Genomic DNA, 211,853 nt, shown 5'->3' with positions numbered 1-211,853 from the left:
CTGGATCCTGGTTTGTGGATGAGCTAGACTCAGCTCAAGGTTGAGGCTGGGTTCAGTCATCTGATCTTCATGTCTCCACATTCTGTGAGGCATATTCCTCTCACAGAGAGTCACAACAGACCAAGAGACCAAGCCAGGCCAAGCAAGTACCCTAAATAGGTGATCTGGGCCTGTCCATCAAAATTCCAATGGCCCATCAGGCAAGGTGGTGGCACACCTGAAATCCCAGTGGCTCGGGAGACTCAGGCAGGAGGATCCCAAGTTGAAAGCCAGCTTCAGCAACTTAGTGAGGCCCTAAGCAATTTAGCAAGACCCAGGCACAAAATAAAATATAAAAAGGGCTCGGATGCAATTCAGCAAGTCAGTGGTTAAGCTCACCTGGGTTCAATTCCTGGTACTGAAAAAAAAAAAAAAAAAAAAAAAAATTCAATAGCCCAAGCAAGCAAGTCACAGGGTTCAAGTTCAACATCAGTGGGGCAGAGACATACTAGGTCCACAGTGGGAGGGGTTACAGGGTCACACAGGACAAAGGGAAGGAGGGAAAAGTTGAGAACATAATCCAAGGTGCCACACATACATACACAAGTGCGTAATTCCTTCCCCCACTCTCGCCCCTAATTCTTTTCCCTCTCCAGAGGGAGCCACCATGAGTATTCTTTATATGGACAAATATGAAAATAAACACTGTTTCCAGGTGCATAAGTAGGATCATGCTGTGCCCATTTTAGTTCCACAACTTACTTTTCCCATTTAACAGTAAGCTGGAACTCTTTTCCTGCCCACGCGCATAGGTCTTCCTCATTCTTTGTAATCACATACATAGTGTCTGAGAAGAGGGGACTAGGACCCTGACGCGTGCTGAAGGAAGACCCCTTGAGGGTGCCGGAGGAAGGCGGCCATCTCCTACAGGCTAAGGAGAGGCCTCTGAAGAAACCAGCCCTGTCCCACCTTGATCTTGAAAGTCCCAGTTCCAGTGCTGTCCAGGAAATGTCTGTTGCTTGAGCCCCTTGGTCTGGTTCTTGGCTACAGCAGTCTTAGCTGCCCTGGATCTTCTAGTTCTAGAACTTTTTCTAATTCTTCCCAGTGAGTAGCAAATACTGCAGGGACCATCCTTGTGCATGTATTGGACAGTACAAGTCAGACCAGCTCGTGGGCAACCAAACAAAATGCTCTTCCCTGGGCTCTGGCAGGTTTGTTGCCGCACCCCAGGGAGTATTCTCATCTAAGGAAATCTCCATTTGCCTGAAGGCACGGGCCAGGAGCCCAGCCGTCAGGACTCGCCACCCCTGACCTCTCCCCGTGCCCACAGGTCACTGCATCCATCTGCTTGGCAGGGATCACAACCCGCTTACGGGCCACATCTGGCCTGGCCAGGGCTCAGCCTGTCTTTCCTCAAACAGTTCCCTACTGTGACCACTCCAGCTGGAGGGATTTCCGGAGGAGTCCTTTCCAAATCTGCGCACCCTGTGACTTCCATCCCCTTTCCAGCCCTCTCTGCTTAAACTAAATTAGATACAGAGTCAAGAACTGGGCAGGGGTGAGGGAAAGCCCTGGAGGGCCTCCCTGCTGCTCTGGTGCTCTGGGACGTGGCCGAGGTTCCCAGGCCTGGCTCCCTTCCCAGCCAGGGCTTGGTAACATGGCAGGACTTGGTCGTGTGCCCAAGTGTCTCATTTCATTATTCTGGCTGTGACAAGCCAGAGGGGAGGGAGCAGCCAGTTGGGACAGTGGAGGGAGGCCCAGGGAGCCCGGGAGCGGGTGAGAGGAGGACTTTCCTCAGGTGCCCCACAGGAAGCAGCCAGCCTGTTCTTTCGTCATCTGTCCAAGGAGGCGGGAGGCCACCATCCTCCCAGCTCCATTCTTGACTCGAGGAGTGGACAGGGAGGTGTGAGTCAGCTTGTTGTTGTTGGAAGCTTCCAGGAGTCATCTCTCTGAGCCCTGTTGACAGAGCTGAGAGAAGGCGGCAGGCCTTCCCTGCTGCCCTCCAGATGTTCACTGAGAAGCTCCACGTGGCCAGAAGGAGCGGTTACTCCACTAGCTGACCTCGTCTGCGTCCATGTGGACAGCCTCAACAGTCCCACTGCCCACGGTAGGAAGGCCAGGCCTCATGTGCCCCCAGGTCTACCCTCCTGAGTGCCTCTTGTCCCCCATCCTCCCGCCCCCACCAATGCCCCTTCCCTCTGCTGCACCAGCTAGTCACTGCTGTCCTGCTGGTCTCCACCGTGACCTCAGAGAGGCCTCCTGACCCTGAACCAGGCCAGGCCCTCTGCTCTGTGCTCCTGTCTCACAGTCCCTGGTCTTAATGCTTGTCACAGCCCAGTGTGTGGTTTCTCAATTGTATTTTCCATGGGGTCACAGGACATCTTTAGCAGGGTCAAGCTCTGTCCCCTGTGCAGAGCCTCCAGTGGACCTGGAACTTTTGAGGATGGTGAGGGACATTTCCATGATTTGCTGTGGAAGCTGGTCTTCCTAGGGGGACAGGCTGTAGATCCACCCAGGTACCGTCAGGTTTCTGTGTGAACCAAGACTTATTTCTTAGTTCCAAAGTTATGCAGGCTCTGACTTCCCTCACCAGGTTGGGCTTTCCAGGAACCAGCCAGGAACGGACTAGAGGGCCTTTGTCCCCTCTTCATGTACTAGGTGGGTTGAGCAGCAAGGTCGTCTAGCCAGAGGAGAGGAAAGGGTTACAGCACTCAGCTGACAGGCCCTCCCACTCCACCCTTAAGCCCTGGTGGTGGGTGTGGTCTCAGCAGGAGCTGGAGGCAGATCCAGGCCTGCCCCTTCCAAGTTCAGACCCAGAGCAGAGCAGTGGCTTTGCCCACAGTTGTAACAGGTATGACAGTAACCACAGGGTCACTGTGTGTGTCCTGTCACCTAAGGCTGTTGGGGCATGAGGCCCCCTCCTTTGCAGAGCTCATGGGTGTGTGGTTTTTACATGTAGGAGCTCGGTTCACAGGGGCTGGGCCCCAGCACCAGTCCTTTCAAATCACATCACTGAGATCTCCTCCTGCGTGGATATTCCAAACATAGCGTTTGTGCCTGAAATTGCACAACTGAACATGGCAGAGTTCCCGCCTCTGGTTCAGGATTTAAGGCTTAGAGGTTTCCACTAGTTTAGGCAACAACCTGAAGGCCAAAGGGAGAAAATCTCATTACAAAATGATGTTGAATCCCCTGGGAATTTGTTCCAGGGTCACAGATTCGTGACACTCCTACACCCCCGCATACGTACATAGTAGGCACTCCTTGAGGGTTTGTGGAGAGAACGAATGCTCCAATGCTTGCTATCCTGAGCCTGAGCCTTTTGTATTTAGAAATAATCTGTCCCCACTCAACACACACACACACACACACACACACAGATCAAGCCTTTGTTCATTGAACGGAAGCAGTAGCCTCCATGAGCTGATTCATCCTTGCAATCTTGAAGTCACTAGAACCAAACAGAGGTGCAAGTAAGAATCTTCTAGAATATTGCAACATTCGTGAGAACGATCTCTAAGAGATGTTTCTGGGATTAGCTGCTTCGGCATTTCTTCCTTTACCGTCTTCAACCTTTTGACCCAGTTGTGTGTGTGTGTGTGTATGTGTGTGTGTGTGTATGAGAGAGAGAGAGAGAAAGAGAGAGAGAGTGGGATGGGGTCAACTTCAGTACTCTCATTCCCCACTCCAGCCCCACACAAAGCTGGGGTGGCATGAAGGAATGGTTCCAGTAGGGCACACAGTGATACAATTGAAACGACATATGTCTCCAGTTCCTGGCACAGAACTCCTAAAATCCTTGTGATTTCTTGAGTGATAGCAGCGAGGGCTCATCTTCTCTTGTCATGTTTGGCTTAGTCCTGGGCTCCTGGTTCCTGACGCAGAGCTTCTAAGTCCCCTGGAATCTCCAGAGCGAGGAGTCTCTTCTTGGTTGGACCATATCTTAGTGGTTGGAACTTTCAGCCCTCATCAGGGACCTTAAAAACCCCAGAGGAATCTGGAGAGGTTGCAGGTTGTCAAGCACCTGCACCTGCCTGGAGAGTGATGCACCCGAACGCCATGGGGGCAGAAGCTCCTGTGCTTGGGGTCCCTCTGGGCCTCACCCCGTCCGTGTACCTTCTCATCTGGCTCTTCATTTGAACCCTTCATAACACACCGGTAAATGGATGTAAGGGTTTCCCCAACTCTGTGAGCTTCGTAGCCAATTATCGAATCTAAAAGCCAAGTTGGACAGAAGTCTGGGTAACCTGGGGACCCCCTGCTTGCAGCTGGGTCTGAAGGGGGCAGACTTGGGGGACTGAGCTCTTCGCCAGGTAAGTAGCGTCAGAATTGAATGAAATCGTAAGACCCAATTCTCTGGTGTCCGCAGAGAGTGGCAGCCTTGCTTGGCGGGGAAGCCCACCCACTGGCGTCAGAGGCATTCTGGGGAGAGAAACAGTTTTCTTTTAGTGGGCCTCTCCGAAAACCAGTCAGTATCATCCACGCTCCCGGGGACCGTGGCCTGGTCTGTGCAGGACATGGAAGAGCAGAAGTTAGTCTGGGTTCTAGAGAGAGTTTCACCAGAGAAACAGGCTAAAGCAACAGAAAACACTTCCCCTAATAATGTATTAGGATTTCAGGGACCGAATGTTTTTATATTACAGAAAACTATTTTAGTGCCCTGTTATCAGTGGAGGATGGTTGAACTTGGGTCTGGGAGCCCAGCAGGGGTGTGAGCAGTGGAGACGAGAGCTGCGCTGTCTGCAGAACCTCCCGACCCAGCCCATTCCCATTCAGCCCTGCGAGCTCTGAATCCCAGGGCTCCCAACGCCAAGGTCAGCGAGACTCAATGTGGATAATGATCTGACCTCTGTGACTAAAGGGAGCCCCGGTGGACTGAGAAGCCATCCTTTGTCTTCACCAAAACTGGTTTCAAATGTAGAAAAAGAATAATGGCATTCTTAAAAAAAACACCAGAAATAACTGAAAAATTTTACCATATGCTTCTCCCTTGCCCAATCGGTCATATTACGCTCACAATGACAACCTAGTAGACCAGGGAAAGAGGAAACTGCCTCTAGTTCCTTTTCCTTTCAGCCTTTCCTTATATGCGTAGGTAAGCCAGCAGCAGAGTGCTGAGGGAAAGCACACACCAAGAAGAGAAATAGAGCTGGTTTTGTACAGCATTTCCCCTTTCTGATAGGAGTAAGCACATCTGCATGTACAAAAGGAATGCCAATTTCAGTGATTCTACTACACGTTAAATGCTCTTCCGTTTGCATTTAAAATGACATTGCGCAGGCTGGGTGTGGTCGTGCACACCTGCAGTCCCAGCTAGTTGGGGGCTAAGGCAGGAGGATCACAAGTTCAAGGCCAGCCTCGGCAACTTAGTAAGATCTAGTCTCAAAAAAATTTTTTTAAATAAAATAAAAAGAACCTGGAATATAGCTCAGTGGTGAAGTGCCCCTGGGTTCAATCCCCAGTATGAAAAAATAAATAAATAACATTACACAGTATAAAGATGAACACAAAAATTATGCTAATGATTTTAAAATTTAATTTTTCTTTACTTAAAACATTAAAGAGCAAATAAAAACACTATGAGAAGTCAATTTTAAAAAATCACAGAAGAAAAAAATGAAAGCCGTTTGGTTTAGTAATTTTAGTGGCTTTCTTTCCTTTTGTTTTGAAGAGGGATCTTGTGTTTTCATTTTGTATTGGGCCCAACAAATTATGTAAAATCTTGTAGTCACCAGCAATGCATGCCATCATTTCTTTCTTTCTTTTCTTTTCTTCTTCTTCTTTTTATTTTTTGTTTTTTGTCTTTTTTGGTACCAAGGATTGAACCCAGAGTCGCTTAACACACTGAGCCACATCCCTACCCATTTTATTTTGAGGCAGGGTCTCAATAAACTGCTTAGGGCCTTGATAAATTGCTGAGGCTGGCTTTGAACTTGCAATCTTTCTGCCTCAGCATCCCAAGTTTCTGGGATTACAGGCATGCACCACCACGCCCAACCTCGTTCTTAAAGTTTGTGCACTAGCAAAGATTCAGAGTAACTGGAAGTCTCCTTCACTGCTGATATGGATACAAAAGAGTACAGGCACTTTAGAAAACAGTCTGGTAGCTTCTTACAACTCCTTTAAGATTCAGCAATCTCACTCCTAGGTGTTTACCTAAGAGAAATGTAAACTTACATTCATACAAAAACCTACATATGAATATTTATAGTGGTTTTATTCATAAACACGCAAAATGAGAAACAGCCCAATGTCCTTTTCTAAAAAATATTTTTATTTGTTGTTGATTGACCTTTATTTTTTTAGATCTTTTTCTTAGTCGTGGATGGGCACAATACCTTTGTTTTATTCATTTATTTTTATGTGTTGCTAAGAATTGAACCCAGGGCCTCACACACGTATGCAAGCGCTCTACCACTGAGTCACAACCCCAGGCCCCCCTTGATGTCCTTTGACTGGGAAGTAGATAAACGATGGTACATCCATGTGGTGGGATTCAACTCAGCAGACACCACCACAGGCTGGGTGAACCCCAGGGCGCCATGCTGAGCAACAGAAATCAGACTCAGAAGGCTTAGCCTATGTGATTCCATTTATGTGACATCTGGGGACAGGCAAAACTCGAGGGACAGATAACTGAGCAGTGGCTGCCAGTAACGGGGAGAAAGGGAAGCAGAGGCGATTGCCAAAGGGTGCAGGGTGGCTCGCAGTGATGGCATGTCCTGCACCTGAATGGGGGTGGTCACGTTTCTCCACACTTGGATCTGTACATTACAGGGGTAATTTTATCGCACTTAAGTTGTACCTTAATTTTTAAAAGCTTCTCTAAATTTGCGAACCCAAAATAGGAACTCCTATGATTTTTATGTACATTAGAAATCTCCAGCAATGGACCTTGGACTCCAAAGTAGAAAACTTGAGGGCAAGTTGTGGGAATTAAGCTGTGGGCCCATGGAGCGCTGTGCATGGAATCACAAGGGATGAACCCTGAGAAGCTGCTCCCCAGAAAAGCCATGTGGGAGGCCCTGGGGGGCACCTGGCCACACCCCAGCCTGTTCCTGCCCACCCTCGTACCCTGGTCCACCAGCGACCCAGCGGCTACCCAGGCTCCTCGCCCTGCCCTGCCTTCACTGAGCTGATTTTGTGCAGAAGGGATTGATTGGTGTTGACAAGGAGCTATTTACCTGTCTAATTAATTATGCCAACTAATTTTCAACGTAATTGCACTTCTCAGGTCACTGGGTAATGAGACTGTACAATTTTCTTGCTGCTGCAGGCTTGATGGAGAAGTGAAGGGGAGGGGGTGGCAGCTGCTCCTGAGGTCACCCTGCTCCTCTGGGTTCTGGCCACAACCCTCTCGCCCCTGGCTGCCACACACACAAGCCCAGGCCCCCTTTGTGTGTCCTTTCTATCCATGTGAGCTGGCCTCTCCCTCAAGAGCTCCTGGCCATTCACTGTCCTAACTAGCATTGAGTCAGTGCCTACTTTATGCCAGCCTCTAACTAGGGTAGGTCCTGCGGGTGCCAAGAAGCCAAGGCGTGCTCCACCTGCCCCCCTACTCCCAGCCCAAATTGCTCAGTCTGAACGGGAGGATTCTGACTTAGACTAGCAATGACAGAATCTGGTTTTGGGTAGAAGCAAGGACTTCGGGGACAAAGCCAATTCAGGATCTACCACTGGGCCCTTGAGGAATTGGGCCTCACTTTCCTCATCTACAGGAACATGACAGGACTGTGGTAGGATGCAGAGTGGATCTAACAAGATCGGACACTTCCTCCCTGTGCCCACTGTCGTCCTGTTGTCCTTTGTCTTGTAGATGGTCCCATATTCTGGGTTTGTCTGATTGTTTCCTGTTCATGGAATTGACTAAAATACATTTTTTAAAATCAAAAAGGTCATTGAAACACAGTACAAAGAATTTCCTTCTTTCTGAACAATTGAGAATGAGCTTTCCACAGACTACACATGACCATTTCTGCGTCTCCCACAAGCTAGGACTCTCTCCTGCAAACTACACATCAGTCATCAAAATCAGGAAATCAAGTCAGGCATGGTGGCACACGTCTGGAATCCCAACAACTCGAGAGGCTAAGGCAAGAGGATTACAAATTTGAGGCCAGCCTTGGCAATACAGCAAGACTATCTTCAGAAAATAAGGGTGGTGGTGGTTGGGAACATAGCTCACGGGTAAAGTACCCCTGGGTTCTATCCCCAATACTGTCAACAAAAGAATAAAAGAAAAACAAATCAGGAAATCAACAGCGATAACCTTCTGCCTTTAATCCTCAGGTACTGTGCAAGTTTCACCAACAGTCACTTATCAGTGACTTTGCTTTTTTATAAGCAAAGAATCCAGTTCAGAATCACGGGTTGCACTTAGTTAGCAGGACTCTCTGGTCTCCTGTCTGGAACAGTCCAGACTCGCCTGGATTTTCACGACTTTGACACTTTTGAGATGAGAGGCAGCTTCTTTGTAGAATGTCCCTCCATTTGACTTTGTCTGATACTTTCTTATAATTGGACTCAGGTCACACATCTTTGCCAGGAATATCATATTCTCATTGCACCTTAACAGTTGGCTTGAGATTTTGTTTTGTCCCACCATGGATGGGAGTTCCTTGGTCAGGGCAGTGTCTGAAAAGCTTCTCCCTCGTAAAAGTTCTTATTCCCGTACAACCATAGAAACGAAAATATGTACCCCATTTGTGTACAATGAATCAAAATGCAGTCTGTAAAAAATTAAAAGTTAAATAAAAATAATTTTTAAAGAAGTTCTTATACTCCTTTGTAATTACTACGTATTGTGTGGGGAGTTTATCTGAAACTATTTAATATGCCCTTCCTCCTAAAACTCTCAAGATATTTCTTTCTTTATTTATATCAGTATGTACTCATGGATTCCTAATGCATTTAATGCATGATAATCCTTTAATATCATCATTTTGATGTGCAATTTTCCCCAGGTTTGGTAGGTGAAGGCCTTTCAAGCTGGCTTCTGAGTCTTCAACATGGCCTCCCATTTTTCGGGCTCTTCCTTGCTTTCTGGTACAGGATGTTCCAGGACCATTTTGTTCCCTCCCTGCCCTAGACATGAAAGTGGCTGTTCTTCCAGGAGGTCCTGGACGCTCGTGTGCACCTTGTGGCTGGAGAGTGGCTGTCAGCGGGCAGAGCTAGGGAATCTATATATTTATAGCATGTGTTCATATTTTTGTACAATGCAGTTGATATATTTATAAATGTACTTATTTATAATTTCTATAATATATTAGAATTCATTTTAGTATTTTTTGATACCAGGGATTAAACCCAGCGGTGCTTAATCACAGAGTCATATCCCCAGCTCCTTTTTAAATATATTTTTTTTAAAGACAGGACCTCACTGAGTTCCTTAGGTCCTCATTAAATTGCTGAGGCTGGCTTTGAACTTGTGATCCTCCTGCCTCAGTCTCCTGAGCCACTGCAATCACAGGTGTGCACCACAACCCATCGTATTTATTTATTTGCTCAATGCCCGCTATGTACCAATCTATGGTGCCCACACCCTCTTCTAGCTCAAGCTCTGCCATCCCATTGCAGGCTCTCCCCTCCCTGTATGGACACCCTCCTTGCCCTGCTTAAATTTCAGTTGTCCCCTTTAAAGTCACCCCCTGGTCCCTTCACTCCCCTGAATCTCCTCCTCGGCTTGCGCCCTCACACCTCCTCTAGGCTGCCAAGCCCCTTCTCCATCACGGATGCCCACCTTGCTCCAACCCGCGCCATGGCTGTAGGATGCCGTCATTCAGGAGGTGAAGGGACGTGGAGGTACGAAGAGGGGGAAGCGGACACTTTAGTGAGAGTGAGGTTTTGGGTACTGAGGATGGAACACAGGTGCGCTTTACCACTGAGCTACATCCACAGACTTTTTAATGTTTTATTTGGAGACAGGTCTCACTAAATTGCTGAAGCTTGCAAGTTACCTTGAACTCGCAATGCTTCTTCCTAGCCTCCCAAGTGGCTGGGATTACAGGACGCCTGGCATGTATACATTTTTAATAATGTGAAAAATATACTTCTGAGTAATACTAAGCAAAAGAGAAAACAAGAAATAAAACTGTGGACTGTTCACGTAGCTCAACAGTAGAGTGCTCGCCTAGCATGCATGAAGCCCTGGGTACCAACCCTAGAACTGCAGTAAGTAAATACATAAATAAACAAATAAATGGAATCGCAGATGTAGTCCAACATCCAGGATGTAAAAGGCTCGGAAGAAACACTGGTGCTCTCTCAGGCAGAAGAGCTAGAAAACAGCAAGTTTCAATCACTGATCTGCCACAGCCTTGCCCTCAGACCCTCTGCCCCTCGCAGGTCCTCTGTGCCCTGTGGCCCATTACCCATGAAACGTTCATGGTAAGAGCGCTTACTCAGAGGAGGCGTCGCCAGGATTGAATGAATTAGCACATGCAAAGCGCCTCGAATGGCGCCTAGCGCACAGGACATGTTCTAGAAATGTGAGCTGTTGCCAGGCGGATGAGGAAGGAGAAGCTCAGCGAGGAGTCCAAGTTACCTACCAAGGTCACAGGGCAGCATAGGCACAGTCTGAGCCCAGCTGTGCCCAACTCCAAAGCACATGTATTTTTCCATGACCCTGTTCGAGAGTTAAAAGCAGGGGGTGAGCAGGACACCCATGGCCAGTCCTAGGCTGACCTAGACAAGTTCTCCCAGCACCGGACAGTCTCAGAGGAGCAGCAAGTCCAGCTGATGGAACTTGTTGAGAAAAGCTACCTAGCATAGGTGGATTAGGGACAGACCTGGGACGCTGAGAGAGACTTGAGTCAGGTGTGATGGCGGAGCCAGCAGAGGGAACAGACTGAACAATGTCAGGGGACTGAAGCGCCCTCATGCCTGCTGTCACAGGGCCAGGGTCAGTCACCCACAAGGCCTGGCCCTAGACCAGTGTTCCTTAGCCTTGGCACTCTCAGATTCTGGTCAGATAGTCCTCTACCGTGGTGGCGGGGGTGCTGTCCTGTGCACTGTAGAACGCAGCAGAGCCCCTGGCTCGCCCCTTCTAAAGCCAACTTGCAATGACCCCCAGCATGACAACCAGAAATGTCCACACCTCTGGGTGTAAAATCTCCCCTGGGCCAAGATCTCCCTGGTTGAGAACCATTGCCCTAGACCAGGGGAATTCCCAGGAAGCCCCAGCACCACCCCTTACTCACAGGGGCACAGGTTATAGTCTTTTCCTCACTGTTGCGTGGCCCCATGAGCAGGAGACAGCCACACCTCAGACGACCACGGGAAGAAAGCAGGGACACAAAGACCTCCTGATGCCACAGAGCCCAGGGCTTTGGTGAGGCCTCCTCGGTGCGCGAGGGCTCGGTCCACAGCTGGCCCGACTTCCTGGTTCAGCAGTGCAATCCCAGGTGAAGAAGTTTGTTATTACAGCAGCGGATCCAGCAAGAATGACGACATTTCCCAGGGCTGGGCCTCAGAGGAGAGATGAGGAGCTAAGCTGGTGACAAGCACTGGCCAGCAGGTGACTCTGAGAACAGTCACTCCTTTCTGGGCTACAGTTTCCTCATCAGTAAACTAAAGGCTTATAGTACCTTCAAGATTCCAGATGAGGGCTTCTCTTTGATCCCCAGAAAGTCAATGAAGGGACAGTTTTCAGCTCTTTGGGAATGTCTAGTATGTCTGCCACAGCACGGATATGGGAGCAGTAGGGAGTGCCGACATGGTATGGTGTATTTGCTGATTCTTCCAAAGGGCTCTAGAAGTCTCCAGAGTCTGTGTGAGACTCAGGAGCTGGGGACAGGAGAAACTAGGTTCCAAAGGGAAAAGTTCCACACAAAGATTTTTTTTTTTTTTTTAAAAAAGAACTGTTCTGTGAAAGGACAGGGAGCTGATGTTCCCCACAGGTGACGAAGGTCCACCTCTGTCTCAGAGGGCAGTCATCATTCATTCGGCCAACAAGAAAAGCTAAGGGCATTGAGAGGAACATTCCACAATAAACATCCACTTCCTTTTTCCTCCTCGCCAATAAGAGAAGTTGTAGTGCTTTGGAAGTAGGAAGGGAAGCGGGAGGGGAAGGAGAGGGAAGCCACTAGTTGTGTGATCTGGGACAAGTTGCTCACTCTCTACGAGCCTTGGTTTCCTTTTCTATGACAGAGCCAGATAACCCATCTCACCCTCGGTGCAGACAGTCAGCATGCAGTGTGACCCTCCATGATGACCAAGCTGGGGAGGGCAGACTGCAGGGTTCATGTGGGGTCATTTTGTGCAGGGTCTCAAGAGCTGGGCTTAGGACTTGGTACTTAACTTGGCAGGCAATGGGGAACCATAGACAGCTCTTGAATCATAGAATAAACTGGAACAAAATCCCATAAATTATTACCCCTTGCCCAGGTCTGTCTCACTAGACTAGGGACTGGACTTGGGGGATGCAGAAGCAGAGGCTGCATTGAGGAAGACACAGTCTAGACCAGCACTGGGAAGTGGGAGGAGGCTGTGGGAGACAAGATCAAGTCAACTCCATGAGCAAGAGTTGGCAGAAGACAGGGAGAGGGCAGAGAGCCAAAGAGGAGGTAGAGAGAGAGGATTATTGGAGGATTATTGGGGTTTTCCTCCTTGAGGCTCCAGGGACTGTAGGGAGGAGAGACAGAATAAAAGGATCTTGCCCAGGATTGTGAGCAAATTCCTTTTAAACTCCTTTTTGCCTCTTTGAATTGCACTTCAAGCAACATTGCTATACTATCAGGTTGAGCCAGGTGGGCCACAGCTTCATAGGGTTACAGTACCCAGAGCTGTTTCCTCTGTGGACGGACGTGGCCTCGAGAGACACCTGCCTAGCTGCATGCTGGCTCTTGAAGACCGTGCGTCCTGGTTTTCTGGCGTGGTTCCTTAGCGGTGTCATCAGAACCCTGCTCTGCCTCCTGTCTTTCCACTGGCACACTCACCTCTTCCAGAAGCACCGCTTCCTCTAACTCATCCTCCCTGCCTCGGGCTTGCTCCAGCGCTGCGGGGGCGGCTCACACAGCAGACCAGAGCGCTGCGCAAACAACCAGGGAGCCGCCCTCCACCAGTGATGAAGGGGTGCTGGAGATGACCCCTCAGCGTTCTCACCCTCTGGGTAGGAAACTGAGATGTGTTCTACCCCATTACCCGAGGTTCCCAGTGCACCGAGCCCTGGATGCCCACCAGGATGTCTGTGAACCCCAGATGGCCACGACACAACCTAAGCGTCAACTTGCCTTGGGCTGGCTTCCTCCCCTGTCTCACCGCCCACCCCACCCCCTGCTTCTTGGAATCACCTTCCAATGTCCCTGTACTCAAATCCTCATCTCAGAGGTGCTTCCAGAAGAACCCAAGGCAGTCAGGGTTCCAGATATCCTGTTCCACTGTCAGGTCATGATCTGACCTGGGGAGGAAATGTGGCCGTTCCCTTCAGATTTGAGTTCATATGAGCCATTCAGATGCACTGCCCGCTCCTCCTCCAGCCCAAGGCCAATGTCATCGGTTCCTGAGCCAGGACACAACCTCCGATTCTTCACCAGACCCTATTCTAAGCAGGCACGTCCAATGGGTCAGGGTCGGCTCAACCTCTGTGTGGATTCTGCAACACGACAATGACAAACCCAAAGCAGAGATAGGAGGGCTCATTCACAGGACCACGGGAGGGGTGGGTGCTCAGGGTGCTCCGAGGGAGGGAGGGCACCTGGTGGCCACTTGTCTCTAGCTCTTCCCACAAGGCTCATCATGGCCACAGTATCTTTCTCCCAGGAAAAATCTTGCCCCTGAACCAATCAGGGTTTGAACCCAGGAGCACAGGAGGGTACCGAGCCACCAGGGGCCCTCCTCCTTCAGGCCCACCTGTCCGTAGGCTGGGGATGGTTCCCAGCTTTGTAGCAAAGGCCTGGGGCTCCAGCCTAGTGAGTTGTGCAACCGAGCGGGAAAGCCGGCTCAGCTGCGGCTGGAGGAGAGGAAATATCCCATGGCTGACTGTGCCAAGGTGGAGACTGAGCCAGCCCTCGGGCCTGCGGGCGGGGCGGCGTCCCTCGGAGATAAGCCAATCCCTCAGCTGCAGGTGAGGATCCCTGAGAAGCATTGTGCAGGGACAGAGGCAAGTCACTTCTCTGAGCGAGAGGAGGGGCGGCAGGTACCCTGTGCCCCAGCCCAGCGCTGGGAGGCCTCTCCTCTACGGCGTGTTCTACGTGCACCCCACATCTGGACGAGCTCCAGCCGCTGCCTCCCTCCACGACTGAGGGACGGGAGAATGAGCCGGGCAAGGCATGTGGGCAAGATCCGGAAGCGTCTGGAAGATGTCAAGAACCAGTGGATCCGGCCAGCCAGGGCCGACTTCAGTGACAACGAGAGCGCCCGGCTGGCCACAGATGCCCTCTTGGATGGGGGTCTTGAAGCCTACTGGCGGACACTCAGCCAGGAAGGTGAGGTGGACTTCCTGTCCTCGGTGGAAACCCAATACATTCAGACAGAAGCCAAAGAGCCACCTTGTACCTCAGATCCTGCAGGAGGGGCAGAAGCAGGCCCCAGAGGACTTGACTCCTGTTCCCTACAGTCAGGAACCTACTTCCCTGTGGCCTCAGAGGGCAGCGAGTCAGCCCTGCTGCACACCTGGGCCTCGACTGAGAAGCCCTACATGAAGGAAAAGTCCAGCGCCACCGTGTACTTCCAGATGGACAAGCACAACAACATCAGAGACCTCGTACGCCGCTGCATCACCCGGACCAACCAGGTAGGTGGGAGGAAGAGGCAGGTAGAGCAGGGAGAGGGTGCGTCCTGCTCTCAGGGACAGAATCCAGGTGATTGGGGTCTAGGATGGAGTTGGGGGCTTTGCGCTCTGCCATGCTCTGGACCACTGACCTCCTGACGTCACCTGTCACAGCATGGGCACGGGCTGCCAAGACCCATCACTAGAACTCTGCATCACTTTCTACCTGGCCCTCCTCTTCATCTGGATCCCCAACCACCCAGCCTCCAGCGGCAGCAGGGCCTTCCCTGCACTGCAAGACTGTTTGGAGGCAGCCGTAGCCCTGTCTGCAGTGGAGGGAGGAGCGAACTCCTGGCGGCTCAGCCCCTGTCCCACCTCCTTCCACTCAAGACTGAGTGCCCTATGGATTCTCCGCCCATCAAGCTCTGGTTTCAGGTCTTTACACATTCTGTCGCTCTGCCTGGGCACCCCTCACTGTCCCTAACCCCACTCCTTCTTGGGGAAGGCTTTTCTGAATCCCCCAGGCTGGGTGAGGAGCCCACCTCTTTGCTTCCAAATGAGGAGCCCACTCCATTGAGGCACCCACTTGCCCCTTGTCCTTTCAGACTCTGCTTAGATCTGTCTGCCCACAGGTGATCTGTGACACCTGAACGAAGCCAGTGACCAGGCAGAAGATGGGGCCCACAGCAGAGAAGGTTTCTCCTCCCCTGAATATTGATATTTTAATAAGAGACTTAGAAGAGGAAAAGTCCTTAAGACAGAACCTGGCCGCAGCTGAGTCAGGCCAGGCCAGGAGCTCTCCAGTGCCCCTGTATGCTTGGGCCTTGGGTGACCTTTGTCAGCTGGGGAATAAGTAGAAAGACTTGCTATCTGGGGCCTCACCCTACCCAGGTGCACAAAATGACCATTCAGCACAGGTCTATGGATCTCCTCCTCTCCCTCCCAAAGTTGCAGAGGGGCAGGGGTGAGAATGGACTTTAAGGCAAGAACTCTGTCATCTGTGAAGATTGACAGATTCGTCATCCATAGAGATTGATTTTTGCCAGGTGTGGTGATGCTTTTGGAATCCCAGCTACTTGGGAGGCTGAGGCAAGAGGATTGCAAGTCCAAGGCCAGCCTGGGCAACGTAGGGGGATCCTGTCTCAAAACCAAAAATGTAAAGGGTCAGGTGTGTAGCTCAGTGGCAGAGCCCCTGGGGTTCAATCCCCATTGCTGAAAAAAAAAATTCTAATTTTTCTCTGTGTCATGAAAACTCTTTGTTTCGTTATAGTCAAAAGAACTCTTAAAAATACATACTGACATTTTGGCTTATTTTTGCTAGGGTACCAGTCTCATGACTCAATCGCCTGCCAGCGTTAATACTGTGTGAAATCTCCAGGTTCTGGAGAAAGCCACCAAGGGCAGGAGCTGCATGTGGAAGGGGAGGAGAGGGGAGATTCTGGACACTCACATGGAAGGTAGCAACGGGTGGAGTGGCTTCGTGTGACTGGGCTGCTTCAGAGCAGCGTTTCATGTTTCTGTGACAGGGCGACATCATTTTGACAGGCGGGTCTGGGCAGGCAGCCAGGAGCTCGGGCCGCCTGGGGCTGCCTGCACCACCTCTTTCAAGTCCCCTGACCTCCTGGGACTCAGTCTGTATGCTAGACAGGGTCCCTTCTGGCTCCAAAGGCCTGTTCCCAAGTGTGTGAGCCCTGGTCTTTCTGTGTGATGTCTAGGGGTGGGAGCAGAGTTGCTGAGACCCTCAATCACAGCACCAGCTGCAGCACAAGAGAGTCCTGGAAAGAGGCCAGTCAGGGCTTGAGAGACACAAGCCCCTGCCAGAGCCCTGGCTCCTACTGCCCAGCTGGCAAGGCGTTCCCTTCACTTCTGTGGCCCTGAGGTCTGTTCACGTCCCTTTGAACAACTTAGTATGTTATGAATTTAGGACTACACCAAAATCTGAAGATCTACCTAAAGTGAGACTTTCTAGTTCCCCCTGGCAGATAGGGAGACCCAGCTTTGCGAGTGCTGAGGGGTCAAAGAGGGGTCACCCCTTTGAATAGGTTTCCTTTGCCACACAGTCCCCACTACCCCTGTTGTCCTGGGCCCCTAAGGCCTTCACCCAGTTTATCACTGACCAGGCTCCTGCATGCTGTTTGTGATATCTCTCTCCTACATACACACTCTCACACACACACTCACACACCCAAGCGTGCGAGGGCTCAGGGATGGCCTGTCTCAGAGACATGGCCCCAGGGTTAGGGTTGGTTGCCCAGTCACAGGCTGTCTGGAGAAGTAGAAGGAGGAGAGAGGGAGGAAAGTGGGGTTTGAACTCTCCTTCTCCTATGGCCTCAGTCCCCCAGAGGAGGACAGGGGACAAGCTAAGGAGCCAGCCTGCATGTCTCTGGAACAGATTCTACTCCCCAGGAAGCAGGAGCCCCTTCCTTCCAATGCCTTTACTCCACAAATCGCAGGATGGCAGAGTGGAACAAGAGAGGTCCTTGGAGAACTCCTGTGGCTGCTTGCCCCTTAGGGGAGAGGACAGGAGGACACCGTAGGCAGCAGTGGGCAGCCCTCAGCGCCTGGGAGCAGGTGGAGGGTGACTAAGGCAGACTTCCCAGAGACAGCCTCAGAGCAGAGTCTCTAAAGCCGAGTAGGAGTTCGCGAGGCAGAGAAGAGGAAAGGAATCCAGTCCTAGGGAGGGTCAGACGCGAACATCAGGAGGCATGAAAGGCTCACGTGTCCTGGAGGTGGGTCATCCCCTGGTAGGACCAGAGCTTGGGCATGTGGGACTCTGAGGAGTGGTGAGTGGTGGGGATGAGGAAGGCGGGGCAGTGGGGACGTGACCTCCATGTTGAGCAGTCCCCAAGTGTGGCACAAGTCCCTGCAGGACGCTGAGGCCTCCCACAGGTTGCATGAGGACCAGGCTCTCTTTTCTCGCCACTTATCCAGGTGAGGCTGGATTATCTTCATGGACTTCCCTGCAGACCAGGTATCCAGTGAACTGAGGCAGGAGACAGAAGCCATGCTCCTCAGTGAAGGCAGACATCACAGAGATCAGCAAAATATAAACCCAGGGTGGGCCCATGCCCGGGCACCTATTCAGTATGCACAGGCCCTGGTTCCATCCCCAGCTCCACCATATGCACGTGAAAATTTAAAACAAGGCCACTCTGCTCACCATATTTTTAGAGCTAGCTCTTCTTCTTCTTCTTTTTTTTTTTTTTTTTTTTTGGTATCAGGGTTTGAACCCAGGGGTGCTTAACCACTGAGCCATATCCCCAGCCCTTTTATATATTTTATTTAGAGACAGGATCTTGCTTAGTTGCTTAGGGCCTCTCACTAAGTTGCTGAGGCTGACTTTGAACTCATGATCCTCCTGCCTCAGCCTCCAGAGCCATGCGGATTACAGGCGTGTGCTATTGTGCCCAGCTTAGAGCTAATTCTTTTCATTAAACCGTTATTTTATGTTACTATGTAATGGATCAACTATTGATATCTTAAAATAATTAATAAAACTATTCAAAAATTTCTCAGTTTTAGTTTCTAATATGCTAAGTATTGATAGTTTGAATTCACATAAAGCTCTCGAGATTGTCAATGATTTTTAAGAGAAGAATGAAGGGACCCTGAGACCAAATCCTGGGAAGTCTATCGGGCAAGCCCAAGGCCATCGGAGAATCTGGAATGGAGATAGGATAGGACAGATTTCCTGAAAGAGAAACCGGGAACTGGAATTATTTTTCTTTTTCTGGAATATTCCTCCTTCATCCTCCCTCACTCAGGCTGTATCCAGTGTAGACAGACAGGTGGACAGACAGACATCAGAACTTGTCTTGCAGACCTGGAGCAGAACGATGGGGCACAAGTTCTGGCTGAGGCCTGGGGCTTGTCCGCTGCAGTCCAGCTATGTGGCTGGGGAAGGCGCCCTGGCTCCTCACCTGGGAGGCTGGGGTACTAGTCGTGGAAACTTCATGGGACGGACCTATGGCTGGTAGTAGGTACATAACGAAACCTTGCTGTTGTTATTACTCATCCTTCAAAAGACCCCACACCCCCAAAAAAAGAACATTAGAATATAGAAGAGACGAAGAAAAAGTAGGAGCACAGAGTGGGGGTCTGGGTGCTGAGGGTCCCCAGTGGCTTTCCCCAGTACTGATCGTGGCCATACCAGGACCTAAATCCCATTTCCTCTCCCATCCCTGCCCTTGAGAAGCAGCAGGATTTCCAGACCCTGAGGAGCTCCCCTGTGCCAGGATTGGCTCCCACTGGACAGGATGAGCCCATGTGCAGGGTCTGCCCCAGCAGAGCAGCATCCCCCTGCCTGGCCATCTCTCAGAAGCTGTGGGTTCCTGGAGCTGGCCCACCAGGCTCTGCTTCCAACCTTCTTCCCTTTCAGCAAGGTGTTATACAGAGGGCTTCCCAGCTTCTCCTTCTCAGCCAGCCTCACCTGGCTGTGCTGGTCCCTCTGATTGGCCCTATCCAGAACCAGCCACACCCACCCTGTTCCTTCTGTTATGCCCATAGAGGAATGGGCAGTCATTTTAACTCTTTTCTATAACCTGGGTTAAGACCACAGTGTTTCTCAGTGTTATTTTAACATTGTCTACACTTTCTTATGAACAATGCATTTAAAAAATAATAGTCCTATTTATTTATTTATTTATTTTTTATTTTTATTTTTTTATTATTGTACACAAATGGGATACATGTTGTTTCTCTATTTGTACATGGCATAAAGGCATACCATTTGTGTAATCATAAATTTACATAGGGTAATGTTTGATTCATTCTGTTATTTTTTTCCCTTCCCCCCACCCCTCCCACCCCAGTCCTATTTAACTACATAGAATAGCTATGTAGTGTGGAGCTTTTATCTACATTATTGGGCTTATGGTTAGACTCACACTGCATGATAGTGAAAGCTGTATTGTTGAACAGTGTCCTTTAGGCAAAGAAACTAAGACCCAGTGAGGTCAAGCGACTCATGTAGTCATTCAGTTGGTTTCCAGAAGCTCCAGGACTGGAGTTGAAGTTTCCTAACTTCTGCTAGATCTCTGTCCCTCTGTACTACCCATCCGTGTTAGTTTCTTGGGGGCTACCAGAGCAAAGCATGCACGTTTACTGGCTTACAACAACAGAAATTTATTCTCTCACAGTTCTAAAAACCAGAAGTCCACAATCAGGTGTCATTTGGGCTGTGTTCCTTTCAAAGGCTCAAGGGGTCCTTGAATCTCCCAGTTTCTGGTGCTCCAGGCATTTCTTGGTTTGTGGCTGTCCAACTCCAATCTCCACCTCTGTCCTCACACAATATTCTGGTACCTTTTATAAGGACACTTGTCACTGGAGTTAGGTCCCACTGAGTTATACAGGGTCACCGCACCTTGAGCTCCTTTATGTAACTACATCTGCAAAGACCTTTTCCCAAAGTCTCACCCACAGAGTCTGGTGGGTGATCTGGTAAGGATGTGGACTTATATTTGGGGAGAGCATTGTTCAACCTGCTACACCCTCCAAGGTGGCACCCCCATCCAGGGCACTGAAGAAGAGTAGTAGTTCAAACCAGTAATTGGCCTCAAATTAATCCAGCTGGAAGTCAATACCCACAGGAAGTAAACAAGACAAGATACTGTGCATCCATGTTTCTGAACATGCTTAACACCAGGTTATTTCCAAACCTACCCCCTCTCTATTCAATCATCTCACACCAGTGCTGTCTCAATGGAATGGGGACCCACTGTCACAGAACTGGAAGGACTTACTGAGCTATCGGAGTGAAGAGCTGTCACTTTCATCAGTACCTCTGAAGAGGAGGCATTCATCTTTCAGCAGAGAGAGGGCCCTGGCCATCTCTGGTGGCATACACTTAAATGTATGCAAACACAATCCTATGATAACAGGGCTGGGTTCTAATGGGTCTTGGGTCTTGTTAGAACCCCTTTTCTGACATCCAGCCCAGGATGAGCATTCACTCAGCAGTTCCTTCCCTGTCCAGACACCCATGGCACCTGAGCAGAAAGTCAGCTCCCTGAGGTACCCGGCCCCTCTGCTCTCCCCTTTCAGCCTTCCTCCCGTCCCCCTCTGCCCTCCAGTCCAACACGGGCGTAGGGACCTAGTCCATACACTGAGGCTGGGAGGTTGGTTCAGGACAGGGTAGAGCTCTGTCCTGAGCCCACTCCAGCTCTTTCTTTCCCCTCCTTGAACCCTGCTCACTCAGACCCTCCCCACCCCTGACCCTCTCTCCTCTGGCTCTCCCAGGCCTTTGGGGTCTCAGTGAAATGCCTGAGACTAGTTACCACCTGGCCCTGACTTTCCTGGTAACCGAGCCTTCTGCCCTGGCCCAGGTCCTGGCCATCCTGATGGATGTGTTCACGGATGTGGAGATCTTCTGTGACATTCTAGAGGCAGCCAACAAGCGTGGGGTGTTCGTCTGTGTGCTCTTGGACCAGGGAGGTGTGAAGCTCTTCCAGGAGATGTGTGACAAAGTCCAGATCTCTGACAGTCACCTCAAGGTAGGGATCCCCATGAGAGTCCTAAGGGAACTTTGTATCAGGCAGGATCTAATGGGCTTTGCCATGATAACAAATATCCCCCATCTCATTTTGATGACTCAGCACAATAAAGGCTTATTTCTTGCTCAAATTCCTATGTAGGTCAGCTTCCCTCTAAACACCATAAAGAATACATGGCCTCCATAAAAGCAATGACAGATTTAAGAATCCTGCAGGAGCATTCTGCAGGATGTTCTCAGGATCCGACCTGGGAGAGATTTCCATCCTTGCGCTCAGAACCCATTGCTCTTGCTGGATGCCTGCACCTGGGAAGTGAACAGGCCGTGGACGCCTGGTGAGCAGCATCTCCCCAAGTAGTCCTCTCCTCCTCCAGCCAGGGAAACCCAGTGCATGTGCCTCACAGGCAGGGTGTCCTGCACACATGTGCAGAACTCCTGGACCCAACAGCAAATGAATGCTCCTGGACTTCACCAAGCCTCCCATTCCCCTCTCTGGTAGGGAGAAAAGAAACCCAGGGAGAAGAGTTAATGGCCACACAAACTTGAGGACAGCTAATTCAAGATCACATAGAAAACCACCCATGGCTTTCATCAGTAGGCTCGGAGGACAGTGGATGGGTGGTCCTTGGGGCTCCTTTGGTGACTTCCCTCAGCTCAGGCAGGTTGGCCTCTGGGACAGCCTCCCAGACAAGGATGAAGCTCCACCCTCCCTCCTGACCACCCTGACCGAGAACGGGCAGGCGCAAGGCTCCCTCCTGGTGCCTCAGCCTCAGCCTCAGCGCCGCTGGCTGGATCTGCCTGACTACCTGTCATACCTCCTTGGCAGGAGTCCTTTGAAACAGGTCAAGGGAGTCGGTGCTGGCCTTGCTTCCATGGTGCACCCTGGCCACACCCAACAGTTGTCTGCTCGCCACAGGACAATGGGATGTTTCCCCCTCCTGGGTGTGTCCTCCCAGAGCCTGCCTGGAGACCAGCAGACATTGGAGGGATCTGGCAGTGTTCCGCCTCCCCAGCCTTAACCCTGAGACAGAGCCCCACACGGCACTGCCCTTTCATTTCTTCCAGCCTTCTGAGGGGTCCAGCCCAGAGCTGGGCAGCAGGGACTACTGGGGAGGCCAAGGATAAGAAGGGCCAGGATTTGGGTAGTGGTCACACCTTTTCTCTGGACCATCCAGGATCCACTGGGACCTTCACAAAACCACCCCTTCAGGCTGCACGGGCTGTCCCCTCTGCCTAGCTTGGTGTCAGGGACACATGTCACCAAACCCATTAAAAGGCAGGACTGGGCTTGCCCCTAAGTAAGTGACAGACCTCTTGAGATCCAAGGGAAAAATTAAAATACTCTTAATCCAGAGAGAGCACATGTTTTCTTCTTGGTGACCATCCTTCTAGACTTTTCCCTATGTGATTGTCTTAGTCTGTTCACACGACTATAACAATATCTAGAGTGGAAGGCTTATAAACAGGGGAAATTTATTACTCATAGTTCTGGAAACAGGAGAGTCCAACGTGAAGGTGCCAGCAGATTCAGTGTTCAGTGAGGGTCCACTGCCTTCTTCATAAAGGGCTGTCCTCTCACTGTGTCCTTGATCTGGCAGAAGGAGGGAAGGAGCTCTCTTTCATAAGGGCATTAATCCCCTTGGTGAGGGGCCCACCCTCATGACCTAATCACCTCCCAGAGGCCCCACCTCCTGATACCATTACACTGGGCATTAGGTTTCCACACAGAATTTGGGGGGATACATCCAAATGACAGGTCAGTCTATATCTTTAAACATGTAATTTGTAAGTGGCACATTGATTTTTCCTTCCAACAGAACATTTCCATACGGAGTGTGGAAGGAGAGGTGTATTGTGCCAAATCAGGCAGGAAATTCTCCGGCCAAATCCAGGAGAAGTTCATCATCTCAGACTGGAGATTTGTCCTGTCTGGATCATACAGGTGAGCACTGGGTTCTCTCCTGGCATGGCTTTGAGATTTTGTGGTGCCAAGGGTCAGACCAGGTGCAGAACAGCATGCAGCTACTCACACACACCCCGGCAGCTCCCAGGGTGTCCCTGCTATGTCCACCAAGGGAACTTATCACATGGGTGGAATGGGAGGCACAAAATCTGTACCCATTCAGGGCAGAAAGGCTTTGCCAGGTGCCTCAGTTTCCCCTGATATCGCAACAGGATATAGATTTCTCTTTTCCCTTCTCATATCTCTTTGGTGTGTCTACAAAGTGGCGTAATTTACTTTTATTGTGTGTGCGCATGCTCTGTTTCACCTTCAAATTCTTATTATTTTAATACAACCAATTTATGGAGATTTATTAATTCACACACTGGACAGTTCACCACTTAAATGTACAACTCAGTTCCTAACATGCACAGTGTTGTGCAACCACCACAAATAAGGACATTATCTTCACTCCAAGAGGATACTCCCTGCCCATCTCAGCCTCTCCTCAAGACCCCCAGCACAGTGGCTCCCTAGGCAAACACTAATCTACTTCCTGTCTCCAGAGGTTTCCCTCATCTGGACATTTCATATGAATAGAATCATATAATATGCAGCCATATTTCACTCAGCATAATGTTTTCAAGATTCACACCGCTGGGTGGACACACCACATTTTCTTTATCCATTCATCAGCTGGTGGACATTTGCACAGTGTCTACTCTTGGGCCTTTAGGAACAATTTTAAGAATGCTCATAAAATGTGTTGTTTTTTTCCCACATTTTTTATTGGTGCATATAGTTGTACATAACATGGGATTTGTTTGTTACATATTTGCACATGTGCACAATACACAATGTAACAATATGATTTGGCCACTCTCACTACCCAGCACTTCCCCCACTCCCATCCCCACCTCCCATTCCCTTTGGCTTTTAACTCTCTTCAGTATGTCCTCCCTGGGATTGCTGGGTGATAGAATAATTCTGTTTAACCTTTCCAGGAGCCAATAGCTTTTATTCTGAAGTGGCTGTATCATTTACATTTCTCTGATACAATTTCTCTGATCCTAGGCAATGCTTATTGCTGGTCGTTACAGCCATCCTGGGGGCGTAAAGTGATATCTCTTTGTGCATTCGGTTTGCATCTCTGAGGCTACAGATGCTGAGGTCTTGTGCTTGTTGGCATATCTCTGGAGAAATGTTTGTTTTTGTCATTCACGTTGACTCCTACTTCCAAATGACTGACCATCCACTTATTCCAACAATGCTACCTTGCTTGGGTCCCTCTTTGAGACTTGCCTGCAGATCCTAAATGTCCTTGGTGGTGCACTGGGGAAGTAAGTGCATTTGATGGTGGGTTTCAGGGAGAGAGGCAATGAGGGTGCAGTCATGGAAGGGAGGAACAGCCGAGGCCATTTGTGAACACTGAGTTTGAGAAGGTAGGGGGTGTGGCAGAGAGCGCAGAGGGGATCTCCCTTATTCCACTGCAAACACGCAGCAGCAACTGATAAAACAGGAGCAGAGCGGCAACACTGGGAATAAACAGGATCACAGTAGGCTTGCAGCACAGTGGGCCAGAGTGGACAGGGGATCGGAAGACCTGCAGCATGCCCTCCTTCCCCAGGGCAAAAGCTAGGGACACCACCATACAGCCACAGGAGACACCTGCAGAATCTCTAGCCAGGGACGGAGGAGCATAAAGGGAGGAAGAAAAAGGATTAGAACCCTTACATCTGAAGTGCACTGCCTTTCTTCAGTCAGTATTAATGTCTTTAAGCTTAAATAACACTTCTATGATATTGATATTCCGCTTCAGTTTTCTGTTGACTTAGATTTGTACAGTATCTTAGTCCACTTGGGCAGCTATAACAAAATACCATAAACTGGATGGCTTATGAACAACAGATACTGATTTTGCACAGTTCCAAAGGCTGGGAAGTCCATGATCAAGGTGCTAGCAGATTTGGTGTAAGGCAGGGGGCTATAGCCTTAGACCCACGCCTTCCCACTGCCTTTATGGTGAAAACGTGTCTTTACCCCTCCATGGCAAAAGGAGTAAGGGAGCTCCCTGGGGTCTCCTTTATAAGGGCACTAATCCCATTTAGGAGGCTTCCATCCTCATAACCTAATCACCTTCCAAAGACCCATTTCCTAATACCACCTCACTGGGGATTAGGGTTTTCAACACGTGAATTTGGGGGACATAAATACAGAGTACATGGCACAAGATATATTTTTTTTCCATGTCATTTTCATTAGTCCGTTTTGTGTTACTACAACAAAATACCCGAGGCAACTAACTTTATAAAGAGGAAAGTTGTATTTAGCTCACAGTTTGGGATGTTTATTCTAAGATCAGGCAACTTCATTGGTTTGACTTCTAGTGAGGGCAGCATATCACAGCAGGAGTATGTAGGAGCAAGTGATCACATCTCAAGTTAGAGCAGAGAGGGGACAGCAGGGTCCCCAGATCCCTTTTGAGAGCATGCCTAAGGACTGAGAACCTCTCACTAGGCCCCAGCTCCCAAGACCACCACCCTGGGAACCAGGCCCTTACCAATGTGGACGTTGGGGGGACACATCCATATTCGAATCATGGTGCTATTATTTTCACACTTTCTGTTAGATTTTGGAAATTGTCCCTGATCCAAGAAGACAAACTGGAGTGAGGAGTCTGTGCTGAGAAATTATCTCTCATTTTATTATTACTACAGTGAAATTTATATAATATAAATGTAACCACTTCAAAAAACACAATTCAATGGCATTTAGTACACTGACAACATTGTACAACCATCACCTAGTTCCGAAATATTGTCATCATCCCAAAAAGAAACCACATGCGCATTAAACAATCATTTCCTATTCCCTCCTCTCCCCAGTTCCTAGCAACCACCAGTCTGCATTTTCCATGTATTTACCTTTCTAGGTGTTTCATATAAATGGAATCATACAGTATGTGGCATTTTGTGACTGACTCCTTTCACTTAAGATGATGTTTTCAAGGTTCATCCAAGTTGAGCGTATCTCAGTACTTAACTCCTTTTTATTGTTGAACAATCTTCCATTATATGAATGAACCACAATTTGTTCATCCATTTATAGACATCTGGGTCACTTCCACCTTTGGGTGATTGCAAATAGTGACTAAGAAATTCTTGCAGAGTCTGGAAGGTCCACTTCTAGTCACTTTCTCCTCTGGAACTCAGGTTTTGCCTCAGCAGAGGGCAAAAAGGAGATGGAGCCAATGCCTGAAAGAGCTGAGAGCTCCTGGAACTTGGGAAAGAAATCAAAGCAGGTGCCATCTGAGCTCCGTCCCTGCAGCAGCCCCAAAGCAGTTCACTTTAAGATGATCTGAATTTTGATAGATCGAGGTTTGGATACATTTAAAAGAAAAAAAAATGTTTCCCTGGAAACTCTTATTTATAAGACCACATCCCAAGGTTAAAGATGAGACTGTTGAGCAATTTACACCTCCCAGAACGTACCCTCTGCATTCTGCATTGCCAAGGGCTGATCATCTCCATGGACAGGAGAGGGCCTGGGAATCCTGCTGTTGAGAAACTAAGGCAATGGGTGCAAAAGAAAACGCAGAGAAGCGAGCACCTGTTATCTGTGCACAGTGAACACTGACCAGGGAGCTCCAGGGACTGAGAGATTTGAACCCAGGTGCAATTCAGGGAGAGCAGATTGGGCCTGTCTTGGGGTGGGGTGGGGGGGTGCTTCCTCCCGATAAACTTGCCTTAGACACCTTGGGGGAAACAAAAGCTCCATTCATCTTCAATTTATCAGAATGTGAATCTTTTCACCAAATTGGTGTCTTCACTTCTGAACAAAGGGAAACATAGTATCATATATTATGCTTTCCCCAGAGAGGAAAACTATTTGACTTCCTTAGTTCATAAAGGGGCTCTCTGATTTTATCTCTCTGGGTTAATTTCCTCATCAGAACAAAATGGTAAATAATAACACCATGTAAGATTGTTGTGAGAATTAAACAGCAAGTGTAAATACTTAGCTATCAGACATGTAAGATACACTACAAAAATGTTTATTTAACCCAGGTGCAATGGCTCACGCCTTTAATCCCAGCTACTCAGGAGGCTGAGGCGGAGGGTCCCAAGTTCAAGGCCAGTCTCAGCAACTCAGCAAGGCCTTGTCTCAAAATAAAACTTAAAAATCCAAAGAGACATGGAGAAGTGGTCATGCAGGAGGGCACATGCACTGTGAGGTCAGCATGTGCTCTGGGTGGGCCGGGGGAGCCGCCGCTTCTGCCTGGCCCGTCCGGGAAGTTGACACTGCTGCTTGGAATTGGGCTCTGAAGGATGAGAAATTTCTCATGGGCTGAGGGGAAGGTAGACAAAACCAGGCATCAGGAACAGCATGACACTGGCCCTCCTGCCCTAACCTCAATGCCACCCATGGGTTTTCTCTCCCAGGAACAGAAAGATCTTAAAATAGGAACCAGATCAGATTATTCCCATCTTTAAAATCCTTCAACACTTGCCATGGTTTTTAGGAAAAAAAAAAAAAAAACAACCATCCTTACCAGGCCTCCCTCTAGGCAGCCTCAGCCTCCTGTTCCTCTGTGATGGAGCTGCCCAGCCTCCTCCTAGGCTCTCGCATGCCTTCATGTCTTTGCTCTTGCTGCTCAGGGCCTCTGCTGGGGCTCATTTCTGCCACCTTTGTCTTGCTAACCTCTCCTCTTCAGGACACTGACCTGGCAGCTTCCGATCAGTGCCTCAGAGGCCTTCTCTGATCACCCATCCAGAATCCTGTTGTCCACCACGGCTTCACCCTGGCAGCAATTTGTAATTATTTGTGTGCAGGCTTCTTTGGCCAAGTTGTGAACGCTGTGAGCTCAGAGTTGGTCTGCTCTGTGTCCTCCTCCGTTGCATTCCTGGCCTGAGTACAGTAAATACAGTGCCCAACACACCGCAGGTGGCCATAAGTCTGTTGAATGAATGAGTGAATAAAAGCGGGTTGGGTTCCAGCCATCCCGTGTGGCTTAAGGAATAAAGTCTTCCAAATTGTGTCACCCACCATTAGTGGGCTGTGAAATCGATTTAGTGGACAATGTCTGGAATTTTATGAAACTGAAATAGAGTAGAATAAAAGTAAACAGCACGTGGAGGAAAGCCGAGTCCGCGGCTGGACCTGGAGTGAGGAGCACTCTCCCAGAGGCAGCTGGGGAGGGAAGGCACAGAGGTCAGGGTCACGGCCACAGTCATGCAGGGCCTGCAGTGGCTTTGGGGTGAGGCAGTTCGCAGACGTGCCTGTTCCTACTGGGTGGCTTGGAGTGTGAGCAGGACACGGTGGCACAAGATAGGAAGTCCACCAAACACAGGGAACGGGACAAGGCCGTGGTCCTCCGCCATGCTGCTGACTGATCAACTCCCCCCATCCCTCTCTGCTCCATCCTCTCGGAGGGTTTTGGTTTTGGTTTTTCCCCTCTTATCACATTTTATACTTTTCCAACCAACACAAATATAAAAAGACTGACAATACCAAACACTGGCTTTCCAGGAGCTAACGTACATTACGTGTAGGATGGCACGTGGGGAGATGACGGGGGAGAGGTCGGCGTTTTCTCCCAAAGCCGAATCTTCACCCTTTATATTCCGGCAATTCCACTCCTAGGTAAACATCCAAGGGAAACCTGTCCGCACTTGGGGGGGAAGGCACGTGTGAGAACGTTCTCGGGGCTCTGCCCATGACAGAAGTAACCCAGGTGCTGTGTACGGCAACAGCCACAATAGGAATACACCTTCGCAATGTACTATTAAATGGAAAAAAATCCCAAAGATTAGTTATATGTTAAAAAGAACTAAAGTAAAAATACTCACTTTCAAGAATACATTATAGTCAGGCTTGTGTGGTGGCACACATCTGTAATCCCAGTGGCTCGGAAGGCTGAGGCAGGAGGACCTCAAGTTCAAAGCCAGCCTCAGCAACTTAGTGAGGCTCGAAGCAACTTATGGAGACCCTGTATCTAAACAAAATATAAAAAGGACTGGGGGCATGGTTCAGTGGTTAAGCACCCTGGTTCAATCCCAAGTTTTTTTTTTTTTTAAAGTATATTATACATTGTTTTTAATGATGGAAGAAGTAAAGTCAGGGAGTCATGATCAGAGGGCTCCTGGTGCTGATTTATTTTATTTTACTTTATTTCTTTTTGCAGAGCTCACTCAAGACCTCACTCATGCTAGGCAAGTGCTCTACCACTGAGCTACACCCCCAGCCCAAAGTTGATTTTTAAAAAAATTCAGATCCTGGGAATGGATTGCAGGGACGCCCATGTGGCTGGGTGCAGGTTATGGCCAAGAGGTTAGCTTGTATTTAGGTGGTGATTTATAGGCACTGATGACATTATTTTAAAACCCTAATTAAATTGATAAATGAATAAAACATGGGCCATGAAGAGACCAGGGAAGAGGTGGGTCATGAGCCAAAGATTATGACTCAGTGAATGCTATGTACTGGAGAGCCAGGAAACAGTAAAAATAAAGCATATTTCTCCCCATGGGTGGTGGGAAGGAAGGAAAGAAGGAAGGAAGGAAGGAAGGAAGGAAGGAAGGAAGGAAGGGAGGGAGGGAGGGAGGGAGAATGGCAGGGAGGGAGGGAGGGAGGGTGGAATGGTAAAAGCTGAAGTATGTGATACACAGATGTGCTGACAAGAGTAGGCATGCAGAGAATGAAGGGGACACACAGAGGTAGCCGGGGTGTCACAGGTAAGCATGGGGGAGGTGGAGGTCACCTGCATACAGAGATGCAGGGGCCCAGGAAGTTGCCAGGGTGCTTTGGACCTATTTTTTTGAGCAGTCACCAGCCATGTGGCCTGGCCCGGCCTGGCTTGGTTGAAAACAGCATGGGGTGACTGGTTTCTCCTGATGCCCAGCCCCATCTTCCCTGTGTCTGCCCCCTCCCTGCCACCTGCCTGGCTCCTGGCTTAGCATCAGCTCCTGGCTCTGCTTAGCTCTCTGGGGCTGTGTGGGTGGCTCCTGGACAGGGGAGAGAGGTTTAATCAAAACCTCATTCTTGTCCCCAGAATTATCCTGGTCACATTGGGTCCACCCTACCTGACAGAGCAGGGCCTCCTGGGGCTGGGCAGGCCTTTGGGTGTAAGACAGGCAGACTAGGGGTGGGAGCGGAGGACCCCATCCTCAGTGGCCCATTTCTGTTCAGCTCTGCCACTGTCCCCAGTGGAGACCCAAGTCCTCTCTGTCCTTCCCCTGGTGCTCCCCACCTGGCTGGTGTCTCTGAGTAGGGACCCAGGAACACAGTCTGATCCTCCGTGCAGAGCTGTCTATGCTGTCAGGATTTTCAAGGATTTGGGTGGGGGTGAGCCGAGAGGAGTTTTTCACCAGAGATAGAAAAGAATTTTCTTCAAATGGGGAATCATAAAATGTAAAACCTGGGGCTGGGGAGATAGCTCAGCTGGTAGAGTGCTTGCCTTGTAAGCACAAGACCCTGGGTTCGATCCCCAGCACCCCCCCAAAAAAAAAAAGTAAAACCTAAGTACTCTAAACGGAGGGCCAGGGCGAGTCCTTGAGGGCGTAGGGGTGTTTGGGTGACTCTCTGGCATGGACGGAGCTGTCCGGTTTTGTTTCCTCTGGGTGTGCCCTGAGTTCCCTTTCCTGTCTCTCAAAGAGCTTGCACTTAAAATGGGGCTGGATCCTCCTCAGGAGCACTTCAGATTATCGTGAAACACAGCCGGCCTTCCAAGGAGCAGCCACCTTTTAGCAGCTGTTCTTTGCAGACCCCAAATGGTGGCACAAGGCAGGTGTCCCAGCTTGCAGGTGGAGCGACTGAGGCCCCAGCTGCTAGGTGACTCCTTTGAGCACAGAGTGGAGGCAGCTGGGACTCAGCTGGCACTCAGTTCCCTTCTGCCTTCCCAGGGAGCTTCTAAGGGACCCTGACCTGAGCACCAGGAGGGAGACTGGCAGTCGGGGACTCACCCAGCTCTCGTAACTGCTCATCTGCAAACAGTGTCCTGGTCCTGAGCCTCGGTGTCCACCTCTGTGAAGAGGGGACAATGAGAGCCTGCCAGGGCTCAAACAACAGGGTTTCCCCCAGGGTGAAGTGAGCCTGCTCAGGAGTGGGGGGCTGGGCGCAGCCCTCCCTTCCTGCCCCAGGGGTCCCAGGCTCAGGCCAGTCCCGCTTCTAGCACCCACTGCCTCACCCCTCCCTTTCCTCTTGCCCTCCAGCTTCTCCTGGCTCTGTGGACACGTCCACCGGAACATCCTCTCCAAGTTCACAGGCCAGGCAGTAGAGCTGTTTGACGAGGAATTCCGCCACCTCTACGCCTCCTCCAAGCCCCTGATGGGCCTGAAGTCCCCCAGGCTGTCCACGCTCCTCCAGCCCAGCGAGGGTCCCAGCACCCCCAACGGCGACCTCAGTGGCAGCAGCTGCTCTGCCAGTGACCGCACATCCTCCAACCTCTTCAGCAGCCCGTCGACAGGCAGCAACCCCCACAACCAGAGTGTGTCCATGTCCTCCGGGGCTGGCAGTCCCCTGGCCCCAAACCCTCCCCCACCCCCCAGGTTTCAGCCCTACCACGGGCCTTGGGGAGCCCTGTCTCCACAGGCTCTCTTCTGCCCCAGGCCCCTTGATGGCCCGCCCGCCCCCTACAACAACCTCAATGCCTACAGGCCCACACGGCTGCAGCTCGAGCAGCTTGGCCTAGTGCCCAGGGTGACTCACATCTGGAGACCCTTTCTACAGGCCTCGCCTCATTTCTGAAGTGCTGCCCTGTGCTCCCCAGGGCCGGCTCAGGGCACTTCTGGCTTTGCTGGCTCAAGGACCCCACCTCAGCAACTTACGAGGTTCAGCCTGATTCCTTTAAAGGCACTCAGACAAACTCACTGCCTGCGTCAGAATGCTCCAGGCCTAAGACCATCCGCTTGCCAACCCCCACCTGCCCCTGTGTTCCCCCTCACTGACTTGGCCTATGTAACCCTTTCCAGAAGGTTTCAGGAAGGCGGGGGTGGCAGGGAACTAGAGGACAAGATCATGACAACAGAGCCCCTGTCTTCCAAAAATCACCCAGAGTTTCAGCGTTAATGGTCCCCATCATGTAAAAAGGGGCAGATGTGGTGAAAGACGCTGGGAACTTAGACTCCACCACACTGAAGTGAAATTGAGGTACAAAAATCCAGGCGAAACCTTTACCTGGGCCTCCAATTGGAAAGGGAGACACAGCTCCTCCAGAATGTCAGACTGGCGGGCTGAAAAAGAGGGGCCTATGTTTACTGACTGCTTGCAGGGAGGGGTTCAGGAATGTGGCCCTGATGAGCTAAGTGAATGCACCCTGGCTGCAGTGATGGCCACTGTGAGGGTGTAACCGAGGCACATGAACCAAGATCCAAGGGTGCATTTGCCCATCATACTTATTATCTCAGATGCCACCTAAGTTTTACTAATGGGTAAACTGAGGTACCAATATATAGATAGCTGGTAGGTACTTTTGTTTCCCAGGAATGGTCCACTCCCCAAAGATTTTGATAAGAAAGATTCAGAAGAGGATGTGGGAATATTCTGGATGTTTCTGGAAAGAGTCAGAGAAACTCCTCTTCCCTAGAAATACTGGGGTACCCTTGGGACCAGTGAATTACAATGAGGCCCCAGAATCTGCATCTGTTAATTTGTGTGGGTCCAGGTGCCTCTACCTGGCCTGGGGATCTGCTGAGGAATGAATGCCAAACCCTCATGAACCTGCATTCATTCATTCCCAAAGTGACACTTAACCCTATACCTGGGGTGCGATGCTGGGGGAAAGGGCAGTGGCAGTGGGATGTGATCCAGGCTGGTCCAGACATAGGGAAACAGGTGCCGGGGCCCAGGGCCTCCCCATCTCCACGCCCTCTCCTGCACCCAAATATCTTCTTTGCCTCGTTTTCGGCTCAGATGTCTGGCCTTTGCTGTCGAGAGCCCTTCCTCTGGGTGGCCTGATTTCTGATAGCATGTAACAACCTCAGCCCTACTCTGCAGATATGGTTTCCATCGGCCCATCCATCCCTCTGCTCCTATTTGACCAATAGTCCTGGCATGGGCAGGGCACCTTGGCTTCTGTCTTATTTCTTTTAAATTCTATTCCTATCTCACTTTCCTTTTTATCCCCCTGAAAGTTAAAAAAATAAATAAAATTAAAAAAAAAAAAAAAAGAGAGAGAGAGAGAGACGGAGAGCCCTTTGGTTCCTGATGGTGTTTCAGCCCCAGGACTGCGGCTGCTGTTTCCCAGGTAACACTGGGGTGGGGGGTAGAATTAGCAGGCCTGGCTGAGCCATCAACTGAAGCTCACAGTCTGCTGAGAAAGCTGAAGGAAGGGGAAGGCTTCTGGGGTGACAGAAGGTCCTGAGACTAGCTCCCCAAGACCTGTCCTGCTGGTATCAATGTGGGCTCAGCCCAGGGGCAGGAAAGACCTAGCTGGCTCCTGACCTCTCCCCACAGCAGTTTCCCCTCTATGGCCAATCTGTCATCTTAGGGCTGTTCTGCCTCTCCTGGGTCCTCAGACCACTGCAACAGCCCGCTGGCTTCGCTCTGGCTAGTGGCTCATGAGCAGAAGCGCTGGGATCGCCTCCAGGCAGAGGCTTGGGGAGCCTGGGTACAGTTAGCCACATAGAAGGACCCTTCAAGCCCAAGCCCTCTCCCACCAGCCTGGGCACCTAAAAGGCCACAATCAGCAGACCCCCAACATGACCACCCGACCCACCCACAACAGATATGTAGTAGGAATAAGAAATAAGCCTGTGTCATTTAATCCACTGAGAAGAGGGGTGTTTCTTTTTGCCCTATGATTCAGCTTTGCCTGACTCTAAGGGCCACTGCCCTGAGGCAGAGACATTCTTTGGGGTGCCTTGGGCTCACTTCCTAAGACCCATTTCTGCTAGAGGACCAGGAGTGGTTTCCACATCTGCGATGGAGTGGCAGGAAACCAGCGCAAGACCTTGACCAAACTTCAAATCCTTCCAAACCTGGTCTCTTTCCATCTCTAATTCTACTCAGGGTTATAACTGCCCCGGGGACCTCCTCGGCAGTGCCACTAGCTGCAGGCCATCCTTAAACATATCATCTTCTCAGTGTGAAATTCAACAATGGCACCTGAGCACCAGCCATGGGCCAGGCACCGTCAACTGGGCCGCACATCTCCCTTTCCTGAGAACATAGAGTCAGCTGGGAGGGACCTAACATGCACACCACCAGAAAGAACAGGAGCGAATGAAAGAAATGATATGGTGGTTGTGTCCCGGGGGAAGGGGCGCTTCACTCATGGCAAATGTGTCCCCCATACCAGTGCTTGGGATCACAGAACCTCCTTCCAGGAAAATGGGCCAGCACCAACTGGAAGTGTTGGCTGCTCCCAGTCAGAGCCTCTCTCCAGGGCATGTGCCATTCGTCAATGCTCCTAGGATAATGGTAGTGTGTCTCTCCATCCCCACTGTAAGATACCCGGGGCCAGTAGTCTGCCTGTGGGCCCCAGGAGGCCAGCAACGGTGCCATGGCTGGCCTAAATGTGTAATTAAAGCTCCCAGACGGAGCAGTGGTGAGGAGCTTTGCTCCTGCAGGGCAGGCGGACAGCCCGGGACTACCTTGACAGGGCAGGAAGGGCCCCCACCTTCACTTGGGTTTCCTGCTGACCAGTCATGAGTGCCAGAGAAGCTTCTTTGAATGCTTCCTTTTCTGGACTCAATTCAAGAAACTGCCGGATACGAAGAAACTGCCACTCGCTTTCTCAGCTTCCTCCTGAAGAGTGTCTGTGTATCAGGAAAACCACTGTCAGGAATGTAAATATCGCAGACACACATGGACATGTTATACAACCTCCTTTTTTGTGGTCACTCAGTGTATTCTGAGACGGACGTGTTGCTTGTTAGAGCACCTGTCCTTCCTTCCTCAGCTGCGGGTGGTGAAGGAGGATGTGCTAATGAGGAGGCAGGGTGCCCAGAGGACACAGCCTCAGCACGATGTGCACACAGGGCCAAGGGCACTCAGAGGGTGCGTGCCAAGTCGCCTTCCTCCGTGGCTGCTCCCAAGGCAGGCCAGGGGCCTTGGCTTGAGAACAGATTTCTAGACCCTTCCCCTGAAGGGGGAGTTAGTGAAGAACACCCAAGCTCTTAGAACCCCAACCTCCTGGTACCTCCTGAAAAACACAGCAAGGCCTCTCCCTCGACTTTCCAGGAACCAAGAGGAAAAGGCGAGGCAAGCCCTGCAGGCGAGGGAGGCATGCAGACCAGGGAGAGGGCAGTCAGTGAAAAGTGAAGGAGCCCCAACTCTCCTCAGGGGACAGGGTGCTCCTGGAGCTGCTGGAACCGAGATACCGCAGATGGGGTGGCTTGAACAACAGGAAATTTTTTTCTCTCTCAGTTCTAGAGGCCGAAGTCTAAGATCAAGGTACTGACACAGTAGGTTCCTCGGATGCCTCTCCCTGGCTTGCAGGTGGGCCCCTCCTGTTGCCTCTTCCCACAGGTGTCCATGAGTGTCCCCTCTCCTCTTCTTATAGAAGAACACTGGTCAAATTGGATTAGGAGTGAAGGCTTAGGAAAATAACATTCCTAAAAGGTAGCCCCCAAAGGAAAACAGAGACGTGCTGCTCAGCAGAGGGGAAACTAGCCAAGCATTAACCTCCCAGTAAATCCTTTCCTAACAACAAAGGGCCCTGAAGGAAAGGAGTGGACACTGAATGCTGGGCTCTGGACTTTGACCTTCCCCCGTTGCAAATTAGTCCTAAATGGAGGCACAGTAAATACTGAAACTCCGAGAAACAACGAATCCCAGAGAAAGGAAAGCAATGGGCAAGATTTGAGTACTCATCCCTTGGGACCTGGACTCCTATCTCTCCAGATAAGGAGTTTCAAACTTTTTACAAATACCTTTCTAAGTTAAAGTTTTAACCTGCACTACTAGCCCCTGACTGTCTAAACTGCATGTCCACAGTTTCCAATGATTAAACCACCCTCATTGTACCCTATAAAACTAAAATCTCCTCTGTGATGGACCACCATTTTTATATCCAGAAAATGAGCCCCAACAGTGCCCGAGTACACAAATGAATAAACAGCTTCTCTGAATCTGTTGAGGTCTGCATCCATCGTTTTGTGCTTACAAGGAGCATAAGGAGCAGTGTCAGGCGCCAAGCTGACAAGGGGTGGACTTAGATGATTTGTTGTATGTGTGGATTTGCAGGGCCCAGGTATCTGTTCAGACATTGCTCAGGGTGACATTCGGTCCTAGGCTGGGGAAAGCGGATTGCCCTCCCCAGTGGAGGTGGGCCCCACCCCACGCAGTCCGCTGAAAGACTGAATAGAACAAAAAGATCAACTCTCCTGTGGGGAAGAGGGATTCCTCCTCTCTGATGGCCGTCAACGTTGCTTTTTTCTCTTGCCTTCAGACTTGAAACATCAGCTCTTAAGTCTTTTTTTTTTTTTTTTCTACATTTGCTGACTTTATTATTTTTAAAATTTTTTAATTTGCTCTAATTAATCATACATGACAGCAGAATGCATTTTGACACATTGTGCACAAATGGAGCCCAACTGCTCATTGCTCTGGCTGCACACAGTGCAGGCACACGGTGGCGCAGTCACACAAGTATAAAGGGTAATATACATGTGTGTACATGTGTGTATAAAGGCTCTTCCAGTCTTAAGTCTGTGGCCTTCAGTCAGGGACTATGCCAGGAGCTTCCTGGTCTCCAGCTTGCAGATCTTGAGACAGCCTCCATAATCACAGGAGTCAGTTCCTTATCATCTATCAACTATCCTATCTATCTATCTATATCTATCACCTACCTATATCTCATTGGCTCTTTTTCTCTGGAGAACTCTAACACAGAATTCGGTACTAGGAATTAAGGTCCCTCTCTCTATTAAAGCCACATTCTGAGGTGCTGGGGTTAGGACTTCACCATAGGAATTTGGTAGGCACACAAGTCAGCCCTGCCAAGCCCTCCCATGGAGACTCAGAGCCAGAGGGGTCCTGGATGTCCATCCTAGGCTGCTCCTCCAACTCTGCTTGCCCCCCTCTCCACAGCACCTGGCAGATGCAGACCCCTCCATCTCCAGCTGTGTGGGGACAGCTGACTGGAGTCCTCATAGCCAGGCCTCCTGGGGTGGCAGGCCCTGATTCACAACGTGTTTCCCCACTTGCAGAATGCGGGTGACTTCTGGTGGCTGGTCTTTGAGCATGCAGGGGCCCTGAGGTGCAAGGCCAGGGCAGCTTCCTGGCCTTGGCTCCCCAACACCTGTGTGTGCCATCCTCACCAGCCAGGACAGGCGGCCTTGCTAAGCATTGGCCCTCACTGTGAGCACAGTAGGAAGGCACATCAACGAATCCTTTCCTTCCTGAACATCCTGGATTTGCCATGAGAAGAGGGATATGGAGCCCCGCAAGTCTGGCCTTGGGGAGGCCGGCTTGGATTCTATTCCAAAGGGCCCACCATGTACTTAACCTTAAATCGGCCTCCAATGTGCTAGGGGCAGGGACGTGGTCCTGATTCAGAGCACCTATGATAGCATCAAGAGCCTCGCTGCACCAGTGCGTGCATTGCCCTGACCTGGGTTTGCTGGTCTGGGAGAACGATGAGGAGGAGTGACGGGGTCAGGGAAGTCTGTGCGGGGAGGCCTATCAGCTGAACGCTGGAGGCCAGGAGGAGGTACCACCCAGCGTGGGAGCAGGTCAGACAGCAGCCGCCTGGGTGAGTCGGCTGTATTCCAGGTGTGGGGGGAGCTGCGACAGGCTGGCAAACCTGCGATCGTGCCGGTTCCTTAAGGCACTGGGTCCTCTGAGCACCTGGAGCCTGCCTCCCACCTCCTCCATGTTAGTGTTCATATCTGGGGCTCTTGTAGGCTCAAAGCTCAAAGATTGTTTCACATTTGGAAAGCACAACCCTAAACCAGTCACTCGCCTGTTCAAAAGTCTTCTATAGCTCACAGCTGCCCTCTGAGAAAAGTCAGATTTCTGATCTTGGCATTAATGATGCTTCATAATTAATTTGGTGATGACTCACCTGACCCACCTTGTCACCCACCACTGCCTATCATACCTGCTAAGGCCTCCTCCAGGCTTCTGCTCCTCCCACCCCTCAACTTAGGACCCCAGTATGGCTGCTTCTGATTCTCCACTGAGCCTGCAGCAAATCCTTCCCTCTTCCAAGGTCCAACCCAGATGTCTTCCTTTCAGAAACTTCTTGGAAAGCCCCAGCCCTCCTCTGCACTTCTGCACTACCCCTCTCCCTCCCCAGCCCCTTCTTATCTTCTGCTTTGGTGGATGTCCTGCCTCCACCTCCACCGTAGATGTGCACTCCTTGAAGGCACATGTTGCATTTTATCTTTGGTCCCTCCTACATCAATCCTCAGTCAAGTTTTTACCATTAAATAAATGAGTGAAAGAATATTATTTAGCAAAGAAATTGCCTTCTGAGACACAAAATAATTGTTCCAAAACCAAGGGTAAAAGATCCAAACCATCCAGAGTAGGATTCTTGGGTTGCAGGTAACAGAAACCAGTTCAAGCAATCTTAATTTAGGAATTACATCGTATGTTTGTTTTCTACTGCCATCATAACACAACCACAAATCTAGTGGCTTATAACAATACAAATGTATCATCTAACAGTTCTATAGTTCAGAATTCTGACACAAATCTCTCTGGGCTAAATCAAGGTGTCAGCAGGGTTGTGTTCCTGGACACTATAGAACTATTTCCTTGCTTCTAGCTTTTACAGACTACCCGGAATTTTTTGGCTTGTTCCTTCCATCATCTTTGAAGCTACCAACATAGTATTTCTCTTATTCCATCTGCCTCCATCTTCCATTTTTAAAAACCCTGGTGATTACCCTTGGTGCCACTGGATCATCCAGAATAATCTCCCTAAAGTTAGCCAATTAACAACCTTAATTCCCCTCTGCCATGTAATCTAATATAATCATAGCTTCTGTGGATTAGGGGAGAGACATCTTTGGGGGGCATTATTCTGCCTGCCAACTCATGGAGACCTCAGGAAGGCCAAGAAGGAACTGAAATCAGGAAGCACCAAAGCAGACAACTGTCCCTCTGCCCCTTTTGGGGCATCACCTGAATTTTCTCTCTGTAGATCTCTCTTCCTGTTCCTGTCAGCTTAGCAGAGCATGCCCTTCCCAGCTTCTGAGCTATTAGGTCCAGACACACAAGAAGAATTGATTTCTGAACACCTAGGAGAGAATCTGATTAGTTCAGCTTGGGTGAGGTAACTTCTGCCACTCCCAAAAGTTAGGGTGGTTGAGTAACAATATGGCAGCCAGGTACCCACCACCGCGGGCCAGAGAGTGGTTCCCATGAAATGGGCAGGTAGTCACTAGTTAAGAAGCTGAACACACAGCACCAATATTTTAGGCAATGAAGCTATCTTGCACCAAGAAGGAGAAACTGCCTACCCTGTTTCTCCCCCTCCTCTTTAGGAAGTCTGCCAGTGGATGCACTTTGGGAAGACAGAATTGGAGTTGCCTCTCTTCGGACTGTTATTTTGATGGCTCGGGGCATTCCTTCAGCTTCACTGGGTCCACAACACTAACTGAAAGCCTGGTTTAGCCAGGGGACAGGGCCAGGCCTGAGAAGGCTAGCGTGTAAGCTCCACTGCGTCTGACTCGACTGGACCTGCAGCTATACCAGCAGGGCTGTGCTTTGGTGTTTTTTTTTTTTTTTTTTTTTTTGGTTATTGTTGTTTTTTTCCCTTTAATGAAGGCCCTAAAAAACAGAGTGTAAACTACTTTCTTAGACTGAATTTCAAAGGCACTAGAAAGTTGCTGTTTAAAATAACCTTTTTTTTTTTTTTTTTACCGTGGCTTTGATTTCATTTGTAGATTTTAACCTGTTTTCCTGAATTGAAGGACATCTTTCATGTCTCACTGCACTGGTGGCACAGGACATCTTTGGTGCTGGCGGTCGGGGTCTGTAGGGATGGGCCTTTGAGTTTCTGCTCCATGCTTAGCCCACCTCTGTAAGGGCCTAATGCCCCCGGGAGACAGCAGGGGCAGAAGTCATAGCATGCCTGTGAAGCTGAGCTCCACCATCAAATGGTGAACTGGGAGACAGTCCTGGAACTAATGATCTGGCAAGGAGGAGTCACACAATAAATTATTTAATTCTTACAAGCACTTGGAAAAAAGCACAGGGCACTATTACATTTGGATGGGGATCAGGAATATCCTGACAGTGACTGAGATCTGTAGGAAGGGGAAGGTAGGCCAGGCTGGCGAGGGGGGCAGGGCAGGAAGCAGGGGAGAATGTTCTAGGTAAAGGGAATTGGATGGGCAAAGGGCTTAGATGAAGGAAGCTTGAGGAGCCCAAGGATGCAAAAGGGAGTCAGAGCCAGAACGGTACCAAGTAGGCAGAATGAGGAGGCCATAATGAGGAGGCCACATGGGCCAGAGTCAGGGCACAGAGGGTCTCACAGGCCTTTGAAAGGTTTGGAGAATGACCTCTGTAAGACCCTCTGGCTCCAGCATGAAAGTTGTAGGGGTATAAGAATGTAAAGGAGGGCTGGGGATGTGGCTCAGTTGGTAGAGTGCCTGCCTCGCAAGCACAAGGCCCTGGGTTCAATCCCCAGCACCGCAAAAAAAAAAAAAAAAAAAAAAAGAATGTAAAGGAAAACAAACAAACAAACAAAAAAAAAAAAACCCTCACCAGTTCAAGTACCCAGCAGAGTCCTCCTTGGGAGAAGACACCAAAGATAGGCCTTTTGAGAATGCAAGAGATGAGGAATTGGTCTGGGTCCACCCACCCATCGAGTGCAGAATCACATCTGTGGCAGCCATTTGCTCATCCGGAGTGATTGACTCACTGGCAGGGGCAGGTGTCTGAACAGGCAAGCCTGAAGGCCTTTCTTCAGCAGTCACTGCCCAACGACGCGCTTCCACCATCTGTGCTGGAAATGACCACGATGACTTTGTGTGATGAAACCCAGAAGTGCCCTGTCTTCCGTGTCCTTTCCCCACCCTTCCTGATAGCCAGGCATCAGAGGTCAGAGGCCTGGTTCTCACCTGCATCAACAAGCACTGCCAGGAAGGCAAGGCGGGTGGGAGCGCGTCCTGGGAAGGACCCAAGGAGACCACTGGGGCCATCAGGATGGTGTAGGTGGTGGTCTGGGAGGAAAGCCTGAGAGCTAAAAGTGCCCTCAGGACAGAAGAGTTCACAACTAGACCATAGACTCCACGACCCGGTGTTTCCACTGCTACCACACAACGCCTGATGCACAACAGGAGCTCGATGAACCATGGCTGACGGCTGAATGAATGGAGGGTGGGCGCTAAGGGCTGTCGAGGAGTTTTTCCTGATTTTTAATGGTTTCTAAAATTGAAATATCTATCCACTGTAGTCTTTTGTTTCATCTTAGAGATGAAAGATTAAACTTGAATTGATGGGCACATGAAACCAGCCTGTTTTGGGGAGGGAGGGTAGTGGGAAAGGTGAAGCAAGCTGGAAGTAGGTGTGGAGGGAAATCCTGATGACCTGGTCTTGTGCCCAGGGCTGGAATCTTTCCCCTCTGCTGAAAAAGAGTAAATAAAAGTTGTGCAGGACAACATTTGATGAGATCTGGGCTTATTAGTAAATTCCAGATAAGGGAGTTTTTCCATCATAGATTATTTGTTGAGATACTGGTCCTTTGTATTTGAAGACAACATTATAGACTTTATCCATGTGTGTGACTGAAGGGATGGGAGAAGCATCCTATGACAATGCTCCACGCATCTCTCCTGTTTCTGCATGTCTTGCAAGTAACGCACTTGATACTCTCTGTTCCAGACTGTTTTTCAAAGATATCTGCACAGCAAAGGAGATATAATCTCCTTCTGGAGCAAAGGACAAGCATGCTTCCTACTCATTACAACAGATTTGAGCTTACTAACTCAGGGCTTCTCTTCTGTAATGCAAACCATACTGTGTGAATTACGGGAGGTACACACTCATTGTGTGTGACTGGAGGCATTCATGTGCGCCCAAGTGACAGCTCCATGGGACCTGCAGGAAAGAGGAGCTGATGTAAACGTGCTGAAGCTCATATAGCTCGCTGCACCCTGAGTTACGAAATCCTTTAACTCTGACCCAGGAGTCTCCTGTCTTCTGCCAGCACCCAGGAAACTGTGGCAGGCTAACTTGCTAGCTTATGAGTTAGGATAAAATCTCAGACCCTTTGCAGCTCTTGACATGCTCTACTTAGAAATGGTTTACTCTCACATTTGAATGTTCTTGAACACTGCTGATGAATTTATCTGAGGAAAAAATGTGGATTCTTATACTGCTGGCTGCAATACAGTAACTGTCGTTGAGAGTCCACAAGATAGGAAAGCCTCTTTTATTTGCTTTCCCAACAGATGCTTTCTAATGGGCAGTAGGCCTAAGATACAATATATAGGGAGAGCAAATAATCTAAAAAGAACAAAAAAACATCAAATGCATGGTCAGTATAAACAATCTGGGAAAGAAGTCATCTTTATAAATTCACTGTTTTCCATGATCAGCAGATCCTGTCTGAAGAAAATAAGGACAATTAATACAGTGCAAGATGTTTTTGTTTTTCAATGGACCTCTAAGCCAAGATCTGTATCTCTGTATGGAACTGATTTTCAAAGGGACAGAAATGGTCTTTGATCTTTCTGAACCACTTGTCTTCAAATTCTTTCGAGGATGCGGTCACCAAGGCAGTCAGAGCTGCAGAGCCAATGCTTTTCACTTCTGAGTGAACTTCATCTTTTATTTTTTCTGGAATGATATCTTCTCCCATAACCTGTAGCAGAAGAAAAAAACACTATCCCAGTAAAAGAGGCAGCAGACAGGGAACAGAAGACCAGGTTGTTCATCAACTGTAAAGGCCTTCAGACAAAAGTGGAAAATGCTTCAGGAGCCAGGGGACACTTCCAACATATTGAAAAGATATCTGCTCAGAAGGTGTCATTCAAGGATCACGCATGTAAACCACCCCATATTTCCACTTTTCTTCCCAAGCGAAGAAATGCTGAAGTCTGTCCGCAGCAGCAGTACCATCTGGCCTCCTGGGAGTTTTCCTATCAAGACACATGCCCTCAGTGAGAATGCAATTACAAGTGGTTCTCCCTCCTGGAAAACAGCTCAGAAGGATCAGGCAGAGCAGAATATGACTGCACCTGTGCATGGAGTCAGGTTCCTAGACATCAAAAGCAGCAAACAATTGAGTAGCAAGGGTTGGGCTGTCCTTTCCTGACCCAGAAAGAGACCTTGATCCCTCTAAAGCCTACCCAATCTTAGCAACTTAACAAGCACAGTTACCCAGTGAAGGCACAACACTGCCCCCTACTGGTCAGAATCAGGCCCAGATGAAACATGGTCAAGTCCCCAGAATCTGGGTTAGTTTCTCTGTGCTAACACTCAAAAAAATTAGGTTCGAGAAAGTCTTCCATGACATCTTTTCAATATGCTGGAAGGGGCGGCTAAACTATTTTCTGTTTTTGTGTGAAGGCCTTTACAAGCTCCTAAGTGATCAGTCTTACTTCTGGTAATGACAGTGCACTAAAATTAAGTTCTAAAACATTTAATACCATTTAGCATGAAAGATGACAGAGCAGTCAAGCAGGGATGCAGAGGGAATTTAGTGATTTGGATTTGGACATGCAAACCTGGAGATCCAATGTGGTCATGAAAACTAACTAGAAACACAATCAAAGAATGGTTCTCACTGGGTTTGAATCTTCACAGATCACATATTTTTGAGGAAACTGCCAATGAGATGTAGAGTACTTATTAAAGTATGGTATTTTATCAGGTCTAAGATACTCTTTTTTGGTTTCTGAATGTCAACATCTCTGAAATCAAAGTACAGTTTATGACCACCAGCATCATAGTGTAAATGGTCCTTTAGCACCACATCAAATAATAACGTCTTATAATCGATGACTTCCTGAATTCAATGAAATGCAGTATTTTAACTTATGGGATAAAACACTAAATAAGTCTTTCTTTAAAAATAAAAAGAAAGATAATTGAATAGTTGTAATATACAAAGAAAGAAATTCCAAGAAGACGGATAGACAGTATGACATTCCCAGGTGTGCAAAAAAGCCTGCTGGGGTCCAGGATGTGGCTCACCAGCAGAACACTGCCTCATACATGGAAGACAATGGGTTCCATCTGCAAAAACAAATCTGCCAAAGCATTTGGCCATATAAAAACTGTAAAACTTCTCTATGTTAAAAAAATAACGAACCTCAAGAAAATATTGCAACGTATAGGAAAGTAAGTCTAAAGTAGAGTGGTCTTAAAATTACTAAGAACAACAGAAACAACACAATTTAGCATTTCACAAAATATAAATGGCCACCAACATGAAAAAAACATCTTAATAGCAATCAAAGAAATACACACTAATACTAAAAATATAATCTTTCACCTACCTACCTGCAAATTAAGCTGATTCATATAAAAATTCACCTACCTACCTGCAAATTAAGCTGATTCATATAAAACTGCTACTTTTATAGGACAAAAAAAATTCAATATGACAATTTCAAATGGTTTAATCTAACATCTAGGACTGGGGTAGGAAAGTCAGTGCCCTCATATACTGCTAGGGAATATGTAAATTGAGACAACTGTCGGGGTTTCCAGGACCCCCAGCCTTGGGCATGGTCAAGATGGCGCCTGACGCTGAGCCAAAAGCGGCCAACTATACAGTAAACAACCAGCGAATTCCAATGATTGGCTAGTTAACGATGTGACTAGAGCATGCCCCCCTCGTGTATCTATCCTATGCTTGCAGCTGTCCGCGTTTACCTCGTGTACTCTCCCCTGATTGGTTGAAGTGTATATAAGCCTGGTGGGTGGGAGAGGAGGGAGGTAGAAGCGGAAGAAGCGGCGGAGGCGAAGGCTGAAGCTGAGCTGGAAGCTGGGAGTGCGCGGAAGCTGGGAGTAAGAAGAAGCCGAGAGAAGAGAAGCTGGAAGTGCGTGGAAGCTGGGAGTAAGAAGAAGCTGAGAGAAGAGAAGCTGGGAGTGCGCGGAAGCTGGGAGTAAGAGAAGTGTAGGAGAGGGACTGTGCATAATAAACTTCCAAAGCTTCAGACATTTGTCGTGTCTCTCTCTGCGGCCAGAGGGAGCGCGATAGACAACTTTCTGAATGACAGTTTGGAAATGTGTTTTAAGTCTTTAAAACATTCTCATAGCTGGGAATGTAGCTCAGTGGCAGAGAGTTTCTCTGGCACATATAAGGCCCCAGATTCAATCCCCAATACCAAAATTAAAATGTTCTTATATTTTAACCCCATGATTCTATTTCTAGTAATCTCAAAGGTACAAATACATATATTTTTGCAAGGATTTATTTAAATAAGTACCAAATATTTATTAAATGTTCAAAATAGGGAAGTAAATAAATTATATAGTTAATTCAAAAACTGGATAGATCCAGTCATTAAAAATTAGGTACTCAAATAATATTGAAGGATATCAAGTTATAGCCATGTCACAGTGTTAGGTGAAAGTCATAGAACATAAAATGAAATAAAAGTCTGGCAGTTACTAAAAAAGTTAAGCAGAGTTACACTACATGACTAAGCAATTCTAGTCCTAGATTTACACTCCCAAAGAATTAAAACAGGGACACAAACATACATGCATGCTAAGGTCCAAAGCAATGTTATTCACAATATCCAAAAGGCAGAAACCTCCCAGGTGTCCATCAACAGATGAGTGGCTAAACATGGTACATACACATAAAGGGATAAAGTTGTTTGTTTTGTTCTTCCCAATACTGGAGAAGGCCCCACACATGCTAGGCAAGCAGTCCACCACTGAGTTTTACCCCCACCCCTTTACATTTTTTATTTTGAGACAAGGTCTCACTAAATCGCTCAGACTCACCTCAAACTTGTGATCCTCCTGCTCTAGCCTTCTAGATCACAGGCATGATCTAGATCTTCATTCACGCCTGGCCACAAATAAAGTTTTGATACATGCTTATGGATAATCCTTGACAACAATATACTAAGTGAAGTCAAATACAAAAGGACAAATGTTGTATGGCTCCCCTTATTTGAAATACTTAAAACAAGTAAATTCACAGAAAGTAGTTTAGAGGAAGAGGGGTAGAGGGAGGAGGGTGAGGGGAGGTTTTGCTGAATGGGGTTATAGTTTCTGTTTGGAGTGACGGGAAATACTGGAAATACAGTGGTGATGGTGGGACAACACTATGAATACACTTATTGTCACTGAACCGTATACTTAAAATGATTAAGATGGCAAATGTTATGCTATTTATATATATTTTATCAGAGTAAAAAAAAAAAAGGGAGGGAAGATCTGTTGCAAAATAAAAGATATATAAGAGACAAAAGAACCAGGTATAATATGTAGACTTTATTTGGATCTTAATTCAAATAAAACAACTAAAAATTTTTAAAAAAGATTGCAATCAAATAATATTTAAGCCTATAGGGTCAAGGTCATATCATAAGTCAATTAAAATGAAGGGAGTACAAATAATCCCAAGGAGGGCTCAGACATTCATTACTTTTAAAAAGTCCCACAGGTATGTCAGATGCAATGTCCAGGCAGAGAACCACTGTTCCACTCAACTTCCCAGATTCCCCAGCATGGTAGGATACAAGATGTTTAAGACGTGGTCTGGCTTATGAAGAACCTAGAATCTAGAGGAAAAAGATAAGACACATTCCTATAACTTTCTAGGGCTCAGAGAGCTAGGTTTTCAAGCAACTACTTTATCTGAGTTGAAAGAAGGAAAAATCACCGCAGGCAAGAGTATTTGGAAAGATGCCCCAGGCTGTGGGACCTCAGCTAAGATCTGAGGACCAGAAGCTAACCAGGTAGAGACAAGAAGCCCCAGGATAGGTCTGCTAGACATGGAAAGACCAGTCTAGTGGTGGCAAAAGATTTGTGTAAGGAATTCTTAGGTAATAAGTTTGGGGTTACACTCTACAAGGCCTTGGAGGTCACCTTAAGGATCCTAGGTCAGCACTGATCTCAGAAGTAACAGGGATTCTTTTTAGTGTTTAAGCAAACAGGTAACATGGTCAAAGCAAGTTAAGATAGATTCAGGGGGAAAGCAGGCAAACAAGGTGAGGTGAGTCAGAAAGTCACTGTGAGAGTCAAACCTGACTGAGGAGGTGAGGACTAGGTGCTTATGTGGAACAGAAACCAAGGGTGGTACCCGGATGAGTGTGAGCTTCAGTGGGTGCCTAGCAAGACTGACCGAGGCAGAAAGAGGACAGAGTCAGTGAGGTTCCAGGTCTGGAAAGAAGAGTGACAGACAGTATCAAGGAAAAACAATTAAGTCAGATGGCTCTTTCTAAGACTCCTCCACTTCCTCTCACCAGTTATTTAGTGAGAGTCATATCAGGCACAGCAGCATCCTGGGCACTAAGGGGAACTGCAAGACTGACGTGTGTGTTTCATGGGTAGCTGTCTTCCAGGCATTCCATACTGGAGGTTACAGTAGAATAATCAATAAACATTAAGTTAACTACCCAGTAGGTAATTTTTATATACATATAAATTTTTTAGTTTTCAATGGATCTTTTATTTATCTATATGTAGTGCTGAATATCAAACCCAGGGCCTCACATACACCAGGCAACACTGAGCCACAACTCCAGCCCACCAGTATGTAATTAACCAGAGATGTGCTCCAGAGTTGAGGCAAGAGATACACACTGAAAGCAATCAACTCTGAGACAACAACTGAAACCATGGCACCGTTATGCTTTCAGGGATGGGAGGAGAAAGGTAAAGAGAACAGAGAGCTGAGTGAAACTTTAGAGAATGTCACACCACAAAAGAAACCAGTGGAGTCCCAAGAGGCACAGGAACATTAAACACATACAGGAGAGCAGGGCATGGTGGCCCATGCCTGTAGTCCTAGTTACTCAGCAGACTGAGGCAGTAGGATCACTAGAGGCCAGGAGCTGAGACCAGCCTGGGCAACCCAAGAATGAAAATGCAGGTGAAGGGGAAGTGGAATGAAATAAAGGGAGGAAGGGAAGGAAGAGAGGAAGAAATAGAGGAGATAAACAGGGTGGTATAGCCTCTCAGAAGTAAAGAGAAGAATTTAAAAGGAGTGGTCAACAAATTCTATGGAAAGATAAAGGAAAACAAAGACTAAGGAAAGGATAAGGTCTAATTATGAAAGACAGGTGCCTTTGTGTATGTGTGGGCTCCAGGGAAAAACCCTATGAAGGCAGAAAGTTAGAAAGATCAAAGGAGAACAGACAAAGAATATAGGGAAAAGTCCATAATGAGCCAGCTTAGGGTCGGGAAGAGAGAAGGCAGCCTGGCATTAGAAGATCTACAGTTAAATACTCTTTTTTCTCTTTGCTGGTTATGAAACCCAGGACTTTAGGCATGCAAGGGAGACACTCTAAAACCCAACTGCATCCCCAGCCTCACAATAAATACTTTTAAAACAGTTTTTATTTATTTGTTCTTTTGGTGCTGAGGATTTAACCTATGAGTGTTTTATCACTGAGCTATATCCCCCAGCCTTTTTATTTTTTATTTTGACACAGGCTTACCACGCCCAGCGCAATAAGCACTTCTTGAAAGAATGACAGCAGGATGTACATGGGTGAAGTCATTCTCAGGGAAGAGTACCTGGGCTGTCAAGTTTCAACTGTGTACTGAAAGAAGTAGCATGAAAAGCTTAAACACGTAATCTCAAGTGCCAACTTAAAAAACTTCAACAGTGTATTTTACAAAAAGCCAGCTTTTAAAAAAGAAAGCTAACATAGGATGCAAAAGAATGACATCTGTATTTCTTGGCAACCATCAAAGTAGTGACAAGGTGGAGCAGAAAGAAAATGGACTTGTAGCTAACCCACACTGGTTTTAGACAAGTTCTGCCACTGAAAGTCTAACCCCAGGGGGGTCACAAACTCTCTGGGCCTCAATTCCAGCTTGATCTATCACTAGCTATGAGAATAAATGGAGGAAAAGCATATAAAATTGCTGTATAAAAGTGAGCATTCACCCATTAGTTTCTTCAGTACTAAAACAAATAAAGGGCACTCAGGTGTCCCAGCAGGCAGGCTCCAACAAGGACTGACAAGCACAGAACAGCCCTGCAGTCTAGCCCTGCAGCGAGCTAGACAGCAGGGAAAGGATGGTGAAGAGGCCACTCTGGTGACATAAAGGAGGGAGACACAGTCCTTCTGTAGATGAGATTCAGTTGTTCCTTATAAAAGTGGTATCGGAGCCAGGAAAAATATCTGACGCCTTGTGTCCTATAAACCCAGGAGGTACACTTACCTCAGTGATCCACAGCAAAGTGTCTTCTTTGAAGCTGAACCCTTTCATTTTATCTTCAATTTCCTGTTGAGTCCTTAGGTTCCTCTCCAAAGCAAATGATGTTTGCTGAGACTGGGTGAACTGAAGTAAAAGTCTGAAAAACCAAAAAGTCCCCATGTGTGGGCTCCACTACATGACAGCAATGAGCCCCACAAGGCTAGAGAAGGCTGCTGCCCTCAACAGAACTTTCGCTTGAATCCCTACAGCAGCTTCTTATGTGAATAAACTGCCCATCTTCATGCTGGAGCGTCATCTTTTCTCAAGTCGATGGACCAAATCTCCTCCGAGAGAGCTTTAGCCAGCAATACCTTCTTCAAAGAGCTCCCTGTGGAAGGCAAGTGGCTGAAAGCACAAATAATTTAGCCTGAGAAGAACAACCTTCAGTCAGACTCCTCCCACACACCATTCTACATTTGTTTCTTTGAAGCAGGGTTCTATGACCCTTCCGCTCCCTGGACCTCATAGCAGCTGGACCTCAAGGAATAATTAGCTTCACTGGCACCCTTCAATTACCCTAAGTAGGGTCAAACCTTTGATGACCCTTTTATGACTACTCTGCAATTGCCTTACCACTGATGTCCCCACCATGATCCTAACCTGGTCCCCCCTTGTTGTTCCTCCCTACTGTCCTCATGTGGCTCCTTTTTCCTTATTATTTCCATTATTATTGAGAATGTGCAGATTTTCCCAATTTTCCTCCAGTCTCATTGGTCCCTCTGGCTAACCCAGAAGCACTAGGCTCTGCCATTCACACATTTTATGTAGTGAAGAGTTCCAGACATGACTCCAAGCACTAAGAGACACTGGAGAGCAAGACAGACAGGTGCTGGCCTCAGAGAATGGAAGGGGAGAACACACATGCATAATTTCAAGTTGTTAAAAGTGCCACAAAAAATAATCCAAGAGAGTGTGTCATTAGGATGAGACAGTGCAGAAACGTTTCCCAAGATACCATCCAAGCCAAGACCTAAGTGATAAGGAGCCAGCTGGGAGAATGTCTGAGGGAAAGGGTCTCCTGGCCAGGGGGAAGGAGGCCCTGACAGAAGTTTGATGTGTGTGAAAATCAGAAAGATCATCAATATGGCCTCAGCACTGGCACAGAGAAAATATTGCTACGGAGTGAATATACCCTAACTCATGCTGAAACCCAACTGCCATTGTATTGGGTCCAGGTGCAGGACCGTTAAGAGTTAAGAGCATTAGGGTTTGGGATAGAGCACAAGGCCCTGGGTTCAATCCCCAGCACCACAGAAAAAGAAAGAGTTAAGTGCATGAATGCATTAAAGACCTGTGTTGGGAGTGAGTTCCTGATAAAAGGAGTTGTTCAGCTGATTTCCTCTCTGGCCCACATGTGCGTGCTCTCTTGCCACCTGATACCCTCCATCATGATAGCAGAGACTCACCAGAGGCTGGCACCTTGATCTTGGGACTTCCCGAGTCCCAGAATAGGGAGAAATAATCTTTTTTCTTTTTCTTTTTCAGTATCGGAGATTAAATCTAAGGGTGCTTTACCACTGAGCTAGATCACCAGTACTTTTTATTTTTTATTTTGAGATAGGGTCTCACTAAGTAGCTCAGGGACTTGCTGAGTTGCTAAGGCCGGCCTTGAACTTGTGATCCTCCTGAGTCACTAGAATTACAGGTGTGTGCCATAGCAACCAGCTATATTTTTTTGTCTTGATAAATTAAGCAGTCCATGGCATTCTGTTATAGCAGCAGCAAACAGGCAAAGATAGACATGGAACTGATACAACTGCGATGGGAAGCCAATGGTGTTTTCTACAGGAGTGGGACCTGATACACAGGTACAAAGACACACTGCTGCCTCAGCGCAACCCATTTGAGTCACCTGTCCCATGGGTGGCAGCAGTCACATTTGGGACTGCTTCACCGTACTTACTTTCTTCCCTCTCTGTTTATCACTCGAAAACAGAGTTTGTCCTTGCTCTACATCATGTTCATTCATTCTCGGCCTTCAGACCCCTGTAGCTATTCTTCTCTCCCTACCCTTCTACTGAAACTGGCTGCTCACCAGCAGAGATAACCTCCTAGTTTTCAAGCCCTCAAGTAATCCTACTTGAACTCCATCACCACCTGACCACTGATCCCTTTCTAATCTATAGCTCCCTTCTTCTAAGTGTGACACTTATTTCCTAATGAACAACTCTGGATGGATGTTCTATAGGCACCTGAATCTCAACACATTGAGCCTAAATCATTCCTTCTAGCCCAATCTCCCCTGCTCGTCCTGTGTGTCCAATCTCAGCAAAAAAGCAGCCCCATCTGCCCAGGGCTAAGTTCCCTTCTCCTCACATCCATCCTTCCCACACCTTCAGCAGACCAAAGTCATTGATCCCAAACTGCAAGGATCCTTTCTTCTCTTATTTCCACTGCACCATACTAGGAAAGACTCCACCACCACTCACCAGCCATTCCACTGCCTCTTTACTGGTGTCCCCAACTCCAAACACCTTCTAGCCCATCATCCCAGCTACCAGGTCTCCCTCTGAATCACTGCTCTGATCACACCACCTTCAAGTATTTTCCAGGCCTTTAGCTCAAGGACCAAAGTCTTAAGATGACATCTAACATCTTGTACTAATAAAAAGAAAAAATCAAAATCCAAAAGCAATGAAAGTACCAACAGCTAACATTTATCAATTGCCTACTATATACTGCATAATTCAATACGTACTTTAGATACTTAAATCTGTACCCACAAAGTAGGCATTTCCCCCATTCCTCCATCTGTGAAGAGGAGAAACCTGGAGCCCAGAGAGTTTATGCAATTTGCACAATGAGGTCAGACAGCTGGCAAGTGGAACAGTCTAGGCTCATTCTCTCAACAATTCACTGGGTTCTTCAAAATCAGATTGACTCCAAAGTCCTACTTCATACTTCCTCTGCTTCCGGTGTGGTCTACAAACTACCTCAAGCTCCTACCACAACACTGTTCTTGCTGCAAGACTGTGGCTGTTCTACAGCAGCACCCTGGACCTCTGGGCTATGCTTCCTCTCTACCCTGCATGGTTACCCTTGCCTTGGGAATATAATACAGATTGAGCAAGATAACCTGGAAGAACTGCATCTAATCCTGGCCCTGGACTTCACAGCTTTGCCACTTCAGGAATGATTTTAATAAGATATCTAGTCCATCAAATGGGATCCCAACAGTAACCCCAGATAGTCATGAGGATTAAAATGAATCCCCTCATATGATTACTTAGTGCTTGGCAGGTAAGGACTCCCAGCAGGCACATTTGGCAGAAGCACCATCCCTGGTAAAGGCTCTGAAGACTTCGTTCTTCCTGCCACACCAGCAGCTCCCTTATCTTGGTCCCCGTGGAATTCTGCTCACACCACTGACACACTGTTTAGAATCTGTGTGCCACTCACTGGCTAGACATATTTTCCCAATACAGCAGGTAGTGTAAGGAAAGGGACTTTTTAAAAACAATCTTTATGATCCCAGCATGAAGCAATTTGCCTGGCACATGTGCTTCTGAATAAAAGTGACATAGTCAATACAAAGTAAGAATCTAGGAAATAAATTTTAAAATTTGCCAAAGAAATGCCACTTCTTGGTTATGCCTGTTAGTATTTCTTGAATTCTCCAGAGTAAAAAAAATAATAATAATTCCTATGTTCCCAAGATGGTGTCTGTTTCTTCTCTCATAAATTACAGAACTGGTTAAGGGTATTTCCCCTACCTTCCCCTCAACTTCTTATACCTTAAAGGATTCAAAGTACTTGGGAGTCCTTAGGGACAAACCATGGGAATTCTCTGTAGAATGAATTTAGAACTCTTTATTCACATGATCGGCAATTCAAACACAAGAGCATATTTTCTTCATATCTGTGGAATAAGTGAATAAAAATTTCCTCCTTTAAAACAGTTCTAAGTTGGGTGTGGTGGCACATGGCTGTAATTCCAGTGGCTCAGGAGGCTGAAGCAGGAGGATCCTAATTTCAAAGCCAGGCTTTGCAAAAACAAAACACTAAGCAACTCAGTGAGACCCTGTCTCTAAGTAAAATACAAAATAGTGTTAGGAATATGGCTCAGTGGTCAAGCGTCCCGAGTTCAATCCTTGGTACCCAAAACAAAACAAAACAAAAAACAAAAGAGTTCTCTCTTTTCCAATACTTTATACATTTAAGTTTCCTAATTTTTTAGTGTTTTCCAGTTTCAACACTACATTGAACACTCACCCCAAGCTGTGTTCTTGAGTAAATAATAACGTTTCTAAGTCTTACACACTGAAATGACACATGTTCAAAGGGTTATGTCTAGAACGTAGAAAAAACTGAAAAACATACACCAAGTGCCCTGCTTAGAACTTTCTGAAACATAGAGTTAAATGAACGAAGCTTCTCCCTGAGCTGCTTCCCACCCTCTCACACCACTCCGCTCACCTGGTTCGAATCAGAGAGGCACATGCTTTCATCTGAGTCTCCATCAACACCGCTTCTCCCCTTCCAGATACACAGTTCTGACTGTTTTTAAAAGCTTTCTCAGTTTTCTGGCCATTACTGCCACTTGCTTCTACGGAAAATACAGAGCTCTCAGGCACAGTTTCAGGGAAGCACAAAGGATAATCCTTTCCTGAGTGTGAAAAGGAGGACTGGATAGTTTCGTCAGTTGAGGTGAAACTGTTCTGTCTCTGAGATGATGCAAATGATGCTGAAAGAGCCAGACCCAGATTCAGGTAAGCCTCTGCCAACTTGCCCCAGCTCCAAGGATTAAAAGGATGCAGAGAAATCAGTTTCTGCAGGCAGAAAATTGTTTTCTCCAAGTTCTGCAAACTTGAACAAATAGCAAGCTGGAGGTAGAGCACAGTGGTTAAATGGTCTGTGTTGGTTGCTTTATTTTCCTGAGGAGAAAAGAAAAACAAAACAAAACTGTAACTGCAAAGTGCTTTCCATATAAAACTGAAGATGGCCAAAAAAGATGCCAAACTTATACAACATAAAACTGTCTATGTTATACATTACAAGTATCTTTCAGCACCCATACAAGCTGAGTGGACTAAATATACTTCAATGGATCACGAGCTTGAAACCATGAACCTAGAGAACAATATACTACCCTAGCAAAATAAACATCGGCCATTCCCGAAGACCCAAAAGTCATAAACATGTAACAATTCATGTGATAGTGACCCGACAAAGTCCAGCACTAAAAAATATAAATGTCAGTTTAAAATTTTCAATTTTTATCATTATCTTTGTTTTCAGCCAGACATCTGAAGAGACCCCAGCCAATTTTCTTAGACCCTGTCGTAACAGTTCCATTTTAACATTCGTGCTTTCTAAAAATCCAAAAGGTGGCCAGGCATGATGGTGCATGCCTATAATCCCAGCAACTTAGGAGACTGAGGCAGGAAGATTGCAAGTTCAAGGCCAGCCTCAGCAACTCAGCAAGGCCCTAAGCAACTTAGTGAGATGCCCGCCCCACCCCCCGCCCCGCTCTCAAAAAATAAAAAGGAAGGGGATGTTGCTCAGTGATTAAGCACTCTTGGGTTTAATTCCTGGTACCAAAAACAAAAAAATAAAGCAATTTCCTTGGGGACTTAAACAAATTCCATTTGCACATCCTGCTGGGTTTGAACATCTCATACAGGACAGCCCTGAGCTCTGGGTGCTTCGTGATGCATCATAATTGAATCCAAATGCCTTCCCTGCTAACTTGTACCAAGGCCAGCTATTTTTGGCCAGAGGAGGTTGCTTGGTTTCCTTCTGATCAGAAAATCCTTTTTAAGTTTCCTTAACCAGAGCCACCACCTCTTGCCTAACCTGCCATCTGGCAAATACCTTCTGGGTTAGGAAAAACAGGTCTGGTCTTTCTAAAGTTTGCAGAGTGCAGATGGCAGATAATGTTATCTTCAAGCTGCTGTGAAGTCTAAGGAAAGCCTGGCCTGCAAGTGTCCAGAGCAAAGTTCTGCACACAAGCTATTCAGAGAATGCAACAGGAGTCACATCAGCCAGCGACCCAGAGCAACTGGCATATCAGTTAGTGGAAGCCTGTGGAGGGCTTCCCAAATTAAGTGAAAAGATATGAAATAAAGTCACATCATCTTTGATGATATTGTACCTCACCAAAGACAGAATATACCTTGTTTCATTATTACTAAGTAGTGTCTATCCTTCTCAATAGACCCGTAAGGTCCATGAGAACATTTGCTCAATACTGAATTCCTAGTGCAGAGCACAGTTAGCTCCTCAGGCACCATAGATGTTCATTAACATGTTGACACAGAGAGGTTAGATAACTTGCCTGAGCACACAACTGGTAACAGAAGAGCTATAGTCAGGTATACTACAAATATAGATTTGCTATCTATTTTGTTCAACATTACACAATAATCTGTCCCACTGTAGAATGTGAGAGGATAATAACCATGGAAGAATAAACAGACCTGGGTCAGAGCTAACAGCAAAATAAGAGACTTTGAGGAGGGAAGAAATTAAATAACAAAGCACCAGGTTACTAGGAAATGAGAAAACCTTACAGATAGGCAGTACCCACTAGAGTAATATGCAAGAGACCCCAAAACGGGGTGAGACCCGCTAGTCCCTTGCCCATTTTCCAGCGCAGCAGGTACCTGGAAGACTGATAACCAGTTCTGGAAGTCCTGACATGTCACTGAAGACTTCTGCCGGGTCACCCCCTGAACTAACTGGCAACATATTCTTCTCTAAGCCATAGGAACAGATGCACTGAGTGAAGCACAGAAATGCCCCAGTCCCTTCACTAATCTAGCTGCCACTGCCTTCAGTGAGAAAGGCAGAGGGTGAAGCTCAAAGGTGACATGCAAGAGCCAGCTGAGGGAAAAGCAGAGTGGGGATGTGTCTGAAAAGGCTCAAACTGCTGTGGACTTGCAGACCAGGAAGACCAGGAAGGAGCACAATTAAATCCTGGCTTCAATGTTCATGCCCATACTGCCGGCACAAGGCAATCTATCTTCTTTCCAGCATAAAGATTAACCTGCGCTTGAGAGAATAAGGCAGGAAAAGTTCCAAGTTCAAGGTCATCCTGGGAAACTCAGTGAGACCCTATCTCAAAATAAAATTTAAAAGGCTGGGGGTATAGTTCAGTGATGGAGTGCTTCCTTAGCATATGTAAGGTGCTGGGGGCCATCCCCAGCATTAAAAAGAAAGGAAGGAAGGAAGAATGAGTGGATTAATTAACCTGCAATTAATAGAGAAGGGAAAAGAAAGAACAAAACATAGCTGGATTCCACACTCTTAAGACAATTCCACCAAGGTTTCCTTGCACTGTGAGAGGCTGAGGTCCCAGGCAGTGAAGCCCTGGGCTAGATGGAGAAAGCAGCTCAGCTGCAAGCACTTGCGGCTGACCATGGCCGACCATGGGGCTCAAGTATCTGTGCAACACTGTCTCACTAACCCCTGCTGACGAGGAAAATTGCTCACTATATACTATGACTGGTCAATTTAGACTTAGACCTATATAATATTTACACAAAAATCAACCCAAGTGAACCATAAATGCCCTAATCTGAAAATAAAAACAAACAGCATTTAGAATTACAAAGACCTTTCTTCATCCCTTAAAAAATTTCTGCATAGTCTAGTTAAAAATAAAAAGAACTGGGCTGGGGTTATAGCTCAGTGGTACAGCGCTTGCCTAGCATGTGTGAGGCACTAGATTCGATTCTCAGCACCACATATAAATAAATAAAGGTCCACTGACAACTAAAAAAAATATTTAAAAATAAATAGATAGGACTTCTAAGATTGACTTGGTATGAGTACTTAGTCATGTTTTTTATAACTTCTGCTTACAGAAGTAATATATGGTTCACTGTAGAAATTTTGCAAAATAAATAAAGCTCAAACAAATCTGAAAAAGAAAATAGATCACTCATAATCCTGTCCTATTAACAACCAACCAAGAATAAAACCTCTGCAAATGAGATTTTCAGGCAGTGAAGTTCAGTTCCAACTATTTCTCATAATAAAGTCCTTACACTGCTCGTGATTTTCTTCTGCTTATGCAAATCCACCCATTTTGTTTCAAGCAAGTTTTTTGTTATGTCATTTGAAAATAAACTACGAAACTGTCCTTGGTATAGCAAGATCTGTGAAAACAAGCAATGGAACTACTCACCAAGTTTGCAGCAATCTCTAGAGCTTCCACGTGCCTTCCCAGGTGAGCTAGGCACCGAGCCTGGCCTTCTTGAACATCCTTTTTCATGGCAAAATTGGTAGATGACAATTTTTCAGAGATACTGGAATACTCCTGCAGTGCTTTCTGACAATTGTTTAAAAAAGGAAGGGAAGAAAAGAAAGGTAGAAAAGGACTCAGTATCAGGTGACATTTTTCCTAGGTGGAAGGTAATGTTGTAATTGACCCCAAAATGGACTATGGGACGCTTGAGTATCTTGGTACTACTCTGCTCATTGGTAGAGACAGAATGGCTAGAGATGTAATGACCACCACCATGGAAAGTATCACTGTAGAGCACAGCGTCCTGGAGCCAAAAAGATCAGGCTTCAAATCCTGGTTTTGCTGCTGCCTTGCCACAGAACCTTTCCATCGATGTTATCATGAAGATGTAAATATGGAAAGTAACCTGGATCCTAGTTGTTCATTATTCTCCTTTCTTACACATTTTAGAGTGCCCCTGTGAAACTATGAGGCTTCTATGCTGGAGACACACAATAATGAGGGAGCTACTGAACCTAGGGCAACAGACCTACAGGGGCCCCAAAAAGATTCTTTTCTTGGAGTTCTGGGAAACAAAGCCAACTACATAAAGCCACACAGAATAGTATAGAAATTTGAGAGTCTAAGATTATTAAAAAAAAAAAAAAATTCATCTTCAAAAACACACTCCTGGGGCTGGGGTTGTAGCTCAGTGGTAGAGCACTTGTCTAACATGTATGAGGCAGTACCACATAAAAATAAATAAAAAAAAAATAAAGGTATCGTGTCCACCTACAACTAAAAATATTAAAAAACACAGACTCATTACTTATTTACATATGCTGTCACTGATAAAACAGAAGCCCACTTCAAGGGCCAGTCTTACACATTGAGCCTACCTCATACTCCTGTCGTCTGTAGGCCAGGTCCCCTTTGAATTTCTTGATAGTTAGAACTTCAACATCATCACTGCTTTCTGTTTCTTCATAAAACCACTAGAAAATATGAAAAGAGCCCATTATAGCTATGCTTTCGCCTCATCCTCAGGAGTAATTTTCCATACCGTAACCAATTAAACCTCAAAAAGACACACCTCTTCAAGAGGAGACTAGGGAAAATATCTGACAAAGAAATAACAGCTTTAATGATGACCCAGTTTTGATTAAAATTATCACAAGTAGTAAACTTACTGATAATATCATCTTCCCAAAAAAGTTGCAAGGGACATGTGGTTTTATCTACAGCATTTCCCATATGGAGCATGATGCTTGGGAATCCCCACCTTTACCCTGCACGGCTCATGATGGTTTTTTAAAGTGAGATGTTTTCTTTTAACGCAATTTTAGAGAAGATGGAATAGAGACTGACAATTCTTTATGCAGAAGACATAAAAAAAAAAAAAGAATTATGGTTGAGGTGTTATTAAGAAAATGTTGTAATGGCACAAAAGAAGAATCTAAAGCAAAGAAGGAGACAGAAACTAAGGCTTTTGAAAGGAGGCTTCAATACCACCAATCATCAAAGGACAATGGAAGAAAGCTGGAGATGCCCACCTGGGATGCTCTACTCGCTTTTCTACTGATCTAAGTAAAACACATGGAGGCTGAAGAAGGCCCATCCCTGGCTAAATATTATTAATTTGACGTAACTTCATTTGTGATGCTTTCACATCACAATTGCTTGCTGTATTTCCAAAAGAGCTGCCTGAGTATCAGTGCGCCTCGGCTACCCTAGTAAAATCAGTTTCCTTGGCCTGATGCCATCACAGTGACGAAGGCCAGGAATAATTCTCTGTTCTCCTTCAGGCACGGTCAGTCCATAACAGTCTAAGCACTGTCCCCACATTTTCCCTGTATACCCCACTGCTCTCTAGTCACTGTTTCAGATCAGCCTGTCCCAGCTTTCTGAACAAGACTCTATCAACTTCCATCCAATTTCCATTATCCTACGGGGAAAGACAAAGCACAGTTGGCTTCCTAATGGTCATCCGTATTCTCCCATATAAGCTGCAGGCCAGCAAGAATTCAGAAAGATGATGCCTTCAAACACCCCTCTCTGATGAGGAAGGAGGGAAGAACCTTGTGAAGCAGGGGGGAAATGCATGGATAAGGTGAACATCCAGCCCTCCAGAAGATGAGCAGGCCAGGACAACAGAAATCTTCAAACCCAAACTCCTATTTACACCCAGGGAGCCCTCCTTGAGCTATTTGTGAGTAGCATATTTTCATGTTCATGTAGCAAACGTATTCTAAAGTAAAGATACTTTTGGGTTTTACTTCATCACCTGGCCAAGTATTTTCATCAACAGTATCTCATTTCACTTGCACAGTAACCTTATAAGGGAGCAAATGAGATATAGGGAACTGACACACTGATAGAATTCAAGGGTCCTATCTTAAAACCAGAGCTTTTTTTATGCTCCATCACATGAGACCTCAAGCCCAATCCCTGTTTTTAGTTTACACAGTTGAGTACTGAAGGTTCTTTAAGAGACTGCATGTAGTAAGAAAAAAAAGTAAAAAATACAATTCAGTAATTACTGAGTCCCTCGCATGCTAAGTACAGCTGTTGTGGGGAAAAAATACGAAAATCCATGTAAGGGAACCTAGCACAGTGCTTGGAACAGGTGTGTGTAAACACTAGCTCTGCCCAGAGATGCGATTTACCTCATGAAATATTACAAAGTAATACTATACTAATTCAATACGCACGGAGTTCCTATTTTGAACAAAACTGTAGGGCGCTGTAGAGTGGGCATCAAGTTAAGAACAACTGTAGTGTGATCATTTAGTGCTGTGGGTCTAAGGACTCTGAGAACAGAGACAAGCACTTCAAATAGAAGCTAAAAGAGGGTAGGGGCCGGGAGAGATGGCGCACATGTCATCAGCGGCTTGGGAGGCTGAGGCAGGAGGATCGCCAGATCAAAGTCAGTCTCAGCAAAAGCGAGGCGCTAAGCAACTCGGTGGAACTGTTTCTAAATAAATACTAAATAGCGCCGGGGTTGTGGCTCAGTGTTCCAGGGCCTCTGAGTTCAATCCCTGGTCAACGCCCCCCAAAAAACAAAACAAAACAAAACCCGGGTAGGGGAGCCAAGACAAAACCATTTCACTGGAGGGCCTCAGAAGACCTCCGGAGGAGGCGGCGGCGTTTAAGACGGGCCTTGAGAAACGGCTGTGCTTGCACGACGTGAGCCTCCAGGGCGCCAGTGGGCAGGGAGTCCAGGGCGGGCAGGCGCGCGGAGGTTTACAGATCGGGCGGGGGCCCTGACCGCGCCGCCGCAGGGTCGGGAAGCAGCCCGCGTCTCCAGTCTGCGGGCGGGGGTGAGACCCGCAAGGCCCGGCCGCGGCCGGCGCTCGGGGGCTCCGGGGTGGAGCGAAGGTTGGCACTGGAGGCTCGCGCTGCAGAGCGCGTCTGAGGCGTGGGGCACCGCGGAGGGTAGGTCCCGCGAGGCAGAGGCCACGCCCTCTCACCTGCGGCTCGCAGCGCTTGGCGCGGTAGGGCGCGGGAGGCCCAGGCCGCCGCTGCGGCCCCTCTTCGAACACCGAGTCCTCAAACTCGCCGCCGATCCAAAATCCGGGCTCCATAGCGCGCGCCCACGCTGGGGCACGGAGAGGAAGCGGCGCCTCCAGCGGCGCGGCGTTTGGCCGACCGGAAGCGGCGCGGGCCCCGGCGCCCGGAGCGCGGCATGCTGGGACTTGTAGTCTTCGCGGATGTACACGGGCGCGTGGCCGGGGGAGGACGGGGGCCGGTGGTTGAGCTGAGGGTTTTATCTCACTCACGCACTTCCTGAACCCTGGGACTAAAGGTTTGCCTTTTCCGTGTCAGGAGATGGCTGGAGCGATGCTTACCTGCGCGCATCACAAAGCCGTGGCCCAGCTGGACTTGGCGGCACCCTTCTGTAATCCTGTGGACTCTGGAGGCTGAGGCAGGAAGATCGCCAGCCTGGGCAGTTTAGCCAGACCTGTCTCAAAATAAAAAATTTAAAATGGCTGGGAATGTAGTTCAAAGATAGTGGGGCCCAGAGTTCAGTCTCCAGTAAAACACACACACACACACACACAGTAGCAGTTTAAAACTCTTTTTAAGTACCATTTTAAAACCATTGACAGCATTCCTGTACTGTTACGCATTTTATTTTTGATAGTTTCCTATTTCCTCTTAACAACCCTACAAAAGGCAGTGATTCCCATGTTGCAAATCAAAATGTTGGACTTGACAAGATAACTTGCTCAGGATCAGTTATTACGAGCTAAAGAGCTGTAAAATACAGAAAAGCCTCCATGTCTCCGGAAAAGATACACTACCACCAGTAACAGACCAGTCATTCAAGCATTTGTAAAACAGTAGACATAGAAATTTACTCTACGGGACTTGATTCATTCTTTCTTTTTTTGAACATTCATTCTTCTGGGAGAAAAACACCAAATCACAGAATTTTAAGACTAACATTTGTAAGAATTCTGTACTTTCAAGATAAGAGATATTGTCACCCAAAATACTGGCCAATATTGCACAATACAGTATTATTGTACCACATTATATAGAAGGTTTTTCTGTTTTTCCTTACTCTCATCAGTTCCTTTTTCATCATTAGTCTTTCAGGGCTCTTTCTTCAACCCAATTTTCTACTGGACAACTCACCCAGAGGAATGGATCCACTCCCCCAGTTTTCAAAATCCATCTCTCTGCTGATTAATCCCCAAATTTAGAACCATCCCACTTATCCAACAGCTTGGGGTTGCAGGCTCCCTCTGGACAGCCTCCAGGCATTAGCTACTGATGAATTCATCCAGAGAAACTTCACTTTTTAAAAAAAAAAAAGTGTTTGTTTTTTTCCCATCAGAAAAAAAAGTGCTTTTTTGTTTTTGTTTTTGTTTTCCCATCAGAGATGTAATACTCCATATTAGGAAAAATAGGATATTATAGAAAATAGAAGAAAAAAAAGTAATCCATAATAAACATCATTACCCAGAAGAAATGGGGCCTGAAGAAGGTAGAGATATTTGCCCTAATTCTAGTGCACCCCATCTTTGCAGAAAAGGTAATACAGCATAGTGTTGAAGAGCCTCAAGTGCCAGCTTTGTTTGGATCCATGATTCTGGTTCATTTATTCACTGACTGTACAGCCCTACTTGTGAAATGTGCATTGATTAAAATAATGCACATAGCCTGGTGCTGTGGCACACACACACAAAATCACGTCCAGTTACTGGGGAGACTGAGGCAGAAGGATTGAGGATTGCAGGTTGGGGGCCAGCCTGGGCAACTTAAGATGACCCTGTCTTGAAATAAAAAATAAAAAGGGGTAGCAATCTAGCTCATTCACAGAGCATTTGCCTAGCATGTGTGAGGTCTTGGGTCCAATCCTCAGTACCACCACCACCAACAACAAAAAACATATAAAGTGCCTGTCAGCCAGAAGGAATACATTTTCATTCAAATTTCGTGCTTCAGGAGCAAAGTAAGAAAAAAGCAAAGGCAGGCAAGGAGGATTTTTTTTACTTTTTCTTTCGAAGGCTGATTGGTCTTGGAATTTCCACCCTTTCCTGTTCTGAGGTCCCCTGGGTCTAGACTCCTCCTTTCCCAATAACCAACTGAACTAGAGATAGGGCAGCTTGTGGATAAATGATGGTTCTTTGCCCCTTGGACTCAGAATTCCTAGGCTCATGGCTTTCTGGTCTTTTTACCATTAAAAACCATTTCAGTTGTTTTTCCTCCCAAATTATGGAAGATTTGTGTGCAAAATAAACCTATATTTTAAATTAATAATTATTTCATTTCCCTTAAAAAATGGAATCTAAATATTATATAATAGACTGTCTAAATCTTTATATAAATCTTACCCCGCCTGAGTCTGCTCGCATTGCCTCACTGCATTTTAGAATTTCTGTTGAAAGTGAAGAAGGAACGTCAAGGACCCTGGACAGTCTGAGGAAAGGAAAACCTTAACATTGTGACTTGGCCAATAGTGCAACAACTCCAATACCCCATCACTGTGGAGGACCTGGGGTCGAGGACACCAAGTTGCAAACCATCCCCTCTCTTGATAGAGAGGTCTTAGAATAATGTCATTTTAAAAAAGCAAACTAATAAAACAGAAGGCATATACTCTGTAACTGTAATTTCACTTAGAAAATACGGGTTTTAGGCAGTGTTAGGAGTAAATTGGAATTGTGCTACTATCTAAAATAGTATGTTGAGATAAAAATGTTTCCATATATTTATTATTACTTTTGTGGTACTAGGGATTGTACTCGGGGCCTATCACATGATAAGCAAGCTCCCTACCACTGAGCTGCGGGGGGGAGGGGTGTACTGGGGATTTAATCCAGGGATGCTTTACCACTGAGTTACAGTCCCAGCCCTTTTTAAAATGTATTTTTATACAAGGTCTAACTTGCTTAGGGTCTTGCTGACTTGCTGAGGTTCGCCTTGAATATGGAATCCTTGTCTCAGCCTCCAGAAGTGCTGAGATGTCGGGGGTGTGCCCATCAGCCCCTTTTACTTTATTTTAAGATAGGCCTTGAATGTGATCCTCCTGCCTCAGTCTTCCAAATAGCTGGGGTCACAGGTCTGTACCACTGCACCCAGCCTTATACATTTTTATCTATAAAAATTTGATTTTTGATTGAGGAGCCTGGTTGAATTACTCAACCCAAATTAGGTATTACCTCCTCCAGACAGTCCTCTTTTCTCCATCCTATAATTCCCCCACACTTCTATCCATTATGGCATTTAGCTCACTGTGGACCATGGCAGTTTAGAGACGGTGTCCTTTTCTCTCTTGTAAACATTTCCCCGACAGGGTTTGACCCAGAGCAGCTCAATCAGTAACCATTGAATGGATGAGTAGATGAAAGGGAGGACTACCAGGAAACGACAAGAGGAACACTTCTCAGTTTTAGGTCATGTTTATGCGCTATTGTGAGTTGGACAGGGTAGGAACCAACTTTCCCTCTGAAATGCCCCCTACCCCTATCAAGATGAGGAATGTGTCCCTCCTCTGCCTCATGTCCTTACCTAGCCCTGCCTTGACAGCCGCACTCTTCAACAGACCTCCCACAATCCATCACCTGAGCCCAAGTCTTTCCCTCCTGCAAACCTCCCTGCCCTGACCAGGCCCCAGCTCATGGTTTCCTTTGTCAAGTTCTCCCCTCCCCCACCTGGTGCCCCTCATCTGGCTGACCCCCCACATACTCATTTAACCCTTGTCTGGTTCACAAAGCAGCACGTGCTTCTCTCTACCAGGGTACCTTGCATCCCCTGTAGCCGTATCCCAGGCTCACTTGTTCATCGCCCCCAGGATATGAACTCTTTCACTCATGTTCTGGATCACTCATGTCTGTCTAGCATCAAGCACAGTATGTAGCCCTCAGTAGGTCCTCGCTGTACTGTATGTTCTTGTAAGGCCATGTTTTTTAGGGGTTTTTAGTGCCAGAAATTTAACCCAGGGGTGCTTAGCCACTGAGCCACATCCCCAGCCCTTTTTAATTTTTATTTAGAGACAGGGTCTTACTAACTTGCTTAAGGCCTTGCTAAATTGGTAAGTTGGCCTTGAACTTGCAATTCTCCTGCCTCCGTCTCCCAAATCATTAGGATTACAGGTATGTGCCACAATACCCAGCAAGGTCATGTTTTTAGCATACATTATTCATTTATGCTAACCAGGCATAATTTTATCTGTTTGAGGCCCTACTCTGCCAGGAGCTAAGGATATGCCAATCATGATTTCTGCTCTCATGGAGCACACAGTAAAGTGGGGAAGACATTTTATAAACATGTAAGCAAGCAAATTATTTAATTATAGACTGTGGTACTGTGATAGGATAGAGAATCACAGGGCTTGGTAGGTAGTCTAAAATCACCTTCCACAATGAAATTTTGTCTCTTCATTTCCCTTTCTTACCCAAGCAGTGTTCCTCTAAGCTATTCTTTTCAACTTCCATGGATATGTGTAAAAATTGCTTTTTTTTTCCTTTTCTTTTCCACCTTTTCTTTTGAGCAAAACATATCCTTCCATTGCTGGCATGAGAACCATCCCACTAATTCTCATGGATATTTACCAACTTAACATTAACATTTTGAGCTCACATATATTTCCCATATTATATAAATTTTTATAGTGGATATATTCATTGATTCAACTAAAATTTGTTGAGTATCTGCTCTAAGCCAAGCACTGTGTTCAGAGTGAAGGATATGGAGATAAGTAAGATGGATAAGACCCTTGCTCTCATGGAACTTAAGTTCTCAACTTTTTTGGTACTGGGGTTTGAACCCAGGGCTTTACCAATGAGTTGCATTCCCAGCCCTTTTTATTTTTTATTTGAGACAGGATCTTGCTAAATTGCTTGAGGCTGGCCTCAAACTTGCCATGGCTGGCCTTAAATTTGCAATCCTCTTGCCTCTGCCTCCCAAAACTCTAGGATTACAGACCTGCACCACCACATCTGGCTTTTATGGAACTTAAGTTATAGTGGGGAGATAAATAATGAACAATCCATTTCCCAGTGTGGGACCCTCGTTCCAGAGGGAACAGGAAAGACCTTATTTGCGAATTATTGAGTATGTCTGTTCTCACCTGTCTGGGGCTCCCTGAAGGACTAAACAAAAGATGCTCATTTCCATTTTGCATAACTCAGAACTTGGACTAAAAGGCAGTGGCTATTGCTCAAAAACACTGCAAGGAGAACCGATTAGCTGCAAACTCCTCTAGTAAATGATTGACACACAACAGACTGTGAAGACCTGGGAGAAAAGACTAGGGGAGATTCCTTGAGAAATTAAGACATTCAAAAGTTCCTGTGTAGCAGGTACAGTATAATCCTAGCAGCTCGGGAGGCTAAAGCAAGAGAATTGTGAGTTGAAAGCCAGCCTCAGCAAATGTGAGGCGCTGAGCAACTCAGTGAGACCCTGTCTCTAAATAAAATACAGGGGCTGGGGAGATAACTCAGTCGGTAGAGTGCTTGCCTTGCAAACACAAGGCCCTGGGTTCCATCCCCAGCACTGCAATAAATAAATAAATAAATAAATAAATAAATAAATAAATAAACAAATAAATAAATAAAATACAAAATAGGGCTGGGGATGTGGCTCAGTGGTCGAGTGCCCCTGAGTGCAATCCCCTGTACCAAAAACAAAAACAAAAACAAGTTTCTGTGTATTTGGGAGAATTTAGAAAGTCACACACATGCCCAGGGCAAGAAGCATGCACAGAAAAGCCCCAGGAGGACCCTAAGATTTCACCTTGGGCTGATACCTAGACTTAGAGCAAGCCTAGTTAAATGTTGAGTTCTCCAGCACAGAGTCAATGGTCACAAACTGGGAGAGGTGTTTAGCTTATTTCCCCTCTCTTTTCTTTTCTTTCTTTTTTTTTTTTTTTTCAACATGGTATTAGAAGTTCTAGTCAAAGCAATTAGGCAAGAAAAAGAAATAAAAGACATCCAAATTGGAAAGAATATCTATTCACAGGTGACATGATTCTATGTATAGAAATTCCCAAAGAATCCACAAGAAAGCTACTAGACTAATAAATGAATTCAGCAAAGTAAAATCAGTTGTGTTTCTATATACCAATGAGCAATCAAAAAGGAAATTAAGGGCTGGGGCTGTAGCACAGTGGCAGAGCACTTGCCTAGCATGTGTGAGGTACTGGGTTCAATCCTTAGCACCACATAAAAATAAACAAAGTCATTCTGTCCATCTACAACTACAAAAAAAAAAAAGAAATTAAAAAGCACTTAAAAGAATAACATCTGTGGCATCTAAAAGAATAAAATATCTAAGAAAAAAATAAACTAAGAAGGTGAAAGACCGCAGGAATGAACTAATTCAGACTTCTGGAATGGCATTAGAAGATCTAAAAAATGACTATCTCCCAAATGAACAAGTAAATTACAACTCTGGATACAGAACACCTGAAATGTAGCCTTTGAATCACCTCTTTAAAACCCCGTTCCCCTTACTGGGCAGAATCACAGCCTCTAGGACAGGAGTCCCCCGTTTCTTTTTTGCTAGCAAAACAATAAAACTTCTTTTTCTTTTTCAAAAAAAGTGAAAGACTTGTGCATGAAAACTACAAAATATTGCTGAGAGAAATTAAATAAGACCTAAATACTCAGAGTGACAAACATCTTGTGTTCATCAATAGTAAGAATTAATATTATTGAGATGTATTACCCAAAGCAATCTGCAAAATTAACATAATCCCTATAAAACTTCTAACAGTGTTTTTTTTTTTTTAATGGACAAGCCATTTCTCAAATTCATACAGAATCATAAAGGGAACCAAATAGAATCCTCCCAAAAAAAATCTTAAAAAAGAAGGAAGTTGAAGGACTCACACTCCTGATTTCAGAATTCTCTACAAAGCTATAAAATTCTTATACTTGCCTAAAGACAGAAATATAGACCAATGGAATGAAATTGAGAATCTAGAAATAAACCTTCACATACAGTGAACAGATTTTGGCAAGGGCACCACATTCATTTAATAGGAGGAAAATAGTTGCTTCAACAAATGGTGGTGGGACAACTAGATTATCACATGCAAATGAATGAAGCTGGATCCCTACCTCATACCATATACAAACACTGACTTGAAGTGGACTGATGATCTAAATATCTGAGTTAAAATCACAAAACACTTAGAAGAAAATATATGGTAAATCTTCAAGACCTTGAATTTGTCAATGGCTTCAAAAATGTGATACCAAAAGCATAAGCAACAAAAGAAAACATATTCTGGACCTCCACAAAGTTAAAATTTTTGTGCATTGAGGGACATTATCAAGAAAGTGAAAATACAACCTATACAATGGATAAAATGCAACCAACGGTCATTATTCTTAGTAATTCTGCCCTATAACGGCCCTGTGAATACTGAATTAAATATTCCTAGGATCAGGGTCCTGGGAGCCTCTGGTCACAATATTTTCATCAATCAATATGTAATCTTGTTTCATGTATTTATGTTTATAGATACTTTAATATATACTATTGATTAATTGACATTGAACTCACTCCTGTCTGAATGAAACTTATCTAATTATGTATTTTCTCCAAAGGACATACAACAGTCTTATTGCCTTTAGGAATACTAGACAGAAATTTAGTACAACTAGACAGAAATTTAGTACAACACTGGAGGACTATTTGAAATCACCAGCAAAAGGCACAAAAATATGGGAAACATATAGCACTAAGTAGAATATAAAAGGGATGTTTCTTTACAATTTGAAGGCTGAATATTGACCTCAGCTAGGACTGTTTTTGAGCAACTCAAAAATTTTCAACTTTACACATGTGCAGGAATGACCAAGAAGGTACTATCAATGCATTGATTTTAAGGTTACAAATAAATTTTAGTGAGTAGGAAAATTTCCATTTAGAGAATCCATGAATAATGGTGATTGATGGATTATATTTGCAAATTATGTATCCAATAAGGCTATAAAATCCGTAATATAGAAAGCACTCCTACAATTCAACAACAAAGAGGGAACCTAACACTCAGCAAAGGACTCTCACAGACATTTCTCCACAAAGAATATACAAATGGTCAGTAACCACATGACAATACCCTTAGAGCAATCCAGATCAAAACCACAATAAGACACCACTTCACACTAAGATTACTAAAAGTTTTTGCCCCTCCTCTCCATCCCTATGTTAACTATATTATGTAATTATTTATTTAAACTGAAAATAAAAGGTGTGGGCAAGGATACGGAGAAACTGGAATCTGTTGGTAAAATGTAAAATATGCGGATGCTGTGGAAAACATTTTGGCACTGTGGGAAAGAGTTTGGTAGTTCCTCAAAAAGTTAAACAAAATTACCATAGGGCTCAAGAGTTCCACTCCTAGATATATATCCAAAATAAATGAAAACCTGCAGCATTATTTACAATAGCCAAAAGATGGAAATGCCAGTGTCCATGAACAGAGAGTGAAGAGCCAAAATGTATGTGTGTAGTATGTGTATGAATATAATTCAGCCAAAGAAAGGAACAAAATTCTGGTATATGTTACAATGATGTACAACCTTGGAAACATTTCGGTAAGGGAAATAAGTCAGACCCAAAGGACAAATATTGTACAATTCCATTTATCTGAAATATCAAAAATAGGCAAATCCATGGAGACAGATTATTATAGTATACTAAGCTACTTCTTAGAAGTTACAGGAGCTAGGGGGAATTAGGAGTTATTGCTTAATAGTTACAAGTTTCTGTTTAGGTTCATGAAAAAATTTTGAAAATAGTGGTAATCATTGTGCAACACTGTGCAGATAATTCAATGAAATTGAATTGTACACTTAAAAGTGGGTATAACAACAAATGTTATACATAATTTAAAAAACTGGCTGTTGTTGAAATGGAAAAAAATCACTGAAAACTACTAATCACTGCTAACTTTTATTTGTATTCAAGGACACAATCAACCAGGAGAGAAGAGTTCTTTTGCTCTGTCAAATAAATATATTTAAAAGCTAGCAAACATCAGAGCAGAATTTTATCAAGCCTATAAAAGAGATGGGAAAATTTTATTAATAGTTATTTACAACTATACAGAGTTAACATATTGCAAGGGAAACATAATATAAATATATTCAAAGGCTTCATTTCCAATACTAGACATTTCAAATTTTGAAAACATTAAAATTACTGTCAAACAAAACTCAGACCACATTAGCAATGGTTTAAAAAAAGGAGCAATTTAATCATTATAATACAGAGTGCTTTAAGAAGTTTCTAAACATGTTAAAGAAAAACAGTTTAGTGCATTCAATTGTTACAGTCTTTACATTGCTTCTTTTTAAAAAATGTTAACAGTAGTATGAAAAAAACCACCCACAAAGCCAGCTGTCTGAGCGAAGAAATCAGCTAAATTGCAGCATTTTGGAATTACTAATAAAGCTATAGTTAAAAAATAAAAAGTTTATAAAAATGAAAGCAGCATGCATATTCAAGGCTTTTTCATAACATTCCCATTAGCTGACAAACATTTAACCAAGAGCTTAATATTATTATTCATTAAATTAGATAAAATAAACTGGCCAAGCCCACTACATGTGATTATTCAGAAAAACACTTTAAAATCCAAAGCTAATTAAACTGAACATTTCTTCTATGAAGAAAGCACATTTTGAAAAATGGTCCTATGGTCACAAAAGAAAGGGTCCTCAACATGAATGAACAGCACCGACCTTTACAAAGTTTATAAATTAGTATGAACTTTCAGTCTCCTGGTATGACAAAGAGTTAATAGTTAACACTCCCACAATTCATAAGTGAAAAGCTAACTTTTAACTCATTAGGATCAGTTCAGAATTTTTTCTCAAGTCATTGAAATTGTTACACAAGGTAGAATTTCACTGAAAGATAATGAAAATTCTGATCTGACATTCGTATGAACATTTCTGATTCCCACATGATTGTAAGAAAACACTACATATATTTTACTACATGTTCTTTTTCACATTTTTTGGTACAACACTTATTTTAGAGTTTCACCCTAGTCAACTTCTTACCAGTTTCTTTTCCTTCTTCAGTATTATCTTCCATTTAATAAAAAGCAAATCGGCTTCTAATGGAAAAAGTAACAGAAATATTACAAGTAGAGATCATGGTTCTTGAGTATGTTTAAGTAAGGATCTGATCATTAAGGGCCAGTGATACCATAAAATATTACTATTTCAACATGTGTATATAGGCTAGTTTTACACTTGAAATTGTATAAGCCCATGTACAACTTTTAATCTTGGCACAGGGCCTGATAAATAAGACACAAAATAAATCGGGTTTGGTTTTTTGTTTTCCCATTGCTAACAATTTTTACTCTGTAAAATGTTTGGTCACTCAAAGCTATAAGCTTAGTCACATATCAAAGAATACAGGCAGCACAGCCCATCTTACCAGACACAGTAGTAGTAAGCTGGACTAAATATGAGGACACGCTCTAGTGGTCATTAAACTCCCTCAGAAAGTTCAAGATTCAGAATGTCTCCATCATATCAGAATAAAAATGTACTGTATTAAAATCTGAATTTTTACAAGTCAGCATTAGTGTTCTATTTACATTGCAGAACTTCCACCAACTGCAGTAGTTTAACTTTGGCACAACATTAAGTTCCATTTCTTTTGGATATTGGATCCTGTTTTTTGAGAGCCCCAAAACATTTTCAGTGTCATCAAAGATTGGGCCCCTTCACAGTAAACCAGACATCTTGAGTTGAAGAACTGCTTCTCCTTTAACATTTGAAGCAGCTATAAAAGAAAAACAAAAAAACTGAAACTTTAAGGAAAACCATACTTTAATTTTACTACTTTTAGATCAAAATTACTATTAACCATGAAAATATATCCTCTGTAAACTGAACTCACTTACTACACACATATCATACAATACCCTATACCTTGTCTATACTCTTTATATGCCAGATTTGCTTATAGACATTATCACCTCTCTCTAATCATTTATTAAAAATTATTAGTAGGAAGTATATATTTAATTGTCAGTATCGATAATAAACAAACTGTGAAATATAAAGACCTGTATTTTTTCTGTTTATATACAAAGCTGGCATATGCAAAAGTTATATATGTAATCCACTTTTTGCAAAAACTATTTTGAAAGAGTTTGGTTAACTTTTTTTGTAAATTGAACCATATTTAAATGCAATAACTGTATTACTGTGCGTGTGTATGGTGCTAAAGAGTAAACCAAGGAACATTCTACTATATCTGAGCTATATCTCCAACCCTTTTTTTAAAAATATTTTTTTTAGTTGTAGATGGACACAATACCTTTATTTTATTTATTTATTTTTATGTGGTGCTGAGGCTCAAACCCAGTGCCTTATACGCGTTAGACAAATGCTCCACCACTGAGCTACAAACCCAGCCTTCTAGCCCTTATCATTTTAAGACAGGGTTTTGTTCAGTTAGTTGTGCAGGCTGGCCTCAAACCTGGCTGTCTTCCTGCCTCAGTCTCCAGAGTAGCCAGGGTCACAGGCATGCACCACCACACCCAGCTAAGAAATAACTTCTTACAGGAAACCTTTAGTGAATTCTTTTATAAATGAAAAATTATTTTATTAAAACAATAAACCAAATTAATGTTTTATAATTGTAGACTTTTGTGTATTTAAAAAGAAAGGCATTCTTCTATATATACCACAAAAGTGCACATATCAAAGTTACAATACAATTTTTTAAAACTAGCTTTATGCAAATCTTCTGACCATAATACCAGTGTTAATATATAACCTAAGAATTATCCATACACATTTAAAGTATGGTTAAAGTAAATCATACACAAAAGTTCACATTATTTTTAGAAGATTGCAACTCCCCAGGAAGTTGCTGCAGAGGCTGCAACAACAATTCACAGCAGCAACAAATTTGTTGATTTAATCTTGGCTGAGTGTGCATTCTTCTGTTTAGCAATAAAAAAAAAATGACTGTTAAAAATATTTTATGCATCTAGGTCAGAACAAAGCCTGTCCTGAAGCTTTCCAACAGGAGGAACTGGAGGGCTGCGCTTCAGGGCAAAGCTAAACAAAATTCTTGAGCTGGTGACTTAAAATGATGACATTATGCTCTCTACCCTAGAATGAGATTTGTACCGCTTCTTAAAATTATAACATTCTCTGTTCCTTTGCTTTTCTGCCTTAAAAAATGTTAATGAAAATAAAACTTGAAAAAGGATTGCTAAGCAATAAGAATTATACCTAGCACGTACTAAGGTCTCTATACATAATTGCAAAAATAAACAAAAACCAGGAAGAAAATATGGGAAAATTAAGGAAATTAAGAGAAAGAGGGAGAAAGTAAGAAGGCATAAAAGTAAAGGCTGGGTTAGGAATGTAAAAAATTACAGAAACAAGCATGCTTATATATACAATAATGTCTATGTCTCATTTCCTCCCTTACTTTTTGAGAACACTGCAGTGATTCCTGATAGGAGATGCTAATTGTACTACAGACAGACATTTCATGACAACTACAGTATTTTCTGAAAACAGTGCACTTTTGTACTGTAACACTCTAAAACAGAGAACAGAAAATAATAAATTCATGTTGTTGAATTGCAAAAGTAGTGAGAATTGAAGTCCTAACTCCAAATCAGGTAACTGATTCATAATAACTGCAAATTTTTAATTAATTCTAATTGATAAAGAATGAAGATAAGGAACAAGTCAAAATCTTTCAAATTTAATCCATATTTATTTGTACTTTTAAGACTATAAAGATATATATTTTAACCAAACACAGTACTTGTGCTGGTAATAGTTTTATGTAAAAATATAAAAAGATATTTTAAATGACTGACTTAATATAATATCAAGTATGTTATTTGCCTTTTGATCTCTAAAACAGAAATAATTTATATCACAGTTTTCAAAAACATGCCACCTAGGCAGACATAAAATGTATATAAAGTCTAGAACAGAACTTTGGCTTTTAATAGAAAAAGATATTGGAAGTTGGGTGTGGTGGCACATGCCTGTAATCCCAGCAAGTTGGGTGGCTGAGGATCACAAGTTCAAGACTAGTGTCAGCAATTAAGTGAGACCCTGTCTCAAAAAAATAAAGAATTAAAAAAAGGCTGGAGATGTACCTCAGTGGTAAAGTGTCCCTGGGTTCAATCCCCAGTACAAAAAAAAAAAAAAAAAAAAAAAAAACTGAATGATTTTAATATAGAAAGCACTTTAAACTCTAGCTAAAAATCTACTAAAGTTTGAGAGCAATATGATGACAAGTAAAAAAAAAAATATTCATTTTTATTTAGTTTCCTAAAACTGAGTATTCCTTACTCCTATGGTGAGTTTTCCCTTTGGTATATTTCCCCCCGTCTTTTTAGTTTTAGATTTTAAATTATTTCTTTAAATAGCCAAAAAAAGAAAAAGAGAGAAAGGAAGGAAGGAAGGAAGAAATCAGGTTTTAGTGAAGGAAGGGTTGCAAGAAAAGCATTTTCATTATCTTTAGTGTGTGTGTGTGTGTGTGTGTGTGTGTGTGAATTCCCACCTCCCCTGGTCTTACAGAATGGGTATCTTTCCTCGGAAAGAAACTTAAAAACATTTTGTACAAAAAATAAGTAAGTAAAGCAACATTAAATTCTACATGATAATCATAATAATCTAACTACACGTTAATCATCCATATTTTGACTCTATTAGTAGTACCGAGTACACGTTAATCATCCATATTTTGACTCTATTAGTAGTACCGAGTCTTATTAGGGAAAAAAAAGTGTTTTCGAAAAAATTATCAAAAGTGAAGATGACTGATACAACAAGATGATTGTTAGAAATGCAGGTGGCTGATGGATATATAATCAGGTTAAAAACTTACATTTCAGTCATCCGATTTAGAAAGCTTCCTCTTCACGTGTCGTGGGGGTTCCCAAGTATCACTATCATCTGTTTCTTCTTCATCCTCTTCCTGATCATCAATGACTTCATCTTCCTCCTCATTTTCTTCAAATAATTCTATACCTAACTCAGATCTTCTTTGTCTTTCTGCAAACCACTCTCTGACCTGCTCATAGCCCATATGTGATCTGTTGACAAGTTCATCAAGGTCTTGCTCATTAAGAAACTTGTGCTTCAGGTAATAATCCTTAAGTATTGCAGTTCCAGTTTTAAATTTTATGAGTGATGGTGCCCTGTCCCAGTTGTTAATTCTTTTGCCTCCCCTAGGCCGTCCACGAGGTCTTCCTCGTCCCCGTCCTTTGGGTCTCCCTCTCCCTCTTTTCCTAAGGGACAGACCATTCATACTGCTCGAATTGGCACTTTGATAGTAGTAGTACCATTTCAAGTTTCCATTCTTCCAAGCATAACGGGTATCCCCAAACCAACTAACTATATCTGTCCTAGCAAGCCCACTTTCTTCAGCCAATTTGTCATACTCTTCTGGCGATGGCCACTGTGTTCTGACAAATGCGCTTTTAAGCATGTGCAGCTGCTCAGGTGTCTTTTTGCAAATCTTGCCTGTACTCCCCGATTTAGGTGGGGCAGATTCATCTCCAGGAGAAGTTTCTCCAGCTTCTTCTTTGGAACTACCTGCATTACTTTCATCTACTTCTAGTTTCTCCTCCTTTAAAGCTTTTGATTTCTTCTTCTCTGTAAACCATGCATCAATTTCCCTTCTGGTAAGTTTGGTTTGCGCTCTTAACCTATTCAATTCTTCATCTGTGAGTATGGAGCTGTTGAGAAAACTTGCCTGAAGGACACGAAGTTGCTCTGCAGTTTTCTCTTTAAACTTCTGGGGAGTGAAGTCAGGAAAAGGATTCCAGGATGGCTTATGCTGTGAAGTAACCACAGTTGGGGATTCTGTGGTTTCGTCACTGGAGTCTATAATGATAGTGGTAGCGGAATCATTGTTGAGATGTAAGCACTGATTACTCTTTGAATTTCTCTGGTTGTACCTTGTGTCACTAAACCATTTTTTAATCTCACCTTTTGTCAGGCCCGTTATTTTCATGAGTCTGATAATTTCAGAGTCATGGGGAAATTGATTTTTAAGGTAGCTAACTTTTAATTCTGCCAGTTGCTCCTTAGTCTTTTTTGCTCGAATGCCAAATGAATCAGGGTTCACCAGTGCAGCTTCATGTTTGACATTTTGAGAAGGGGGAACTGCTGCTGTTGCTGGCTTCGTTTCTGCAACAGGCTGAGCAGCAGGCCCCTGACTTTTCTGTACATTTGTTTGGTTTGGAACCCCTGCCACGGTCAAGGCTATAGGTGCTGTTACTGGCAAGGTGTTTGTTCCGGCTACTTGAGTGAGAACCAGACCTGGCTGACCAACTATTTGGCATGTCTGTAAAATAGATGGTAAACCATTACTCCCCGTGGAAATGTGTGTAGGAATGACAGTTATGGTCTGAGGGACAGTATGTACTGTCCCGTTGAATTGTTTCCTTCTTGCCTCCTCTACTTCCTCAGGAGTCCAACTAACACCATGTTTAAGACGTTGGGCTGAAAACCATATCTTGATCTGTTCCTCTGTATATTTTGCTTGAGCAGAAAGAACTGTAATTTCTGACATTGTTGGATAAGGGAATTTGTTGTAGGTGTTAAGTAAAAGGGGATTGTTATCCAACGCAGCATTGTAGGTGGGAATGCTACTAACAGGGATTAAGACTTTGGGAATCAAGTTAGAGTTCTGCTGAGCGGATACTGCGGTTATTACCTGTGCTAGTCCAGGAAGAACAGCCGCAGGGGTCACTACTGTGCTGGCAGTATTAGGGTGCATTCTGTTTACAACAGAAGTACTTGTATTGGATTCTGGAGCTGAAGAATTTGCATTTTCCACATTTTCTTCACGGTCTGGCTTGATTTCATTCTCTTTCTCTTCAGGAATGTCCTCAGTTGAGTTATGATGGACTGTGATCCGTTTGTTTTCTACTTTATTTTTCATCATTTTCATGATAGGAGTTTTACTGATAGAGATTCCTGAAGAAGAAACTTCTATGGATTCTGCTTGCTCTGCATTCTCCTCTTTAACAAAACTACCATCAAAAGTCAGATCATTTATTGTTTGCTCAAAGATTGTCTGGTTATTACGTTTCACCATAGTCAACTTGAAATTCTCTTCTCCTGGGTGATATTTCAGATTATGTTCAGAAAGTGCATCATACCTTTTGGTAAGAAAGTTGCATTCAACACAAACATAGGATGAATTTAGCACTACATTGGGATGTTCTGAATCCACATGGAAAGTAAACATATTTAGATCTGGAGTTTGAAAAGTACAATATTTACATTCATAGCCACCTTCAACTTTTTTATTTTGCTGATTGTCAGAATCCACAGATTCGTGAACTTCTTCATCACTTGAGATACTCTCTGCTCTGGTGTTTTCTATGGGTGTAAGTACAGGAGGACCTTCATCCAAATCTGATATTAACTCAAGGTCTGGATCTTGTTCACTGGCAAGGACCATGCAAGGTACTGTTGATTTTCGCCTGCTTGCCATGCTGATGTGACAGGGAAAATTTCAGTGATTGAACAGCATTGAGGCTTAAAACTGTTTAGGATCCTTCATTTGAAAACAATGGCTTTTGGTTCTGCAAGTCCACTTTTGTGCTCAACAAGTCTCATTAGCAGCTTTTTCATGATGCAATCAAGTAAAGAGCTTATTGTTGGCAGATAAAATACCGCTGAACTGCTGAAATTTTTGAAGCACAACTCCAATCACCTACATTAAAATAAATTTAAAATGAGTGACTATGATCTTTTAAGCAAATTAGTTATATTTTACTTATGTTGCTGCATAGCTCAATTAGAAAGATCTAGAATAAGATAAGAATAGGGAAAAAAAAGTCCTCTAAGGATGAAAATAGATCCCTCCAAGCCAACTCACTGAAGGTTATATATTGTATTTATCAGATCCAAGCTTTTTTATTTGGATCGTATAGCCAGCTAGATATTATAAAGGAAGGAAGAATGGACCTGCTTTGGCAAACATGCTGTTATCAGTGTAAAATGACAATCTCTTAACAAGGTATGGCTGAGGGTGTAGCTCAGTGGTAGAGTGCTTGCCTAGTGTACGAAATTCCCTGGGTTCAATTCTCAGTGCAGCAAAAAACGAACCCAGAACTGTAAAATGCAGTCACAGATACTCAAAAATAATCATTACATCCATCAGTTACATCCTCTTTTTCCTACAGGTCTCATTAGCCGAAAAGCAAGTTCACATATGGAAAAAAATGATAACAATGAAAGATGAATGATCAAAGTTTCATAAACAATTCTTTTTTTTTTTTTTTGAGAAGAAAGAAAAGAAGGTTTATGTTTTGCTAGCAAAGGGGAAACACAGGGGACTCCTGTTCCAAAGGCTGTGAATCTACCTATCATGAGGAACAGGGTTTTTTTTAATAAGGTGATTCAGAGAAAATGAGATTAAGGAGGCCAGGGAAAAAATCAGGGAGAGGTCATAAACAATTACTCTTATTCCTTCTATAAAATGCTATCAGGATTTATTATTTATTATTATTCTTCAAAGCTGGAAGAATAAAGTTGGTGCCCCTTAAGGCACACAATTCCCTTCCCCGTGGCCCCAACTTTGTTTTTCTGCCTCATCTCTTGCCATCTTCCTCCTTCTTCCAATTCCTTATGCTTTCCACACACCAGAAATGACTGCCATTCCAGGGACACTCAATACACTTTCAGACCTTTGTCCATGCCATTCCTGATGTTAGGACACTTGTTTGTGTACTTGATATGATGATCTCTCTGTCTGTACCACAGGTTACCTTTTCTCTTCACTGGGTCCCATTTCCTCCCCTGTGGATTTTTCTAGTCTACCACTTACCACATTATAGCAGAGGCAACGTTACACTTCTGTTCCCACTCCCCATCTGTATCTGTGGTCTTCCTATTATACTTATTGTATCCCATTCCTTTTTGCGATAAAACAAAGTCTCCAAAACTCTAGATTGAGCAAACAAGCAAAGGAGCTTTGTTTTTCTTTTTTCATTCTGTGTTCAGTGCTCAGAAGCAGCCAACATATTCTATGCTAAAAGAGCTTGGAATAGCAGTTCTTTTTAAAAATATTTTTACTGGTGAATTATACATAATAGTAGGCTTCAGTGTGATTTATTTGTACCTGTACACAGCATAATTTGGTCTATCTCATTCCCTGTGCTTTCCCTTTAAGCAAAGGACCCTTATATCTTCAGTATAACACATTCCAAGCTGAGCTATTTTGGTTGACATTTCATTCATATTTGCATCTCCAGTGCACACAAGAAGTCTGTACTCAAGTAGGTAATCACTAAATGTTAATTAATTTGAATTAATATGTATAGGAAAATAATCCTGCAAAAAAAACTCAACAGGGCCTGAGGGTATCGCCATAGAGAACAGGGGCTAACATTCACAATACTGAGCTCGAATCATCAAGGAAATATTAATTATACTCATACAGATTCATTTTAATAAATTTTGCAATCAAAATATTTCAAATAAAAATTAGATGCTAAATTAAAGTTTACATGTCTCTGAATCTAAACCAAAAGATAATGTATAAAATGAGTAAGAGGTCTCCTGTAGTCACCACTGCAATTTAGACTCTTCATTTACTAGCACCATCCCTATCACAGACAAAGTAAAGAAAAAAGAGTTTGCTAGCTGAACGTGATATTGCCCGCCTGTAATTCTAGCAACTGGGGAGTCTGAGGCAGTGGGATCACAAGTGTCTCAGCAACTTACTGAAACCCATTCTCAAAACAAAAAATTTAAAAAGAGCTGGGGATGCAGCTCAGTGTACAGCGCAACTGGGTTCAATCCCAATAGTTAAAAAACAAAACAAACAAACAAACGAAAAAAAAAAACACCAGAAGTTTGCTTAAAAGATTATAAAGCAAAACGTAGGCCCCTATGAGAAGATATACAGACTCAGTAAAGGGAAATACATCTTTAAAAAAAGTTTTTTAGTTGTTGATGAACCTTTATTTTTTAATTTATTCATATGCAGTGCTGAGGATCGAACCCAGTACCTTGCACATGCTAGGCAAGCACTCTACTACTGAGCTACAACCCCAGCCCAGAAGACACATTTTTAGGAAATGGCTGTACAAAGAGAAAATGCCTGGATTTGAAGGTGGCGAGCTCCCCCACACTGGAATTACTCAAGCACAGACTACATATCCATTCGATGAATTCAAGCAGCAGATGGGAGAGTTGGACTAAATGTCCCTTATTCCCTGATTTCCCAAATTACAAAACAAAGAGTGCTCAGCTTAGTAATACTAATGGTATTTAAAGTCCAAATCCCTTAAAGGGATTAAAGGTGTCTTACTTTTTTCCCTACAAAATTCCTTTGATTTCTAAAAGATTATAAAGAAATATAAAACTATTTATAACTAAATGTTATAAACTAAGCTAGTGTCATCTTCTGAGGCCATCAGTATTTTTTTTAAGTATCAATACATCTGTTTGATCATTATTTGATATTAGAAATAGGGAATTTTGCCAGTTGTTGTGGCACATGCCTATAATCCGAGCAACCCCAAAGGCTGAGGCAAGAAAATCATGAGTTCAAAGCCAGCCTCAGCAACCCGGAGGTGCTAAGCAATTTAATGAGACACTGTCTCTCAATAAAATACAAAACAGGACTGGGGTCAGTGGTCTAGTGCCCCTGAGTTCAATCCCTAACACGAAAGAAAGAGGGAAGGAAGGAAGGAAAGAAGGAAGGAAGGAAGGAAGGAAGGAAGGAAGGAAGGAAGGAAGGGAGGGAGGGAGGGAGGGAGGGAAGGAGGGAGGGAGGGAGGAAGGGAAAGAAAAGAAAGAAAGAAAGAGAATTCCCCAAATAGTTCTAAATAGATAGAAGAAGAATAAATGAGCAGCATTCACAATGTGGACAGCAAAGAAAAACTGCTGAAAGGCAGGAGAGTTAGCTATCTTGACTCATTCTCCTGGAATCAGAGACACAGTGTATTTATTTGGGGTATGCTAACAGCAAGATAGAGGGCTGCTGAGCACCTGCCGGTGGCATACGCCTATAACCTCAGTAGCTCTGGAGGCTGAGGCAGGAGGATTGCAAGTTTGAGACCAGCCTCAGTGACTTAATGAGGACTTAAGCACCTTAGTGATACCCTGTCTTAAAATAAATAATAAAAAAGGACTGAGGATGTAGCTCAGTGATTTGGATTCAATCCCTAGCACCTCCCCACCACACAAAAAAGAAGATAAAGGGCTTTCTTCTGAAACTACCTGTAGGTGATAGTTTCATAACTTTGTTTTAAGCAAGGGAGACCTTCGAATAAAATGCTATGAGAAGCACCAGCCACAAAGAACTCCAAAACAAAAGAGTAGGTATCTGGTTAGAGAAGGTAGAGGCTAAACTACTCCCTGAGACCTACGGATCCCACAATCTCCACTTACATCTCTGACGGGTTCCATGATGTGTTTAAAAGGATGCCTTAAAAACTTACATACTTTCAAGACACTACATAAATTCCATACAAAATCCTGCTACTATTAAAAATTTTAATGGAATTTTAAAACAAATGTAGAGTGAACTGAATGTGCCCTTCATTGGAGGAGGCAGGCCAGGGCCTCAGGGTAGAATAAAGTAACCAGCAGAAATAAAAGACACAGGAAAATTGCAACAACCCAGACTACTTTATTCTTTTGTTTTTCTAGCTCTCAGGGTTTTCTCTTATATTTTATCTAGCATGTAAATAGTAATATGCTACCAAATTATTACTTTTATTTCTCCTCCTGCTAGTTCACTAATTCAGATTGCTCAGTTGATAAAAATTTAAGCAGACATAAATTTTTAAAGTTTAATTTTTTGCTAAAGTCATGAAAAGCATAAAATACTCATATATTATAATATGACTTAGCAATACATATCCAGAATTGTGCTTTTTTTTTTCCTCTGAAAATACTGGTCTTGGCAATACAGTCGTTTTAAATAAAGTTACTTAAGAGAGGTTTTCTTTAAAAAAAAAAAAAAAACTGGGGCTGGGGAGATAGCTCAGTCAGTAGAGTGCTTGCCTTGTAAGCACAAGGCCCTGGGTTTGATCCCCAGAACCCCCCCCCCAAAAAAAAAAAAAACTTCCCAGTAACGGATAAGACTAAAATCCTGGTTATCGCGGGTATTTCAGATTGTCTCAACATCTGGTTACTTCTGTATCCAACCACATAGACCAAAAAAATACTCTTCTTTCCTCTTCTAAACTTTTTCTCACCATGACCTACCTTCAAGTTCTCCATGACTTTGCTAACAAAACCAGAATCAGAGTATTAGTTAGTACACTCCTAAAGGAAATGCGATATTCCCAAAAGAGCTGCAAGATTTGGCCCAATGGCTCAATTCTGCATAATACACACAGTTTAAAAATAGACCAAAGAGAGAAAAAGGAATATTCAGGGTTCTTATTATAAAGTCATAGTTTTTGAGGAAACAAGGACGTTAGTAAATTAGCCTATTTTGTGGAAGAAGAAACCCAGGTCCAAAGTAATTAATTCATAGAGGCATTGTGGTATAGGGTAAAACCACAGGTGTTAGAGTTCCTTCTGAAGCTATCTGGAAAAGTTACTCAGTTTGAACCTGAGATTCCTCAGCTATGAAACCAAAATTCTTTAACAAATTCATTAAACAATAACTTGTTGAATGTCAACCATGTGCCAGGCACTAGGGAGGCAGTGGTGATCAAGACAGATTGCTGTCAAGTACTAGCAGGGGAGCCAGGAAGATAGGTAGAAAACAATTACTTAGAATAACTATGATCAATGCAACCAGAGGGAGAAGCAGCACATCACAGGAGGCTTCTAGAAAACCAGAAGAGAAGGCTTCCTTAAGGGAAACAGGAAGAGTGTTATCTTGCCCAGAGGCTACACAAGTAAGAATGCTTCCTTCACCCATTCTGATGCACAGTATATGTCTAATTAATGTTATCGTCAATCTTTGAAAAATTATTTTGGCAGAATAAAAATACGAACTATTAAATATTATACACTTTGTCACTTTCTTTTTCTAAAAAAAAAGCAATTTAATCAGCTGACAAGTCACACAAATTGAATGAAAAAGCAGAAAAAATACAGAATAAGAATTTCTATGATGTTCTTCCAATTAATCTCTTTTTCATTAAAGTGCAATGGGGCCAGGACAGGAAAACTGCCATACCGAGATCACCATTAGCTGACAGGCATCTCATTATTTGAAGGTCAACTAAAAACAGGGCTCAAAATCAATTTGGGGGACCTTGCACTATTTACCTGTAAAAAAGGGGTTAGAGGTCAGTTGCACAACTGAGTAGTTAGGTGACTTTGCAATTAAAACACAACAAAACGTATCATATAAATGCATCCAGCCACTGTAAATACAATTACTTCTGAAAACTGTTTTCAGTTAACCTTTCCATGGAGAAATACATTAAAAATTTTTAATTAAACCAATTGTTATACTACTGATTTTGTTACTATTTAAAATGATAACCAAAAGGTGGAAAAATATTTAAGTAAACTTTTTCAAATTAACTAAACTTTTTCAAAATTTTTGTGTTACTTATTATAACTGGGAAGAAATATGTATGTGGACAAAGACTAGATGAGTGAAATTTTATAGAAAGTAAAATTTTTCATGAATTTATGGTTAGAACTTTTATGTGTGACATTTACACAATTTCTTTAATGTTATAACACTACTTTGTTATAAAATATAACAAAAATACAAGGCCTTAAAATTGCAAATGGACTAACACATTCCTATGGTCATTTGCTGGAAACAAAGTTTCCTTTCTATTTTTAAGGCAAAAACCATGTGTTGCATGAAAATTTTTCCACCAGGGGCAGGAATTGCTCAGTATGCATAGTATTCAGTATATTCCAGATATTTTTTGGAGGAGCCGTTTCACACGCAAGGAGTCAGGCTGATTCTAAGAACCCTCAAAATCACCCAGATCCTCTAGGTTGTGAACCTGGCTAAGCCAATTTCTAGGCATCCATCCGCATCCTGGCTCTTCGCCTGAGGGGAGGATGCTCCTTAATCAACTCGTGATTCTGATCTCATCAAAATAATTACAACAAAGTTTTTCTACAGAAAAGGACTTAATGAAAACAAAATTTGTTCATCATAGTATCAAAATTCTGCCAATTCTCATACAAGTTATTTTATGGTCAGAAGAATCTCTGTTTGGCTTTCCATTATATCCCTAGGGCCCAACAAAGTACATATTAGAGCCACAACAATATCTGCCGGAAAAAAAATGAAAACAATATATATACATCCTGTGTATTACAATATGCATTTTATTTCATAAACACTTATTTACGAAGGAATTAAAAACAACCGTGTTTGCTTTACAGATTATTTTCAACGTTAAAATCCTTCCTGATAAAAATTACCTAAGTCATTAGAATAGTAAAATATCCTCTGATCTAATGCATTCTGTTCACTAAAATAGTCAGCATTCTACAAATTCCAATGACATTCAAAAAACATTTGCTAACATCTAAAACTTGCTTGTAATAAATCAGTTTTATGTATGAACAGTATATATCTAAATTTGTGGACTAAGAGTGAAACAAGGGAGATTAAAAACATTCAAAGAATTATTCCTGCAGTGAAATCAGAAGAAAAGGACATAGTTCGTATAAAGACAGCATATACAAATTTGTACATTGAATCATTACTTCTCTGTCCCATGAGAAAACTATACTTTAGTGGTGTTCTATTACCTTTTTTAAAAGATTAAAAAGTAAGGTCTCGTAGAGTGCTTGCCTTGTAAGCACAAGGCCCTGAGTTCGATCCCCAGCACCCAAAAAAAAAAAAAAAAAAAAAAAAAAAAGTAAGGTCTCAAAGTAATACATTACCAAAAAAAGCTAGTAGATGTTTTAAATTCTACTTAATACTAAAAAATGTCTAAAAAATGTATAATTAAGTAGCCATAACTTCTCTGAATTTGTTAGCTTTTCTTTCTTTATTGGCTGTCTTGTGCTTTAAATTAAATGATTAATGGATAACAGCATGTTGGCCTAGTTAGTCACAAAAGCATGTTATTTTAGTAAGATTTTATGTGAGTGAAAACAAACTTTGTTTTCTACACCAATTCTGGGTCAAATAAGAAAATTTTAGAAGGTACTATAGTTTTTTAAGGTTTGTGTTAGTTTTGACCTAGCATCAACTAAACAAAAACAGTTCTAACAGAGTACAAATACACAGATTGAGAATTCTTAGGAATCTGCATTCATATATATTCCCTGAGAATTCTTAGGCTTTGTATTCCATTTAGTTTCACTTCTTTCTCTGAGTCAGAGTTCTGTTTAGCCAGCTGAAAATACTTATTATCACATGTTTGTATTCAAACTAAAAGTTAGCAATCTACGGAAATCACAGAATGCCTGAAATAAAGTAGGAACAAAGAATAATGTGGTCAAAATAAAATAAAGGGTAACCCCTGTGTTTAGAGACAGAGAGAAAGATAAGGTAGACTTTCCACACATAAGGCATTTCACATTTAAAATTTGATATATTTAAAAATAATATTCAAGTTCTTTTAAATATTAAATTAGGAATTTGGCAACATATTGTACCCATACCAATGTTTTTAAAGATCACTGGTATCTATAATCATCACCTAAGAAATAAGTCTTGAGAAAATTGATAAAAAATGAACAAGACAATAAAGAATCAAGTATCAAAGTGAATATGGAAGAATAAAAAACATTAATTTTTTTAAAAAAGCAAAGTTAATATAGAGTCAGGAATGTATGTAATAAAAGTGCAACCTTCTAAGAAACTGTGGTCAAAGATAATCTATTTTCAGAGGATTCCTTTGTTAATGCTAATTAATGCTGAAGGGTTAAGAAATTCTTTTCTATCTATTTTTGTCTACCTAAGAAATGATACTAAAGATGAAAAGAAGAATCCAAAATTGAAAGATTTCTCCAGGCAAGCTCTGATCCCATATCTGAGGAGCAAAATATTTTTGAGAGGTTCTAGGACACTAACATCCTAATTTTCTTAGCTCTGCTGTAATGTACGTAGGCACATAATACACTGAGAATGGTATATAAACTAGCACTGCTATGACATCTTCTAGATTGTTAATAGTTTGTGAGAATAACTCAAAAGTAATTTTTTTCTGAGAAGAAATTTCCCTACTTTTCTGAAGGAGGTGTATTTCATCTTTCACAGCCAGTCCAACACAAGAATGCTATTCTCAGTTCCAAGAGAGATTATCTTTGAGAGACTGAAAAACCATCCACTGTAGTCCCTCTCATCCACTGTAGTCCCTATTTATAAAACAAGGAAACTACTACCTACTTCACTGAGGATATATTCATTCAACTTTTAAAAACACTTTGAAAGAAAGTAATGATTAGGATTGGCAATATCAACTTGTATGAACTTTATTAATTTTTTAAAAAATGTAAGTGATTATCACATTAGTGGTTATTGAATCTTTCCTAATACTTTATGGAATCATTTAAAATAACTGTACTAAAATATAAATATTTCAAACAGTATATAACTTAAATAGCATATGAATTTAATAGATAAAATATATGATATGTATTTGACTATACTTATAGTCATATATCACAGTCCAATACTAAAATATTGATATGATTAATAAAATGTTAGTATAAATTTCATAGCTATAATGAACTATTTCTAATAGCCTTTACATTTAAAATATATTTTTAGAAATTGTTCTTGTAGCTGGGCACAGTAGGACTTGGGAGGCTTAGACAGGAGGATCTCAAATTTGAGGTCAGCTTCAGCAACTTAATGAGACCCTCAGCAACTCAGTAAGACTGTTTCAAAATAAAAAAATAAAAAGGACTAGGGATGCAGCTCAGTGGCAAACACCCCTGGGTTAGATCCCCAGTACAAAAAACAAACAAACAAAAAAAACCTCCAAACCTTTTTTGGATAGAAGGAAGAAAACAGTAAAATCTCTAGATCAATTTCCCCAAACTAAAGGTATTGCCCCCATGATGTTCATTTGTCTTATTTACTTTTGTTATCACAGTACCTGGAACAATGTCTGATGCACTGCTGATTTTGGCAAATATTAATTGAAAAATCAATTATAAATATGCATGTAAGATTTATTAAGAAGTGTGATACTGTTTCCTTTGGAATTAAAGCAGTCAAGGTATGAAAGCACATATTTTAAAAAAGTATTACGTATAAGTTTTTTAAGAAAAGCTTTTAAGGGGGCTGGGGAGATAGCTCAGTCGGTAGAGTGCTTGCCTTGTAAGCACAAGGCCCTGAGTTCGATCCCCAGCACCCAAAAAAAAAAAAAGAAAAGCTTTTAAATGTCAGTCAAATATGTATCATGGAACGTAAAGTAAGTAAGCTGGCATCTGAGTTTTACCATCACCAAACAATTAAACACATACTTGCCATAGCTTCCTCAGCATCCTGTTCTTTGAAAGGGAAGGGTAACCCTTCAAATTAGGTGTGTAGCTCAGGCCATCATTACCAATAGGTCCAAAGTAGTTATCAGTCTTCTCCTATAAAATAAAATTATCATCTTATTATTCTAAACATGATCCTACTCTTAGGAAATTCTACAGTTTATGCTATGACTTTTTAAAAATAAATGCAATTTTTGAAAGTGGTACTGGGGATTGAACACAGAAATGCTTTACCACTGAGCTACATCCCCACCTCTTTTTATTTTATATTTGAGAGAAGGTCTCACTAAGTTACAGAGGCTGCCCTCAAACTTGCAATCCTCCGGCTTCAGTCTGCCAAGTTACTGTGATTACAGGTGTGCACCACTGTGACCACCTAAAAATAAATTCAATTTTGTGAAGAAAAAAAAAAAACCTAAAAAATTTAAAAAACATCTAAATGCCAACCCAAAAACTGATAGGAAACTACACATTAAAAAGTTTTACTTATACAGAACTGCCAAGTAACAGACTAGTTCCATAACATTTCAAAATGTGAAGAGATGCAATCTTTAATGCTAAAATTGAGATGCTGAAATTGGGAATTCTTTAAGATTAGTACATAAAGGTTATGAAAGACAACTTAGCAAAAGGAAGAATTGGGAGTAGGTGGACGTTTGTTTTCACATATACCTAAGTTAGGATATCTGTATCCTAAATATGTATTAACTGGAATGAGAAGAATATTAATCTGGCAACACAAGCCAACAATGACTTGAATATATTAGTGCTCCTTTACCCTAACATAAGTCTAAAGAAATGGCTAGTGTTTAATCATTTAGTTTTTACTAGAAAGTTACCACCAAATGGCATTATAATCACTGTGTTGTGAAGCACTGGTACTGTATAATCAAAAAAACTGGAGGGCTGGGGTTGTGGCTCAGTGGTAGAGCACTTGCCTGGCATGTGTGAGGCACTGGGTTTGATTCTCAGCATCACAAAAAAAAAAAAAAGGAATAAATACAATAAAGGTATTGTGTCCATCTTCAACTAAAAATGTTTAAAAAAAAAACCCTGGAAATCTTTCTCTGAAAATTCTGATTAATATCAAAAAAATGTTTTGTATAGTACCTAGAGTAGTTAAACCAATCAGGACAATTTAATAAAAACTATACTTGCTTCCCCTACAAGAATAACAAGCAATAGTGCTTTCAAGGGTCAAAGCATTTTTACAGTTCTTGAAGTACAGATACTCTGTAAATCACTTTTCCTAAAGTAGCTTATCTTTTGATTCCTGCTAACATTATATACAAATTTATGAAGAGTCCTACTGAGTCAAGAAATAATGTAAATACGGCAAAGCTTTGTCTAGTAAAATACTTTTGAATTAAAGTTTAAGCTTTTCATGAAAAGCAAGAGCATTTTCCTGCTAGGCCCAGTGGAGCATCTTGTTATCTCCTAGCCTGGGATTCTACAATTTCATTTCCTGGTTTCTCCTTACTCAGTAGCTCCTTAGCCATCCATCTATACAGGATGTGGACTAGAAAAGAAGATGGGAAACAGCTGCCAAAGAGGAGAGGTTATTTTCTGAAATGAATTATTAATATTGTAGGAAATTAGTAACCTATTTCAATCCATTCTTAAATCACACAGTAAATGCAAGATGTTTTGTGGACCCAGAGTCTCTTAAGAGCTTCCAAGATGTGTAAAGGTGCAAAGCAACCAGAGAACGAATGAGTTCTTTGATACTTCTGAATTAAATACTATTACTTTAGAACATTTCTAATTCAAAATTTTTTTTTAAATATAGCATGAGTAGATTTTTAAAAATTAAGGGCTCATATCAACCATATATGTTATATAATAGATTACAAAGAAAAAACCAAGTGCCTGGGCTCTGGAACAGACTGGGTTCAAATACCAGCTCTGTCACTTACTAGCTGTGTAGCTTTAGAAAAGTGACTTAACCCATCTGTGCCCAGTCTTCTCATTTATAAAATGGGGCAAATAATAGTACTTAGTTAACAGAGCTGTGTTATGAGGATTGAAAGAAATAACACACATAAAGTTTTTAGAATATTCCCTGGTACTTAGTAAGAAAAAAAAACAAAGTGTTAAATTTTTTGATTTTATTTAAGGTTTTAACTTCAAGTTATATAACAAAGGAAGTCTGTTTAAAATTTGCCAGATGTTGACAAACTGTAAAATATTTTAAAAATCTGGGTAAATATCAACCAATACATTTTATTTTCCACTTCATACCTTTGAACATATTAAAAAATGCTGGAACAAGTTGGCTTTAACAGGTAGACGTTAATCAATGATAATTTGGGGGCTGGGGCTGTAGCTCAGTGGCAGAGTGCGTGCCTGGCATATGTGTTTGATCCTCAGCACCACATAAAAATAAACAAATAAAATAAAGGCTGTCCATCTACAACCACAAAAAAAAAAAAAAATCAATGATAATTTAAAATCTCTCTCTCTTTCTCTCTCTCTCACACACACACACAACACTTTATTTGACCTTAGCTTCAAAATGAATAATTTTGAAACATTTTAAGAGGTATTTCTCAAAACAAATATCTGATATAAATAATCTTATAGTAATGAAGAGAAATTGTTTTCTCATCAACCCTCATACTCCCAAATATAGCCCCTGCCCAGTGAAGTTATAACAAACTTCTATTTGACAATATTGAGCTGTAAAAGGGAAGAGATTGGAATAGAAGAAAAATATAATTCTGAATGAAGTGCTCAGAAATATCAAATCCCCAATCTCTTTTCATTTCTCACAACAACCAAAAATGGGAAAGACGTTAGGAAGGAGAAAATTGAAATTATCAAAATGACAGTTATTTTATTTAAAATGATAAATGCATATGACATGGCTACAGACAATATTTTAATTTTGTTAGATAAAATATTTTTTAAAAATCTAAAAACTTGGGGCTGGGGGGATAGCTCAGTCAGTAGAGTGCTTACCTTGTAAGCACAAGGCCCTGGGTTCGATCCCCAGCACCCAAAAAAAAAAAAAAAAAAATCTAAAAACTTGGGGCTGGGGAGATAGCTCAGTTGGTAGAGTGCTTGCCTTGTAAGCACAAGGCCCTGGGTTCAATCCCCAGCACCCAAAAAAAAAAAAAAAAAAATCTAAAAACTTCATGAAAATCCTGCATTAAAAATGACTTATTCAGTCAGGCGTGGTGGCATATGCCTATAATCCCAGCAATTTGAGAGGCTGAGGCAGGAGGATTACAAGTTTGAGGTCAGCCTCAGCAACTTAGTGAGACCTTGTCTCAAAAAATAAAAAGAACTGAAGATGTTAATTTCAGTGGTAGAGCACCCCTAGGTTCAATCCTTAGTACTGCCAAAAAAAAAAAAAAAAAAAAAAAGATTTATTCAATTGACTCCCTTAAATAAATTTCATTCTGAAATTGCTTATGTATACTTTTCCAAAGTTTATCATTGTATTTGCGTAGGCCAAAGATATATATACATCTATTGTATAGCTTTACGTGTGTGCACGTGCACACATATCTTTGTGCCTTTTAAGTTCCTTATGAAATACTGATCATAGGAGATGCCAAGATTAAGTATCTTTCAAAACCAAAAACTGGGGGCTGGGGTCAGTGGAAAAGCACTTGCCTAGCATTTGTGAGGCACTGGATTCAATTTTCAGGATAGCATATAAATAAATAAAATAAAAATCCATTGACAACTAAAAAATTTTTAAAAAAGACCAAAAACTGGTAAAAAATTACATATTAATATTTACTTTTAAAATAAATTGTATAAAATGCATATCTCCAAAATGCTAACTGAAATTAATATTCTGACTAGTAATCTAAATCACCAACTTCATCATGCAAATATGGTTACTCACAACTACAGATATATCAGAGCAACAAAAATATGATAAAATATTTCAGTGATATTACAGAAACATTGGCTGTTATTCAAAGGGTAGTATCAGTTTTCTAAAATAAATATGAATTACTTTGATGTTATACATAGTATTATTTAAAAGGATTTTATGTTACAAAATTTAGACTTCAGATTAAACATGCTTACCATGATATAAATGAATAAACAGATGTCTTAAAGTATGCACTATGGGTTATTACCATGAGCAGTACAATAGTTAATTCTAGACAGCTCTCTGAATGACTGCATTGACTGTACTAGATTAAAAACTAGCTTAGGTATTTAACTTTCAACACTGTTAAAATTAAAATAATGGTCTTTTGAGCCCAAATTCATAATGCTGCAACATAAATAAAAAGGTTACTTCCTCAACTACATATGTGATCAATTTCATTATTTTAAAAGCACTTTAAGTATTAAGCCATAATTTATGGCAAGCTAAGTCCAAATATCACATTTTGTGCTCAACCTAAGAAAGAAAATATGTAATATATCATACCATCACCTTTTCAATTTAATGTGAAATATAAAAAGGAGAAAATCTGCAAGATTTACCACCACACATATGCTATTGATTTCATTAATAACTGTAAAATATTATTCACATTTATTGAAAAACAGAATTTACAAGTATCATTAAAGGTGAAATCACTGCTACCTCATTCATGACCCACCCTCCGAATTCAGTGAAATAATAAACTCAGCTATAAGGGGAATAAATCTACTAATGAGTATCTACCAACAGGCACATTTATGTTTTCAGCCTTACCATATTTTCAAACCATCTGGCATCAATGCCTCTCTGGTTCACCCAGTCTAATCTTCTCAGAATTGAATATAAAACTAGAGTTACATGCACTTAGGGGAAACCAAAGAACTGCACACATATATACTAATGTTCCAAATGCGAAGCTCTGAGCTAGTTTATACTTGAACTGTATCTTTAAAATATTTCCATTAAAGACATTAATGCTCTTTTGAAAATACAAGAATGGCTCAAGGAATCTGTATGAATCATAACTCTATCATCAGTTACCCAGGTCTTGCTTTTTTTTTTCTTCTCATTTTAATTATGACTGTTAAATAAAGCATGTGAAGAGGTCTTTGACAAAAATAATCATTGATGCAATCATTTTTATATTGAAAGGATCCAAGGTTAGACATTTTATTTGCCTAAAATTAGTCTGCATAACCTGAAAATGCTTAGAGGAAAGAGAGAAAAACTAAGGAAAAAATACCATGAAAGCCTTTCTTTTACGTCGTGTTACTGCTTTATTGTCATTGGCAGCACTCTAATTTCTTTTGCTTAAGATCAGGAGTCAGAATTGCTACTTTAGAAATTAAAATAATCTATGAATATACTAGTGCCAATATCCCCGTTAAAACCAACTTTTAAATTTTCACTACCAGGTTTAAAACAAATGACTTTTTGAGGGCAATTTTTCACAAAGATAATTCATGTAGCACCATATAACAAAACTGAAAGCTTTTAGACAAAGACAAATAATGACCAGCACCAACAAATGTAAAGGTACACTTACCCCCTACACATACACATACACACACACACACACACACACACACACACACACACACACACACCAGTCCAAAACAGTCACTATTCCTGAGGAGAAGCTGCTTCATCCTAACTGTGAACTACTGTATATTTCCATCTTGTGATTTTCCTCCCCCCCATCCTATTGCCCTCCAAGAGAATTTTTCAAGTTACATGGAATCCCAACTTAATCACATCGCAAGTTCCCTATCAGTTAGCCTTTTTCACATTTTTCTTTTAACGTTAAGCTCTTCTCATCTTTCTTTCTTCTTTCTTTTTTTTAGAAAGCTGGGGTGATGACAGAAACGTGCTGTGGAAGTCCTGCTCTACCCAACCTCTTCCCTGCATTCCTGTTCTACAATTCCCGTTCTCCTTTCCTAATCCCCCCGCCCTGGGTCTCGCTGATGCCATCCCAGAGGTTTGATCACTCACTAAACTAAGCCAAACACACCAAACGGAATCTTTTCCTTCTCTGGGCTTGTTGCTCTTTCCTTACCGCGACCCAATGAAGGGAAGAAGAGGGGGGAAACACTGAAACAAAGACTTTCAAATCCCCTTTCACTCGGAACTTTGGTGTACAGACATGGGGATCTGCCAGGCTCTACTTTCCTGCCATTAGACCCCTTCCCAGCCCTTGGAGCCCCCTCTAGGAATCACCAGGTCGTTTCCTTTAGGCCCCAAAGCTTGAAAGACTCCTCTGGGTCAGTACCCCTTCCCCTCACACACCGGCTGATAGGGATAGATGGCATTTCCATCCTCTTTAATTAACTTCTCTCCTAAATCCCAGGGTTTCCTCAAAAGGTGATATAGTTTTTAAGGACTCAGCTCGGAGTCCTCTCCGAAGTGGGGGCGCGGCCTGGCTCCGAAATGGGTGCACAGCCTTCCTCCCAAGGGTCTCCTGGGGCTCCCACCCCAAAGCCAGTGCGCTCAGATCCAGCAAGAGAATCTCCTTACTTTCAGGGAGGCTGCGTCCCCACGAGGTGGCCACACGCCCCCGAGGGCAGCGCTCCTGAAACCCCTACCCCGGTTTCCGCAAAACTGCCCGCGTCCTCACTCTCCTCAACAACCCCAAGTTGCTCAGACCGCTCTTAAGGAAGGGGCTGAGATTTTTCCTTCCCAGCGCCCCAGCCCCCAAGCTCCTTCCACGCTGCAGGAACCGAAGCGCGAAGGAGCTGTGGGTCTGTCCCTCCGCCGCAGCTCCCCGCCCGGGGCAGGCCCGGTCCCTCCCCCTCGGACGCCCCGCGCCCGGGCCGCCCCGCTACCCGCTGCCGCGGGCGGGCTCTGCCCCGGGGTTCTGCCCCGGGACTGCCCTCCTCCGGTTGGTCCCCGCGCCTCTTCTCTTTGCCGACGGGCCGCAGGCTCCGCGCTCCCTTCCCACTCGCAGACCCAGGCATCAGGGCCGGCTCGTCGCGGAGCCGGCTCGCGCAGCTACCTGCAGGGGCCGCCGCGCCTCTCAGCGCCCCGCCGCCGCCATCTTGCATTTCAAACCGGCTGCACTTTTCAGGGAGTCAACTCTGACCTGTGAACCCTAAACCCGGAACCACTCCGCGGGCCCGCACACGGGCCTCGGAGCTCGACGGCCAAGCCGAGCGTGGGGACCCGGGGTAGGGTGCCAGGAGAGACTCGCGCCCCAGCAGCCGACTTGGGCGGAGGGGAGGGGAGTGAGTCGGCAGAGGCGGGGCCCTTCGCGCGCCCCAACCCCGCGCTGCTCCAGCCTGCCCACGCCGGGACCCTGTAGCTCCCGTGGGATCCAACCCCGGCCACTATCCGACATAGACGAGCCGCTGGAGGTAGGGAGCTGCCCCGCCCCCCTGTCAACATAGGCCCCGCCCTCCGTCAGAAGCCCCGCCTTCTCCGCTCTCACAGCGGCCACGCCCCCTGTCGGCGCTAGCTCCGCCCGCTGTCGTCAGAAGCCTGGTGCCCCCTCAGACCAGAAGGCTGCCCTGCCTTCGGGGCCCTCCGCCTTCCTGCGGCCACGGCCAGACCAGGAGAGGTGGGCATGCTGTCATTGTAAGCCCCATCTCCCGGTGGCCGGAATCCCCAAGCTCCGCCCTTCTGAGGAAGCCCCTCCTACCTTCACTAGAAGCCCCGCCTTTCTGGGGCCAGTCTGGATTCCAGCCGCACGCCCCACCCGCTCTCAACAGTCCCGCGCCCCCGGTCAACTGCAGCTCCACCTCTTCTCGCCCCCACTCCACCATGAGCCGCAACTCCCACCGCTGACACCAAAAGTTCAGTCCAATCTCACTTTGAACCGTCCTGCGAGACGGGAGTCTCTCTGCTCCCTCTGCACCTCAAAAGCACTGTTCTCTGTCACGAGCTCTTCCGGAGGTTTTCGCTCAAGCCCTGGTCTTCAAATCCCACTGCCTCAGTGTGAACCAGCCCCACAGCGGACCAGCTGAGGACCCAGGCTTTCGGGAAAACCGGACGGCGTCACCGCCCCTCCCCTTCCCTTTAGCCCCGCCACCCCCATCATTGTTAAAATGAAGAATACAAACCAAAGCAAAAAGAAACGACTCGCCCTCCAGGCAACGCAGCGCACATTCACGCGCACATTCAGGGCCCCGACGCGTGAGAGCTCTTTGGCGCCTTGATATTGGTTCCCCACCCCCATCCTAGTCGTGGACCCTTTGTGCTTTGACAGCAGTGCTTCACTGAGCCACATTAATCCTCAAATATGCAGTTGCTTAAAGTGAAAGCCTGATTGTTGAAATCGGTGGACACCAGCTTCTTGTAGGTTTCATCTTACAATCCTAGAAGCTTGCATATGCTGGGGCTTAATGATCTTTTAGTCAGAAGAGCTCAGTTCTTCCATGGTAAGCCCTACACTTAACAAAAATTTTAACACCACTTTACTCTCCTGGAGTTAAGTTCATAATATAAACTACTTATACAAATAATTTCAAGAAATCAATGTAATGTTCTAATAATATAAAAGCAAAAAATACGGTACTTTTTAGTAAAATGCTGTACTGATAGCAATAAAAACAATCCAATAGGTTTTCCACAATGTAAATTCTTTGGACACCAGATAAGAGAACTAGGAAGACAAAAACTGCACCCACAAAATTTCAGTACCTCTCCTAGAGACAGTACTGCACCCCATAAGAACCTACACTCAGGGATTACTCTTAAGAAAATACTTCAAATACAAATTTTTTTTCTTTTATTTATGCATTTAACCACTGGTGTTTTAGCATCATGTATGTCAGGCACTGTGGGAGAGTAAAGCTGAGTTAGGCCATACAGTCATTCTTCAGTCTAACAGGAGATTGGTTCTACAACCCTTGAAGATACCAAAATCTAAGAATGCTCAAGTGCCTTAAATAAAATGGCATTGTATTTCCATATGATCCATGCAGATCCTCACCATGCTTTAAATCATCTCTAGATTATTTATAATACCTAATACAATGAAAATGCTATGCAAACAGACTGTCATCTAGGCTATGATGACAAGAAAAAATTGGGAAATGTTCAGTATAGATGCCTTGTTTTTTCTTTTTCTTTCTTTCTTTTTTTTTTTTTTTTTGATTGTGGTTGGTTGATTCACAGATATGGAACCAACAACAAATTCAGAAAGATGGTAGTATTCTTGTCTTCCAAGAGCTTATAGTCTAGTAGCTGAGCAAAACACATAAGCATGAAAATGCAAAAGGTGAGAAGAAATCCATCAAAGATACAGAAAGAGACCCTTTAGGGCTGATGAAGATCAACTTCACTTTTTTCTTTTTTCCTTCCCTTCCTCCTCTCTTCCCTTCTTTTTCTTATTCTACTTTTCTTCCTCTTCTTTATAGAGTTTATAAAGTCTCCTACTCTCTATAAGCTGTCTGCCTGGTTCGCTCAATGCCAGCAACCCAGAATCCTCCCAATTGCCACAGGGCAATTCTGTCCAGGAAAACAGTTTCAATAGCACAGTGCTGAGAACAGTGTCCTTAGCTGAAGTGCTGCCAATTACTTGGTATCCTGGTACAAAGCAAGATTGTTACCACTACTTGAAAAAACCAGTTGCAGACTTAAGTAATATGCATATATGTTTAGCATAGCAGATTGTGCCAGCCCACATAAATCTGTTTAGAGATCATGCTCACTGAGTGACTTGTTTTTATTAAAATAAACTCATTTATAAAAATTGTAAATATGACAGATTTTAACAGCTGTGTGGCTCCAGAAGTAAGTTTTTACCCTGGGATTAGCTCAGTTAGAAGAGTATGTTTCTTATGCATTTGTTTTGTGGTTTGTCATACATAGATCTGTCTGGCAAAACTTCAGTACTGTTAGAGATGAGAAGTCGATCAGCAGGTTTTAAAAAGCACAACCCTTTGGCTCTTCAGAGCCTCTTCCACCTTTGGAACAGTGAAAAAATATATTTGTAGGAAATAAAGAGCTTTGAATAAAAAGTTCTAAGTGCCGGTATCATCTGAAGGACAGGCTTCCAGCAGCACTTTTGTAGTAGTTTCCTTCTGTTATTGTTTTTCCTTTTCTACCTTTTATGAAAGAATTTTTTTAAAAAAACAGAATACCATGAAACAGACCAGTCAAAAAGACATCAAACTAAGACACTTGAAACTTTTAACTATAGTTAGCTGAACTTGAGAATTCATCCCTAGTGAAGAGGTCCCACCATTTTCTCTAATGGCTACTTCAGAAGATGAACAAAAATGTTCCTGCTAAGGGTAGTTCAGACTGAACAAGCTTTCAAAGTCAATCTCAGGTCAAGTTCTTTCTTATTCCTCTTAGTACTTGCTCTGTGAAAATAACAATGTTCTTGGTAACAACAGTAAAAACAAGTCTATATTCTGTTTCTTGTAAAATACCCTCCCTATTCCACTTCTCCCTTCTTTCTATATCTAGCGTTGGGCCACATATAACTATGGGACAAGAAAATAAGAAAAATACAGAGAAAAAAATAATTTCCCAGTTTTAATCCAAGGAGTAATACTCCAATTCATAGTCTGTCTGTCTCTCTCTCTCTCCATATATATGTATATGCCTATATATATTTTGGGATTGAACCCAAAGGTGCTTAACCACTGAGCCACATCCCCAGCCCTTTTTACATTTTATTTTGAGACAGTGTCTCACTAAGTTGCTTAGAGCCTTGCTAAACTGCTGAGGCAGGCTTTGAAATTGCAATCCGCCTGGCTCCTGCCTCAGCCTCCGGAGCTGCTGGGATTATAGGCATGGACACTGTGCGGGCTGGGAATACACTTTTATATTTTAACCATCCTGTTCTGTTATCTGAGTTCATTCACTCATTGCTAGGTAACTCTTTTCCACCAAAAATTTAGTGGGTATGTCAACACTATGCAGGTCTGAAAGAGGTGGCAATGTATCTTTCTTGACAAAATCTTAGGTCACAAATAACCCTAGGGGAACTAGAGTGAGAAAATATGATTCACTGTGTTGAAAATTTTAGCAGAGGAATGGAATTCGTAGTCCTTAAACTTTAATGTCTATGAAAAATCACTGGGGAATTTTGTTTAAAAAGAGCTCTGAGACCCCATCCCTTGAAGAGTCAAATTCAGTGGGTCTGAGATAAGATGTGAATCCACAAATGACATGCAACTGGTTTTAAAAAAAATTTTTTTAGTTGTATATGGACACAATATCTTTGTTTATTTTTATGTGGTGCTAAGGATAGAACCCAGTGCCTCACACATGCTAGGCAAATGCTCTGCTGTGCTCTGCCACTGAGCTCTAACTGCAGCCCCAACATCTGATAATCTTTTTTTTTTTCTTTTCTTTTTTTTTTTTTTTTTTTTTTGTGGTGCTGGGAATCGAACCCACGGCTTTGTGCTTGCAAGGCAAGCACTTTACCAACTGAGCTATCTCCCCAGCCCACTGATAATCTTTAAAAAAAAATTTTTTTTGTTGGTGTAGATGGACAGAATTTATTTATTTATTTATTTATTTATTTATTTAGCAGGGGATACCAGGGATTGAACTCAGGAACACTATACCACTGAGCCACATCCCCAGCCCTATTTTATATTTTATTTAGAGACAGGATCTCACTGAGTTGCTCAGCACCTCGCTTTTGCTGATATTGGCTTTGAACTCGAGATCCTCCTGCCTCAGCCTCCCAAGCTGCTGGGATTACAAGTATTTTATTTATTTTTATGTGGTGCTGCTGAGGATCAAATCCAGTGCCTCACATGTGCCAGGCAAGCACTCTACCATTGAGCCACAGCTCCAGCCCCCTGATAATCTTTATGTAAGCAAGCTGCAGGTCTCACTTTGAGAAATACCTATCTAAACAGATACTTATAATCAAGGAAAAACTTATTTTCCCTTAATAAAATATTCACTGGCATTGAAATCAAATGGTCAATGGTTACTGTTCAAGTTCTGGATCCTTTGCCACTTGTAAACTGTATCAAACATAACAAACCCACCAATATGAGTTGGAAATGTGGTTCAGTGGTAGAGTGCTTGTCTAGCACTCATGAGGCCCTGGATTCAATTCACAGGGACCACCCCCTTCCAAAATATTAACAAGCCCTCCAAAATTTAGCAGCTTAAAAGACTACATGGTTCTTTAGCTCCAGCATGTATGAGACCCTGGGTTCAATCCCCAACACCACCACCAAAAAAAAAAAAAAGTTAGTTTGGACCAATCTACCTTGGCAGCAAGGGAGGGCAGGGCAGGGCAGGCTTGTGAGTAAAGGACAGCAGAGGCTGTGAGGAAGGGCAGCTCATTCAGAAGATGGCTATGAGCCATCAAACACAATGATTCACCTCTGCTCTCATATTTGAAATTACCCTTCCAACAAACAAATTACTGAACTTCAAGGATCTTATAAATATCCACCTTTCCTCCGATCATTTCTTGATAAAACGGAGCAGGGTGTCTTTTACTCTCATCAAATCCCCACCTGATGCTTTAGTTCTCACATAGCTATATGATGCTAGGACTGCCATTAAAAATATCGCAGGCTGGATGGCTTAAACCACAGAGGTTTCTTTTTCTCCGTCATGGAGACTGAAAGTCTGAGATCAAGGTGTTGGCAGGGTTGGCTCCTTTGAAGGCTCTAAGGAAAGGATCTATTCCAGGCCTCTCTCTCTGACTTGTAGATGGCCATCTTTTGTGTCTTCACATTGTCTCCCTTCTTTATAGTTCTGTGTTCAAATTTCCTCTTCTAAGGACATTGGTCACATAGAATTAGAGTCCACTGTAATGACCTCATTTGAACTAATTATCTCTGCAAAAACTCAATCTCCAAATATGGCCACATGCTAAGGTCCTGGGGGGTTAGGACTTCAACACAATTCTGGGGGTAGTGTGGAGGAGACACAACTCAGCACACAACAGGAAGTTAGTCTCTCTATAAACAATACGAGGTGTTCTGAGCCTGTTCTTTCCACAGCAGCATCACGGAGCTTTTCTTCAGTCTGCCTGTGGGAGTGGCTGTCAATCCCTGAGAGTATCCAGTAACTGCTTATTGACTGTCTGTAATTTATTCATAAACCTTTCTTAAAGCTCTAACTCCATGAATAGCTAGTCATATTAGATATTTTTGAAAGCTTTTTATATTATGAAAACTTTATTTTAAATTATGTATAATCAAATAGCATTTTATTTGTTTTCATATTTGTTAAGGGCATGGTTTTCAATCCTGGTTAGACAGTAGAATCACCTGACTCTTTGAAAAAATATTTATGCCTCAGTCCCATCCCCAAATAAATGAAAAGGTTCTCATTTATTTCGTTTGGGGTGGGATACAGACAGTGTGTTTTTGTTGTTGTTTTTGTTTTTGCTTTATTTTTAGAGTTTCCCAAATGATCTAAAATAGTCAGTTCTAGAACCACTGGCCTTAGGCAAAGGAGAGGGCAAGCAACCAGCTCTTATGAAACATCTCTACCTGCAGACTCTGAGATCAGGCCTTGATATATAATATGTAATTTTCAAAACAATTCTACGAGTAGTTATACTCATCCCCCATTGACAGGTCAGAAAACTGAGACTGAAGAAGACTGGCTTGCTCAAGTTCCACAAAATGTACAGGCAGAAGTTCAAATATGGGGTGTCAGAAGCCTGGGTGAAGCTGGAGGGTGAACAGGACTTTTCCATTGTTTATAGAGGTAGCTGGCACAGAAAAAGGACACATCAATTTTTGCTCCTCTTTTCAAATGAATCTCACTCAGTCTTGCCTTCCCAGCAACTTTTGTATCACAGGGTCAGCAACCATCCTGTGAATGTATCATGTGTACTTGTGAGAGTAGAGTAGGCTACACCACCGTAACAAACCCTGCATCCTCAAGGCTGAACGTATGATTTACTTCCCATCCGCCAAGGCTTCTTGGAGCTCTCAGTGACTCCCCAGGGCAACTGCCTTCCAAGGGTGACTCAGGGATCCAGGCTGCTTCCTCAATTTGACCATACACAGGAAACATGGGTAAGAAATGGACATTTGATGAGAAGTAAATGTCTTTGTCATGTTACTTTTACCAAAACGCAGTTTTGGAGAATGTGTCCAGGAAGACTGAAACCCATGTTTGACCTCAGAGGACAATCTTTTCTACCACACATTCAAAATTAGTCCACATTTCTGTGTGTTGAATAATAATCAAGGTTTGAGACAATCGAATGTTTACAGGTATGTTTCAGTTTCAATTTGGGTGCATTTGACATACTTTTACTGTATTATAATCTCCTTGGAGAGAAGTAAAGACCAAATTTCATTCCTATTTTTCTCCTAATGCATTGCACATAATTAAGTCTTCAATAATAGTACATATGTACACATGCATATAAATTCATCAAATATTTATTGAAGAAGACAGTCAGTCCCTAACCTTGTGACTATAATTAAAACACCCTAATAATAACTTATGTCAGTGTTGGGTCTTGTCATCTGTAATGTGGTTTAGCTACCATAATCTCATTTTAAAATTATAAATGTTATAAATTGCAAATATGGACCAATTAGCTTATCATTGAGTTACTTTCTCAGTTTGGAATCCACTCACACATTTCTTTCCCTCTTGTGTCATAGCTGGATGAGAGGCAAGCAATTCCCAGTCAGCAAAGTAATGCTGTGCTTATATTATGCGTGCACCCATGGTTAAACCTGTTCCTTCCTGACCATACAGATAGATTTGCAGACTTTTTAACAACTTTCTTTAAAAATACTTAACCCTGGCCAGGTGTGTTGGTGCATGCCTGCAATCCCAGCTACTCAGGAGGCTGAGGCAGGAGGATGGTAAGTTCCAGGCCAATTCCTGCACCTTAGCAAGACCCTGTATTGACATAAAAAGTAAAAAGGCCTGGGAATGTAGCTCAGTGGTGACATACCCTTGGGTTCAATCACCAGTACCAGAAAACAAACAAACACTTCCCCAAGGCAGTTAAGTAATAATATAAATATATAATATATAATTTTCAGTTTAGATACACAAGGATTTTTAAAATTTTTGTCTTCCTTTGGATATTTTAGATGTTTTCAACTACTAAAAGTAACTTTTAAACTTTTATAACCAAAGGAGTATAATCACTGCAGAAACAAAAAAAATTGAGAAAAGAATCCATTCATGTTTTTCCCTTCCTTAGTACTATTAGCATTTTAGTATATTTGCAGATTGGCTATTCTTAGATGAAAGAAAATGTTAGGTTATCTCTGTTTCTTCTCCTACAAGGTTATTTGGGCTAAAGATATTAGAAAACTTTTTGGATACACATTTTCTTTTAGCTAGCATTTTGGTGATTATATTTCATGCCACAGCTGTTGGGTGAAGGTTCAGAAGAAACCAGGGAATTTGTTTGAGTGATGGTAGTAATTTACATTTTCTCCCAAGTGGGGTGGGGAAAGATCTTCAGAAAAATTTAAGAAACAGAAAAGACACATATGCTATGGGCCTAAATATAAAACATGTAAACTGAATGAAAAAAATCTTACAAAACATAAGATTGGGGATAATTTATTTTTCTTCCAAAATAATTAAAGCAAAAAAAAAAAAAAAAAAGGCTTGTCTGATTTTCCTAAATATTCACCACAGTAAATAGCTATAATTAGGATTCATCACACGTAATCAGTTTCCAAATTATTTCATGAATACATTATTGCAATGAGCCCCTTTTTTTTTCTCCCCCAAGTCAATCTTCAGGCCAGTTCAAGTTTCACAATGATCCTTTAAATCAATACTTGTAGCTCACAATGTCTGCATGTCCAGAGAACCCATGTCTGGGTCTCTTTGATCCACTAAGTGTTTTAGTCTCATATCTTTTGGACATTTAAATCATTTTGATTCGACATGTGCTCTGAAGGTAGAAGTATTCCAAGAGCCCTCTCGCTGCATGTTAAGTGCTGTTCTCTGACTCCCAGCCAGAGCTGGGATGTTGGCAGACTGGATTGCTCAAATGTAGTGATTTCATTTCCAACCTTTGTGCACTAAAATTACACAGCCTAAACACTTTCTCCTCTTAAAAACAGAAGAAAAACAGCATCACTACAAATAAAACAATCTTTAAAATGGGAAAAAAATTTGAAAATACATTGTTATGCTGTCAAAATGTTGAGTAAATTAATGCCAGTGTATGAGGATCAATAGCTGAGAAATCTTTAAAAAAAAAATAAGTTATAGCTGGGCACGGTGGCTCATGCCTGTAATCCAAGTAGCTCAAGAGTCTGAGGTAGGAGGACTGCAAGTTCAAAGCCAGCCACAACAATTTAGAAAGGCTCTAAGTAACTTAATGAGACCTGGTCTCAAAATTAAAAATAAAAAGGACTGGGAATGTGGCTCAGTGGTTTATCAGTTATTGTTGGAGCATTTTAAATTTTCCTACTTTCATTTTAAAAGGGAGTGAGTATCTTAGGTTGGGCTCCCCTTAAAGCATACCTGAGAGATATGAGAGCGGGTAGTTTATTTGGTAGGTGATGCTAGGAAGTGCTTGTAGGGATGGGAGAGCGGGGTGAGAAAGGGAAGAGAAGGAGGCTAACAAAGGGGACAGCTCCAAGCACAGCAATGGAGAACCAATGATGTAGAACACACCAGAGTTATACCAAGGGAACAAGGAAAGGGGCATCTGCTACTCATAGGGTGTGAACTCCGTCACTCCAGCCTACTTCCAGTGGAACCACGAGCAACCTAGGTGGTGGTTACAGATGCTTACGGGAAGTTGCTATTGACTCATACTGGAATGCTGAATGCCACAATGAGATGAGTGAGGGATCTACAATGTCTGTTCAAGGGATGTGGTTAAAAGCCTGTGTTTTGCCAGGTGTGGTGGTGCACACCTGTAACCCCATCTCCCTCAGAGGCTGAAGCAGGAGGATGGCAAGTTCCAGGACAGACTCAGCAATTTAGCAAGATTTTGTCTCAAATTAAAAATATAAAAGGGCTGTGGAGATGTAGCTAGGTGGTAGAGTGCTTGCATGAGGTTCTGGATTCACTCCCCAGTACCACACACACACAAAATGGGTTCTGAATATATAGACTTAGTTTGAGTCCTGCTTCTGCCACTTACATGTGACATTGAGTACATGACTCAATCTGAGCCTTGGTTTCTTTAAGTGTAACATGGAAATAATACTAGAACTTACCTTCTAGGCCTTCTGGAGCATTGTGAGGATTAAATAAGATACACTATTAAACTGCATACAAAGTGAGAGGGTTCACCATGTGTATCAAAGAACTGGCTCAAATGCCCATTAGAGGTCATGATAGTGGATTGTGGTTTTGTTCACCTACTAGAGTGGCTGCCGAGCCCACGCTTCCTTATAATGTGAGATTCACATATCACTGTACATATTATGTGACCCTGGCTACTGGCCAGAGCTCTGTGAACATCAGGACCTGTCCAATTCTTTTTTGGAGGAGGGGAGGTTTGAAATTTAGGACAGAGAATCAGTGAGCCTGGATGATTTGGCTTTGCTGAGTCACATTAATGGCAACTATTTTGAGAACTCCTGCCAAGGGCTTGGTGTAGTCTTGGTTCTCTTCCATTGAATTTTGGTTTTTCTGACCATTCACAAGGTAATTTATGTCCTTTCAAAAATGCACCTTTTTTCTGAAGTTAGTAAGAGAGACTTTCTGTTACTTGCAACCCAAGAATCTTAACTAAATAAAACTCATTAACCCAACAATTTAACTGCCCTCTTCCTTCGTGGCTGTTCACACATAACTATAGTATTTCTTGGTATTTTGTGCTTGTTCCCAGTTAGTAAAAAACAAGATAAACAACTAAACCCTTCCAACCTTCTAGTCACTTTGCTAAGTGACTGTGCAAAGCTTAGACTATATAGTTAGATGGGTTTCAGTCTCATGAGGATGCCCAACATGTAAACAATTAACTACACAGAAACCAAACTAAAATTTGGTTCTTTTATAGCCTTAGAATGAGATAAATCTAACGGAAGCAGCTTCTAAAAATATAATAAAGATAATCTTGTATCTATTTTAAAACTAGATACTATTAACTAAATCCTACCCTGCTTCTCTGTAGTTTGGGCTTCCCTTCACCAGAGCCCCACATTCCTCCAGTGTTTATTTTGTTCTCTGAATCTTCTCTCCATTTACTGAGTCATTAAGTCAACTGATATTTAGTGTCTGCTATGGATCTGTTGTGGTAAGTGCTGGATCTATCATTATAAAATAAGCTCAGTCCCTAACCTTAAAGAGCCTATAATCTCATGGTGACACAAATATTAAACATTTTGGCTACTGAGTCAAGAATGGAGGGGAGTGGGGCAAAAAGACCAAAGAGAAGGTTCCTGCAGTTGTTTAGACATGTGAGTGGGCTGAGAGCTAGGTGGAGGAAATGGAGAGACTAGAAAGGCATTTAGAGGCAGAATAGTCAGGACTTGGCAATAGACTGGAAGTTGAGGGAGAGAGAAGCTTTAGGTTTCTGGTTTGAGCATTTCGAGGGATGGTTGTGGCATTTATTGACAGAAAGAATAGGGGCGGCAGGTTTCAGCAGAAAATCAGGATATGTTGGTTCATGGTTCAGAAGAGGGCATGGCTTGGAGACAGAAATTTGAACTACAGATGTCACTTAAAGTCTTGAGAGTAAGAAACAACAAATGGAAAAACAGTATGTGAACTGAGAACAGAAGAGAACCTAGGCCAAGCTCCAGACAACATGAAGGCTAAGGGTAGATTGAGAGTGCCATCAAAAAGTTAAAAATAGGGCCAGGGGAGCTGGGGCTGTGGCTCAGTGGTAGAGCACTTGCCTAGCACATGTGAGGCACTGGGTTTGATCCTCAGCACCACATAAAATTAAATAAATAAAATGAAGGTACTGTGACCCTCTATAACTGAAAAATAAATAAATAAATAAATAAATAAATAAATAAATAAATAGGGTCAGGGATATAGCTCTGTGGTAGAACACTTGCCTAGCATAAGCAAAGGAACTGGTTCAGTCCCCAGCATTGTGGGACTATAATTACATCCAACCAAATCTTCACCCAACAGACACATTCATGGCTGCTAACGCACCTAGATAACCATAATCCTGAACCATAGTTTCCTTGCTTCCCATTTTATATGATTTTACTGCATCTATGTATATTCTTACAAATTTTTCTTTTTTTTTTTTTTGCGGTGCTGGGGATCAAACCCAGGGCCTGTGCTTGCAAGGCAAGCACTCTACTGACTGAGCTATCTCCCCAGCCCCAAATTACATTTTTAAGATCAGCTGTTAACATTATAAAAAGTGTATTATGCTACTACATGTGAAATCTTTCTGGAAATTCCTTTTTTCTCTCAATATTTTTTTGCTAAATTTTTTTCCATAATAGTGCACATTGTAGATCATTCATTTTGACTGCTGCATAAGGTTCCATTTTGTAAGCAAACCAGTTTATTAACATTTTACTGTTGATGGACATTTGGATTGTTCCAGGTTTTGATGACTATAAACACTATCATTTAGAACATTCTTGTGTGTCATACCTTACAGTTCCACTTGGGAATTATAGAAAAACGCACTTAAAATAGGATGATTCAAGGGATGATGGGTGTAAGGGAGTGACAGATAGTAATTTGGGGCTTGTCATCCCTGTTCCTTTTATTCCTTTATTGGTTAAGAATTGCATTGCACTATCAGTAACAGAGACCCATTCAAGAATAGTTTAAACAAGGCAGTTTACTCCTCTTTCAAGAGGTTCGAAGTAGTTAAGGGCTTAAACAGCAATCCCTTAAATTATCATAATCTCATGTCCTTTTTGTTTTTATCAAGTACAGCATGAGTTTTGTGTTCAGAATACCTCATAGTCCAAGATGACTTCTGGAGTCCAAGCCATTATAGTGTGCATGTGTGATATATATGTATCACACATGAAATCTCCCCTCCAGACAGCAGGGAAAAGGAAGCACTGAAGGCGGAAAGTGCTCTCACTCTTTCCCTTCCAAAGAGCTTTTCTAGAAATTGGGCACACTTCCCTCTGTACCTCATTGGCCAGCACTTAGTCATGTAGACACATTTTTTTTTTTTTTGCAATGGAAGAAACATTTTAAATTTCCAGCTGAAAACATTACTCAGAGCATCATCATAAGGAACAATGGTGAAAAAATGGGTACTTCAGGAGGCCAACTGGCAATATTTTTCTCAATGTCCTAATGAGTTTTTTAAAATGTTATTAGTTATACATGACGATAGACCTAATGAGTTTTTATGCCCACAATATCTAGCATGGGGCAAAAATTACTCCCTTTTTCTGTGCTGTTTTCTAGAAATGAAGACATAACCCACTTTTTCAGAATTGGGAATGTGTTCTGGCTTTGCCTTTTGCTTTTACTTCCTTTGGGGCTATCTATAAACATGCACTGTAGGATTAGGCTTATTTCAAACTCTTGTTTCTTAGCTCCACCACACACACAATAACACACACAGAATATTCTGTTGCTCAAGTTGTACTGTAATTTTTCAGTGTAGAAATCTTGGGAAAACGTCATCAACCAGTAATTAAGGTCAATCAACAACTCCAAATCAAATTAGAGTATACAACCATGACATGACCACTTTACCTGTAATCTTCCTCCCCATATCCCATAATCTTGGTCTATTTATGAGAAAAAACATCAGAATAATTAAAATAATTTAAATAATTAAATAATTAAATAATTTAAAATACTTGACCACTATTCTTAAAAATTGTTAATGGTGAGCAAAGATATTCATATCCGTTGGGCTATCTTTTAAGAGTCCTTTATGATAAAGCAGTTTGTAAACTTTAAAGCACAAGATTTTAAATTTTGACCAAGTCAAATATCTTTCTTTTTGTAGCTAGTGATTTTTTGCACCATATATAAGAAACCATTGCCAAATCCATGAAAATTTCCCCTTGTTTTCATCTAATTTATATCTCTAATCCATTTTGTGTTAATTTTTACAATATGGTATGAAGTGAGAGGATACAGCTTCATTCTTTTTCATGTGCATATCCATTTGTCTTGGCACTGCTTGAAGAGACAGTCCCTTCTTGATTCATGAACTTGGGCACTCTTGTCAAAATATTGATATATAGGCTTATTTCTGGACTTTCAGTTCTACTCCAGGGATCTCTGTTTGTCATTATGCATGTACCACACTGCTTTGATTAGAGTGTAGCTTTGTGTTTTGTTTCTAAATCAGCGAGAGTTTTTTTTTTAAAAAGTTCATCCCCATTTGGAGTAACCTGCAATTACATATAAATTTTAGGAGGGACTCACCTATTTTTCAAATAAGGCAACTGGGATTTTGATAGAGATCACACTGAATCTGTTGACTGCCAGTTACAAACATTAGGTCTTCTAATCCATTAATATAGGATGTCTTTCTGTTTGCTTAGGTCTTCTTTCAGCAATTTTGTAGTAATCGGTGTACATAGGCTGGTACCTTCTGGGTATGCATAGGTGTCTTGGATGTTAATATAAATGAAATTGCTTAATTTCTTTTTTGGACTTTTGTTATTGTTGATGTATACAAATATAACTTTTTTTTTTTTTTTATCCTAAAAATACTTTATTTATAGGCTCCACAGCTTAACAGCTTTTTCTGTGGACTCTTTAGAATGAATGTTCTATACTTAAGATATAATTTGTGACTACAGATATTTCCACTTTTTCCTTTCCAATTTGGATGACAACCTCCCCCCGCACCAAGTTTAAATGCTCTAGATGGACAGTACCTTTAAGCAAATAAATATATAAATAAAAATTTAAAAATCCTAACCTTGTAATTTCATCAGGGTTTTCAAACTCTACATAGGAATGTAGGGGTATCACTTTCAGAATCTGTAGACAGTGTGCCATGAAAAGAACAATAAGAACAATAAGCATTTTAGTCTATGCCAGGAACACACACCATATAAACATTCCAGTGTCAATGGCATTTTACTGACTGACTGAGACAGAGTCTCACTGTGTTGCCCAGGGTGGTCTCCAACCCAATGGCTTAAGTGATCCTTCTGCCTCAGTCTCCTTAGTAGCTAGGACTATAGGCATGTGCCACCATGCTGGACAGATCAACAGTATTTTAAATTATGCACAGTAATATATGAAAGAACAACTTTCTTCTTGTTTCGTACTGAATTATCTTTAATGTTTGAAAATACTGAAGAAACTGAAACAAATTTGACAAGGACTTTCCACCTTTTTATTATACAAACTATATACATAAAATGAAATCCTAGAACTAAAAGATGCATCTGGAAGAGTAACTTACAATAAACTTCAATAAAAATGAGTGTATGTGTATCTCCAGCAATATATACATATTTAAATATTCTCAGTGATTAGCATTTCTTTATGAATTATAAAAGGCAGTATCTATTAATTCAGGTGTCTAAATTATTGGGGTTTATTTTGGATTCTTTTTCTGCCCCACCCCCTCAGGGCTGAACTCTGGAGCCCTCCTCGACTGAGCTACATTTCCAACCCTTCTTTAAAATTTTAAATTTTGACACAGGTTCTCACCAGGTTGCCTAGGTTGGCCCCCAACTTCAATCCTCTCTTGGTCTCTCAAGTAAATGGGGTTACAGGTGTGTGCCACCATACCCAGCTAACTTACTTTTAGAGTGCTTTAAATATTCAAAAAGTAGTCAACAAGAGGCAGCTCAATTTTGAACTATAGTAAAATTCAGAATCTTGGGTTGGGGATATAGCTCAGTGGCAGAACTTGTGCCCAGCATGCTCAAGGGCTTGGATTCAATACTCAGTACCACTACCACCACCAAAAACCCAGAACCTCTCCTTGGAAGATTGCTCTTCCCTCTCCTGTTGAACAGGGTTTAACAGAAGCTATTTTATAAACTAACACTAGAATACTCGCCCTCCAAAAAAAGAACATATAAGGAGGTGGAAGGTTTTAGTTTTAAGAAAGAAACGTATTTTTGGTATCAATAATATAAAATTTATATTTATATTCATATATTTGTACATAAAAGGTATGAATAGAATATAACCTAAACACAAATGTAGAAATTATATAAAGTTTTCAAATATAAAAACTTCATGCTATCAAAAAAAGTTCAACAGGTAGTTATTAATACATTTGTTATACATATAATCATAAAACTAAACAAAAATATTTTAAATCTTTATTAACCTAAATTAGAACTATTGAAATGCTTATCTAAAAACAATAATTTTGATATTCAAGTACAGAATTGTGGTGCAGCTTTCTTGCAAACAATGAGTTGAGCTAAGTGAATAGTTGGGCAAAGGAAGCTAAAGGCAGAGAAAGGAAAGATATAAAAGAAAACAAATATAACAAGAAGCAAGGACACAATACATTACCAGTTTGTCTGATACAATAAACTTTTTTAGGAAGGGTAAAAGTGCTTAATACAAAAAAGTTCAATGTCACTATTTTAAGTGCCATAAAATGTTATCAAAATAACTTTATTAAGAGTTGGCTGAACTTCAACTATTACTATTATTACAGTGCTTTGTTCAAACAAACTTCCAATATTTATCAGTTATCTTACACATGTACATAAATATCAGGAAAGTTAAATATTTAACTATTTTTATCTTTTCCTTAAAGATGCAAGATTTCATCTTGCATCTGGACATGCAGACATATCAAAAGTCTATTAAATAAGAACTGAATATAAAAAATACTTGATATGATATGATGACATCATGATCTGGAACAACTGAAGTTTTCTATCTCTTGCTCCATTTTCTATATAAAGGGTAGGAAGGAAAAAGAGTATGTTTCAATATAAAAAAATCTAAAAAGCAAGTTCATTGTTATTTTCCAAATAAACACTGAGATATTAATATCCATGTAATATGATAGTGACAATAAAAATTTAGTTTATTATATAGAACTGTCACAAACATTTCATGGATGGAACTTTCCAACATTATTCTTAAAAATTAGTACTCTGGTATCTTCTATAAATAAGATTAAGACAAGTAGGTCCAAAAATCTTAAAAGGAGCCACATAACTTTATTAAAATACAACAAAATATGGGCTGGGGAGATAGCTCAGTCAGTAGAGTGCTTGCCTTGCAAGCACAAGGCCCTGGGTTCGATCCCCAGAACGCAAAAAAACAAAAAACAAAACAAAACAAAACAAAACCAAAAACCAAAACAAACAAACAAAAAACCCCAACAAAATAGAATTTTCAGTTTTACTGATATTAAATTGTTTATTAAAGACTAATGCAGTTAGGGACTAAAAAGTAAAACAACTCATTGTTACACAGAATTTTATTATCCACATATTAAAAAGTTAAATTCTTATACTTTGTTGAATGAATCATTAGTCATTTTATATGTGTATTATATAACAAAAAAAGCATTAAAATGAGTTTCGACTCAATACTTTACCTGAATAAGTGTTGTTTTATCATAATCCCTGCGATGCTGATAAATACATTGGCTGATTACTGCATACAAATTTTCCAGTTGCAATATATTGTATTCTTGACTTTTTTTAACAACAGTCTTCAAAAGAGTCTAAATGAAAATATAAGTGTTTACATATGTGAGATAAATTCTGAGATGAGATATTCAATTCTAAAGGTTTTGGGAACTGTTGTTATACAAGACTCAGAGAAGTCAGATCAAGCCATTTGATGAGACACAGCAGCCTCTAGCACTGTTTGGCATTTGTCTGTATAACTCTTATCACCATTCCATGGTCCTGGCCTTTACCCTGTGTGACTCCCATTCTAAAATTTACAGCTAAGGTTGCCAATTTCAATTCTAACCATAAACCTCTATAGACAAATTTAAAAATAACCTCAAATTAATAATTAATAGGAAAAAAGGCAAATTTTTGCAGTGTGTTTTATGGTAGTATAAGTACATTACAATTAATTCCATTAAGAGAACCTAAACAAACAACCTATATAAATGGTGACTTCCTTAACACTTTGGGGTTCTTCTTGTGAAAAGGGCTATCCATCTGCTTAATGCTTTTTCTCAAGACTGAAATGGTAGACTCACTAGATTTCTTTAATTCTTCAAGTGTGGTGCTACCAGGTTACACCATTATAATTAAAAACTAACTGAAAAGGTCTTAAGTAATGGTCATAACAACAAGGTATGGGAGCAATGATGTAGATAAGCATCCCCAAAAATAATAAATCAACACATTAGTCATCTTCAACCAATGCTTTTATGCAAAATATTCTATAGCAAGTTTATGTCTCATAAAAGGTCATCATTTATTACAAGTCTAATAGATACATTGCACTATCAAACAGTCTTCCTTTTGGTGGGCTTAAGTTAACAAAAAAGTGCAAGTTGAAGTAGTCTCAGTCTTAAATGATATACCTATATGCTGAGTAGAACAAAGTTAAAAAATTTATAAAAATTGATTAGTAAGAACAATAAGCTACCCCATAACCCCAAACAACATAGTGAAGTATATAACATTCTTATTTTCATGAACATGAGATTTATAAATGCTTTAAATTTCACACATTTTAAAATAAAATTTTCAGATAGATAAGATTTTCCTTGGAGAAAGTGCTCCAGGAATATCACTGCTACCTTCTCTAATAAGTACAGACATCAAGTTCTTAGTAGGTTTGCTATACTCAAAAGGGCTTTCCTGAGCTAATTATTATCAGCATATTCAACTTGTACTTAAGAGTACAAAACATTTAATCTATATAGACAATTTATCTTTAATATATGCATATAGTTCAATACAACAAAAAAATCTCAATGTACTGAAACTTGAAATGTGGCCTAAACAAAAAACATGTAAGTTGGAACTGGGATGCAGTTTTTTTCTTTTGATGGGAAAGGGCAATAAACCGGTCTTATTTCAGATTATGTTAAGGCAACTGCAACACATCCAAGTTGTTAGTTGTGGAGGTAGGACTACTGTTTTGGAGTGTCAGGGTACAGCATTTGAGAGGTATGATCACTCTTACAAAAGTGATGATTAGGGGCTGAGGTTGTAGCTCAGTGGTAAAGTGCTTGCCTGGCAGGTGCAAGGCACTGGGTTTGATCTTCAGCACACATAAAAATAAATAAATAAAATATAGGTAGAGAAAAAAAAGTGATGGCTAATCCAAGAGTACAAAAAAGTAGGAAAAATAGTAAAGGAAAACTGAAAGCTCATAAGGAAGCTGAAGGCAAGGATGGTTTAAGGATGCACAGTAAATGAAGGAGAGTTATCAATGGCATAGAATGTTACAGATGGGCAGGAAGATCAATTTAACAATGGCAAATATTAGCTATGAGGGTGTCATTCGATTAGAGCAGTGAAGATAAAAACCCAATTGAGGGGAATAGATAGGGTAAAAGAAACAGCAGTGGATAACCTGGTAGTATGTCAGAATTACTTGGCTATTTTTCCTCTGGTTCCTACCACAAACCCTCATATATAATTCCTATTTGGGAATTTGGGAGTTGGAGAGGAAAAGAGCCAAAGCTAAATGGAAGAAAAGGTTTTAGTGTCTCATGCAATTCCTATAGACCAGCTTGCTACAAGTTCACCATCTAGCATATGGGGATTACTATGCACAGTGGAAGTATTACATACTTTTAATCGCTCATGGTCCACAACAAGAGTGGGGGTAGGCTGAGAGAGAATTGCCAAAGCCTTTTCAACACTGATGAGCTGCTGTTGCTCTACTTGGGAACGTCTAGCTCGAGTCATTCGCAGGACACACATTTCTAGAATGAAAAAGTAAATAGGTATTATTTGATCCACGGACATAATAATGTCTAAGATAAATATTGGGTAGAGCAAATATACTATCTTCTGCTTGGGTACAAGACTCAGAGAATTTAAGAACTGGGAGGGACTCTCAATAATCTAAAACAGGAATTTTAAACTACCACTCATGGGTGAAATCAACCTGCCACTATAACTAAAGTTTTACTAAACCATAGCCATGTTCATTTTTCCTACTGTCAATGTCATTTTCCCAGAAGGGTTGAACAGTTCTGACAGAGCTCATGAGATCTAAAGTATTTACTAACTGGTATCTTGCTCTTTAAAAGTTTGCTGATCCTTGATCCAGAATAATATACTTATTGATAAATGAGAAAAATGAGATCAAGAGAGGTAAAAAGACTTTTTAAGGCCATATACCTAATTGTTTTAAAAGCTAGGACAAGAACCCAGATCTCCTGACATATAAGCAAGTACCTTTCCCTCTGAATAGTGGCCTTAAAAAAAGGTATTAGAAAAAGAAAACAAAAGGGCTGGGGTTATAGCTCAGTTGGTAGAGTGCTTGCCTCGCAAGCAAAAGGCCCTGGGTTCAAATACCCAGCGACGCCAAAAAAGAAAAGAAAAGGAGAAGAAAAAGAAAACAAAGCAAAATATTAAATTATATAACCCAAATAACAACATTTAAAGTACCCATATTAGGGATGGGGGATGTAGCTCAGGGTACAGTACTTGGCTAGCACATGAAAAGGCCCTGGGTTTGATTCCAGCACCACAAATAAATGAATAAAGTATCCACATTAGAGAGGAAATATCCTCATCCACAATTTCTATGATTATTCACACTAGAACTCATATTGAGGAAGCTCTTCAAAAGAATTAACCTTCTGCGTATGTATAAGTCACTTATAAAAACCCCAATCCATTACCTTAGTCAATTCTTGTTTCAGACCAAAATAAATTTTGACCCTTACCATAAACCTTTGGTTTTATATCACTAAATGTTTAGGTTTCCCAAAATCAAACAAATCTATTGCCAAAGCCTCAAGAAGATTCAAATGGAAAATTCAGGGAGTAGGACCATCAGAATAACTATAAATAATCTTGGTCTTTACAATAACATAGAGGAATGATGAGTGTGGGTAAGAGTTATTCTATACCACTCTACATTAAAAATGAAAGGGTAGTCTGATAGAATTTTAAAGCTGCATAGCCAGGCTTTGGGTTATATGCTTCAAATGGATTACATTTTTGATCCTCAAAATATCTCACTACCCAGCAATTATCTACCCCAATTTTGCAGATAAGCAAAAAGATAAACAAAAAAATAAGCTGTTCTACATCACAAGCTACCCTATAGGTAGTGGACCAGAGGCTCAAATCCAGGTTTGTCTGATGTCAAAGTACAGTTATAACAAGTGATTTTTAGTAGCTCAAAGGCAAGTGAAGGTAACATTTTTCTAATTAGCTTAATATCCGTACTATAAAAGAAAAAAAAAAAGCAATTGATATATAACTAGCTGTTTAAGAACTTCCGGTGAAACATCTATTAATTGAGACTTACCTTTCCCCTCATTTTCATCAGAAATGCCTATTATCTGAGAGTTAGAAGGATCTCCATTGCAAACAATCTTATCTTTTCTCAATTCTGTACATGGTGTAGCATTCCTAGAGTCTTCAAGTTCTTTCTCAATATTGTAAGTACTTGAATTATTATTTCCCAATTCTCTTTTGCTTTCAGAGGCACTTTGCTGCTTCTCATTTTCTTCTATTGAAGACTCTCCTGTGTTTCCAGTCTCATTGTGATCTACACTTGTATCTTGCGTTTCCTCTGTATCACTCTCAATTTTGTCATCTGCAGCATTTTGGTTATCATCTTTGGCTTGTGAAATCTTCCTCCTCTTTGTTATTGTGCCTAGGTACCACTTTGACTTTTTGCGAATTTTTCTCTTCAACTGAGCTTCAAAGAATTAAAAAAAAAAAAGATAAAAAATAGCATTTAAAAAATGTCCTAATTCTAAGAAATCAAGAGAAAACAACAACAAAAACAAACCCAGACATGTGAGCAGATGAAGAGTTGAGACACCATACTAGTTCTGTATTGATCTACAAAAAGAGTATGGCATGACGGTGGAAAAGTGGATAAGGTCTAATCATTAAGGCAACCTGTCATTCTAAGGAGTTTAGGTTTTATTCTGAATAACTTTTTATAAATCTTGAATAACTTTAAGGAGGGGAATGACAAGACTCTTTGATAGAAAATTTAGATAATTCTGGCAGCAATATAAGAAATAAACCAGAAGGCCAGACTTACTCTTCTTTTTTAAATTCACTTTTTTAAAAAATATATTTTTTAGTTGTCAATAGACCTTTAATTTTATTTATAGGTGGTGCGGAGGATTGAACCCAGTGCCTCACACATATATGGATTATTATGTAATAGTGAGAATGATTAAATCTCAACTATTTACAACAGTACAGGTGACTCTCAAACTTTTAGGTAGAAATTTTAAAACACACATATATATTCATATTCAGAAATGGACAAAATCAGCCCACTGTGTTGCTGAGATTGATCTTGAACTTGGATCCTCTTGTCTCACTATGGGCACCACCATGCCCAGCTCGTCATTTTTAACTCCTACATCTTTATTTCATTCTCTTGTAGATGGGCATCTGAGTTACTCCTAGTATTGCTTCTTTGAACATTCTTATACATGTCTTTGGTAGAAGTAATATATGCAATCCTATGGGGTATACAGCTAGATACTGATTGCTTTAAGGGAGCCAATTTCCATATAATGACTTGCTTAAAGTAGATATCGTTGAAACCATTCTGGTAGTGGAGGTCTCTTACTGATACTCCCTTCTCATCCTCTTTCCCAATGCCAGTCATTTAAAAAAATAAGAGGGGCTGGGGAGATAGCTCAGTCGGCAGAGTGCTTGCCTTGTAAGCACAAGGCCCTGGGTTTGATCCCCAGCACCCAAAAATAAAATAAAATAAAATAAAAAAATAAGAGCTTACTCTTTATTTCAAATCAATTACCATACGATGGACAAACCTTCAACATAGTAGAGAAGGTTCTAGCTCCAGTAAAACACACATGTGCACATACTTGAGATCTAACAAGACTGTGAGGAATTATGAGGTCAAAATCTGGGAAAGCAAATGACTGTGAGAGAGGCTAAAAAGGTGAGCAGGGCCTGACATTCACATGGCTTAATGAACAAAAAAGTGAAGTTAAATAAAAGCCAGTCAAGAAGGAAGGCCTCAAAAAACCTCATAGGTTTTTGGTTGGTGTCCTGTGAAGTTACAGCCCAAGAATAAGAGGGAACAAGGAACAGAAAATAGATCCAGATTAATAGTAAATCAGATTCAAATCAAGTTAATTCTCAATGAGATGGTGAAATGAGATTGCCAAGTAGTATACTGTAAACCTGGATTTAAAAGAAGAATGTAAAGTTGCCTTAATATTAGTAAAATCAATGTAATTCACTGTACTGATAAAGAAAACCAAGGAGAAAGTAAAGGGCTTAGAAGAAAATAAAGGTTACAATTTCATAAATCAAAATTACCCGAGGGTGCTTACCAGGTGTGCTGCAAGCCACAGGAATACTGGATGTCTTTACCTTTTCATTTTGCTCTAGATCTGATCTTTTATCACCAGCAAGAGTGGAATTTTGCTTTGGCATCACGTGATAATAAGATGGAGCATACTTGGAGGAGCTACAACCTTATAAACAAATGCAGAATTTCAAAAGATTTCCAGATTTCAAAATTACATAAAGGATTAATGAAAAGGATTCAAAATACTATTCTGAAACATCTTTTTCTGGTGCCAAATAATTTTCCTACCTCTTTTCTTTCTAGATTCTTGAATTTCTTCACAAAGCTGCTCAAAGTCTTCATCAAGTTCTTCTTTAATGATTGCATAGGCAGTATCTCTTAAAGCACAGGCTCTATGCCTAATAAGACGATCTGAGAATTGAGTGAAAAACAATTCTTAAATGTTCCCCCTTTTAATTAAAAAATAAAACAAAAAAACCCAGCAAAACAAAAATCTCAACATTTGTGGCTTAGAAGTCATTATAATTCCTTTTTATTTTTACCTAAAAGTTACTAGTATTGTGTTAGTCTGTTTCTGGTATTTTTTTTTTGTGTGTGTGTGTGTGGGTTTAAAAAACATTTTTTTTTGTACTGGTGATTAAACGTAGGGACATTTTACCATTGAGCTATATCTCCAGTTCTTTTTACTTTGAGACAGGTTCTAAGTTGCTAGGCTGTTTGCCCCAGCTTTGTGAGGGGCATGAACCATGGCTCCTGGCTAACATCTAATTCAACATGGCAGACTAAACCTAAAAAATTTTATTCTCTGCTCTATTCAGTTCCCTTTGAAATATCAGAAAAATAAGTCAATAACAAGACTAAACCAGAAGGAAGACTGTATCATTTGTGAACCAGGAATGTGAAAGAATTTTGGCAGAGATACAGAGGATGTTACCACATGACAGAGAAACGAAACAAAGACAATGAAATAGCAACTCTACTCAGGAAACATTCTAAGCTCAGGGTATAAGCATCTTATGCTTGACTATGCTTTGAAGCAGAAGGCGGGTAACACAAGAATACAAGGTACTTGAACTGACAGGGTCAAAACCTCTCTCAGGGTAATAGTCTGCACTATTCACTCCTAGGTTATGAATGACAGGAATAATATTATAAAGAATATTGGCTAAGTCTTCTAATGTGGCTTTTGGGTCTGAAAAAAAGGGCAGTCTAGGCAGTGCTTCCCAAAGTATGGTTTCTGGACCTAGCATCATCATCACCTAATAACTCATTAGAATGCAAACACTTAGGTCCCATATCCTATGTATATGTAAACAATCAGCAACCTAGGTAATGGGACCCATCAATCTGTATTAATCTAGGAGATTCTGATGTCCACCAAGTTTGAACAATACTGGTCTCATGTAATTTTTAGATTGCCACAGGGGAGACAAAGCAGCAGCCCATGACTGCAATGAAAGGAAAAGCCCCCCTGCTTCTGGAATAACTTCTTCCTACAAATGGGGGTTTCACAGCTTGCTTGCTTTTCCCCACTACTTATCTCCAGGACTCTGAACTACAGAGAAAAGTCTAGGGATGGCAGGGTAGAGGATTGGGAGAGGAAAAATAGTGAGCTTTCCAATTATATAGGGAATTCTTAGTAATTTACTAATCAATTTATGAGCACCACCAATTAGAAGTCTGAACGACATCTACAGTATTAACAGATTCACATTTGGATAAAGGAAACATGGGACTTAGATTTTTAAAAATATTACTATCAATAAGTATTATACTATGCTACTTCTCAAATAAAAATTATAATAGCTTTCAGAAGATATTTGGAAATCTGTTTTATTCTAAAGTGATTTTTTACTTCGAGAAAGAAAACTGATATAGAAAGTAAAAAGGCTATTTTGCTGTCTCATTAAAGGGTATATAGAAGGAAATTATTAAGTGCATTCAAATTCTGTCTATGGGGCTAAGGATATAGTGCATTGGTAAAATGTTTGCCAAGCATGCACAAGGCCCTGGGTTCAATCCCCAGTACCGCAAAAAAAAAAACACCCAAATTCTATCTCTGCTTTCTGGTAGTGTGACCTTGAGCAAAGTTTTTAACCTTTCTAAACCTCACCTTCCTCATTTGTAGAATGGGGTAAAGTTGTGGTGAGGATTAAATGGCATTGTGAATGTAAAAAATTTATAATATAGCAGCAGCTTAGGAGGCTAAGGCAGGAGAACTATAAGTTCAAAGCCAGTCTCAGCGATTTAGTGAGACCCTGTCTCAAAATAAAAAATAAAAAGGGCTGGGGATATGGCTCAGTGATTAAAACCCCTGGGTTCAATCCCCAGTATAAGGAAAAAAAAAAAATATATATATATATATATATATAATATAGCACCTGACAACCCTTGCTAAGTTTCAGCAGCCCCCATACCACCCTCTTAAAAAGAATTCAGTAATGCTCACCTCCAGGATCTCTATCTGGATTATATTCTAAAGCATTACTACAGATTAGATCAATATCTCTCAAATAATCCTTCACAGTCAGATACTTGTGTAGATCTATTTTACTGATTACAGATGAAAGGTCCATTGGTTGCTTTATTACTGTGACATAATCAGGAACCTAAAATTCAAGCAAACAAACAAATCACTAAATTAACTTTAAACAGAAAAAATATGACAAGTTTTCTCTGCAAGGTGATACAGGGGATAGATAGAGAATAAGAGATAAGCATAATAAAGTAATGCGAGACCTTTGACTCAAGGCTGTTTGTACTCAACTCCTATTCTTGGGCAATGACATTTCCCAGTAACACCCCATATCTCTTTACTCATCCAACCATCATTCATCCTTCAAAGTCAACTTAAGATCATACTCTTCAGTTCAATTCCAACAATGCAGGTTATGATAATAGGTGGCACTAAGACATTTCTCGAATTGTTTTCAGAATGGGTAGTTTGGGTGAAAAACGTTAATTGCCTATTCTCTGCAGGAATATGTATTATATAGCTCTTAAAAGTCTCTGTGTGCTTAGAACACTAACTTCGTACGTTTCCATGTAGAGATGACAAGTTCAGGGTGTAGCAGGGGACTAATGAACACCATGTAATGAAGCATTACAGTAGAGAAAACATTTGATCCAAAGATCAAACTAATACCTCATCAGGGTCAACAGGCTTAGTAAATACTCGAAATCGTTTATCAATAGCAAGTCTATGTGTGACGTTTCTTAAGAAAATTCTCAGTTCTCTAAATGTATCTTCTTCTTGTTCTTCAAGTCGTTTCACTTCATCTGTTGTCAATGGTCTTGGCTCAGGTGGTGGTGCTACTGGGAGTACCTCCAAGGCCTGCAAAACTTCACAGGAATGGAAGATTTTAGTTACTATTCCTTTATAATATTGATGGTGACAAATGATTCGGTGCAAGTGGTGCCAGGCTTTGGAGAGTTATGTTTCTTACATCTGTGAGGAATCTAGGAATTTGGAATATGAAAGTACTGCCATAATCTCTACTATATCTCCTCCAGAATAACTGGTAATCTGTAATACTAATTCCTAAAAGTCATTATCTCTGTTCTATTTTAAATAACTTAAGAGGCTATTAAAATGAACTTTAAAAATGAACTATTTTCCAAAAAGAATATTTTAACTATAAAAAAACTATAAGCTTCTAGTATTAATAAGTTAATTTTTGAACTAATGAAATATATTGAAAATATAATAAAAGTTTAAACAGGTAAACAGTGAGGACTCAGGATTAAAAAAAATGAGAGGTCTGCCCCAAATAAGCTGGCAATTTATTAAGGAAGTAGGAAACATAATGTTTACATTATTGTAATTTTGTATTAGTGGTATGAAAAAAGCATGATGGGACAATTAATTTTGCCTACGTATAATAGGCAAGGCCTCATAATAATAATAAAAAAGAGGGTGTGTAGCTCTTTAGGCAGAAATGAGACAGAAGCATTACTAACAATAAGCATGAATGAAATAGTGAAAAGGTAGGAATATATATTGTGTATAGTTTCAAGACAAATGTTTTAAAAAAAAAAGAGGTGGTGGTATGTGTGGGGAGAAACATCAGTGCCAGAAATGAACTTTGAAGGAGTTTGGGTATACACTATGAAACCCCCTGTGTGCCTTAAGAAGTTTAGTCCATTTTAGCAAGAATAGATTTTTAAGCAGATGTATCAATCTCATGAGACTGAGATTTTGAACTTGTGCTATTAAATAACTATCATTTTATTCCCACTTTCTCAAAATTATAAATTAATTCTAACCTGCTTTCTTTTTTGATATAGGAAGCTTAGCAGCTTGTTTTAAAATTAAATCTTCAAAAAATGCTGTCCGTTCTTCTTTACCTGGTAACTGGACATTAAAAATCTCTCCATAATCATGGATAAATAATTCTTGCACCTTAAAAAAGAAAATAAACATAATATATACAGAATATACATATATGCAGTATGCACCAAATATGAAGCACATACCAATCATTTAATGCAACATATATATTTTAGAGAAAATTTAAATACAAAAATTATTTTTTTAAACCAGTTTTTTCAAGTATACTGAATTTATATATAAACCATGTTTGCAACAGATTAGGAACTAAGATACACAGGATCTTCTTTAACATTCAAGAATCCAAACTATAATTAATATAGTAACTGACATGATAATATTTTAAAGGGTGTACTGAAATCAATTTACTTACTTTCCCAACCCAAAGCAAGAACTATTGGTTGTTTATTAAGAATAAAACTGAAAACCTTGTGGACTGCTGGTAAGAATGCAAATGGTACAACTACTGAGGAAAACAGCATGTCAGTTTCTCAAAGAGTTAAACACAGAATTATGATGTGACCCAACAATTCCACTTCTAGGAATGTATCCCCCCGCCCCCCCCAAAAAAGAAATAAGAAATAAAGTAAAACTTCAAACAGATACTTGTACACCAATAATCACGACAGCATCTATAAAACCAAGAAGTGAAGACAACCCAAAATGCCCACTGTCAGATAAATGGATAAACAGAAAATATACAATGTAATATTATTTAGTCTTATGATTTGGACACATGGTACAACCTAGACAAATCTTGAAAACATTATACTAAGTGAAGAAACAGACAAATATTATATTTTATATTCTACTTACATCAGGTACCTAGAATAAAGCGTAAGACAGAAAGTAGAGCCAGAAAGTATAACAGTTACCAGGGGTAGAAGGAGGAAGTAGTGAGGAGTTTAACAAGTACATGGTTTCTACTTGGGATGATAAGAAATTAATAAGTATTTCAATTAATCTTCCTACTAATGTTCTAAAAACCACACAAACCAATTTTATCAAAGGTATGGAAAAAATACTTAGTAAATTCATTCATTAAAAAAAAAAAAAAAAAAAAAAAAAAACCACGCACACAAAAAAAACGCAAGCCAGGCATGGTGGCATACACCCACAGTTCCAGCTACCTGGGAGGCTGACAGGAGGATCATTTGAGCCTAATTTGGGTTTGGCCTGGGCAACATAGTAAGTTTCATTTTAAAAATACTGATAATATAAAAAGAGAAAAATGTCAGCATTACTTTTTTTAAAAATAGATACCTATAACATATTATGTGCTCTGTAGATATAGGGGTAAAAAAAAGTCCCTGACTTACAATGCACTGTAATTTCTACTAGGGCAGTCAAGCAGATTAAAATTTAATGGGGCTGGGGATGTAGCTCAGTTGGTAGAGTGCTTGCCTCACATGCCCAAGGCCCTGAGTTCAATCCCCAGCACCACAAAAACAAAAGAACAATAACAACAACAAAAAACAACCAAAAAAACAACAAAAAAAACTGCTTAGGGTTGGGGTATAGCTCAGTTGGTAGAGTACTTGTCTCACATGCCCAAGGCCCTGGGTTCAATTCCCAGTACCACAAAAAAAAACCCAAACCAAACCAAAAAAAAAAAATTAATGGCAGATGATGATAAAAATAAAGCAGGGAAATGGAAAAGTGAATAATATGTGGAAAAACTATTATTGGAATTGAGAAAGCCTGATCAAGGAAGGTGTCTGGGATAATATTTAAGCAGAAACCTGAGAAAAATAAAGGACCACACCAGGCAAACAGGAGAGTGTTCCAGGCAGAAAAATCAAGTATTTTGTTCACTATGTGAGTGTTCCAATTGGCATATACTTGGAGGGTAATTTGACACTGTAAAAAAATTTAAGGTGTATATACTTTCACTTAGCTAGGAATCGATGTAAAAAAAAAAAAAAAAAAAAGAGTAATGCTCATACAAATTAAAACACAAGGAACTCAAAACTTCAATTTAAAAAACCCTAGAAAGTAATCAAAATATTAACAGGAATCTAATTAATATACAATAGTACATCAAGATAGTGAAAAGGCCATGCAGCTTTTCTGGGAGTAGAGGAGGGACAGGGGATTTAAGGCAGGAGTGCTTTTTACCACTGAGATATATCTCAGTCTTTTTTATTTCTTTGAGATAAAATTGCTTAGGGCCTGGCTAAATTGTCGAAATTTGCCTTGAATTTGTGATCCTCCTGCCTCAGCTATGATTACAGTTGTGTGCCACTGTGCCCACTCTCCCACACAGCTCTTAAAAGGAAAGAGACTGGTTGGGCATGGCGGTGCAGGCCCATAATCCCAGTCACTCAGGAGGCTGAGGCAGGAGGATCACAAGTTCAAGGCCAGTCTGTGGGATTTAGCAAGAACCCACCCCCGTTTTTTCAAATATGTTTTTAGTTATAATGAACTTTTATTTTATTCATTTATTTACACGTGGTGCTAAGAATCGAACCCAGTGCCTCACACATGCCAGGCAAGCGCTCTACCACTGAGCCACAACCCCACCCCCATAAGACCCTATCTTAAAATAAAATCTAAGGCTAGGCATGTAGCTCAGTGGTTGAGTGCTTTTCTAGCGTGTGTGAAGCTCTGGGTTCAATTTCTAGTACCACCAAGAAGATTAAAAAAAAAAAAAAAAAAATCTAAGAAAGGAGAAAAAGGGGCTGGGGATATAGCTCAGTGGTAGAGCACTTTTCTAGCTTAGTATGCCCAAGGCCTTAGGTTTAATCCCTGCTATGGGATAGGCCAGGGGTGAAGGGAGTAAGAGACTTACAAATACAGAAGCTATACTAATAGGTGAATGAAGCAGAATATTATACATCATGTAACACCATTTTGTAAGAGAACAAATTTATAATGTTTCCTTATTATACACATACACCAATCCATCCTATGAGCACATAAGCCAGATAGAAAGAAAACTTTTCCTTACTTCTGTAACACTTGGAATTTAACAGTCAATTTGGTACAACCAACTTTCTTTTTAAGGATGATTCTTTCCCCAAAAATTACCTCTTCTGGTAGAGCAGAATGGGGTTTATCAGAAGTTGCAAGTAGTAAAACCGGAGCAAATGAAGGAATATTCTGTAGTAATGTGGTAAATGTGGCTTTGAGTGTTGGTCCAACTATCTCCCACCACAGGTGAATATGTGGAACATATACTATACTTGGTGCTGTTCTCTTAGCTTCACGAATCATCTAATAGGAGAAAGATTATATTCAGTTTGAGAGTCAGCACTTTAGTAATGCTAGCTCCATTAGCCTGAAACAATATTTGACCTCTCAGAATTGGCATATGATACCTCAAGTTTTTAAAATGCTTCATCCCCCAAATCCTACAACCTTGTTTCTAAGTGTTTTATAGTCTCATTTTTTAGAAAACAATTGCTTCAAACAACTAGAAAACTGTTCAAGAAATTTTTTAGTCTTTTCTCCTGCGGTAATCAAAGTTAAACAAAAAATATGAATATAAAATACTCCCCCAACCCTGGTATTGGGGATTGAGAACAGGTACATCTACTACTGAGCTATATTCCCCTTGCTTTTCACATCCACTTGCATATTTCCTATATTTTGTTTTTTTATTGATTCTTTTTAGTTATACATGACAACAAGTTCATTTTGACATAATTATAAAAGCATGGAATACAATTTGTTCTAATTCAGTCCCTAGTATTTCCCCTTCCCCTCCCTTCCTCTCACCCTATTTCCTTCCCTCACCCTTTTTATTTTTTATTGAGACAGGGTCTCCTTAAGTTGCCAAGTCAGGTTTGGAAGTGGCAATCGTGCCTCAGTCTCCAGAGTGTGAGTACCACTATGCCCCACAATGAAAATACTTTATAAAAATAGCAAAAACAGAAACTACAGAATAGAAGAACTTACTGAGGAACAGTCATTGCTTTCAATACTTTGAAATTATTTTATTTTCACAGCATTAAAATTTCATTAATTCTCCAGATGGGGAAAACGAGGCAGAAAGAGTTAACTTAGTTCTAAGGTTACACAGATAATAAATGGTAGAACTGAGATTTAAACCTATATTCTTTAATGACTATAAGCAAGCAATCAGGCACAATTCTATTTTATTATAAACCTGAAAGAAACAAACTAAAAAATCCCACAAAGCAAAAAAGAATGAGGTAATTCTAGATTTTGTCTCTGGAAGACTGCTTTATCTTTACAGGTTATTTGCTTGGGCAACAACGAATTACCTGTGCACATGTTTCTTCAGGGGATGTAGCACTGACTCCAAAAAGAACAGGAATGTCTAATGTATATACAGTAAATTTTTCCAAAGCATGGATGACAGCTGGTGCTAAGTGAGAACCCTGCCCAAATCCTGGTTCTCCCACTATCAATATTCTTGGTCGAAAAGACATAGGTTGGTAACAAGCATTTCTGAAAGAATGATTAATAAGCTGTGTTTTAGAAAAAACAATAGTTTAAATATTTCCCCAAATATACCAATTATAAACCTTCATAAGTCTTTCCTATATGACCAATCATAGCAACATGCTTCAGATAGTTTCTGGTAATAACCAACTCATAGATTTTTAGGAATCTTCCATTTAATGACATAGGTAGCAACAAAAAAACTTCTGATATTTTAACTTAAATAAAAAACAGACAAGTTAGCATCTTTTATCTTGTCAACCAAATCTCACTTATTTTTAGGGAATTCACACACCAAAAAAAATCAACTTGCAAGGAAAATATACCTATTCAAATGAAGAAAATTAAAATTTTCTTTTGCCTTATTAAAGGATTTTTGAGAAAGTCCATTTTCATATACTGATGGAACATCATCATCACTGTATGCCAAGTCACTTTCTAGCAGAGGACAAGAAATATCTATAAGACAGAAAACCTGAAGGTTAGTAAATTTTCTCTACATAATGCTTCAGTTCATAAATCAGCATAACTTCAATGAAATCTTTTTAAGAATCTAAAATAGTTATGTAGTAATGAACAAGAAGTAAATAAAAATGCACTGCAAACTTAAAACAGGCTAAACTATGAAGTAAATTTTCTTCAAATAGTTAAAAGTACATCCAATTTTTGCAGGGGGGGTGGGGGGTTTCTGGGGATTGAACTCAGTGGCACTCGATTACTGAGTCACATCCACAGCCCTACTCATACTTTATTTTGAGACAGGTTCTCACAGAGTTGCTTAGCACTTTGCTTTTGATGAGGCTGGCTCTGAACTCTCGATCCTCCTTCCTCAGCCTCCTGAGCTGCTGGGATTACAGGTGTGCACCACCATGCCTGGCTAACCAAATTTTTTTCAAAAGACTCTTACAAAGAAACATTTCTGGGATGTATAAAACATATTAGCTTTATTGATTATAAAAACTAACTTTTAATGGTCAATCAAGTTCTATACCTGAGTCTAATGCTTTATTTGTTCTCATGTCCACATGTGGAAATACTCTCTGTAGGGCTTCTAAGATCTTTTGAACAGTACTTTGCAGGAGTGGTTTCACAATGGCAGACAGTGCCTGCCCAGGTGATGTCACAGCTCTTTGGGAGGCTGGTATCATCTTTTGCATAGCTACCTCAAAATCCTTAGCTGAGATATTAATGGAAGAGAGATCCAACTGCAGCTTCTCACTAGTAGTATAAATCTGTGGGTAGCGTCGCCGTAGAGCACATAAAGCAGCTTCAGCACATACTGACTTAATATCTGCACCACAATATCCTATTCAAAGCAACAGGAAAAAATAAACAAACAAGCAAGAAAGCAAACAAACCCAAAACTCTATTAACATGGTCATGGTTAAAAGAAAATTAAAAATCAGCCTAGACATATAGCAGTAAAATATTTAGGAGTAACAAGACTAAAACTTCTCATTCATGCAGTAAGCTTACATGGTTGTAATAACCATCAACAAATCAATCAACTTCTGAATGAAATATGAATGCCCTTAAGTACAACTAAGAGTTAAGAGCAAGAAACTTAAAATCAGACTAGGTTCAAATTCTAGTTTGTCATTTACTAGCTGTGTGATCTTTGAAGAATCATGGTCTGCAAATACTTTTCATATTTAAAATGGAGATAATACTTTTTTAATTCATAGGACTAATGTAAAAAATTACATGAAACTATATATATATAAAATATATCCACATACATATATATGTATCTAAATATAAAGTTCAACAGAATGACTAGAAAATGTAAATGGTCAGTAAAGGGCAGCTACTATTGTCAAATTGCTCTCAAATTTCCCCAAGGTCCATTTATCAAGTATCATTCAGGACGTTAGCGATGAAAACATGCCACAAATAAGAGATGAGGAATAAATACAACTTTGTTTTTTAAAATATAACTTTGCAAGACCACAACTTGTTCCATCCATTTAAGGAATGTAACTTTTTTTTTTAACTGCTTAAAACAATGTTTACCAACACAGTTTTCTGCTAATTCTTCTAGAAATACGTCCAGTGGTTTGGGATTCCAATCCCTTGTGTGAATTTTTAGAATCTCTTTTCGAGCCTATGAATAAAAACAATTTAATTATTAACAAATATAATAATAAAGTGCTATTAGGTTAAAATCATTTCAATTTAAATCCCCTTTTATCAAGAATTTTAAAGCAATCACTACTTGGTATAAACAGAAATATGAAACAGTGAAAATAAGAAGATGCATTTGTAAGAGTTTAAGGAAATTGGTTTCTTTGTTAAACAGATGTCCATATATAGTGCCCAAGTCATAGTCATCATAAATGTAAATTAGAGAAATTAAGTACTGAAGTATTGTTCACCCTAGTACATATTAAGAACTGTCTTTGAGAGCACCGACAGCTCTACCCATATTTTCTTACATGGTCTCAAAAGCTTTTAGTGGCTTTAAAATAACTGGTTAGGATTATAATTATATGATAGTGTTCAGGAAAAAGCCAAGGTTAATGAATTAACTAAAGACAATTGCTCATTAAGTCACTGAAACAAAACAACACCTAAAGGTGATGCTAAATTTAAAGAATTTTAAGAATAATTTTTTAAGGGGGCATGTTATATTTAAAACAATAAAAAATTATTCCCATGTGAGTTCTTTCAAAATATCATTTGAGGCTGGGTGCAGTGGCACACGCCTGGAATCCTAGGTCAGGAGGCTGAAGCAGGAAGATCTCGAGTTCAAAGACAGCCTCAGCAAAAGCGAGGTGCTAATAGGCAACTCAGTGATTCCCTGTCTCTAAATAAATATAAAACAGGGTTGGGAATTGTGCCCCAGAGTTCAATTCCCAGTACCCCCCCCCCAAAAAAGATAATATCATGCATGATATGAAACTCAGGAACCTTCACATTTTTACTCTATCAAAACCTGTCAACAGTAAAAACAACATATTGTGTCAAAATCTGAATGACTTAAATTCTTACTTCTTTATCGGGTAGGCTAAAAAGGAATTCTCTGTCAAAGCGACCAGGTCTTCGTAAAGCTGGGTCTATGGAGTCTAGTCTGTTAGTAGCACCAATGACCACAATTTCTCCTCTGCTGTCCAAACCATCCATAAGAGCTAGTAGAGTGGAAACAATTGAACTAAATTTAAAAATAAGAGAGAAGGTATCAATACTATGAACACACAATATATCATTCAGTAATATTTCTTCTCTTGCTAAGACTTAATACACTGAACATTAACAAATTTTCTCAGGGCACCTAGTTACTTTTAATGGATATAGATAAATGGCACAAAGAAACTAAAATTAATAGAAAACAGATGGTCTCTGGAGTGCAACAAATGGATCCTTGAAGTCATTTCATGAAGTCTAAACAAAGGAACCTGAGAGTACTAGTTGGTCCATGTAGGACCAATATTACCCAAAAATTATAAAATGTCCCATTATATATATATAACATATATATATAAATAAAACATACATATCTATACATATAAAATCAAAGGACACCAAAATAAAGGAGAATAAACATAAAAAATAGGACGTTAATACAATGATCTCCATGTCTTCATGTCCCAGCATCAACAATAACCACCAATATTCCTTTCTTATATCCACCTAACAACTTTTAAAAAGAAAAATATCTGCCAGCTGCATGCCTATAATTCCAGCAACTCAGGAGGCTGAGAAAAGAGGATCCCAAGTTTGAGGACAGACTGGATAAGTCTCAAAATAAAATATAAGAATGATTGGGAATGTAGCTCAGTAGTAGAGCCCATTGAGTTTGATCCCCAGTGTCGCATAAAACAACTAAAACAAAAAATCACCAAGAGTTAAAAACTTAAAACACTCCACAATATCATTACCCTAAAAATAAATGATAATAATTCTTTAATATCATCTAATATTTAAATTTTCCCAGATAATCTTACATTTAATTCTCTCTTCTTGTGGTGCCAGGGATAGAATCCAGGGCCTGGTGAATGTTAGGAAAGCACTCTAACACTGAGGTACCTCAGGCCCTCTTAAGTATCTTGTTTGATTTGTTCAACACAGGATCTACACCCATTTCACCATTAGACCTTCGAATCCTAACAGTTTCCATTACACCCCTCATTTTTTTCCCCTTTAAGACATTTAGTTGTTGAAGACGATGGGTCATTTATCTTGCAGAATTTCCTTTCCAAATTCTAGACTAGCCTAATTGCTTTCTGATGGGGTCATTTAACTTGTCCCTTTGATTTTCATATTTTTTGTAAACTATATAGTTAGTTACAATTGGAAGATTAACAGATTGAGGTTAAACTATTTGTGAGAACATATTTCATAGGAAGAATCCATGTGATTCCTATCAAATTGCTGTAGGAGGCACATGCTACCAGTTTCCCACTTATGATCAATTGGTAGTGAATTTGGGATTAGATAAACTGTTACTAGCTTCCTCTATCCAACATAAATTTCCCTATCGACTTTTTTTACTTTATTCTGTTAGCAGTCAATAATTATTGTTTAGATCAAGATTGCTCAACCTTAGCACTACTGACATTTTGGGTCACAAAATTATTAGTTATGGAGAGCTGCTCTGTACACTAAGATTTTTAACGGTGTCTTTGGTCTTCAACCACTAGATGCTAGTAATCAACCCCAACCATGACAATAAAAAATGTCTCCAGACATTTGTTCCCTAGGACAGGGAAGAAAAAAAATCAACCTAGCTAAAACCACAGGTCTGGATCCACTATTTTATAAAAATGTTCACTCTATCAATTTTCAGAGGAACAAGTCAATGACTCAGCAACCTCTGGGGTGATCAACTGGAATTTTAAAAAAGAAATAATCATTAAAAATTGATGCTTTTCTGCAGTTGATGTGTTTCGATCTATTGTAGTTATTACTTCTGAGACTCAAATTGTCCCATGTTTGGTAAATGGGAAATCCTACAAAATTAATTCCTATGTCATTCTTATATGATCTAAGTATTCTTTAATTGCTTCCTTGCTTTTAGGCATTACAAAATGTTCAGGCTTGTCTTGGTTATTTTCTGGTTCAGCACTGTAATCTGCCACTTCTCTTGAGTACTAGTATTTAGAGATACTTAATTGATACTGGACTATGATTGCTTCTAGGCCTCTTCAGTGTCCAGAGTTGAGTTATTTTTTTACCTTATTAAGAAAGTCTATCTTGGGGCTGTGGTTGCACCTCGGTGGTACAGTGCTTGCCCAGTATGCACGAGGCAAAGGGTTCAATCCTCAGCACCACATAAAATAATAAAGGTACTGGGTCCATGTACAACTAAAAATATTAAAAACAAAAGTTCATCTTATGCCTGGCATGGTGTGCATACCGCTAACTAACCCCAACTACTGTGGAAGCTAAGACAATAGGATTGCAGCTCAAGGCCAGCCTGGGCAACTTAGGAAGATGCTGTCTCAAAATTTTAAAAAAGCAGTGATGGGGTGGGGCAGGGCTGCAGACGCAGTTCAGCGGTAGAGCACTTATCTAGCATGCAAGAGGCCCTGGATTCAAACCCCAATAGCGGGGGAGAAAAAGTTATTTTGAGTTCATTTTGAATTCAAATGAAAATTTTAGGGTTTTAACTTCCTTATGTTGTATTATATCTTTTCTCTTAGGCTGATACTCTTTCTAATGATACATAATTACTAAGTTGAGTTACTCTACAAAATCATTACTAAGATACAGGATACACTTTAATTATCTTTAATGTATTAAATTCTAAAAGCTAATTTAACAAAATGTTTACTGTCAGATTTTAAATCTTTAGTTAAAAAAACTTGCATATTAAATTTTTCTTTTAAATTTTTAATTTATTTGTTCTTTTTAGATATACAGGACAGTAGAGTGTATTTTGACATATTATACATGCATGGAGTATAACTTATCCTAATTAGGATCCCATTCTTGTGGTTGTACATGATGTGGAGTTTCACTGGTCATGTATTCATATATGAACACAGGAAAGTTATGTCTGATTCATTCTACTGTCTTTCCTATTCCCATCCCCCCTTCCTTCCCTTCATTCCCCTTTGTGTAATCCAGTAAACTTCTACTCTTCTCTCCACCCCTTATTGTGTGTTAGCATCCACTTATCAGAGAGAACATTTGGTCTTTGGTTTTTGGGTCTGGCTTATTTCCATTAGCATGACAGTTTCCAGTTCCATCCATATGGATGCCATAGCTAAATTTCTCTTAAAATTAGAAATTTTCTCTTAAAAGCAAGTTTTGGGGCTGGGGGTGTAGCTCAGTGGTAGAGTACTTGCCTAACATATGTGAGGCACAGAGTTTGATTCTAAGTAAATAAAATAAAATAAAATAAAATAAATAAAGGTCCATTGACAAATTAAAAAAAAAAGGGCATATTTTTGCTTGTTAAAATTCCTCTAATTTGTTTTAGAATTATCCCAAAATAAAGTATATAATCAATTTACTTGATTGTAAAGTGATGGCAGCATTTTAAAATGTTTCTCCCTATTAACCCAATGCAGATAGTACAGTTGATAATGAAATGTGTCATGTATAAAATGGTTTATTGATTACTAATAGGACATGAATAGATAAAACTTTATTCTACCTCCCTCCCCCAGTACTCGGGGTTTAATCCAGAGGCTATGCCACTGAGTTACATCCTAGTGTCCCCTCCCCCTTTTAAATTCTGAGACGGTGTCACTCTGCCCACGCTGTCCTTGAACTTGCAATCCTCCTGCCTTAGTCTCGAGACCAAATAGCTGGGATTACCGACATGCACAACTGACTGAACTCAGCAGGTAACTATTTTTACCATGGTACTTGACATTTCAATCTACTCAGCAATTAAATGAAATTGTCTATCATCAAGTAAATATAAGGCCATCAGAATACAATACATATTTTAGATGTTAGGAAAGTCAAAACTTACCTATCAATCACATTACTAAGTCTTGTTCATCTTCTATATTACCTATGTAAAATACTGGCATATATGAAGGTATGTCAATATATTCTTTAGAGTAACCCAAATTAATTAAGCATGAGATCATTTGAAAAGAAGCTCTGAAAAACTAAAGATGAATTGGGAGTATAAGTAATTTAGATTCAAGGTGGGGAATTGGGGCTCTAGGAAAAGTGTTCATTTAGATAGCACCTAGTCATGGGGGAAAGGTTCAGTTTTCTTTTCTTTAAAATGATGTATCAGAAGCTTGAACAAGTAATAATACCCTGAGACATATTTTGTTTGGCCCAAGCAGTGTTTTAAAAGCATCTGAATTAGTTGGCAACATTTTAAGATGTTTAAAAATTTTAATGTAAAATTAAAGAAAGAAAATCTATTTCTCAAATCTCAAATTCTGCAGACCAATTAGGTTGTAGCTAAAGATAACTGGTTATGTTCTTGTGCTCAACATTCAACAACATTTCCCAACATAGCCCTAATCTTACACTGGCTAGCCTCACTCACTTCATGTGCCTTACATGAGTTAAATATTCTGTAGTTATGTTTTTTGTACTATAATTAGAACACTCTGACACTCAGAACAGGTTTACTTTCTTTGTACTATGTATTAGGGTTTTATTACCAAAAAGGGAAACTATTGGTCTGTAAAGTTCATTTAAATTTTCTCTCTCTCATATAACATCAAAACAACTCAGAATATAATAAGAAAGGCAGAAACATCATCAAGAAACTTTTACCTGTGAATTTGATCTTGCCTACTTGATCGTACGGGAGCCAGACCATCAATCTCATCAAAGAAAATAATTGATGGACGCATCTGATAAGCCTAAAAATAGGTCCGGTGGTCACATGTAATCATAAAAAGCCTCAAATATGTAGATTTAATATAAAGCATTTTAATTCATTATATTCAAATGTTTTTATCAGAATTTATTTATACTTATTTCTAATTTATAAATCTAAATGCAATTTCTAAGGACTATGCTGTTTTAAGAACTCAGACTAAATTATAACATACAGTTTAATTTTATTTGCATTTTGAACTGGAAACACTTAAAATATGTACACCACTGGTTATACACCTTAGATTTCAAAAAGTTGTAGTTACTGGAACACACAAAAATATCTATTAAAGACTAATTATTGAGGTAGAGTAGAGGACAATGACAGTCTTCCTCCATGTCCGAAGGAAAAACAGAATAGAAAAACATTATTTGGTAAGATGGAACCATTTAAAAAATCTACTTCAATAAAGATAAAGAACCTCAGACACTTAAAAAAAAAAAAAAAAAAGATTTAGAAACACTTGCAGCCATGTCTCAGAGGAGAAAATATTATTTCACAATGTGCTTTCAATATGCTAGGAAGTATGAAACTGAAAGTCACTCTAGGGCAGAACTGTCTTCACATCCATACTGATGCATAACTCACTACTACTGTCTCTCTAAATATGACATTACTGCTCTCACTAGGTGTGAGACCTAAGACTCCAAAAGAACTTAGATCCAATTATTCCTTTCACCTGCTAAACTATTAATTACAGGTCAGTGTTATCTTAATATATAAAAGAAAATAATATAGAAAGATTATATATTGGGTGTAATTCTTCTGAGTGATTAAACAAAAGATTTATCTAATCCTTAAACTTACATTTGCATAATTATAGAACTGTCTCTATAGTCAAAGTTCAATATCATACCTGATCAAATAGCAATCGTAGCTGTCTTTCAGATTCCCCTACCCATTTGCTCAGACAATCAGCACCTTTCCTCATGAAAAAAGCTACTCTTTTATCCCCTTGACTGCATTCATTGGCAAGTGCTCTAGCAACCAGAGTTTTTCCAGTTCCAGGTGGACCATAAAACAAACAACCTCTGTAAAATAATGTTAAACATTTAATTACTACATTAAAAAGTAGACTATTGAAACAATAATTAGGAACAAAGTTCATGAATAAAAAAGTATAAGACAAATGTAATATAGTTTCATTCCACAAAGCACAACTTAAAACCTGGAAGTTATTACTGATTTATAAAAATACATATACACACTGAAAATAAAACCCTTTATTTGAAACATTTATTTTATTCATTCATCATGCTCATCATAGTACCCTACCTTTACATTCAATCATACAATTTGAGTGTATGTTCAAATATGTTTTAAGGAAGGAGAAATGTAAAGAAAATTTGAATAGTTTGTTGTTGTTGTTTTTTTTTTTTTTTTTTTTTTGGGTGCTGGGGATCGAACCCAGGGCCTTGTGCTTACAAGGCAAGCACTCTACCGACTGAGCTATCTCCCCAGCCCCAGTTTGTTGTTTTTGAATTCACTAAATTACTTCACCAGGCACTTCAAAATACCCTGTAAGAAGTCACTGTTATTAGTACTTTTTAAAGTCTTTTTTTGATGGAGTATTGGGGACTGAAACCAGGGGTGCACTACATCCCCAGCCCTTTTTGATTTGAGACAGTGTCTCACTAAGTTGCTGAGGGTGGCACTGAACTAGTGATCTTCCTGCCTCAGCCTCCTGAGTCTCTGGAATTAGAGGTGTGTGTCATTGCACCCAGCTTTTAATTACTTAAACTATAAAATTTACTTTAAAATGCACCAATGTTTAACTGATTGACTTACGGCACATTATTTTATAAGGAAAAGAAAAAAAAAAAAAAAAACTTATACATCAAAGTTTCCATACTGGGTGATTCAGGGAAAAAAGATATAAGGGGGAAAAAAAAAAATCAGGAACCAGTGTTTAAAAATGAGTTAACTGGTAAAGATGTAAAAATTAAACGAAGCAATAATAGCATTTAACAGGTTATGGCTAAAAGCAAAAGCATAATTAAATTACCTTGGGGGTTGAATTTTGAATTTTTCAAAGACTTCTGGATAAAGTAATGGAAACACCACCATCTCCTTTAGAGCTGCAATATGTTTGGACAGGCCACCAACACTATCGAATCGTACCTGGTAGAAGAGAAAAGTGACAATTTTAGACTTAAGAGTCAAAATTAAAATGTGACCCCTAATACCCCTACTTCTAAACTATATTTACCTGAACACAGTCAACTGAGTAACAGTATCTTGTGACTCAAAGATTAAAAAAAAAAAGAGGTATATAAAGATTAAAGTTTCTAAATGTTCAACATCTCTTGTAATAAGAGAAATGCAAATCAAAACTACCCTAAGATTCCATCTCACCCCAATTAGAATGGCGATTATCAAGAACACAAGCAACAATAGGTGTTGGCGAGGATGTGGGGGAAAAGGTACACTCATACATTGCTGATGGGGTTGCAAATTAGTGCAGTCACTCTGGAAAGCAGTATGGAGATTCTTCAGAAAGCTTGGCTGGTGATTTGACCCAGCTATCCCACTCCTTGGCCTATACCCAAAGGATTTAAAATCAGCATACTACAGAGATATAGCCACATCAATGTTCACTGCTGCTCAATTCACCATAGCCAGATTGTGGAACCAACCTAGATATCCTTCAATTGATGAATGGATAAAGAAACTGTGGCATATATATACAATGGAATATTACTCCACCATAAAGAATGATAAATTTATGGCATTTGCAGGCAAATGGATGAAATTGGAGAATATCATGCTAAGTGAGATAAGACAATCTCAAAAAACCAAAGGATGAATGATCTCGCTGATAAGTGGATGATGACATATAATGGGGGGTGGGAGGGGTTAGCATTAGGGTTAGGGTGAGGTTTAGGGTTAGGGTTAAGGAGGGGGGCAAGAATGGAGGAAGGAAGGACTGTATAGAGGGAAAAGAGGGGTGGGAGGGGTGGGGGGGAAGGAAAAAAAAATAACAGAATGAATCAAACAACATCACCCTATGTAAATTTATGATTACACAAATGGTATGCTTTGACTCCATGTACAAACAGAGAAACAACATGTATCCCATTTGTTTGCAATTAAAAAAAAAAAAGATTAAAATTTCTGATAAAAAAAGAAACTAATGATTTTTTTCCTTAACTTTAACTAATCTACAGTACTGGGACACAGTGGTGCATGGCTATAATCCCAGCTACTCAAGAGACAGGTAAAAGCATCACAAGTTTGAGGTCAGCCTAAGCAACTCAGCGAGACCCTGTCTAGGGGTAAAAAAATGGGGGCTGGAGATGTAGAATGCTTGCCTAGCATGTGTGAGAACCTCAGTTCAATCCCTAGCACTACAAACAAAATGAGAACACTAAAGAACCTTACAGTTCAAGGCGAATATATATTTCAAAATACAGTACTCACTGAAGAATCTAGTTGCATTGGATCAACATCAGCAAGGCTAGCTCCAATTTTCATTCGATCTTTATAAATTCCCCTTAATTCATCTTTCCGAAAATTTAGTGGGAGGCACCTATGAAAAGAGATTTTTTAAAGCACAAACCTATTAATTCTCTTCTCCCCAAATTTCATGTTAGATTATTATCATTTTTCTTAATAATAAAAAAAAATTTGCTAGGCACAGCAACCTACACCTGTAATCAGAGCAATTCAGGGGACTGAGGCAGGAGGATTGCAATTCTGAGGTTAGCCACAGCAATTTAGTGAGATCCTGTCTCAAAAAGTAAAAAATAAAAAGGGCTGAGGATGTGGCTCAGTGGTAGAGTACCATACTAAAAAAAAGAAGAAAACAAAATTTCAAGTGGAACAATCTGCAGATTTAAGTATTTCGAATACTTAAGTATTTCAATTTCCTCATTTTCTTTAAACACAAGGAACTTGAGTTAGAAACATTTGTATACAAAGTTTTATTACTGAAGATATATGACCAAATGAAAAACCTAAGTTATCAAGAGGTCATAGCACCACAAAGTAATTCACGGTGGAGAATTCGGACAGTAACAATGTACATTTCAATGGCTGGTCTACAATTCAGGGTATTTACTATTTGCCAGATACTGTTTTAGGTGCTTTAAATTAAATCCTTTAATTAAATCTAATGAGGCAGGTTATTATTATTTCCCCCCATTTTAGAAGAAACTGAGGCATAGAAAGGATAGTTAAATTGCCCAAGGTCACCCAACTAGCAAGTGGTAGGACCAGGAATGAAATGAAAGCAGTCTGTATCTACAGACCTATAGTAACTCTGCTATGGTGAAATAGCTCTCAGCAAAATATTCATAGTCCACCAGCATTTGGATTCATATCAAGCCTCTCAAGCAAGAGTACCATGGGTTTTCTAGAAGAACCTGATCATTTAATACATTGAAAAATGAAGACTGCTTATGTTAAAGGAAGATACCTACATGAGAATACCTAAGCAAAGAATGACTGCTGCTCCTGAACACAGGTAAAGCACATCAGACTCACTCCACGTGACAATTTTTGCTAGCCTCAAACTCCATAAGGAACTTATCTTTAATTCATTTTTAAATGACACATAATGATTACATATTCATGTGATACAGTGTGATGTTTTGATATGAGTATACATTGTATAATGTTCAAATTGGGATATTCAGAAAATTCATCACCTCATGCATTTATCATTTATTTGTGGTAAGAACATTCAAAATCCTCTTTTCTAGCTCTTTTGAAATATTCAATACAATATTGTTAACTACAGTCAAGAGAACTGTACAAGAGAACAATGTCATAAGGAATTTACACTGAAATCTAAGATGAACAAATTTTCAACTGTAGCTTTTTAAAGGGTATTTCTTTTCATTTTTAATTGGTACATATTAATTATACAGAATAGTGAGTTTCATATTTTGGCACATTTGTACATGTATATAACATGACTGATTTCATTCCCTAACAACTCCCTTTACCCTCTCTCATTCTCTTCCTCTATAATAATGGTATCTTTCCATATTCATGAGGTCCTCCACCTCATGAATAAAATAAAATACTCCCCACAACTTTAAAAGAATGTTTTTTGTTTTTTTTTTTTGTGGTTTTGGATTGAACCCAGAGGTTTAAACACCTGAGCCCCATCTATCAGCCCTTTTGAATATTTTATTTGGAGTCAGGGTCTCACTAAGTTGCTGAGGCTGGTTTTGAACTCACATCCTCCTGAGCTGCTGGATCATAGGTATATGCCATGGCGTCCAGTTAAAAGGTCAGTTTTTTGGAAAATATGTAACGTTCCCATGAGTGAAAGCAAAGAACAACTCAAGTAATCAAGTAGTTTTTGAATGATTTAACTCACTGCTGTCCAACAGATATGAAATGCAAGTCACAAAATATACTTTTAAAGTTTGTTACTCTTACTAAACAAAGGAAAAAAGTGCAAATAATTTTAGTTGTATATTTTATTTATCCTAACATATCCAAAATGTCATTTCTACAATCATTTTAAGAAGCTGAGATGTTACCTTTTTTTTTAATCAAGTCTTTGAAATCTAAGCATATATTTTATACAAAGCCATGTAGCCTATCCCAACTTAGACAAAACACATTTCAAGTGCTCAGCCACACATGAAAAGTGTCTACTGCATTAGACATGGCAAGGTTAACATGAAAGTAGAGTAAGTTACAAAGAATAAAGAATATAAAGAATGCAGGTGCAATGGCACACACCAGTAATCCCAGCAGCTCAGGAGGCTGAGGCAGGAGTACTGCGAGTTCAAAGACAGCCTCAGTAATTTATTGAGACCCTGTCTCTAAATACAAAAATAACAGAAAATAATAATAATAAAATAAAATACAAAGAATGGTTGGTTTGTATGCCCCTTCTATTATGCTCCGAATTATTCTGTTAAGTATTATTTTCTACTCTAAGTATTTATTACTAGAGTCCAAGCACTACATTCTCATTTATCCACTTACATCTGTAAAATGAGAATAAATCTTGACCTTCCAACTTCATATAATTAGTGTGAAAATCAAGCTGATTAGTATATGTGGAATTATACTACAAAGAGTTATGAAATGAATATATCTTCCAATTTTCTTTAAGAATTTCACAATAAGAATGTGATATAAGTGAAAAATTTTTGAAAAAAAAATTTGAAATGGAAAAAAAGTTATTCCCTTAAGTGAGTGTTCACTAAGTACCACTGTGGGCTAACTAACCGTTCAGCAAGAAATCACAACCCTCTGTTCTAACCTATTATTTGATTCAACTGTAGATGTTTCTAAGATAGTATTCTGGTTTATATACACTAACCTGTGATATAAATTTTTAATCAGTTAAGATGTACCCATACCCAAATTATTCTATGTCCTCATCACTTCTTGAAAAAAAACAGCAGGCAGTTCAAAGAGTCATCAATGTGGTACTAACCTATTGATGGCTCTATTACGGCTCCTTTTTCTTCTCCTTTCGAAGTGTTGTTCATCTTCAGAAGAGGAAGATGAAGTAGAGTCACTACTGTGGATTGCATGTCTTCTCCTAAAGTAAAGAGAAAAAGTAAAATCATGATAAGGGAAGGCAGGGGAAAAAGGCATAGGACTTTAACATCAGAAATACCTAATAGGGCTAAGATCTCACAAAAGAGGTGAAAGACCTCTACAGTGAGAACTACAGAACACTAAAGAAAGAAATTAAAGAAAACCTCAGAAGATGGAAAGATCTCCCATGTTCTTGGATAGGAAGAATTAATATTGTCAAAATGGCCATACTACCAAAAGTGCTATACAGATTCAATACAATTCCAATTAAAATCCTGATGATGTACCTTACAGAAATAGAGCAAGAAATTATGAAATTCATCTGGAAGAATAAAAAACCCAGAATACCTAAAGCAATCCTCAGTAGAAAGAGTGAAGCAGGGAGTATCGCAATACCAGATCTTCAACTCTACTACAAAGCAATAGTAACAAAAACGGCATGGTATTGGTACCAAAATAGAAAGGTGGATCAATGGTACAGAACAGAGGACACGGACACAAACCCAAATAAATACAATTTTCTCATACTAGACAAAGGGGCCAAAAATATGCAATGGAGAAAAGATAGCCTCTTCAACAAATGGTGCTGGGAGAATTGGAAATCCATATGCAACAGAATGAAACTAAACTCATATCTCTCACCATGCACGAAACTAAACTCAAAATGGATTAAGGACCTCAGAATCAGACCAGAGACCGTGCATCTTATAGAAGAAAAAGTAGGTCCAGAGCTTCAACATGTCAGATTAGGACCAGAGTTCCTCAACAGGACTCCCATAGCACAAGAAATAAAAGCAAGAACCAATAACTGGGATAGATTCAAACTAAAAAGCTTTCTCTCAGCAAAGGAAACTATCAGCAATGCAAAGAAAGAGCCTACAGAGTGGGAGAAAATCTTTGCCAATCATACTTCAGATAGAGCGCTAATCTCCAGAATCTATAAAGAACTCAAAAAACTCTACACCAAGAATGTAAATAATCCAATCGACAAATGGGCTAAGGAAATGAATAGACACTTCACAGAAGAAGATCTACAAGCAATCAACAAACATATGGAAAAATGTTCAACATCTCTAGTAATAAGAGAAATGCAAATCAAAACCACCCTAAGATTCCATCTCACCCCAATTAGAATGGCAAGTATCAAGAATACAAGCAACAACAGGTGTTGGCGAGGATGTGGGGAGAAAGGTACACTCATACATTGCTGGTGGGGCTGCAAATTAGTGCAGCCATTCTGGAAAGCAGTGTGGAGACTCCTTAGAAAACTTGGAATGGAATTACCATTTGAGCCAGCTATCCCACTCCTTGGCCTATACCCAAAGGACTTAAAATCAGCATATTACAGAGATACAGCCACATCAATGTTCATAGCTGCTCAGTTCACAATAGCCAGATTGTGGAACCAACCTAGATGTCCTTCAATTGATGAATGGATAAAGAAAATGTGGTATATATATACAATGGAATATTACTCAGTCATAAAGAATGATAAAATTATGGCATTTGCAGGCAAATGGATGAAATTGGAGAATATCATGCTAAGTGAGATAAGCCAATCTCAAAAAAACAAAGGACGAATGATATCACTAATAAGTAGAAGATGACACATAATGGGGGGTGGGAGGGGTTAGTGTTAGGGTTAGAGTTAGGGTTAGGGAGGGGGGCAAGAATGGGGGAAGGAAGTACTATATAGAGGGAAAAGGGGTGGGAGGGGTAGGGGGAAGGGAAAAAAATATCAAAATGAATCAAACAGCATTACCCTATGTAAATTTATGATTACACAAATGGTATGCCTTTATGCCATATACAAACAGAGAAACAACATGTATCCCATTTGTTTACAATAAAAAAAAAAAAATCAAGTAGAAAAAGAAAAAAAAAAAAAAAAAAAAAGAAATACCTAATAGGGCTAAGGATATAGCTCGGTAATAGAGTATTGGCTTAGAAATATCTAATGAACCAAAAGGTTAATTGTATCATAAACTATTTGCTGAACCACTGAATTAATAAATTTTGTTGACTGAATATTTGAAGGTAACCGAAGAAGGAGAAAAAACGAAGAGACTGTGGTAGAGCTGACCATCAAATGTTCATTAAGAGATGGTTTGGGCAAAGTGACTTCTTAGTCTTGATATGGTCAGTTATTCTTAAAAAGAAAGATGAGATAAAGAATATTAAATTGTAATCTGAAAAAGCATTTTTGATAATATACTATACATAATTTCCCATTAGGGAGGAAATCACCTATTTTGAAAGATCAAATAAAATTGAAAAGACTTTTTTCTTCTATGTAGATAAAAGGGTATGAGGAAAAGTTTAAAATGTTGGGAGGGCTAGAGGTGTAGCTAGCTCAGTGATGAAGCACTTGCTAGCATGCAGGAGGTTCTGCATTTAATCCCTAACATTGCCAAAAACAAAAACCAAAAAGCTGTAATGAATAACATGGCCTTTTATCTACAGTGTACCATCAATTGTAAATTCACAACTCAAATTACTTAACAACTGTATAAACAGATGATTTACCAAATCCACATGAGTTCTGTAGAAGAAAAAGATAAAAAAACAAGAACAAGTATTTGGTAAGAACAAGTAAGACGCAAAATGCTATAAATACACAAAATATATTTTAATCACTTCTACCTTTGTACAGTTGCAAAACTCAGAAAAAAACAAAGAAGCTAGCCAGGCACAGTTGTGCACATCTGAAACCCCAGCAACTGGGGAGGCTCAGGCAGGAGGATCCCAAGTTCAAGGTCAGGCTGGGCAACTTAGTGAGGCCCTAAACAATTTAGGGAGACCCTGTCTCAAAATTAAAAAGAAAAAAAAATTCTGGCTGCATAAACCTTTAATTATTATACTGACTTAGGGTCCAGAACTTCTTTCTTGAGTCAAGAGAACAATCACAGTAAGTATTTTCATCTATTATCTGCATAATGCAGGTCCAGAATCTCCCATTAAAAAACAAACAAACAAAAATCTGTAAACTAGTTTTACTTAGCTCCAGAAAACATGACCTGAACTAGCACCAGGCAATTTATGGTCTCTATTTGTCCCAGTTGCTATCATTATTTATAATTCTATTACTACAGAATTAACACATTTGACTATGCAGTACTGGCTCAGACAGCTCTAGAGATGTTAATGTTACATACTACATGGATGTTGCATGTTGTAAACACACTCAAAAAATCTGAATTCTGAAACACAAATTGTCCCAAGGGTCTTCATAAGGGTTTATGAAAACTCAGAAATAAATGAGAAAATATTTGTCCACTCATTCACATACTTAAGACGATTAAAAACTTATCTACTGACTCCTTCCTGTACCTGCTTCATGAGTTATCTCATTTAATGTTAATAGTAATTTTAAATGAAGTACAGTTAAAAATAGCAAACCCATATAGCACTTAATATATGCCACACTATTTTAAATGCTTTTTGTGTATTAACTCTTTTATTAATTCTTATAATACTATGAGATAGGCACTATTGTCTCCATTCTACAGATCAACACAGAAGCAGAGAGAGGTTAAGTAACTTGATAAAGGTCACTAATAAGGTAGAGGTCAGGTTCTTAGTGAGTATTCTATACTGTAGAAAGACTGTTATTTCAGTTGGGTAAAGTAGCACATGCCTGTAATCCCAGTGACTTGGGAAACTGAGGCAGGAGGATCACAAGTTCAAAGCCAGCCTCAGCAAAAGTGAGGTGCCAAGCAACTCTGTGAGACCCTGAATCTAAATAAAATACAAAATAGATAGGGTTGGGGTGTGGCTCAGTGGTCAAGTGCCACTGAGTTCAATCCCCATGTACCCACCCTCAAACAAAAGATCATTATTTCAATTTTAAAAATATGTGAGGGGCTGGGGAGATAGCTCAGTCGTTAGAGTGCTTGCCTTGTAGGCACAAGGCCCTGGGTTCGATCTCCAGCACCCAAAAAAAAAAAAAAATGTGAAACACATATACCATGTCCACTTATTTTTTTCCACCACTTTAAAAAAAAACAAGGAAAAATTTGGCATAGACAAGTACTGGACCAACACTTTAAAACTAAACAGAGCTTCAACTTCTTTTCAGTTCTAGTTCTTTTAAGAGATAAGAAGGATTTTGGAATACTCATGAAGCAACTGGCTATCATGCTACCTTGTGGTTCTAAGGGACTAGATTTGTTCCAAAAACTACAGAGTAAAAAAAAAAAATAAACCTTACATTACAACAAGTTAACCCTCATAAGGAAGAGAATCCCACTTTAAGGCAGTATTCTTAAAGTTCCACTATGACAAGTATACCTAGAGACCCTTGGAAGATCCTGCATTATGGCTGCAAGGTTTTTTTTCTTTTTTTAATTTGTTCTAGTTAGATATGACAACGGAATGCACTTTGACACATCATATATAAATGGAGTATAACTTCTCATTCTTCTGGTGCTGCAAGGTTTCTTAACCATTGTAGATACTAAGAGCCATGTTCAAATGCTGCTTTGGAGATGTGCTTTGTTTTCATGCCTTAGTAGCTGAAGGAGTACCTAAGCTATAAAAAAGCTAGTATTTTCAGTAAAAAGAATGAGCAAAATGACCACATCATTAAGATTGTTAGAAGGTATGAGACTTTACAACACCTTGACAAGAAAATTAAAAAAAAAAAAAAAAAGTAAAGGGCTACATTCAATAGCTCATGGAATGTGGAGCGTTTGGAACCCTCATAAACTGCTTGTGGGAATATAAAATGAAGCAGCCACTTTGGAGAACAATCTGGCAGTTCCTTAAACATTAAATATAGTTAGCATTTGACTCAGCAATTCCACTCCAATGGAATTATATACCCCCCCAAAGTGAAAACATGTTCATACAAAAACTTGCACATGAATGTTTACAGCAGCATTATTCATGATAGCCAAAGTGAAACACATTTGTCAACTGACACAAGGATAAACAAAACATGCTATGACTATATAATGGAATCCTACTTGGCAATAAAAAAAAAATGAAGTATTGATACATGGTGAAACATGGATGAACCTTGAAAAGGTTAAACCAGGTGAAAGAAACCAGTGACAAAATATTCCACTTATAAGAAATACAAAATAAGTGAAACTGTAGAGATTAGAGACAGAAAATAATTTGTGGTTGCTTAGGGCTAGGGAAATGGAGAGACTGGAGGGTGATCATTAAAGAATCTAGGGCTCTTTTTGAGGTGATGAAAAATTTTAAAACAGACTGGTGATAGATGCACAACTCAAACATACTAAAAGTCATGGAGTTGTACAATTTAAATCAGCACACTGTATAATATATAAATTAATTTCAATAAATCTATTACCACACACACAAAAGTTTAAAGAGGTTATTAAAACCACTAAGAAAGTCAACAAGTCAACTAATCTGACTCAAGACAGCTTAACTCTCTTAAGTTCATGCTGACATTTAATTTAAATGTGTCAGACTCCTCCATTAATCTATGAGAGCCAAGGGCAGGAATTCTGCCTTAGTCATTTTTTTTTTTAATTAGTTATTTAGTTGTAGATGGACACAATACCTTTATTTATTTTTATGTGGTGCTGAGGATAGAACCCAGTGCCTCACATGTGTGAGGCAAGCACTCCACCACTGAGCTACAACCCCAGCCTTGCCTTAGTTATTTTTATATCTGTTCTGCTTGGCACCTGGTAGTACTCAAACATTCATTAAATAATTGGAGGGGAAGAAAATTCCTATAACAAGGAACTACTCAAGAACATGAAATGTTTTTCACAGGCAAAGACTAAACCTCAGGTATCAAATGGATTAACAACAACAAAAAACAAAAAAAAAAGCTTTCTGCAAGATACATTATAGGTGTTACCTGTAGAAATAGTGTATCAATAAATGTTACTTTCAGAAGCCATTCAAAATGTGAGAAGAAATTGAATCTCAAGGTTAACTGTTAGCCTCTTTCTTTTGCTGGATCAAATAAAGGCCTGCCCCTTGAGTTAGGTGATTAAGATGACTACCCTAACCTGGAAGCTTGGTGGTAGTGGGAATTCCAGGAAGCACAATACTTTTTTTTTTCTAATGATCATTACATTTCACTACTAAAACAAGAGGTCCGTTACAATATTCTCAGGGTCCATCAGAAATACCAACAATGGGGGCTGGGGATATAGCTCAGTTGGTAGAGTGCTTGCCTTGCAAGCACAAGGCCCTGGGTTCAAATCCCCAGTACCACCCAAAAAAAAAAAAAAGAAATACCAACAATGAAGCCTCCCTTTCAAGTATAATTATCTTAAGAAACCCTGACAGGCTGAGTTTGCCTTCCTGATCCTCCGTCCTTCTGAGCCCTAGTCAGGTAAAAGGGATGATGGAAAAAGAAGCCTAGAAATGTAAAATATATACTTGTGATCCTGACAATAAAATGAAATGACCCAGACACAAGTTAATTTCTTATTTTTCCTAAAAGATGAATCTTCAGTGCTTACTAAGGTAATATCTTCCATGACCAAAACATGGTCAGACAATTTCCTTTAATCAGACTTGCCAGAATTGTTCAAATACTTGAAATCTACAAAGATTAAGGTCTTACTTGAGAGACTTAATGACATTAAGGAAAAAGTACCATTTTTACACCAACTTTTCCCCCTGCCTTTTTAGTCTTCTCTCTCACTGATGTACAACCATAATGCTACTATAACCCTGACTGTTCCAATGCATCAAGAAAATTCTCATTACTTAGAAGAATGAGGAATTAGCACAAATTACCTCTTTGGACTTAAAAATGATAGATTAGCAATACTTATTGAAATGCAGAAGAAAAAGAAATGGACAAATAATTTTAATAGTCAAAGAAAATAAATGTTTTCTAAAATGCAAGGGAAACAAAATACATCCAGAAAAAGATCATAAAAGTCTAGAAGTTATGTAACCAAGAACATTTTCATGGTGTGAAAATATATCTGTGATAGTATGTGAAGACTAAACCTATCCTCTAAATGTGAAGATTAAATAAAATGATCTGCATAAAATGCTTAACACAGCTGGGAATATAATGGTAACTTCTTAATCAAGTACAGAACAGTGGTATAAACTACCTTACCAAGGTGACCATTAACACTTCCCATTAGTGGAAGCAAAAGCAAAAACTAGTCAGTGGTACTAGGAAGTAGAGTGCTAAAGAGTACTATTCCAAATATGCAGTTCTAGATTTCTGTTCTAATACACTCAATCCAAAGACTCTAGAATCCTGCCCTAACAATTACATTATCATTTATTGTTGACTATTTTAGAACCACACCTGTTCATTCGTTTACAGTAAGGACTTCTTGGTCCTGCAGAAGATAATCTATATCTTGGTCTTGCAGGAGAAGCTGGGCCACTATAAAATATGTTGGGCTTTCTCTGGTGACGAGGTTCTAGGGGAAGATAAAATAGAAATAAAAAATTTTTCAAAAATATATATGAACATACATAAAATATAAATGAAGATAAACTCTGCTCTTCATTAAAATACTTACAAAGGTACTGTTTTCCATGGAAGTACTAACCAATACACTACTATAGAATATATGTCTTATATCATTTATGTCTGCAGGACTGCTGCTGAAATATGCATAAGCACAGACACTAACCAACCAAAACAAATGGCCACAAACAGCCATTGTTATGCAGATGCATAACAGGTAATCATCAGCACTGCACATGAATGTTTACAAGTACTGAGGTGCAATGTTAACATAAATCAAAAGCAGTTCTATCTATATAAACCGTTAAATCAAGAAGAACGCTATGAACCTAAAAGACACGAAATTTCAAAATAGCTCAATTACTTGCTTCATGCAAGGTTAACATTAACTTTCTTTGGAAAAAAGGATTTCCTACAAAATTAGGATAATTTAACACAATAGTTATGAATATTTAGCGAAATGAAAATATGGAAAACGAAAACAAAAACGAAGAAAGGACAGTAAGGAAAAAGCTAATACAAATCACATCTCCTGCAAAGTATCTAAGAATGACACTTACTTTCCAATGGAGCCTGGTAGTAAACAGTTGCTTTTCTCTGTCTAAGATAATATCGTTTCTGATTATCTTCTTCTCCATCTTCTTCATCTTCATCATCATCTTCTTCTTCATCATCTTCATCTTCACCATCATCATCATCTTCTTGGTCTTCACCCTCTTCAGATGATTCTATAATTAAGAAACACTTCCAGAAGGATACTCACTAATGTTGAGTTTTAACAGGGAGTTGGAAAGAAAAGACTCTCCCTTTAAAAAATTATCTACATCAAAACTGTTCATAGAAAGAACTTGTAATTCTTTTGCAACATTAAAGATTTCTTTTAATGAAGTAAAAACTTATAGAACTAAAAAACATCAGAGGAAGGGAAAAAAAGTAAAGAAAAAAGTTTGAAGGTCACTACTAATAAGCAGCAAATTAAAGTTTACAATGCTCTTGCAAATTTTATTAACATAGGCAATTATACTTAAGCTTCCAAGTTAATTTAGCATAATGATAAGTTTTATTATCACCTTCCTTACTTTTGCCTTTAAAACTTAAATGTGACTCTAGCCCTCCTGGCTGTCACTGAATTACATGTAGCACAATTCAAATAATCTATTTATGATAATGATAAAACATCCCCAGCAAAATTTTAAATGCATTTCAGAAAACTGGTTTGCACTCAGTAAAAAAAAAGTATGCTACTAAATTCTAAATGGAGTAGCAAAACTTAACTTTTATCACCTTTAAATTAAAATATGTATTGTCTATAAATAAATTATGCAAGCAAACCAACATTATTTGTCTTAGAATTACTGTTTTCAGTTATTTTCTGAAACAAAACATACTGTCCTTTTAAGCTCTCCCTTTTCCCCATTTCTTTTAAGTTACAACCAATTTTATGACCCTCAGAAACTACCATAAATGTCAGCTGGATTAAGGGGCTATTTCCTATTAAATAAAAAGTACTCAAATTCAAACCCAGAAAACAGAAAAAAAGACTAACCCACACTGCCTTCTTGATTATCAGTTGTTTCTTCATCAGTTCTTTGAATACCTTTTTGTTTTCCTCTGGTGTACATATTAAGATTGCCCTGCAAAAGTTTAAATAATAGTCATTAATACTGAATATATGTTTATAAAAAATTCATCAAGACTCTCCATTCTTCCTTTCTTTTTGGTACTGGGGATTAAACCCAGGGGTGCTCCACCACTGAGCTACAATCACAGTCATTTTTCCTTTTTTTTTTTTTTTTTTTAATTTTGAGACAGTGTCTCACTAAGTTGCTTAGGGCCTAAGGTGCTGAGGATGGCCTCAAACTTGTGATCCTCTTGCCTCAGTCTCCTGAGTCACTAGGATTACAGGCATGTGCCACTATATTTGGCACCCAATCTTTCTTAAAATGAAGATATTTAGAGTTGTAAACTCTTAGACCTCTAACCATAAGTAACTGATCAAACAAGTTGTAGAAAAAATTAATAATAATTTAACCATAAATGAATTATGCACTATATTAAAATATTAGATTAAATCACCCCCTTAATGAAAGAATGTTTACTTTTTCTGTCTCATTAAACACTCCCAAGTCTTCAAGTTCTCTCATTCGTTGTCTACGCATCTTCTTCATGTCATCCATTTTCTGAAGTACAGCTTCAGCAGTGCTTTAAAAAATTTAATAAATATATTTCAATAAAAAACACTGATTTGTGTAAAAAATTTTCAAATTTCTGAAAAGTTAAATACATATAGAGTTATTACAAAGGTTTCTAACACCCACTCTCCTTTTTGCTTTACAAAAACCAAAGGTATTAAATGTTTAGGATGATCAAAAATTCATGATCCTTCTTTAATAAAAAGTTTTTGCCAGATACATCATCTTGACCTGAGAAATTTCCACTTACTTTGTTATAAGTTTGTCAAAAAGCACCGACTGGTTCACAGTACTATAACGACTTCTAATCCTACAACTGCGACGAACTTCAACATCACCATTCTCTTCATGCAAGTGTTCTGTAGTTTGAACAATGTTTCTAGTCCTCAATGACCGAGTAACTGGAATCACTTTTTCTTCATAGATGCATACATAAAATAAATAGAAAGATTTTAACTTTAAAAAAAAAATTGAAAATAAATCAACTGAATAGTTAAACCTTTATTTTTTATAGCAATTTTTTTTTATTTGTTCTAATTGGTCTGAATAGCTAAACTTTCATCTGGCATATTATAGCATCTTAAACTTACCTTTCTTAAAAATACCAGAAAACAAAAGTAAAGTTACAACATACACCAACTACGTAATCCAGTTCTTCCATTCATAAGAAAAGAAAGATATGCAACACAAAGACCTGTACATGTTCAAAGCAGTTCATAATAGCCCTAAACTGGAAACAACTCAAGTCCATCAAAAGATGAAGAGATAGGGGCTGGGGAGATAGCTCAGCTGGTAGAGTGCTTGCTTTGCAAGCACCAGGCCCTGAGTTCGATCCCCAGTACCGCAAAAAAAAAAAAAAAAAAAAGATGAAGAGATAAATTGTGGTATATGCACACGATGCATTACTACCCAGTAAGAAAAAGCAACAACATGGGAGGGGTGATACTCAAAGTAAGTATGCTGAAAGGAACCAAATAGCAAGACATGGTCATACAGTCCTATAATCCCAGTGGCTGGGTGGGCTAAGGCAGAAGGATTGCAGGTTCAAGAACAGCCTCAGCAACCTTAGCAAGGCCCTTAGCAACTTAGTGAGACCCTGCCTCGAAATTTAAAAAAATTTTTGTAAAGGGTCAGGATGTAGCTCAGTGGTAAAGCACCTCTGGGTTTGATCCCCAGTTCCAAAACAAAACAAAAAAACTCACAAAGAAACCAAATACAAAAAAGAATACATGCTGTATGATCCCGTTTCTATAAAACTAATCCATAGTAACAGAAAGCAGATTGATGGCTGCTGTGGAATTGAGGATTATAAAGAGAGGAACTGAAAGGAAGAGGTTCCTGAAAACACTTTTTGGGTGGTCATGTTACTACATTATCTTATTGTGGTGAAGGTTGTGTGCACACACTTAGGTCAAAACCTAATATACTGTATATTTTAAATATGTACAGGTTATTGTATGTACCTCAATAAGCCTGTAAATAAAATGTTAATTACATGTTTAAAAAATCTGAAATGTCATTAACATTACTTACCTTCTTTGCACTCTTCTTTTTTTTTATTAGCCTGCTGTCTGGCCAATTGCCTATATGAACAAAATATATGAAACAATTCAAAATAATTGACATAACTATGAATTCTATATTCTATAATACTATAAGTTAAATCTGGAGAGTAACTATTCAAATATTTAAAATTCTAAAAAATAGTTTGAAAATACCTATGCTTTTATAAGTTATGGCTAAACAGTGTCTAAGAATTCTGTTTTTAAGTTCAATGATAAATGCATTAGCTTTTAAACAGAATTAATCAAATCAAAGTAACTTACTTGAAACAAGAATTGAAATCCTAAATATTTAAGTAGATGAACTATGCACTGTGCAAAAACACTACGAAGTGTTTTAAATCATGGGGATATACTGGTCCCATATCCTTGAGAAATTTTAAGTATAAATAGAACTAATGCTCCTTAGTGAAGTATCAACTGCCTTCTAAGAACATCTGCTGACTACAATCTTTACACCACATCCATTATTATCATTCGCATGTAGAGACAGTCCCATTTGTGAATTATTCTGCCTCAGTCTCCTGAGTCACATCTATAAACTGGCTGACAGAATCTACTGAATTGGAATGAACTCTTTCTAATCTTAAAAAAAAAAAAAAAAGTAGTATTCATCCTTCATCTTATAAAAAAAATTCATGGAGCAAATGAAATACAATGTCTCATTAACCTATTTTTGGCTCAATTTTCTATAAGTGGACAGGATGTATTTGTTAATCAACCTATATATCAAGCTATTTGCAAGTGGGCTAAATTTACACGTGGAATTTTATTAAAAAAAATTTATTTTCTAGTTGTAAATGGACACAATATCTTTCTTTCTTTCTTTATTTTTATGTGGTGCTAAGGATCAAAGCCAGTGCCTCACACGTTCAAGGTAAGTGCTCTACCACTGAGCTATCGGCCCAGCCCTGTATGTGGAATTCTAAATATTATACTTTAAGATAAAATGAAACCATCTTATCCAGATGAGTCAATTCATATATTTTCATAACAATGTAAATCATCATTAATTCCTTACCTCTCTTGAACACAGGTAAGAACCAAAACCAAAATACTTTGGGACAATTCATTAAAGGTTTAGTTCACTCCTAGGCTCATGGACTTTTCTCCTAAAGGAGCCCCTCCCTCCATATCATATAAGATGCTGGGAACACAATGATTAAAGCAGTATATTACCTTTTTTGTTGTCCTACAGGGGAAGGGAAGTGTTTTTATCCTTGAAGGTGTTGGTGAACTTTTTGTTACATTGAGAGATTTACTATTTTAGGCTTAAGAGCCATAGGATCTATGTCACAACTACTTAACACTGTAGCATGAAAGCAGTCATAGATAAGAAGAATGGGCATGGCTGTGTTCCAATGAATTATTTACAAAGTCAAGAGGCTGGACTTTGTCAACTCCTATGATCTGACAAAAGCCATGAATCACTGGACTCTAGTTAAGAACGCAGGATCAAAGAAATATAGATCCCGTCTGTGTTGTACAGTTATTTAAATCTTTCTATATTTCTCTAATCATCTTGGTTCTCTGATCTTTGAGAACCAAATAGAAAACAAATGGGGGAGAAAAGGAAGGAAGGAAGGAAGGAAGGAAGGAAGGAAGGAAGGAAGGGAGGGAGGGAATAGATAATCAGAGTACAGAATACTGGCAACAGTAAAAAGGGTAAAAAGCTGGAAAAGTACAAAAAGAGAACTCAAAAATACTGTACAGAAGCTAGGGTTGTGGCTCAGTGGTAGAGTGCTTGACTGGCATGTGTAAGGCCTTGGGTTCGATCCTCAGCACTGCATATAAATAAATAAATAAATAAATAATTGTCAACTAAAAAAATTTTTTTTAAAATACGGTACAGTTCATTTTATATAAGCCTTATTAAAACAAATCCTGATGTTACTATCATGTAAACTAATAAACAATATTTGTAATAATGATTTTTGACTATAGGGAGATGGCAGATGAACTTTATATAGGAATTCTTCACAGAAGACATGTAAATGGACAATAAACAAAAAGCACTCAAGGTTATTTAGACATCAGGAAAATGCAAATCAGAACCCCTAGAATAGCTTAACACCAAAGACAGACTATGATTAGTGCTGGCAATGATAGAGAAATTGAAACCCTCAAACACTGCTGGCGCAATTGCCTTGGAAAATAATTTGGCAGTTCCTCAAAATGTTAGGATTACTATTTGACCCAGCAATCCCATTTCCAGGTATATTCTCGAAAGAATTGAAAACCTATATCTACACAAAAATTGGTATATCAATGTTTATATCATTATTCAAAATAGCCAGAGAGTGGAAATAAATTGCCCATCAACTGGTGAATGAATAAACAAAAATATGGCATATATCCACACAATGGAATCTTATTCAGCAACTGAAAAAATTAAATATTGATAAATACCACAAATATGAAAACACTATACCAAGTGAAAGAAGTCAGATGTAAAAGGTCATATTGTATAATCCCATTTATATAAATGACCAGAATAGTCAATCTACACAGAAAGTAGATTCATGCTTCCCAAGGGATTAGGGACAGGCAGGGGTTAGGGGAAGCTAATGGACATGAAATTTCTTTCTGGGGTGACGAAATGTTCTGAAATTAAATAGTGATAATTGCATACTATTGTCAATGTACTAAAACCAGTTTTTATACTTTACAATCATTAATTTTATGGTATGTGAATTATACCTCAATAAAACTGTTTTAAAAATAATTAAATAGGATTCAACATATTTTAGAAGGAATCTAATTTAAAAAAGTAAGATATTCATCTTCAAATTCAGATCAAAAAGCATTTAAAATATTCCCTTAATAAATTTCCAGCATGAAGCTCAGAACTGGTTCACAAACCTCAATAATGAATGGTTTGTTTTAAAGGTAAAAACTTTTGAGAACTTTCAACATTAAAACTTTTGCATGACTCTGAAAAGCCTAACAAAAGCTTATTTTACATATGTAAAACTACAAAACCAACCTCTAACATAAAATATTAACATAATATGAACTTCATGTTGATATTTCCTCTGCCAGTTTCTCCTAATTTTGGCTTATTCTGTATCATGTTTGTTATGTACGGCTGTGGATCCTGATAACTCAATTCATCCACTGCTCTACTTTAAGTGCTCCAAACTTTCACTTAAATAACATGTCATGACATCACATCAGATGGCCTTCCCTTGGAAGCAAAAGAATCATTTATGTATTAAAGTCAGACTCTTAACTCATAAATCTGAGGCATAAATCTAAGGCAGTTCTTCTTAGTGCCAAATGCACTGTAAACACAAATGCGGGGCCTAGGATTTTATGGCAATTCTCTTCAACGGCACTTTCAGTGATCCAGAATGTTTACATTTTTCTAGATATTATAAAAAATAAATTACCACTTGATCAGCCTCAAGAATAGAAGATCGCAAGACTCAGAAATACAGGGCATTATAGTATATTTTATGGATTATAAAAAGTTATAATTCCAGGCTGGGGATATAGCTCAGTTGGTAGAGTGCCAGCCTTGCATGCACAAGGCCCTGGGTTCAATCTCCAGCACCAAAAAAAAAAAGTTATAATTCCCTTCCCCTATTTTATTTTACCTTTTCGGTACTCAAGATTGAACCCAGGGCGCTTAACCAACCACTAAGTCACATCCCCCAGTCATTTTAAAATTATTTTTATTTTGAGACATGGTCTTGCTAAGTTGTTGAGATTATAGATGTGCATCACTATGCCAGCTCCCTCTCCCCATTTTAGTATCTCTGAAACTCAAATGTGTTTTACAACTGATGACATGTATCTCATAAAACAATGCTGCCTGTTTCAACAGCTGATAATGTGGATTCCATGAAATACAGTAGTAAACAAATAATGCATGAAATGATGCAGATTTAAAAATACATAAGGCTGATTAAATAATTGAAAAAATAACAAAAGTTCAGAAACTCAAAAAAACATAACCTCATTCATCTGGAAAATATGCTATATAAAATAAGAAAATTCCATTTAAAAACAGGAGGATTCTAGTTTTCTGAATCATGAGGAATTATTTATGAGAAGACCATGTAAAAACAAGCATTTCATCAAACAAATATTAGTAATTGGGGCACTTCCCCCATTCATACTAACCCACCAAAACATTTTTAAAAAAATGAATGTTTTAAACTAAACTTAGATTTAAATTCCCCAAACCAAACTCACTCCAGTTCCACGAACGTATTATCCAAACTACCTAATTCACTGACAAGATTCCTCAAGATGGGATTTAAATGGGATTTATACCAACTACCTCAGGGTTTGAGAGAAATAAGATTTAAATATGTATAAAGCATCCAGTCCCATCAGACTAATAAAACAACAACAAAAAAAATTTTGCCTCCTTTATGAAGGCTGCTTTAGAAACACACACAGAAATTCACAACTGATGAAAAATTTGATAGCAAGTAATCAGAACTGTTTTCAATGAAGGTTTTGTTTAGACTGAAGCAGAACTACAAATCATGAGCAAGTTAAAATCACAAAGTTTTAAGTACTTGTCAGCTTCACTCATGTATCACAACTACTATTTTTGAACAAGAAAATAAAAATAAACCTGCTTGTGTATATAATTATTTCTTAGTTCATTAATATTCACTTGTGGTAATTTCATTTTAAATAAATCATGCTGGATTTCTGATAACTGGTAGAAAATATACTTCAAAAATTAAACAAAAATCTTTAATTACAACTTTAAAACTATTTTGAATTAGCAGTTAACCATTTTGTATTACCTTGTAAAATGCCTGCCATTAGCATGCTTCTCTGTTATTTCCATATTCTTATCAAAACTAGAATCTGAAGAAGTCTGGGCATTTTTTCTCAAAGACTTCAAAGTACGTGTCCGGTGGTAGGTTTCAACTTCTTTAACCGAAGACCCATCCTTCAAGAAAAATTAAGAAAGTCATTTAAGTTTGTCTTTAGGCAAAATCCCCAATTCAAACTCTGAAGAGTTTTCTCTGATTAACACTTATTTACAACTGCTGTTAGTGTAGGATCACTTTGCATCTCAAGGAACAATAGTTAATATACAAAAATTAAAATTTCCTGATAAATATCAACAATGTTACACTAATGTAAGATTTACTCATGGTTTATGGTTCTATTTCATAACATGTAGTTCAGAGAGTGGAGTTCCACCACTGCCCCATGCCCCTTTCCCAGCTTTACTTAGTTGCTAAATTTTATCAGGGGATTTAATTTTGTTTTGGGTGGAATAATTGGTTGTTTCACAGCTAAAGCAAGGATATTTATGCCAAGGATTTATCTGAAAATTAGATGTGTTCATAAAATATTAAATGATTCATATGATTTGTTAGCACTGTTATCAGTGTACACATATTTAAGAATATTTCAAAAAATATCCACACCTTCATGAAGTGTTCCTAACCCAAGTGAAGGTTTGGAACATCACATCAGGTGGCTTTTCTATAGCAGGATATAATATTTTTAAAATGACTACCTATAACCTTAGAGCTAAGACTTTTCATGGAATATTTTAAGGTAATCTTTCCAGATTCTCAACTTCCTTATGCGCTTTTTCTTAAAACCAATTTGCTTGAGAAGGCACAAGGTACCCCATTCATTTGTCTTTCTTCCATTTTACAAAATAAAGTCCTATCATTCACCCATTTAGAATTCTACTCATTCAGATTCAGTACTGCCTCAAGGCATTAAAAACCTTCATAAAGTCAAAGAAAAATACTGAAGAAAGGTATAAGAAAACTGAGTGACTGAGTGACAAGCAACCTGGAAAATCCTTTCACTTGTTCAGTAGTTTTTTTTTTTTCTTTTTTTGGTGACAGGAATTGAACTTAGGGACATAATCACTGAGCCACATCCCCAATCCTTTTTATTTTTTTATTTTGAGACAGGGTTTTGTTAATTTGATGAGGCTGGCTTTGAACTTACGATCCTCCTGTATCAGCCTCCCTTGTTGCTGGGATTACAGGTGTGTTCCACTACACCCAGCTTTTTATTAGGAAGCTTCAACAAAATTGACAGGAGACCTAGTAAAGTTAAGAGACAAAAATAATTTTTGGCAAGTGATTTTTGACATATCAAGTCAAAAAAACCGGAGTGACGCTATTAAACAAAACTCCTTTCATTAATATCTACATAGTTATATGAACAATGTTTTGTAATTGCTTTTATTTATAAAAACCACAGAACTGAAGTAAAACACCATCTTCTTCAGTAACAAATACATGAATTAGTTGTGTAGGTAGGGACACTTCATGAGACTAATAAAATTTTATTTTGTTTACTCCTTTCTAATCAAAACGTGTTTTTGTTGTTTTAATTTATTATCAATAATTATGCTAACTTGATCCACAGAAGTTTTATTTCTTGGAGCCTACATAGAAAAATAGGGAAAATTTTCAAATTGTTTTAAAAGAACGAAAAGCTGGCTGATAAATGTCTGTTAAGCATAAAATATATGAAGATGGATGTCTGTGGGTCAAATGAACTGAATGCAAATTAAAGAAGGGGGAAAAAGAATCAAGGTTAAGTTTGTTTGCTAAAAGAGCTTGTTCATGTACCGTTTTTCAAACATTTTATGACACATCAAATAATTATCGTTTTTAGATTTCAGTGGATATATGTAAAAGGCTGATGTAACAAATTTTTTCTTTTTAATGTCAACATAAAAAAAAGTAACCAAAAATGCCAGGTACATGGTGGTGAATTCCTACAGTCCCAGATGTTAGGGAGGCTGAGGCAGGAGGCCAACCTGGGCAATTCAGATGGACCCTGTCTCAAATAAAACTTAAAAGAACAAACAAAATAACGGAAATTACATCTTTTGTAATTATTTAAACCAATGAGAATAAGCACAAATGGTAACTTAAAATTGTACAAAAGAATAAAAAGCTAAAAAACAATTGTTTCATGACTTTGGATTTGGCAATGATTTCTCAGAAATGATACCCAAACCAGAGACAACTTCATCAAAACTAAATTTTTTTATGTACCAAAGGATACTATAAATAGAGTGAAAAGGTAACCTACAGAATAGGAGAAAATATGTACAAACAATATATCTAATAAGGACTTGATAACTAGAAGATATTAAAAACTCCTAGCTGGGTATGGTGGCATATGCCTGTAATTCTTACCACTTGGGAGGTTATGGCAGGAGAATCTCAAGTTTGAGGCCAGCATCAGCAATTTAAAGAGGCCCTGAGTATGGGGCTGGGGAGATAGCTCAGTGGTAGAGTGCTTGCCTTGTAAGCACAAGGCCCTGGGTTCGATCCCCAGCACCCCCCCAAAAAAAAAAAAAAAAAAGAGGCCCTGAGTAACTTTGCAAGCCCCTGTCTAAAAATAAAAAATAAAAAGAGCTGGGGATATAGCTCAGTGGTAAAGTACCCTGGGTTCAATCCTCAGAACTGAAAACAAAAACAAAAACAAACAAACAAAAAAAACTTCATATATTTCAACAACAAAAACCAAAGCACCAATTAAAAAAAATGAGCAAAGGACTTGAATAGATACTTATCCAAGGAAGCTAAACAAATCTGAAAAGATGATGAAAAGATGTTCCATGCCCTTAGGGAAATGCAAATGAAAACCAGTGAAATACCATCTCACACTCAATAGGATGGCTACTGAGAGAGAGAACACGAAAAAATTTGGGAGGCCGAGGAGGAAGGTTCACAAGTTTGAAGCCAGTCTCAAACTTAGACCCTCAAATATTTTGAATGATTCTGTCTCAAAATTTTGAAAAATAGGACTGGGGATGGAACTCAGGGGGTACAGTGCTTCTGGGTTTAATCTCCAGTCACACACGAACACATGATTGGGGGTGGAAGGAAGAGGGAAGGAAGAAGGAAGAAAATGGGAAAGAAGGAGAGAGAAGAGGGAGGGGCAGAGGAAAAAACGAGTACTGGTGGGGATGTAGAGAAATTAGGACCCTTGTGTATGTTGATGGGAATATAAAATGGGATGCCAATATCTCAAAAAAATTAAACATAAAATTATCATATGATCCATTTTCCATATGATACCACTTCTGGGTATATGCCCAAAGAAGTTAAAGTAGAGACTCAAACAGATACCAGTATACCCATGTTCAAAGTACTTATTCCCAGCATCCAAAAAGTGGAAGCACCAGAAGAATGGACAAACAAAATGTGAATATTTTGTTACAATGAATTTGTGAATACAATGGAAATTTATTCTACCTTAAGAATGTAAATCTTAATACATGCTACAACACTAACTTTGAAGATACTGAAATAGCATGTCACAGAAAGTCAAATACTGTATGATTCCTCTTATGAGAGATTCCTAGAGTAGTCAAATGCAGAGAAACAAAGTTGAAAAGTTCTAGAGGTGGATAATGGTGATGGTTACAGAAAAAAAATTTAAATGTATTTATTGCTATAGAACTGTAACTTAAATATGGTAAACTTTATAGTATATATATTTTGTTACAATAAGAAATAGGGGCTGGGAAGATAACTCAGTCGATAGAGTGCTTGCCTTGTAAGCATAAGGCCGTGGGTTCAATCCCCAGCAACCCCCTCCCCCCAAAAAAAGAAAGAAATGTCACCATATTCTGGGGGATAATTAAAAAGATTTGCTTCTATAGGAAAAAAGAAAAGGAGGTGGTAATAATACTGGGTAAAAAAGATTCCCTGAAAGCCAGGGGCATGGGTACATGCCTGTAAACCCAGTGACCTGGGAGGCTGAGGCAAGAGAATTCCAAGTTTGAGGCTGGCAATTTAATGAGTCCCTAAGCAACTTAGCCATACCCTATCTCTAAAAATAAAGAGCTGGGGATATAGCTCTGTGATAAAGCGTCCTTTTGTTCAATCCCCAATACCAAAAAATAAAAAGGGCTGGGGATGTAGTTTATTAGTAGAGCATCCTCAGGTTCAATCTCCAGAACTACAAAAAGAGAAATTCCCTGAAAAACTTGGAAGACTTATCTTCTAAGTGATATAAAAAATCTTTGGGGCTGGGGAGATAGCTCAGTTGGTAGAGTGCTTGCCTTGCAAGCACAAGGCCCTGGGTTCGATCCCCAGCACCACAAAAAAAAAAATCTTTGATTTGCATTGTGAGTGGCTCCAGTTCATCCTCCCTAAACAAAGCACTAGGCAGCAAAGAAGGTTCTCCTCAAAAGGGTATAGCAAAAACACAACAGGCTTTTGACATCCACACATGCTGGGGACTTTTAAACTCTCAGTAACTTTCAAAGATATTTCTTATGGCTGAGGATATAGCTCTGTGGCAGAGAACCTGACAAGCATATGCTAAGACCTGGGTTTGAGTCCCAGAACTGCCCCCCCCCCAAAAAAAAAAAAAAGTAAACATGCCCATTAGAATTAGAACAATGAAAAAAAAAGCACAAAGATGAAAATGTCACCCTTCTATAGAAAATCACTGTTAATCTTTTGGTAAATAAACCATTCTTTTCCTATGCAAACATAGTCGCGCCATTTTTTTTTTTTAAATCATGCTGGAGGTGGAACTCAAAGCCTTGTGCATACTAAACACACACTCTACCACTGCACTACACAACTTTTATATTAATAATATTCTAATGCTTAATAACTTTTTCCTAAAAATACAAATATTTTTCCACATCATTAAATATTTCCTAAAACTCTTTTAAAATGAATCAATATTGTCAATTACATGAATCTACTTAACATACTTCTTGGCTGTAGAAGTACAGTTAAATGTGAGAAATAACTTCTAATGACCTAGATAGCACAGTAGGCTACCTACGGTTGACAACTATAAATGGAACATTTCAAAATAACAAAGATTTCGAATGTTCCCAACAAAAGAAATGATATGTATCTAAGGTGACAGATATACCCATTACCCTTATCTTATACTTACACTATGTAGTGTACTTACTGAAAGGTCATACTGTACCCCATAAATATGTACAATTACTATGTCAACTAAAAATAAATTTTAAGCCAGGAGGAGTGATGCATACCTGTAATCCAAATGGTTTGGGAGGCTGAGGCAGGAAGACTGTGAGTTCAAAGCCAGCTTCAGCTACTTAGGCCCTAAGAAAGTTAGCAAGACCCTGTCTCTAAAAAAAAAAAAAAAAAAAAAAAAAAAAAGACTGGGGGGGCTGGGGATATAGCTCAGTTGGTAGAGTGCTTGCCTCATAAGCACGAGGCCCTGGGTTCAAATCCCCAGCACCGAAGAAAAAAAAAAAAAAAAAAGACCGGGGATGTAGCTCAATGGTTAAGTGCCCCTGGGTTCAATCCCTGGTACTTAAATAAATTTTAAAAACTCAAGATTGCTTTACATATTATCTGCAATTTTTGATGTAATTCATGCCTCTAAATGAATTACTGTGAACATCTAATCTTTAAAGGGAAACTAGAGTTATTAAATCAGTCGTCATAGTTTAATATGGCTAATTAAATTAATTCTTAATAGATAAATGTTAACTGTTAAAAAGAGTCAACACCGCATGTCAGAAATGGTGACTTTCACTTTCTACTTTACAACATGTATTACTAGGAAAAAAAATTCCTAAAAACAAAGAGAAAACAATTTGAAAACTAAACCTGAAGATGTAATGTCTTCTCTTATTCTTTTGTTGAAATCTACTTATAAATATTGAGAGCACTGATAGTTCTTTAGAAGCTTTTGCTTGTTTTTGAACAGTATCCTTTGTTTTAAAACTTTATCACCATTTTTTTTTCTGGTAGTATGGGGGATTGAACTTAGGACCTCACACGTGCTAGGCAAGCACTCTACCACTGAGTTACATTCTCAGCCCAAAAGTGAAGTTTTAAGAGACAGAAGATGGTGGCGCACACCTGTAATCCCAGTGGCTCAGGAGGCTGAGGCAAAGAAGATTGCAAGTTCAAAGCTAGCCTTAGCAACTGAGACCCTGTCTCTAAATAAAATACAGAACAGAGTGGGGACGTGGCTCAGAAGTTGAGTGCCCCTGGGTTCAATCCCCAGTACAAAAAAGAGACTGAAAAAAATATATTTTGTTAATTTTTAAGCCTGTTATGATCTTGTAGAATAACAAAACACTTCACTGAAGTAGCACAACTGCATAGAAGAAATATTGTTATTTTTCACAAGATCAAGTTAAAGCTTTCAATTCATAACAAAAGTGGGAGGCCAATTCAAATGTAAATTCAACAAATGAGGCTTTAACAGGATTTTAAAAATCATTTGCAATACTGACCTAAAATGTCTTCATCCAGACTTTAGAGCTCCTTGAAAGCCTGAATAGCAATATATTCTAAAGCACAATGGTATTCCTATTATACCAAATACAGTCATATCTCTTCTTAGCTTCATCTTTAAAAATAAGAATGGGCTGGGTGTGGTAACGCATGCCTATAATCCCAGAGACTGAGGCTGAGGCAGGAGGATTGCAAACTTAAAGATAGCCTCAGCAATTTAGGCAATAAGCAACTTAGTGAGACCCTGTCTGGAGGGGGAGGGGGAGAAAATGAGGGATGGGGCTCAGTGGTTAAAGTACTTCTGAGTTCAATCTCCTATACCTAAATAAATAAATAAGAATGGATCAATTCCTCACCATTGATCTGTATCACAAACTTCAGCAATTTGGTTTTTGACTCTATACCTCTTTCAGTGAATTCACAACTGTCTCCCAATAGTAAATCCAATGGCTTTTTCTCTATCTAAATGGTTTCTGCGGAGTTACTCACTCCCCTCTTTAAATGCTTTGCTTTTAAATCTCTTGATTAACAGAAAATGATTATAAAATCCAACCTCTTTATTTTAAAGATGAGAAGAGGTTCAGACTTCTTAATTATTTTTGTTTAGCTGGTTTCTATTTACTTTATTCTTGATACATGGTCCTAATATCTTCTCAGAATCTAATACTAATATTCCCAAGGGTTACCATTCACGTCTTTGGCTGGAAATAAGTCTTTCCTTCCTGTATCCTAACAACTCTTGGTCCCCATGTTGTATTATTTGGCATTTTCTCTCTAATCCCACTATTATCACTTTAAATTAAATTCTAGTTTTCTGTTTTGGTCTAGTGCTATAATGGCACATTAAGGACCAAATTCTGAAGAGAACCTACTTTGATTCTTTGCATGCCACTTACAGATGTATAAATCTTGTATCTGATTCTTAGTCTGCATATCTATAATGAGAATAATTGTTACTTTAAGGGCAAATGTTATGCATGTATCTATTGGGTACTGTGCCTAGCTCAAAGCAACTGTAATCCAAGTGGCAGCTATTCCCATTATAATCTTTTAACTGGTTATCCAAACTCTCATTTGCTGACTGTAATCCATGTTAAACACTATTGCACCAGATCCCTATTCTAGTTTTTTACTGCTTCCTAAATAAAGAGACTTCTAAACCTAAAGTCAAGAGTCTTTCTAGCTTATGCATAAATGCAAAGCTGCCATGTCACACAACTCCAGGAAGTACCATTAACTGTCTCATGTCAAAATCTCCCTACCCAAGCTATGTCATACTTCAATGAGCTGCATATTTTTCATTTTTCTATGTTCTTATGCTTCCAGTTAAAAATCTACCATGTTGTACACACACTAGTGCTGAATTTGAAGTATCTTTCCAGACTTTTAAATAAACATACAATTAAGAAAAATAGTACATTCTACATGCTGCAGCATGTTTTATTTTATCTAACAACATACTGAAGGATATAAGTACACAACCCAGAAGTAATGTGCAATCATCACCTAAAACCCTCCTCTACTATCCATTTTAAGTGACTCTTCAAAATAGGAAATAACCCTAAATTTACAGAAATCAAAGTGTTTTAGACCTGTGAAAGTACAGAAATAGACAACAGGCAGTCTTGACTCTGGAGGAAAAAGAAACCACAGAAAAGGTTCCAACTCATAAGGTTGGTAGGATGAAAATAAAATCTTAAAAAATAAAGTCAAAAAAATAACAATATTCAGGGAACCTATACAAGAAAAAACAATACACAAGTCTCAATAGAGTGATATCATATTCAAAATGTAAAAGTAGAATGTAGTTTAATAAATAGGTGATAGTAGGTACCTTCAGAACTTGGAGACAAGGTCAGTCTCCAAGACTGGACTAAGAAAAACTCAAATTTAATAAATTAGTATGAATAAATTTAACCATCTGCAAAAGTAACCTCCTAAGAAATGCTCTGTCAAATAAAATATAGCTGATGGGACTAAGAAACATGAATATAAGCAGGGTGATCAGAGAGTTAAGTCTCTGAAATGTATGCTTGATATTAAAAAAGATGAGGTATACTGGGCTGGGGTTGTAGTTCAGTAATAGAGTGCTTACCTAGCATGTGTGAGGCACTGGGTTTGAATCTCAACACCACATAAAAAATGAATAGATAAAGGTATTATGTCCATCTTCTTGGGGGCGGGGGGAGGCAAGGTATAATCCATTCAAATGTTCTGGATGAAAAGCCCCCAAATTAGAACATATTCCTACCACAAAGGTATGTTTCATTTTAACACTGGTGAGTTTTCATAAGTATGAATTTATCACCCTTCAACACTATCCATTTATTTTAATCCAATCCCATGCCCACCAAGTAACCTGATTATAATTTGGTGCCTTGATTTATAAAAGGTAAGAGTACTCTGTCTCAAAAAGGTATATAAAAAAATGTATAATCCATACTGCGAATCCTGGTCTGGAAAGAAAAACCCTCCACCCTACGACATCCAGCTGAGTGCATTCCCATTGCCCAATCATCATGTGGCATTTATGGCAAAGTCTCTGTATACTGCTGTTAGGTCTCCTCTGCTAGACCAAGTTCCTTTCAAGCAAAGACAATCAAAAACAAGTATCAATTACTAATCTACAACATGATAAGCTTTGTTCTAGGTTCAGAATACACTTCAAAAAAAGTCAAAATCCAAGTTCCTATGGAGTTACATTCTGATTTGGGGAGAGAAAAATACTTAAAAAAATAGAAAACTAAAGAATATGCCAGAATATGATTTTAGAGCACAAAGCAGAAAAACAAAGTCATGTCAAAGAGAGTAGTTTGTAATTTTGAATAGGGTGTTTAGGATAAGCACTATTGAAAAGATGAAATTTTAGCAAACACCTGAGACCCCAAGTCTGAATCAAAGATCTACAACTTACTGAAGTGACTCTGGGAAAGTTATTTAAGTCTCCTGTGCCTCATCTGTAAAACAAGAAGAACCCATCTCATAAGGTTGCGAGGATCAATTTAATATTTGTACAATTTCTTGGAACATATGAAACACTGAGTTGGGAGGTTTGTTTGTAGTTTAAAAAAATATAAAGAACAGTAAAAGAATGGGTCGTGTAGATATGCGAAGTATACTCTGTACTGAGGGAGAAGAAGGGCAAAGGCCTTGGTATTCAAGGAAGAGCTAAACCAGGGGCTGAAAAGGCAGTGAGTTTGGTAAAGGGAAGGAAGAGAATATCATTATAAAGGGAAGGTGGTAATGGAGTGCAGGACCACTTCTAAACTTTTAAACTTTTAGTCATAGATGAAGAGTCACTAGAGGGTTTTTGAGCAGAGGAGTGAACAACTATTTTGACTTTTTAGAAGACTGTTGAAAGAGAAGCATAATAGGTATAATGGCAGAAAACACAGAGGCCAGTTGAAAGTCTATTTTAATAATTCAGGAAAGAGATAAGAACTTGAGAAGTGGTCAGACTGAATATGTTTTAAAAATAAACAGATTTGCTAATGTATTGGATATAAGCGGAGTCAAGAGTGATCCTAAGGTTATTGACCTAAGGAACTGGAAAGATGAAGTGGCTGCTGACTAAAATCAACTATGGTCTTATAACTAACAATATGTCAAGAGCTCAGTTAATGTCCTACCATATACGAACACATTTAATCCACACTACCCATGTGATGGGTAATCACCCTATTCAACAAGTGTAGAAAACAGATCATGAGTAAGCTTGGTAAACTGAGATTTAAAACTAACAGTTGTCTTCAGAGCCTATGTATGTATGGTGGGTGTGGTGGTACACGCCTGCAATCCCAGTAACTTGGGAGGCTGAGGCAAGAGGATCACAAGTTCAAGACCAGTCTCAGAAATCAATGAGACCCTGTTTCAAAATAAAAAAAGAAAAAGGCTGGGTATGTAGCTGTCATAATATCAATCCTCAGTACTCCCATCACCCCAAAAAAGAAGAGCCTATGTAAGTAACCAGAATTCAATACATCATTAGGGTCACAGGACCTAGCATTATCCTGAAAATAACATTCAATAAATATTTATTGAAATAATTAGCTTTTCTGAACATAGGTTAATAGATCAAGGGACCTGAATTCAGTGCAAAAGTGTTCCCAGTTCAGAAATGCTGAATCTCCTCAGATCTCTGCCAATTCCTGCACTTGAATAAGAAACAAATACAGAAAGTCAGGAAATTGTTTTCTAAATTCAGAATTACAATTTCAGAGATGGGAAGGGAATGTAATCTTTTAACTCATTCCCCTTGAAAGACAGGCAACCAATATGTGGCATCCATAAAAAGATACTGATTTCATATAGTCATCTTACAGAAGATCTTAAAAAAATAAAAACACCTTAGTACAAGACTGAGTCTGAACTAAAAAAGGATTATGCTTTGTCACTCAGGCTACAAACCTTCACTAAGTCTTCCCTTCTGACTTTCAAGTTCCTAACCTATATGTTATTTTTCCTACTTCCACACTATCCTCACTACAACTCCAGTATGCTACCTGCTGCCTTAACTTTAGTATTGCTTCCTCAGTCTTTTGTGAATGCTGTCCCTTCCACCTACGTCTCTTTCAGCACCTCGAGCGGGAGATGCATGGGATTTTTCTTTCCCTGTTTTAACTCTATTTAAAAAATCCCATTTGTACTTGAGACTTATAAGAAGCAATTCTTTCAAGAGGACTCTACCCCATTACGAATCTCCCCTACAGATACTGTTAACTGCAGCGTGATGTAACAGAAAGGGAAAGATAGGGGAGGCAGAGGACCTAAGTTCCAATTTTAGAACCGCCACTTACTGGTTACCTTTCTGAGTCCGTTTCTTCATCTGTCACAGATCATTCCTACACATTATGCAACCTGATATTCGCTGCGCTCTTATTACGGAACCCCTCCGGATCCTACACCGAGGTCCGGCGACCTGAATCACTGTGTATCCCTGGAGCCCCGAAAGTGTTCAGCACGCATACAACAAGCAGTCAGCACATGCGTGTTGCTCCCCACTGGCTGATGCGGACCCAGGGCAAGCCCGGGGAGGGCGGCCCGGGCGGTGGGGGAGGGCAGCCCCAACAGCGCGGCTCGGCCCCACGCTGCACTTCAGCTCTGGCGGGCTTCGGCTTCCTCTTGCGTAAAAGTAGGAGGTAACCAACTGCTCGGCCCGCTTCCAGCCAGCGCAATCGCTGCGAGCCGACCCGCACCCGAGCGGCCGGGCCCACGAGAACCCTTCCATTCCCCTCGTCCTCGACCCACTCCTCCCCCCACCAACTGACACCCCCGCCGGCGCAGCGCACGCCGTCTCCTCCCGGGCCCGGCCGCAGGCGGTCCCCTCAGGCCGGGCCCCAGGGCCCCAGGGTCCCGCCCCAGGCCGGTCCCACCCGGGCCGGTACTCACATCCGTAGCGGCCGCGGTGACGGCGGATTTCTCCGCGGCGCCGGCCGAACGGAGCCGCCTCCGTCCCATCTGCTCCAGGCTAAGGAACTCGTTGGACAGGTCCAGAGAGTCCGTAGCCGATGCGGTGGAGCGGCTGTGCAGCTCCAGACTGCTGCGGAGAACCACCATCGTTTCTGCCTGCAGGTCCAGGCGTCGCTGTGGTAGAGGGTCCGAGCTCGGAAAAGCAGCCGCTCAGGCGCTTCCGCGCTCCGAATTCTGGCGCCACTAGCCCCGCGCCGACGGCCGCAGCGTGCGCGCCCGGAATCCCTCCGCCGCCTGCCCCGCCCACTCCGCCACCCTGAAACGGCGACCTCGAAACTCTCCTATCTGAAAAACACAGGAAGCCGAGCCCAAGTGGACCCAACGCACGCTGACAGCGTGGAGGACCTGAACCGATCCGGGCCGGACAACGTTTGACTTCTTTTTTCCTTATGTAGTTCCGGCTCGATGAGCTGGGCGGAGGGAGACAGCGCGAGCGGTGCGCAGTCCCGTTTGGAATTTTGGCGCGTGCAGGCCGCAGGGGGAAGGGAGGCCGCCGCGCGCTCTCATTGGCTGGCGGCGCCAGGCGGCCCCGCCCCCCCTGCCGACACCTGCCTGCCGTTTCCCGCCATCTAAGATTCAAAAGCAAGATGTGGTCAGGGAGCCCTGCGAAGTGAAGCCAGTAGCTTTGACAGGTTTCGACTGTGAGCCTTAAGAGGTCTTTACTGCTGACTTAAGCACAAGTTAACTACCAAAAGGAAAGAAAATGAAACGAGCTTCAAGAGCCAGTAAAGGCCGGGCGCGGTGGCGCGCGCCTATAATCCCAGCGGCTGAGGAAGCTGAGGCAGGAGGATCGCGAGTTCAAAGCCAGCCTCAGCCAAAGCACCTCAGTGAGACCTGTCTCCACATAAAATACAAGATAGGGCTGGGGTGTGGCTTGTGGTCTGGTGCCCCTGAGCGCAATTCCCGGTACAAAAAAAAAAAAGCGCTGGTCAAGCCCAATAGTTAAGGACGCAGGCTCTGTCACAAATTATTCACTTTTCCGGGTCATAATTTCCTCATGCGGAAAATAACTATAATAATAATAATAATAATAATAATAATACCTAGGAGCCTAAGGTATTATAATTATGCCATATCACCATGCCTGCACGTATTAAGTGCTAAATAAAACCTTGGTTGCTGTCACAGAATTACAGAAAATGGCTTCTCTAAGATGACAAGTATTACTTGACAACTTTGAAATAGATAACATGCTGAATGATCAGAATGAGAGAGGAGTCCTATTACAACAGAAAAAAAAAATCTATGTTTTGATCTGGATGACTACAGTTTATTAATTCAACGTGTTAAATATTCATTGAGCATCTATTATTTGCCAGGCATTATCCTAAGCACTGGGGATGCAACGATGAACAAGAGATCAAAAATGCCCCCATAAGGGCTGGGGATATAGCTCAGTTGGTAGAGTGCTTACCTCACAAGCAAAAGGCCCTGGGTTCAATCCTCAGCACCTCAGGGTTAAAAAAAAAAAAGCTCCCACAAGCTGTCCCATGGCCCATGCCTGAAATCCCAGCGACTGGGTAAACTGAGGCAGGAGGATTGCAAATTAGAGGCCAGGCTGAGCAATTTATTGAGACCCTGTCTCAAAATAAAAAATAAAAAGGACTGGGGATGTAGCTCGGTGGTAAAGAGACCCAGGTTAAATCCTCAGTACAAAAAAGAAAAAAAAAATGCGCTCACAGTACTTAGATTCTAGTGGAAGAATCTAATTCTGGCAATATAGTAAATATATGCTTAAAAGTGATGTTACAGGGCTGGGGTTGTGACTCAGTGGTAGAGCACTTGTCTAGCATGTGTGAGGCACTGGGTTTGATTCTCAGCACCACATATAAATAAACAAATGTCCATTGACAAATAAAAAATATTTTTTAAAAAATAGTGATGTTACACAAAAATATAGAGAGGGGGAAGAGTGCAATTTTAAAGAAGATGATAAGAGAAGGTATCCCAGGGGACACGGTGACCCTGAGCATGCGGACTGGCAGCGATGCTGATCTGGTTCCTGGGCCCGCAGAGAACTGGATCCTCACAGCCAGCATGGAGCACTGTGGGTGCTGTGGGACTGGTGTGGGCCACTGACTGGCAGCTAATTCTGGGTACCTTACATCAACGGCAAGTTTAAGAAGGAAGATTAGTTAAGCTGAACCTCCATGGGCCCCTCCAGTATCTGTTCAGAACAGCCCAAGCCCAAAGGATGGATACTAGGACTGGCCACATGGCTAAAGGGTTGTCATCTGGATGCACCAAGTGTCAGCCTCCCTTGCGGCCTGCCTGACCCGGGGCTTCTTTCAACTCCATAATTTCAAAAATCTAGGAGTGTTGTCCAATGACTGGCAGAAGTAGTTTCAATACTTGAAATATTTAGTTTCAATACTTAAAATAGTTTAAATACTTAAATATTTGAGAGAGAGAGAGAGAAGATATCCCAGACAAGTCTGAAAGAAAACCAAGAGGAGGATGTTGGGCACACACACATACATACACACACTCAGATGTATATATTGACATTTTGGATAACATGAAATATGAGAAGGAATCAGTCATTCAAATATTTTGACAGAATTTTTCAAGCAGTGGGAAAACAAGTGCAAAGGCCGTAGGGTAGAAAGGCCAGAATAGCTTAAAACATTTTCAGAGATCATAAGAATCTCCAAGAGTTTATTAAATGCACTGCATAACAGATTCAGGTAACTCCTCCTAAAAGTGATTTCATAGGCCTGCGGTAGGACTTATAAACTTCGGGTTTCTGTTTTTTTTTTTTCAACATATCTGGGTGATTCTTCTCCAAACTGTGGTTTGTGACTCACAGGCCTGCAATGTAGTGAGCAGAGTTGACTGATAGAATAGTACCTGTTGATATTAGAAAGGTAGGTTCAGGCCACTTAGTACAGTGCCTTGTAGAACATATTAGAGAGTTTGACTTTAGCTTTGATACAATTGCAGTGTGAAGCCACCGCAGGGCAGGAAAGCAATAAAGTACCATGACCTGACTACTTGCTGAGCGATTGGGAGTTGACAAGAATGATGTGGAGTGAAACATTAGGAGGTCACCACATTGTCTCCATGAGAGAAGATGGTCACTGGACTGGTAGCAGCAACCCAAGCAGAGTGGAAGTTGGGAATGTACTTGGATTAGAGCCTACAGAAGAATTCAGCTCATGCTTCACCAGAGTGACTTACTTGGTCTATGTGTGCTCTTGACATACATGTGACCTTGTGAGCTCATCCTCAGAAGGCCACACCAGCAGAAGGAACTGTTTAGCTGATCAGAACTGACCAAAAGCAGACAAAAAATACAACAGACTTCGTGGGGATGGTTTTAGATATCTGCTATAATCAGAAGTGACTCCCATGGCTGGGTTATGCTATTAACTTTTCTATTTATGTTTTATTTATTTTTCAAGAAGTAGTATATTCATGTGGTTCAAATTTCAATAGTTACAAAAGAATATATAGTTTGGGAGTACTGGGGATCAAACAGGACCTCACACTTGCTAATCCTGTGCCCTGCCACTGAGCTAGATCTCCAAACCCCAAAAGAGTATATGGATAAAGACTTCTTCACACTTTGGTTTGCCAGTCATCTTGTTCTCCTTCCCATCAGAACCAATTCAATCAGGTTCTGGGATATCCTTCCAGATAGCCTATGCCAAGCATGTTAGTTTCCTAAGGCCATCACAACAAGTTACCATAAACTTGAAGGCTTCAAACAACAGAAATTCATTCTCTCAGAAGTATCAACTCTCAAGATATCAACTTGGTTGTTTCCTTCTGGGGGTCTGAGAGAAAATTCATTCTATGTTTCCCTCAGCTTCTGGTGTCTGCTGGCAACAGTGGCATTAGTTGCTTTGAGGAATATTTTTGGAATATAACTCCAATCTCTGCTTCCATCTCCACATGTCTTTTTTCCCCTGTGTGTTTCTTGTTTGTATCTCAAATCTTCCTCAACTTTCTCTTGTAAGGATACCAGTCACTGGATTATTTAGGGAATACCCTCAATCTAAGATGACATCATATTATTCTATGGAGACCCTCTTTCCAAATGAGATCATATTCACAGTTAAAAGTAGTCTCTACCACTGGGCTACATCCATATTGCAGAGCTGCTATTCAACCCACTATCTCAGTAGGGGCTGGAAAAACTTTTTTTTTTTTTTTGGTAAAATTTTCAGGCCCTATCATCATAGTGTAAAAGCAGCCACCCATAATGTAGAAACAAGAGGCATGAGTGTATTCCAATGGAAGTTCGTTTAGAAAAATATGAGGTAGACTGTATTTGACCCACAGATCACAGTTTTTAAATTTCTGATCCATACTATAATACTATAGTGTGTGTATGTTCATTTCCCACTATTTACTCTATAATACTATAGTGTGTGTGTGCATATTCATTTCCCACTTATTTACATGTAAGGTGGCATGCTGTAATCCTGTTTCATACTGGGCTTTTTCATGTATAACTAAGTCTAACAATCTTTCCATATGAGTTCAGAAAGACCACTGTCCCTTTTTATCATGGTTCATTTTGTGGACATACCGTAATTTAACTAGACCTCAATGATGAACATTTGCTTCCTTTCTCTTGCTATTGTCTAACTGCTGTGAATAAATTGGCCCGAATGCCATTTCAAATCTATGACATTATATATATTGAATAAATTTCTGGAAGTGGAATGCCTAGGCCAAAAAGCATGTACAACATAGATGCAATAACATAGATGAATCTTACAAACATTATTAGGCAAAATAAAAATCAGATATGAAAAATGTACAATTTCTTGAAGTAGAAAAACTGACAAAACTTTTTTCTGTTGTTAGAAATCAGAACATTGGTTGTCCTTGGAGTAGTAAAATGTGAAGGGAACTTGAACTGGACTATGGTTTGGCAAGTGCATTCAAGCTGTGAGAGTTAATAGAACTGAACCCTTTAGACTCTTATACTTTCCTTTGTGTCAGTGCAATGAAAAGTTTTAAGAAGGACTTCCACTACAAAACTATATACATTTATGATTTTGTTAGAGATGACCAAATTGCCCTCTGCAGAAGTTATAGCAGTCATTTGGGTTCTTTTAAAATAAGCAAAGAAATAGAAATTTCAGAATGCCAACAATAGTAAACATTATGATTTATCAGGTTGGCTTCAGCCTTTGTTTCGTGTAGTGGTTTGAACTGTGTTCCCAAAAAAAGATAACATCCAAGATCTAAACGCCCGCACTTGTGATGTGATCTGATTTAGAAAGAGGGTCTTTGCAGATGTAATTAATATCTTGAGATGAGATCATCCTGCTTTAGGGCAGGCCCTAAATCCAATGACTGTTATTCTTATAAGACAAAAGAGAGAGAATTGACACATAGAGATACCAGAGAAGGTGGTGGTGTGAATATGGGTAGAGGTTGTGGTGATGTGTCTATGAGCCAAGAAACTGCAAGATGCCAACAACCACCAGCAGCTGGGAGAGAGGCAAAGGACAGATTGTCCCTTGGATCCAACCTGGTCCACACTTTGCCTTCTGAACTCCTGGACTGTGAAAGATTTAAGCGCGCGAGCGTGTGTGTGTGTGTGTGTGTGTGTGTGTGTGTGTGTGTGTGTATGTGTTTTAAACTAGCCACTGTGTGGTAATTGCTTACATCAGGCATCCCTGGAAAAAGGAACATAATCTGGGATTGGTCTTCTGTTGATGAGATTTCTTCCCTTTTCTATCTAGTCTTAGTCATTAAAGATGGAAGTGACTTGACTTAGGAAAAGAAGAGGCGGTAGAAACAGGTTCCTGCTCACACCATGTGACTACTTCAAAAAGGTTCAAGTGGTCTCACCTCATGCGTGATGGAAAAGAGGCTGAACTAAGACCTGATCATAATGGTAGGTAGCAGAGTTACAAGATAAAAATCAATTCAGATGGGGATTTCTTTCAGGAGTGTTATAATGTGACCTTAGTCAAATTCAATAGTTAATCTCATTGACTTCCCACAAAAGAGGGAAAACCATTAATTATATGGAGGTAGGGGACTCACAGTTGACAGCTGCTGTTTTTTAGTTACTCTGGGAACCCAGGGCCCCATGATTGCTAGGCAAGCACTCTACCACTCAGCTACACTCCCAGCCCTTTTTAAGGTTTATTTTTGAAAAAGGTCTTGCTAAATTGCGCAGGTTGGCCTTGAACTTGCAATCCTCCTGCCTCAGCTTCCTGAGTAACTGGGATTTACTGGTATGTACCACCAAACCAGGTTGTTTGTTTGTTTGTTATGTATATATTACTTTTTATGGTGTTGGAAAGTGAACCCAGGGCCTCACATGCTAGGCAAACATTACTACTGATCTCTACCCCTAATCCCCTACTTCATATTTAAACAGATACCCTTTCTATCTGGAAGATTTTCTTTTTGAGTTGTTTTTGGCTTTGGCAGGACCCTCCCTTCTTCTGTGAAAATCCTGCAGGGAGATATACTTCGTTTCATTGGTAATTTGGCAATTAGTGTTCAGGATGTAACTTTGGCCTAACCATCTGGGACATTTATTGCCTCTTGTAGGAATGGTCTAAAGATGCATGGGCGGAAATTATTTAGATTATTTGTGTTGACAAAGCAGATGGTACAGAGATAGTTGCTTTTGGGGGGGTCAGTACTGGGAGTTGAATCTCGAGGCCTCTACCACTGGGCAACACCCCCACCTGTTTTTTTTTTTTTAATTTAAAAAATTTTTTGAGTCAAAGTCTTACTGTCTTTGAATTTTGAATCCTCCTGCCTCAGACTCCAGTCACTGAGATTACAGGCATGCGCGCTGTGGTGCCCTGGTAGAAGAAATACTCTTTTGTGTTTTTTCAGGTCTTACTCTTCATTTGTCTCCCTTGAATATACTTCATTCAATTTGTCAGTTTTCCCATGTAAGGTGTGGTACATAGCAATAGTCTAAAACCATAGGTACAGCCTGGTCCATGCAGAGAAACATGGACAACTGCTTCCTTCTGCCCCAGTCTAAGTCAGAGAGGTTTATTTTTATTTATTTATTTATTTGCGGTGCTGGGGATTGAACTCAGGGCATTGTGCTTGCGAGGCAGGCACTCTACCAACTGAGCTATCTCCCCAGCCCAGAGAGGTTTATTATTGTACTCCAAACCCAGCAACTTTTGCATCCCAATGGTGAGGTTCCCTCTCACCCCATCTCACAGCCAGCTTCCATAGTACGTTGTTACTTTAACTCTTGTGTTTTGTATGGAAATTATATCTTTAAAGTGGGAAAAGGGTAATAAAATAAATTCAAATTAAAATAACAATGGGAATTTCAGAGTTTTGTTTATCGTTTTTAAATAAAAATCCTCAATTCTGCATTGAGGGATGGGTCCATTTCTTTTTCTTTTTCTTTTTTGTGGGGGAGGTTACAGGTGATTGAACCTAGGGGCACTTAATCACTTAGCCATATCCCCAGACCTTTTTAATAGTTTATTTAGAGACAGGGTCTTGCTAAATTGCTTAGGGCCTTGCTATGTTCCTGAGGCTGGCTTTGAACTTGTGATCCTCCTACCTCAGTCTCCTGAGTTGCTGGGCTTACAGCTGTGTGCCACCACGTCCATCTATGGGCCCATTTCTTGAAAACAATAAAGCAATATGTATCAGGAATCCTGAAAAATGTTTAAACCCTTACCTCAAGAATTCCACTTCTACCACTCCAAAGATAATAATCATAGGTACGAACTAGATTCATATACAAAGAAATTGATTACAACTTTACTTATAATAGTATATTGTTATACTAAAAACAAACTAGATGCCCAACAGCACAGGGAAAATTAAGTGAATAATCGTCTACCCCCACACATTTATATTAATGTCCATACATCTGATTCTTCAGTAGTGTTTTATTTTTAACATTTATTACAAAATTATACATGGAAAAAGTACAAGCAGCACAGAAGTAAAAAATAAAGGCACAAGTCATTCCATTTGGTTGCTAGAAGGAAAAAGAAGCTTTCTCTTTCCACCGAGGTTGCTGAGCCTGGAAAATATGAATACATGGCTGCCAGTGGCCGCCCCAGGCAGAAGTGAGAAAATGATCTTAGAATGAAGCCAAGCATTGAGAAACAGAGAGATGGGGAGAAAGAAGGGCTGTGATGTGATCCTGGTTAGTGTCCCCTGAGACCCTGCAGCTCATCCTTTGTGTCTGAGAGCCATTTCAGTGTCCTTCCTGTTACAGGGGATAATAACAGCTTTGACTTTGAACTGGGCATGAATCAGGACTAGTATAGCGGAGCCAGGTACTTTGTTGGAAGCAAGGTATACTCTTGGTTACGATCCTTTTCTAACAATCAGTTCTTTTAAAAAATCTTTACTTCAACAAGGATTTGTGCCCCTCACCTTTTAAAACAAAATAGTCACAAATGGTCATGGGAATAGACATCAAGCTCATCAGTGTATGGGGGTACCTGGAATACCTCTTTTTCCCTTTATGCAACTCAAGACAGTATTCGTATTTAACCTCATGTCATCTCCTCCATCATATTTTCTTAAAGATCTGTAAGAAGGCTTTGGGGGTGTAACCTAAAGCTCTTTAAATATTCTGGGATATAACTCTAGGTCTGAAGATTTTCAGTCCACTTAAGATAATTTAGTGCTTTCTGTCATTGCACCTATCTTGGCCTTTAATTTCCTCTTACTGCTATTTTCCTTATTCTTTGTAGCTCAAGGATCATTTTTCCTTGATAGCGAAAACGCAAACGAAATAGACATTGGATATTTCTCTTTCTTTCAGTAGTCTGACCACAGCATATCAGATGGTCTTAAGCAATGGGATTATCTCTTTCCTTTGCTTCATGCTTTTAATACCAAGCATGAAAAACACACCTTTTCAATAAAAAAGCCCCATTTGATTTTTAAACCTCAAAGTATTGTATACTGCAGATTTCCTGAGTCTCTTTTCCATACCTATGGCCTTTCTTACATTTGCCTTTGTCAAATGTCCCTCCTTTAAATCCCTGCCCTTTAACATCCTAATTTCATTGGATACCTACCATCTTCCATGAGTACATCTCTTATTTCTTCCTAATCTGGTTCTACTTTGAAACCATATCCTTTTTAAAAAAATTATTAGCAGTGCATGATAATTATACATAATAGTGGAATTCATTGTTATATATTCATACATGCATACAGTATAGCCATATAATTGTTTTTGTTCTCCAGTAACTCCCCTTTCCTTCTTTTCCTCCCTCCCTGGTCCCCTTTCCCTTTTTATAGTCTCTACTATAGTATCACATGTATTTTTCTTTTTCTTTTTTTGGTACTGAGGATTGAACCCCAGGGGTACTTTACCACTAAGCCACGTCCCTAGCTCTTTCTTTTTTATATTTTATTTAGAGACAGCGTCTTGCTGAATTGCTAAGTGTATTACTAAGTTGCTGAGGCTGGCTTCGAACTCCAGATCCTTTCGCCTCAGCCTCCGGAGCCGCTGTGATTACAGGCATGTGCCATCATTTCTGGCTTCTGTGATCTATTTTTTCCAATTAAAAAAAAATAACTGCTGCTTATAAGAGAAAGTTTAGAAGTAAAAAGAAAGTACAATATGGCAGAGACTGCTGGCTCTCTCTCCAAATTCATTTCCTTTCTTCCTTGAGAAACTTGCTGGTTAGCTGGACTGCCCAGAAAAAAGTCCTATTTCCTAATCTCCTTTGCATCTGGGTGTAACTTTTAAGAGTATCTTTTGGCCAGTGGAACGTGAGCAGAAGTGATGTGTATAAACTTTTCAAATTCTGTCCTTAAATCTTCCAGGTATCCTTTCTTTCTGGTTTTGCTTGCCAGAATGCAATTGTAGCAGATGGGGTGGTGAGCCATCTTCAACCATGCTGACCAGAGCAAGGCTCCATGTGGCCTTAGAATAAAATATCAGGAGCCTGTGTAACAGACTAAAGAGATAAGATATCAGTGCTAGAATATATATGCTCAGGCTGTTCCATGAGAAAAATATTTGTAAGTTGCTACATTTTTGGATTTCTTTGTTACAGCAATTCCATCTGTATCTTAACTAACAAAATACAATTAATTCAAGAAGCGTTTATACTAGTCACAGTGCTGGCACACTGCTCAGAGAGATACATAATGCTAATGATCATAACTGCAAAGCTATGCAGTTTATTATGCAGGTTGCTGAGAATTCTCGGCACAGGACGACTCTGGCCAAACCTCTGCTGGAAGAGACTTGAGCACACATTAATAAGGTTTTTAGCAGCGTAAGACTGTGTCCGCAGGATGACCTCAGCTCCTCCCGCCTCCCCGCCCCCCATTAAAATGCTTGCATGAGAAAGCCAAACCCTGCCAGGAAAATTTACTGTTAGTTCTCACCAACACCTAATGATAGGTCCCTGGTCTCCTTTTCTTAGAGCATTAAAAAGGGCTTTAGAAGTGTCAATTTGTCTTTTTTGCAATTCAAAAGTATCTCTTAAGATCTGAGAGTCATTCCTTTGAAATATAATCATCAGGAAGGATAGGGCCTCTGTCTCCCAGTCTCTGTGGGAGGATAGAACCCTAATTTAGATAACTGCCAGTTAGCAGACACAGCTGGCCTCCTGTATTTACACCCTTGGTAATTTTCACTTCTCTGACTATACTAAACTGCCGCATTCCCCCTCCCGTGTTCTTCCTTTTACTCAAATAAATCACCTCTGCACAAATCGGAATTAATTCAGTTCTGTTCCCTAAGTTCAGTACTTAGTGAATAAAACCTATTTTGCTACTTTAGTTAATGTCTGACTTTATCTTTGACAGTACCTATGTTGTGCCAGGCACTATGCTAAATTTTCCCCCCATAAATTACTGTATTTAATCTGCACTACAGCACCCATTAGGTGAAGCTGTAAAACCACAGAGGGACTAACTACATTATGAGCCTGTGGCTGGAGTAGAATCCACTTAAGGTACTCAGGATCATGCCCCTAACTCGTCCCTGCCCACCCCACCACAAACAGCAGGCAGTATCCCTTCCACCCGCAGTATCCCTCCCCGACTCTGCTGAGAACAATTAACCTCGTCTTTAAAGGTGGAAGATATAATGAAATCCTGTTATTTAGCATAGAGCCTAAATCTAAGTGTGGATAAGGAGCCAAAGCAATAAATTGATAGTGGACATTAAGGACTTATGTTCAAAGTCTTTAGGATTTATGAGCTTTGGAACTCTTTAATAAGAGTTGGAGAATCTGACGTGGGTGCCCTATAATGAACCCAAGAATTTCAGTTTTTATAATGGGAAGTTCCCTAATCAGTTACTTCTGTCTACTTCAAGTACAGACAATGCAGAAGCTATAAACGGTAAAGTGAAAGTCCTCGACATCCTTCATTCATCAGAGATGTGTACTGCTTTTCTGCTTTTTTTTTTTTTTTTTTTTTTTTGAACCAGGGATTGAACCCAGGGTAATTTAACCGCTGAGTTATAACCCCGGTTCGTTTTATTTTCTATTTTGAGACAGGGTCTCGCTAAGTTGCTCAGGGGCTCGCTAAAGTTGCTGAGGCTGGCCTCGAATTTGCGACCCTCTGCCCCAGCCTCCCAAGTCGCTGGGATTACAGGCATGCGCCACCGCGCCCGGCTAAACACTGCTTAAACAATTTGGGGTCTTTCTATACTGCCAGCAAATTATATGCTTAACACACAAAAAAGACACCATGCCGACTCTTTACCACCTTTTATTATATCAAGGAATCAGTATATCCTCCTGAGTCAATATATACTGATCTCTGAATTTCAAAAAATTCACAATATGGTGAGATTTGGGGCGCGATCCCTCCCTCCTCTGCCCGGTCCCTGCAGACTCCACGCTGAGTGCCGACGCTTCGATTTTCACACGCAAGCGTCTTATTTCCGCGTCTCAACTGTCTTCAACAGTTGGCAACCTCAACCCGGGTTGGAGGTGTCTCCAGGAACTCACGCCCAAGCGTTCCTGGGGCCCGCGCTTCAGTGCCCGCGGCCGCGCCCCTCCCCACCTGACTGGTCCTCGCAGTTACAGCCTTTAGCGCCCAGTCGGCCCGGCCCCGCCCCCCAGAACCCGCGCGGTCTTCTGGCCCGCTCGAGCTCCACCCACCCGCTCGAGCTCCACCCACCCGCCCGGGCTCCACCTACCCGAAACGCACGGAGTTCCGCATCTCGGCTCCGCCCACTAGAGCTCGCGCTTCGGCCACGCCCCTCCTGGGCTCCACGCACCAGGGCCCTGCCCATCCGGAACCACGCAACCCTCCACATTCCAAGACCCGCCCACTGGGAAATCTCGCAGTATACCCACCCCGGTCCCGCCCACTTTGCCCTGGCTCCACCTTCTCCTGATTGCATCGCCTTTTCCGCAGTTCAGAGTTCCGCTAGCTCCATCCCCGGCTTCCCTTCTGGGACTCAGAGCCGCTCATTCCGCCTCGACCCTGCCCACCGGTCCCTGGCTCCACCTCCCGGAAACTACCCGGGCCGCCCCAGGCTCCGCCCCCGCCGCTTGGCTACTGGCGCCAGCTGCTGCGCACCGGCAGGTTTCTTCGGCGGGTCCTGTCCGTGAGTTCCAGGCTGGCGCCATGGAGGGGGACGTCCCCGCCTCCGCCCTCTACCAGCCAGCCAGTCCCCCGCGGGACGCCTGTGTCTACAGCAGCTGCTACTGGTGAGGGGGTGCAGCGCTGCACCCGGGGTCTGCCTGCCTGGCTGGGCGCGCCGCAGCGGACCACTGCCGGCTCCTTCCTGTCCCCTTAAGCGCGCGGGGCCTAGACTGCAGGGTTCTATTGTTTTGCGGAGGGAGGGAGCGGGAACGCGAGCCCTGTCTCTTGAGCAGAGCTTGGGCAGTAGGGTGGGTTGAGGAGTCGTTAAGGAGCGGTGGGTTCGATGGTGCATTACCTCCGTCTGGCGCTTTTCAGTTGGACAAGCTCAGCAGATCTCAGTATTGGGGGCGCGGAAGGGGAGTCGTGAGTGAGGGTGGCGCGCCGAAGACCTTTGGAAGTTACTCTGCTGAAGCCTGTGTGGTTTCAGACTGAGGTGCAAGTCATTTTAATTTTGGCAGAGAATGGGGGCACAGAGTTTGAAATATTTTCCCAAGGTCACCTAGCTAACAGCCAGGAATTGTCATTATTATAATGATTGTATTTGCACTGCGCTTGCCATATGCCAAGCATTGTTACTGTGGTTATGTAAACTAATTCATTTGAACTCCACTGTAACCCAAGGGGTTAGTACTGTTGCGATCTTCATTTTAAATAACACTGAAGCACAGAGGGGTGCCGGTAATTTGCCTGATCCTCACAGCTTCTGAATGAAGAAAGGGAGTCCAGACACGGTACCTCTTACCTAGGTGCCTCAGCAGCTGAAGCACCACCCCTACCTTACTCTTTTTCACCCCCACACCTCCTCGTTCCCATTTCTGAGTAATAATTTCTTCCCCAACGTGCAAGAAACCTCAGGACCATTACCTGTTCCTCCTTGAGCTGGTCATTTAACCAATGCCACCAAGAGTTTAACATTTGTTCAACTCTGGCCATGTTAGGCCCAATGCCAACTGCTTCCATCCATATCTAGGAGATTGGTTCTATCATTATATTATCCTCATTTTGCTATAGAAAGACTTTTGTCCAAGATCACCCCTCTACTAAGTGGTGGTGCTCAGCCTGGAACCTCTGTGTGATGCTGAAGTTCATGCTTCTCAATTGCTGCACTGTATTTCTGTTCTGTCTCCTAAATCCTGTTCTCACCCCTAGGAGAAACAGTCATTGTTTCATTCATTCATTCAATAAATAAATGTTTATTAGGTACTTGGAGTATGTGATGTGTGATTCTAGGCACTGGGGAAACAGCAGTGAACCAAATTGATAACTTCCTTGGTTACATCTCCTGGTTCTTAGATTTTGATGGGGAAAAACAGACAAGGACTAGTGAAGCGTGTTTGGGTAGTGGTAAATGCTATGAGAAAAATAGGACAAAGCAAAAGTTGATGACTAATACTATTTTTATATTAGGATATTTAAGAAAGATTTTGCTGATAAGGTGATACTGAACAGAGATCTGTGGAAAAGAGGGTGGGCGCTTTGTGGATAATGGAGGAAGGTCATTTCAGGCAGGGAGAACAGCAGGTACAAAGGCCCTGAGAAGGAAGCATGCAGTCAGTATTCTGGGAACAGCAGGGAGACTGATACAATTCTGGTAGAGTGATCTGGTGGGAGAATGGCAAGAGATAAATGTCTTGTGAGTAGATGGTCTTTTATGTTCCTTCAGCTCAAGACCAGCCTTCCCTGGGCATCATGGAGACATCCCTTGTGTTTCCTAACAGGCCTGTCTGCCTAGCTCTCCCATTCTAGTCAGTCTTTATCCTTTGCTGGCTTTATGCTGCTAGAGCTGCTCTCAATTTGAATGTATTGGAGAATCATCAGAGAAGTTAAGGTTCCGCCCCAGAGGGTCTAGACTTGTAAGTTGGAACAGTGGAGGTGTCTGAGGCAGCTCCATTGATCGCATTTCAAAGGATAGAGGCACAGACAACAAAGCCCATCTCCTGAGCATAACAGGTTCAAGATCTGGTCACCATGTCTCCAAACTCATTTGAAGCTGCCTTCTCAGTTCTGCTGCAGGGTTTCTTAGCTTTGGCTCTATTGGCATTTAGCACGTGATCATTCTTGGTGTGTGGGGCTGTCCCTTGTGTAGAATGTGTAGCAGCATCCCTGACCTTTACCCGCTAGATGCTGTTAGCACCCTCCTCTCATTTGTGACCACCAGACAGGACTCCAGACATTGCTAAATGTCCTCTTGGGGCATGATTGCTTGTGCTTGGGAAACAGTGCCCTATCCTGTCTGAGCACATCAATAGGTGCACCTTACTTCTGCTCTAGCAGGTTCTTCTAAGTTGAAAAAAATGCCTTCTCTTCCATTAGTTTCTGTCAGATATTACTTATCTTTCAAAACCCATTTAATGATGATAGTGGTCACCAGTGTTTGTGTGGGACTGTATAGTTTGCACAGCAATTTTTTTTTTTTTTTGCAGTGTTGGAGACCAACCTGGGCCCTTGTTCTTGCCCAGCATGCCACCGAGCTACAGCCCAAGCCCCTGGGGTGTTTCTGATTCTGTTTTTTTTTTTTTTTTTCCCAAACATTTGCGTAGCACCTGTGTCAGGAATGTGCACTCAGCTGGCTTCTCTGGCCTCAGCCCATTCTGGGCAACCCTGTGGTCTCAGTCCTTATGCTGCTTTGGTAGGCTTTTGTCTATCAGAGTGACCACCTGACAACTTGGGGACATTATCATCACCCTTTTTGTTGTTCTATTCTAAGTGGGGCTCCCTGCATTTCCAAATATAAGCCCATTCCCATTGTTTTAGCATCAAAAGATTCATGAGATTCTTCAGCATATTAGTCTTGCTCTTGATGATAAAAAAGGAATAAACTCTATGTTCAAATTTTTTTTCCTCTGTGTAATATTCACACAGGATTGAAAATTAATAGGCACTGTGTATTCAAGCTAATTATGTAATCAGTACATAATTCATAATAATACATAATACACAATAATTCAGTCTACAGGTAGTGCTTATGGATTCAAGAACTCTGTACCCACCTGTAGGATGAGGGCGGGGGAACAGACAAGGAGAAACTGCTGACCTGTACCTTTTCCATCTTCCCATATCCCTCCAAATAATGACTCCCTCCTCTGAGCTTTTGGTATGCATCATTTTGTCTTTCTGTGCTGCTTGCTATTTATTGATCTTTATATCTCCTCTAATATGTAAGCTTTAATTTATCATCCTGTCCTCCAAGCACTTAATTTAGTGTTTGTACTTCATAAACTCTTGAAGATGTTTGTGGAAAACTTCAAAATTTCTGTAGGCCAGACAGATAAATGTCTTCTCAAAACTTGGATTTAGAAAGTTTTAGCTACTGCATGGTATTTGTCATACATAGTTGTGGGTGTAGCTCACTTTGAGCAAAGGTATTGTGTGGTTCATTAACAAGAGGCTGAGTTCAGAGGCTGAGCAGTGACCACATTTGCCCATGCTTGGGAGTGTGGCCAGTTTGCTTGTGTGTGCTTAGTTACTTGCGAGTGTGGTTCAGTTACTTATTTGATGCGCTGGGCACCACTTTATTTAGTTGGTTCTGGCCACTGCTTCAGATCATTCAAGGCCTGTCATAGAGAAGATTGATTGATCCAGGACAGAGGTGTAGGAAGTTGGGTTTTAATTCATGAGCAAGGGCTTTCTAAAAGCCCTTTAGTTCATTTTAGTATGAGCAAGGGCTTTCTAAAAGTTAAGAATCCTCCTTACTAGAGGGGCTCGAGGAATCCCACTCACAGAGATTCCACCTGGAAGAATTCCTGGACATATCACGGAACTATTCCTGATCCTTCTTCCCCAAAACACCCAACTTCCCCTTTATATAAGGCAAGCAGGGAACCAATGCTAATTAAGATTTATTGAGTATTTACAATATGATATGATTGTATGCATTTTACAGATGAAAAAAGGAGATTCTTAGAGTGCTCAAGAGGGTCAATGCTTCCTACCTTGTAACTGGCTCAGTTGGAATTCTAGCTGTATTTCAAGTCTCTAAACCCAAAGCTTATGCAATCTTGACATAACCTTTTATTGGTTGTAAACTTTCTCCATAGGCAAGCAGTGCTGTGGGGTAATGAGCCCTGTGTCTGCAGAGGTCCCACCTCGGTGCAGATTGGAGAGATTGTTGGTGATGTTTTAGAGGACATTTTTTTTTAATGTTTTTATACATACATTTATACATACTGGGATTAAACCCAGGGATGCTTAACCACTGAGCCACATCCCCGGTCCTTTTTTTATTTAAATTTTAAATTTTTTAAAAATTTTGAGACCTGGTCTCTCCAAGTTACCTAGGGTTTTGCTAAGTTACTGAGGCTGGCTTTGAACTTGCCAACCTCCTGCCTCAGTTTCCCAAGTTGCTGAGATTATAGGTGCGTGCCACTGTGCCTGTACAAGAGGAGATTTAAATGTTAGCTAGTTGTTGGATTAGAAGGTGTTTAAAAGTCTCTTCCAATTTTTTTGTCACCGTCAGTCTTTAATTCAAATTTGAATAACAAAGAGTGTTCACTTATAATTATATTGATTAACCAGTTGTTTTATTTCAGTGAAGAAAATATTTGGAAGCTCTGTGAATACATCAAAAACCACAACCAATATCCATTGGAAGAGTGTTATGCTGTCTTCATATCAAATGAGAGGAAGATGGTAAGTTGGTGAGTGAGTGAAGAAAAGAAATGAGATTTAGGATGAGTGTAGAAGTTAAGTGTAGCATGGGTTCAGTAAGTACTAAGATGTGCTTTGGAAAACACAGCAACATTTTGAAGTTTGTTTTTGAATGAGATTTTTTTCTCTTATAGACACAGTTGAGCTGGAAGAGTTTAGTTTCTTATTTGTAGGTGAGGGACTTGTACATGGCATGCATACACAGATTAAGTCCTTTTAGGTATTAATTTAGAGCTTTAAGTGCTTATATGGAAGCCACATAATTCTTAGGTTTGAAGTAAAGATTTCTCTCTGGAGTTTTAAATAGAACCATAGTAAACCTCCAAGAAGTATTAGAAATGTGAACCCATTTTTTTTATAATTCTCTTGCAGGCATCATTTCATTTGATCCTAATGGAGGTAAAGTTTGGACAACTTTCTCCATTTTAGAGGAGAGGAAATAAAGACTCTAGTAGTCCTGTGAATAATTAAATGAGAAGTCAAGACTTGAACCTGCTAGGCATTCTTTTTTTTTTTCTTCTTTTTCTTTTTTATTTTTGGTACCTGGGGTTATTTAACCACTGAGCAACATCCCCAGTCCTTTCTTTTAATTTTGAGATGAGATCTTGCTAAGGTGCTTAGGGCCTTATTGAATTGCTGAGGCTGACCTTGAACTTGTGATCCTCCTGCCTCAGCCTCATGAGTTGCTGGGATTACAGGCCTGCTCCACTGTGCCCAAGCTCTGCCTGGTGTTCTGAGTCCTAGTCCAGACATTTTTTCACTCCAAAGAAGACTTCACAATAACTTGAATTCTTATGAGCTTTCACAGTTGAGGATACCTCTTAGAAGGGTTTGACTTTCTTCTTATTCATTAATTTATTCTTTTACCTTGATTTTTCTTTATTTTAAAAATTTGATTTATTGTGCCTTTCATTTCCAAGATTTTTTTTTTTTACCTTGATTTTTGGTTACTTAGAAATATTTTATTTCTCACTTATGTACTGCTTTAAATGACCTAGTACTGGTTTAACTGAAACTCATAGGATGTACTATATTTTGTAGATACCTATCTGGAAACAGCAGGCAAGACCTGGAAATGGACCTGTGATCTGGGTAAGATGGCCACTCAGAGAGCCTTCAGTGTTCATTGTGACCCCTGAGTGATCTGTACACTTTGGGGAAGCAGAGTAGACAGGGACAGGAGAGAAAGGCTATGACAATTACTAATAAATGAACCTTTTGAGAATAGATATTATTTGGTCTAAGGTGGAAGTGCTACAGGCATATTTTAATTTTTATTTTGGAATTATCATAGGAATGATTTTATTTATTTATGCTTTATTTGCATTTATTTTATTTATTTGTTTTTTTTTTTTTTTTTTTTTTTTTTTTTTTTTTTTTTTTTTTTTTTGGTACCAGGGATTGAACTCTCAGGGGCACTCAACCTCTGAACCACATCCCCAGCCCTATTTTGTATTTTATTTAGAGACAGGGTCTCACTGAGTTGCTTAGTGCCTTGCTGAGGCTGGCTTTGAACTGGCTTTGAACTCGCAATCCTCCTGTCTTAGCCTCCTGAGCTGCTGGGATTACAGGCATGCGCCACTGTGCCTGGCTGCATTTATTTTATACTAAATTTATTCCAGTGCATTAGTTTTTGTTTCTTCAGTTTTCTTCTGGGACAGCTTTTTCTTTAGTGCAATCTCCTCTTCTGGCTTAGGAACAGTTTCTTTCTGATAATGATTGTTTCAGGTGGCAGGGGAAGCACATGTACAAGTTCATCTGGCCAGGAGCTCTGTGAGCATCGGGGTGCTTTATTCACCTGGATATGTTCAATGACCAGAGAACCTACTTCTAAACCCTTAAGTTCAGCATAATTCTCTGTATTTTTAAGCACATGCACAAAAATTCAGCACTGTTTTTGGGCCACTGACCTTGTGTCCAGACCCAGTTTGGCCTGAGCACAGCTACCCGTTCCGCCATTGTAATACTAGAATCATACACCTTGCTTCTTTAGAGGGACATCTTTCAGGTGCATGTCTTTTCAGATATGCACACCTATGATGGCAGTTTCACAGGTGTTTATAAAGTGAACATGAAAACTTGACCTCTTGATTTGCATGATTTTTGTGGGATTTTCTGGGTTAAGAGAGTAGCAAACCATTTTCATGGATAACCTCAGACTACTTCCAGGCATGATTTTAAATGGCCAGTGTGGGAGACATATTTGTGGTCTCCTAGACTTATCCATTTAGCCCTAAGGAACTTTTATCAGTATGTAGCTGCATATTAGAGCTCTCTGGAGACTAGTTAAAATTATAGATTTCTGGGTTGGTTCATCTAGAGAGGGGTTCAGGATTTAGTGTTCTTAATAGGCTCCTGACTGAACATGACCTCCACTTAAAAAACATAGATCTAAAACAAAAGACAAAGCACACGTGCATGCACCTATACACAGAGACCCACTCCAGCCCTGTCATTTTTCAGATGAAGAAACAAGCCCAGAAAGGCAAGGTAGCCCAAGGTCAGTGGCAGAACTGGATCTCAGACCTGGGTCCTTTCCATTACACCCCTGTGTGTCACTAACCTGTCCTCCTGAAGAATGGAATTGTTTATTAGTAATGATGGAGGAAAAAGTTAAAGAGGGATTTTATAATTGACAACATAATGAACTCCTGCTTTCTGGATACCTACTGAAGACCATGGTGTGTCATTTAAATTGTCTTCATTTAGTTCACATAGGTTTATTGGGTGCCTTTTATATGCCAGGCACAAACTCAGGGACTCACAGAACTTCTACTCCCTGTCCTGGCCAGCAGGTGATGTGTTGCACTAACATCAAAATACAAACTCAGCACTGTTGTGGTTAGGAGCAGGGGTTTTAAGTCCCTGTGTGTGGGACCTGGACTAGTTATATAGTCTGTCTCTTCAGTGTCAATGAGGTTATAAGACTTAAATGAGGTAATGCAGAGGAGGCCTAAGAAGAGTTGGACTGGGTATGGTGGCACATGCCTATAATCCTAATGACTTGGGAGACTGAGACAGGAGGATCACAAGTTTGAGGCCAGCCTCAATAACTTAGTGAGACCCTGTCTCAAAATAAAAAAAAAATAAAAAGGGCTGGGGAGGTAGTTTGGTGGTGAAGCACCCTGGGCACAGTCTTCAGTATGAAAAAAAAAAAAAAAGAGAGCTGGTATTTGGTGCTGAGGAAGCAATAGTGGTTGTTGGCAGTGCTACGTAACCCCTGTTGCAGACCATCCGCCTGCTCTAGAAGCCATCCCGCTGCGGAACTGCTCAGCTGCTCCCCGTCTTTGGAGGCTTGTGGGGAAAGGACCTGTGGACACATCCCCTTGCATCCCGTCTCATGGCAGCTCAGGGCGGCAGTCCCGCTGCAGGAGTCTCCCCACACCCTGGCAGATTTATCTTTGCCTCAGTGCTGTCCTCTTGGAGGAAATGGTTAGCCCTGCTGAGCCGGTAGGGCAGCCCCGCCTCCAGGGGCAGATCCCCTTCCAGGAGGGTCCTCTGCGCCCAGCCCAGCAGGTTATTTCCTGGCAGCTGGGCAAGCACTGAACACATCCGGGAGTGAGGCTACTGCCTGTTTGTGTTTCGTGGCTCCACGTGTACGCCATGAGACGGATCCTCTACTGCTCCCCAGCCCAGCAGCCACCTGCCATGTAGGAATATGGGCCTGAGTGACTGGGCCGTGGGTGGTCATTGCTCCTGGTTTTCCATATGCCGTCTTCTTTCTGGAAAGCTCTCAGGCAACACCTGAGTGATTCTGTCCTGGCAGGTGGGCCCCAGTCTCCTCTGTTTCTTGATTGGCTTTTGAAAGGAAGAGCATTGACATACTGCCTGTCCCATTAACACTGGAGGTAGAGACTCCAGTTATCTCCAGTTTATAAGAGGAAGCTGAGGCTGGGAAATGGAGGGGCGTGTGCTCTTGCTCTTCCTCTTCATCGTGCTGTGCTGCATCCCTTCACTTCTGATTCCCCTGCGTTCCTCTAGTGACCCCTGAGGGTAAGGTTTATTTTTCCACCCTTGTATCTATAGTAGAGCAGCAGTCTCCCACAAATAATAGGGAATATAAACTTGGAAGAAACCATAACAGGAGTTGAAGATGTTAAGAGAGGAAGAGTTTTGGATAAGGTGGAGATTACTTCCGGCAGAGGTTAGGAAAGATGAAGAGAGCATTCCTGGGGGAGAAAGCCTTTGAGCCAGAGCTTGTGTGGTGGAGAGGGGTGGAGGAGGTTGCTGCTGCAGTGGGGGAATGTGTGCCCTGAGCAAGCCTAGCGGAAGGAAGTGGTGGGTCCCCACGGTCTGTAGCTTTTTGTTCATTTGTCTGGAGAGATAAAAGGAGTGGAGGGAGGAAGCATCCATTTCTGATGCTATTTCTGCTCTACTAGGATGGAGCTGGAGCCAAGGGAAGCTCTCAGGCTGATGGTATGTTTCCAGTCTCAATTAACTTTCCCACCTCACAGGGGCTTTGCAGGGCTCAGATGGAATGATGTTTGAGAAGGTGCTTTCTAAGTTCTGAAATATTGCAGGAATATAAGATGGTATTACTAATGTTGTTAGATTGAGATGTATTTTGATGTGCTATTGTCTGTAAAGAGCATTTTTCTTCTGAAGGACCAAAGCACCAGTCTACTTGAAATCCTTTTGACCTTTAGCTGGTGTTGGCAGTGCCTTGTGTCTGGGAGAGGGTGTAGGAAGTAATATATGTACTCTGTGACCAATCTGGGTGACAGAAACTTTATCCTTCTCCCTAATGGCTACAGATGAGGGCATGACTGACTTTTTTTAAAATACTTTTTTTCTTCCTTTTAATTAGAAAAGTGTAAACTGGAATTAAAGTCCTTTACCTCTGCACACGAAAGTCAAGAAGTTCCTTTTGTCAAAAGTTTGTAGGGTGTTAGTCAACTTTCTGTCACTGTAACAAATACCTAAGATAAATCAACTTATAAAGAGAAAATTTGGTTTATTGTGTTTCTCAGTTTTAGAGGTTTAAGTTCATGCTCAGTTGCTTTTGGGCCTGTGGTGAGGCAGCACACCAAGGCTGGAGTGCAGGACGGAACAAAGCTGTCTACATCATGGGTGAGGGGAGAAAGAGAGAAAGAGAAAGGGCTGGGACCTCATGGTCTCCTTGAAAGGCATGTCCCCAATGCCAGAAGACTTCCCACTAGGCTCCACCTCTAAAGGTTCCATCACCTCCCTGTAGCACCGTGCTGGGGGTCTAAGCCTTTAACATGTGGGACTTTGAGGGACATTGGAAATCCAGACTGCAGCAGAGGGTGTCCTTGTAGAGTTTCCCTCTTCTTCACATGCACGTATATGTACTTCCAAATGCACAGGTGTCCTAATATGTGGTAGCTTTAATAATAATAGATAATGAATATTTTTCAGTTTTCCACATAAATGTGCTTATTTGTTTTAGTAGCTGCATAGTATCCTACTATGTGGCTGTATCATAGTTTATCAAAGGACTTGGCTGTCTCAGAATTTTCACCGTTATCAACAAGGTAGAGATTTTCTTGGTACATACACCTTTGCCTACTTAACACAATTTTCCTGTTAGATAGTTTCCTAGAGGTGGAATTGTTGGGTCAAAGGGTATGTGTTTAATATATATGATCATTTCCTTTATTTGCTTAGCCATTTCTCTGGCAGTGGACATTTAGTCTGTTTTCAGGGCTTTGTGTTTGCTTTTTTTTATTATTTTTTTTAAATTTTGATGTTATAAGGAGGACTGCATTCTTCCTGCATCTATTTTTGTGATGATATATTGCATTGCTAGTGGGACCTTGGAATTTGTCATCCTAGAGTAACTTGGTTAACATCAGCAATTTTTACTTCTAGGATTACCATGTTGTTTTGCTTCATGTGTCAAGTGGAGGACAGAGCTTCATTTATGATCTCGATACTGTCTTGCCATTTCCCTGCCCCTTTGACACATACGTAGAAGAGGCCTTTAAGTCTGACGATGACATTCATCCACAGTTTAGGAGGTGAGGAAATTCAGGATGAATTAGTGTCTGACATAAGGCCTTGGTGGTTGCACAGAGGTTCTTCGCTTTCTTTTTTTCTTCCTTTCTTTTGCATTTGTTTTGTGAAGATCACTTACTTTGCTTGGCCTTGGTGCTGAGTCAATACTTGAGAATGATGTGCTTGCTACACAGGAGATTAAAAAAAATACGTTAGAGCTTTGAAGGTTATCCATCATATGAAAGGTTGGCAGTCTTAAAAATTTGTGATGAGATCTCAGACATTTTCTTCAGGGCACCCTGGGGGTTTATCTCATACTCTTGTTTGGTGGGGGGTGTTGGGGGGTGCCTGATGCTGCCAAAATTAAGAGAATTGTGAGGCCAACACCAGAAGCTCATGCCCTTTGCCTGAATTGTAATTGAGTAAATAAAGGCAACTAGGTACATATATTTCTGTACCTTCATAGCTTTAGGTTCCAGTCATTTCCCATAGATTATTTAATAGGTAATAAAGCTTTATATTACTAACAGGAAAAAAAAATGCATGAGTAGTTTTGTGCATGTCCTAGAAAATGAGTCTATATACAAGTTGAGTTAGAATTTTCCAACGTGACACCTCCCTAACGTAAGGGTCTGTTGATTGATTTGCAGGAAATTTAGAGTGATCCGTGCAGATTCCTACCTGAAGAACTTTGCTTCTGACCGATCTCACATGAAAGACTCCAGTGGGAACTGGAGAGAGCCTCCTCCACCATACCCCTGTATTGAAACTGGAGGTGAGCCGCAGGTGCCTTCCCCAGGGGTTTGAGTGGTGACGAGGAAGAGGGAGTGCTAGTTCTGTGTGTTTCTTAGGTTTGGAAGTTGGGACTCAGAGGACAGGTCTGGAAGGTGTAAGAACTCCTGGGAGAGGAGAGCTGTTAAGGAGTGGAGCCATGGCACTTGCAAACCACCAGATTAACGGATGTACCTACTGTGGGACACTGGGTGCCAAAGGCCTGCATCCTCATGTTGTTTAGCATTGGAACAAGTAGCACTTGCCATGGTAGGGTTTCTTGTTATGGCGAAAGAAATCCCTAGTGCATCCTTCCCAAGTGTGAAATGTCATTTCAGTGACTTTGTAATGAACCCTGCGTTAGAGGGAGGTGAGAGCAATCCGGGTTTAGTGTGGTACTTGTTTCATTTGTGGGCTTCTAGGCCGCAGTCCAATTGATAATTTCCTGAGATCTAAGAAGATGGAGGGTTACTCTTCCTATTACTGTTGTCTGGCATTCATGTGCATTTGAAGCCCTGTTTGTGGCTGGAAGTCATTCACAACATTCCTGCCTCCGGGAGAGATCATCCCAGCACATGGCTAATGCAGTCTGCATGCAAGCGCTCTGAAAGCTCCTCAGGATGCCGGGAAGGCAGGGCCCTTGTATAAATAGTTCATTGAGGAAGAAAGTAAAAAATATGTGCATGTTTGAAGCGAGAGAACACATAAGAAGGTTCAGACTCTGATTTTTGAGGCTGTGAAAAGCTCTTATTTAAAAGAAAAAAAAAAAAAAATGCCTGGCGCACACCGTAATCCAAGTGGCTCAGGAGACTGAGGAAGGAGGATCGCAAATTCAAAGCCAGCCTCAGCAACTTAGTGAGACCCGTCTCAAAATAAAAAATAACATGGGCTAGGGATGTGGCTCAGTGGATAAGCACCCCCTGAATTCAATTCCTGGTATGAAAAAAAAAAAAATTATGTGGAATGCTTCTTGGTATACTACCCTGCTTCCCAGCCTGAGCATTAGGACTGGACAGGTTCCTAAGTTAGAAGACTACCTCATAGTCTGTCTAGGGTCTGGTCTAGGCACATTGTGCCTTCAGCAGCTACTCATTTCTCTTCTAGATCTGGGCACCTAAGAGCCTAGCACTTGGCAGGCAATTACTAAACTCCACCTGGTCAGCCCTGGTCCTGTGTGGGCCATTTTTTGGTTTAGGTGACTCCACCTCATTAGGTGCCATTTTGTGCCAGGCTTTGGCCAGCCCCTTAACGTATGAGTTTAATTTAATTTTCACTAGAACCCAGTGAGCTAAGTGTGATTTTCCTCATTGACTAGATGGATAGAGAGAAGAGCATGAGGTTCAGCCCTTTGTGTAAAGGTACACAGCTGGAGAGTGGCAGGGCCAGTTAGCAGGTTAGTGCACAGAGCTTGAGGAGGGATTGCTCAGGGAGGAGTCTTTTGGGCTTTATTTATAGTTAACTTACCAGGGGCCTCCTGAATTTAAGATTGAATAAAAAAAGGAATCTCACTGGACCTGGTGGCACACACCTGTAATCCCAGTGACTTGGGAGGCTGATGCAGGAGGATTGCAAGTTCAAAGCCAGCCTGAGCAACTGAGCAAGGCCCTGAGTAACTCAGCAAGACCCTGTCTCAAAATGAAAAAGAAAAAAGGGATGGGGATGTAGCTCATGGTAGAGCATCCCCGGGCTCAATCCCCAGGATCAAATCAATAACAACAACAACAGCAACAGCAACAAAGAAATAAAAACCAACAAAAGAGATCTACTGTGGAACATGGGGTAAATGTGTTGGTTTCTCATGTAGTTATTTAACTGAATTGTAATGTTCTGTCATGTGATGAGTTTAGTACCTCAAACCCTGTATTTATCAAAAGAATGTATTAGAAGTTAGGATAAATATGAATTACATTTTAGCTAATTCATGGTGTTTTGTTAAAAATAAAGGAGGTTTAAAAAAGAAAAAAAAAAAAAAAAAAACGATTCAAAAGAAGGCAAACTTTAGATGAATGAATGTCTAAACACGTGCGTTAAGAAGAGCAGTTAGCCAGACACAATGTCACAGGCCTGTAATCCCAGCAGCTTGGGAGACTGAGACAGGAGGATCCTAAGTTCAAAGCCAGCCTCAGCAAAAGCAAGGTGCTAAGCAACTCAGTGAGACCCTGTCTCTAAATAAAATACAAAATAGGACTGGCTATGTGGCTTAGTGGTCAAGTGACCCGAGTTCAAATCCCCTGTACCAAAAAAAAAAAAGAGCAGTTATACTCAGTTTCTTGCATGTACTTTTGGGAGTGACCCTTATGACTAAAAATTTGTTATTTTTGACATGTAGGCTATGACAAGTATATACATTTAATAAATTTTAGTGGCAACCTGTCTGTCTGCAGGACTACCAGTATTTTCCACTTAGCATTCAGTGGTTTTAAAGAAAGGAGCACCTTTCCCCCTTGGTAAGGAAACAAAGGAATGCGAATTGTTACCTTGGAAATTCTGGGAGTTGTCAGACCTGCTGCTTTCTGCTCTTCTCCCCCGGGCCTCGTGTACTTCACCCAGTATGAAAGCTCATTACTTGCCCAAAGACTCAGAGGGTTCCCTTTGCAGCTCACTGGGACTCTCTGCAGCTCCCTGCTCGCTGATGCTCTGCCTCTCGCCCCTAGCTCCTGGGGGCCTTCCTGAACGTCAGCTGCTGTCCTCTCACCCAGGGAGACTGCCAGGCCATTAGTGTGCCCCTCCAGGCAGTGAGCTGGAGCATCCTGGTCTCCCCTAACTTGTTTCTGATCCTTAATATTCAGTCATGTGCTGCCATTGTCCAGTCGCTGCCATTGTCCAGTTCCTTCACGTGTTCTGTCCAGTTTTCTGGTAGTTTGTGATAGAAGTGCAGTTCCTATAACAGTTCTTCCAGGGGCAGAAGCAGAAAGCTGCACGTACTTTAAAAGTTTTTTCCCCCCCATGGTGCTAGGGGTCAAACTCAGGGCCCCACACATGGTAGGAAAAAACTCTCCACCACTGAGCTATAGCCCCAGTCCAGAAAGGTTTTTATATGGAAAATTTAAATCACATAACAAAACCAGATACTATAGTTTATCTGACTTACAACCCTGACAGCTCATGGCTGGTGGATTTGTTTATATCTCAGCCACTTCCTGCCACCTGCGTTACTCTGAAGCAAAAGAGTATGTCCTGTGGGCTGGGGTTGTGGCTCAGTGGTAGAGCACTTGCCTAGCATGTGTGAGGCACTGGGTTCATTCTCAGCACCACATATAAGCAAACAAAACAAAGCCCATCGACAACTAAAAAATATTTTTAAAAAGTATATCCTTTTAACTCTAGCTATTTTAGAATATATCTCTAAAATATAAGGGTTTCCCTTCTTGAAAAAAATGGCCACAATACTATTCTTAACATCTAAAAAATTAATAATTCTTTAAAATCATATGTCTATGTAGTTTGTTTTCATTTATAGTTATTTCGTGAAGTCATAATTGTTTTTTCATCTAGTTTGTTTGCAACTTAGTATTTAGTTGTCTGTGTCCTCCAATCTGTGGGAGGACATACCACAGAAGAGATCTTGAACCCCTGTCCATTTGAATAATTTCTCCTGCTTTTTGTCTTCTGGGTTTTATTGCTGCTAAGCCAAAATTGTGTTTTCAACAGACATTTCTTTCATGTATTTTTCTAGACTCCAAAATGAACTTGAATGATTTCATCAGCATGGATCCTGAAGTAGGATGGGGTGCTGTCTACACACTGTCTGAGTTTGTACATCGGTTCAGCAGTAACTACTGAATTTGACATCAGGATGTGGAACTGTGCAGAAACTCTAGGACATGGACATGCCATTCTTTCATTTAGGACAGCAGACATTATGGTACAGTTGGCTGGGAGTTACATTTTTCTCTTGATTCAGTTGAGTGGAAACATGAGTGAGCACACATATTAGTGAACTAAATAAAACCTTTTTTGGGCTGGGGCTATAACTCGATGATGGAACGTGTGCTTAGCATATGTGAGACCCTGGGTTCAATCCCCAGCACCACAAAAATATAAAATAAAATGCAGTCTTTCGTTTTGATATGTCAAGTTGAAACTTGATGCAGCATGTAATTGCTAGGCTATTCCTGTGGCTCATTTGCTAAAACATGTGATGACTTATGGGGGCGATAACTCTTGTTAAGACAGAGGTGTGAGCTTGGAGCCAGCTCCATTTGTCTGTTCTGGATGTTTCCTGTCTCTCTGGATACACCGGAAGCTTCTTGTGGATCTCTGCTGCTGTAGAAGGTGCCCGTAAGATATTTCTAGAGACAGCACTGCTGCCTGGGAAGGGATAATACTGTGAGCTGAATCAGCAGGAAGTATTAGTCTTTTTGGACTATGATGTTGTTAAAAAGCTTGAAGTTTTCTTAGGCTGAGTGATATTTGGCCTATTTGTAAATGGTTTTAAATAAAATAGATTTAAAACTAGTTTTGTTTTGAAGATTTTGAGTTGCTCTTGATGATCCAAAGCATCTAAGAATGTCTTAATCATAGATGAGAATCACTGCTTTAAAACATATTCATCATGTCTGCCTTCTTGAAGATGCCTTGGAAATGTGACTTTAATTGTAAAATTCCAAATAAAAGGTATTTATCATTACACTGGCATGTGGTATTGGTTCTTGTTTGTGTTCTCATGGTGTTACTGTAAAAATCAGCAACTTCACATGGAAGGGTTTGCAAACTTTTGTCCTTAGATGGGTTTTCTTATTAGGAAATCTTTATTCAACATGAGTACTATGCACTCTGGAAGGTAAAACTGGTCATCTACTCAAGAATCAGTTAAGTTTAAGGAAATGTCACTCCGTGCAGCTGATCAGGAAGATTTGGGGAGAGAGTAGATGAAATTAATAAGAATAATCCAAATAGAACTTCTTAAGTTATTTTATGATTTAGAGCTAAATATGGCCCAGTGCAGTAGCACTTACCTATTATCACAGTGACTTTGGAGGCTGAGACAGGAGAATCACAAATGCACGACCAGCCTCGGCAACTTATCGGGGCCATAAACAACTTAATAAACCCTGCCTTTGAAAAAGTTCATGACTAAAATGAAGAAGATAAATTTTGTCAGGGTACACCACAGAAATACTTTATCCTGAGCAGAAAGTTTCAGAGAGACCAAAGGATTGTAAACTGATTTACAAATTACATTTTTGGGATGCTTTGTTTTGTTTTGGTCTATTTTATAAGCATATTTCCACTCTGGTATTCAAGAATATGTTTAATATAGACAGATCAGATAATGTCAGATATTTGGACTTCCTGGACATGTTGCCTTGAAATGGAAAACCCATTATCTCTGCCCATTGTAGAGAGCAAAGTTTTGTAGTTTCAAACCTATTAAAATATCCCATGATCATAATCTTGACTTGTTAGAAGTGACAGTGGACATCTGTTGTTTTTTTCCTACCCAGCACTCCTGGGTACTATTCTTTGCACATTTTCATGTGTTCCTTTTGGCCCTGGGATACAGAATATAGTGAGCTGGGCCAGGCTTGAGTCCCACCCCTGGACAAGTCCAAGAATGACCCATCAGAATGTTCTCTGGATTTTCTGTATTGCTGTTCAGAGAGGATTTCTCCCTTCACTAGGATTGCTAAGCTAGAGGCCCAGAGGTTTGAGGCTCATGGTAAGCATCGTGAAAGCTGAAGAAGGACCTCAGTGCAGCAAGCAACCAAGCAATGATGCAAGAACCCCCGCGGTATGCCTAAGCCCCTGGATCAGTCTGTGCCTGAAGCCTGCCCTGACTTCTGAGCTGCTCGTTCTTTGAACTGTAGCGTGGATCCCTTTTCTTCCTCAGCTTGTGTGAGTTGGGTTTCTGTCAAATTTAACTGAAAGGTAGGTTCCCTTATAAGATTTTTCTTTGAAGTTCTTATGAGGTTTAGGAAATGTTACTTACATCTTTCTGTGCTTAATTTTTTTTTTGAGGTCAGATTTGCTTTTATAGTAGGATGTGTGAGAGCGCTAAATACTGTCTGGAAGGAAAAAAGGTTTTTTTGGTTTGTTTTTTCTCACTGGGGATTGAACTCAGGGGCACTTGAGCACTGAGCCACATCCCCAGCCCTATTTTGTCTTTTATTTAGAGACAGGGTCTCACTGAGTTGCTTAGTGCCTCCTATTGCTGAGGCTGACTTTGAACTCACGATCCTCCTGTCTCAGCCTTCTGAGCCCTGGGATTACAGGTTTGCTGGAAGGAGGAGCTTTTGAGAGAAGCAGGGAATAGAATTTGTGAATTGACTGAAAACAAGAAAAACAAGTAGTCTCTGATAATCTGATGTACCCCATCAGATTATCAGGGAAGCAAACATGAAAATATAAAATGACTCTCAGGTCATTAGAACTGTTTGTTCCTGATTGAAGACATTATTGTAGCTTTTAAGAAATTTATGTCTTTCTGAAGAGGGGTTGGTTCCAAGAGTAGCAAAGGCAAACTTTTTTGTATATGTGGTTTTTCTGTTTTTAAATATTTTTCTGGTGCCAGGCATTGTATCCAGGGCCTCTTGCATACTAGGCAAGTGCCCTATCACTGATCTATACCCTCAGCTCCTCAGTTTAATTTTTAACTAATTCTTTAAAAATAGGTGGTACCTGTACACAGTACAAATTCAAATGTATAAAAGTAAATGGTGAAAAGCAAACCTTCTTCCCTCTTTGCCATCCAGTTTTCTGATTTCCCTACCTAGGAGCAACCTCTTTTTCAGTTTATGTATCTCCTCCCAGGAATGTTCTGAAACAGAATTTATGTATTAAATTCTGTATTTCCCCCTGCAAACGGTAGCATGGTCTGCAAGCCTCATCATCCAGTCTGGTCCTTTCAGTTAGATGTCATCTTTGCTCCCAGTAAGTTTCTCTCAGGGACTCTCTGTCAGGGTCCCACCCCTAGCCATTCCCTGCTCCCTGTCTTGCCTCCCCCATTAGGTTCCTGTTCCTGGGCAGGATGAGCTCATTCCTTCCTCAAATAAACAGACCACATTCTGTTTATCCTGGCTGGGCCCTTCTTCCTGTTTCTTGTGGCTGACATCCCCCGAGGTTCAGGTTTCTTGCTTGTCTGCAGCTAACTGCTCCAGTTGACATCCATACCCTTCTTTCCTTCATAGCAGTCATATCAACTTCAGTGATCTTGCATATTTATTTAGAAGTCTGTTTTCCGTCTCCCTTCTCTGGACTGAGTTCTTTCTGCCTTATTCTCCACTCTAATGCTGCCACCTAGCGCAGTGTCTGATGTGTTCTAGGAGCTGCTCCACAGACATCCCTCAAACATTTCACAAAGGAGCAGTTTCTATCACCACATGAGCCAGGAATCTGGAGCATCAAGTGTCTTGCTCCACTGCATCTCTGGATAATGCTGGCAAAGTACTGCTGGATTCTTGCTCTTTGAATTCTTTACCTTGAGCAGATTCTGTTCCTCCTTTAGATGATGCTGTTCTTTTTCAAACAGGTTCCTTGTGCAGTTCTCCAAACCTTAACTCTGAGCTCTACTTTTCCACCTTTTGGTCGGGAAAGCACATTACACGTAATGTCTGAAGGCAGCAAAGAATACGAGTTAATTAGTTAGTTTGACACTCTTGGCAGGCACCTCATTCCAGCCACTGGTCACAAACATGAGTGGAAAGTCCCTAGCCTTGTCCCTGATGCTGAAAGTAGGAACACACATTGTTTTTTCCCCTTTCCTCTTGGGCAAGATCACACAGCCTGGCCCCAAGGGTGAATGAACTCTTACCCTCTCAGTCCAGGAAGAAGGTGACTGTGACCATGAGCTGCAGCAAAAATCTGTTGGAGCCAGGCTTTTAAAAACATCCATTTGTTATCAAGGGAGCAGTCATGGCAAAATTTCACTTAAACTCAATAGGCAGTCTCTCCTGAGGTTTCCATGGGGACCTGGAGGTTTAGAGCAATTTCTGGGAAGAATATTGGAAGCAAATTGAGGAGTAAAGGGTGAACAGTCTCACTGTTGTGGCACACACCTTGTCTACAACCACAGACAATAGCTGAGTCACTCCCCACTCAAGACTCATGGGTGTAGAGCTGCTTGTGAACCTGGGGCCAGATGCTCAGGAGATCTTGTGCCTGTACTCAGATTATGGAAAGAATCAGATAGGAGTCCTTGATCTCCATTACAGCCTTGTATTTTCTAGTCACATGCTGAAAGGTAAAGTGTTTAAAATAATTCTGTATATCCAGTATGCCCCTGTTAGTCCTTCTAATCTTTTTATATGTACAAAGTCATTTAATCCTCAAAATAATAACATAAGGTGGATACTATCATTCTCCCCATGTTACAGAGTAGAATACTGAGGCACAGTGAGGTAAAGTAAGGTACCCAAAGCCACATAGCTAGTGAGTCAGAGCTAGGATTTGAATGCAGGCATTCCTGCTGTAGGCCTGGCTGCCATCTATTTTACTCGGTTCCCAGTTCCCCCAGTTCCCAGATTACCCCCACATTCTGTAATCAAATATGGGTCATAGAAAGGTGTTCTTTCTTATAGGGCAGTAGTGGTCATTGACCCTCACAATGGCCAGCCTGAAGTGTCCTTTGGCTATCCATCTGAAGTTAACTTTCCTTGAAGTTATTGCAAAGGATCTTTATCTGTGTTTTTCAAATTCTGTGAGATTAAAATTTCTTGGAGAATTTATTTAAAAGACAGATGTTCTGCTAAGTGAAATAAGCCAATTCCCCAAAACCAAAGGCCGAATTTTCTCTCATATGCAGATGCTAACACACAATAAGCGGGCAGGGAGGGAAGAATAGAAGGTCATTGGATTAGACAAAGGAATGAAGGGAAGGGAGAGGGGATGGGAATTAGACATAACTTTCTATGTCCATATATGAACACATGACCAGTGTAACTCCACATCATGTACAACCACAAGAATGGGAAGTTTTACTCCATGTATATAAAATATGTCAAAATACATTCTACTGTCATGTATAACTAAAAAGAATGAATTAAAAAATCAGCAGATGTTTAGGGTCAGGGGTAGAGTGGGGTGTGTAGCTTAATGGTAGGCACCTGCCTGGCCTGTGTGTTACCCCCTGCACAGAGAAACAAACAAGAAAGGCAAATGTTCAAACTCCTTAGAACCTCTGATTTAGTAGTGTATCAGTCAGGCCTCAGTTGCAGATAACAGAAATCATTCTTGTTACTTGAAGCCCAGAGAGAGTTGCTTTAAAGTCACAGAGATGTGAAGCAAGTGTTTGGAGAGAGGGGCATAGGTGGTATACCCAGACATGCACTCGCCTCTATCCCTGGGTGGCCCATCCCTGCAACCTGTGGGAGAGAACCCCAGCATCACTACTCCAGCCTCCATTAGGCTATGCATTCTGCATCCAGAAGATCTGCTCTGGGTTGTGCGGACTATGGTAAAACCAGAGAATCCTGGGGGCAGCAGCACATTGACCTACTTTTATTTTTTCTATAAATAGATTTGTGATAAAACAACTTTAGAGGGGCTGGAGTTGTGGCTCAGTGGTAGAGCACTTGCGTGGGATGTGTGAGGCCCTGGGTTCAATATTCAGAACCACAAATAAATAAATATAAGATCCATTGACAACTAAAAAAAATATTTAAAAAAACCCAAAAATGTTAGAGCCAAGTGTGGTGGTGCCTGTGTGTAGCCTCAGCTACTAGGGATTCTGAGGCAGCAGAATCACTTGAGTCCATGAATTTAAGCGTTCGAGGTCAACCTGGGCAACGGAGTAAGACCTTGTGTCCAAAAAGGCAAAAAAAAAAAAGCAATGTTGGTGTCACCTTTGATGACAGAATTATACAGCATTCTGTTAATTGCAAGTGGCTGGCAGAAACCTGGTAATCAGGAAAAGGAAATCCATGTGCAGAATGTGTTTATTTGAGGGAAGGGAAAAATCCCCACTCTTCCATGTTGGAAGGATCCCTTATAATTAAGATGCCATTGCTCAGCCTTGGTTTCCACCTAAGGCTTTGCATAGCCAGCAGCAAGATCAGCTTTAGTGAGGTAAGGACAGGTGAGCCCACATGCTTCTCCATCCCTGCCACTGTGGCCACTTGGCTCATGGGCCCACTGTGTAACCACCAGGGCGTCTGGGGAAGAGGTTGAAGGACTCGCACAGAGGCGTCATCTCACACCTCCGGTTTTTCAGTGCAGCCTTGGTAGTGAGGCCCAGTGGGCAGCCACTTGGACTACCAATATGTTCAAACTCCAGGGTCCAGAACTCTGTTCCCACAGCCGTAGCTGCCCTCCCCCATGTAAGTCCACCGTAGGCATTCCTAAATGGACCATACATTGTGAAGCGCAGATTTAGGTCTATTGTTGATTTTAAGTATAATTAGACTGTTTTATCAGGGAGGTAAACTCTAGCACCTTTCCAAAGTAGATGCCAGTGTGGCTCATTATGATAGCTAGTGATACCAGTCAGGAACTGTAGCTCAACTTACCCCATTTTCTCCTCAAATGGCTAGTACTCTTGATTGAGGTATTGGTTTTGAGGGAAGATTTTGGTGGGGGAATAACAGTAGACTCACTTTCTTGTATCTCTGGGTTTTAAGAGCATCTTTTTAACTCTGATGCCTTTTGACAGGAGGACTCAAGGTGGTGGCCTTCCCCCATGTTATGGTTTGGATGCGAAGTGTCCCCGAAAAGCTCACATGTGAGACAATGCAGGAAGGTTCAGAGGAGAAATGATTGGATTGAAAGAGTCTTAACCCAATCAGTGAATTAATCCCTGGTGGGATTAATTGAAGTGGTAGGGTGTGGCTGGAGGAGGTGGGAATTGGGGCGTGGCTATGGGGTATATATTTTGTAACTGGAGAGTGGAGTCTCTCTCTGCTTCCTGATGATGCGAGCTGCTTTCTCTGCGATGCTCATCCTCCATGATTCCTCGAGCCCTGAGGAATGGAGCCTGCCTTCTATGGACTAAGACCTCTGAAACCATGAGCCCTCAAATAAACCTTTCTTCCTCTATAATCGTGCTGGTCAGATCATTTAGTCACAGTAGTGAAAAAACTGACTAAAACACTCCAGGAATATGACGTTTAGTTGCATGCAGCTCTGATGCCAGTCAGAGGCCGTGACATTCCCTTTCAAAGGTTCTGATAATCTGACACTGGCTGTATTTCTGGATAAATGCTTTTTTATTTTATTTATTTATTTATTTTTTTGCGGTACTGGGGATCGAACTCAGGGCCTTGTGCTTACGAGGTAAGCACTCTACCAGCTGAGCTATCTCCCCAGCCCGATAAATGCTTTTTTTAATTATCATCCTTGGTTTGTTGCTTTTGAATATAGAGAGAACTTAAATACTGCAGGGATTTTTATTTAAAGGATGCATATCTTAAAATATCTAAGGTAGCAGACTTTTTATTGGGGGGCAGGTACTGGGCATTGAACTCAGGGGTACTTCGCTGAACCTAATCCCCAGCCTTATATTTTAAATTTTATTTAGATACAGGGTCTCACTGAGTTGCTTAGTGCCTCACTTTTGCTGAGGCTGACTTTGAACTCATGATCCTCCTCCTCCTCAACCTCCCAAGCCACTGGGATTACAGGCATGTGCCACTTGTGCCCAGAGTAGCAGACATTTTTAAGTGAATGAAATCACAGAAAGTGTGGTGCAATTCCCGTCAATTCTGAGCAATCTTAATCCTTACAGTAACTAAACTACAACATAATATATCTTGGGGCTCTTTACCAAGTAATGAAGGAAAAGTCAAAATTGTTGAACATGATTGCCTCAGGGAAGAAAAAAAGAGTTAATGATTATACTTCTTAAAAAATGTGATTTTAAAGTGATTTTTTAACTAAAAAATTATTTATTATTATTATTTTTTGCTTTACTACCTTCCTTGCTCTTTCATTTAAGTGACTTTGCCACCCGTTGAAATTCTAGGCATCTTGTAAACTTTTACAAACAAATGAGACTCTTTGGTTCCATCTCTGTGGAGATTCAGATATTTATCTGTAAAAATGACCTATGATCATCCCTGTGACTTAATAACTCCTTGTCTAGGAATTTCTCTTGCAGATATACTGCACATATATAAAATGATGGGTAAATGAGGTTATTCATTGTACCCTGGTATACAACAATAGAAGATTGGAAACCACCTACAGGTTTATCATCTGGGGCTGAGGAAACTATGATATCAGGGGTCTTTCTGTGCCATACATGGCTTTAAACTACCATTTGGGTGCAGAAAAGCTCGAGAAGTCCAAGTGCTCATTCAGAGAGAGAAAACTTCCTTGGCAGCTCTATGAGGTAGGAAACACCAACTATTTTTCCTACTCTTATAGTCAACACTGCTAATGGCACAGTATTTCCATTTGATGCTAGATGCTTGGTGGGGTTTTTCCTACACACTGGTTACTTCCCCAGCATTACCAACAGGATGTTCTAGAGTCAGATCCCAAGGGTTAAGAGCTCCATTTCATGATTATATATCCTACTTTGGACACCAGTCATAAGCAGTAGGTTGTCAGATACACATCCGATTCAGCTCTATACATTACACAGGGGTTCCCGCAATCCCTTTCTTGGGTTTGATTAATTTGCTAGGTTGACTCACAGAACTCAGGGGTGCACTTTTTTATTGGCTTATTATATTAATAAGGGGTATGATAAAAGTATAGATGAACAACTAGATCAAGAGATACTTGGGGTGATCTGGAAGGGTCCCAAGGCCAGGAGCTTCTGTCTGTGGAGTTGGGGTACACATGAATATGTTCACCAACCTGGAAGTTCTCTGGACCCCATAGGTCCCATAGTCCAGGGATTTTTATTGAAGCTTCATTACAAAGACACAGTCCATTATGAACTCCATTTCTAGTCTCTCTCATGTCTCTGGAGAATATGGGGTTGCGGGTGGAAGTTCCAAGCTTCTTATCATGACCTGGTCTTTCTGGTGATCAGCCCCCATCCAGGAATCCACTGAGAGCAGAAGATAGTCCTTTTGCCCAGGAAAGTCCCAAGAATTTAGGAGCTATGTGTCAGACACCCCTCTTGCCCAGAAAATTGCAAAGGTCTTGAAGCTGTGTGTCAGGAACCAGGGTCAAACACCAAATATTAGAACAAAAGATTCTCCTTGCACCCCTGTCCTCAAGGGTTTTAGCTCTGTCTCAGGAACGGGGGCACAGAACAAAGTTTAAAACAAACATTTTCCCTGCCATTCCTATTGCTCAGGAGATGACAATTGTTTTAGGAGCTCTGTGCCAGGAACTGAGGACAGAGACCAATATTATTTCTTATTTCACAACAGATGTCTCTCTACTTCTTTAACAAAATCTTAAAATATCACCTTGAAGGAATTCATATAGATGTTTAGAATTTACTGGGTACTCATTTTATGCCAGGCACTGTTCAAAGTTACTTGTTGTTTATTAATCCTTAAAATAACCTTATGAAGTAGGAATTATTGTTATTTTAAAAATTATTAATTTCTTTTGGATGAGGAAACGAGCATCGGCACCTTACCTAAAATAGCGTATTTAACATAGTGGAATATGGCTGGAACCTGGATCTGACTCCAGAATTACTGTAGCTCAAGAGGAAGATCTGGTCACGTGAGAATAAATCCAAAGGCAAATGGAGGGCAGAGCCTCTCATGCTGGTCTTGGGTGTGAGGAGTCGGGTGGACAGCAGAGGAGAACCTGGGGAAGCCACAGGGAGCCTGTCTTTGGCACGTGTGGTGCCTTTCCTGCTGGAGGGCCTTGAACTAGGCATGAATTGAGGGCTTCATCTTGTAGGAAGAGAGGGGTCCTCATAAGTTCTCAACTAGGAGATGTGAGAACATGAGAATTTTGCAGAGCATCATTTGTAGTGAGTAGGCTGGGATGGGCAGAGGGGACAATAGGGACCAGCTGAGAGAGGCCTCTGAACACAAAGGCGTGGGGGTGAGGAATGGAAACTGCAGGAGGAGTGGATCTGGGAGATTTTGCTTTGAGGATCTGGTAGAGTTTGTATCAGTCAAGGCCACAGAGGAAGCAGAGAGAGAAGAGCATGCTCTACATCAGGAAAGAATCAAGGAGCCGCCATAACCAGCTCTTGGGTTCAGGTGCGTTGAACACAACTGGGCACTCTGATAATGGTTTGCAGAATCTCTCTCATTTGTGCCCCAAGACCGTTCTTTCAGGTGATATGGCCTGTTAGCTCCCCTCCCCGTGACTCCAGCCTCTTTACCCTTCCTCACCTAAGTGAAGCACCAGAGGCTCAGAGAAAAGCTTTCCTGGACACAACTCGCTTGGCCCTGGCTTGGGTAGGCTGGAAACATGGAGGAGACTTCAGAGGCCAATGGGTGGGAGTTGGTAGATAAATGCTCTGCCTTTCTATCTCCGCAGTGTGTCAGACTCTAAGTGAAGTGCCACACCATCTCCCCCAACCACCCACAATGCTGTATCCACTGGGCACCTGCTCGGTAACCTGGCTGGCTTCCTGACTCCTCTGACTTGCTACTGGTGAGTCCCCACTTCACAGATAAGTCAGGCTGATGTTTGAAGGGGTCACCCAGGGAACAAGCAGCCAAAGTAGGACCCAGCCCAGGGCTACTGGATTCCAAAGCCTGTTCCTCCACAGACAAAGCTAAAAGCCCCTCCCAGCCCTTCCCCAGTCACCCCCTCTTCACAGGAATTGAGACTCCAGTCTTGACACCAGGGAGATGGAGGTTATAGGAACTACACCGTTAGTTAAGGGCTGGGAGTGGAGATAATAAAAATAACACTTGGATGACCTTTTCTAAACGTCTTGCAGCCTTGCCTTCTCACTGTGAAAGGCAGTTTTGAAATCCCTTGTGATGAATGCATTCTTGCTCTGGATACACAAGGGGGAGCATCTAGCACAGAAATGAGAACACCAGGGCAAGAGTATTCCTGGTCTTGGCAGAGAACAGCTCTCTGGCTCTTGCTGGCTCATTATAAAAATCCTCTTTCTTTTTCCTGAATGATTTGAAAGCAAGTTGCAGACATCATGAGTCTTCACCCATAAACACTAAGGCAGGATTTTGAAAGTAAGAACAAAGACATTCTTCTACCTAACCACAATGTTATTATGATGTCCAAGAAGTTTAACATCCATGCAACATTACCTTGTATACAGGATGTACTCACGTGTCTCCAATTATCTCCAAGATGTCCTTTTTTTGCTTTTTTTCTCCTCAGTCCAGAATCATTTAATTCTCTTAATATTAGAACATGGTCATTTTTCTGGAATGTTTTGTTGCAAAATGTTTAGAATTTTTACTGGCTATTTAATATTCCACAGGCCTCTTTGCTGTGATTTATTAATAAATTTATTTTTGGCTCATTGATTATTCCTATTATAAACATAATATGGTGTTAAGTGGAACTTTCCCTTTCTCAACTTTGACTCAGTCCTCAATTCGGTAGATAATTGGGATAAAAAATGAGTGTGAGATTGATTGTCATGTATGGAATTCACAGAGTGCTGCAGCTCGGGTTCCCTGGACGGTCTAACAAGGAGGCTTATGGGGGAGTGTCTTGGGATCAACACCTGTGGGAAAATCAAGCGGGATGAGACAGGGAAGCATGGAGCTGCAGTCACTACAAAGGCCTCAGCCAACCCCAAGGGGGCTTTGGAGCTGGCTTAGACTTCAGAGCTGTTCCTTGTTGAGGCAAAGAGGCTGGATCCCAGGGCTCCCTGACCACATCTTGCTTTTGAATCTTAGATGGCGGGAAACCGCAGGCAGGTGTCTGTACGGGCGGGGCGGGGCGGGGCGGGGCGGGGCCGGCCGCCCGGCGCCGCCAGCCAATGAGAGCACGCGGCGGCCTCCCTTCCCCCTGCGGACTGCGCGCGCCAAAATTCGAAACGGGACGCGCACCGCTCACGCTGTCTCCCTCCGCCCAGCTCATCGAGCCGGAACTACGTAAGGAAAAAAGAGGTCAAAGTTGTCCGGCCGGATCGGCTCAGGTCCTCCACGCTGTCAGCGTGTGTTGGGTCCACTTGGGCTCAGCCTCCAATGCCTTTCAGATAAGAGAATTTCGAGGTCGCCGTTTCAGGGTGGCGGAGTGGGCGGGGCAGGCGGCGGAGGGATTCGGGGCGTCAATGCCTTGAGTGCAGGTCACTGAGGGTGTGATTTCCTAGGTGAATTGCGGGCTTCTCCAGGGGCTTCCCTCCTGCATTGAGAGTAGGCCAAATCCTGTATTTTGAAGTGGCATTTATGAACTCTCTGGATCCACATTCATTTATCAGAGCTCTGTTTCCCAGCGTATTGGTATTTGGAGGTGGAGCCTTGGAAGGTAATTTAAGTTTAGATGAGGTCCTGCAGGATGGAATTAGATCTGTTATGAGAAGAAAAAGGAGACCAGAGCTGCCCTCTCTGCTGTGTGAGACGCAGCGAGAACGCGGCCACCTGCAAGTGAGCAGGAGCGCCCTCTCCAGAAACTCAGCTCTGCCAGCCGCTGCTTGGGCTTTCGTCTTCAGAATTATGAGAATAGATTTCTGTTGTTGAAACACCACCCAGTCTATGGTATTTTGTTATGGCAGCATGAATAGACTAAGGCATAAGGGGGACTGTGAAATGCTGTTCATGTCCTCAGGGGTCCTTGTGAACTTATTCTTGCTGAGCCTCTCTGTCCACTGCCCTTTGCTAAGTTTAACACCTGATGGAATGGACTTGTTGGACAGCTGGGGAATGAGAAGGATGAGGACTTAAGGGCTGAGGGCCATGAAGTCCCTGTCCCATTTGCAGTATCTCTTTGTAGGACTTGTTCTCTGGGTCACCCAACTTCATCCCATCCTGTGGTTGAAGCCAAAGTTTCTATCATTTCAATCATCTAAGCGCTCCATTTTCTTTTTACCCAGATAATAGGGTAAAAAGATGTTAGTATTGCTTTTGCAAGCCACAAATTAACAGAAGAGACTTTAAAAGCATCCTTATTTGTGTGGAACGATAGTGATGGTGTTTGCAGTTAATTGGTGAGATGTTTTATTTCTTTCTGATGGAGTGGGGATGCACGAGTGAGTTGGGAGTCTCTTTATATTGACTGTTCTCTCAGGTTGGCATGATGAAGTTTTCAATATTGTAAGAGGGGTATCAAAATTATATAAAAAGCCCAGTTTGTAATATTCATTTTCATAAGCAAATTATTTATGGTTAACTACTTATTAACTTGTATTTAGTTCTCACTGCATAAGTATAGATCCAATATAAACATATGCATATATTTAAATAAACCAGAATATTTTGGATTTACAGAAAAGTTACAAAATCCTAATATATCTTTTACATAGTTTGTTTCCTTATATTACATTAACATATTATCATGGAACTTTTTTCAGAACCAAGAAACTAACATAGGTGCATTGCCATTAACTAAACTCCAGACTTTATTTGAATTTCACCAGTTTTTCTGCAGATGCCCTTCTGCACCATGAGCCAATATAAGATGGTGCATTGCACTTAATTGTCATTTCTCTAGTACTAGAAAATGTCCAAAGCTAAGAAATATGCCATTAACCCTGGCATCACCTGTCCTTCCTTCTTACTACAGCAGAACAGGTGAGATGACTCATAGGAGGTTAATTGCCCTCTGCCAGGCACTTCATGCACATTGCCTCCATATTGCTTCTTCTATTGCTTTCCTATGGCTGCCGTAGCAAGTTACTATAAACTTGATGCTCAAAACAATAGGGATTTATTCTCTCAGTTCTGGAGGCTAGAAGTCTGAAAATAAGGTGTCAGCAAGGCCCTGCTCCCTCTGACAGTTCTGAAGAAAAATCCTTCCTTGCCTCTTCCTGGCTTCCTGACTCTGGTTCCTAGTGATCCTGGGCTTCCTTGGCTTACAGGTGGGTAGCTCCAATCTCTGTCTCCATTTGACAAAGCCTTCTCTCTCTTTCTCTGAGTGTTCTCTCTTTTTACGAGAACACCATTAGATTTGGGGCCTACCCTTATCCACTGTGACCTTAATTATATCTGCAAAAACCCAATTTTCAAATAAAACATCCTAAGGTACTGGATAGACTTAAAATTTGGGAGGGACACAATTCATTCTTCTATAGTTACTATTATGGCTTGGATGTGAGGTGTCTCACAAGAGCTCAGGTGTGAGGCAATGCAAGAAGGTTCAGAGAAGAACTGATTGGATTACTAGAGTCTTAATCACTGAGTCAATCACCTGATGGGATTAATTGAATGGTAATTGAAGGCCAGGTGGGGGCACTGGAGTGTGAATCTGGGGTATATATTTGTATCTGGCAAGTGGAGGCTTCTCTGTCTGCTTCCTGGTCGTCATGTGAGCTGGTTCCCTCTGCCATACTGTCCTACCTCATCTTGAGCCCGGAGGAATGGAGCAAGCTGTCTATGGATTGAGACTTCTGAAACCATGAGCTCCTAAATAAATCTTTCCTCCTCTATAGTTGTTCTTGTTGGTCTTTCAATTGCAGCAGTGAAAAAGCTGACTAAAACAATTACTGAAGCTCTTTCTGTAGAGGAGAAAGGGGCAGAAAGTAACCTATCCAGATCACAAAAAGTGGCTGAGTTGGCATGCATTCTCTTGCCCTTAGCCAAATTGTCTTCCTTCTTGCCAGCTGCCCATCCCTCCCCTGCCTTCACTCCTCTCCTTTCATCGCTTATTTTCTTATTCACAGATAACTTGGATGTTAGTTTACCCTCATTTCAATGGCAGGAAACAATTGGGGTTACCAACTGCTGAGGTGGAGAGGTGGGAAGGTGTGCAGGGGGAAGTCAGTCTCCTTGAAAGTTGATGTTTTCGTTTTGAAAAATGAAATGGACGATGAAGCATCTGATTTGGTGGTGGTATGTATTCAATCAGGTCAACGTGTGAAGTCCTTGGGAAAATCCAAGATGTGTGATCCTGAGGGATTTTTATAGAAAAAAATTTCAGAAAGTTAAGGAGTACATTGCTTACCTAGATGATTCATTAGCTTATATTCTTGAATTCTACATTGTTGACATACCTTGAAGTTTGAGATAAATGAGCAAGGAACAGAAATAATGCAGCGCAGATATTCGACATTACCCATAATTTTAGGTTTCTCTTTGGTCTCTCTCAAGAAGTAAGTAATTTACTTTGATCTTCTCTGCTAGGTTACAACAAAAATCAATGTGTCATTTACTGGACATGTTACTTTGTTCGTGTTACTTAGTTTTATGCCTTCTGATTGCAAAGAGTAAAGGAAAGAACACATTCGAGTTCCTAGGATAGCTTCTTTTATATTGTTTTTGAAAAACAATAATCCTGTTGTTACTAATATTATTATTATTGGTATGCAGTGGCACTGAGCTGTATATTTTTGGCTTGTGAATATATATTATTAAAATCTTTAAAAATATTATGAGTAATTTTAGACTTAAAAAAATTTAAAAAACAGTATGGAGAATTCCCATATATATACTTCACCCAGTTTCCCCTAACATTAGCATTTTTTGCAACCACAGTATAATGATCAAAAACAGGAAATTGC

At 40.8% G+C, this 211,853-nt stretch overlaps 5 protein-coding genes and 2 non-coding genes across 14 annotated transcripts; 4 read left to right on the top strand and 3 right to left on the bottom strand.

The window, feature by feature from the left end:
• The first annotated feature begins 14,072 nt into the window (after nt 1–14,072).
• Nucleotides 14,073–33,237, top strand: Fam83a (family with sequence similarity 83 member A). The gene is made up of 4 exons (XM_047516986.1): nt 14,073–14,710; nt 21,010–21,177; nt 22,994–23,118; nt 31,329–33,237. The coding sequence occupies exons 1-4, from the start codon at nt 14,231–14,233 to the stop codon at nt 31,861–31,863; spliced, it is 1,308 nt and encodes a 435-aa protein (XP_047372942.1). The 5' UTR covers nt 14,073–14,230; the 3' UTR covers nt 31,864–33,237.
• A 9,317-nt stretch (nt 33,238–42,554) lies between these two features.
• C1H8orf76 (chromosome 1 C8orf76 homolog) lies at nt 42,555–61,222 on the bottom strand. Of its 3 annotated transcripts, none has more exons than XM_047523598.1 (6): nt 61,057–61,222; nt 58,486–58,581; nt 57,548–57,691; nt 53,833–54,290; nt 49,381–49,513; nt 42,555–42,880 (listed from the first exon to the last, which is right to left on the bottom strand). In XM_047523598.1, exons 1-6 carry the CDS (start codon nt 61,168–61,170, stop codon nt 42,683–42,685), a joined length of 1,143 nt encoding a protein of 380 aa, XP_047379554.1. In that variant the 5' UTR covers nt 61,171–61,222; the 3' UTR covers nt 42,555–42,682. The 3 variants fall into 3 exon arrangements, with proteins under 3 accessions (XP_047379554.1, XP_047379560.1, XP_047379570.1); XM_047523604.1 differs by lacking the exon at nt 42,555–42,880 and adding an exon at nt 46,456–46,766; XM_047523614.1 differs by lacking the exons at nt 42,555–42,880; nt 49,381–49,513 and adding an exon at nt 49,521–49,761.
• Nucleotides 61,223–70,281: 9,059 nt separating this feature from the next.
• On the bottom strand, nt 70,282–94,705 carry Zhx1 (zinc fingers and homeoboxes 1). 3 transcript variants are annotated; one of them, XM_047520013.1, is made up of 4 exons: nt 94,359–94,705; nt 87,454–87,567; nt 74,945–77,788; nt 70,282–71,854 (listed from the first exon to the last, which is right to left on the bottom strand). In XM_047520013.1, the coding sequence occupies exon 3, from the start codon at nt 77,564–77,566 to the stop codon at nt 74,948–74,950; it is 2,619 nt and encodes an 872-aa protein (XP_047375969.1). In that variant the 5' UTR covers nt 77,567–77,788; nt 87,454–87,567; nt 94,359–94,705; the 3' UTR covers nt 70,282–71,854; nt 74,945–74,947. The 3 variants fall into 3 exon arrangements, with proteins under 3 accessions (XP_047375969.1, XP_047375978.1, XP_047375983.1); XM_047520022.1 differs by lacking the exon at nt 94,359–94,705 and adding an exon at nt 89,713–89,881; XM_047520027.1 differs by lacking the exon at nt 87,454–87,567.
• Nucleotides 94,706–109,439: 14,734 nt separating this feature from the next.
• Atad2 (ATPase family AAA domain containing 2) lies at nt 109,440–168,664 on the bottom strand. Of its 3 annotated transcripts, none has more exons than XM_047525161.1 (28): nt 168,407–168,664; nt 156,575–156,723; nt 151,777–151,826; nt 150,494–150,659; nt 150,151–150,253; nt 149,598–149,685; nt 148,612–148,779; nt 147,884–148,001; nt 140,510–140,617; nt 137,524–137,632; nt 136,109–136,224; nt 134,960–135,134; nt 133,998–134,086; nt 129,294–129,453; nt 128,316–128,406; nt 127,294–127,608; nt 126,629–126,761; nt 126,122–126,308; nt 124,923–125,108; nt 121,829–121,964; nt 120,708–120,904; nt 120,012–120,171; nt 117,851–117,973; nt 117,585–117,728; nt 115,559–115,954; nt 113,863–113,996; nt 111,690–111,818; nt 109,440–111,035 (listed from the first exon to the last, which is right to left on the bottom strand). In XM_047525161.1, exons 1-28 carry the CDS (start codon nt 168,572–168,574, stop codon nt 110,991–110,993), a joined length of 4,143 nt encoding a protein of 1,380 aa, XP_047381117.1. In that variant the 5' UTR covers nt 168,575–168,664; the 3' UTR covers nt 109,440–110,990. The 3 variants fall into 3 exon arrangements, with proteins under 3 accessions (XP_047381117.1, XP_047381126.1, XP_047381135.1); XM_047525170.1 differs by having other exon boundaries at nt 121,910–121,964; XM_047525179.1 differs by lacking the exon at nt 168,407–168,664 and adding an exon at nt 167,822–167,939.
• On the top strand, nt 114,533–114,606 carry Trnaa-cgc (transfer RNA alanine (anticodon CGC)). The gene has a single exon. It is a non-coding gene; the product is annotated as a tRNA-Ala (tRNA).
• On the top strand, nt 159,038–159,111 carry Trnat-ugu (transfer RNA threonine (anticodon UGU)). Its single transcript has one exon. It is a non-coding gene; the product is annotated as a tRNA-Thr (tRNA).
• Nucleotides 168,665–180,810: 12,146 nt separating the features above from the next.
• Nucleotides 180,811–197,038, top strand: Ntaq1 (N-terminal glutamine amidase 1). 2 transcript variants are annotated; one of them, XM_047560039.1, is made up of 6 exons: nt 180,811–181,101; nt 185,571–185,665; nt 186,725–186,775; nt 191,516–191,664; nt 192,292–192,416; nt 196,089–197,038. In XM_047560039.1, exons 2-6 carry the CDS (start codon nt 185,663–185,665, stop codon nt 196,193–196,195), a joined length of 435 nt encoding a protein of 144 aa, XP_047415995.1. In that variant the 5' UTR covers nt 180,811–181,101; nt 185,571–185,662; the 3' UTR covers nt 196,196–197,038. The 2 variants fall into 2 exon arrangements, with proteins under 2 accessions (XP_047415995.1, XP_047415985.1); XM_047560029.1 differs by having other exon boundaries at nt 185,566–185,665.
• Nucleotides 197,039–211,853: the final 14,815 nt, after the last annotated feature.

This window comes from Sciurus carolinensis, chromosome 1 (genome assembly GCF_902686445.1).
Source record: "Sciurus carolinensis chromosome 1, mSciCar1.2, whole genome shotgun sequence".
Lineage (NCBI taxonomy): Eukaryota > Metazoa > Chordata > Mammalia > Rodentia > Sciuridae > Sciurus > Sciurus carolinensis.
Note: the sequence above shows the minus strand (reverse complement) of the source record. Positions and strands in the feature narration are given on the sequence as shown.

Coding starts and splice junctions, on each gene's coding strand:
- Fam83a (XM_047516986.1), top strand. CDS start 14,231: ATGAGCCGGGCAAGGCATGTGGGCAAGATCCGGAAGCGTCTGGAAGAT. Junction 14,711..21,009: donor GCATCACCCGGACCAACCAG/GTAGGTGGGAGG, acceptor GCCCTGGCCCAG/GTCCTGGCCATCCTGATGGA. Junction 21,178..22,993: donor TCTCTGACAGTCACCTCAAG/GTAGGGATCCCC, acceptor TCCTTCCAACAG/AACATTTCCATACGGAGTGT.
- C1H8orf76 (XM_047523598.1), bottom strand. CDS start 61,170: ATGGAGCCCGGATTTTGGATCGGCGGCGAGTTTGAGGACTCGGTGTTC. Junction 57,692..58,485: donor ACAGACGACAGGAGTATGAG/GTAGGCTCAATG, acceptor AACAATTGTCAG/AAAGCACTGCAGGAGTATTC. Junction 49,514..53,832: donor GCCTCTCTGATTCGAACCAG/GTGAGCGGAGTG, acceptor TTGGTTTTTCAG/ACTTTTACTTCAGTTCACCC.
- Zhx1 (XM_047520013.1), bottom strand. CDS start 77,566: ATGGCAAGCAGGCGAAAATCAACAGTACCTTGCATGGTCCTTGCCAGT.
- Atad2 (XM_047525161.1), bottom strand. CDS start 168,574: ATGGTGGTTCTCCGCAGCAGTCTGGAGCTGCACAGCCGCTCCACCGCA. Junction 137,633..140,509: donor CGTAATAGAGCCATCAATAG/GTTAGTACCACA, acceptor CTCTTTTCATAG/GTGCCTCCCACTAAATTTTC. Junction 117,974..120,011: donor TCCAGATAGAGATCCTGGAG/GTGAGCATTACT, acceptor CTCAATTCTCAG/ATCGTCTTATTAGGCATAGA.
- Ntaq1 (XM_047560029.1), top strand. CDS start 181,019: ATGGAGGGGGACGTCCCCGCCTCCGCCCTCTACCAGCCAGCCAGTCCC. Junction 185,666..186,724: donor TATCAAATGAGAGGAAGATG/GTAAGTTGGTGA, acceptor TATATTTTGTAG/ATACCTATCTGGAAACAGCA. Junction 192,417..196,088: donor CCCCTGTATTGAAACTGGAG/GTGAGCCGCAGG, acceptor GTATTTTTCTAG/ACTCCAAAATGAACTTGAAT.